At 47.0% G+C, this 259603-nt stretch overlaps 4 protein-coding genes and 1 long non-coding RNA gene across 20 annotated transcripts; 1 reads left to right on the top strand and 4 right to left on the bottom strand.

Moving 5' to 3' along the window:
• Positions 1 to 81729: 81729 nt before the first annotated feature.
• On the bottom strand, positions 81730 to 162770 carry TRIM33 (tripartite motif containing 33). Its single transcript, XM_073320068.2, has 20 exons — positions 162236 to 162770; positions 131828 to 131946; positions 131491 to 131638; positions 128725 to 128857; positions 116736 to 116852; positions 115873 to 115987; positions 111198 to 111344; positions 104889 to 105006; positions 100104 to 100348; positions 99655 to 99819; positions 98420 to 98620; positions 94950 to 95082; positions 91858 to 91921; positions 91289 to 91448; positions 90042 to 90388; positions 89378 to 89501; positions 88353 to 88427; positions 87501 to 87653; positions 85441 to 85491; positions 81730 to 85352 (listed from the first exon to the last, which is right to left on the bottom strand). The coding sequence occupies exons 1-20, from the start codon at positions 162645 to 162647 to the stop codon at positions 85140 to 85142; spliced, it is 3240 nt and encodes a 1079-aa protein (XP_073176169.1). The 5' UTR covers positions 162648 to 162770; the 3' UTR covers positions 81730 to 85139.
• A 6773-nt stretch (positions 162771 to 169543) lies between these two features.
• BCAS2 (BCAS2 pre-mRNA processing factor) lies at positions 169544 to 177464 on the bottom strand. 2 transcript variants are annotated; one of them, XM_073320069.2, is made up of 7 exons: positions 177323 to 177464; positions 175456 to 175548; positions 175121 to 175191; positions 173036 to 173197; positions 171007 to 171057; positions 170529 to 170609; positions 169544 to 169961 (listed from the first exon to the last, which is right to left on the bottom strand). In XM_073320069.2, exons 1-7 carry the CDS (start codon positions 177413 to 177415, stop codon positions 169835 to 169837), a joined length of 678 nt encoding a protein of 225 aa, XP_073176170.1. In that variant the 5' UTR covers positions 177416 to 177464; the 3' UTR covers positions 169544 to 169834. The 2 variants fall into 2 exon arrangements, with proteins under 2 accessions (XP_073176170.1, XP_073176172.1); XM_073320071.2 differs by lacking the exon at positions 175121 to 175191.
• A 743-nt stretch (positions 177465 to 178207) lies between these two features.
• Positions 178208 to 225469, bottom strand: DENND2C (DENN domain containing 2C). Of its 13 annotated transcripts, none has more exons than XM_073320187.2 (21): positions 223890 to 224260; positions 209633 to 209912; positions 206381 to 206549; positions 202940 to 203947; positions 200948 to 201096; positions 200417 to 200529; positions 199214 to 199375; positions 195964 to 196060; positions 195138 to 195182; positions 193550 to 193737; positions 188924 to 189033; positions 188203 to 188272; positions 187661 to 187738; positions 186603 to 186743; positions 186033 to 186181; positions 185255 to 185432; positions 184595 to 184636; positions 182211 to 182316; positions 181302 to 181541; positions 180732 to 180818; positions 178208 to 180247 (listed from the first exon to the last, which is right to left on the bottom strand). In XM_073320187.2, the coding sequence occupies exons 4-21, from the start codon at positions 203767 to 203769 to the stop codon at positions 180216 to 180218; spliced, it is 2817 nt and encodes a 938-aa protein (XP_073176288.2). In that variant the 5' UTR covers positions 203770 to 203947; positions 206381 to 206549; positions 209633 to 209912; positions 223890 to 224260; the 3' UTR covers positions 178208 to 180215. The 13 variants fall into 13 exon arrangements, 11 of the variants coding, with proteins under 11 accessions (XP_073176288.2, XP_073176292.2, XP_073176294.2 ...); XM_073320191.2 differs by having other exon boundaries at positions 224056 to 224260; XM_073320193.2 differs by lacking the exons at positions 209633 to 209912; positions 223890 to 224260 and adding an exon at positions 225446 to 225469.
• Positions 225470 to 228070: 2601 nt separating this feature from the next.
• LOC140901406 (uncharacterized) lies at positions 228071 to 232180 on the top strand. Its single transcript, XR_012155840.2, has 3 exons — positions 228071 to 229256; positions 229353 to 229557; positions 231256 to 232180. It is a non-coding gene; the product is annotated as an uncharacterized LOC140901406 (long non-coding RNA).
• Positions 228775 to 240876, bottom strand: AMPD1 (adenosine monophosphate deaminase 1). Of its 3 annotated transcripts, none has more exons than XM_073320203.1 (14): positions 240342 to 240876; positions 238921 to 239083; positions 237468 to 237633; positions 236241 to 236460; positions 235242 to 235371; positions 234610 to 234804; positions 234170 to 234301; positions 233875 to 234038; positions 233567 to 233693; positions 232810 to 232976; positions 230770 to 230890; positions 229909 to 230082; positions 229500 to 229610; positions 228775 to 229150 (listed from the first exon to the last, which is right to left on the bottom strand). In XM_073320203.1, exons 1-14 carry the CDS (start codon positions 240617 to 240619, stop codon positions 228992 to 228994), a joined length of 2307 nt encoding a protein of 768 aa, XP_073176304.1. In that variant the 5' UTR covers positions 240620 to 240876; the 3' UTR covers positions 228775 to 228991. The 3 variants fall into 3 exon arrangements, with proteins under 3 accessions (XP_073176304.1, XP_073176305.1, XP_073176303.1); XM_073320204.1 differs by having other exon boundaries at positions 232810 to 232973; XM_073320202.2 differs by having other exon boundaries at positions 229093 to 229610; positions 232810 to 232973.
• Between the last annotated feature and the right edge of the window lie 18727 nt (positions 240877 to 259603).

Genomic DNA, 259603 nt, shown 5'->3' with positions numbered 1-259603 from the left:
ATAATAAAGTTCTCTCCCAGCAGGGCTGCCCACTGGGCACGGGATGCTCTCAACTCTGCATTGGGAGTGGCGGGGTGTTGCTGCCTCCCACAGTAAGGGCATATTCCTGTGCTTACACTAGTGTAAGTGAAGAGGGTCAAGAAAGTGAAACCAAATACACTGTGTCAGGAAAGATTCAGAACAACTGCAACCCGCTTTCTCTTCTCCCGGTCTGTGACTGAGAAAAATGCAGGGTGGGACAGGAGCTCAGAAGGAGGTTCTCCATTGCAACCAGTCAGGGGCTCGCTGGCCTTCAAAGTCTCCACAAGACACACACTCACACCCCAGGGGGATGTATGCAAGTCTGTGGCTCAGAGCTGTCTCCCCTCAATGCACAGCAGCTATGCCTCCAGGGTGTGCTGGGCTCAGCCCTCCTGGTTTTAAAAGACACAAGCTTTGTTTTCTTTATTGGGTGTGCCATCAGCTGGGCAGCAGTGGACAGGGTGTAGATGTGTGACCATAGAGCTGGCTGTAAAAGAAGGAAACAAGAGAGGGTATATTCTGGTTATAACCAAACTGCGCTCAGTACTTGATCCCTCTCCATTAGTGCCTCTCGTCTCTCTCTTCTGAGTCAACAGCTTTTATATACTTGATCTCTTTCCATGAGTGGGCTGGCACCCTCTACTCTCAGTGCTCCAGAGCACATGGGTCTATGGCCTTTGCATCAGTTATTAGTGCTAGCAACTCCAGAATCAGGAGCAGCATGCAAACAAGCAATTAGGACAGGGATTGGGGAACATTCTCCTAGGCTTCCAGGAGAACCACACACTCTCCAAGCTGATTAGATCTACACACACAATATCCTGGAGCTGCACGGCAGTGATGGAACATGTGCAACTGTTGGCCTTGTCAGCAATAATCCAGATCTATGGGTTTTAGGCCTAGGCCTAGATTCTGCTCTGCAGGTGGAGGTTTAAGCCATTTTAAACAAGAGCTGCAGGATCCAGCCTTAAGTTACATCTTCTGCAATTCATTAACTCCTGTGCAACTGAGGAGGAAGAGAGGCAGACTATGCCTTAGTCAAAGGTCTGGGAAATGCATACAGAGTGGCAGGCTCTGTCCAAACAATTAGATATATATAATCTCCTCTTGTGAAGAGCGAAAAGCAGCCCAAGCCAATTGGGGCCCTTCCTACTGAAAGGCATGAGGGTCACGCTTGTCCTTTTCTCATTTTCTTTCTGGGAAAGGAGAGGTTGTACCCACGTGGGAAAGTGAGAATCAGCTGCTCAGTGAAAACACTGGAAGATCCTGCCCTCTTCTTCCAAACCTCTGCCTCCCTAGCTCACCTCTGCATCTACCCCAGCTCTTTCCCTGCTGCCTCCAGGATCCAGTCTGCCTCCAGCTGTGTGCAAGGGCTGAAGGCAGCAAGAACAACAAAACAACTCTCTGAAAGAGACATCCAGACGTTCCCTAGAGCACCAGGAAGAGTGTCCAGAGATGCCGTCTACGCCCGCAAACTCCTGTAGCCCCTTACTGTCACTACAGCAGAACCCAGACTTGCTTCCCCCAGCCAAACTTCCATTCCTCGAGGTGACAAGTGAAGACACCTGGTCCGCCCATCTTCCCCAGGCAGGAACCATGACATGATCTCAGACTCCCTCCCTGATCCAACCTATATGCCCAGCAGATGTCTGCCCTTGCACTGCAGCGTTCCCAGCTCTGGCAAGCATCTCCGCGCAGATGTGCTCACAGTGTTTCGGGGAGCACAGCACCTCTTTCTCATCCCTTTATTGCCAAGTGGCTCAATGTTACATTTAGGGATCATTAAACAGAAGTGTACGTGCTCAGCACTGCATCTCCAGCTAAGCTCAGACTTGAGGATTTAACAAGTCTCTAAAACGTAAGGTGAAAACTGCCTAGTAGACTTGAGTAACCTAGAGAAATGCTTTGTATGCAACAATGCAGATCTTCAGATCATTTGTAAATAATGCCTTCAGACAGGACTGAAAGGTGAACTAATGAACAGAAAGCTCTGGATGTAATTTGCACTGGATATAGGGTTGCACACAATCCCCAGCAACCAGGATTAAATACAGCTATATTCATAATGCTGCCAGAGAGAACAGGCTCACAGGAGGACTGGAATTTTTCTTCCTTAATACATGAAAACCAAAGCATGAATCATTACAATGAACATTTGAAAGAGTATACAGGCAACAGAGAATCAGCAACCATACATTGTGGCAGTCAAAGCCAGTTCTTGTACCTTGAGCTCATTGTCATCTATATTTTGCAATCAACGTCTCTATAAACAATTGAGGAAAAACAGAGCACTAGATACAAAATCCGTCAAAAACAATTGGCATGGTTGTTCACCACCACCCCAAACAGTCTCGATGTTTTGAATATTAATGAATGAGCAATTTTAATGAGCATGCTGATGGCAGCTGGCACTCTCAGTTGACTGGGGATCATCTCCTCTTACCCAGAAAGCTGCATATGGCACCACCACTGACTCAGCCCCTGGTGCTGTCTCTTGAGGCTCTGAGCTTCCCTGAAACGCTTGTTTGTACGTAACAGGCCTTTGACCAAACAGGTCCGGAGTGCAAAGTGACAGGACAAAGCATGACTCATGCATCAGAGCAAAGGCCCAAAGGGCTAGGGAGACTGGGAAAAGACTCCTGGGGCACACCAATGAGTCAGAGATAATCTTAGCAAAAGGGTGAGCAACATCCTTCTCTGAGATGCTCTAGGACACTGCACTGACACCACTACCCATTCCAGGTGCCACAGAGTCACAGTTCTCCAGGTCCCAGAGAGTACAAACATGGCGAATGGCAGGGAGTTTCTTTCCTGCGTGTATTTCACTCTTATGAGTCCCATCACCATACAATACATTTCTAATCGATCTAATGCCATGCAATGTTGTTTACAGGACACAATGGTGCGACCTGTGTTCGGTATGTGTCAGTACACTTTATGTGGAAGGGGTCTGGTCACCGACGTGGGAAAAGAATTGTGTCCAACGTGGGGAGCTATTCATGACATATGCTTGTCCACCTCGGCACTTAGCTTCTTCAGGAAAACATCACATTTTGTTTGCTTTTGAATTACGATTTCTTTGAAGCTGAATTTCTAAACTAACAGAGTCTGGAGAAGGAATAGCAGAATTTGTTTATGTCAGTTCTCACTAGTATTGTAATATTGTTTATTCTCTCCATTAATACAATAATTGGAAATGGCTCCAAAATGATTCATAGCTTTTGATAGTGAAAACCTACTCTGATCTGGATTGCCATCTATGTATAAACGGAACATGTATTTCTGTGCACCAACGGATACCACTTGGTTATGCAGATGTGCCGGGATCACCCCTGTCTGACTCAAAACAGAGGTGAAACCAACATCCTCACGTAATCCCAGCACTCAGCAACGGGGGGAGGAAATTATTGCATTTGTCACACTAGCCCCAGAGCTTGAAGCCAGGAAAGAGTCTCAGTCCAGTAGATGCAGTGGAAGTTGGAGTCCAAGCTAACATGGTAAAACAGAGTGTTTAAATCAGTGTCCCTGTGCTCTGCTCCAGTCTGGGGTTGCAGTGGAGAGCAGATGGAGAGTGATATTTCTCTGATTCCCAAGCGACAGCAGGCCGGCCTGGAGCATAAGTCTCTGCTGCATATTGCCGGGTAACAATGAGCAGAATTAAACACCTCTTGTCATGGAAGCACTGCTCACAGTTGAGTTTTGCACTTCAAGCCAGGATTCACCCTCTTCTCTGGGTACATACACAAGGGGCTCGCCTTTTCCCACTGACAACATGCGGAAATGTCTAAGTCCTGTCTGGAGCCGGGTCCCTTGTGCTGGCAGCCTACAAAAGCCTTATGAAAACTCCAGTTGCTACACAAAACAATGCTAACCACACAAAGGAAATGACACCAGCCCCCAACCTCCATGCTGGGGAACATTCTTGCCTGGCCACCCACTGTCTGCCCTCTCCATATTGATTTCAGTGAGAGCTGTTCTCTTTCTATTCCAGAGTCTCCTCTGCTTGGACACTGTGGCTTGTGGCAACGTAAAAAACAATGGGGGGGGGGGGAAACACGCACTATATTCCTAGCAGCTGTAGCCCAAAGTGACAGCATCTGGATTGTGCTGTGAGCAACTGGTTAGATGTGCTGTTTGCAGATAAACACCTCATTTATTTCCTCTGCAGGGCAGGCGTGGAACTACCGCAGCTGGAAAGGCCAGAGTGGTGAGGGAGGCCCCTCTGCAGAGCTCCACTCCCTCATATGCAGAGAGGAGGCTATTCAATCCCTTAGTGCTTTGGTTCAATGAGCGCACACAGAATTCAGGTCGGTGCCCTGAAAAAAGTATCACCTCCAAAAGGCACTTCGGCTCCCCCCACATCCCAGAGGCGGAGGGACACCTGGAGGATCAACTGGTCAGAGTCATTTGGGAATGAGACTTTGGGCAGACTGTGGCAGCAGGTCAGTTACCCAGTCCTAGGGCTGCTTCCCGGAGAACAGGGAAAGTGGGTTAGTTCCGAGCAATTTAAATGCTTTAACTGAACTAATCAAATCAGCCTGGGCTTCTTCTGGATCTAAACCCTGCTTCCACGAGGCTGTAAAAGGCCCAAAGGTTGATGTGCAGCCCTTGGAAGGACCGAGCCAGCCTTACATAAATATTAATGCAACACACTAATGGTTCCCTTGTTCTGAAAACATATTGCCAAGCTACTTCTTTTATGGTCTCATTTCATCTGCCTCTCTCACAGCCAGCAGACAACATTACCAGTATTGCAGCATAATTTGTTTTACCAAGGTACCACTTTTCTCTACAGTCAATAAAACATGGCTGTCAGAACATGGAAGATAGATTATTACTTTATTACTAAATACAAATTGTAAACCTTGGTTTGTGAGTCTTCCTCAGCCACTATAATTCAGGAGGAGCAAAGTGTGGCAAGTCCTCTGACTTTCTCCAGTGGCAGTAAATGTTTCCAGAGCAGCACGAGGTTTTAGCCAATAATTCCATCGATGTCTTCTGTGTTAACCCCACCACTAAACTCACACCCGCACACAGCTCCACTACCATGTGAGGCAAGGTAATCGGAAGTTCTTCTTTGGCCCTGCATTGCCTGGTTCAAGGCCACATTTCAGTGAAAACCACTGCTCAAAGTGCAGCAATAGTCACATGAGCAAAGAGAATACTTGCTGCATGAAGAATGGGATACAATAATATGGGCATTAGAATGCCAATATATCTAAGTGGATGGGATGCCCTCACCTCTGATGCTATGTTCAGTTCTGTCTTTACGAAGATATAGCAGAAATAGAAGGGATTCAAAGATGGGTGATGAAAGTGATTATGGGCCTGGAGAGACTTCCAGAGAAGGATCAACTGAAAAGATTTGTGATATTTTGGGATAGTCCAGCGAGGAGGGGAGAAAATGGCATGTGATGGAGGCATACCGAATAGTGAGTGGGAGAGAGATGGTGAGCCAGGCACTGCTGCTTGCCCACTCTCACAGCACAAGGAGAAGGGGGTTAGGGATGAAAGTGAAAAGCAGCACACTTAAAACTCATTGAAGGAAACTCTTTTGTGCACAAAGGTCAAATAACCTGTGGAACTCATTGCCAAGAGATAGCCCTATGGCCAAGAGGTGAGTAAGATTCAGAAAAAGATTAGACATTTCTATGGCTAATCAAAACATCCACAGTTACGTGAGACATGATACAAGTGTACAAGGGCTATAAACTCTCCCTGCTTCAGGGCATATGCAAGCCACAAACAGTCGGAGTTAGTCCGAAAGGTGCCCCATAGGCAAGTTATTCCACAATTACCTAATTGAGGATTCTTGCCCCTTCCTGTTTGTCAGCTGCTTCAGAGAAGGTGAGCTGGATAACAGCCTGGCTAGCCGGGCAATGCCTGTGCCTCTATGTTACTTATAAGTAAGATTAGAGACGGTTTTCCTCAAAGACTGCTAAGAAAACCGACAAGGGCCAAGGTGTTCAGACTCAGGCCTGACCCTTCACCCTGTTACACCAATGGGTAGTTTGTCGTCACTGTTCTCTCCCCTCTCTGCTGGGTTTGAGACTTCCCAGCTTTCCTTCCTGCCCCGGGTTTTGTCCATGGTGCTGAACGCTCAGCCGTAGCGCCATGCAGCAAACCTGGGCACTTGCTCAGGCACAGGTGTCTCTTCACATTGTTGGGTAGCCAGGCAGACCTGGTCCATCTGCACCTCCCATATTTCATCCAAAAGACATGGGTAATAGCACCAGGTAGGGCACACAGGAGGGGAGCATTTGGATCTCAGACTACAAAATTTTCACCATGGCAGAGAAGACCAGCACAGTATGTTTAACCTGAATCCTGAGCAAGGAACAGTAAACAAAAAGAGGAGGTGTAGGCTATGTTCTTCCCCACTGTGTTTAAGAAATGTGGGCCACCTTCTAGTTATTTTTTTCACTACTCCTCCAGTTCCAGTGGAAATCCAAAGGATGAAAAGAGCCGTATTGCTGTTACAGCCAATACTGAAATCATGGCACAGACCCCTGAAACACCGAGAAAGTCACATTTTACTTCCCTTAAAATTTCCAGGTGAAAAGAAACCTATGAGCTCTTTGCTACCCTCACTTTGTCAGCCATCAAATAGTGTTCTGGAGCTGAGAATTCCTGTGTTCCTTGTTGTTCCTGCATTGGGCCCACACACCCAATGGTGCACATTTGCAGGACTTGGCCCAGCTACGCATTCTCTCTGAGAGGCGTGCATGTGCGGCGGGGGATGAGCGGGGGAAAGTGTGAACGCATCTCTAGCTAGCTGGCCCTCTAGTGTTTAGCATGGCCCTATGTGCGAAGATCTCTCCTATGAGCACAAAGCGACATTCAAAATAATTCCCTCACTCAAATGTAATCATCTCACTTGGTGATCTCCTCACCAGGGTCACTGTAGGCAGGGGAGCTCACCTGAAGGGCAGGTACCTTGGGAATTCCAACTCCTGCACAGGCTCCCCTCCCCCTGAATATTCTACTCCCCTGCCCAACCCGCATATCCCAGCACAAATACCTGCTCCACAGGACAGCAGCCTCGCTGTCACTGTAGTGTTTAATGCTCCCCACACCCCACCATCCATTCCCTCTAGGGCTCTATGTTCCCTGGGGGGTCCCCCACCCATCCTGGGGGCCCCTGGGGAGAGCAGCACCCCAGCAGATAGGAACAGATTCCAACCAGAAGGCATTTTCTGAGCTCACACCTTCCCTCTATCCATCCCTCCCATAAAGAGAGAGTTTATGAAAATGCCTGATAAACTCTATCTTCAGTTGCATGATATTCTTCAAAAACAACTGAACTCTGGCTTTGTGCCAGTTCAGTTAAGTTGCCTGTGTTTTACTAATATACAGAGAATCAAGAGTCATCTTCATTCCCCCTTGTAGAAAAGGTCACTCCTAAGTAAAGCTGGCATCGTTTTATTTAAGGTGACTTTTCCTTGGAAGCACCTAGGACAGATTCACTATCAGAGCTTCTGCCCCACCTGCCCCTGTGGGAGATGAAAAGACAAGCTTCAGTATATATGAAAAGTTTATGGCTGAGAACACTCCTCAGGCAACCACTCACCAGCATTTAGTGGCATGAACATCTCTATTCCTGGCAGGTTGGTGGCCACATAACAATATTGCCATGGAGAGATCTGAATTCAGATCATGAACTCCTTGACTTGACAGGGACTGGAAGAGCTGGGAAGGCAGCAACTCCACTCCTGTCTGTTCACCCCCAAGAACGTACATCCAGAGTAAACTGTTTGGAAGCCTCACTGCCAACTTTCAAAGGAACAGGAACATTTTCGAACTCTCTCTAATGGAAGCTCAGCAGAGCAGCTTTCAGGAGTTGTATTTTCAAGAAGTGATGAAGCCAGAGCCCCTGATCCCGAGCACTGCATCACGCTGGGAGAAATTTCCAGACATAACAATTCCTTTGGGAAGCCCTGAGCTGTAGTTCACAGTTATTGCTTGTCCCCATTGCCCAGCCTCAGCAAGCCCTGGTGAGCCCTTGGAAAGATTTCAAACCCCATCAGCCATGTGCTTGGGTCTGGGGTTTAATTTCATCCCAGGGTTAGAAATATAGAACCTGTCAGGCCAGACTGCACCCCAAGTCCATCTAGCCCAGTCTCCTGTCTCTGACAGTGGCCAGAAGCAGTCAGAGCAGAACCCCCCCATCCCGGCAAGCAGGGCGAGGGATTGACAATGTCCACACTAGCCTGACCAAACCTTATGGAGTTAAGATAAACGTTATTGAACTGAGGTTCCTACCTTTGGGGTCCATTGTATTAACTATGCAGTAGTGTACATGTTCTTGTGGCATTGTATGTTCCTTCTCTAAAGGGAGGGAGGATTCTACCACTGTCTGGCTGACCAGGGCCAAGTCACTCAGCTTCTCTGTACCTCATTTCCCCGCTCTCTGATGGGGGACACTGATATGTCCCCTCTTTGAAAAGTGGGAAAACTCAGAATAGACCCACTTTCTGCGTTATTGTTGTCATACCGTCAGCATTGTCATGATCCCATGACTATGGCTGAGTGTACTTGGGCATAATCTCTGCAAAAAAAAAGGGAGGGGGGTTTAAAAAATACCTAATGTGACAATTGCCACCTTTGCCACATGCCCGTTGCACCCTTCCCCGCATCCTTTGTGTGTACATCTATTAGAAAGTGCCTAGCCCACTGCGAGTGCTACCAGAACCAAATACATCATGAATAGTCCTAGCACACAGTTTTTGGGCCTGGTGTAAGCAGGTGAAAATTAATCCGTTCCAGCGAAGATGCACACACAGACTAAGTGTTATGACTCCTCCATGATGTCCACATCTGATGGGGAGAGAAAGAGAGAGGCCAAACCTGATTCTGACTGTGTAAATCAGGAGTAGCCACACTGAAGTCAAAGGAGTTTGTGTAAGACCCATGCATCTGAGATCAGAATCAAGCTGAGCGAAGGAATGGCACTTGAAGCCACCGCTAATGCTATGCGTCACTTAGCTATATTCAGTTGTACAATCCAGCGCAGCCATATTTCATTCACTGACTTTAGCCAAGGTGGAAAAGGAATTTCTCTAAAAATCTGCACTTGCGAAGGTACCAGGCCATAGGCAGAGCTCTCCATCCATCCACAAAACACCACAAATGCCCGTTCCACGGAGCAGCTTGGGCACCAATGTAAACTCCACATGACAACACTTCATTCTGCCAGACCACAGCCCTTCAACTGCCAACCAGGAAGAAATGCAGAAGGGATTTCATGCACCTGGGCATGGCTCACAGGCCGCAAACAGACACAGCACAGTCTGGCAACTTGCCAACTTCCACCCACTAATCCAGCCACCCACTGAATCCTTGGGCAGATGCAGAAGTTACAGCTGCTCGCATCTCTACCTTTGTTGCCTGCAACTCTTGTTAGGCTCAGTTTGAGGGCTGAAAATTCTTGTTTCCATGGAAATGGCTGTAGTGTAGGATTGACCAAAACCAGGACCAGTGTTGGAAAAGTTGCTTGTGTAAAAAATGTTCTGACTGTCTTTCTACCAATCTGACACTCTGCACCGTGGGGACTGGCAGCTGGCCAGCTGTTAACTTCAGCTCCAGGCTGTGCACTGGAAGGGCGCTTTCTGGCAGGCAGCCTATGGATCACAGGGGCCAAAGAGCGGAAAAAAGTCATGTGTTAATTTCAGCTCCTTTGAAGTCCCAGAGTCTTCAGCAGCCTGGCATGAGCTTAACCCAGTTCTCAAACTTTCGTACCAGTTGCCCCTGTCACACAGCAGGCTGCTGAGTGCGACCCCCCCCTAAAATTAAAAAAACACATTTTTTTACATTTAACATTATAATAAATGCTGGAGGCAAAGCAGGGTTGCGGGGGAGGAGGCTGACAACTCGTGACCCCCCACAAAATAACCTCATGACCCCCAGTTTGAGAACCCCTGGCTTAACCCAAGCTGCGGGAGGTGCCGCTGCAGAGTTGGGGAAAGGATCTTCTTGTTGATTGGGTTTTGGTTTGCTGCCTATCACCGTGGCAGTTCAGTGCCATAGAACTGCCTCGATATCAAACCATTTAACTAAGGAAAGAAAAGTTGATGCAAGGAGGGAAGCAGAGCGGGTAATTGCTGGCACATAGTTATCAAGGAGGAGATTGGACTCAGGAACTGGCCAAACAGAAGTGTCTTATCCTCTGCCCCCATCACCCAGGCCAACCAGAGGATAGGCTCCGTCACTGCAGGGGCATTCTCATCAGGCACTGCCAACTATGTGGGCAACCTTCCCATGGAGAACACTGTGCTGCTCACCTCACGTCTGCGCTGCCAAACCCGTCCCTGTCGGAAACACACTGCAGCACAAAGGAATTTTACTGAACTCCGAGAATACATAGCAATAGGTTTGGTTTCAATAGAGCAGGACGATCATTTCTCAAGGAAGCAGCAGCTCATTCAATAACTGATCAAGGGGCAGACCCTCAGCAGGTGTCAATCCAAGTATATTGTTCCACTGCCAAGAATGGGGCACTGCCGAGTCATTGTCTCAGACAGATACACAGAGATATTCCTCCATGGGAGGCCTGTAGCCGTGTTCTTCACACAGGCAGGGCGGGATGGGGAAGGCTTACTGCAGGGGCACAGGGTGACCACATCTCCAGATCCAGCAGTAACATTATTGAATTCTTTTCCACAGACCCTAGTTTCCAATGGCCAGCAGCAAATAAGGCGGCCTGACACATCCAGGCTCTGCTCAGACATTAAAAGGATGCCAGCTCTGCATGTATCTGGAGGAGGATTAGATTGTAACTGGGTGGAAGAGTAAGTTAATTTGACATGTCCGTGTCCAGCAGGCAGCGTAGTGAATATTATATCCTTTGATGCAGAATGGGGCTGGCAGATCCTGGATCAACACAGAAATCTTTCCTCTGCTTAGGGCACCAGTTTGGGGGAGAAAACACTGTCCAAGGAAAGATGCTGGGGACACATTCTGATGAATCGTGTTCAGCAGAGGAGAAAGGAGCCCCACCCAGGCGACGAATCAGGGGCACTCGGCAGTGGCTGCAGGAAGCACAGGCTTCCAAGAGGACTCCTAGGGCTCCAATTAACTGTCAAAGGAACAACTGAAACTCCTTGACCTCATTGACTCAGTTGCCCGCTGTCCAAGATGCTGTCCTTCCGAAAGGGAATTCAGCTCCATTTGTTTATTTAGGCTAGAAATCCCCATTCTTCTCTATTTCAGAATTTCTGCTGGTGCCCCGTGTAGCAGACACAGGTCATAAAAAGAGAAGAGCTGATAGTAACAAAACTCTAGCCTTCCCCGGTGATTAGCAGCATTTATTATCTGTGTGATAGTAGTGCTCAGGGCTCCAAGCAGGCTGGGGCCCACGAAGCTAGACTCTGGTCTTGGACAGGAAGGTGACTGGCTCGATAGAGAAAAAGAGAGAGATTCTAAAAGGCACCCATGGCAATTAAGTGTCTCATTAGCTTCCCAGGGGCCTGGGTGCTCATTGCACATGGCAGTTTGAAAGTCCTGGGTGTGGGGAAACTTGGTGCCCTGGAAAATCACCTTCAAGGAGACTAAATAAAGATACTGGTCAATAATCAATGGAGGAACAACATGCGCCCGCTTTCTAGACAGGGGCAAGACTAAGATCCAGGGCTAAATCAGCAACACATTCAAGCCTCACTCTAAAAGGACGGGAATAAAAAGAGATTAAGTAACATGACTTAGCCCTCGTCTCCAGATGTTTCACAGGGACGAACTAGTTTGTTCTCCTGGCTCCCAGGAGGTAGGGCACAGACGATCCAGTTCTCACTTTACGGCTGAAAAGCTGCAGCAGAGGCAAGGGTCTGACTCAGACCACAGCTGGAGTAGTGGGTGCTCAGCACTTCTGGCATGCAGGTCCTCCCATGACCCGTCCAAGAACCAGTGTCAGCCACACATTAGATCCCGAGGGTTCCTGTCTCCCAGGCCCCTGCTCAGGCCTCGCCGCTCTCAGCATCACAGCACGTGATTGTTCTCTCTGTAGCAGCTTGGTGAGACTTCTCACTGTGTTGAGCCCTGGCTGCTCTGCTGCAAAGGTAGGCTGCTGAAATGCCAAAATTCGTTCAAATGACAGCACTGAAGAAGCCCCGTCCGAGCACTGAAGTCTTGCCCCAGCTCACCTAGCAGGCCATCCACAGAGCTGGGCATAGAGCTCTGGTTTCCTGGGCCTCAGCTACAGGCTGTGCCATTCTCTAGACCACAGACTGGAGGGGGACTCATGAACCCAAAACGACCCCTCGATTGTGCCATCTTGCCCACAGAGGATGTAAGTGCCCAGATGGCAGGTCAAACTGCTGCTACTGGGACTGTCGACACCACAGCATCCCTGGGGGCCAGGCACGTCCCTGTTCAGCACGAAAGTTCTGCCTGACAAGAACCCAGATGGAACAGGAGGCCTGGGGATCACAGACACACAACCAGGGCATACTGATGTGTGTTAGCCGACGGCCAAGGATGTTTGGTGAGGTGCCAGCTATGCCCGTTTATACCATCCGTGACTTTAACCGCTAGGACGCACTGTCCCTTCGCGGCGGGCAGCCCGGGCTAGGCTGACGGATGCCCCAAGGTCCTAACCACCCGTGACTTTAACTGCTAGAGCTCAGAGCTCCTTCGCAGCGGGCAGCCAGGATTGACTGACAGGTGCCCCAAGAGTTTGCCCCGTGGAGGCGGCACAACTCAACGCTAGGCTCTTAGTACTCTCACCTAATGGCCAGGCTTTAGAGCCAAAACGGCTGAGGTTCTTTAATTGTGTTGGCTGCTTTACAGTAAACCAGAGAAAACAAGTCAGGCTTATGCATAAATGGTTACCAAAATTTATTAAGCTAGATTCTAATCATGTGGTTACAAAATTGCTAGTGCCTACTTATTTAAATGTAGAGATGTTACACACACAAACAAGTTACAAAACTGAAGCCACAATCCCAAAGAAAGAAAACAAAGTATAGAGCTCTATTTCAAAATATGTGTACACTAAAGATAGGAGATCAGGTGTGGGTGCTTCTTACCCTCCTTGCATCTCTCGATTCCAGCGGTGCCAAGCCAGGATCGGTCACTCAATTCCGCGGAAAGACGAATAAGGGACAAGGCGTAGGGACCCTCTTAGCTGCAGAAGCCTTGGGAGGCTGTCACTTATCTGACCAGCAGATAGATAGTGAAAAGCACTCAAAAATCATGGTGCTGTAGGTCCCCTACTTATACCTCTGTACTCCTTTATTCTCTTTCTCCTTTCTTATGCCAAATTGAGGCTGGTCTGTCTGGGCGACGCCAGCTTTCGCAAGAGTAGTTTACACTTGCAAAGGAGAGAAACAATAAGTTTCGACTACTGGACATTTCTTTTATCAGGGTAAATATTTTCCCACCTAGGATGTTGGTGTGTGTGCATCACCCTATTTAGTAGGGGCTAAGAGCCATGTCTGTCACAGGGCCTCTGCCTGCTGTGAGCTTAATCCTTGTATCTGCTCCCAGAGGCACATTGTAGCAGCACACCTGTGCTTTCACAGCTTCAAAGGCTTTGCTGGAATATATGTTAAGTGCCCTGTTCCTGCTTCCTCCTGTGTTTCCAGCAATGCTGGTCTGGGGGGGGGGGGGGGGGGGCGGCTGTCTGGCTACAATGTGGCTGCAGGCCTCTGTGCATTTGGGCTTGTTGCTGCTATGCTGGGATTTTTCTGTCCCTTCCAGCATGCTCACCCCCACCTCTCCCAGCCTCTGCACAAATCAGCTGCCTCCGAATGCCTCCAGATGCTGGGGCACCGGGGAGCAGCGCTGCTGTGTGGGATGTGCTGGGGGTCACCCTCAAGTGACGGCGTGGCACTCTGGCTTTGTGAGACTCTGCCCTGGCAGGTTTGCACTGGAGCCCCGTTGGCATGCAGAGCCCCGGGAACCAGAGTTCCAGGGGCGAAGGGAGCTGGCTGCACCTGCAGGGCAGGGCCTTTAGAAAAGGGACAAAGATTCTGCTTCGTCCCTCCCTGGAGTCTAGCTCTGCCCCCACTTTGCTTTGGGAAGCTTCGCTCCCACTCTCTTAGCTCAGAGGCCCAGCATCAACACTGACATGTGCATGCTCTCTCACGAGTCCCCCAAGCGCTGCTTTGTATTCAGAGCAACTCCCCAACCCTAAATCAGGCACGTTGCAAAGAAAGGACAAAGCTTCCCAAAGCCTCCCACCTGCTTTGCCCTTCTGAGGGGCTGGCTCTGGGTCTGGTCTGCCCTGAGCAGTGACTGCTCAGCACGTGGGGTCCCAGCTTGTGCAGGGTCAGGGAGCACAACAGGGCAGGCTGAACGAGCACAAGTGGGGCAGCTGGGACTCAAGCCCAGAGAGGCAAGCGCAGGAGAGCCAGAGCACTAGATGGGGGACACGCAGCACCTAGGGGTCAGGGGGTTCAGTACCCATGTGTTGCTCACACACGAACCCAGGATGTGAGCCCAGCACCTTGCCCTCTGCACAGCCCATCTGGCCTTGTGTGAACAGCACAGGAAGATCTAAACCCCCCTCTCCCACAGGCAGCCCACAGCCCCAGAGCCACCAGCCAGTCTGGACAGGGTGTCCTCCAGCCAGCGCTGGGGGAGGGAGGGAGAGCTGGGGTCACAGAGACTCTTCAGCTCATGGCTCATCCCAATACCAACTCCAGCCTCAATTCCATGAGGCTGAGGAGCAGAACCCCCAGCCCCAGCCCCATCTCCAGGGGTAATTAGCAACACAAGTGCTGGCCAGTAAGATTCCAACCTCACAAACAAGTTGATTGTTAATTTATATTGCTGTAAATACTCAGTGTGCCTGGAAGGGATCCAGTACAAGCTTCTGTAGGAGTCTGGCTTGGATTGCTGATGCCCAAAGGCCCAATTTGCAAGTTTTGGAGGCCACAGGCCTGACCCTGTGGAAGTGTGTGGTTTCTTGGGGCCTGGCATATTAGAAGGGTCACTCTCAAGGGACTAGTTACAGGCTGGAGCATAGACCAGATACCATGGATCCATGACAAACCCAGAACTAACAACAACACAGCATGTCTTCCTAAGACAGAGCATTTGCTCACATACTATGAAAGAGAACTTGGAAAACTGTAACAGGACCATCACCTCTTGCCATAATAATATATTTTTAAATATCCAAATAATTTTTCTTCTAAGAAATTATAAATAAATAAATTACCCAGTTTGGAGCATGGTCTACATTTCAAGATCTCTGCGTGCAAACAGGACAAGCTGTTGTCTACAAAAGATTTATTCTCCTCTGAATGTTCCATGCTTCCTAATAAAGATATTGCAGTTCTTGGAGTTACCTGCACTTTGCCTGCTGTATTGAGTTGATTTAACCTCAAATTGTGAGACAATCTGTCTTCATTTATGACAGGTTTCAGAGTAGCAGTCGTGTTAGTCTGTATCCACAAAAAGAAAAGGAGTACTTGTGGCACCTTAGAGACTAACAAATTTATTTGAGCATAAGCTTTCGTGAGCTACAGCTCACTTCATCCGATGCATTCAGTGGAAAATACAGTGGGGAGATTTATATACACAGAGAACATGAAACAATGGGTGTTACCATACACACTGTAACCAGAGTGATCAGGTAAGGTAAGCTATTACCAGCAGGAGAGCGGGGGGGTGGGGAGGAACCTTTTGTAGTGGTAATCAAGGTGGGCCATTTCCAGCAGTTGACAAGAACGTCTGAGGACCGCGTTGGGGGGGGGGCAGGAGGGGGAATAAACATGGGGAAATAGTCTTACTTTGTGTAATGACCCATCCACTCCCAGTCTTTAGTCAAGCCTAAATTAATTGTATCCAGTTTGCAAATAAATTCCAATTCAGCAGTCTCTCGTTGGAGTCTCTACGATACAACCGCATTTGCTCCAACCCCTCAGACAGAGACAAACACCTACAACATCTCTATCAAGCGTTCTTACAACTACAATACCCACCTGCTGAAGTGAAGAAACAGATTGACAGAGCCAGAAGAGTACCCAGAAATCACCTACTATAGGACAGGCCCAACAAAGAAAATAACAGAATGCCACTAGCCGTCACCTTCAGCCCCCAACTAAAACCTCTCCAACACATCATCAAGGATCTACAACCTATCCTGAAGAACGACCCATTGCTCTCACAGATCTTGGGAGACAGGCCAGTCCTTGCTTACAGACAGCCCCCCAACCTGAAGCAAATTCTCACCAGCAACCACACACCACACAACAGAACCACTAATCCAGGAACCTATCCTTGCAACAAAGCCCATTGCCAACTGTGTTCACATCTATTCAGGGGACACCATCACAGGGCCTAATAACATCAGCCACACTATCAGAGGCTCGTTCACCTGCACATCCACCAATGTGATATATGCCATCATGTGCCAGCAATGCCTCTCTGCCATGTACTTTGGCCAAACTGGACAGTCTCTACGTAAAAGAATAAATGGACACAAATCAGATGTCAAGAATTATAACATTCAAAAACCAGTCGGAGAACACTTCAATCTCTTTGGTCACTCAATTACAGACCTAAAAGTGGCAATTCTTCAACAAAAAAACTTCAAAAACAGACTCCAACAAGAGACTGCTGAATTGGAATTAATTTGCAAACTGGATACAATTAATTTAGGCTTGAATAAAGACTGGGAGTGGATGGGTCATTACACAAAGTAAAACTATTTCCCCATGTTTATTCCCCTCCCCGTTCTTCAGATGTTCTCGTCAACTGCTGGAAATGGCCCACCTTGATTATCACTACAAAAGGTTTTTTTCCCCCTGCCCCGCTCTCCTGCTGGTAATAGCTCACCTTAACTGATCACTCTGGTTACAGTGTGTATGGTAACACCCATTGTTTCATGTTCTCTGTGTATATAAATCTCCCCACTGTATTTTCCACTGAATGCATCGGATGAAGCGAGCTGTAGCTCACGAAAGCTTATGCTCAAATAAATTTGTTAGTCTCTAAGGTGCCACAAGTACTCCTTTTTTTTTTTGTCTTCATTTAGCAGCTGATATTTGACCATTTAGAGAGGGGAAAAGGCAGAGTGTATTGTTAGGTATTTGGAGGATTTGTAACCTGCCACATGTTCATAGTTTGCTGTCTACTTGAGTTGCCAGGGCACCTGCCTCTCACTGGCCATTTAGAGACCCCTAGGAATGTCACTCTTCTGTGCAGCAACATGTCTTCACTAGGAAACTGTGAAGCTCAAAGCACGAGCCAAAATGCAAAGGAAATCAGACTCAGGGTCCCTCGGTTCCACAGGAGAGAAGGAAAAGGGGGTAATTAGGGGTCATTAGAGACAAACTACACTAAGGCACTTGCTTTTAGGAGGCACCACTGTATCTTTTGCTTGAGAAAGTTAGCATATGAAGTAAATAGTCCAGACCTGCAAAGAGCTTTTTCAGAGATACCAGTAAAAGAGCTGAGAGAGAGCTGCAAGCGCTCATCTGGGCTCCTGTCCATCTGCTTCTCTGCCTGGAAAACACAGTGTTGCGCACCGTCTCAGTCCTTGTCCTCAAAGGAAGGTCACGGGTAGCACACAAGCAGGGGCAGCTCCAGGCACCAGAGAACCAAGCAGGTGCCTGGGGCAGCAAATGTAAAGGGGCAGAAGGAGGTCGGGCTCTGGGGTGGCAATCCGCCCTCGGCGGCGGTGGGAATTTGGCGGCCGCTCCGTCACTCCGCCTCCATGTTCGGCAGCAATGTTTCCTGTTTTGTTTTTTTGCCGCTTGGGGCAGCAAAAGCGCTGGAGCCAGCCCTGCACACAAGCCACTTATTTCATGGCATTTAGCCCAAGAGCCTTAGCTGGAACCGCTTCTCTCTTGTTTGCTGGCTGAACTTCTCAGGCCTTGCTCAGCACTACGACTTCATGACTAGCCTCTAGGACTGTCAGGCACCTCCCGCTGCCCTCCACAGCTGGCCACGTCCCTCAACCTGCCTCCAGAGCATCAGAGGCCAAGTCTGGGTTAATGTGGGAGCTGCAGGGCCACAGCCTGGGACCCCCAGCTGCAGAGATATCATGGATCGCTAAATCCCGACGTTTTGGGAACCCTAAATCCCAAGGGCCTGGAATCCGAAGCTGTGGACTCCTTGTCTAATGCCCTGGGGCTCCTCTCCCCACCAGAGAGGTGCCCAGTTCTAGGTACATGCTCAACCTGAAGCATGAACTTAATCCCCAAGGACTTCAAGTGTAAATGCTGTCCCGAATGGGGATGCTTTCCGGAATCAGAGCAGAGTTCATCCATTGCTCATTCACCACGAAAGAATTCAAGGAGTGCTTTCCCGCAGCGAGGCTCTCACACAGTGAACGCCCGGGCCCCAGCTCCTGTTGTTTTATTGAAGTATTACTTCACTGTACATGATTGTGTCACAACAATACCTTATCTTCATTCCCGAATTTTCATATTCCCAGAATGCAGTGTAGCAAAAATGTCTGATTTAAGAGGCTAGGTGATAAAACTACCTAGAGACAGACTTGTACATTTTATATTGCTTCATAAAAATGATGTATAATTATGCAAATGCATAAGAAGAAAGAATATTAAAATTAAAACTCTCCATAAATAGGAAGTTGTTTGCAGTGGCTGTGATAAAGGTGGCACTGCAGCTTGCATGGATAGCACAAGTGAAGAGCAAGCGATAAGTAATATGGGTTGAAAAGGGGGAAGCTTAACGAAAATAAATAATCATAACTTTAAACAGGCACAGGGCAGGAAACATGCTACTCATTTAAAAGATGAAATGACAAATCTGTAAATCCAGCAGTGTCTCGTTAGACCCCCCCACACACACACCTGGAAAGTCTGTTTTGGGGGCTACACATCAATTTTCTTCTAAGTAATTGTAAATTTCCCTGAAGCACTCATTAAAGCAACAGACTGGATTCTTACAATGTGCACTTAATGGGTACTGTCTGTGCTGCGTGCCTGTTACCAATTTACAGCTCCTATTGCTCCTTCCTTTGCAAACACACTAGGATAGAGAGCAAAGAAGAAATTATCTACATTTAAGGCCTGCTCAGAGGGAGTTAATCCCCTTCTGGGGAGAGAAGGATGCACACAAGACCTTGCTTATCACTTAGCACAGACTCTCAGTCCAGCCACTGAATTCTGTTTTCAAAAGCCAGAATAGCTCCTCCTGCTATGTACTTCTCCAGGCCGAAGTCTTAGGCTAGGGCTGCTGCCGAGGCTGGGTTTAACCAGATTACAGCTCGTCATTTTCCAGACTTATCCTGCTGCCACTGAAGTCAACAATGGGAACGCCTGTTGACTCCCACGTTGCAGGAGCTGGAGCTGCATGCAGGAGAATGACTGCAGGATTTTGTCTAACTCTTCCCCAAACATGGGACTTTACTGTCAGTTGCTGTAGCAAGGTGTTGGCTCAGGAGGCTGCTGATAGCTTCGAGTTTATTTAAATGACCACGGAACAGGCCACCCAAATACCCTGGTAGAACCTGCTTTAACACGGGGGGGGGGGGTGTTGGGGGGGAGGGGAGACCACTGAGTGCACACCCCTAGTTATCACTTATCATCCCACACTTACTGTACAGGGATAATCAAACAATTATAACCCATTCTTTATGGGCACCACATCCTGAAAGAAATCTTTCCTGAACCCCCTCTTCTGGCCTTCAAACAATCCCCCAACTTTGCCATGCTCATCATCAGAAGCAAGCTCCCCACAGACCAGACCCACCAACTCAAAGTGGCACCAGACCCTGCCAGAACAGATCCAGACTGCTCGACTCCGCTGGAACAACAGATCCAAAAGCTGCAGACATATCTCTACTGCTACGATGATCGATACCTCCACAACACACCTTCCAAGATCCATGGATTCTACATGGCAAAAGGTTCAAGCTTTCAAGCTTCACAGAGCTCCATGGGTCCTACACATGCCTATCACAACATATGGTATACCTCATCCAGTGCATCAAACAACTCTGTGAGTGAAACTACACGCTCTCAAATGAACAGACAGAAAAATAATAAAAGACAAAAACACATTATCACCTGTGCGTGAACACTTTTCACAAACCAATCACTTCATAGCTGATCTCTCAATCCTCATCCTCAAAGGAAACTGCCACAATCTTAAAGTCTGAGTCTGAGAAATACAAAAGGCAAGCCTGGAAACTTAAATTCATAACTCTTCTAGACACTAAAAACCATGAACTCAACAGAGCCTCTGGTTTTATGGTTCATTATAACAATTTGTAACACACACCACTCCTTGCTAACTCTTAATTACCCGCTTGTCCTACAGCATGTTTACCAACTCTCTTCTGTTTACCAATCCAGCTCTCAATTGCCCACTTCATTTTAAGTGGTCTCCTACAACGTGTTTACCCTTATGCTTAACAATCTGCCCAACCTGTATGTAGCTCAGGCACTGTGGTTTCCTTCCCCAGACCTAAGGAAGAGCTCTGTGAAGCTTGAAAGCTTGTACTTCCACCAACAGAAGTTAGGGAATATCGTTTATTGGATTCACGTACCTTGTCTCTTGGAAATTAGTACATTTTATTAGTGTGCACGGCAATAGGCACCTAGTATCTTAGAGTTATTGGGGTCAAACTCATGTCTTTGGCACAGTCTGATAACAGAAACCTGCACCAAACCATCACAAGAACAACACTTTTGTCCACATTGACAAAGTCACATGTTTTTCCTCATTTCAGAGAGATGGCAAACTTGCCCCATTATTTTTCTTCCAGGTCATCTCAGAACAATCTGCAAGTAATGAGGCATGCAGCAAAATTTCTGTATAACCAGGAACTCCATTTCCAGGCACAGCACCAATAATGGCTACAATAATATCAAAACTAACCCTTCCCCAGTAATAGATTCAATCTTTCTTTCTTTAATCTTTTCCGCATAGTGAGTCAGAACTGGCCAAGCTCACGTCTCCTGGTTTAGCAGGCACATTACGGCACATATGCCAGCACTTAGCGTTTTTGTGACAGTATTATGTTAATTTAGCGGGTGTAAATGACACACAGTGAATTTTATGCTGTAGTCTCTGTTAAATCAGAAGCAGTATGCCTCACATATGCAGCAATACATTTCCATCAACCCATTTCACCTGTAATTTAACAAGGAATTTGATGTTCCCATATATCTCATATGTTCTACAATACATGCTAAATGCTTCAGTGATATTTACAGAAATAAGATGTTTTCCAAGCCCATGCATTCTTCGATTGTGTGATGGTTTAAGGCTCTTGAATGAACAAAGGCCCTAATTGTAAAATATCGAAATAGAGGGAAGTCCAAGAGTTTAATTTTTTCTCCTATGGCATAAAGACAGATCCCTTCACAAGCTGACCGAGGGTAGTTTAGCTAATCTTCTGCTGCTCACATAAAGGGATAGATGTACCTCCCAAGTAGGCCATCACTAGGAGCCCTGCCTGAGTAGAGGCAATAGATCCAGCCCTATGTCAATGTTACAGGCTTGTCTTAAACATCTGGCACAATAAGACAGTCATCCTGTTGGTCTTGCTGGTAAAACAAAATTCCATCTCTTTCCCTAGACAGCTAGGAAGCTTATGGCACCAATTATGCCACGGATCCAAAACAAAACATGATTCTCGCTTTAAAAAGACTCAACCCTACAATGTACGCCCCAGGAACTGAGGGCGCTTGAGACCCCAAGGGATTGGCCCTGCATCTCGTTGACCTTCATCCCTGATCTATTTTGCCCTTTACAATCTAGAGTGTAACTTTTTTTTAAAGATCATAAATAGTCTGGAACAAATTGATCTTAAATCTTTGGAAAATGGGAGTATAGTTGGCAGTATGCATAGAGCACTAGAAACCCTACCTCTGCAGCTAAGCTAAAGAGCATGCAGTCTTGGAGCTGCCCTCGGTGTCCAATATAAAACCAGCAACCTTAACTTGGCACAATTTTCCAGAATGCCAGTGCAAGAGGAGGAGGGGATGAGCAAGAGAGAGAGCGAGAGAGAGACTTTGACAGCTTCCCACCTTCCCAGGGAACCAAGATCCCCAATCTGCAGCGTTAGCTCAATGCCTGTCACCTCACGGCTGGTGCAATGTCTTCTCCTAGAAAGCTCAGAGCAAAAGACCCATGTGCGGCTTTAGGAACTCACCGAGATTCCTTGTTTGGTTCAGGGACAAGCAGCTTTTAGTAGCTTTTAAGGAAGCAGCTTGACACTCTCCAGGGCGATGGTGATGCCAGTGCTGGCGACACAATCCGAGAGCACTCAACACCTCGGACGATGAGGGTTATTCGCACTGCGGTAGCAACTGGAAGCACTGGGCCCCACTGCTGGGCACTGTCCAGCCAAGGATGGCCCCCAGAGCTTGCAGCCGAAAGAGACATTGCAGACAGGCCAGGAGAACACAGTGCAGAGAGCAGCGCTTTGCCAACATCATGAGAGTTCTTATGGCATCTCATCTCACCTCAGCGTGTCCCTGCCATCATGGGACTTTGGTGCTCTTGATTCAGAAACCTCCTAGAGAGCCTTGTTACCTGCTCTCCCCAGGACGGCATAGTCTTGTCCCTTCCTGGAAGAGACACCCTGTCTCTTGGAGGAAGCAGATATCCCTAGCCACCTACCCCCATCACGTGCCCCATCTCTGAGAACTCAGGACTGGTCCATGTCCTCCCTGTGACACGTCATGTCACATGCATCAACCAACCATGGGGGAAATACTCCGTGTCCATATTTATCTGCCATGCACATTTCCCTTTCCTCCCAATATATGTGCATCCTGGCCAATGGCAATGCTGTAGTGGTGCAGCAGGTCCTTATGAGGCTCCGTGGCCCCTTCTCCTTACCTCTCTCCTCTGGTGCTGACGCCCCTGCTCAGGTAAGCAGGGGGGAACACTGAGATGGGGACAACATCTGTTGTAACGTCATTCCGGTAGAATGGGGGACGTTTATTCAAGAGGAAGGTCTCGCAGCGGGACCGGAATCCTCAGGCTCTGCAGCAACTGGAGCAGTCAATCCACCTTTCTGGTCCCAGGAACTAAACGTCTCACTCTGTAGAGAGACCACGCCAAAGAGGGTAGGTGTCACTGCCAGCTCCACCTGAGGCCCAGCCACCTCCTGCCTCGGCACCTGCCCTGAGAAGGAGCACAGCGGCAGGCTCAGTGGTGAGCCATTAAAGGCCTTCGGCCTCATGCTTCATGCCCCGCAGCGCACCCAAGTCATAAAATAGCAGCCTAGAAACATGGATCTCGACCTGCACCACACCCCGAGGAAAGCCAGCTCCTCTCCCTGCACCCTGACTTGGGTCCTGTGACTCCCCCCAAGCCTGGCTCATCGCCTTCATGCCCCCAAGAACACACCCCAGAGATGGCATTCACAAACCCTGCTAGGCAAAGGGGGAGCATGCCACAGACAGCGACTGTTTGGCCCCAATACCCAAGCCAAATCCCCTGTCATCAGGCAGCTTTTCAGCTGAGCGGACATTCTGCAGTGCGGTAGCGACAGCAGGAAAATATTCTCTCTTCCCTATTTGGCCCTCGGCTCCTCTCGAGGGGGGTCCCAGAGTCCAGCTGATGTTCTGCATCGCTCTGATTCCCCCAACAATGTTATTTGCAGAAAGTCAGTCCCGAGAACTGTGGGAGAGTGAAAACGCTTCCCTTAAACTGGGGGGACCCAACTGTTGTGCTGGAAGAACTCCTTTAAGCAGCCTGTCATGAATTATGAATCTCTGACCTTTCCCAGCTTAATTAACACTGCAGGGCAAGGAAGGTTGTGGCTCCAGCACAGCTGGGTGCACCAGGCTCTGGAGGAGTCCGAGAGTTCCCTGCGGCTGGGGACGTTTGGAGCCTGGAACTTCCACTTTCATCTGTGCTCTGTGGCAGGGGAGGGGATTTGGAGAGCCCAGGCGCACTGGGAAATTGCCCACTGTTATTCAGGTCACACACAGGGCATTGGCAACAGGTGCCTGGCTGCCTGACCTTTGGGAGAAGACACACTGCTGTCTCCCAACCACCTCTGCTGTCTCAACCTGGCTCACCCCCCAGGGAAGAGGTGGTTTCAATTGGAATAACTTTCTGCACTTTGAGCTTGGTAACTGCAAGTCCCTCCAGGAGCTGCAGTAGCACCATTCTCTCCAGCTGGAGCTAATGACAGTGGGAGGAGCAGAGCCACCTCCAGCAGCTCAGGGCACATCTCCTTCAAAGAGCAGGTGCCTCCTTCCAGGTGTGGGCCCTTTGTCACGTCCATTCGCTCTCAGTACACCACATGCATTAAGCTGAGAGATGCAGGACACTCGACAGGCCGGCTTCTGTTCCCAGCTGGGAGAACTTTGCCCGTCACGTCCCCTCTCTGGGCCTCTCTTTTCCCTCCCACCCCATCTGTCTTGTCTGCTGCAGGCCTGATGAGGTGTTCGTACAGCACTGAGCACAGCGAGGCCCCGATCCAAGTGGGGATTCTCAGTGCTACTGGATGGGCTATGTAGACAACAAAGGCCCTGAATGGGATAAGTTGGCTGCTGGCCACAGGGTCCCTGGGTTGCAACCTGGTATAGTGGGAAGCCCCTGGCAAGGTGGCATGAGTCTGGAGGAGGTGACAAGGACATTGGAAAGCCCTGAGGCAAAGGTGTGAGAACCAGGAGCCCAGAACTGGTGGTCAAAGACCCTCTTGTGAGGACAATGGACTGTTTTATGCTCGACTTTCTGTTACCCCAGCAGGGCTGGACTACATCGCAACCTAGCCGGAGAGCTGAGTAATGGGAAGAGAGACAACAGCGACGGAGCGACCATCAGTAGCGGGAGCCATATGGTGAGGGAGCGCTATGGCATGCAAAGCCAGGAGGAGGCGCCCCTGTGGTGAACAAGTCCCCTTCACATGCTGTAATACGGCTAATACCAGGAATGCACAATTACCATCCTGTTTGAGCCAAGGTTGCAATAGCAGAGAGGAGATCACAGAGTCGGGCATACTGCAAGCAGGTAGGTAGCTTAGATTATTCTACCAAAAACAAAGGCATGAACCCTGGCACTATTGACACACCAGTCAAGTCAATATCTTCCATGCACAGAGACACACACACACACTTACTATCATGGCTCTGCATTTACAGCCATGGTTGGTTGCTATCTAAACTGATGCCCTTTCTGGATCAACTAAAAATTGTGGTTGCAAACTTCCCTCCTTTGTCCATTGGCACAAGCCTATTGGCTCGCAGAGCATGGCATGGCATGGTTACTCCTGCAGATGAGAGCCACACTGCAACTAGTATGCACACCACAGACCCTAAGGCCTCTGTGTTGTGTGGCTTAGAAAAAGGTGTTTTTTTTCTCCCTCTGCATGTAAATGGTGCGACCGTACCCATGTTGCTAGCAGACTTCTCTGCACAGTGCGCTTTGTTCTGGGATGCTGAGGCTCCTTGCTAGCCTGCATTTGAGTTTAACTTGGACATCTTCCCGGTGCCAGCAGCTCTCACATCTCACCCACATACCCTGCCGAGGAGATGAATAGCCCAGAGAGCCCTGCTTGGTGAACCCCAGGCCGGCAGTTGTGGGAGTGGATTCCTTGGCAAGGAAGTCAGACAGCTGTTGCTTGTCTTGACATTCCTGGCGCTATGCACCTCTCAGAGAAGGATGCTGATTAGCACCACTGTTGCCAGATGGGGACCTCCTGGCTCTACAGCAGAGGCTGGAACATCTCCAAACCCGTTCCACCTTCCACCACTCCCTGCTGGGAAAGGTGTCAGGATCAGTGGGAAGTAGACCCCCTTCCCTGCCTGTACCATCCCTCAACAGGGAAGCTCTCAGGACAGATATGTGCCACATCCTCTCTTCGTGAGCAGGCATCTGTGGAAAGCTGGGAATCAGAAGGGGAGAAAACTAGCTCCCAGGAGAGAAGGTGTGACATTTTAGGATATTATGAATTCCAATATTGTAAAATTGCAATGAGTTATGCCAGATATGCCATGTGAGGTATCTGCAAAAATGTTGTAATTTGCCAGGTATGATCATCTCATTTCATTACCAAACAAGGGGAATGTGGTCTAAATTAAATTTCTGTAAAGTGGGTGCACAATGGTTGAAAGACTATACTCCCAAGAGTAGTTATCAATGGTTCGCTGTCCTGCAGGGATCAGTCCTGGGTCCAGTACTATTCCAATTTTTCATTAAGTACTTGGATAATGGAGTACACTTATCAAATCTTCAGATGACATCAAGTTGGGAGGGGTTGCAAGCACTTTTGAGGGCAGGATTAAAATTCAAAACAAGTTGTAGAATTAGTCTAAATTCAACAAACTGAAATTCGATAAAGACAAGTGCGAAGTACTTCACTGAGGAAGGAAAAATCAAATGCACAACTATACAATGGGGAATAACTGGCTAGCTGGTAGTTAGGCTCTGGGGGTTAGAGTGGATCACAAATTGAATATGAGTCAACAAGGTGATGCACTTGTGAAAAAGGCTAACATCATTCTGGGGTATATTAACAGGAGTGTTGTCTGTAAGACATGGGAGGTCATTGTCCCACTCCACTTGGCACTGGAGAGGCATCAGCTGGAGTTCTGTGTCCAGTTCTGGGTGCCATGCTTTAGGAAGATGTGGACAAATCAGAGAGTCCAGAGGAGAGCAACAAAAGGGATGAAAGGTTTAGAAAACCTGACCTATGAGGAAAGGTTAAAAACCTGGGTATGTTTAGTCTTGAGAAAATAAAGCTGAGGGGAGACCTGATAACAGTCTTCAAGTATGTTCAGGGCCATTAGAAAGAGAACGGGGATCAATTGTTCTCCATGTCACTGAAGGCAGGGCAAGAAGTAATGGGCTTAATCTGCAGAAAGGGAGGAGATTTAGATTAGGAAAAACTTTCTAACCTCAAGGGTAGTTGAGCTCTGGAACAGGCTTCCAAGCGAGGCTGTGGAATCCCCATCATTGGAGATTTTTAAGAACAGGTTGGACAAACACCTGTCAGGAATGGTCTAGATTTACTTGGTCCTGCCTCAGTGCAGGGAGCTGGACTTGCTAACGGCTTGAAATCCCTTCCAGCCTGACACTCCTATGATTCCTATGTTCTGGCTGCACGAGAAGGTCTCAGAAGGGTTTTCCCCTCACACTTGCCCTGGGCTCTGCTCCCACCTGAGGGGCCATGGAATGTTTTCATGCTGCTACATGAAACAGCTGAACATTCAAACCACATTGTAAGTGTAGAACAAAAGCAGCAGGCTGCAATTGGAGACGGCCCACATGGAGCCTCACTCCATCTTGTATTCACAACTCCTCATCAGCCCAATATCCTTATATTCACAGAAAGGCTCAGAATTTCTCTCAAATGGGAGAAAATTTCTTCCCATTAATTCCAGGCTCTGGTGACTCAGACAGCTGAGTCTCCAGGAGCTGCTGCCTGGGATGTGCAAACAAAACAGAGTATATTGGAGACAGAAATTATAGCCCATCTTGTTATCTATTTCATATTTCAGCAGAGCACATTGCAACACATTATCCAGCAGCCTTTCAGTGCAGCGACAGTCTCATGGTGGGGACTTTTTGAGCTGTTCAGTTTAAAGCAGGAGGTGAAATGAAGCAAGAGGCTGTAATAGGCCAGGCAACTTTCAGAGAATGAATTTCACCAAATGCAAAGGATAGGGAAGAGCAGCCTGCTGTGTTTGGGTCAGCACAGGCTGGTCAGCGAAGAAGGAAATTCAGAGTGAAGGTGCGCTCAATCCTCATGTTCTGCATTCAGGCCCCTAGGAAGAGCTCTACAGATTGGGCTATGAGCCTCACATGCATGCTCCAAGATGCCGCCTACACCAGATTAGACCAGGGCAGCTAGGGACAGTGCAAAACTGTGGTGCTCAGCAGCACAGGGGGAGGGAGCTGTGCTGCCTGGGGCTCTTCTGGACCAACACTGACTTTCCTTTGAACCTAAGAGAGTAGGCTGAGATCAGTTTGGTTCCTCCTCTTCTTCTGCTTCCTGGTCTAATCTTGCTCCCTCCATGTTGGAGAGATGTCCTAACCCTTGAGCTGCCTCCTCCTCCTCACAAGTGGTCTCCCTGTCCCTTAGCCAGGCTTGGGTCTGTGCTCACAGAGGAGACAGTGGCTCCCCTGTGACACTATTGCTACCGAACTCACATTTATCCCCTACGCTTGCCAAGACCCTCCATGATTTCAGTGGGCACTGAACCTCTGGAGAGGGGCAGGAGCCACTTCCCTGCTTCCTTCAGGCAGTGTCCCCAGCCCAGACCCCTGCTGCTTTTGTGCTCGGGAGGTGTCAGAGCTTGTGATGGGCAGCCTGTTATTAACAGACGAGGCAGGGGAGGGAATATCTTTTACTGGACTAGCTTCTCCTGGGGAGAGAGTTAAGCTTTCGGGCCACCCAGCGCTCTTCCTCAGGGCTGGGAAAGGTGCACCGAGCATCCCAGCTAAATACAAGCTGTGACAGATTGGTTAGCATAAGTAGTTAGCACATAACATTTCCCCAGTGTCTGTTAAGACACATACGCTAGCAGGATTTCCTGTCTTCCATGGAAAATTTCCCATGCAGCATCTACAAGTATCATTGCATTGCAGGACTGCAGCTGCTGCTGTCCCAAGCTTGCCTGGTGGCTGGGTGGAGACCGCGCAGCGATGGGAAGTGTGTGCAGTGAGCAGATAGCACCAAACATCTCCAGGAGCCAGTGCTGGGCTCTGGAAGGGAGATTTATAGGGGATGGCACACAAGAAGCATATAGATTGGGTTCCTGGTGCTAGACAATATACGTCCTCCTTCATGCCATGGTTAGGCTTCAGGAATAGGGATGATTGTTAAGTATTTGAAATTCCAGGGGAATGAGATGCAAAGACTGTTTCTAGGGAGCCCAGCTAAGTGGGACTGTTGCAGGTCTCTCAGATGAGGGTAAGGCAATTTGTCCGGTTGGGCTTAGAAGCCAGTGCAACCAATAACCATTTAAGCATGAAGATCTGAAGGAAGATGCAGTTACCCCAGCATGCACCACACGGACAGCAAAGACTGAAGCAAACACATCCCCCCATGCTCTGTGCCCTGCACTGGCTTCCCCGCAGCACCTGACTGCAGACTTCTAAAGCCCTCACTGGGCCTGAGACCAGATCTCTTGGACCCACCATTCACTCAGCCAGGGCATCACTCCCAGAGGCAGTGAGAGAGGTGTCTTTGGGAAGGTATCTGCTACTGCACCCCTCCTGGCAACACAGCAAGGACATGGCATGTCAGACAGCAGCAAAACCAATGGGTGGGAAGAACAACACATGGCCATCACGAAGGGAACTGGCACAGTTCTTTGTGCAGTCAGCCCATCGTTATATCATCTAAGGTCAATACACGTAGATCAGAGAGAATATTCCAGTGATGTGAGATTGCAGCAAGCGGCTTTTACTGCACCGTTGAAAGGATGCTGGTGTCATTGCTCCCTTGGGGATAAAACCGAATGATTCACAGGAAATGCACTGAACTTGTCATGTCAGGAAACAAAGATGTTTGTTGAGAGGTGACCTTGTGGTTAGTGGGGTGCCAAACTGTGCTGGTGAGGTCATAACAGACAGTATGAGGGACTCTGGCTGAGGCTGAGTAGCAGGAACCATCTGTTCCTTTGCTGAAAATCCAGCTGGTTACTATTGTAACTGAAACAAAACAGCAAACAAACAAATTCCAGCATTAACAAAGGATCAAACACTTGAGAATTTTAAAAATATTCGTTTGATGATAAAAGAAATAGGTAATAAATTACAAGCATCTGCTAACATGATCCCAGTGAACGGCACATTCGCATCACTCGGATCCACTGTTCATGGGAATCATTAATCAATTACAGCCTGATAAAACCATTACAGACCTGTAGTTCATTCCTCTCCAGGTCCTGGTTGCACTACAGGACCTCTAATGACATTCATGGGGCATGAATGGAGAAATTAGCTTCTGCACTGAGCATAATAACTGGTGAATGTTCTCATATCAAAACACCCCAAAACGTGGGGTAAAGCGTTATTTTAGTGAAGACCCAAAGCACTCAGCCTAAGGGGAGCTGGGGGATTGGGTGAGTCCCAGCACCTCTCTGACTTACCTTCCCCGTGTGTATAGTTGGGCTGGTGAGATGCACTCACCTGTGCCCAGGGGGGAGCGAGAAGGAGTTAGCTCACGCCTGGGAAGCGGTTTGAACACAGAAGATGCTCAGGGCAGTTATCATGCACTCGTCCCCAGCTAGACAGAGCCTTTATTTGTATCTCAGCAGCACTGACAGGCCCCAGGTCACAGACACCTAGCAAGAGACAATCCCTGCCCCAAACAGCTTCCAGGCCATGTGGACAGATGGACAAAGAGTGGGAGGGAGGGAGTGAGGGACGGAGGAAGGAAGGATGTAATCCGCTCTGTACAGATGTGGGATCTAAACCCAGAGAGATTAAGTGACTTGCCTAAGGTCACACAAGGGAGTTTGTGGCAGAGCCAAGAATGGGACCCATAGAATCATAGAATATCAGGGTTGGAAGGGACCTCAAAGGTCATCTAGTTCAACCCCCTGCTCAAAGCAGGACCAATCCCCAACTAAATCATCCCAGCCAGGGCTTTGTCAAGCCTGACTTTAAAAACTTCTAAGGAAGGAGATTCCACCACCTCCCTAGGTAACCCATTCCAGTGCTTCACCACCCTTCTAGTGACAAAGTTTTTTCCTAATATCCAACCTAAATCTCCCCCACTGCAACTTGAGACCATTACTCCTCGTTCTGTCATCTGCTACCACTGAGAACAGTCTAGATCCATCCCCCTTTGGAACCGCCTTTCAGATAGTTGAAAGCAGCTATCAAATCCCCCTTCATTCTTCTCTTCTGCAGACTAAACAATCTCAGTTCCCTCAGCCTCTCCTCATAAGTCATGTGTTCCAGTCCCCTAATCATATTTGTTGCCCTCTGCTGGACGTTTTCCAATTTTTCCACATCCTTCTTGTAGTGTGGGGCCCAAAACTGGACACAGTACTCCAAATGAGACCTCACCAATGTCGAATAGACAGGAACGATCATGTCCCTCGATCTGCTGGCAATGCCCCTACTTATACATCCCAAAATGCCACTGGCCTTCTTGACAACAAGGGCACACTGTTGACTCATATCCAGCTTCTCATATCAAACTGCTGCCTAACCATTCGGTCCCTAGTCTGTAGTGGTGCATGGGATTCTTCCGTCCTAAGTGCAGGACTCTGCACTTGTCCTTGTTGAACCTCATCAGATTTCTTTTGGCCCAATCCTCTAATTTGTCTAGGTCCCTCTATATCCTAGTCAAGGTGAAGAGGCCCATTCTTCTATCAGCAGTATTTCTGGTAAAAATATATGCCCCGTTGACAAACCTTGAATGTTATTTAGAAGTTAGGGTTACTTAAGTTTTACTTCTATTTAAAGAATACGTACAATTTCCTTTTGGGTATTTCTAGTACTTTCACTCTTATGAAGACAGTTCTCACAATGAGACTTTTCTTAGCAACAGTTCAAAAAATGTATTATATGAAGGCTATAAAGAGGCAGATCAGATATGAAGTTAAAGATCGTGATCCTGCAACACTTATGCACATAGCTTAACTTTAAGTACCTGTGGTCAGTAGGACTTCTTATGTGCAAAATTAAGCACATATGTAAACATTTGCAAGACTGGGGCCCAAAATCTTAAATTCTTTCCATTGCAAAAAGCTATCCAAGATCACCAGAGGTCTCACTCTGGAGCACCTGAAATGCTTACTATAGCTAGCGCATCAGGTATCAAATTAAAATCTGGAAGGGTTATCAGAAAATTCTCCACCAGAAAACTTTACAAATAATATTAAAATGGTTCTTTACTACTCTGAGACACCAGGGAGATACGTAGGAGAGAACTCAGAGTCACGCAGCTGGAGAAAGAGAGCTTAAGCAGAGACACAGCTTCCACCGCCCACTCCCCACCGCCATCTCATTGGATGCCCTGTGTATCCTCTCCCGTCTATCCCAACACCGAGCTCAGCAACGACCAGCACCAAACCTTCCAGTGTCAGTAGGGCAACAGCCGTGGTTCCACGCATGGTGCCTGGTGCTCGAGGGTACCACGGACAGGGGGCTGCTGCACTGTCAGTATTGCTGACCCCACATCTGCCTGTGGCTGGCCTTCAGGGGAAGCAAAGCATGCTAGGGTCAGCCAGGGCTGCCAGGGTCCCAGCGTGCTCGGTGCTGCACAAACAACACAAAATGCTGGTCCCTGCCCCAGAGAGCTCCCAGGCGAAAGGTCTGTCCTCCCTGCAGTGTCAGTTTGAGGGGCTGCTATCCAGGGCCCAGTCGGAGAATGGGAGAATGGTGTGACTTCACTCAGAGCCAGCTGACAAGACCTGGAGTGGGCGTGCTGAGACACACAAGATGGGTGAGAGGTGCAGCCCCCCAGTAACCACAACAGCAAGTATCCACACTTCTGGTTTTGTAGAATTCTGTTTCTGTTCTCCATGCAGGGATCCTGCATTATGAACTCCTACAACCCACAAGGGGGTTACAAGGCAGCCCAACAAACTGCAGCCATGGGTGCCACCTGGTGTGTGCTGCGGAGAACACACTTGCTGTTCTGCTTGGCATTTCAGTTCAGCAAGGCAAGTGCCTACCCAGTAACCTGAGCACTTCTAAGCCACCAACTCATCTAAACTAACTAGTGGGAAGTCTGCAGATAAAGGGAAATAAACAGCTGAAGTGAAGAGAGTGAAAAACAGCAGCAACTGAGCCCACCCCAGAAGCTGCAAGGGAGACTGGCCGCTACACAGAGATCACCACTGCACCATCAGGCCAGGGGGATCATTTTCCTCCCTAGCTCCCCAGGTAACTGGACCCGGGTGTATTTCCTCCCTCTGTTCTCCTCTCGCCCTTCACCTCTTTCTCCTTTCCTCTTTTCTGGCTGTGACAGTGCCCCACACAAGGCTTTATGGAAATATACTTATGAATGTATATATGACATAACTAGAATGTTTTTTGTGCTACATATGCCATGTAACATATCTCTGTAAAGGTTAACCAATTTATTTGAGCATGAGCTTTCGTGAGCTACAGCTCACTTCATCAGATGTTTACCGTGGAAACTGCAGCAGACTTTATATACACACAGAAATCATGAAACAATACCTTGTTTCATGATTTCTGTGTGTATATAAAGTCTGCTGCAGTTTCCACGGTAAACATCTGATGAAGTGAGCTGTAGCTCACGAAAGCTCATGCTCAAATAAATTGGTTAGTCTCTAAGGTGCCACAAGTACTCCTTTTCTTTTTGCGAATACAGACTAACACGGCTGTTCCTCTGAAATCTGTAAAGGTTATGATCTATTGAATCTATTAATCCTATTGTATGCATGCATCATTTTTGTATTCAAAAGGTATGAATATTGGCTGTATACTTGTCTGATTCTAAGTAGGTTTTAGTGAAGTTCTCAGCTTCCTGAGAAAAGACTATTCTCAGTAAGTGCCCAATCAAGAAGCCCTTAAGCCAACAATGAACTTGGAGACACCGATCCACATCTGGGCTTTCCCAGGAATGTGGCTTGCCTGGTAAGGAACTCATGGACGGACATGTGACTTGCCCAGGTGACTCCAAAACTCCATTTTGTAGCTGGGCTTTGCATAGGAGAGAGGAGGGGGTCTCCACCCACAAGAGAAAGTCTATTTAAACCTCCACTGGGTCTTCAGCTGACTAAAGAGAGAGCCTCTCCACCCCCAAAGATACCCGAAAGAAACTGGAACAAAGGACAGTAATCATAGGGGGTGTGAGTGATTGCTGGACCCAGACTAGAAGGAGATTAGTCTGTAAAAGAAAGCTTACTGGAACTGATGAGGTTTTTATCTGTATTCAGTTTGATTGGACATAGACTTGCGTGTTTTATTTTATTTTGCTTGGTAATTCACTTTGGTCTGTCTGTTACTACTTGGAACCACTTAAATCCTACTTTCTGTATTTAATAAAATCATTTTTTACTTATTAATTAACCCAGAGTATGTATTAATACTTGAGGGGGAGGAAACAGCTGTGCATCTCTCTCTATCAGTGCTATAGAGGGCGAACAATTTATGAGTTTACCCTGTATAAGCTTTATACAAGGTAAAACAGATTTATTTAGGGTTTGGACCCCATTGGGAGTTGGGCATCTGAGTGTCAAAGACAGGAACATTTCTGTAAGCTGCTTTCAGTTAAGCCTTTGGCTGTTAGGGGATGTGGTTCAGATCTGGGTCTGGATTTGCAGCAGGCTAGCGTGTCTGGCTCAAACCAGACAGGCCACTGAAGTCCTAAGCTGTCTGGGCAGGAAAGCAGGAGCAGAAGTAGTCTTGGCACGTCAGGTGGCAGCCCCCAGGGGGTTTCTGTGATCCAACCCGTCACACTGGTTCCACTGTGTCTTGGGAAAGGACAACTCAGAGGCAGGTTTCAGGATCAGTTTTTTGGATGTGAAATTGGGGGTTACTCTGAGTTCCCAGGAGTGTTGCCTCCCAGGCCTCTGTGCTCCACATGAATAGGGATGCAGCTAACCAGACTGGGGTGGACTGATTACTACATGCGGCAGAAAATTTGCTGAAATCTGTCTCTCTTCCCCAAATGCAGGTAATGATCTCCAAACACTTCCAGCTGTCAGACTCCAAGCTCATTTGCCGTGTGCTGAAGAGGTTTGTGCTGCAAACGTCTGCTGTACAATTCATTTTGGTCACATTCACCCCCTGGAAAGTTCAGCACAATATAAAACTCCAGTACAGAATTTCTAGGCACCAAGTGGCCCAGCTCCTCAGGAGCAGCCAGGCAGGCCTGGAAATAACTAGCCTTAGGGTGTTTCAAGCCAGGAGGTGCAGCTCCCGCACAGCTCACAGGCCCTGCCCTTTGCACCTCAGAACCAGGTCAGTGTCTAGGAGATCACGTGACTCAAGTGTTTGCACATGGCAGATCTAGGGAAGCAAATGGAAAGTTGGAAGGAATTTAATGCCAAACTCCCAGCTCTAGTCGCTGTTCTTGCTCATTTCAGAAAGCAAACAGACACATTTCTCCCAGTCCATTCTCTGCTTCCCTAATGAGGCCAGATGGTCGTGCTGTTGCTTTGCTATTGTGCACATTCACTAATTTGATCCTGCTGCTACGTGAGTTTTCAGTGATAGAAAAAAACAACCCCTGGGAGATCACTTTATCAGAGTGTCCCACTTGGGGAGGGAGGAAATTGCCACGTGCCCTCCCAGCACACAGGTGCTGCATTCACTCTGGCTGGCCCGGCAGGGAGCACTAGAGAGAAGCCCTGGATCATTCCCAGCCTCTGCTTGCACCCTGGCATCCTTGTGCAGCTGACTTCCTCTCACAGCCCCAATGGAAACAGCCCCAGAGTCTCTCTGAGCCAGCCTGGGCTGCAGTGAAGAAGCGTTTGCTTGCAGTCCTTTTGCATTGCACTAAATTGTCTCCCAGGCAGCTCCAAGCCACATAGAAAGACCTAGCACAGAAGAAGGGTAGAGTGGTTTGGGCACAGAGGGAAAGGAAGAGCAATAGGAATACTCACAGCCCCTGGAACATAAGAGCTCCTGTTACCGGGAAACGTGGGGTGGATCTTAACAAATGGCCCCTCGCACGGTGGGCTCTATAAAGCCAGCACATATCGCTGCAACTACAGGGCTCTGAAAGCATCAGCCTGGGACCAGACAGCTAAGCTAGTGCACCCTGTTCTTTCTCACAGGCAGGCACCGCTCCCCCCCGAACCTTGGCCTGGAAATATTAACAGTAACCCCGCTCTTCATTTCGGGAGCCTGCCTGCCACATCACACCCAGCTTGTGCCACTCCAGGCTTCCCACAGTGGTTCTTTTTAATTTCCCAGGCAATCAGAGCACCCAGCAGAGCCCAGGACACACTCACAAGTTCACAGCACCTCTGCAGCCAACCCAGAGCCCTATTAGGGCCCATTTCCCTGGCCCTGACAATGCAGGAACAAGGCTGCACATGTTGCAAACCAAAGCCAGTTAGCAGTAATTACTGTCAAACAACTAAACTGCTTCTAATGCCTTTAAATACCTTGACAGTAGGTATAATTAGCTGGCAAACCCCAAGTGGCCAGTTATCCATCACAACAGAGGCACAGGGACACAGGAAGGCTGTCTCCTCTGCTTACAGAGGGCAGAGAGGCCCTTTGCAGTGAAGGTCTGTCTCAACTCTTTCTGTTCCCAACATCTTGGCAGTTCTCCGGGCTCTGAGTCTTGGACTCGTTCTCTGAGCAGACATTTGTGTGCGATTTAATATTACACATTAGAGCCTCATGTCTCTCTGTGCCCCAGGATCTGTCCCTTCCCGGCATCCATTCTTAGCTGGGATGTGAGGGAATGAAACAGCCCCCAGCAGCCCTACAATCCCAGTGCCCTGGCCCCTGGCAGGCACCCCCAGAGGGCTGGGTTTGGAAAGGATCTTAGCTGCCCCATGTAGACATCAAGGCCTCAGCTCTCCAAAGTGGCCCCAGATTTTAAGGGCCGAGCGTGAGACCTGCTTCCCGGGGCGCTGAGTGAGCTCCCACAGCTCCCACAGCTGAGTCAGTGGGAGCCACAGGGGCCCAGTCCCTCTGATGCTCAGGCCCCAGGCATCTCTGCTCAGGTGCCCAAAATCTGGGCCCACTTTGGAAAGTGTTAGCCCATGGACCTGCCAGACCCCTGCCACCTGGGAGCTGCTCTTTGGCCCCAGCAGAGCCCCCTGCCCAGAGCCACTCTCCAGCCAGTAGTTACTCTGATGGCAGCAGAAAGGTTATTTTTATTCTGCTAAAATATATGTGCTGGGAGGAAATCCCCAGCTCTGCAAATTCATCATTCGGCTGTGCCTGGGCTTTCCAATTCAGAACTATCATTAGAGTCGGAATAATTCCCTCTCTCCAAATCCCAAGTGCTCTCTTGGAAGCAGCTGGGGTAATTTCATCTCGCTAAGCCTGCGGAAGCCCTGGAGCGAAGTTTCAAACACTACGCACGTCTGGGCTGTTGTCATTGTCAGAGCCCATATTACAGCTGCTTTCAGGCAGAGCTGGCAGCAGATCCAGAATGGAGAATAGATAGACATTTGCCATTATGATCTGCTAAGAAACCATTTCCCATCTCTTGGGCACTTCCACTAAACTCCCCGACCTTGGGCATGGCTGGGCCAGGAAGGACAGACATCCTCCTGGTCCATCCATGTCAACAAGTGTGTGGGGTGCACATATGTGTGTCTGCATGCGCTTGTGTTTCCATGAGTGCGGGCCCGGGTGGAGGAATGGGCTGGCCACAGCCCAGGCTCTGCCAGTGCTATGGATAAATTGAGACCCTCAGTCTCCAGGACTGTCCAGTTGCTTCTCGGCCCCAAATTAATTTGAGGAAGAAGAAGGTTCTTAAGGAAGCTGTGCCTGTGCTGGGCCAGACCTGATACACACAGCGCCAACTGCCAGCAATGCCCACTGAGTCTGTCCCTGCTATCGACCTGGCTGGAAAGGTTCCAAACGAACGCAAGAGGAGATCAGTGGGCAGGACCAAGGACAGGAGAGGATAAGTTGTCTTGCTGGCTGGTCACTAATGCATCAACAACATGCCAGTGGCGGAGGCCAGAAGCCCCAAAGCCCCCACAGAGATTCCGGATTCTGCCTTGTGCTCTGCGGGCTGTGCCTCTCCTGGAGAGGCAGCAGTTGAAGGTTGTTAAGGGCCTTGGCAGGAATCTGCTCCCTCGCCACAGGTGGAGTGAGAACAGCCAGGGGCCCTTTCGTCCAGCTCAGAGCCCAGCTCAGCCTCTGCACCAGCTCCATTCACCTCCTGCCACCCTTCGGCCTTTTCTCCTGTCTCGCAGCGTGATGTGCCACTCAGCTGAGGAGAAGGCAGAGCACGGCTCTTCCAGGGAGCAGCTCTCTTGAAACCAAGAATCTGGCTACCTGGGTTCCCTGATACGTATTCAATGCGGGACCACAGACAAGTCACCCAGAGATAACTCGGGTGATCAGCACCAGGTCTGAGCCCATGGTTAGCCAGGGGCAAGCTGCCCCACTGCAAAGCCCTAGCCCAGTTACTGTGTCCTCACTGGTGCTGCGCCTGCCCAGAAGAGTCACCAGGACCTCGGGAGCATAGCCCATGGTTCTTTGGGCTGCAGGGAGCTGAGCCACTCTAGAATAGTGGGAGAACTTGTCCCCATGTGCACAGAATGACAGACAACTGTGGGAAGGCGTTGGAGGAGTCTCAGCCTGTGTCCTCACTGCAAAGTGGGCAGGTTATCAGCCTGAGTGAATGCAGAATCTGGGCTCTAAACTGCCCCCACTCCCCAGCAAGGCCAGCTAGCCTGGCTCAAAAGCACCACTTAACTCAGGGGTGTGTGTGTGTGTGTGAATTTGTGATGAATTTTTCAGTCTGGAAAGGGAGTCGTCTTTGCCTCGATACTTTATGTACCAAGTGTACAATTGCCCAAACCATTCCATGCCATCTGGAGTTCCCCTCCAAACGTCCTTTTGTACGTGGTACTCTCAGCAGCCTGCTAGTTCCTGGAGAGCATAACCGGACCAATTTCTGTTCCTTGTGTGTGCAGGGGAATAGTGTAAAAGTACCATGTTTATTCCTTGTGACCTATCATTTCTTTGGCGCGGGGGGGCGGGGGGGGGAAAGAGGGTGCTATAAATAAAATACAGCAGCAGCCAACCCAATTTTTGCAACCAGAAACAAGGCACTGGACATGATCAACATAGCAGAGACTGAGCTATCTTGGGAGCTGGCTATTTTACTGTAAAACAAGACAGTTAGACACACAACAGCCAGAAGAAGCTAAGCTGTCTGTTCAGGAGATACAGATATTTACGCTAGTGCCATACCTGTCATTAAATTTCAAAGCCTAATTAGTGACAAGTTAATTCAGCTGCATTGCTCACATGGAGCTATGCCAGGGATCAGATGCTGTGCAGTGACTGCAGGGCCACTGCCCTGCTACTTCTGGAGGCTGTGAATAAAAGTTTACTCTTACACCCCAATGAGCCCCTGAATTCCATTTTGGTTTCCTCATCTCCATTCCAATGAGGGCAGGCAGTGAATTGCTCATCAAAGATCTGGAATCCAGCCACGTTTCAGAAGAAGGGTGCAGAGCAGTGACAGTTTTCTGGCACTTTCAAGTGGTCTATAAATTATAAATTTTTACAGCCCGTTCCAGTAAACTCATTAAGGATTAATGCCATAAGGAATTAAGGGAATCAGAGGCATGGGAAGATCCCTGTATGTTAATAAATCCAGCTGGTGTAAAGGGGAACTGCAAAGCTTTGGGAGTAAGATTTAATAAGGCCCCAAGTCACAAACAAAACAGATAGATAGCTTACAACTGATGAATGTGCTTGGCAATCCAGGTTGGCAGTTTTTCTCCTCCAGGAATTGTTGTGGGGCAGTTCTCTGGGGTGTGTTACACAGGGGTCAGACCAGATGATCACAATGTCCTTTCTGGCTGTAGAATCTATTAAACAAAACCAGACTTCTGCACTTATCCACTAAGGTCTGAATCAGCCCAGAAAACAAGGGGAACCCCCAGACTGATTTCTGTCCCAGTGGTGCCAAGAGGTTGGCCCACAGGATCGGCTCCCTTTGCAGGATCAGGCCCTGGGCCCAGGGGAGTAAATGCCGGTGAAAGCGTTTGTGACTGTTTGATAGCCCATCTCTCTTGCAGGTGCTTAGATACCCTGGATGCTGCTAACCAGCACTTTTCTTTTTGTCAGAAAATATTCACCACTCACTTTAATAGCAGCAAAAACGTCCCGGTTGGTTACTTCTTAGTTATTGTGTCTATTCCAGCAGCACCACAAGATCTTTGAACAGGATAGGGGCCTATTTCTGCTAAGTGCTGTGCACAAGTATAGAGCCAGTCCCATCCCCAGAGCGCTGCCAGTCTAACCTGGCGAGACAGACAAAGCCTGGGGGAAAGCTGTCAGCAGAGTGGGGGGTGACAAACCTCAGGCTGGTGCGTTTTTATTATGATTATTTGTTTTATTTCACAACAAAGCAAAGCTTTGCCCGACACGCCCTTGCTCAGCTCCTGGGGATGTACAGATTCCAAAACACTAACCGCTTGTGCTCATCTGCGACAGCAGCCTGATAACTTGCCACCCCCCAGAACACACCCCGCCCTGTAATCCAGCATCCGCACATTCGGTCATGTTATCCCATTGCTTCCGCATCCATTTGCCGAGATGCTGCAGCCCTTCAGGAATTCCAGTGGAAAACAAATGTTTTTCTATCCACCAGGACCTTAACAACGTCCCGCACCATCGCTTGAGGTCACGTAAGCTCTTTTGGACCCACACGTTTAACCTTCAACAATGCAACTTCAACCCTCGTGAAGCTTGGAAAGCCAAATGGAGTTTGTAAGAAGTTACAAATAAACACTTAGTAAAAGACCCAATGCAGAAGATCCCTGGTTTCGATCTCCCACGAAGCTCATGGGCAACCCTAAGTGCATCCGCACAAACCATGGCAGATGTGGATACTTGCTGCACAAATGGAAAATTAAAGACTCTCCAGTGTGTGACTGGTCACCCAGAACAGACCCTGGAACATGTAACAACTCAATGCCCGATTCACAAATATGAAAGAGGCATTACAGCGATACACTGCTACTCCAGATGCAATTATCTCTCTTATTGTTTCATGGTCTCTGTGTATATAATGTCTTCTGCAGTTTCCACAGTATGGATCCGATGAAGTGAGCTGTAGCTCACGAAAGCTTATGCTCAAATAAATTGGTTAGTCTCTAAGGTGCCACAAGTACTCCTTTTCTTTTTGTGAATACAGACTAACACGGCTGTTACTCTGAAACCTATCTCTCTTAACCATCTGAATGTAAAATTATAGTTATTGCTCTCCATTTACATCAGCCATAAGAAGAAGAATCCCAATAAACTACCTGCCTTTGTTCCAGCCTCTCAGGGCCTGGGGTGGGGGATCAGTCCATGCTGGGGGAACGGGGGCCAATAACATTTTCCCTTGATCTCATCTGCTGCTTCTCCATGCCAGTAGCTGCCTTTCTGTCTCTCTCCCCCATTCTATCCCCTGAAGACACAGGGTCTCATGCTGTGGGTGCAGGACATCTGCCTTCAATGTTCCTCTAGTGTTGGAATGTTAAATTCCTGCTTTCAGAGCTTCCAAACAGCCAGAGTATGACAGAAACCGCAGGCTCATTGGTGCCCGGGGGCTGCTCAGCCAAGAACAGCACCACGTTTTCCTGAAGATTAGCAATTATCTCCAAGCCCTCAGTCATTAGCTGGAGTGTGTCGCTGTTTTAGCATCTCCTGGCTGTGGATCCACTTGGTCAATAGGAAAATTAATGTCACTAATGAAAAGTAAGAGCTAGTGCAGAGACCTATCCCCCCATCCCAAGATTGTCCCAGCTCCATGAGCTGTGCAATTTGCCTTGGCAGCAGCTGCATTTGTAGCACAAATAGCTGCTTCCTGGCTGGTAGCTGATCTCTCACCAGCTGGAATGCCGCACACAGCTTATTGGGACAGTCACTGGCTCCCTTGCAGGGGCTGATCAACCAAATGACAGCGCCTCCCAGCCATCTGCCTCTCATGCACCAGGAAGCACAGGTTTATCTGAGTCTGTACCAGGGAAGCATAGTCTCCACCCATGATGCAATGCTGCCCAGCACTGTCACAGCTGGCTGGGGTGGGATCAGCAGTCACCATCTGGCTCGTAAGAGCCATGGCACGTTTGGACCCTGTCCATAGCACTGTCCCTGCACATGGAGCTGGAATGCCACCAGAGCACACACTTAGGGGTGTTCCTGGGTTCCCATTCAGCCACCCAAGAGCGCCATGGCCTTTGGATGTGGTCTGCTGTCCTCAGTCGGTTACTCACTGAGCAGGTAGCATAGGGAGCAGCTGCACATGGTCCTTCACATTGCACTGCTGCGCTCAGATCAGTCCGTACGGTAGCGTGCTCTCTGTAGGCCTGATTCTGCTGTCTCTTGCACTGGTGTGAGGCAGGAGTAATGGAGCAACACTGGTGGGAACAAAATGGGAAGCTGACATGCTGCTTCTGCTTCCCCAGTAATCTCTGATGTGCAGCTACTGGGCAGGGGGGTGGGGGTGATACATACTTTGGACCTGAAAATATCGTCATGGGGAAACTGAAACACAATGAGCTTTTCTGAAACCAGGTTAAATTGCAGTGCCTCCCTCCCGAGGCTACACAAGGCAACATTCAGCCAGCAGAGAACATCATCTGCGAGGAGCTTGCTCTGCTCCTCGTGCATGTAGGGAAACTGCTCTGGGTACTGGGCTTGCGTTCAGCTTTGCCTGACGTCTCAGGAGAGCCCCTTTTCCCAGGTATGCAAATATACTGCCTGTGCTAGGTCTTTGCACATCTGAGTGTGTGCTCCGTACTGCTCTCTGCACGGCGGGTCACCAGATTAAGGTGGTTTCCACAATGTCCGGATCTAACTTGAGTTGCCAAGAAGCCATGTTCCTTTCCTGAAGCTGGCACTTCTTCCAAGTGTTTCCAACTTCATGGAATGGCGCTGTTGCTCTTTCCTCAGTAGCAATGGTATTTTCGTCATTTCCCAGCCCACAGAGAACTCCCAACACAGCCACTAATTTCTGATTTTATTTCTTTTTACAGCCTAACTTTTTATAGTCCTTTCCATGCTATATGCGCTCCTCTAGCCACACTTACACTTCCCTCCTTCACACACACTCACACTAGATGGGAAATATGGCAGCTCTCCCTCCTCACAAGCAAAAATATTGCTAACCCAGGCTGGGATTTTTGTAACAACCTAGGAACATCCCCTCTGGATACTGATCAGAAACAGCCAGAGAAGAGCCTTCCTGCGAGGATCCATGCTGTGCTTTACACTAAGCCCAGGGCACCCCTGGAATCTAGTTTGTGGATACAGTGCAGCGCAAGCTTGCAGTCAGGTAACTTGTCATAGAGCCCAAGTGCTTCATACAACATGTTCCCAAGCATGTAGGACACACATGGTTTCTCTTTGCTATTGTCTTCCATCCAAAGCCGGAACACTACTGATCTGCATTAGGCAATAATGGGGGTCCCGCTGTCCCATGCCCAGGCTTAGGCAAAGGGAGCTTCCTACCCCAGATGCTGTACAACAATGTAGTCATGTGGCATGCGCTATGCAGAGACACCAGGCAGAGAGGGGCGGGTCACCTGCCCTTGACTCTCCTCCAGGTGAAATGGAGTGAGGGTGCTTCCATCTCTTGTCCTGGCCCTGTGTATCCTGGCAGCTGCCTTGTCCTCTCCACAGAGAGCAAAGATCCTGCTGCTGCTTGTTGCTGGCCTATTTCCTACCATCCCCTCTGTTCGCTGTCCATCTCATTCCTCCCCTTCCAGTGCTAGTGCCCTCACACCCCTCTTCCTGGGCAGATTCCCTTCCTTCACCGCACTCTATTCCCCGGCACAGCCCATTCAGACACCACTGTTCTGTTCCTCAGCTCCAGTTCTCCAGCATCAACCTTTCAGTCCAAACCTTCTAAATGCCTTTTTCTGCTGTTGGGTTTCCCAGCATTATGAGAGCGTCGCATTGCTCCGCATTCCCTGCCAGTGAACTGTCTTAAAGGGCATTCCTTGCTGGTGAATTGTCACATGTGGGGGGAGCATGCATGGGGATGCACAAGCATATTCTGTTCACTTACCCACCTGGGGACCTCACCCCAAATCCACCACAATCACCAGGGCTGAGGAGGAGCTTCCTGACTTCACCCTATTTGTCATCCAGCCTCATTTCCTAGGACTAAGCCCAGAAAAGACTGGGACTCCAGAGGCTGTTCAGCACTAGCCCAGCTCTGGCAGGGTGCTGGGTCCGGAGGCAGTCAGGGGAGTTTTGCTCCCTGTAGCATTGTATTATTAATCAACAGCAGCAGCATACCACAGAAACCAGTGCTGGCCTGCCTGTCTCCGGACCCAGGTCCCTGCCATAGCTTTGACAAAGCAGCTGCATCACTCTGCAGCAGAGCATTTGAAGTCACCATGTTCAGAGCTTGAGCCTTTTTACAGGTCACTTTCTTGGCCCAATCACCCCCATTGTCTTTTGTTCTATGTCAGCTGGTGCTGCAGCACCCATCCAATCGCACGGGCATGAAGTTCCATCTCCACCTAGGTCTCTGCTGTGTGAGCAAAGTGATAGATTTAGGGCATCTACACTACAAACTTGCCACCGCAGTAACTACTATGCCTGCTGAACAGCCGTGCCTCCCGCCCCGCACGGTCTACATGCCATCAGTGGCTGCTCTCGGAGTCCGCAGCTGTCCCATTGTGCGCGGTTCTGCTGCCTGCAATCAGAGCTCACTCCCCTGGCAGAGTGGTTGAGTTCCTTCCTGCAGAACTAGAGGCTGCTACTGTTGAGCTGAAGTCGATTACAAAGCAGCAAAGAAAGCTGAGCCCTGGCTTTCCCTGGCTCTGACTGAAACACAGACTTTTATGATTTAATGCGCTCCATAAATTAAACATTGTAACAGGGAGGCCAAAACACCTTGCGGGGAGGGGGCTGCATTGGGAAGAAGGTAAATCAAGCTCACCTTAGTTCCAGCTTTTCTGACTGAGTAAGCTGTTGAGCTGGTTTTTAGCAAGGGAAGCTATTTTGTGTCTGTTCTATAAGCCTAATGCAGTACACACACAGCAGTCATACATTAGCCAAACATTCCCAGACCATGCTGTAGGGGAGCACTTAGATGGTGCCATTATAATGTGCCATAACTCAGTGCTGGATCCTGGAACCCCAAAGCCAGCGCATTGATGAACCAGATTTCTATACAGTCCACTCATTCTAAACTAAAGGCCACCTATGAAATGTGCTCTCCTAACAGATTTCCTCATGAACCACCGCAGCATTCAGAGCCAGGGAGCCATCATTGCTCAAACGTGATGAACTATCAGCAGGAAAAGATTCAGGGCCAGCCCCTGTGGCCTTGCGCCATATGTATCTAGCTCTCCAATATCTCTGTGATCATTCCTAAAGAATCAGCCTCTATCTGCAAACTCCCTCCCCTGCAGTCAGGGCAGGCAATTTACAGTCCTGGCATTGTGGACATCCTGCTTCAATCAGGACCCTAAAATCCTGCTCTCATTTGCAGCTGACATGCAGCTTGCCATACATCTGGCACAGCTCAGCAATCCACTCCTTGCGGGGTGCCAGTCCAGCTGTACCGTGCCCCAGAGGTGTGAGAAGTTCAATGCAAAATGTGTGAGGCGGGCTATTCAGAGAGCTGTCAGTTGTGTAGCTGTGCAAATGCAGAGCCCCAGAATCAAGCCCTGTGTCTCTGAAATGCGCATTAGTGCGTGCAAGGAACTCAGTTCCACGGCATCAAATCTAGTCAGGACCCTGCTGCACTGCCTTGTCGGCCTGGCTCAGCCGCTCTGTCTGTCATGTACAGCCCACCCCCCACCCCTTCCCCGAGGCCTGCAGCCAGTGGATAATTCAAGTGGCCAGGGAACGCCTCTGTCCATGGCACTCAGGAGTGACAGGGTCAGCAGTGCATGGGAGCAGAGCTCACTGCAGGCAAGGGGCCTGTTTGCCTGCCTGCCTCAGGCCACTGGGGCAGATTATCCATGGCAGAATGGGAAGGGGAGTTCTGCACTGTCATTGTCGCTGTCTGTGGGAGGAGGTATCACATTCAGCTCCTTTGGCTAGTGGGGCCAATCCTAGTCTCTTTATACCTGCTGGGCATGTAGAATGGAGGAGTCCCTGCTCCCAGTTCTGAAAAACGGATCTTACCCTAGGCATTACTTGCCCTTGCCCGTGTGACTGCAACGCAGTGCTGTGGGACAGCGCCATAATCCTGAGAGAGGCCAGCTCTCCCTCCACCCCATCCCTGGACATACAGCTATGTCAGCAACTCACCTGGCTATGAGCAAAGAGCCTCTGATCTTCTTCGGACTCATACCAGCAAAGGATTCCTCTCTAGTGTGCAATTCCCCATTTGCAGCCACATGATTATTCAGCCTGCACATAGTAGCAGGGTCAAATGATAACATGAAAACTGAAGTCCCTGGAGAAAGTCTTCCGCACAGCACGGCCACCTGCCCAACAGCTTCCCGGGGGCTAGCTGTCCACAAGGATCACAGGCATGAGGATTCATGGTGGCAGCCGTGTTAGTCTGTATTCACAAAAAGAAAAGGAGTATTTGTGGCACCTTAGAGACTAACCAATTTATTTGAGCATAAGATTTTGTGAGCTACAGCTCACTTCATGAATGCATCCGATGAAGTGAGCTGTAGCTCACGAAAGCTTATGCTCAAATAAATTGGTTAGTCTCTAAGGTGCCACAAGTACTCCTTTTCTTTTTAGGCATGAGGGAGTTATTCAGAGGTATGCATGTCATTGGCTCTGCAGAAGACTTACAGCTTAGTAAGTGCATGTGGTTTGGGAGGGAAAGGTGTTAAAATGAGGCTGTGATTCCAAGCCGTGGGCTGATTGTAAGGATCAGTCTCGCTCTGGCCCCTAAGGAGAGGAAGTCAGAATGACTGAAGAGGCTTTTTCCGTCTCTGAAGTCTTGTGCCCACCAGAATTCTCCCCCTTAGAATGGTGACACAGGGGGAATGGCTGATAGAAACGAAACTCTCACTGCTCCTGCTTCAATTTCTGTAAAATCTCAAAAAGAAAAGGAGTACTTGTGGCACCTTAGAGACTAACCAATTTATTTGAGCATGAGCTTTCGTGAGCTACAGCTCACTTCACATCTGATGAAGTGAGCTGTAGCTCACGAAAGCTCATGCTCAAATAAATTGGTTAGTCTCTAAGGTGCCACAAGTACTCCTTTTCTTTTTGCGAATACAGACTAACACGGCTGTTCCTCTGAAACCTGTAAAATCTCAGTAGCTCCAGTATAAGGCACTCTTTTTATCATCTTCAATAAGCCTCAATTTGAAGTTCCTCAGAGTCACAGCAGAACAGTAAGTCATCGGTAAGAGTGAAATCGGAATGTTCTATAGGTTATTAGCATGTGAATGTGGTCTTTTATGACCCCCAAGTTTAAAAATTGACATGAAATTGCCAATATAATAAAATACAAAAGCAGTCACTTCATGCAATGTAGCAATATATCAGCACTTAAACATTCCAACCGGGCCAATAACTAAATATTATTCATTTCAGTCTAGTACTCTGGGATTTCCTGTCTGGGTTTCTTTTCAATTAAGCAATAAATCTGAAATCTGATTGGCTGTTTGTCTTAAGTGGAAACCGTTCATTTAAATCATGTTAATACACTGCCTATCTCCTATCCATATCTGCTAATTACTGACACTAACACTAAGGAAAGGCCCATATTTATGAGAATGCCTCCTCCCGCAGTTTATTTCACAACAAAGCCTCTTTAATTCAGTGTGACTAGCAGTTGATTCATTTTATTTGTCCGTTATCCTGAAGTTCAACTGCTGCTAGTGTCCAAATAGCTGAGGCACTCCGGTGTAATCAATCAGCACAGGGATTACACACTTTTAATGCTTTTCAATTCACCCAGATGTATCTGAGTCTCTTCTGGTCAAGCGCAGGTTTTAAAAATGACAGACTATTGCTAATTCTCCCTTGAAACGTGTGGATTGCAAACATGCTGAATTGCAGTGCTGTGGCGGCTGGTGAGTATGGGCAGGCACCAGGCAGCGGACGGTTATGTGTTGCCTCTGCTGCCCACCCGTCGGCCCTTTACATGCTCCCCCCCTCGCTGTCCTTTCCCTGCTTTGCTCCTTCTCACACACCCAGCCCCACTGCTCCTCCATATACTCCCTGGTGGGGCATGTCCCACTCCCAGCTCTGTGTGGAAAACCAGCCCCATGTCGGAAATCTCAGCTCACCAACAGCCTGGCCAGCAGGCTCCTTCCTTCTCCCACTGCTTCTGGCTGGGCCAGTGCCCCGGGAGAGCCGAAGCCCAAGGGTGCTGGCCAGGAGCCAAGCCCTGCATGTGCCAGCCCCCTCACAAAGCACTGGCACAGGGAAGCCTCTCCACCCCTCAGCTAAGCTCTGGAGTGAGTGGGGGAAAGTGATTTCCAGCCTGTTTGCGCCCTGACCCTGCAGGCTCCACAGCAGTCCCCCAGCCAGGGGCTTTGCATCCTCATCATCCACCCCCTTTCACCACTGCCCTGGAGCACAATGCATCCTTAGGGCTTAACCCCTTCCTGCACACACTGTAGCTGGTGGGGAGGCGGGGGGCGGAACAGGAGGCAGCTAGGTTATGTTGGTGGCCAGCAGCAGCCTGGAGGTGTTAGCTGCCCTTTGACACTGTGCAGGCAGGAAGGGAAAAGCCACAGGGGAGTGGGAAAGAGATGAACTCTAGAAAGACATGGGCCAGGTCATCCCTCCCCGGCAGCTGGAAGCAGCTCCTGTCCCTTCCCTCCCGCACAGTGCTGAAAGGCTGCTACTGGACACATTCTGATGTAGGGTGACCAGATGTCCTGATTTTATAGGGACAGTCCAGATATTTGGAGCTTTTTCTTACATAGGTGCCTATTACCCCCCACCCTCGGTCCCGATTTTTCACACTTGCTATCTGGTCACCCTATTCTGATGTGAACTCTGAGATAAATCTGTGGAGGGGGTATGTGACCTTGTGTGTCCCCCACATATTGCCTCGGGAAGATGTGGTGCCAGGTCCATCCAGGCATGGAGGGCGAAGAGCGCCAGGCAGGGAGGGTCAGGTTGGTCAGTCACCACCCCCACCCGCCCGCGTGAGAGAGGTATACGGGAGTGTGTGTGTGTGTCACCTCTCCCTGTGTGAACCCTAAAGCCTTAAAGAAAAAAAGGAAAATAAAAATAATCCAACTTTGCAGTATTTCTTTTTAACAGGGGCTCAGTCAATTTGATGTTAATTTGAACGTTTGTACTGTATAGTTCTGATTGCCATTGAATTCGCCTGAATACGAATAATTTTACCAGGTGTTCTGTATTGAGCACAGGGAAATATGGTCTCCCTCTTCTCTGACTGCCACATCAATTGACTCCATGTGAAGGTCTGGTGCAGCATTGATAGCTTTGGTTACTTTGACTCCACATACAGCAGTAAGTGGTTATGTTTTTCCAGTAGATAAGTCCTGGTGAATTTAATAGAGATGAACCCAATAAGGTTCTATAGACATTTAACAGAGCTCTAGGGAGAACTCTATAGGGTGGTTCAAAACCCTGTAGAAAGGAGAGATCAGTCTCCGCTGAGTTCTCACCTTTTGTAAACTCTCTGAGTTAAAAGGTGCTAAAGGCCAAGAGAATGAAGCCAAAGCAGCTGCCATGGGCAGAAGAGCAACACAACAATCTGGGACCGGAAGCAAAGAAGAGCACAGAACCCAACTGAAAGGACAGGGAAACGTAGGGAGGTGGAAAGTCCTGGAACATACCCAGGACACCAGCGTTAGAGCCTCTGTCTAGGGAGTCACATCTGTGGTGCTGAGTGTTGTTGTTGTTACTGATGTAGAACAATAAGGGTTCAGGGCACAAGATCTTCTTAAGTGTCTGACATATCCTCGCCCTGAAGAGCTGTCAGTCTGCAGCTCTTATCCTGCGATGCTCACTCAGGTACCATGCTGATTGGCATGGTATAAGAAAAGAGTTAGGCAAACTTAGTCCCACTGAAGTCAGTGGGGTGACTCTGATCCTGTAACCCGTAATCCCCAGTCAGTAAAACAGGTGGCCTACATGAAAGAAGGAAGAGAGATGTGACATGAGGCAGCTAGGCGAGGTTCTTGCACCAGCAGCTCCACAATCCCAGGAGTCTTTCTGTTTGCACTTTTGTTGGTGTTTTGGTTCCTGAATGTTGGTAGGTGCCTGTGACATGCCGTAGTGAGGTGCTGTATATATTTTCCATGCTAAGAGGGGAGCAGGAGCAGTTTTGCTGGGGGAGAGAATCTGCAGGAGGGAGAAAGTTTAGAATAGATGCTCTATCAAAACTAAAGAAAAAACAGCTCTCCTGGCCCCCCAGTGGCTCCCAATGGCACACACTAAAAACCACCCCCTTCCTGCAGCTTTAACTCTGCCCAACACTTAGCAAAAATCCAGCACGTGGGTTTCGGAAATGTTCTACCCCAAAAAGGGCTGCACAACCAGCTCTAGAAAACATCCAGCACAAATGGGGAAGCCATTCTTCCACACATGCAGCAACAGACATAAAATTTTATAAATACTGAAAACCAATTCTGTCTAAAATGCATTTGCTGTTTCCTCCCCAGAACAAGCATGGGGCTGCTGGGACTCCAGCCAACTCCTATTTGCTCCTGTGATAGTTATTAAGGTCCCTGGACTCCTAAATTATTCTGTCTGCAGTATTCTCTCTCTAACAGGGCAGAGATTTTCCCCTCAATAAAATCCCAGTTTCAGAGCTGGATGAAATATTAATGAGGCTTCGCTGCCTTCATGTTTTCTAACATCAATTTGTTTAAACTTCCTGAAAACAATTTAGAAGTTTATAAAAATAAATGGTTCCCATGAGATGAGGAAGGCAGCTAATTTCCAATTATCACAGTTACTCCCACCGTGTGTCTTTAATATTCATGGAGTTTCCATGTTTCTTCAGAAACAGGCCACTAACGTTCTTTTGCTGTCATTTAAATGACATTTGGCCTGATTCCTCCAAGTCCGATATGTTACTAACGTTATAAAATGCCCCAAGGCCACAGAGACATAAATCACAGCACAAACCAGAGGACACACCTGGACACAGTCACTGGGGCTGATTTCCACAATCCCTTTGGCCTGCATCCTTGAGGAGAAAACCAAAAGAGTGAGAGATCGTGTAGGAGGTTAAGAGCGTGGAGGATTTATCAAGGTTGCAGCGTCAGGGGAGCAGGCTGGCATGAAATGGTCTGTGCCCATAAAGCTGACAAGAGGTCAGATCAGTCCTCCAGCAAAAGGGTGCTTAAGCTTCAAATGGGAGCATGGCCTGTATTGTCATTTATACACTCCAGTGTCTGATCAGGGAGGTAGCAGCACTACCCAGTCAGCACAGCAGAGCAAGGCAAGCCTGGCATTTTCAGGAGTGTTGGTGGATTTGATGCTGATTTTACCTCCTCCATCCCCAGTAACAGATGTGCCTTTGCAAGGGAAGTCTCCCAGGGTCATAATTGTGTAGCCCTTTTAAATTGCAACCCAAGAACTTGTGTTCTCACTCGGGGGCCTCTGACATAGCCAGACATTTTCAGTGTCAGGATCTTGGTCCCCAACCAACATCCCAATCAGGGCAGGTCTGGGGAACTTCTCTCCTGCTCTTTACCAGAGCTCGGTGCTCTTAGGGGGGCAGCGGGAGAAAGTTACAGTGACGGTAAAAATTACTGCTGCTTTGTCCATTTAGAAAGGCCTAAAGGGAAGAGTCGGATCACTCGTTAGAGCAGCTGCGGGGCTGAGCAGACGGAAGGCCAGGCCCAGGCACGCGGTCCCATTGAAACACGCTGTTTACAATACATGATACAAAACACTGCAGCCCCAGAAGCTCCCTACCAGAAGGGCAGCCCCTCTGGGACGCCTTCCCGACCTCAGGCAGCTTCGCGGCCAGGTTGCTGAGAAACCTGCTCAGGGGACCGTCGGCCCCTCGCTGACACCGAGTGGCGGTTTTGGTGGGTCTTCGCCCAGTGCCAAAGGACAGGGGCAGGGCCAATGGGAAATCAGGAGCCTGAGACTGATGGTCCCCGGGGCCAATGGGGAGGGGCCAACCTCCAGGTCAGCCCGATTGACAGGGCAGACGGGCCAATGAGGGAGTCAGGAGCCCGGGGTCCCGTCCTCCGTGTGCGCTGGAGCTGCCTGAGGCAGCGCAGGGCCGAGCTAAGGGGAGCGGGGGCCCGAGCTGAGCCGGGAGCAGAGCCAGAAAGGAGCAGCCCAGAGGGCCGGGCCGGGCCGGGAGCAGAGCCAGAAAGGAGCAGCCCAGAGGGCCGGGCCGGGCCGGGAGCAGAGCCAGAAAGGAGCAGCCCAGAGGGCCGGGCCGGGCCGGGAGCAGAGCCGCGCCGGCCGGCCGGAGGGGCGCCTGGGGAGCCGCGCTGAGGCCGGGGCCGAGGCCGGGGCCGTCCGGAGCCGCGTGCGGTGAGCAGCTGGGGACTGCGAGGGGGGACCCCAGGCCGAGGGCCCAGCGCAGGGAGAGGTCACCAGCCCAGGGGTCTCCCAGGCCGGACCGGGAGGGGGGCCGTGACCCCGACGGGCGGAGGGGGCAACACTGGGGGAAGGGCCCTGCCACCTAGAGCCTGAGGGTGGCTCCGGCCAGAGCAAGTGTCCGACCCGCCGGGCTGCCAACTTTCTGACCGAACGAAACCGAACACCCTTGCCCCGCCCCTTCTCCGAGGCCCCGCCCCTTCTCCGAGGCCCCGCCCCCTCCATCTCCCCCCCTCCCCCACTCGCTCTGTTTCACCGGGCTGGGGAGGGCCCTTTCTCAACTGGGTGTTTGGGTGAAAACTGGACACCTGGCAACTCACCCGCGGCGTCCCTGCCGCGCGGCCAGGGCCTGGGACGTGCGAGGGACGGACTGACCTTCCCTTGCAGCCCAGAGGCGGCTGGTGGTGTGTCCCCGGCCCACCGAGGGGGTGACGTGGTTTCCTGTAACCGGCCCATTTGTCCTTATTTTGTTTGTTGGTTGCTGTTTAATCAGTCGTGTTTGCTTTGAACCACTCTATGTAATGAGCAGTGGGTCAGGGACGTGGCCGGGGCGGAGAGACCCCCCGCCGTGGTGCTCTCAGATCCTTTCACTAGCCAATTCCACCAGGGTAGTGTATAGGTCATGGAAGTTCCCCACGATGGCGGGACCATTCCCCCACTGACACCTATTCAAAGGGACTTGTAATAAGGTGAACAAATGCTGAGAACAGAAAAGGCCATTGTTGAGGTTAGGGGCAAGCAGTGTAAGCTGGTGTCACCTGACTTCACCTCTTGGGCAGCTACCCTGCCCTTCGGCTAGGAAAGCCCAGGCAATCTGCAGAAACGCCAACCCCTCATCCTCTCTTGAGCCCATTGTTCTCTAGTTAGCTGTCGAGCGGCAGAGCCTGAGGCTGGGTCATTCATGCACCGCTCCACGCCTGGCAGGGCAGAGCTCTCCTGCTATGTTAGCACGAGGCACTTGGAAACTTGAACTCTGACTCCCAAGTGGGACTCCCCAAACTGAGTCCTCAAGGACCTGGAGCCGAACCGCACTGCAGGGTGGGGAAGCACCTCCCCCCAGCGTGCTCAGCACCCTGGGAGGCTGGACAATGAGGGAAGGCCAGTCTCACAGTCCCTAAATAGCCCCTCAAATTACAGCAACAAGCAGTGCCAGCCAGGTCACGCTGATTTCATGCAAACACCAGCAGCCCAACAACAGACAGATACATCACACAGAGGGGGCACAATTCTCTCTGGGAAGAGAGGCAGTACAGCCAGCCCCATGAGTCTGCAGTGCGGGAGCTGCAAGGGAGAGAACCACCCCCTAAAGCAGTCGGGGAGGCAATGGGAGTGGCAGGTGTCCAGCCCCTCAAGACAATGGGCAAGTTATTTATGGGTCTCTATGTGGATTTAGAGCCTGTCTTTAGGCACCCATATTTGAAAACACAGGCCTGTGCGGGGAAATAGCTAACCTCTCTGAAATCAGGACGTTCTCTCCTACGCCACATAGGACTCTTCCTGGCTAGGTAAGAAGAGAGGAACTAAGGACCTTCCACTGTAATTTTCTGACACATTGATGTTCATAATGTGCCATCATTTATTGCTAAAATATCACCGGGGAACTCAGTGCAAATCTCCTTTGCAATACAAACCTAGATAAATATGCAAGTCTTAGAGAAAACCAAGCGCAGGTGTGAGTGCATTGCTCTGTATGCGTGCCCTGGGTACTGTCTTTTCACTTGGGAAAAGCCTGAGCACCAACTGCTCCCCCATGCTCTGTACCTAACCAGACACAGGCAGGAGGTATCTGTAATGTTCCTAGGAACTTGGGTGAGGTGACCTCCATTAACCTTTTTATACTGGGAGTTGTACTGTATGTGAAATGGCTGCATGGAAGCAGCTGGGCTCTGAAACCGGGCTGATGCTACCAGATTTGTCTTGCCAGTGGATAATGCCTGCATTCCACATGGACACTGGGAGGAGTATCTGGACCTGCAGCGATACAATGCATGAGAGTGAGCTGTGCATGTGCACACACGGCACGGAGTTACACCAGGTGCTCTCACGGCCAGGGAGGTGACAGTCAGTCCTGGAGTGGAGCCATTGTTGCTCCGCTGAAGTCATCACAATAAGAGATTATTTCTAAGCCGGGCGTTGGTCTCAGTTCTGTGGCCTGCCCGTTGCTTTGCAAAGGGAGCTGATTTATTTGAGCAGGAGCACTGCAGTTCAAGTCACAAGTTGTGCACTGGCCACGAGCTGCCTGGACTGGAGAGTTATTTTGCACTCACAAAATCTGTTTTCTGGGGCTTCTGTCAATGGAAACAGGAGCCTCTGCTACCAAGCAAAGCCCTTGTGCTCCTTAAAGCCCTTAGCTGAGCCATCGATTCTGCAGACAGCACCATTCCCTGGGTGATGCTTCATCTCATTCCTGGGCTGAGCACTACTTTTCCACATGCTTCCTGCTTAGTGTCTTCTAGGCTGTGAAAATATTGAAGGTGGTTTTCTGACAGTACAGACACATGAGGTTTCACTCCAAGAGGGGCAGGGCAGAAAGAGGGAGGTATGTTGTGTTTATTTAACTTGGTTTGTGTCTCAGAGGAGATTTCTCTCAGGATGGATCTTTCAGGACGGCATCACTCAGAAGGAGTTGGACCACATCATTACATGAGATAGGCGTCTCTTCGCCTCCTGTGGAGTATATTGCGATGCAGAATGTGCAGCGAACACAGATCACCATCTAGTGGTCACCCGTATGGTGTTGATGCTCTAATGAGCAGGTTAGCCCTCTGCGATGATGAAGTTTGACATCGATGCACTCCGTGTGCCAGGTTTAGCCAACAGGTTTTGTATTGATGTCAGCAACAGATTCTCGGCTCTAGCTAATCTGCCAGACGACGTGGAGGTTGCCTGGTCCTTGTTCACGTCTACCCTCAACCAATATGCTGAGCAGACGATTGGCTATAGACATCCAACTATAGGAAGAGGCCTTCCAGATACTTAAATTGAAGGTAATGGCAAGAAATGGCCTCAGCAGGGTGAGCTGGCACATCAGTCAGAGCCAATGGGAACAGGGAGTCCCCCGGTTTCCTCAGGTAGTCCACAATGTGGGGGTTTAAAGTCACTCTCCACACTTTGTAATTAGGGCCTGAAGGTGATAGCTGAAGAGCCAGAGGATCCCAGCATCAAGTAGCATTCATCTCTCCAGCCCTGCTATATCCAGCAAGCATTGCCTGCTCTGAATGGTCAGTGCATGTCTCTGCAATTAATATACTCAACCCAGAATGCACTGGGGTGACTCATTTCAGGGATTTTTAAAAATCTGAGTTTTCTAAATTGTTGAACATCCCAAAGGTTATGAGAAAAGGAGCAAGACAGACTGTAAGGATGGATGGTAGCCAAGTGGGGGTAACTGGCTATACTGTGCAATGCCCCTGCACAGACACTCAGTTACTATGGTGATCAGTGTAGGACAAGAATCCAGACAGACCCAGCCACTCAGGACCTTTCATGGCTTTGCGTACAAAGCCTGAACTCTGTCCAAGCCCCAGAAATCAGTCAGCCAAGCAAGCTCACTAAGGAATTAATATTATATTGCAATAAAATCAATATAAAATTTAACAGTAAAAGTTAACTATCAGGTTAGCAAGAAATTATGGTGAAGACAGTCAGAAGCACCTCATATAAGGAGGTCTTTGGATGCAGTGAGTTATATTAAACTGATCAAGGTGCTAAGCGAGGAATATGATGAGCAAGGTGTATTCAGCCCTCAGGAATGTCAGTGAGACCTGTATGCATCTGAGGGACAGAAATTACAGGTGGAAAAGGCCTTTCAGACCATCGCTTCCTGCACAGATGGCCCCGAGCCTTTTGTTAGCGAGAATAGCAGGGCTTTTGCCTCTTCCTCTGGTAACTGCCAAAGCCCAAGAACCTTCCCTTGGAAGCACTGATGGAAATGCTCAGTGGGAGAGTGGTTAGCATAGCTGTGGGAGCAGGAGAGTGGAGCACACAGCCATAGGGAGGACCCTGGTCAGGATGGGCAGCAGGCTGGGCTTGCTGAAGTTCCTTTCTGGCCCCAACGCCCAGCATTCTGTGAGAACCTGCTCAATATCCAGGCTCCCTCCTTGCTACATTTAACACCAGATAGTTTGGCATGAAGCACATCTTTCTGCTTTTTCGCTTCCCCTGAAGCCATTCCAGCCTCTTGCTAGAATGTTTCCCCCAAGTTCAGGAATCTGTCTAAGCACTCTTCTCTTCAGCCAGCATCAGATTTCCATTAGAGGGAGGTTTTCTCCTCAGCCATACTAAGGCAAAGGCACACATTTCTGTTCTTTTTAAACCCTGTGCTTTATTGAACTCAGGCCTTTCAATAATGAATGAAAAGAAAATCCTTTCATGGCTAATAAAGCAGGATTGGCAAAAAACTTTCTGACAGGAGCATCTGACTTTGAACAGAATCGATGCAACTGTAACGAGCCTCTCGGTCCAGCATTGATCGGGGAGACTGTGGAACTAGCGCTTTGAGGAAATTACACTCTAGATTAACTGCTCTTTTTAATTCCTGCTGCAGTTTTTAGAAAGTCCCCAATGCTATAATCAGAAGCGAGACTCAGGGCAGAACTCAGATTGTGCAGGTTTGAGTGGCTGCAGGACATGACTACGGCCCCTAGTGATTCGGGGCTAGCACATCATTTTATCAAAGAGGGGCTGTTAAATAACAGTGCTGCTGCTTCACGTACAGCCAAGGCCACCTGGGCCATCCCCAGACTGCTGAGGTCGGGAGTTCTGAGCTGGCCCTAGCAGCCCAATAATGGCGCCATTGCTGCTTGCTCCGCGTCCCGCTGTGTTCCCCTGTGGGACTTGGAAAGTCTCTTCTCATGTGCTACTGCTGGCTAGGTGGGCTGCATTGCTCAGGAGAGCCCTGGGAGGCTCAGCCACAGAAATGGACAACAAAGAGTTAATGCCAAGTGAAGGAGGCTTTGTGCCAGGGGATCCCCATGCTAACTACACAATAGGACTTTCTGTGAAGCCTCAGGGATGTGGCTTGTCTGCCAGGGCTCAGCCACCTCCCCCAGGGCCTTTTGCATGGCTGCGGCCTAGGCTTCTCTTTATGTCCAGCCCTGTCTGGCAGGTGGCTTGTGCCTTCTCTCTGCTCCCTGTGGTCATTGGGTACCTGCCCGGCAGGGGACAGCAGCCAGAGCCCCTTCAGGCTGAAGGGATGCTGCCGGGTGGCTCACACCAGCCTCTGAGCCAGGACACGCTAGCAAACCGCCAGCACCTTGATCCCCTCTAGCGACCAGTTAGAGCCCAGGTCTGTACATGCATGAGGCAGGTCTCTCACTGTGAGGAGCCAGCAAGGTCTCATGGACCTTCCCCAGCCCCACACATGTCAGTGGCTGTTGCAATGGCAGAGTCTGTGCTGGGATGGCCTAGTTTGGGGTTGGCCACCTCAGCCCCATCTGCAGCTGAATAACGCAGCAAAAATGGGCCAAGAAAAGTCACCACTACAGTGATTGGCACTGGAGGGAGGCCAGGCCCACCATGAGCTGGCTAGTGCCCCTTCAGCGCGTTCCTCAGCCACCACCAGACCCTGGTCCCCAAGGTCACTCACAACACATTTCAAAACCAACAATCCTGCTCTCAAGCTGCTGCCCCTGGCTGCAAAGGGCTGGGGAGGCTCCTGTCCCCAGATCAGTGAGCAGCCACTGCCCGAGCACAGATACACAAGGGCCACCTCGGGGCACAGGAAACGGATGCTGTCCCAGATGCTAGTGAGCACCCCCCATTCTGCCCAGGCCCCCCTGCACTGTGTTAGTTCCTGAGTCTCAGCAGGCTGCAGCACTGGTTCCTCCCTTGGCCTGGGCACTGGCCCTCAGTCTGCTGCCCTTTCTGGAAACGGGGCTCCTCAGCAACCTATCCTAGGCCTCCAAACCAGCACTGACCCCCGGACATACCCTCCTCTCCCAGAATTTCACCCAAAGGAGCTAAGTTTCCGGTTCCAGTTTAATGCTAGCAGGGGTGTGCAGTCAGCACATGCTCAGACCCTGTGCAGGGCCTACCACCTTTATGCTCTTTATACTAAATCATGTAAAGCATAGAGGAGTACAGATCCTATAAAACAATAACCCTACACACATGTCCATGCCTCGGTTTCCTTACCACTCCAGGGCATTCCCTGCGCAGTCCACATTGGAGCCATCTGGGCTCAGGACAGCAGGCCAGGACCTCTGCCCCAGGAGACTGATACATCCTGGGTTGCTTTTCTGTCCTAGACTGGAGAGAGAGACCCCTGAGCAGACCAGCCTCTGCTCTTTTGAAACCTCCAATCCCGTGGCAGGTGAAGGACCCCCAGCCAGCTTCCCCACATGAGCACCCACCCCTGTCATGTGACTGCTGCCCAGGGGCTAAACCAATCCCCTGCTAAACCAGTTCCTCTGGGCAGGAACCAGTCTTTTGTCCAAAGTGAATCATGTCCAGCCATTGGGTACTTAGAGTCAAATACTGTCTCCTGCCTTTGCCTGTCTCCTGCTTCCTCCTTTCAGCCCAATGGAGACAAACAGGCTGTGGATAAGGCAAAAGGCAATTCAAAATGGAGTTTGCAGCCTGATCCAGACACACAAGGTTCATAATCTCACAGAATTCATCAATTGTATAGACATTTCCACTTCATCACAGACATTATACTAGGCCCTGTTGCCAGTAGAGCCCGAGGCCCAAAATTCAGGGTCAGAGACAGATTCTGGGAGCTGAGCCCAGACAGTCCCAGGGGACATTGAGATGCCTCCTAACGACAGCCACAGAACTTCCTGGTGCAGGGCTGCAGCGTTCGTCTACTGAGATAAGCCATTTCCATCCACACTGCACCAGGGGTGCAGCACCCAGCACTGTCCCTAGTTCCAGATATTTTCTGACTGACACGTGTTGCCAGCTTCTAAATGAAAAGTAACCACTCAGGAAAAGTCATGAGCATCGCTGTGGGCAGGTCAGAGACATCCTACCCCACTCAGTGTGCAACAACTGCAGTCAGAACAGTATAAAATGTGAGGCTAAGTACGAAATGGGGTGGGGAAGAATCCTAAAAACCCTGCGGGGTCCATCTATAAATCAAAGCTTTCCCCTCACCCAGGGCACTGTGTACAGCTCTGATCACCCCGTCTCACACAAGCACAGTAAACACAGGAGATGGTTTGGAGACAGGGGACAAGAATGAGTATCCACCTGGAAAAAATTCTGCATGAGATGGGGAGTCAAACGTTTTGGACTATTCAGATAGAAGTGAAAGGGTGTCAGGACAGCGGCGAGCAAGCTGAGTGATAGAGAGAAGGTAGGTCAGGTAGCTCCTGTTTACCCTCTCTGCTAATACAGAGGCAAGCCCAATGGAATTAAACTGAGAAAAGGAGACACTTTACACATTTATACACTGTAAATTATTATCCCTTCAAACTCATCAACGCAAACAGCTTGTAGAATCAAAAAAAAAAAAAAAAGATATTCACCAACAACATGGACACCAAAAGCTATTAAAATCCATCACGTGAGCTTTGCAGGTTTCTTCAGCTCAGATGAGCACTGAAGTCTAAGTATCTTTACAAAGCATCATCTTCATTGACAACAGATTACATCCACTTCCCTAATGATGAAGAAAAAGACAAAAGAAAAAAGACACTAAACTTTCTAAACTACTACATGCTACAAGGGGCCACAGCAATGGTTCCCTCACCCCACCTAGCAATATTGTTAACCTATCCAACTATACTCTCAGCCCAGCAGAAGCAGCTGTTCTATCTCGGGGCCTCTCCTTCTGCCCCTCCACCCCCACGAACATGATACAGTTCTGTGGTGACCTAGAATCCTATTTTCGACGTCTCCGTCTCAAGGAATATTTCCAAAATACCTCTGAACAACATACTAATCCACAGAGGTCTCCCTGCCAACACTACAGAAAGAGGGATTCTAGATGGACTCCTCCTGAAGGTCGAAACAGCAGACTGGACTTCTACATAGAGTGCTTCCGCCGACGTGCACGGGCTGAAATTGTGGAAAAGCAGCATCACTTGCCCCATAACCTCAGCCATGCGGAACGCAATGCCATCCACAGCCTCAGAAACAACTCTGACATCATAATCAAAAAGGCTGACAAAGGAGGTGCTGTTGTCATCATGAATAGGTCGGAATATGAACAAGAGGCTGCTCGGCAGCTCTCCAACACGAGTTTCTACAAGCCATTACCCTATGATCCCACTGAGAGTTACCAAAAGCAACTACAGCATTTGCTCAAGAAACTTCCTGAAAAAGCACAAGATCAAATCCGCACAGACACACCCCTGGAACCCCGACCTGGGATATTCTATCTACTACCCAAGATCCATAAACCTGGAAATCCTGGGCGCCCCATCATCTCAGGCATTGGCACCCTGACAGCAGGATTGTCTGGCTATGTAGACTCCCTCCTCAGGCCCTACGCTACCAGCACTCCCAGCTACCTTCGAGACACCACTGACTTCCTGAGGAAACTTCAATCCATCGGTGATCTTCCTGATAACACCATCCTGGCTACTATGGATGTAGAAGCCCTCTACACCAACATTCCACACAAAGATGGACTACAAGCCGTCAAGAACACTATCCCCGATAATGTCACGGCTAACCTGGTGGCTGAACTTTGTGACTTTGTCCTTACCCATAACTATTTCACATTTGGGGACAATGTATACCTTCAGATCAGCGGCACTGCTATGGGTACCCGCATGGCCCCACAGTATGCCAACATTTTTATGGCTGATTTAGAACAACGCTTCCTCAGCTCTCGTCCCCTAAAGCCCCTACTCTACTTGCGCTATATTGATGACATCTTCATCATCTGGACCCATGGAAAAGAAGCCCTTGAGGAATTCCACCATGATTTCAACAATTTCCATCCCACCACCAACCTCAGCCTGGTCCAGTCCACACAAGAGATCCACTTCCTGGACACTACAGTGCTAATAAACAATGGCCACATAAACACCACCCTATACCGTAAACCTACTGACCGCTATTCCTACCTGCATGCCTCCAGCTTTCACCCTGACCACACCACACGATCCATCGTCTACAGCCAAGCTCTGCGATACAACCGCATTTGCTCCAACCCCTCAGACAGAGACAAACACCTACAAGATCTCTGTCAAGCTTTCTTACAACTACAATACCCACCTGCAGAAGTAAAGAAACAGATTGATAGAGCCAGAAGAGTTCCCAGAAGTTACCTACTACAGGACAGGCCTAACAAAGAAAATAACAGAACGCCACTAGCCGTCACCTTCAGCCCCCAACTAAAACCCCTCCAACGCATTATTAAGGATCTACAACCTATCCTAAAGGATGACCCAACACTCTCACAAGTCTTGGGAGACAGGCCAGTCCTTGCCTACAGACAGCCCCGCAACCTGAAGCAAATACTCACCAACAACCACATACCACACAACAGAACCACTAACCCAGGAACTTATCCTTGCAACAAAGCCCGTTGCCAATTGTGCCCACATATCTATTCAGGGGACACCATCACAGGGCCTAATAACATCAGCCACACTATCAGAGGCTCGTTCACCTGCACATCCACCAATGTGATCTATGCCATCATGTGCCAGCAATGCCCCTCTGCCATGTACATTGGTCAAACTGGACAGTCTCTACGTAAAAGAATAAATGGACACAAATCAGATGTCAAGAATTATAACATTCATAAACCAGTCGGAGAACACTTCAATCTCTCTGGTCACGCAATCACAGACATGAAGGTCGCTATCTTAAAACAAAAAAACTTCAAATCCAGACTCCAGCGAGAAACTGCTGAATTGGAATTCATTTGCAAATTGGATACTATTAATTTAGGCTTAAATAGAGACTGGGAGTGGCTAAGTCATTATGCAAGGTAGCCTGTTTCCTCTTGCTTTTTCCTACCCCCCCCCCCCCAGATGTTCTGGTTTAACTTGGATTTAAACCTGGAGAATGGTCAGTTTAGATGAGCTATTACCAGCAGGAGAGTGAGTTTGTGTGTGTATGGGGGTGGGGGGGATGTGAGAAAACCTTGATCTATGCAGGAAATAGCCCGACTTGATTATGTAAAGAGTTGTCACTTTGGATGGGCTATCACCAGCAGGAGAGTGAATTTGTGTCGGGGGGTGGAGGGTGAGAAAACCTGGATTTGTGCTGGAAATGGCCCACCTGATGATCACTTTAGATAAGCTATTACCAGCAGGACAGTGGGGTGGGAGGAGGTATTGTTTCATGATTTCTGTGTGTATATAAAGTCTGCTGCAGTTTCCACGGTAAACATCTGATGAAGTGAGCTGTAGCTCACGAAAGCTCATGCTCAAATAAATTGGTTAGTCTCTAAGGTGCCACAAGTACTCCTTTTCTTTTTGCGAATACAGACTAACACGGCTGTTCCTCTGAAACCTAATGATGAAGGAGCTCTGCATCTGGAAAGCTATTTCCTCAGACTATTTCTAGCATTTCTTCTGTGCATTGAGCAAATTTACTTTAAAATCCAACATATTCCTAGGAGTGAAAAGCACTTTCCACACACTGCAAGTTTTTATGAGTGGTTTGTGATGTACATCTCTCTCAGGAGCTATCAGTTCCCATTGTCATGAGACTCCAGCCTTTCTTTCCCACTCTGACAACAGCCCTAACACATCAGACTAGACTTGCAAAAAGGAAGGTTAAAAGTCCCTTATTTCAAAAGTTAAATGTTTTTGCAGCTTTGGGGAATGGAATAAATGGATCTGTTGTAACAATCCAATAACATGGCCTGATACCTTTTTAAACGGGCAATCCCAACATTCAGTTCCTACTCTATAGCCACTGAGGCCTTCCAAATACTAACAAAACAGAACTGCAGCTGAATGTAACTGCACAGGTTACCAAAATAAGGCACTGTGTGCATCAGGCCTTTCAAGAAATCTCTTATTACCTTTTGCTCCAGCTCTTCACAGGCAGTTGGTTTCATTGCTCTGATCTGAGTTCTAACAATTTTCTACATTTATTTCATAGAGCCTTTAATCTCAGCCGGTTTTACAGTCTTCTGGCCATATGTACAAGTGTCAACATACCCACTACTTAACTGCAGCCACCTCTGGGTTGAAATATGGCAGCTATGTAAGCAACATATAGCCATAATACACACACACATTTAGGACAGGAAATGAAGAACCCCACATCTTAGTTATTGAGACTTTGATTACCTATGTACGTTGCTCTGTGGAGATATAAGATCCAGGTTCCTTCATTTCTGTCAGCAAGTGCCCAGGAAAGATGCTCTGTGCTTCAGAACAGGTGCCAATCTTTAAGTGAGGTATGAGTTTGGAGACAATACCCCTATGGTCAGGTTGTCCCATAATCCCCCCAGGGGGTTTCATGCACCTTTCTGCGATGCAGCCAAAGCTGCCCATCTGAGATGGATACTGGGCTAGATGGACCCTGGGCGGATTAGCTTGGCAATTCCTACATTCATGTGATGATGTGGAAGTCAAACAGTGCCATAAACCAGAACAGGAATCACGCTCCACCCTTTTGGTTCAGTCCAGTTATAATCCTGACAGAAGCTGTCTAATGGACAAGAGCTACCCACACTGGTTTGGCTTAATGTTTTCTCTGAGCTTGAACATTGCTTTTCTTCCCCTTGCCTGGCTTTAAGGAGTCAGTAATGTTAAAGTGCTTGTGGAGTGAACTCCAATGAAAAGAGGAGTCTCTGCCTTTGCTGTCGTTTATTATTCACAGCTGTGAGAACTGGGTTGTTAATTGAGCAAAAGACGGCCAATTACCCACTTTTCTCCGGTTTTTGTACCCTTGCTGACATCCCTGGGAGAAGCAGAGCACAGTGCAGACAGGTGTGGAGCTCAGGCACTCAGGGCTTGGCTACACTTGTGAGTTACAGCGCAATAAAGGAGCCCCAGGCGCACTAGCGCACTACCCGTCCACATTGGCAAGGCACATAAAGCGCTCTGACTCTGCGGCTACAGTGCTGCTCGTACTCCACCTCGGCGAGTGGGATAACGTTTGCTGTGCCCCTGCTGGAGCACCACAGCGCCAGTGTGAAAACGGTGTTGCTTTACTGTGCTCCGATCAGCCTCTGGAAACGTCCCATCATCCCCTTAAGTCAAGTGGCCACTCTTGTCATTGTTTGGACTCAGCTGTAAGAATGCAAAAATGCCCGTTGAAAGCTCTGTGGAATGCTGTGTGTGTGAGAGAGAGACGGAGGCGGGGAGAAAGGGGGTCTGCTGCTGTCTGGACTTACAAGACAGCATGCTGACATGCTCTCAGGTCCCCCAAAACCCAGTCTCTCTCCCCCCACATACACACAACACACTCCCTGTCACACTCCCTCCCACCATTTGAAAAGCACGTTGCAGCCACTTGCATGCTGGGATAGCTGCCCATAATGCACCGCTCTCAATGCCGCAAATGTGGCCACGCCAGTGCGCTTGAAGCTGTCAGTGTGGACAGACTGCAGCGCTTTCCCTACTGCGCTCTACGAAGGCTGGTTTAACTCAAAAGCTCTACATCTGCAAGTGTAGCCATGCCCTCAGGGCCAGAGTCGGGAGTTAAGTTCCCTTGATCATTGGAAAACACAAATGGTGCTTCAGCATAGAACTGTCGGTAGTGCTCTAGTAGAACGAACTCCGGCCTGGGAGAGCTCAAGTCTCTTCTGCTTTAGGGCCAAAACAAGGCAGCTCTGTTTCCCCTCCCAGCCGTTGTCTGTCTCACCTACATAAAGAGGTAGATTAAGATTTATTGGGTCCCTGGTACAAAGAATATTTGGGGCCCCCCCACACACCATGGGGGGCTGGGAGGGCCAGAGAGGCCATGCACACCCCACTTTTTAACACGAGCGTAGTAGCCTTGGGCAGATACGGAGTGGCGGTGGCAGAGGCTGCCCTTCGTGATGGGGTGATCAGCTCCTTTGCTGGCCCATAAAGCGCAACCCCTGCTAGAGGCACCAGCCTCTTCCCAGTGAGGGGCTGAAGTGGGCCTTAGCCTCCCTCACCACAGGGCCCTGCCCCCTGCTCCTCCTAGGCTAGGCTGGGCCGAAGTAAGAGCCTCCCAGGCAGTCCGGGCTGCTGTGGGGAGCCCAAGACCATCCACCTGCCCTGGGAAGTACCCCCAGGGGGCAGAAACACAGGCTGGGGACTGCTCTTGGGCACCCTGCCCCCTACCCAGAGCATGTCTGGCCTCTCAGGGTGGCTCTTTCCACAGCCTGGCTTCCAGCTTGGCCAGGGGGTAGGACCTCGGGAGGAAGTGGAGGGGCAGGGCTATAGTTCTGGCACTGGTGGCACCCCCTACTTCTTACCAGGTTCTGGTGCTTTTACGGGGGGCCCCAAATTGGCTGGGGCATCTAGGCACGGGCCCTGTGGGCTCTTGCTTTCATCCACCACTGACTACCTAGACTGTATGGTCTTCAGGGCAGGGGCCTGAGCTCAGCTTGGGGCTTTTGGATGCTGCTAAAAAACAATAAAAAGACAAATAAAATAAAGCATTCCACAAACCTTGGACCAGCCACAGAGTGAGAACATGACCACCCAGCCGCTCTCGAGGCTCTGTCAGCACAGACCCGGTTTTATGCCTGCAATTAGTAACCAGGCATCACACCAAAGACCTGGTGAGTCTTGGGTAAAGAAAGGTTTCAGAGTAGCAGCCGTGTTAGTCTGTATCCGCAAAAAGAAAAGGAGTACTTGTGGCACCTTAGAGACATGCATCCAATGAAGTGAGCCGTAGCTCACGAAAGCTTATGCTCAAATAGGTTAGTCTCTAAGGTGCCACAAGTACTCCTTTTCTTTTTGGGTAAAGAAGCTGCTCTTCTAAATGCCCAGCGGTAGCGATGGAACCTAACTGTAGAAACTCCAACAGTCCGCCTAACTCCAACAGTTCGCTCCCCACTCCAGTAGAAGTGACACCTAGGCCCTGAGACTCAGTCGCCCAGCACAGTAATGCTCACAAGGCAGCATTGCTTCGCTTCGCAGCACATTACAATATAAAACTACACTGAGAATTTTTCCCTCCCTGGAGGCTTGCATACAAATAACTACCACCAGCCTTAGGGCAAGGAGCCAGAGCCACTTCTTAAAACAATCCTTAACCAGCCTGACCATTGCTGCGGCACTCACAGTATACGGATCCCCAGGCACATCCTACTGTAACAGGGAGCGTCTCATCCAGGATTGCTGCAGCTCTTCTTGGTACCTCCTAATGTGTAATAATTTATTACAGAGGTTGGTAAACTATGGCCCGCGGGCTGGCCGGGCCCCTGAGCTCCCGGCCTGGAGGCTAGCCCCCAGCCCTTCCCCCGCTCTCCCTTCTTTTGTACAGCCGCGCGGGCAGCGTGGCTTGCGCCCACCCACCTCCCAGGCTTTCCAATAAGCCTGTCATGCCACTCTGAGCAGCATGGTAAGGGGACAGGGGCGGTTGGATAAGGGGCAGGAGGTCCTGGGGTGTAGTTGGGGTGGTTGGATGGGGCCGAACTTTGTGGGGTGGGGCACTCAGGAGACAGGGAGCATGGGGGTTGGATAGGGTGTCGGGGGTCCCAGGAAGGGAGGGGACAGGGAGCGGGAGGGTTGGATATTGGGTGGGGTCCTGGGGGGGCAGTTAGAGACAGGAAGGGGGCAGTCAGGGGACAAGGAGTGGGGCAGAGGGGGTGAATGAGTCGGGGGGCCTGTCAGGGGGTGGAGTTAGGGGTCGGGACAGTCAGGGAGCAGAGAGAGTTGGATAGTGGGTGAGGTCCCGGAGCGGGGCAGTTAGGGGCAGGGGGTCCCAGGAGGGGGCGGTTGGGGACAAGGAGCAGGGGTAGGTTGGATGGGTCAGGAGTTCTGAGGAGGGCAATCGGGGCAGGAAATGTGTGTGGGGGGGAGGATGGTGACAGAGGCCAGGCTGTTTGCGGAGGCACAGCCTTCCCTACCCGGCCCAGTCCAGATCCCTGGTGCTAGGTGCTGTACAAACCAATCAAGAGGCAGTCCCTGTGCTAAGGGCCACAGGGCCTAGTGCCCCCCCAGCAGCCCATAGAAAGGAGTATTGCAGTTCATAGGGATCTTCATTTCTGCTTCTTATATTTTAATTTGTGTTGGGAAGGGTTGGAACCTTTCCATTTCCTGCATCAGCAGCTCAGGAATGAGATTTGGGCAGGGACAACAGCAGGTGTTAGACGCTTACCCTCTACTACAGCAGCTTCTTTGCTGTTTGGCCCACTCTTTGCTCTTCCCTCACAGAGTTTCCAAACAACCCTGGGCCTATAGCTCACTGAATAGGAGTTGTTGTTAGTTCCATGGGATACAGAGCTCGGCTCCCGGAAGGTGTTCTGGGTTTATTTCCTCATTAACCACAGATCAGTCTCCCCCTATACATTGCAGTGGGATTCCCTTCCCCAGTTGTTGGGGTTCACAATGTGGCTGTGGTTTGCTAGAGGCTGGGGCAACGCAAAGCAAGGCAGTATGTTCTTGGGATGGTGCCTCCCTCATTCTAGGGAAGGCAAGTGCTGCTGAGAGAGGGACAGTGCACATCTGCTGGACTTTGAAGACAAAGCAGTCTTAGTCCCCACACTGGGAGACCCTTGACACTCCCTCAGTTTTAGAGGAAAACTTGCTGTGGCTACATATTTATTGCACCTGAAATAAACATCACTCTGCATATGACACATGTGCATCCCAACAGCAAGGCTTGCGGACATGGGCACCGCTAGGGCACTCAGTCTTCGCTTAAAGGCTCAGCACCATGGGCATGTTCTAGGTCGGGGAAAGGAGCAGCTTTCTCAGAACATATGCGTAGGGGAGAGCAGCACCCTGAGCAATGAGGCGGAGGCCTGCAGGGGGTGTTACGAGAGTGTCTTACATGCCCAGCCCTGATGGTTGCCAGCCTGGCATTTGCAGACCTGTGCTAATTTCTTTGGGCCCTCAGTCAGAGCAGTTCTGGGCTTCACACTGGGATTTGAATGCCAGGGGTTCCCTCTGTTGGTGCTAAATGGTAGCTGCTGTTCTCTTGTATTCTAATCCCCATACACAGAAGCTGTTGCCATGTTATGGTCATTTGTAAGTTTGGCTTAAAAACACCCAAGGAGTGGCTCATTGTGTTTTTTAGAAGAGGAATGAGGGGAGTTTTGAACGTGGTTTTCCCAGGAAGACAAGGGCACCTGTAAAGGAGAGGGGTCCCTAAACAGGAATCTGCTACCTTCTCCATCACCTGGGAGATAGGATTTCTCCATTCAAACCCCTTCTAAAGGGGTAGAGGCAGGATTCAAACTGGGAAATCCAAGGATCACCCTTTCCTAAGCAAGCACCCAAGAACTCAACCATAGAGTGATCAGGAGTTCTGTGCTGCCCCAATTCATACTTTAGTAAAGGGGAACAGCTCCAGAAGGTAAGCCTGAGGCATTCCCTGGTCAAATGAACTGCCTTTGCCAGCAGAGCACGCACTTGAACCAAGTAGGCCACCATCCCAGACAAGGGCTGTAACCACTACACTATAGACAGGTTCCTGGGCTTAAGCCTTGCTTTGGCCCAATTAATAGTTAATGAAAGTGGACCCACGTCAACAGGAAAGCCAGGGTAACTCCTTGCTCAAATCCCCAGTTTACAGCCAGGGGAACTGAACCAGTATAGTTCAGAGACCAAGTGATCACTGTAACCACTGCACCATAGAAGGCTTCCCACAATGGAGTCTTGCTTTGGCCCGATTAATAGTTAATTAAAATGGAACAGCTTCAACAGAAAAGCTGAACTGTCTGTTCAAATCCTTTTACTCCATCTGGCAGATAATGGAATTAAACCAGGGAACTTCATAGCCCAGGTGAGTACCCTCACCACTGCACCACAGAGGGCTTTCCCTACTAGAAGCTTCCTTTGGGCCAATTAAAGTGGAACAGCTTCAACCAGAAAGCCACTATTGTTCAAATCCCTTTTTTTGAACTTTTGCCGCAAACTTTGATGCCAAGTGAGCTTGGGCGCTAGTTGAGCAGGAGTTTGGCAGCACATAACTCCCTGTGTGGATCTGGCTTTGTGTGCCAACGGAGTGGCACAAGTGCGACCATTCTTGGCTCCCCTGTAACTCTGTGTGAGTGCCTGTGGCATGTACTGTGCACAGTCTCAGTTCACTCCCCAGCTCAGCACTGGATGCCTGCTGCCTCAGCACTGCCTGTACTTCCACCTAGCGTTCTGCTCAGTCTGCTCGAGTTGCCTGGCTAGTTCACCCCATTGTAAAATCAAAGTGTAAAAGGAAGGTTTGATGCACCAGAAGACCCCCAAACGTGTACCTCAGACATTGATAGCAGCCTTCAACTACCTGAAGGGAGGTTCTAAAGAGGATGGAGCTCAGCTCTTCTCAGTAGTGGCAAATGACAGAACAAGAAGCAATGGTCTCAAGTTGCAGTGGGGGAGGTCTAGGTTGGATATTAGGAAAACTATTTTACTAGGAGGGTGGTGAAGCACTGGAATGGGTTACCTAGGGAGGTGGTGGAATCTCCATCCTCAGATGTTTTTAAGGCCCAGCTTGACAAAACCCTGGCTGGGATGATTTAGTTGGGGTTGGTCCTGCTTTGAGCAGGGGGTTGGACTAGATGACCTCCTGAGGTCTCTTCCAACCCTAATCTTCTATGATTCTTTCTGGGTCTTCCTGGCATAGCAGTTCTCAAACCAATCTGGTTCTGCTTTGGCATTTTAGAGCACTTAGAAATTAACACAGGTCATTGCTGGGAGGGGACGGGAGCTGTACTTCAGGAGCCCTTTCTTTGATCATGATCTCGAACTGGCATCCCAAATGGTACCTAAGGCCTTCTCCTAACATAACAAATTTCCAAACCAATCTGACTTTGTCCATGAACTTTAAAGAGAAACACTACTGGCACCCTTTTGAGAGTAACAGCCGTGTTAGTCTGTATTCGCAAAAAGAAAAGGAGTACTTGTGGCACCTTAGAGACTAACCAATTTATTTGAGCATAAGCTTTCGTGAGCTACAGCTCACTTCATCGGATGCATACCATGGAAACTGCAACAGACTTTATATACACACAGAGAATATGAAACAATACCTCCTCCCACCCCACTGTCCTGCTGGTAATAGCTTATCTAAAGTGATCATCAGGTTGGGCCATTTCCAGCACAAATCCAGGTTTTCTCACCCTCCACCCCCCCACACAAATTCACTCTCCTGCTGGTGATAGCCCATCCAAAGTGACAACTTACAACTTTCTTACAACTACAATACCCACCTGCGGAAGTAAAGAAACAGATTAATAGAGCCAGAAGAGTTCCCAGAAGTTACCTACTACAGGACAGGCCTAACAAAGAAAATAACAGAACGCCACTAGCCGTCACCTTCAGCCCCCAACTAAAACCCCTCCAACGCATTATTAAGGATCTACAACCTATCCTAAAGGATGACCCAACACTCTCACAAATCTTGGGAGACAGGCCAGTCCTTGCCTACAGACAGCCCCGCAACCTGAAGCAAATACTCACCAACAACCACATACCACACAACAGAACCACTAACCCAGGAACTTATCCTTGCAACAAAGCCCGTTGCCAATTGTGCCCACATATCTATTCAGGGGACACCATCACAGGGCCTAATAACATCAGCCACACTATCAGAGGCTCGTTCACCTGCACATCCACCAATGTGATATATGCCATCATGTGCCAGCAATGCCCCTCTGCCATTTACATTGGTCAAACTGGACAGTCTCTACGTAAAAGAATAAATGGACACAAATCAGATGTCAAGAATTATAACATTCATAAACCAGTCGGAGAACACTTCAATCTCTCTGGTCACGCAATCACAGACATGAAGGTCGCTATCTTAAAACAAAAAAACTTCAAATCCAGACTCTAGCGAGAAACTGCTGAATTGGAATTCATTTGCAAATTGGATACTATTAATTTAGGCTTAAATAGAGACTGGGAGTGGCTAAGTCATTATGCAAGGTAGCCTATTTCCCCTTGTTTTTTCCTACCCCCCCCCCCAGATGTTCTGGTTTAACTTGGAGAGTGGTCAGTTTGGATGAGCTATTACCAGTAGGAGAGTGAGTTTGTGTGTGTGGTTTTTGGGAGGGGGGTGAGGGGGTGAGAGAACCTGGATTTGTGCAGGAAATGGCCCAACTTGATTATCATGCACATTGTGTAAAGAGTTGTCACTTTGGATGGGCTATCACCAGCAGGAGAGTGAATTTGTGTCGGGGGGTGGAGGGTGAGAAAACCTGGATTTGTGCTGGAAATGGCCCACCTGATGATCACTTTAGATAAGCTATTACCAGCAGGACAGTGGGGTGGGAGGAGGTATTGTTTCATATTCTCTGTGTGTATATAAAGTCTGCTGCAGTTTCCACGGTATGCATCCGATGAAGTGAGCTGTAGCTCACGAAAGCTCATGCTCAAATAAATTGGTTAGTCTCTAAGGTGCCACAAGTACTCCTTTTCTTTTTACTGGCACCCTGTGTGTCTCTGTGCCTGTTGGCGTTCCATGGCTTGCTCCCAGCCCCACCGCTTTGTAAAACCAATGTGAACATCTAGTACTGCTGGGATTATTGGGTTTTGGAGCTGGGTGTTGGTCACATTCAGGGAAGACTAGTGACATGCACACACTTGGTGAACATTGCTCATTTCCCCCCCTAGCTTTCGGAAAAGAAAAATGATTTCTTCCCATCCCACAAACCAGAATGAAATCTCAGCTGTGGTTTATCAGTAACCTGTCATTTTTAAGCCTGCTCCCATTAGCTACAGTGTGAGCAGTTTTAAAGGCCACGAGCAGAAACTCTCAGACATGGTTGTTACGCTTATAAGCACATGGGATCTTTTTCACAGGAAAAGGCAATATGCCGCATTTATTGAAGATACACTAATCACACACACGCACACACACAGTCCTGCCAGTTGATGTTATAGTTACCAGTCAAGAGTCCGGATCAATATAGTGGCCAGCTAGGTTATTTGCCAAAGTTTCATGGCAAAGCACCCTGTTTATAGAGTGATTTTCCTTCATTAGGACCAATGAGTTTTGCACCATCATGCTGTAATCAATTGCCGTTTGAGGAATGCTTGTTTTCTTAGATTATTCTTCTTATCCTTTATCTTGTTCTTTCATCAGTCTCTCAGGGAGTTACCCCATGCTGGTTTTGATCACAGCTATCTTGTCCCCATTGACAGGTGCTTGCCCTATCTTTTAGAGTCATCATTCCGCCCTCCTCTGACATCTCAGTAGGGGCGTGTTGCAATCTCCTGGCGCCTTTATGTCCGTCCTCGATTCCTGCCTAGAACATCTGGTCTGGTGATGGCCTTCACACTTATCTTGTAAGAAAACACATTCCTCATTCACACACAAAACAGGATCGATTTACACAAAGCATATGAACAGGAACAGCAAATATCAATGCGGAAGAAAACAATCATTGCATTCTTTTACTTGCTGAATGCTAAACCTACAACAAAGTGGTGTCCCTAACGGTCTGTCTCTCCCTTGAAATCAGCTTCAGTCCCAAGATTCTGACTGATGCATCTTTACCAATGGCACACTAGGCCATTCCTTTTTGCTTTTAGAAAGGGCGGCTGGAAGGGTATGATCAGATCATACATCAATACATTTAATGCATGCCACATTATTATTATTTATCCTTAATTCTAAATCATACAAAATACAAACAAAATCCTACTACTACATGGTCACATATCAAAGATGATCGGATAGTCTCGGAGGTAGCCCCGTCTCTGCCTGGTGACGGCTTTATAAATTAGGGTTTGAACCCACAGTATGAACAGACCTGACCTAGCCAGAGAGTTAACAAAGAACCAAGCCGCCAAGGTAGGTAAGCGCAGTCCAACACAGGAGCAGCTTTTCCAGAGCCAGCCGCCCGAGTCTCTGTGGTGTCTTTATTGTATCACCACATCCAGCACGGGAGCGTGGGAAGGACACGGGGTCACGTCCCCCAAGATTTCTGCCAGTGTTTGCCAGCCCTGCTCAGTCACATGGTGCGGCTGCCCCCGCCCCCTACAGCAGCTGCTGGAGCCAGAGCTGTGTGTGGAGAGGCGGAGTAACAGCTAGGAGCTGCAGGGAGGGGCCGCTGCTTTCTAGGAGGGGAGCCTGAGGTTAAAGGGGGAGGGGCAGCCTTGGGGGAAGGGTGACTTGAGCTGGTTGGGGGGAGCAGCCAAACCTTTACACTGTGTCCCCACTATTAGCAGGTGCAGGTTATCCCTGCTCAAGCTCCCCATCTGCACCCCAGCCCCTGACATGAAAGCCGAGCAGGCCAAAGAATCAAGCTGTGAGGGAGCCCTGCAGTACACAGGCCAAGCATGGCCAAAGTAATGCGAGGGCGGGGGGGGCAGGGTTACTGAGTGTGAGGGGGATCAAAGAGCCGGCACAGGAGGGCTATGTGCCCCCACGGGCAGGCCAGCGCAGCCAGGGTATTCATAGAATGATAGAATATCAGGGTTGGAAGGGACCTCAGGAGGTCATCTAGTCTAACCCCCTGCTCAAAGCAGGACCAATCCCCAATTTTTGCCCCAAATCCCTAAATGGCCCCCTCAAGGATTGAACTCACAACCCTGGGTTTAGCAGGCCAATGCTCAAACCACTGAGGTATCCCTCCCCCCATGGCACCCTTTTCAGTGTGGGACCGAAGTGCGGTGGGGGCAACAGAGCAAGCTGCGCCTCTCCCCAGGCCAAGACAGGAGCTGGTATTTAGTCCCAGGCTGCAGACAGAGCAGCCCAGCATGGCAGTGCAGGGCCCTGTTTGTGTGCACTCTGTCTGGGGTCAGCCTGCACACCCAGCTGGGCTCAGCCTGGCTCCAATCACCACCATGGACCTGCTTGCTGTCAAAATCAACCCTGAGAAAAGCATTGGTGTTTTGTGGTCCTGGGCTGCTAGCCACCGCCAGCCTGCTGTGGGAGCAACAACCAGCCCATGCAGCCCCTGCTCCTGGCTGGCAGCTGGTGCCTCTCGGCAGGGTGTGGCTGGCGGGTGCATCCCCCTTTGGTAACAGTGATTCTAGCCCTTACACCGCCGGCCATGTGGCACTGGGGCCCTGCGGGAAGCAATTACTGACGGGTCAGCACCTGCAGACACTAGAACAGCAATGGATCTGCAGAATGCGCTGGGCTGCCAGGGCTGGCTCCATGGAAACTGCCTTGCGAGGCAGGGCCTCAGTCAGGAAGGGCCAGGTCTCCCTGTCTCTGCCTGCTTTCTCTCTGCTTCCCCCTGTCCAGCCTTTGCCAGAGTCCAGCCAAAAGCCTCTTGTGTTCCAGTCCGTGGGTGATTGCCCTTTGAACAGTCCTGTCCCGTGCCATGGGGGGCAGGCTCCTCCCCTTACCCTGGCAGGGCAGCCATCTGGAAAGCGACGGCTAGGTGCAGGCAGCCGGTCAGCGCACAGATGGTCCTTTCGCAGCAAGCTGCCCTGCCATCTGTGCTGGACTTTCCCCCCTGGGCTGAGACACGCTGTGCACAGGATGGCAGGGGCTATGGATATCTCTGCCAATGCTTCGTCCGGGGGCAAGGAGGAGGAAGCATGCGCCGGTGGTAGAAGCTTCCTGCTCTCTGCCCCAGATGGGTCATGTGACTCCTGGGGCAGCATTGGAGGTACCACCGATGATAGTGCCAGGGCCGTAGGCTTCGTAGCCAGCGTCAGCCTCAGCCTCACAGGAGGGAGCTGCATCAGCACGCTCACAGGAGCCGCTGGGGTCGGGAGGCCTGGTGCCGACATCAGCACATGGGTTGTAGGAGCCTGCATTGAGGTTGACAACAGTGCAGGCATGGGAGACAGCTGTGGCGACGTCGTGAAGGCTGGTGCCGAAGTTGACGATGGTGCCAGAGGAAAGGGCATTGGGACCGTCTGCGGCGAGGGCGGATGTACAGTGGGAGGCAGTACGTAAGTGGCAGAGGCAACTGAAGACGTCGCTGAGCGTGGGCCCTTGGATTATTTTTTCCACCTGAAGCAGGAAGGTCTCTCCTTGTCTTCTATAAGAGTACACCTAGCTGCCATCTCGGTTTTCCACCCGGAGGTACAGGGCTGCTTGGTTTTCACTAACTCCCAGTCAGCTGCCTCCTGAAGGGTCTCGACAGGTGGTACCTGCATGTCTGCCAACTGGTTCCTGCTTGGGACCTTAACCTGGTCCTCTCTAGGCTCATGGGCACCCCTTTGAGCCTCTAGCAACATGCTCTACGTCTCCTACAAGGTCACATTCTTGGTGGCAACCTCAGCCCGGAGGGTGTCTGAACTTAAGGCTGTAACATCCGAGCCGCCATACACCGTGTTTTTTAAGGACATGGTTCAGTTCAGATCCCATCCAGCCTTCCTCCCGAAGGTGGTATCACAGTTCCACATCAACCAGGACATTTTCCTCCCGGTGTTCTATCCCAAGCCTCATGTGAGTAGCAGGGAGCAGAGACTCTACACTCTCGACGTCTGGAGAGCGCTGGCTTTTTACATAGAAAGGACAAAACCATTCAGGAAGTCGGTAGAGCTGTGTGTCACAGTAGCGGACAGGATGAAGGGCCAGCCTGTTTCAACAGCACATTTTATCATGGATTGTGGCCTGCATTACCAAGTGCTACAATCTAGCAGGGATCCCAGCGCACTCTACAAGGGCACAAGCTTCATCAACAGCCTTCCTGGCCCAAGTCCCCACCCAGGAAATCTGCAGGGTGGCGATGTGATCATCGATACACTCTTTCGCCGCACACTATGCAATTACTTGACCGGCCAGAGATGATGCAGCCTTTGGTAGAGCAGTACTCCAGTCAGTGGACAGCTCCGACCCCACCTCCTAATTTTGCTTGGGAGTCACCTGATTGGAATCAACATGAACAAGCACTCGAAGAAAGAACAGTTAGTCACTGTCTTGTAACTGTTGTTCATGTCCATTCCAATATCCACCCTCTTACTCCTCTGTCAGAATAGCCAGCAAGAAGGAACTGAAGGGGTAGTGGGTCGGCAGGGCTATATATTAGGCGCCATGAGGGCGTGACTCCAGGGGGCGCCCAAGCCGACCTGATGGATGCTGCTAAGGGAAAAATCTTCTGGCCATCGTGCATGCGCGCACACACACACCTGATTGGAATGGACATGAACGCATCTCGAAGAACAACAGTTACGAGAAGGTAACCGTTTTATCCCCCTCCTGCACCCACATGGGAAAACTGACCTAGATGCACAAAACAGCTGGCAGTGCTGCTCACTCCCCCACTGGCCTGCTGCTCCTCTGCCCTAGGGAGCTGTGAGGGGAGAGCAAGGAGCGATGTCAGGCTCCCTGCATCCAGGTCACTTTCCCCGCAGGCTGTAGAAGGGGAGGGCAGAAGAGCAGCAGCTTCTGCACAGCGTAGGTGGGGAAAGCGACTGGATGCAGGGAGCCCTGGTGTGTGTTGGGGGGGGAGAGAGAGTGAGAATGTGTCCCCGAGTGTATGAGTGTGCTGTCTCTTTAAGAAAGCACTCCGGGTCAGGAGCGTGAAGGTGTGTTCAGACAAGCAACCCCCAGCAACCCTGGACCCAGAGAGGCAGCAGCAGTAGGAGGTGGAATTGGGTCATCCTGGGCCAACCACACACCAGCTAGATGGGGACCACTTTTAACCCCTGTAGAGCTGGGCCAGCCGCAAACTGGTGCCCTGCAGCTGGAAGGCGCCTGAGCTCATTAGCACCACCTGGGTGGGTTCAGGCTCCTGTCCTGCCTTCGGCCTGAAGCTTCAATCACACACTGGTGCTAGAACTCCCAGAAGTCAGTTGTTCTCTGCTCACAGGCATCATCTCCTAGTGCTCAGCCTCATGCACAAATATTAGAAAATGACCAACTTCACTGCTAAATACTATCATTGAGGTTCCTATACTGCCTTGAACTCAGCCCCTTCAGTTGCACAGCACATACCTCCTGTTGCACCACAGGCATGAATGGGAGGAGGGGTTAGTTATGCTGTTCTCCCCACTATGGACCAGGCCATGCAGCCCGGCAAATTGCATGGCCAGCGAGTTACTCCCGTTTGTGAGGACCATGGGCTGCTGGGCACTGGGATTCACGGGCTCTCTTTTTGGCACTGTGAACAGCTTCTGCTCTACTAGTCAGACACTGACAACTGTAACAGGGCCCATGTGGATCACCTGCAGGGACAAAGCCAGGGCAGCCCCAGCAGAGTCAAACCTCTATATATGGTCAAGACCCTAGAGGGCAATACAGAGCCCCTCTGGTAGTGTGGATCACAGCAGCACTAATCTGGCATATCCCTTCTGAAAGGCTGCATGGTAAAGCAGAGAAGTAGCCTCAAGCAGAAGGGTTTATATGCTTTTTTTTAATTCCCACCTACTGGTTGTTTTTTTGATTCATGTAATTGTCCAGTTATTTTTGAAGCCTGCTAAGGAATTAGCCTCACTGATGCATTGTGGTGGTGAGCTACACAGGCTAATTCTACATAGAGTACTTCCGTTTATCAGGAGGAGTTTGGTTTAACATGCTTTGTTCCTGTATTATGGGAGAGAGTGAACAGGAGCGTAATGGCACACAACCCAACCCTGAATACAGGCCTTCAAGCACTGGAATACTCAACCATCTCAACTGCCAACACCACGCTGATTTCTAAAATTGCATTCTGCAGTAAGGAGAGGGGAATGACTAAAAGAAGGCACTTTGCAGACACCAGCTAATCTCCACCCTGGGATAAGAGCATTCTGAAATCGCATTTTCTCTCCATGGAAATAGTTCTTGCTAATGCTGGAGTGTCTCGGCCAGGGGCAGTAACTGTGCCATGGTTCCAAACTTAGTTTTCCTCATCACAGGCTAAGTGGCTGTCTTCAACTGCTGGTGTTTTGGAGGTACGGGGGAAGGGGTTAAAAGCCTAAACCTTGACAGCTGGAAACCAAACTCTCCTTTCTGATGTAGGGAAGATTCTGAATCTCACTGAAGCAAGCCAGGACAAAGGTCACCAAAGAGAAACAAGCTAGAATGAAAGATGAAGTCTATTCCCAGCAGATTGAATGGAGACAGACATGTTGGTGCTGAAACTGACAGAAGAGAGTCCAGCCACAGGGGCAGGCCAGATGAACAGCACAGTAGGAGATGGAGCAGATGGTCTAGCCAAAGTGCTGACAAGGCTGAGTCTGTTTTCAATATGCAGAGGGGAGAACGCACTCAACTTTACAGACTAGCTGAAAGATGCACACAATGAAACCTCCACCCCCAGAGCTCCCATGGGCCTGTTATCCCTGGACCCCTAAGTCCCAGCACTTAGGGAGTGCCTGTTTAAGACAGGAGATTTTAGCAGATTTAGATTTAATCTCATGAAAAACTCCCGAACTGCAAGAACAGTGGGACAATGGAGCAGACGCCTGGGAAGGCTGTGGAAGCGCCTTTCCTGGAGGTTTTCAAAAGGAGGCTGGGTAGACATCTACCTTGGATGGTTCAGACCAGAGGTTCTCTAACTTTCTGGACTACTGCACCCCTTTCAGGAGTCTGATTGGTCTTGCCTACCCCCACATTTCACCTCACTTAAAAACGACTTGCTTAGTACAGTACTGAATCAGACAAAAATACAGAAGTGTCACAGCACACTATTACTGAAAAATTGCTGTCATTTTTACCATATAGTTATAAAATAAATTGGAATATATTGTTTTTGCATTTCAGTGTATAGTATATAAAGCAGTATAAACAAGTCATTGTCTGTATGACATTTTAGTTTGTACTGACTTTGCTAGTGCTTTTTATGTAGTGTGTTGTAAAACTAGGAAAATATCTAGATGAATTTATGTACCCCCTGGAAGACGTCTGTTCTCCAGGGGTATGGGTACCCCTCACTGCAAACTACTGGTGTAGACCCAACAAATCCTGCATCTTGGCATGGGGCTAGGCTAAATGACCTTTGTGGTCCCGTCTAACCCCAGTTCTACGACTAGTGGCAGATTACAGAGCCAGCATCTCAAAATGTGCAGCACTGGAAACCTTTCTAGATGCATTTGTGGGAATGGGGATCACGGTGGACACAAACGTCATCTCTTTAAAGACAAATGCTAGAGCTGATAGCGAAAGACTCTTACCCAAAAGACAACAGTTTGCTTTCAGATCCATCCATCTTTCTGCTACAGCCCACCACAGATACATGTGTTTGTGGACAGTGCTCAGCTGAGAGCACAGATTTTCAATGGATGTGTTTGCAAGAAGTAACACCTCGTATTTCAGCAAAATCTTAAGTTAACACTGCTTAGTGCTAGAGATGCAGCACCTTCTATCTAGGTGGTTGCATGGTACCTGGTCACCACCCAAGCACTTGAAGAAATCAATCTCTTTCCATCCCACCCACAGGAGGAGACTTAGTCAGTGGGGCTTTAGTGTGCAGGAGCAATGGTGTGTTAGGTGTAGAAAACTTGGCTTTCCCAAGCGTTTCCCCATCCTAGATTTTAAGGCCAGAAGGGACTGTTGTGATCGTCTCACCTCCTGCAGAACCCACAACCACAGGACTTACCAGAATTCTTGCTTAAAACTAACAGCTGTGGTTGAATAGGGCACACCTGAGGAGGAGTGGTTTTGCATTTAGTTCTGCATGTGAGAAGGCTTGTGGTCATACCTGGGACAATAAACAATTCTCCTCTTTCCAAGACCTCTCTTCTACAAATAGGACAGAGCTGACTGCAAGGTATAACAGCCAAACTATCTGGCTTAACCACCGTCATGAGCAAGCAGCTATTACCCATGCTGAAGTGTTCATGGTGGTGTATGTGTGCACACGTCAGACACTTTTCTACAAGCGCTCATGCAGATAGCATTCAAACATGAGAGCCTCAACAACCCAAGAGGAAGAACTTTCAAAGCCATGCAACCTCCTTCCCTCACACTCCCCAGAACTAAAGTTCTAGATAACTTCCTACCATTTAGCTACCATTCAGAGACGGCCCTCTCCAAAACAATAATTGGACAAGCCAAGAATGCACCTTCTGGTACTATCCAGTCTAGTCTCATTTTAAAATGAGTAAATACACAAACCATGATGGAGAGATGGGTGGCAACAGCAAAGCCAAAGGAGGGAGAGAAACAAGGACCATTAGACAAAAATCATGCTAGGAATGTGCTTTACACCTTGTCCTGTTCTAGCTCATGCGCCAGATACTGCTCTCTTCTTTATTTGATAGACAGTCTTGCCCAACAATGGAGTTTACTTTTATTTGTACAAACTTTTGGTCTAAGTATTTACTGTTACCCACTATTGTGAAAATGACTTATCAAAATACATTTGTACCTTCTAAAGGTTTAGTTCAGATTTGCAAAAAAAAACTCAAATTGAAAAATTCTGCATTTTTCTAATTTAATAGAAATAACCAAAACAAAGTGGTTTTCAAACAATGCTTTAAACTGATCTAGTACAACTTCTACACCACATTCCAGAGTATTTAACAAGAAATATTTACAGGCAGCTAATGTATTAAATAACCATGAAAAGAAAAAACTTGCCTTTATTACACACCAGCAAAAAACACAGGAACAGAACAATTAGAAACTGTAACTGTTAAAGTTAAATATGATTATTCAGATAATACAGTATCACAGAAACAGCACTTTTTGAAGAATCATACTGAAGGATGACCAAAGTTAACTATGTGCAAAAAAGTTTAATTGCTGGAAACAAGAAATTATTGAGATTGCTGTGAAGTTAACCCTTCCATGAGTATGCTTACATATAAAATTAAAACAGGCTTGCAATTGCACAAATCTTTATAGGCTATATACATGTTTCATGATGTTTTGAACTTAAGAAATGTTCACATTCGCAGACCATTACCAGACATGCATTTTATTTTTTTATTCCTTTAAATTTAGGTCACACTCTAGAGAGAATGCTATAATAAGTCAGCCGTATAAAATTCTTTTAGTACCTTTCCTTGTATAAATTCAGTTAATTTTAAAGAAAGCAGCCTTCGGTTGTAAAGATCATTCAATAGAAAAGGGCAAAACTGCATTTCATACATTTAATAGTTTAGTTACAATAAAGATACCCAAATTAACTGCAATTTTTGAAAACTATTTTGATTCAGATACATTAAAAAGCATATAAAGGAGGACCCGAGTAGGCAAACCCAAGGAATTAAGATGGAAGTGTTACTGTACATGCATTTTTGACAAAGTAAAAGAAATTGCCATATCTGAAGTTACAATGTCTATGTTTAGTCTGAAATATGTCTATGTAAACTGTGGCATATACATTTTTTAAAAAAGTACCTCCATTATTTACTCAAACACCTACTTTTTAAAAAAATATGTAACTTTCCCCAATTTTTAAAATAAAATGCCACACTATATTGTCAATAACTCCTGCACACTTTGTTTTAAAAGCTAGACTTGGTGATATGCATACAAACTTTCCTATAAAACCACTATCCAAAGGAAAGGATTCCTGTCATGCTAATAGGCAACAGACAAAGCAGTTTTATTGCTTTTTCCAAGGAAGAGAATAAGAAAACAAGAAAAATAGCCTACATCCAGTACATCATACACGCAACTTTAAAACACTGTTGCCATTACCTAAGCTTAAATAGGATCAGCTAATAAACTGGGTTATACAACAGAATGGTAAGTTTGGGTTAATTTTAAAGATCTCAGTTAGTTCTGGTAGCTTGCAGAAATGTTTATAAAACATTTCACTGATCCAGTGTTGAGTATGTTGACATACCATCAGTGCCATACCACATAGTATTAATGGTGACATTTCACAAGAAACAAGCTATCTACACTTAACAGAGCATTTGTACTTTTAAAAGTTAGAGGAACAACCTTTTTGGATAGTAACTCAGCCTTAACATTGCATGGTAGGCCATTTAATTCCAGGGCACAGTTAAGTAAGAGACCTGAACCTATGTAGCTGGTTAAATTAACACTAATCACTAGTAATTTACATGGCAGGATACCTGCTGAGGTAATTGAGAAGTCCACAATTAGCACACTGTACGCTTTTCACTCCTGTTTCAAAGCAAGTTGCCTTTTACTTTTTTGGATTAACTTAAACTGCAGAACCATTTACAACAAAAAGTGAGATGCGAATGATCTTTTTACAGGAGCATTTAAAAATCAGAGCATATAGTTATATCACATGCCAAAATATCTTCTTGCTATCACATTAGAACATTGCAACTGTGCAGATAAACTATGATGCATGCACAGTGCACCCTAATATCTGCTACAAGGCTTAACCTTAATGTAAGGCATGTTCTAAATTCCAATGTAGCTCACAACTTTTATTTGCATCTATTGCACACACATCCTTCAGTACCTATCAATTGCCAAACAGAGGCCGCTCCGAATGTGTCCAGATGTTAATACAAAATTAATCAACTTGCTATTAAGTAAAATATATGCAAACCGGCACAAATACATTTTGGCTGAGTGAACTCTGAACAGTTCTAGGATAAATTTATGATCATAGTCTAAGGGAAGAAGCAGCAGATTAATGTAGCTTATATATCCGTCAGCATCCTTTATGAACGGAACCTAGCTAATTCCAAAAAGTTACTCTGATTTAGTATATTTGGAGTACCAAAAGGGAAAGAAAAAATGAAAAATATTTACTTGAGTGAATTGTTCTTCATTCTCATTTACTTGATTGGACTGTTCATTAAATTTGTTGTACACAAGTTAAGAAAATTTAAGATTTCTTGCCAACAGTTCAAATTTCATATAATCAATAGCAATAATCTTTATGGTCATCTGCAGAGATTAAAGGAAAAACTGGATAACGGGCAAGAATAAAACTTGAACTGTGACCAGGATCAAAGTTCAATGTCACTAACTGTGGTTTGTAGATGGAACTAATGGAATACAGGCTACTTTAAAGTTTAACAAAATTCCTCATAGTGAGTCTACCTGTTTATATGGAGCAGAACAAATCTAAAGTGTCTGAGAGGTTATATCAAAATGTTAAGACATCTGCAGAACATAGTGTTTAAATGCCATAAAATCTGGCAACACAAACTGAAGACAATCCACGAAATCTCATTTTCCACTGTTAATTCAATAGTGAATATTCCTTTTCAAATTGACAAGTTTTTCTGAGATAAACTAGAAACTGACAGGGAATAGGTGATGAGTGTAGTCACTAAGTGATCTAATCTTACCAAAAGGTTAGAATTTCCTACGCATACTTCCCATCCTTCTCTTCTGACACTCAAAGGTTTAACAAAGTGTCACTACATGAATGTACATAAGTATATTTTTAAAGAAGTTGAGTAACTACTTTTTGCATTCAAATATAAATGGTTTATAATGATTACATTTAATGGGACAAAATCCTTTGAGAAATCATCATTTGAACAAAATAAAACAAAAGGATCCAACACTTTTGTTCAAGTGTAAAGTTAAGGTAACCTAAGGAAGTAAGACAAAGCCGTAAATGCCTTCAAATCCCTTTCATTATTTTAGAGGGGATTTAGTCGCATGTGAATTAATTTTTTTTCTATGTAAATATAAAATTAATCCTAAGTGTTTTGCATAAAGAATTTTTTAGAGCATCATTTATGTTGATTCAATACATTTTTTGCTAAAAATATTTACCTCTACTTTATGGTTAAGTTAAATCTTTCTTTACATGCAAAGTTTGTCATATGACTCATTCATGCTGAATGTTAAAAAAAAATCATTTGCCACAGATCTGCTGTATTTAAGCAAAATTTCATGTCAAATTTACATTCTGGTCACCCTGATCTGGTCTGCGTTCACACAAAGGACTGTTTCATCTTATTCTAACAAAAGATTAATCTGTACAAAGGCTAAAAATTACATTTCTTGGTGCCAATCCTTGCAGATCAGGCCAGTAGAGGAAGTTTAACCAGTTCATTGTGCGGGTATGTCTACCCACAAATGCTGCACTCAAGGGAGTTTTCAATGGGAAGGTATAGCAGAGGTGCCTACTTTATACAGAGTTCGGATGGGGACTGATCTATTTTCAGAATTCAACCAGAAATCACTCAAAATTTCAAACCCTGGTCTGTGCAAGTGCTCCATTTTGTGGCTGGATAAGTAACCCAATTCCAACAGGTTTATTCTGATCTTTCTAGATATTTCACTCATAAGCTGCTTCTGAAGAAAGTTCTGAGTGGTTCTCTAATAAAATTAGATAGAACCTCAATATGAATGCAATGATAGAAATAGACAGCATATATTACCAATCTGCTCTTGATAGGAACATTAGTAAGAATACATATAAGCTTAAAAACAGCTCAGCAAATGTTGCTGAGCTGCAAAAAATTTCAGTCCACTATTTACAAGTAAGAAAGTGAATACAGAAAATTTTACACATTTGGTAGTCAGGTTATTGTTTGCCAATAGTGGTCTATCAGAAACGGATATTCGGGAAGACTGGAAAGTCACCAGTTATCTTCTCAGCCTAAATAGGTAAGTACAGAAAATTATATAACTAATATTGGCGCTATCTGCCTCTGCAGGGGGATTTGGAAGAGACAATAAAATCTTAAGAATTCCAACAAGAAATGAATTTAAGTGTTCTGTGCATAGGACTCCATTAATAACTATGTATGAACCCTACTGAAAAGCGTTCATTGCAGCCAGGCCTAGTCCTGCGTGTATTAAGAACTCACACTCCTGCACTTGCCAATTTAGAACAGTTTAATGATCATTTGTAATGTTTCTATACATAAAATGTTGTAAAGAAAGCAGAATCTAGATATTTGAATTAACACAGAAGATCAGTTACTCACAACATCACTTAAATGAGAAGGTGATAAAAGCAATGATGCAATTCACACTTATAAGTTCACACAAGAGGGGATTTTTTAGCAAAGTTTCTTACAGTTTAGACAGCAGTCCATCATGAAAGTGATATACAGTTGCTGTATTGGTCCAGTCTTGCAGAAAAGTTCACTAAGCAGCATGACAGTCCACTTATCTGTACAAGGAGCATCCTATATCAGCTCTGCATCTTTATCAACATTCACTCACCTCCAACTGTGAGAACATGCCAAGAGTGTCCTCGGGAAAAGAAAAGGGAATTCCAAGTAATCCAACCCCACAAAAAATTACAACCGAACTTTTCCCCCTTTGACAAGAATGTTTCTGTACACAGTTATTGTAATCTAATACTGTCTAAAAGCTATCAGCTTCTTCAAAATGACCACTGAAGGCATGATGATATTCCAGGAACACTTAAATAACAGTTTTTACAATAGGTTTAGGTCCGTATCATCAGATTACTTTATATGCACTGGTCTTTCATCTGATTTTAGACGTTTTCTACGCGGCTGTATAAAATCTTCATCGGAGTCCTCAGTTATTTCACCATCATCCTCTTCCTGCTCAAATTCAGGCAAAGGTTGGAAGGTCCTGTCTGGGTAGATGTCAGTAAGTTTATCTTCAAAGTACAACGCAACTGCCTTCCCTGCCTGTGCTACTTCTGAATCAGCCTGCAAATAAAAAAAAAAAAAAAAAGGAATATTCACCTGTTGGTAATGCACATCCCTTCACCAAGTGTGCGTGGTCTGAAACGCTTACCTTCAAATTAATCTCTTGTGTTTCTGCATAAACTTGAACAACTTTCATCATCTAAAAAGGATACCAGAGTCAAAAAAAATGAAATTATAATCCTTTCTAAAGTTATGAGATTGCATAGGGTTGGATGACTAAAGTTAGCCATAACAGGAAAAACAGATTGTTATGACCAGATAAGTATAGTTCTAAAATTCAGTGTTGTATAGGTCACCCTCTTTATAAGGCCGGTTCAAAAATCTATGGTTCATGAACCTTTGGCAAGATATGAAACCATCGTATAATAAGCGGCTCCCGGTCATGTTAAAACACATTATAATAAACGCTCATGACAACATTCCTTTATTATAAAGCTCAGTTGCCCAGAATGTTATCATGGAAAGTAAGTGCTCTATGCTTCAATCATAACAGAAGAGCTCCTGCATAAATCTTCTCTATAAAAGAAATGAGAGTGCATTCTTGTGGATCCATTTCCACTTTGATTACCTTCATGTGTCAAGCTATAAAAATGCATGAACTATATCTGAACCTGTGTCATGAGTAAGGATCTGGTTTATATCATGGTGGTCACCACTATCATGGATCTGTAAATTTTGCTATTTATATAGACCCTGCTGCCACACATTAACAGTTCATTAGTTCACTGTGATCTAGTCCTCTTTGAAAGAGACTAGTTTAAAGCCAACTAATGAACTTTTCATGTGGACCCTGTTGCCCTATATTAAACGTTGGTTAGTTTGCTTTGATCTAGCTCTGTTTCAAAGAGGACTACATCAATGTGAACTAAAACTGTTAATGCATGGGAGGAGGGTCCACAAGGTGGCCACGATCATAGCATGAAATTCACCTGACAGATAGTTATAAAGAGCTCAAGTTCAAAGTGCATGTGTTTAAGTCTATTGTGCAAAAGTGCCTCATTCTGAAACTTGTTTTTAACTGTTATTTTCACTATTCCAGTATTTTACATGAGGCTCAGTCAGTTTTAAACATAGGTTTGATTGCTCCAAAGGGCCTCTCTCTGTGCAGAGGACAGAAATGCTTTTTAAACATCAGAAATCTGAAGTTATACATTGAAGAGAACTATCAAGGTCATTTCACCATCACTAGGGCCCATGCAAGACCATTCCCTACAGTACATTCTGCAGGCCTTCATGTGATCTTGCTTTAAGTGTTCCAGAGATGGTCATTCTCCCCCACTTCTCTCCAGGACTATTCCAGGGGGCTCAGCATCAAGGACTTTTCTGTGACATTCAGATTAAATTTTCCTTTTCTTTGTTCCACTTTATTACGGTTATACGCTCTACACCACCTGAAGTGGGACCTCCCCACTAGGGATTCACACTCTTCAGCTCTTCCTGTGAGCGAGTTCTTCCCACAGCTACTGGAGCATCTATCCACATTCCTCAGAAAAGTTTTACATCCCTGTGCGGACTACCCATTTAAGGTCTGCTTCTGTGCCAGACTAGACATCTATGAGCCAGACGGAGAGAGAACGGCCAGATCTTTTGGGGACTAACAGAAAGACTTTTGGGGCTCTGCTTACAGTTATGAAAGCCTGATTCTGGGAGCTCAGGAAGAGACAACCAGTAGGGGGTTCTCTCTAGATACGCTTTTTTCCTTAGCGGTACAAGTTTATGGCATAATATTGATAAGCATTAATGGTATATTCCATTTGGAATATTTTGGAGGACTGCCCAATTTACACCACACCACAGGTCTCAGCAACAGCCACAATCCAGTCAAGATGCGCCAGCCAGAATGCCTTAGCAAATAACTGCTCCCTCACATCATGAATTTAATCCCTAAGTACAGCTATTGCAGAGTTCACGACTTCCCACAAACACATGTAAAAGTTTTCCTTCAGTGGACTTTATAGCCTCTTCTAACTAAAACCGTAGGCAAGATCTGTCATTACTTGGTTTGTATTTACTTATAAAGGGTCCGACTCTGCATCTGCTCCACACATGGAACTCCCACAGACTGAAAACTGGAGTTCTGTGTGAGGCAGCTGTGGAATCAGCATAAATCTCAATCCAAAAATGTTTACAGTTTGGAAGTTAACATACTTCATTAAACCTTTCACAGTTCTTGAAGATCAGCCGGACATCTGCCACAAAGTCGTCAGGAGTTTGGTAGTGCTGGGAATGTTTCTTTTGCAGCTTCTTTTTTACTGTAGACAAATCCATTGGTTTCTTTATAATTTTATAGTAGTTTGGTATCTGTGAAGAAAGCATACATCTAATCACAAACCACCAAAAAAGATTGATATGCAATTTTTATACTTCACAAAAGGAGAATTAAAGCTACTTATCAGAATATCAAAATAGCATCCAGCCAACCCCATCATAGCATGTACACACAGGGAACAATCAGAAGCAACTACCTCAGTTCATAAGGAAGGAAAGAGGGCAATCGGAGGTTTTATTAACACAACGTATTTTGTTATATTTTAGTGCCGGTTATTAGTATTCGGGAGAGAAACTTGTGTATAAAGATATTAGACCATCGCTATCTTTTCCAGAATAATTAAAATAAACTTGTTTTACATCTCAAAATACAAAACTGCCAAGCAGATCAGATTTTTTGGTTTAATTCAAATGTTTCTTTTAAAGCCTCTTGCTAAGCATAAATGGTACAATATTTTGCATTTTATAAGATATCCCTAATCCTCTCCAGTTCATTCAGTTATTGCTATTGGGAAGGATTTTTTTAATTAATGGGTTTAATGGTTCAGAAGTACCATGCTAGATAAGACCAGTGACATTTTCAGACTTGTTTTACTCCAGAAGTATCTCAATGACAAATATGGCAAGAACAAGCAACTCATTCCAAAAAACAAAACTTGTCACGACGGTGGTCTTTTGGTGACATTGCTGACGTTTTATTTTTTCCCCAGTTTCATGTAGCAGGAGACTCACCGAGGCTGGGACTGGCTCCTGGAATTCAATGCTCAGCTCATGGCAATATAGGTAAAGCAGGAGACGTTCACATTTCTTGCAAAGGAACAAAAAACTTCAAGTGAATATCTCTTTTTAATCCTCAGTCTAAAAACTGATACTTAACTAATTTAAATAGGTTCAGATTATGTAGTCTCAATAGTAGAAAATGAAGTCCTACAAGCCTAGAAGCCTCTTCATTCAAAGAGTGTAAAAGGTAACATTTATAGAGTGCTATATTGTTGGAGGAGAAGGAAAGAGTGCCTTTACTTTGGCTCGCACAATATACTTAATATAAAAGCTCTTGACTCCTTTTTTTGGCTTTCCTTTCCCCAAAAGAAAGCTGGGGTTAATAAAACAAAAATTGCAGAACAAGGCAATACATTAAATAACCAAATTAGAACAGAGCAACTGTTCAATGACACTGTTACTATTCATATTGTTAAATGCAACGGAACTACACTTCGGTCTGAACTATTCGTTTAATTCTGGATTTATGAAAAATCTGAAATTCCATTCAAATAATTGTTTTCAATATTTCCCCTCAAACATTTCCTTAATTCAATTTTTTGGTAAGTTTCTCTGAAGAATTTATTCATGATGAAGAAGTTCTAAGGACTATTCTGACTGCTGATTCAAAACTCCTGATTCTCCATATATAAAGCTAGAAATCATTTGGACACAGTCAAGACATTTTGCCATATACTTGCTCTTAGAAATACCTATCAGCATGTCTCCCCATGAATTTAAGGCATCAAATTTACATATTGTTATGTAGGTAGGTTAAAACATCCATGTTAAATCCACAAAAGAGCTTCCAATTAAAAACTTGTAGAAGGTATATTAAAATTAACTTTTAAATGTGAATTAATTTTATTAGTTGTGTGCTCACAGAAATTTTAACCCACTGGACAAGTACAGCGATAATATAGGGATGCCCAGTAACAATCAATCAAGTCAAAGGTGACAGTTTTTAGATGCAGATACCTACAGTATTTGACACATACCCTTTGGTCCACAGGACTTAAGCCTTGTGCTGTTTTCCCCTTCTTACTATGTTGCAAATTGTCACAATCATATTCTACTTCAGGTTTGCTTAGATCTCTGCAGAATGTACATATCCACTCCCCACTAAATAGGAAGAGAGACAATTAGTCCAGGAATCCACCAGAGATTACGTGGGTAAAAAAAACTTTACCCACGAAAGCTTATGCCCAAATAAATCTGTTAGTCTTTAAGGTGCCACCGGACTCCTTGTTGTTTTTGTGAATACAGACTAACACGGCTACTCCCCAATACTTGACACCAGAGATTACGTCTACTACATGACCACTATGACGTTTCTACAGCTTCTATGCTTTTCAAAAGTTAAGTTGTACTGCATTAAAGACTCCTCCAGTGTAGAATTTACCATGGTGTAAGTGTTAAATCATGTATGCACCAAACACTCTGTGCACCACTTTAAAAATCACTGGAAAATACTGACATTGACAGAATCAGCACAGAACAGCTATAAAGCAAAATAAATCCTAAGAACAAAGACAATATACATGCTAGGGAAGTTTTTATGCTATTCATGGGCACTGAGGTTCCCAATTCTGAGTTTCACTGTGTGAATAAGCCCACAAAACTCTTTTTGGGCACCAGTAACATTATTTTAATTTCTGGTACCTTGGAAAGCTGAGAAGTGTTGGTACATGACAAGTGAGGTGAAACACTTTGGGGCACTTTTCACAACATAACAAATCGCCTCCATTTTGGCATACAGCACACCAGTCTTCATTTGGATCATCCTCTTTGTTGTTGCCTTCTCCTCCAATTCTAGCTGACCGATGCATTAGACTTCGCACTGGCGATTTCCCATTTACAAGACTATGTCCAGACTGTTTGCAACTTTCACTTAAATCTGTTGGTTCAGTTTTTACATGATTTTCAAGACTTCCTAATGCTTCCAACTCGCTTTCCAGATGCAAGTTAGTGGAGAGAGGTGGTGTCAAGCTGCTCTCAGGACTGCTAAGCTGAAATAAAATTACTGCATGAAAATCTGCAAAGAGATCAGTTTTACAAATACATCTTTCCTCATATGGTTGGAATCAGAAGCCATCTGCTGCTTACTAGCACTTCAAATTAAAATGCTTCCCAAAACAAACAAATATTGGCAATTCATTGTCAGATATTTGAGTTACATACTATATGGAGAACAAGCATACCTTATTTTTTATGCTAAATTGCATAGGACTTTAATAGAGTTACAAACATTCAGTAGATTGATCCTGAGAGAACATGCCAGTGAATTATCAGAAGCTTTTATTAGCTAGAGATTAAAAACGGTAAACATACTAAACCCTTGATGGCAGTTTTACTGAGATCCCAAAGACAGCACCAGCTGGGGGACTAGCCTGCCTCTGGCTCGATGCATCAGCTGTTCAGCATGTATACCAAAGGACAGAATAAAGTCCTAAGTAAGATGCCAATTTGAGATTAAGCTCCGATTTGTTTCTACTGTACTGCTTTCACTGCTGTATTACCTGACAGCAACATATGTAACACTTGGTAGGATAGGACGCCTTGCACAAGATACTAGGTCAAATCCAGCCCAGCTCAGTAGCAAACAAAACTGCTACAATCTGATATCTGTATGGGGGCATGCATCAAAAAAGTGGGAATCCTAGTCTTTTTGCCAGTAGACTGATGTCCACCTCACTACACCCATCAACACTGTTGGCAGCCTTAGCTGCAGTTTCAGCAGAGGTATCAAGGAAACTGAAATGCCCTCATCTCTCGAACTGGCCCATACAGAACAGAGTTTAGGGATGTTACTAGGGGCTGGTATCTTGCCCTTTTGTCTCCAGGGCTGTGAGGCACCTTTATGGATTTCCAAATTCTTAAAGATGCCATTGGGCACAGGGCAACTTTACCATGCATGCACTCCTCCTGCCATCCTCTGTTTTTTCTTGCTTCACTGCTCCTGAGAAACTGCATATCTCTTCCTCTGTCCCTGGCTCTTGCTTGACTTTCACGTGGTCAGACTTGAAATTAATGCCAGTCTTTTCAGCAGTTCTGCCCGATGAACCACAGCTAGAAAGACAAGAGTACATGGAAAGATTAGCTGCAATTGAAACTGACAAAACACTAGTCAGGGATGATCTAGATTTACTTGGTTTTGCCTCCTCAGCGCAGCGTGGACTTGACCTCTCCAGGTCCCTTCCAGTCCTACATTTCCATGTTTAAAACAATTTAAGGGAATGTTTCAAAGCCAAAGCTATTACTGTGAATTTTCTGATGTCTACATTTTACAAAATACAAGGACAGACATCTGGCAACATAATTTTTCAATAATTATTTTCCTGTATGTATTCACTTCAATTAAGAGGTCATAGTTATAACAGTAGCTAATAGTGACTTGCTGTTGATTTTAGTTTAAACTTTAACATGTTCTTTACATTTGATTTTTCAGCCACACACTGTTAACTAAGAACACACTCACCTGCCTCTGCTGCCCGTGCTGGAAGTGCTGGGTGGCCTCACGGGGGTGTGGGAATTGGATAACCCTGAAAAAGTATAAATCACTTTTCATAAATATCTACCGTAGGTTACATATAACTAGTATTCTACAACAACATAATTGAAAGTGATGCTAAATGGAATAAGTCAGTGATTCATGCAAGTCAGTGATCCTTTAGTCCACTGGCTATCAACCTTTCCAGATTACTGCACCCCTTTCAAGAATCTGATTTGTCTTGCGTACCCAAAGTTTCGCCTCACTTAAAAACTACTTGCTTACAAAAATCAAACAAAAATCCCAAGTGTCGCAGCACATAGTTACTGAAAAATTGCTGACTTTCTCATTTTTACCATGTAATTATAAAATAAATTAATTGGAATGTAAACATTGTATTTACATTTCAGTGTATAGTATATAAAGCAGTATAAACAAGTCACTGTCTGTATGAAATTTTATGAAATTGTACTGAATTCCCTAGGGCTTTTTATGTAGCCTGTTGTAAAACTAATAACTCCTCACTTAACGTTGTAGTTACGTTGAAAACACAACTAAGCGAAACAATGTTAAGCGAATCCAGTTTCCCCCGTAAGAATGAATGTAAATAGGGGGGTTAGGTTCCAAGGAAATTTTTTTTGCCAGACAAAAAGATGACATATACATATGCAGTATAAGTTCTAAACAATTTTAAACTACCCAGCAGTGTTGATTGTGAAGTTTGGCTGACGTGGTGCAGTCAGAGGGTGAAAGAGGGTGGATTGTCCGGCTGCTCCTCTTGCTGTTCTTTCCAAAGTGCTGGGGGGGGAGGGAGGGGTGCTAAAACCCTGGCTCTGCCCCAGGCCCGCCCCTCACTCCCCCCCAGCCTCCTGAATACCGTGAAACAGCTGATTGCTGCAGGCGGGGGGTGGGGTGTTGCTGATCTGCGGGTCTGCTGGCGGATGGAGGTGCTGGGGTGTGTGTATGTGTGTGGAGGGGAGCTGATGGGGGGCTGCCAGCCCACCCTGGTTCCAAGCCCCCAATAGCCAAACAATGTTCTAAGCAAACATTGCACAACTTTAAATGAATATGTTCTCTAACAGATCAGCGATGTAACAATGGAACAACGTTAACTGGAACGATGTTAAGCGAGGAGTTACTTTAGGTAGATATCTAGATGACTTGATGTACCTCCTGAAAGACCTCTGTGTACTCCCAGGTGTACATGTATCCCTGGTTGAGAACCACTGCTAGTTTAGTCCTTGGCTCAAACATAAAAAAGCAGATCTGATACAGAATCTGGCATGTTTGCGTTAGTTTGTCAATTGCCTTTTCATTTATAATCCCAGTAACTACTTAATTTAATACAAATATAAAAGAGACCAATATTCTAAATGCCTCTTTTTATCATCTATGAATTATCCTGATCTGGTCATCACCACCACACGTTGCAAATAAATGTTAGTCTCTGAACAAAAGTTGTCACTTGTGTTTTAAGTTTCTAGTCTTATTTTCAACCCATGTTTCAGGACCAACTTTCTACTCATCTGTTTTAAAACAGCTGGATTGTTCGCTATTGCAAATAAAGTCAGCAGAAAGGTAGACCCACAGCATGCGTTTTGTATGTGAGCTTAGAGAAAATACATTTATACTGTAAGCATACACTAACTCACAATTCAGACCAAGCTAGCTTGGCAGGCTGCAGGGAAAGAACTAAATGATGGAAAGACCTGTATGGAATTGCTGAAACCTGTTTTTCTTGTGACCAGTATTTCTGAAATAGCCATTTGCATTATGGAATGTTAGGTGATTTCAGTAATGTAATTTGTTCAGATGCAGAACAAAAGCTTGGTTCAAAATTATATGTACTTCTAAAAGAACTGTGCAAATAGCAAACTCCTTACGTAACTCTGGATCTCTCCCTAAGCAGGGTATCTAATGAAATTCGGTAAGTTCCCTTCACAAAACCTGGAATGGACTGGAGCTTCATAAGTCAAATCATTCCAACTGAACTGTGGACTCAGAGCTAAGTCTGCAAGGTGATATGGTAACAAAAAGGTCCAATGGACTTTTGAGGAACACAGAGGTCTAACGTCACAGCACAGAAACGTGCTGGACCCTCTCTGGGCCTCTGGAATACTGTGTTCCCTTTTGGGCACTTCCTTCACATAAAAACATCGTTTGGGGGAAAAAGGGTAGGGTGCTAGAGGGACTGATTTACAAGGAAAGGCAAGTTCATGACCAAAGTCTAGCGGAGTGTTTCTCAAATGTGGCCACCACGGGCTTTTCTTGCAGCCACAGCCTGCTTGGTGGTGATATGGGGGGGAGGGGAGGGCGCAAAGCAACAGCCCCTCCACCAGGGCCACCAGCAGGGGCAGGTCCCCGCCCCATTCTGGAGCCACAAACACTAGCAGCAGGCAACCATTGAGAGTTCCCCACCACCCGAGGGGCAGTTGGGCTTGGGCTTCCGGCTTCAGCCCTGGGGTGGTGGCGGCTCCGGCCATGTGGCAGCAGGCTCCATTCTCCCAGCTGCAGTGTTTCGGGCTCCAGCCCCGGGCTCACCCACACAGGTCCTCTCCACCTCCCTCCCCACCTTTGGCTTAATGTGTCCCCCAGCTTGCAGGGGCCGAGTAAATCTGCTGTGAAAAGTGATAATATACAAATATCACTTTTCACAGTAGCAGATTTACTAGATAACAAGTCTTAAAAAAAAAATCAACTAAAAATAGCAAAACATGTAAAGCATTTTATTTGTGTTTCTGTTTAGGTCCAGTAAAGAACAGAGACAACTGTACATTATTTTTTATTATTGAGTCTGCAAAAAAATCAGCTTCAATAAATTGCAATGATTTGGACATGTATATGTGCATATTTGTTTTTCCTAAAGTTAATTAAGTATTTTAGGAAAAATTGTCAGAGCAGCCACCAGCAAGAGTTGGTGGCCAAACTCTGAAGCCACCAAAAACATTGTTGAGAGAACCTCTGGGTGAACGTACCAAAAAAGGAGAGGAATATTACTTTCTTGTACATTGGGGAAATCACTTACCAATTGTTTTAAGCCTAAAATATCAAAAATACCTACCACCCTCATTCCCGCTTACCTGATGATCCTGGAGACAGGGCTGAGGGTCCTGGGGAAGGATTCATGGTGCTTGTAGGCTGAGGGGGTAGGTGACTGCCTGAGATGTATCTACTTAGTAGGTTATCTAAATTACTTGAACCAGCATCTTCCAGCTGAAAACAAATCAAACAAAAACAAATTTGAGCTGGGGAAGTCAAATGAGATTAAACCATTAACAGTTTTTCATCTATATGCACATGTAAATATACATGCATGTTAGATTAGCTGAACTGTTTTACCAAATTTAAATTTGAAAATGGTTTTCTACCAGTGTAACTCATCAGTACTTATGAGAAACACTTACACAATTACTACCACTTAATAAAGATAAGCAATATTGATTCACAATATATTCTGAATCCTCATCTTCTAAGAATTACAACCTCCATTCAGAAAACACTTCTGTACTTGCAAGTTAATTTCTTACACCTGATAATGCTGAACAATGGACAAAACCTAATAAAAACAGTACCAGAATTTGTGATTCTCGGATATGCTTTAATTTTAGTCTTAATAGTCAAGACTCACTGGCAAGCATATTAGGGGGCCTGGTGTTTAAGTTGGCCTTTCAATTATTCACTTAAATGTCTTCACCATATAAGAAAGAAACTCATTTCACCATAGTGGAGCAATTTAAATCGACTGATATAATTCATTAGACTTTTTTTTAGGTCCTTGATTAAATCAGGTTGAGACCGTAAAATCAATTAGAAAATTTATATTACAACTTCAGATTATAAATATATAATGATTAAATTATAAATGCTTTTAAAAAATGCTATCCTCCCAGTATTTATCTTATTTGAATTTTACAAAAATATAGCACTAGCTATTTGCTTATCAATATTGTAAGAGTTTGTGTTGTTCTCACAATAAGGATGCTAATGACACACTAGACTTCTCTTTTTCAGCAAACAATAATGAAGTGTGAAAACTTCAACAGAAAAAAAGACCTATGTAAAATTTGAATTCTTACTAACAGGAAAATTAGAACAAGTACAATTTAAAACTATAAAATAAAAAAACCTAGTAACCTGTAAATAAATATCTATTTTGACTAAAAAATTATTTTATCATCATCACTCTCAGTTTCACTAAAGACAAGGGTTCTCAAACTGGGAGTTGGGACCCCTCGGGGGTCATGAGGTTATTACATGGGGGGTTGCAAGCCGTCAGCCTCTACCCCAAACCCCACTTTGTCTCTAGCATTTATAATGGTGCTAAATATATAAAAAATTGTTTTAAGTTCATAAGGGGGGGGGGTCTCATGCAGAGGCTTGCTGTGCAAAAGGGGTCACCAGTACAAAAGTTTGAGAACCACGGACTAAAGCCAACAATTATAAGAGTAGTCATGAATTAGGAAACAGTAGTTTCATACCCTATCTCTCTAAAGGAAGAAAGATCTGTTGGAGGTTAACACAATGAGAGGTTTCAGAGTAACAGCCGTGTTAGTCTGTATTCGCAAAAAGAAAAGGAGTACTTGTGGCACCTTAGAGACTAACCAATTTATTAGAGCATAAGCTTTCGTGAGCTACAGCTCACTTCATCAGATGCATATCTGATGCAGTTTCCACGATATGCATCTGAGGAAGTGAGCTGTAGCTCACGAAAGCTTATGCTCTAATAAATTGGTTAGTCTCTAAGGTGCCACAAGTACTCCTTTTCTTTTTGCGAACACAATGAGAGGTGCACGTAGCATTTATACAAGACTTTACGTTTTCAAAACACCCCAAAGTCACCCAGTTAAGCTTGTGTTACGGTATATCCTACCATCAGACCCTTCTATCTTGGTGGCCATAAAATTTGTTTAAAACTGCAAGGCCATAGTCTAGTGAGCTCTTCTTTTCCAGTGGCTCAACAACAATGAGCTTCAGCGCTGCAGACCAATTTAACCACCTCAAAAATGTGCCATAGGTGTCCTTGAGCCTATGCACATTTCTCTGTTTCCTGATATGCTTTTAGGCAAGTAAATTACTTGATTTGATGAGCAATAGCAAAATAGGCTCTAGTTAAATTAGGGCTTGTCTATATGGAAAAGCTATTCTGAAGTAAGCTAAGGTGGGAATTTAAATGGATATAGTTATACCAATATAGCTTATCCCCCTACACGGGGGTACATTAAATCCTATGTCAGCATTGGGAAGAACTAGATCAACTGCTGAAGTCCCTTCAAGCCCTACATTTCTCTCATTCTAGAAGAGTGCCTTTTTATGTAGTTTAGGTCATTCTGAAAGGGGTTTAAGCTAAACTGAAAAAAGCCACCCGGACTGGAATGAGAGTGACCACATGGGGAGTTCTACCGGTATTAGAGCACCAGCTTTGCTATAGTCAAGGTTCAGCATTGCTTTCTGTTTAAAGGTGGTCTATTCTAAGTGCTCTAAAATCCAAGTGCTCACTGTCTTAAGCTTGCTGTGTCTCAGAGGTGCTTGATAGTGTTAGCTGACCAAGTTTGGGGTCATTTGAGCCAGTGGAGCCTGAGACAGCCCCCCAAAAACATAACAGCATTTTACAAAATGATCTTTTACTTTTTTTTTTTTTTTGCACACAACTGGACTTAAACTGTAACTATGATCCTCCCATAACTGATCTCAGTTGCTCAGGATCTCTCTCAGGTAGTACTGGGGAAGCAATACCAAAAAAGTTAATGGTGACGTTTGTAATTCCACATCAGTGTGTGCCAAACTGACATACCTAAAAGAGTGAAACGTACATGTGCAGCAAGATTAGGGGTCTGTTCGAGCAAGAGGGTTTCCAGGCAGTCTGTTGTCACAGTAATGGAATGGCTGAAGGGGACATATTATGGTTACATGTTCTCTAGCATCTGTGAGGGCACAGTGATGAGTATGTTTTTTTGGTGTGTTAGGGCTTGGCTCAAACAGGACAGAGTTAAAATAAACCCCCACCATGCAATCTTAACTCAATATTTCCTTCTTTTCAGAGTTTGTTTTTAGCTACTCTGCACATTCTGGAACGACATGAGGCACCATTAACAACCTTAGCTCTGTATTCAAGTTTTGGGCATTTAAATAACTATTGGTTTATATACCAGCATAATTATACCAGTATAACTTTCCTGTGTAGACAAGCCATAAGTTACTGAAAACAGCCACCTAAGACTGACATTTTCTTGTGACTCCAAGTGTGCCTTGGTGTCAATTTTTTGTATCAAGCATTACATCACTCCATGAAGCGCTGCCTAATTTAACATTAGTATGCTGTATCTAAAAGCTGAGTAGATCAGCGCTGGATGGTTCAACAGTTGGTATATCCAACACAAGACTTCAAATTCCAGTTCTTACTACTTAGAATGATCTCAAACAGTAACAGCCTTATTACAGTCTTCAAGTAATGGTGCAAATACAAAAAACATATGAAGAAAAAAAGATTTTAATGAAGGAAAGTTAGTGATCACCTCATCTATAGCAGAATGAGCGGATTTTCTGCACTAACCTGTATGGGTGGAATATCTGGCAAGGAAGGTAGATTCTCTGGGTTTGTGACTGAAGGAATAAGTTCTATTGCTGTAACAGACGGACTTGTTGGACCACGGTTTGCATTTGCCATGGTAGCTGTCGTAGGACTAGTTGGATTGATAGTAGTGTTGTGCACTGAAACAACTGGAAAGGGCCCGGCATGCCCTGGGTTAGAATGCTGTTGGAAAAGTCAGGAAAAATAGACAACTATTGTGTTAGGGCTAAAGGCAGCAAAATATTCACCTTGGGTACAAAATTATAGGACTTTAAACTACATGCTGGTCCCCGACACCCAACCAGCTAGTCTCAATCTAGTTTAGCAATGTTTGCAGGAAATATGCAGTCCCTTTTCTGTATGAAAATTACAATCTAACGCAATGTAAACAACCAACCAGCACTGAACATTAGAATGGAACGGGGAAAAAAAGAAACAACAACTCTGAATCGCTAGAGATACTGGTGTACAGTGTGGATTTCCCATGGCCTCCTGTCTAGATCCTTACTGTTGCACATGGGGGGGGGGGGGAGGAGAATGGGGGAGAGAGGGGGGGAAGAGGTATTTTCTTAGAAATGCAGCATTTTAATCTAGGGATGACTTTAGCAGAAACTGCATTTGCACAATATTCATAGTTGTGCTGTTTTAAAAGCATTAATAAACAGGTTATGTTTTTGAAAAATTCTTCCCTTCTGCTTTTCTAATTGAGCAAACTCCCATTATTACAGATATTTTTATTCTGAATGTTTATGAAAGGTCTGCACCACTTTTTTGCAGATATATAGTGTCACAGCCATTGTAGCTCAGGACCAACATTTAGTTTAGAAAATGTTTTACAAAAATCATGAACATTTTTATTCATGCAATAATTTGAAAAAGAAACTCAGCAGCTGCCCAGCCACCACAAAGTGCAATGAGTCATTCGTGGTTCAGCTTCTTAGCTGACGAAAATGCAGAATGAAAACAATGGAAATTATTAGATTTTTCACACTTACGTAACTTTGAAATATCAGCCAGCACGTGACATGAAAAAGGTTAGCCACTCACAAGTGTAGTTCACATACAGCGGAAATATATACATTCATGTATTTTCACACACACACTTTCCTATCTATATGAGAACTGACAAATCTGCAGATAGTGATCAGTGAATTAAGTAAGTTTTTAAATGAAAGGTTAGTATGCTGGGGCACAAAAAAGGTATGCATAGTACATACTTGTCTCTGAAGGTGCGGCTGCATCATTGAGTACTGTGGTCCATTATGGCGTGGTATTCCTGGAATACGAGCAGCATTCTGAGCCATTCTCATCTGGTGTGCTTGGAAAGCCCCACAGTTCAAGTTACCCCTCTGCATGGTCTGCATGCTGATCAACCTAGGAGGCTACAAGAGTTTGTTTTTTTAAAAAATTCCTGCTGTTAACAAGAAAACGAGAAGCAAACCTTTTTCCATAGAAGTAGATGCAATTACTGATTTCCATAATCTCTAGAAAAAGCCAGTCATTGCCCTATTTAAATAAAGCATGTCAAATTTCATAAGACTAGACTGCTCATACATTTTAATTTAATTCTGTACAATATAAGTAGGTATCTGCTCATGTCAGAGAGGAGCAGAGTTAAGTCTTAGCATTACACTGCAATGTAAGGTAAGGTATTCAGGAAACTTGCCTGTTGCTGTAACATCTGAGGGCCTGCTTGCCTAGGAAGAGGCCCAGCTGGTTGTCCCATCCTCATTTGTTGCAATTGCTGGTGTTTTTGTGCATACACCTGCTGTTGCATATGCTGGAGCCGCAGCTGTGCTAGATTAATCTGTCCAGGGGCTTTGTTGATGTGGTTTGTTCCTGGAGGAACTTGTCCAACTACTACATTAGGAGTGTAGCTAGGGGTTGGTTTATTTTCAATAACAAGGTTACCTAAGGAATAGAGAAAAAGCAAGCTGGTGAAGTACAAAATTTCCACTTTAACTCAATGGCTGATAAAGATTCGAAACAGAAATCTCTGAATTTTTTACTTCAGTTTTCTCAGTATTTTACGTTAAAGGAAGGAAGCAATTTAAGTCTAAATTAAAATGTAAATTCCTCGACAGCCATTTGCAAGTATCTCTGATCTAGTCTAGATGCAGGCTAGCCAGGGCTGAGCTTGTCTTGTTACTCAGCTGGCGTAGTTTTTACGCTAAAGCAGGATAAAGCAGCATCACTCCACAATAATTGCAGGTCAGATAAAGTTACCTACAAGTTTATACCACTAAACTTTTTCCCCCCAATTATATCCTCTATAACAGACTGGGGCTTGGTAAAAGACTTTCAGACTGAAGTCTTAACATTTATTTTGGGAAGAGGTACATTTTGGGCAGAATGGGCACTATCTGTTGTGCCTTAGGACTTGTCTACACTAGAAAGTTATACCAAACTATACCAGTACAATCCTGCTAGTGTGAGCACAATTATCTCAGCACAAAGGTGCTTTATACCAGAATAGCTATTCCCGTGCAGGAAGGGGAATAACTATATTGGTATAAGGCACCTCTTTTATACTGCTATAACTCCATCTACACTCAGACGCGTATCCATATAACTATATCTAAAAAACTGAAAACGCTGCATTGGTATAACTATCAAGTGTAGACCAAGCCTTGGCTCTGCTTTGGAGAGATTGCCTCTAAATACAAGAGTAGATTCTTGTGTCCATTCAAATCCTTGGCTGCTGCTGAGAACTAACAAATATGTGGGACCCTACCAATTTCACGGCAATGGAAAATGCATCACGATCTCCCCCGCGGCTACGAGTGCCCTGCACAGCCACTCTCGGGGGGAGCTCAGACCCACCTCCAGGTGCCTCCCCCAGTTGCAGGATGCTCTGCAACTGGACAGCAGCTCCAGCGGTTCCTGCAGCTGGAGGCAGCTTGGGGAAGTGGGTCTGATCTCCCCTTGCACTGAGGAGCACCCAAGCCCACTGAGGAGCGCCCTAGGGGGATCCTAGCTCTGGCTGGGATGGGGAGGGACAGGACTTGTCCATGCCGTGAGTGGGCTCAGACCCGCCTCCACGAACCTCCTGCGACTGCAAGAAGTGCCACAGTTGCTTCCTTCAGAATCCAGCTCTGAGGGCAGCACAGGAGTGAGGCTGGCAATCCCGTGACCCCCCTACAACAGCTCTGCGACACCCCCTCCCCCATCCCCTTTTGGGTTGGGACCCCCACAGTTACAACACTGTGAAATTTCAGATGTAAACATGTGAAGTGACATTTATCAGTTTTCAAATCCTATGGCTGTGAAATTGACCATAATGGACTTTGAATTTGGCAGGGCCTTACCAATATGATAGTGATTTTTACATTGTGGAAATTTATGCACCATGAACTGTACTGAACTCCACCAACTCACTTCACACAGTCTAAAGAATATTATGGAGGCATCTTATGGTAACTCAATAGTTTGGGATCTGCTCTAAAGTGAGTTTAAAATGGGATATAAATTCCTGCTTTTTTATCAATGTGGAATTTCACACAGGATTCGTTTTTATGCTCTTTGAATTTTCTGTGCAGCTTTCTTTGGTTTCTCTTCATAAAGTGTTAATAGGAACCCTCTGAATTTGGGCTCTGGATGAAATTTTCTTTGATAGTCCTTTTAATTGATGACTAATCTTCACAAAACCTGGCTGAGAGGTAGCCCCTGAGGAGAACTGGTGTAAGGGGAAAAGTTTTTTTAAGGGTAACTTTTACCAATTTTTCACATTGTAACAGTGTATTCGTTGTGCACACAAACCTGATTGACTGAGGCTGGGCACATACAAACTTGGCTGGTTGATGTGGGGCTGGGGTTGTGGGTAGTGGGTGCACACAAAACCTTCGCCATGAAGAGCTACACCGTCTGGTCAGATTTTGTCCCACAACAGAGAACGATCAGCTGCTGCGCATGGACCTATAGATACGCTTGCTGAATTTCCATCCCTCAGGCCTGTGCCCACCTGCTCTAAAGCCAACCCCCAAAGCAGCATAAATTAGGAAATTAATCATAGAAAAACATTTGTAAGTAATTAGTGTTGCCTGACAACTCAAAAAGTTAAGCCACTTACCAGTACATGAGCCCGTGCTCTGACCCACAAGCAGATACCTTACCACCACCTCTAATGGACCCCATAGGCCATGCACTGTAACATTAACTCTAGCCCCTCAAGGGTGCCAACCTTTCTTAAACCCTTTTACACATAACGCCTTTACCAAACTACTCTCTCTCACCGCAACCATCACATCAAACATCCACAACTAATAGTGCTGGGGAAAAAAATCTAGCAACTGGGTGCAGTTAGAAGAATGACTGAAAATGGGGCAAAGTTACAGCTGCAGTGCATGGTCTGCGGTGTAGTCGTAAGGTGTCAACCCTGTAGTCCTTTACCCACAAGCTATATGTTATCAGGAAGCTTAACTTTCCATTTCTTTGCCTTTGTGGTTTTGTATGGGTAGCGACCAAAATTACTTTACAAAGTTTTGTGTATTAATTAATGGGCTAGCTTGGAACCAGTCAACTAGGTTATCTGGGTCATCCAGTCCTCTTAAGAGTTACACTGGCTCAAGCCATATTAAACACAGTAAAACATCTAGTGATTGGATAAAACTAAATCTAATATTATTCCTGATACAGAACTAATTAAGAAGGTCAAAGAGTTCATCCTTATAAGGCCCCTTTGGTAGGTAAATATGCAAATAAATAGACCAGAAATGTAGAGAACCCACTTAGTAGAAATGTATTTAGGCTTCACTGTTTTGACCAAAAAAAAGAGTACTTGTGGCACTTTAGAGACTAACCAATTTATTTGAGCATAAGCTTTCGTGAGCTACAGCTCACTTCATCGGATGCATACTGTGGAAAATACAGAAGATGCATCCGATGAAGTGAGCTGTAGCTCACGAAAGCTTATGCTCAGATAAATTGGTTAGTCTCTAAGGTGCCACAAGTACTCCTGTTCTTTTTGCGAATACAGACTAACACGGCTGTTACTCTGAAACCTATTTTGACCAAGTTTACCCTAATCTAAAACTAGGTAATCCTGCCAAAAGAAAAGGTTTTCAGAACAAGTCTATTAAAAATTACAAACTAAAGGTCTGGGTTCAGCAATTAGAAGAGGTTCTCCATCAGCTGGTGAAAGGAAAACAGAGTGAAGCCAGCAGGCACCATCAGACAGTATGTCACATCACAAATGTTTTGCGCATTTCAATCTCCAAATGGCAGGCAAATCTTGATGGAAGGGATAATCATACCAAAACTGGACAGACTCTTACTCTTGCATGGAAAAGAGGGATCCTGTATCAATGGACAGGCAAGCAAGGTCAGCCCAAGAAGAGAAGACACCAGGCATCAGTGTGACCAGCTACAGTGACCATATACTTAAAATGGAATACAAAGTGACTGAAGGGCCAAAATCCCAATAATATGTATGTAAGATCTTGACCACAGTCTTTGTTAAGAACTTTCACATAGGCCCAAATTCCACGGCTTGGTCTGAGGCATGAGGCTTAGTTAACAATGGACAATACATGGCTAAGAAAGCTGGGATAGACAGGAGACAACTTTGTTTGTTTCTACTATACATAAAATAAGATGAGACAGCATAACTCCAGGTGAAGAGCAGTAATTGGGAGGCTTATCAGGAGTTACAGGCACACAACTCGCTGAAAGGAGCCTTAAAGTCTGCTTCCTGGTGCAGGAAGAAGATAATGGTACATACTCCCCAAATGCCAACCAGAGTTCAGGGAGAGGCCTAACATGATAGCATGAATTATGGCATCCTCCCTTGCACAGATGCATCCTCCCTCACAGATGCCAACCCCAGCTCGCAGAAACGGAGGGGTAACCATAAACAGTCATTGCTGTGTACTGTTTACTGTTCTTTTTGCTTTAAACCCTCCAGGAATGTACCTGTGGGCCAAACCTGTCTGGAAAAAGCCACAGTCATTTCTATGGACCTGAAATCAGGATTTAATTTACACACTGCAAGAGGAGAATTTTCAGGGATAATACCTGTGCATTAGCAAACATGTTAACTTGAGCTATGAGCGGAGCCATTGTATAATCTTTTAGACTACTGGTTTATTGTGCTAATTTCATCTTGCTGCTAGAACCTATCCAGCGGCTCAGAAACTCCCACCCCATCGCTTCTCTCCACTCCTGACACCACATATAATCTATTGTAATCAACTGTTTAGCAGTGTCTCACTGAGCCTAATAAGCGAAGTGACACTCCACCAGTGCTGTGCGTAATAAATCCTCATGCTTGACTCTACTCAGTGTCCACTTGTGTTCCTTCAGTGACCAAAGCTCTTTCCATCATGACTGCCTTTAGGGTCTAACTACAGAAAAGATAAAATATTTAATTCTGTTTCATACCCGCTGGTAATACATTGAAAACTCCCCATACAATCCAGTCTCCCCAGAAACACTTTATACGTTTTTTTCTCACCTAAATTGACTACATTCTTTGCCCAGAATGTGGGGTCACAATGGAAGCGTATTGCTCCGTTAGCAGCTGGGACGGGATCACATCGTGCCTTTAAAATATGTCGCAACTGGAACGTAATCTGATGGGACACAAAACAAATTAAGATTGATTATGACATTGAATGTATGAGCAAAGAGTGAACATGTTAAGGAGAAGCATACAGTTAGTTCAGCAAAGAGCTGCCAGTTACCACATAAAATTATGACTTTCAACAGCCACTTAGGTCACTGCCAAAGAAAACTATTGCTGGATAGCGTTCCTTCTTAATCATCCACGTAGAGTCTTATTCGTGAAAAGTTAGTGCATCCACCATACAACTCACTTCATACAGTTTCGTAGCACATATCAGCAATGCTAAACACATGAAGGAGAACAACAGTAATCAGAATGATGTGATTTCAGATGTCTCACGGCCTGCCTCACTAAGATTCCCAGCTTTCCAGCAGACTACACTGTCTGTTTAGTGCTGACTGAATGCAAGATTGATAGTATGCAACATATTCTGGTCCCTTGGTTTTGCATTAATCCAGGATTTAATTAGTAATGATTAACCAAAAAAACCCAACTAACATTACGAAGTACTGTCCAATTTCTAACCTTTAAGTTTGCTCACCTGCTTTCAGGAAATGTTCTCAACTAGTTGTTTCTACCCAGTTATATAATAAAGGTGTAATCCAACTACTGTTTTAGAAATTCTTATGTTTGTAAGGGAAAAAGCTTGTCTAAAAACAGTTACTCCTTTTATCATAATGTAGGAAACCTTAAATACAACTCACAAGGATTGAGGGTTTATTTCGTTAGTGGGCATAGCTACTATACAGTGGAGTCGCATCTTACGCGGGGGTCAGGTGCTAAAGTCAGTGCGTAAGGCTAAAATCGCAGAGTCAAAATTACCACTGAAAATCCCTTGAATCGCCCATAAAGTACAGTATACTGTACATAGTTTTGTGTATACAACCCTATACAGTAATATGTATAAATGTATAATGTATACAGTAACGTACAGTATATAATAAAGAGTACATATGCAAAATATAATTTTACAGTACTGTATTTTTAATTACGGGGGTCATCAGGGCTTGATGTCGATCCAGGAGACGGAGGTGACGGAGAGCGAGTCGTAGACGAAGTGGTTGGCTCTGGTTCAGCTCGACAAGTTGATTGCGCAGGCTCATCTGCTGCTGGTTGTTTTTCCTTGAAAAACATGATCAGCAACTGTCGCTGTTGTCTCTTGAGCTGCTCAAACATTTCTTGATACGGTCTCAAATAGTCCATAATACGACGTGTGATTTTGAGGCTTCGTTCCATAAAGGGATTGTATTCAGAAATTAAATCATTCTTCATTGGCACATGCAGCTTCACCAGTAGTCTGCACGTTTTTGAGGTTGAAGCAGTTCCTAAAACTATTAAGCCAACCTTGGCTGGCTTTGAATTCCTTCTCATCAGAAGGCTCATCATCCAGCGTTTCTTCGCTGTTTCTTCGGTTGAGCACCAGATGAAGTAGTTGGCTTGCATTTAGGGGCCATGTTGTACGAAAAATACATATTTTTAAACACTAGAATCATACTTAGCGCGGCAAGATGCTCACACTACGAGGGGCACACGGGAACTGAGACCGCCTGAGGGAACAGCAGATTCATGTCTTCCACCTCATGCTCACTCCGGGGCATACACTCATTGAGTGGAATGGTGGGCAGAAGCGCTCACACTATTTACAGGTATCTTGTTATTTTTCTTTTTTTTTGCCGAGCACGTATAGTTGAATTCGCATAAGTTAAATGTGAATATGATGAGACTCACTTGTATTCTGCTCTTAGAAAATATTGCGTACATTTTACTTACAAATGTGAGTATCTCTTTGCTTTAGAAATAAATTATGCTAAATTATAAATCCAGATGATTCAGCTTGATGATCTGTAACAATTACTTAGAATACTGCCAGTTAGTCTGAACTTTTTCTAAACTCAACACGTTCTAACTATCTTCAGTTGAATCATTTAAAGAACTTTAACCCTTTGATAGCATCAGAAAATACAACTTTTAACATTACACAGAAGTAGTTCTGGGAATTCATATAAATGAGTTCACCTTGAAATTCCTACTCCAGTGCTAATGGACTAAAAAGGTGTGTGCTCCACAGCATCTCCCCCTCTTCAAGTCAATACAACAGCAGATATGCTTTCTGCCGTTAGGTTAGAAATCTAAATAAGAAGATTGGTGAACTTAAGTGTCTGATATTAAATGAGGATATTTATAGAATAGGCATTACAAAAACTTGGTGGAGCAATGATAAATCAATGGGACACAGTAATTCCAGGATACAAAATATACAGGAATGACAGAGTAGGTCATGCTGGTGGGGGAGTTGCACTATATATGAAAGAAAGCATAGAATCAAATATAGTAAAAATCATAAATACATCAAACTGTTCCACAGAATCTCTATGGATAGAAATTCCAAGCTTGAACAACAATATAGCAGTAGGAATATACTCCTGAACACCTAACTGAGATGACAACAGTGATTGTGAAATGCTCCAGGAGATTAGAGAGGCTATAAAAATAGAAAACTCAATAATAATGGGGGATTTCAACTATCCCCATATACAGATCACCTCAGGACAGAATGCACAGATAAAATGTCTAGACACCATTAATGACTACTTCTTGGAGCACCTAGTCCTGGAACCCGTAAGAGGACAGGCAATTCTTGATTTAGCTCTAAGTGGAGCATAGGATCTGGTTCAAAAGGTGAATGTAGCTGAACCACTCGGTAATTGCTACCAAAATATAAATTAAATTTAACATCCTTGTGGGTTGGAAATACCAAAGAAGCCGACCACAGTAGCATTTAACTTAAAGAAGGGGAATGACACAAAAACGACGAAGCTAAACAGAAATTAAAAGGAACAGTCACAAGACTGAAATGCCTGCAACCTGTAGACACTTTATATAAACCACCACACTAAAGACTCAAATTAAATTTATACCCCAAATTAAAGAAAAAAATAGTAAGAGGACCAAAAAAATGCCACCCTGACTAAACAGAGTAGAAGAAGCGGTTAGAGCCAAAAAAGCGCCCTTTAAAAATTGGAAGCCAAATTGTACGGAGGAAAATAGAAAGGAGCATAAACTCTGGCAAGTCAAGTGTAAAAGTATAATTAGGCAGGTGAAAAAAGAATTTTGAAGAGTATCTAGCAAAAGACATGCTCTCTGAACCATCTGGCATTGGCCATTGTCAGAAGACAGGGTACTTGGCTAGATGGACCATTGATCTAACACAGTGTGGCCGTTCTCATGTTATTTAGCCATCTGATCTTTCAAAAGCAAGAATAATTTAGCACCAAGTACAAAGCACAACATAATTTTAGTCAAATTTAGGAAATGAATTCCCAGCAGAACCAGACTTTCTTCATTCATAAAGACAACTTTAAACACAATACTGCCCCATAATTCCCAAAGCCAACATTTTATAACTTGTTTTCCAGTCAGAAAGTAGGCATTTCCCACTGAAGAAAATGTAGATCCATGATTCTTGTGGAAAACTGGGAAATATTTATATTAGTTTTTATAAACATATATGCCTCTGTGTATGTGTGATATTACCCTGTTTGAATGCATAGAGTTAGATCAAAAGGGGTTGTTAAAGAAACCAAACAGGAAATATAAAAAAAGTGTCCTAGTAAACACCTGAGTATACAACAGTCAAGTTTTTAGCTATGATCACACCTGAGATACAATCCTGGTGACAGAGCTGTTTTGCCACAGTTGAGAATCTGGAGATCAAAAGACCATATTCTGTTAAAAGAGTGACAGACCTAGGGGTATGAATCATAGAATATCAGGGTTGGAAGGGACCTCAGGAGACCACCTACTCCATCCCCCTGCTCAAAGCAGGACCAATCCCCAACTAAATCATCCCAACCAGGGCTTTGTCAAGCCTGACCTTAAAAACGTCTAAGGAAGGAGATTCCACCACCTCCCTTCGTAAAGCACTCCAGTGCTTCACCACCCTCCTAGTGAAAAAGGTTTTCCTAATATACAACCTAAACCTCCCCCACTGCAACTTGAGACCATTACTCCTCGTTCTGTCATCTGCTACCACTGAGAACAGTCTAGATCCATCCTCTTTGGAAACCCCTTTCAGGTAGTTGAAAGCAGCTATCAAATCCCTCCTCATTCTTCTCTTCTGCAGACTAAACAATCCCAGTTCCCTCAGCCTCTCCTCATAACTCATGTGTTCCAGTCCCCTAATCATATTTGTTGCCCTCCGCTGGACACTTATTAATTTTTTCACATCCTTCTTGTAGTGTGGGGCCCCAAACTGGACACAGTACTCCAGATGAGGCCTCACCAATGTCAAATAGAGGGGAACGATCACGTCCCTCGATCTGCTGGCAATGCCCCTATTTATACATCCCAAAATGCCATTGGCCTTCTTGGTAACAAGGGCACACTGTTGACTCATATCCAGCGTCTCATCCACTGTAACCCCTAGGTCCTTTTCTGTAGGACTGCTGCCGAGCCATTTGGTCCCTAGTTTGTAGTAGTGCATGGGATTCTTCCATCCTAAGTGCAGGACTGTGCACTTGTCCTTGTTGAACCTCATCAGATTTCTTTTGGCCCAATCCTCCAATTTGTCTAGGTCCCTCTGTATCCTATCCCTACCCTCCAGCGTATCTACCTCTCCTCCCAGTTTCGTGTCATCTGAAAACTTGCTGGGGGTGCAATCCACGCCATCCTCCAGATCATTAATGAAGATATTGAACAAAACCAGCCCCAAGACTGACCCTTGGGGCACTCCGCTTGATACCGGCTGCCAACTAGACATGGAGTCATTGATCACTACCCGTTGAGTCCGACAATCTAGCCAACTTTCTATCCACCTTATAGTCCATTCATCCAGCGCATACTTCTTTAACTTGCTGGCAAGAATACTGTGGGAGACCATGTCAAAAGCTTTGCTAAAGTCAAGGAATAACACGTCCACTGCTTTCCCCTCATCCACAGAGCCAGTTATCTCGTCGTAGAAGGCAATTAGATGATGCCCTTGGTGAATCCATGCTGACTGTTCCTGATCACTTTCCGCTCCTCTAAGTGCTTCAGAATTGATTCCTTGAGGACATGCTCCATGATTTTTCCAGGGACTGAGGTAAGGCTGACTGGCCTGTAGTTCCCCAAATCCTCCTCCTTCCCTTTTTTAAAGATGGGCACTACATTAGCCCTTTTTCAGCCGTCCGGGACCTCCCCCGATCGCCATGAGTTTTCAAAGATAATGGCCAATGGCTCTGCAATCACATCTGCTAACTCCTTTAGCACTCTTGGATGCAGTGCATCCAGCCCCATGGACTTGTGCTCGTCCAGCTTTTCTAAATAGTCCCAAACCACTTCTTTCTCCACAGAGGGCTGGTCACCTCCTCCCCATGCTGTGCTGCCCAGTGCAGTAGTCTGGGAGCCAACCTTGTTTGTGAAGAGGGACAAAAAAGCATTGAGTACATTAGCTTTTTCCACATCATGCATGCAGTAAACAGGCTGTAACTTGGTGCCCAAGAGAAGGCAGGAGGACCCGTGGCAGAAAGACTAAATTATGTCTTCCTAGGTGCTTGAGGGGAATGCCAAGTTAAGGTAAGAGTATGTTTATACATATCTTGTTTTAAATTAGTTTCTCTACTGCTGTGTATCTTTTGGCAAACTTCATCCTTTGTTTTGAAGAAACCATTTCTGTGTCACTGAACATCATCATCTATAGGCTCCTGAAGGAAAACTCTCACACGTATCAAGACCATTGGGCCTCCTAAGTATCACAGCTGGCAACCACTCGGTGTTAGTTGATACGCTTTGTTCACAGGATCCCACTCTAAAAACTAGAACCATGGACCTGCCACTTCAAAAGGTGTACTCGGGCCTGGAAAAGGGTCTCAAGAAGGGGCAGTTTACCCAGGGACTGTGACAACACTGATGGCACAGAATTCTACAAAAGAAACAACCACACAACTATCCACCCCAAACTCTTTCAGCAAGGAGAGAGAGGTCACTGCGCTGGCAAACCCTTTTTCATTACTATTAAATCATGAAGCCAACAGTTTTAGATGGAGTGTGATTAACTGGCTCTCCTTTCCTTGTAAGTGATCTGGAGAAAATAAACCATGTCTTGAAAATTCTTTTGACCATAAAGTTCTCTTCTGTCAAGGTTGGAGGCGCAAACATACTAAGATCCCAAAATTTTTGCTATACTCGATTCTAAATTCTGGAAGGGGCAGGTTTCCTTACCAGCCGCTTGCTGTACAGCAATGCAGTGCTGCTGCCGCTTGCAATGGCCCAGTTGGTAAAGTTCATCACATGCTTCACCTGCCGCGAAAGCCCTGTGATGTCATTCTGCTGTTGTATTAGCTTCATCTGTCTTTCCTTTGTCACATTCTACAAAGAAACAGAAGCTCAGATTATTAGATTTAAAAATCATCTATACTGATATCAGACAATTAAATGCACACAATTAAAACAATATACATTATACATATATACATTATAGGAGGACCTGGCAGTGACATTGTTAAGTTACTTAACACTCTCCTTTATGAAAGACACGAAGTACTAACACTGCCAATTCTTTGCAGCAGGTGTTCAAAATTCAGGAGAGAAAAAACCCTGAGGTTGGAAGAACCACCTTTTAGGTCCCACAAAATTCCATTCGGGTTTAGCAGAGTCATGAACCACTGCAAATTGTCATTTCCTCTTCGTTCCCTGACTTGTCAGTAACATTTTGATAGCATGCTGCCACCAAAGCACTTGTTATACTGGGAACCCAGAGAGCAGCCAGCCAAGCTACAGCCAGAGCAGCTGTACAGTAGTGATTGGGGGGAGGAGAGGGAGAGAGAACAAGGCTGGACTCCCCCCAGTTCCAACAACCCACACCCCCAAATGCAACAAATGGTCCCAGGGGCTTATTTCAGCACCACATGGGGCAGAGGATCCCCCATAACTACAGCACACAGTCCCAGCATCAGGTCACTAATAATATTAACAAAGGAAAAGGAATACAAGCCGGAACAGAGAAAACAGGTGAAAGAATATTTAGATAAGTTAGATGTATTCATGTGAGCAGGGCCTGATTAAATTCATCACAGGGTACCGTTGTGATAACTGGGCCTAAAAATTTACCCTAATTGTGAGCTCAACTGTAAAAACTAGGATGATGTTTATAAAATGTCACAACCTATAATAAACATTGATGGGAAAATGTGCAAAAGACTAAATTAGTTCAAACAAAAAGGCCTACTGATCTAATTCAAGGTCTGTGTTAAGATCATGCCTGGTAAACAACAGAAGCGTGGGACAGGAAATTAATGGACCAAAATTGGTGTGTCGGAAATTAGGCCTAACTGGTGAACAAAATAATGAGGGGATGGGCTATTCCACCCATCACTCCCTTCTGGGGTTCTTTAAAAAAGCAAGACTTTGGGGGATAGTGCAGATGGACACAGGCTACTGCAACACTGGCTGACTGAAAGGGGAAGGAGTGAGCTTCACCATCATGGCTGCCACCCCTGCTGTCTTTTGGGACCCCGGAATCCAGTGCACCATCGTTCTACCTGCATCATTCTGATCGGAGAGGGCCAGCGAGTGGGAGCCAGATGACATCGTCACCTCCACTGGCTCTGGTTAAATCCCAACCACTACCTCATATGTGAGACTGCCTCCCGCTCACCTCCAGTGTGTCCTTTTCCTTCCTTACCTTATTTCTTCTCTCTCTTATCTCTCCTTTTTCCTTCTATCTATTAGGAGTCTGGCTCAGCCAGCCAAGGCTGTACATTTTGCAACACTGCTGTCAAGCCCGTGACCAGAAAGGGGCAGCTAAAAACAATGCCGTAAACAGCCTAATACTGGTACAAGTTTGCCAGGTCTCAGAGTGGCTGATAAGACAGCATGTTCAGCCTGTGTTTCTCCAGCAGTGAGGATGCAAGTGAATCAACACCAGAGACAGAAGCTGCATTTTCTATCTTTGCTGTTTTTATTTCCCCCTTTCTCCTTCCAAAAGGGCTAAAGGGAAAGGGAACAAGGGATGTTGTTAAAATGAAAGCCTTATTTGAGATTTTACATTTCAAATGCTATCACTGTTTTTCTTTCCTTTCTGTATCTTCAATAAAAGGTTAAAAAGGATTTTAATGGTGTTTGCCATGGTGCTAAGCAGGCTGAGATCTCTATATATCAAATCCAAAACTTTGTTTAAAAAACTGTTTTATGCTGGACCGTTTCAGGGGTCATGTTAACATCTTTGAGTCTTTGGGCCTATCTATTCCATTTAAATTAATACAAGACACTGTTTAAGGAGCTATTTGAAGCAGTCTCACAACCATTAGGTAAGGTTCTAGAGAACTGGAGAAGGGAATTATAGGGAACAAGAGGACCCAGGGAATTGCAGACCAGTCAAGCCTAATACCTGGAAAGATACTGGGACAAATTGTTGAACAATCAATTTTAAGGACCTAGAGAACAACAAGTTGATAAATAGCCAGCATGGATTTTGTCAAGAACAAATCATGCCAAACCAACCTAATTTCCTTCTTTGACAGGTTTACTGGCCTAGTGGATGGGAAGAAGCAGTTGATGTTATATATCTTGACTTTAATTAGGCTTTTGACACAGTCCAAAGTGACATTTTCATAAGCAAATTAAAGTAATTTCATTCAGACCACATTTCCCTAAGGGTGGGGGTGAAAAACACATTGAAAAACTGTACTCAAAGAGTAATCATCAATGGTTTGCTGTCAAACTGGGAGGACTATCTAGTAGGTCTTCTTTGGGTCTGGTACTATTCAGTGTCGTCATTAATGACTTGGATAATGGGGTGGAGAACATGCTTCTAAAGTTTGCAGATGACACCAAGCTACAGGAGGTTGTTAACACTTTGGAGGACAGAATTAGAATTCAAAATTACCTTGATGAACTGGAGAATTGGTCAGAAATCAACTAGGTGAAATTCAATTGACAAGTGCTAAGTACTTCAATAGGAAGGAAAAATCAAATACACAAATACAAAATGGGGAATAACTAATAGGCAAAAGTACTGCTAAAGAGGACAGAGAGGCTATAGTGGATCATAAAAATTGAATGAGTCAATGTGATGCAGTTGCAAAAAAGGCTAATATTTTGGGGTTTATTAGCAGGACTGTCATATGTAAGACATGGGAGGCAACTGTCCCACTCTGCTCAGTACTGCTGAGGCCTCGGCTGGAGTAGTGTGTCCATTTTGGGCACTGCACCTTAAGAAAGATGTGGACAAATATGAGAGAGTCCAGAGAAGAGAAACAAAAATGATAAAATGTTTAGATGCATGTGTTTAGTCTTGAGAAGAAAAAAAAATAGGGAGGGGGATACAGGAGCACCGGATAACAGGGTGGGTTATTACAAAGGACTGTGATCAACTGTCTTCCATGTCTACTGTGAGTAGGACAAGAAGCAATTGGCTTAATTTGCAGCAAAGGAGATTTGGATTGGGGGGAAAACTTGAGGTCCCTTCCACTTCTATATTTTTATGATTCTATAAATGCAACACATGCTTTAAAAGTTTAATTAAACTACGTAATTTAAGATTTGTGCTTTACATGTTTATGTAAAAATATGCAATACCTATCCTACCAGATTTCTGAAGCCATTATTTGGAATGTCTCAGCTCTTTTAGTTATTAGGAATTACAGTGTCAATTCTGAAGAATGACTTTCACAACTCCAAGGGTACATAATCTGATATTAAGACCTCTACTGCAGTACAAAGTAGCAGTAAGCACTCCTTACACAATGTAGCCTTGCAGAATCCTACTTTTAGTCTGTCTCCCTTCCCTGTGCATCCCTCTGCCCCCAAAACAGTTCCCTGACTGAAAATATTAATTTGCCATCAGAGTTGTAAGAGTAGACAAGTAGGTCCTGCTTGGGCTGGTAAATTTTCATTACAATTTATTGAGATATTTATTGGTGTCTTTCAAACAGCCTTTTGTCAGCGCACACACACAAAAGTATGTAACAAGCCACAACTATGAGATAGAATGCACTGCTCCCTGTTAAGCTGTCATATATAGGAGTTCTGAAGCTGAAGTGACAAGCTTTCTTGATGGAGACAAGGAGATTTATGAACACGGAGGAATCACATTTCAGCCACATTCAACTACTTCCTTATGGAGTGAGAATAATTTGAGACCCAGCCACAGACTATCCACTCAGAGGTATATTGACAAGCTCAAGTTAGGTTAAGTAGGGAAGGACAGCCTCAAGCAAGGACGACGACTTTAGAAGTCTTCTGAGCTACCTCCCCTTTGCCACTACCATCTCACAAGAGCAGAAGGAGAGGGGAGAATCCGGTTCTGACTGCATTAAGTCACACAAAATGCAGAGCAAATAGACAATTAGCAAATATTTGCCATTTATACAGTACCAATTATTTTTTTTGTCTGAAAAACTTAAGGCAGATCCCTGCCTCTAAGAGCTGACATTCTAAAGAGAAGGACTCCTAGACAAGTCATTGGGAGAGGAAGTGAAAAAAGCAAGCAAATGAGCAGTGATATTATGAGTCATGTTAATTCCACAGTCTGTACACATTAGCCTCTTAAAAAAGGACAAGAGTTTACAGACTTCAGGAGTAGTATGTTTTAGGGTAGGAACATGGCATTTTGAGTCAGAAAGGGCTTTTTCCAGACATTTATCTATGATAAAGAGCAAGTTTAAAATGGGGCTATACGACACAGATGTACAAGTTAAGAAAGTCATAGCATTTTAGATCAATGAAAAGATCACAGGAGATTTAACTCCAACCATATCATACTTGAGTGGCATACCACTGAAACACCTGTGCCTGCACAGAATAAACTCCTCACTCAAGTATGGAATGCAAGTTCTCAATAGGTGTTCGAAAGAGCGAGTTTGTGAACTGATTTTTTGTTTGTTCTTAACTGTACCTCAAGCTGCTGTAAGAGAGATTTTCCCTTTTTATTGATTTCATTGATGAGGGTGAAAATAGCCACTTTGATTTCCTGTTCTACTCGTTTGTTAGTTTCATTTACTTCTTTTATCCTAAAAAAGAGAAATGTATGATCAGGCAATTACTTTATACTATGCCTTCAAATACTACACAGTCATTTTTCTTCCATAAAAAGTAAAGAAGCAACTTTCTTTAAAGTTATTTAATAAACGCAGAATTGTATGGCTTATTTACTTTCTGCCTAACAGATAAAAAGTTGCTAACCCACTGCTACAGATCTAGAACCATCTAGAATTTAATTCTTGGCAAATAAAGGAGAAAGTTTACACAAAGTCTGACCCTGATTTGATGACTTAATTGTCTGACTTTTCTGTCCACCTTTTTATGTTTAACTGCTCTTTCATGTTTTGCTTGAATTAGTGTGAAGTATTAATCCTCTGCTTCTATTTTCTTATTTTAATATCTCCAGCTCTTGTCTTTTCTGATCTGAAAGATGTGTATATTAAACAGTATGGCCAGTATGTCTCTCACCCCCACAGAGTTCTCACTGACAAGACCAGAGCAGTAGAGGTTATTTTACTCTATAATAAATTATGCCACACCTTTGACAGTACCAGCAGTTCCATAAAGGGTCATCTACTTTGACATTTATATAGTTGCAACAGTGTGCCATGGACAAGCATAATAAAGTATAAAACATTCCAACTATAAATCCAGTATAACTGACACAAGGACCAACTAGAATTTAAATGAGTTACGAGCCTACAAAAGTATGAACAATAGGCTTTATTAAATGCACAATACAATATCAACACTTGAATATTATCTGTAGGTACTTACCTATTCTGCACTTGAGTAGCTGCAAAATTAACATAATTCTTCTTTTCAAGAAGTTTGGCCAACAGATTCTCAATTGCACCCTTCTGATTCTGAAAAGCTTCTTCCAAAAACTGATACCTTTTCAAGTCACAAAACAAGATACCAATTACTGTGGAGCAGTGCATGGAAACTAAAACTTCTCAGTATGGATTTAAACCTACATTTGCTAGTAAAAGCGTGACAAATTATGGAAGAATTAGTGGAAAGTAGTGATTTAAGTCAAAACCTGCTCAATTTACAATACTTCTGAGTGGTGATAATGGCACAATAAAGTTCCCAAGGAAAGAGAATCCTTAGAAGTCATTTGTGCGCCATTTTAAATTTTCTATACATTGGGAGAAGATGAGACGCATTACTGTTCACAAGATAAGAAGCTACAGGATATTACTGTAAAGGGGACACAGCAGAAAAACTCATAATAAACAATTTTATAGTTTGTCAATATTTGAAAAAGCTCCTTGAAAAGTCTATTCTGTGGGAAATAAATTTAAGTTATTTTCTTTTATTATTAAGAAAACATATGTTTGGACAAGATGCACAGTGCATAAAGAGCAGTCAAAAATTAAAGATATACTGACTGCTAGAACAGACTTCCACCTAAGACAGGTAATTTCACCTTTTACACTATGTCGTTCATATTCAGTAACAGTAATGTAAATTTAAAGCAGTTACATTCTAACAGCTTAATTGTTTGGTTCTTCTGGCTCTGTTTACTTCACAACTCCCCATACACCAAATCTCTGACTGAACAAACACCACTTCTAAAGCACCTCCACTTAGTATTACCTAAAAAGAATACAAGAAGCTGTAATATCAGACGGGATGAAACTAGGAATGCTTCACTTCTTAGTGCAGAGCACGGCAAAATAAGATAGACAACATAAAAAGCAGAACACTTAATATAAGGCTGGCAAGGAGAATTTAAGAAATACTTTCTAGATTTTGTGATCTTTTCCCATCAGGTGTCCAAGCTACTAAGGTATCTTCCTCCCCACCCTTCATGATTCTGTTTAATAAGTCCCATTACAAAGGCCATGTCTACACTACAAACATTGGTTGACGTAAGTTACATTAGCATACACCTGCCGAATTTGTATATCACTTGGGTGCGTACATACTTGCTGTTTGCATTGGTGCTGCATGTACTCTTCAGAAGTGCTTGGGGTTGATGTAAAATACAATACACCATGAGGTATCCCAGTGGGATACACACTGCCCTCCAATGCAATGCCTTGGGGGGACATTTTTCCCATGTTTTGTGGGACAGTAATAACTTGTGCCCAGGGATCTCCGAGAGCTAGGAGTCAAGTTCCCAGCATGTAACTTTCTCCACCCCATAAAGCCATCCATACAGCCCATAATTTTTGCACCTTTAAAAAAAAATCCTATGAACCCACATGGTCCTTTTCAGTGTCTGCAATCTCTGACAGAAGTACAGGAACCACAGAGCTAGCCTCATGAATGTTGCAAATACTGGATGCATGATTCTCCTGTCTTTCCAGATCTTAAGTGTTTTGTTTCAGGTGAGCCTGGCTGCTTAAAAAAGCCGGCGCTCCGCGAACCAGCTGAGTGGCGGGGAACCAGCTGAGCAGCAAACAGCAAGAGTTTGCCTGGGAGTTCGCCTGAAGTGAGCCCATTGAGTCTTACAGCCTAACGACTTCTCTGAGTAATTACTGCATCTCCTGAGGAAGTTCATAGTAGGAAGGTAATATGGATGGGGAGTGTTCAACTGTTGTGACCTGCACTGGATGTGCCATGTTTGCCTTTCTTCCAGAGGACAGAAGCGACTTTGTGTGTACAAAGTGCAAGCTGGTCTCCATACTGGAAGAGAAGGTTCAAGGTCTGGAGCAACAGGTATCGACCCTGCGTTGTATAAGAGAAACTGAAGGTTTCCTGGACAGACGTCAGGATATACTTCTACAGGCACAAGGTTCTGAAGATTCAGAGCAGGCTGCGCAGTGCGGACAGGATGAAGAAATCTGGCAACATGTGACCTCCAGAAGAAGGGGGAACATCCATGTACCAGCAACGCGGATACAGGTAAGTAACCATTTTCATGTTCTCTCCACAGGTACCATTGCGGGGAGTGGCCCAGATGATACGTCTGGGGGAAGGGAGCAGAAGAAGACTCCACCAGTTGAAAGGCATGAGATGCACTGTCCTAAAGTTGGGGGTTCCACAACCACCACTCCCAAGAGGAGGTGGCGGTGGTCGGGGACTCTCTCCTCAGGGGGACTGAGTCATCTATCTCCCACCCTGACCGGAAAAACAGAGAAGTCTGCTGCTTGCCAGGGGCTAAGATTCGCAGTGTGACGGAGAGGCTGCTGAGACTCATCAAGCCCTCGGACCGCTAGCCCTTCCTGCTCTTCCATGTGGGCACCAATGATATTGCCAAGAATGACCTTGAGTGGATCACTGCGGACTACGTGGCTCTAGGAAGGAGGATAAAGGAGTATGAGGTGCAAGTGGTGTTCTCGTCCATCCTCCCTGTGGAAGGAAAAGGCCGGGGTAGGGATTGTCGAATCGTGGAAGTCAATGAATGGCTATGCAGGTGGTGTCGGAGAGAAGGCTTTGGATTCTTCGACCATGGGACGGTGTTCCAAGAAGGCGGAGTGCTAAGCAGAGACGGGCTTCACTTAACGAAGAGAAGGAAGAGCATCTTCACGAGCAGGCTGGCTAACCTAGTGAGGAGGGCTTTAAACTAGGTTCACTGGGGGAAGGAGACCAAAGCCCTGAGGTAAGCAGGGAAGTGGGATACCGGGAGGAAGCACGAGCAGGAGTGTGTGAGAGGGGAGGGCTCCTGCCTCATACTGAGAACAAGGGGCGATCAGCTGGTTATCTCAAGTGCCTATATACAAATGCACAAAGCCTGGGAAACAAGCAGGGAGAACCGGAGGTCCTGGCAAAGTCAGGGAATTATGAATAACGGAGACTTGGTGGGATAACTCGCATGTCTGGAGTACTGTCATGGATGGGTATAAACTGTTCAGGAAGGACAGGGAGGCCAGAAAAGGTGGGGGGAGTTGCACTGTATGTAAGGGAGCAGTATGACTGCTCAGAGCTCAAGTATGAAACTGCAGAAAAACCTGAGTCTCTCTGATTAAGTTTAGAAGTGTGAGCAACAAAGGTGATGTCGTGGTGGGAGTCTGCTTTAGACCACCGGACCAGGGGGATGAGGTGGACGAGGCTTTCTTCTGGCAAGTCGCAGAAGCTACTAGATTGCACACCCTGGTTCTCATGGGTGACTTCAATCATCCTGATATCTGCTGGGAGAGCAATACAGTGGTGCACAGACAATCCAGGAAGTTTTTGGAAAGGGTAGGGGACAATTTCCTGGTGCAAGTGCTGGAGGAACCAACTAGGGGCAGAGCTATTCTTGACCTGCTGCTCACAAACCGGGAAGAATTAGTAGGGGAAGCAAAAGTGGATGGGAACCTGGGAGGCAGTGACCATGAGATGGTTGAGTTTAGGATCCTGACACAAGGAAGAAAGGAAAGCAGCAGAATACGGACCCTGGACTTCAGAAAAGCAGACTTTGACTCCCTCAGGGAACTGATGGGCAAGATCCCCTGGGAGAATAACATGAGGGGGAAAGGAGTCCAGGAGAGCTGGCTGTATTTTAAAGAATCCTTATTGAGGTTACAGGGACAAACCATCCCGATGTGTAGAAAGAATAGTAAATGGCAGGCAACCAACTTAGCTTAACAGTGAAATCCTTGCTGATCTTAAAACACAAAAAAGAGACTTACAAGAAGTGGAAGATTGGACAAATGACCTGGGATGAGTATATAAATATTGCTCGGGCATGGAGGAATGGAATCAGGAAGGCTAAATCACACCTGGGAGTTGCAGCTAGCGAGGGATGTTAAGAGGTAACAAGAAGGGTTTCTTCAGGTATGTTGGCAATAAGAAGAAAGCCAAGGAAAGTGTGGGCCCCTTACTAAATGAGGGAGGCAACCTAGTAACAGAGGATGTGGAAAAAGCTAAATGTACTCAATGCTTTTTTTGCCTCTGGCTTCATGAACAAGGTCAGCTCCCAGACTACTGCACTGGGCAGCACAGCATGGGGAGGAGGTGGCCAGGCCTCTGTGAAGGAAGAAGTGGTTCGGGACTATTTAGAAAAACTGGACGTACACAAGTTCATGGGGCCGGATGCGTTGCATCCGAGTGCGCTAAAGGAATTGGCGGATGTGATTGCAGAGCCATTGGCCATTATATTTGAAAACTCATGGCGACTGGGGGAAGTCCCAGAAGATTGGAAAAAGGCTAATGTAGTGCCCATCTTTAAAAAAGGGAAGGAGGAGGATCCTGGGAACTACAGGCCGGTCAGCCTCACCTCAGTCCCTGGAAAAATCATGGAGCATGTCCTCAAGGAATCAATTCTGAAGCACTTAGATGAGAGGAAAGTGATCAGGAACAGTCAGCATGGATTCACCAAGGGAAAGTCATGCCTGACTAATTGCCTTCTATGATGAGATAACTGGTTCTGTGGATGAAGGAAAGCAGTGGACGTGTTATTCCTCGACTTCAGCAAAGCTTTTGACACGGTCTCCCACAGTATTCTTGTCAGCAAGTTAAAGAAGTATGAGCTGGATGGGTGCACTACAAGGTGGGCAGAAAATTGGCTAGATTATCGGGCTCAACGGGTAGTGATCAATGGCTCCATGTCTAGTTGGCAGCCGGTATCTAGCGGAGTGCCCCAAGGGTCGGTCCTGGGGCTGGTTTTGTTCAATATCTTCATTAATGATCTGGAGGGTGGTGTGGATTGCTCCCTCAGCAAGTTTGCAGATGACACTAAACTGGGAGGAGTGGTAGATACGCTGGAGGGTAGGGATAGGATACAGAGGGACCTAGACAAATTGGAGGATTGGGCCAAAAGAAACCTGATGAGGTTCAACAAGGACAAGTGCAGGGTCCTGCACTTAGGACGAAAGAATCCAATGCACCGCTACAGAATAGGGACCGAATGGCTAGGCAGCAGTTCTGCAGAGAAGGACCTATAGGTGACAGTGGACGAGAAGCTGGATATGAGTTGACAGTGTGCCCTTGTTGCCCAGAAAGCAAATGGCATTTTGGGGTGTATAAGTAGGGGCACTGCCAGCAGATCGAGGGATGTGATCGTTCCCCTCTATTCGACATTGGTGAGGCCATAAGGTCAGGCTTGACAAAGCCCTGGCTGGGATGATTTAATTGGGGATTGGTCCTGCTTTGAGCAGGGGGTTGGACTAGATGACCTCTTTAGGTCCCTTCCAACCCTGATATTCTAGGATTCATCTGGAGTACTGTGTCCAGTTTGGGGCCCCACACTACAAGAACGATGTGGAAAAATTGGAGAGTGTCCAGAGAAGGGCAACAAAAATGATTAGGGGACTGGAACACATGAGTTATGAGGAGCGGCTGAGGGAACTGGGATTGTTTAGTCTACGGAAGAGAAGAATGAGGGGGGATTTGATAGCTGCTTTTAACTACCTGAAAGGTGGATCCAAAGAGGATGGATCTAGATTATTCTCAGTGATAGCAGATGACAGGACAAGGAGTAATGGTCTCAAATTGCAGTGGGGGAGGTTTATGTTGGATATTAGGAAAAACTTTTTCACTAGGAGGGTGATGAAACACTGGAATGTGTTACCTAGGGAGGTGGTGGAATCTCCTTCCTTAGAAGTTTTTAAGGTCAGACTTGACAAAGCCCTGGCTGGGATGATTTAGTTGGGATTGGTCCTGCTCTGGGCAGGGGGTTGGACTAGACAGCCTCCAGAGGTCCCTTCCAACTCTGTTATTCTATGATTCTAAGTGCAGCAACATCTAGGACACAAGGATTTCTTCAAGGACAATTTGATGAGGGACACAGCGAGAAAACAATCCAAGGCTGTTGATGGCTTTCAGGGAGCAGCTGCAGATTATGGAAATATCTTGTCTGGGCCTGAGAAATGAGCCCAGACTGGTGGGACTGCAAAAGGTGACATTCCTGGATTTATGTGCCAGACTTGCCCCAGCCCTGGGACACCAGAATAACTGCATGTACAGTGGAGAAGTGGTAAATCGCATGTTGGAAACTTGCAGCGCTGGATTACTACTAGTCAGTGGGAAGTCATTCTGGAGTTGAAAACCCACAGTGAGGACATTTTCATACAACTGGGTAGGGACATTAACTGTCTCCTGTTATGTAGGACTAACTCTTGGCAATGTGCAAGACACAGTGGATGGATTTGCAGCAAGGAGGTTTCTGAACTGCACTGGGGTGACAGACAGCTGGAATATCCCAATTTTGGCACCAGCCCATCGGGCTACAGGGTACATCAACAGAAAGGGCTACTACTGTTCCATAGTCTGCAAGTGTTGTTGGATCATCATTGACGCTTCAATGATTTCAGCGTTGGCTGGTCAGGGAAAGTGCACGATGCTTGCATCCTATAGAACACAGGACTGTTCACAAAGCTTTAACCAGGGATGTTCTTTCCCAGCCAACAGACTACCATTGGCAATACTGAAATGGAACCCAGTCTACCCCTTGCTCCCTTAGCTTATGACGTTATACACCAGCCACGCAGACAGCACCAAGGAAAGATTAAACTACTGGCTCAGCAAGTGCAGAAGGGTAGACTGAAGGGACACTGGCTGATTTGCTCACTAGATTGGATCTTGGTGAGAAAAATATCCCAATGGCTATAGCTGCTTGTTGTGTCCTGCATAATAGCTGTGAGGCAAAGTGGTGAACATTTGGGGTGCTGCTAAGAACTGTGTAGTACTTACTATACATTGATAAATATGACTGCGTGTTTTCCTGAAGCTATGAATTATGTGATGCTTGGTGCATTTTGACAACTGTAATGCATTCTGCAATATTTGTTGGGAATAAAGATAATTTGATTCTCCAAAAATAGAACTTTTATTGAGTAGAAAAAGCAATGTAGAAAATCAATATGCAAAAAAAAAACACCCGAACAAGAAGCAGCGTTATACAAGTTTTTAACATAACAGGTTGAAAATTTAAAATTATAAAAGTAAACATTTATGTCTATTTGAGTAAACACATGTAACCCATTGTGACTACACACACACACACCAACTGGGGTCCTCACAGCATATGTGGAGCTGTGGTTTTCCTTGTTGTCCCCCAGCATGGAGTGATAAGGGTGATGATGATGGGCCCTGTGATGTCATGTGGTAGGGGAGGGGAGGGGAGCAGAATAGGAAGCAGTGACCATGGAGTTCTCCAATGACTGCAAAAGGTGGACAGTCTGGTATTTTTGGACATGTAGGTCAACCAGGATCTGCAGCATTTGGGTTTGCTGCCTGAGGAGACCAATTGGGTAGGTCTTCACTGCAATTAAACACCTGCATCTGGCCCATGCCCGAGCCTGAATGTCTACACAGCAATTAACCAGACCCATAGCTTGAGTCAGCTGACACAGGCCAGCCAGAAGTGTTTACTTGTAGCGTAAACAGACCCATTATGTCCTGGTGCATTTCCTGTTCCTTTTCCTGCTAGGACTCCTAGGCCTTTTTCCCTGTCCTCTTGGTCTTTCTTCATGTTCTTAGTCATATAGCTCCAAGTCCTTTGTTCGTGGCCCAATGCAGTGCTGCCTTGCAGGTTCTTGCAGAGTACATCACTCTTAGTCTTCTTCTTTCTGCACCTCACTGAGATGAAGTGTTCTTTGGGTGTGGAGGGGCACCCCTTCAGGCCACAACAGCGGCAAGTACTGATAAAAACAGATAGATGTATCATTGGATTTACAGTCAAAAGGGAAAGGGAGAGAAGTTTCCAAACTCCCGTCCCTCATGCTCATAAGCACTTTTAATAAGACAGGTTTAATGACACTTTGGCTTTGGAGTGCCTCGACAATGCTTTGCTTTCCAGCCCCGGCCATTGTGAATATAGCCCGCTAGAGACAAGGGGGGGGTGAGGAGATGGAAGGATTTCCTGTTGCATGAAGTTATAAAATTTTAGTCCCTATTCCATGGGTACAATTACAGGGCAACAGCACCGAATATTGGCACTATTTTCCACAGGCTGTGGTGATTTTAGGGAATATCTCACTGCGGACAGGCACAGAGAACACAGTTGCTACTGGTGACCTGAAGCTGCCTGGGCTCATGTGCTGCTAGCCTGTTTATGCAATGGTGCCAATCAAACTCATCACAGATACCATGGGAAAGCATACTACCATGGAGGAAGAAACAAGGGAGTCATCACTAGAAGCCTTCAGGAGAGGACTGCAGACCATTTCCATGGAAGTTCCACAGAGATCTCTTAGGAGGATACAAAGGACATCCCTAGGTACCTAAACAAATTATTCTACATATCCCAGCTAACCAAATATAGAGAATGATAATCACATGCCAAATCTACCTCTTCTCATACAAGCAAAACAACGAAAAGTTGATACCTGTATCTTGTTAACTTGGGGGTGGGCCAGAAGCCATCTATAACTAACATTTTAAGGAAAAAGGCATACACATACTTTTCCCGAGTCCCCTTCCTTTTCCTCAGCCTCATCTGCATTTGACTGGCTAGACTGTGGTACAGTCTCAAACTAGTCCAAGCTCATGGCATGGCTGGAGTCCCACATTGTCTTTTTCTTCCACTCCTTCCTGTTCATGGCAGGGACTTCTGTGTCAGGATCCTCCAAGGTATCCACAGCGATTGACAGGGTGCTGGTGACATCTCTACCAAGTATGACACATAGTTGGTTGTAGAAGTGGTAGGGCTGAGGCACAGCATCAGATCTATTGTTGCACTCTCTGGCCTTGTGGTATCCCTGGCGAAGTTCCTTCACTTTCACATGGCATTGCTGCAGACCCCTGTCGTACCTCTCTGCCTGCATCCCCAGTGCAGTCTGTTAGTAGACGTTCACGTTTCTGTGGTTGGTCTACAGCTGTTCTTGCACAGCATCTTTTCCCCACAGGACCAAGAGAGCCATTACTTCTTGTCTACTCCAGTCAGGAGAGCTCCTAGTACCTGTCTGTCTGCACAGAGCTGGCATGGTCAGCAGAGTAGCGGCACACAATGGTGAACCACTAGGTGTGCTCATCAAGGGGGGCAATCAGGAAAAGGTATTTCAACACCACCCAGGCGAGCTTAAAGGGCATGCCTTCCAGACTCTGATTCCTGGGCAGTGGAGTTTAACCTTGTGACCACTGCAGTCATTGTCGTAAGGAATGGAGCATTGTGGGACAGCTGCTGGAGGTCTGTTAGGGCGAACACAGACCATGCAGTCTCTGCACGCACAGACTATATATAGCTGTATGCCATTCAGGGAGGTGGTTTTAATGTATCATTTTAACAGAGCACTTATGTCAAGACAGAGAGAAATTTGAGCATCAATACAAGCACAAATAGGTTAATGCAAGGCTACTTACCTCAACCTAACTTCATAGTACAAAACAGGCCAGAGGGTCACTTGCTACTTCTGTTGTGGCTTAGTTGTATATAAATCCCACGCTTTTGAAGTGCAGTTTAGCAACAGCATTAGGAAACTTAACCAAGAGAACCCCAGAATATGCTTCTTCCCTCCCTCTCTAGAGGCAATTACAGCACTCTTCAAGAGGTCAGGGAGCTCTAGTGATGGAACAAAAGTAATTTACACTCTGTTCAAAGACTACCATTGAAAGGGTAAATGAGCCTCATTTGAAATCTAGAAGGGCAACTGATCTGTCTAACCAATTCAGAGAAATGTCTGCATCTAGTGTTTAAAGTATACACAAACCCCATTTCTTGCTTCAACTCTTTCTGGTCTATGTTTTTGCAGTAAACCACAGTAAGGAGTGTGCTACTTAGACCAGTATATTTTGTTCTTGTATTGACAAAATACTACCCACTTTGAACTAACAATGGACAGGTTTGAATTAAAAAAGCCTCCTCCCTCAAAATCAGCGTAACATTACTTTCCATATACAAGGAAAAGAACGTAACGAGTCCTGAAATATATATTAAAGGCCCACAGATACCAAAAAATCACTCATAGTCTGCATGGAATTTTCTGTCTGTTCTCATGCAGTGTCTCTGAAAAAAAGATTAAGAAAATCACCTTTAGCAAAACAGAAATTTTACTGAGTTTATTTATTGCTAAGCTTTTGGCACAACAGTCCTGGTAAATTATCTAGAACGACTGGATTTTACTCTAATTTCTAATATTTGGGTTGGAAGGAACCTAAACCAACTAATCCACATCAGTCTATTGCCACAAGACAATCTCAGCTTTCTAAAGCATCCACAAAAGCTCCTTCCCTCAAAGTTCTCTGGAGTCTGAATAGTGTGCCCTGTGGCTATTCAGATGGTGATTCAACAGCCTCTTGTGTTTCAGAGGATTAGGATTTCAGGTGAGGAATAAGCAGGAGATTAAAAACAGTGCGTGTTCTCCTGGCATGATTTTGCTTAAACATTTTACAGAGCTCCATAAACAAAATCCCAGTTTTAATTTGAAAGTCAAGGCAGACATTTTGTCCATCTGTAATTTACAGCTGCACACAAGAGATTTTAAATAAAAATTTCTATTTAGTGGCACCTGAAAGCAGGTTATTAGTGAAGTCTTATGGAAGAGAATACACTGTAACAAGATGCATCTATTTATGGATTGTTAATCAGTTAGTGTCAAGTGCACAACAGGTGGAAATGTAAGACAGGCTACCAAGCAAAAGCTCATCAACAAATCCTAGACGTTAATATTCTTGGTAATTGTATTTTTGAGGCTATTTACAATCAAATAGCATGGAAAAAACCTGGGCCAGACATGTGTTTCAGTTCCTTACATTATAAAACTGTCAGTAACTGTTAGAAGTTAAAGAAGTTAAGTTTTCTCTATTAAGCTGCTTTAATGTTCTATGAAGTCATTGACGATGCTGGAAAGGTACTAAAAACGGCTAGATCAGCTGTTTCAAACCAGTGTCCAAATACACGGAGAGAGCAGAGAAGTGCTGTCTGGAGACAGATTGCAGGAAGCAGTTCTGCAATGGTCTGCTAAAGCTCCCAACGTGCAGAGTTTTAGATGACTTGAAACATATATTTGCACATTAGAACCCTTACTACACCACTGCAGAACTACTTACCAAAATTCCCAAATAGCATCATTCAAATCACTGCACAACCATAAGACTTCAAAGACTTTATGCTCTTCAACAGCTTCTTCTCTCCCATGGATCAGATAATTTCTTAAGACTAATACAAAATGAGAGGAAAACTTAAATTCTTTATGTGTTACCAGCCTCACCATTTTTACCTGGAATTAGGTAAGTTTCAGACAAGTAACACACCAAGACAAGTGGATCAAACTTCAGCCCACTGTATTAGGCAAGTACATTCATCCATGATGCAAACCTTATATATAAGCTTTGTGATTTAGTCTAAAAGTTCCACAGTATCCATCATATTAAAACATGACCTTTCCAGAAAATTACTACCTGACCCCTCATTCACTACTATAGCCTCCGCTCAGTCAAAGCACCACTTTTTTAAATCCAGGTTTGTGCCAGTTTTATGTTTTATTATATTTCATTTGTGTACACATTAAAGTGGCAGCTCCAACAAGTTCCAGGCAAGTTTACACCTTAACCTCTGCTGTCAATTCACCTCAAGCCCTGACCAGCAGTTCCCTGAATCCAGTCCTAGATGTCCCACATAGCTCTACCAATGCACCACCCTTACAAGTCACATCACCCTTTGCTACACCAGACATAACCAGGCAGCCAGTCATGTAGCATGGTGTGACTGTTATAAGTATCCACCACAGATGAGGATGAGACTAAAATATTCATTTGTACTTATGACCTAACTCACCTGTAGAGCTCAGGACCTTAAAGGAGGCCTAGTGACTTCCCCTCACCAAGAGAGCATTTCAGTCTAATCAACAGTAAATACAGCAATATTTAATTACACAAATGCTTGAGATTAATTTCACTTCCTCCTGCTCTGAGAAAATGCACCACAGGAGGTAAGACATGTTAATAATTGTACCTGTGTTCTTTGTGTTCCAATAACTGACAGTCTCTGCATGTCAGTCTGTCACATGTTTCACAGAAAAGTTTTAACTGTTCTTGTTTGTGGACAGGACAGAAAACAGGACGTTGACCGGATGCTCCCACGGCCTCTGTTTTTAAAAACAAACCATTTTTGCATTTTAAAATAAAGTTTGACGAGCAAAATCTTTAACTGCCATGCTGGGTAAGATTTAAGAAGTCAGGCAAGGATAATTATAAACCTACTCTCAGATAAGTCAGTGCTTATTCCTGTAAATATGTACTTATTAAAACATTTACAGTGTCAGTAGTTTATCAAGGAAGTTTCCAGGCGTGTTACTTTTAAGCAAAAAAAAAAAAAAAAAAGGTGAAGATGGCTTTCCCTTCCCTGCCTTAAAAAACCCGAAATCAAGCTATTTTGCTGGACTATAAAACCACGTTTTCACCCCACCCTAGCGCCGCCTCACTATCAGAAGGTTCAAACACCCCTCAAACTTTTGAATTGTCAAGAACCCAGGGATCTTCTAAATTACCTCTTTAAAAATCTGACAAAGTAAACACCACCACCACCACTAGGGAATTTCATTTTAGTCAACATCTAGTCATTTGAGCTGCAGTTGGGCTGGATAATAGAAATTTACACACAAGCAAATGAAGGATAAACAAAAAAATTCTTTCTGGGATTCCAAATTGCCCAATGACCCTTTGAAGACACTTGTGGAGGAAAAGCAGTTTTTGGAAGATGAAGCAGATATGGATTAAAGAGAAGTAGTAAGTGGATGTTTTCCCGTATTGACAAGTACTGTCTGAAGCTTGTTACATGATGCAAGTTATTGTAAGAAAAGACAGCATACACAAATACAAAGTTGGGTCTTCCACTAAAGAAATTTTCAAGTATTCAGGATATATTTCACGTGGTCTAACAAACCATCAAACGTATTACATATAATAGATAATTTCTTCCAAGTACGTGAAGAGTAAATAATTTACCACAGCTGATAACATCACTAAGAATCACTATGTGGTTCGGTGTCTAGGGAACGATTACTGCATTAAAATAGTCCTAAATATAGAAGTGATATTTTCTAACACACTACATTCGCAGCAAAGCATTGAAGGGTAAATCTGGCCGTATTGTCATCCTGACAAAGTCATGATATTTGTATGGTGTTCCATTAAGAATTATGCCATTTTTAAAGTAGCCATGCTATTGTGGCTTTACCTGGACACTCTGACACCTACTTCGATTCAGAAGTTTAAAATTTACCCATGTAAGATCTTATGAATTAGTAAATGACGTCAAATTTAAAGCAGAAATAAAAAAGCCTCTTAAAGTTTAATTTTGCTGCTAGAACTACAAGTTTTTGGACTAATCAAACCAATTTTCATTAATATTAAGCATTATAAGTCATTAATAATACAGTTTTAGCATAGACCAGGAGTTCCTGGAAAGCACTTACAGTGCAACTACACTAAAAGGGGACCAAAACTGCCATCACGAGGTTCCTAGTTACATACTCTCAACTTATTTGATATCACTATTGTGAACAGAACTGTGTCTGTCTTAATTGACCAGCCCACAACAGACTTAGATTCTGCAGAAACTAAGCTTCAATTTAAAAACCTTTTGTCCCTCGTTCGCAAAGAAAACCTTCCAAATGAAAACGCAGTAGTTTTACATACCCTGAAAACAGCTTTAAGAGGAGTGACCTGTCCCCATTTATTTCAGTAGGTTGTGAAGTGCAAAGCCTAATGATGACAATTTAAAGGACCAAATTTCTCAATACTTTAGATGTGCAATTTCACACCAAATTTGTGCACTCAGTTACCACAGTAGTGCCAGCAAACTGTCCAATTGCATATGTAATTGGTGAAAGATACTAAGCAGAAACAGTGATGGTCCTGAATGTGTGCTGCCAATTGCATCCCCACTTAGTAATACTGATGCAATAGTAACTTGGCATCCTGTACAAAGGCCATATTCTGTGCTCAATCTTTATGTAAACCTCCTGTGGGGGCCCTAGTGCGTATAATAAAGAGTGGTACAGTATGATACGCTTCATAGTCTTGGTCCACAGATCATAATTAAAGGTGTATTCCAGTCCTTTCCACCAGATGAGTTGACACCTGTTTTACACCCTCCACCCCCACCCCTTTAAACTACCAGCCCTGAAAATACATCCTAGGATCTAGTTTGGCTCTGTTACTAGCGATGAGAGAACCAGAAAGGTTCTACAACTGGAACTTAGTAATTGTATTGATACTTAAGCCAAAACAGAATCCAATTCACTCTCCCATATCTGACCTAGCTCTGCAGTGTTAATAAATACATTTGTCACTAAGGAAATCAGGTATGATTCAGAATACACACATCAGTTCTGTCGATTAAGGTGGTGCACCACTCACTTTTTTTTAAAAAACAAACCCAAACAAAAAATAGAAGCCTCTCCCTGTTTTTCTGTTCTATGCTCATGTATTTCCTTCACAGACCCTTTTAACTGTATTAAGTATTACCAGAACAAGACATTTTAATTTATTTAACATGTACAAGTTTCTTCTATTTTCAAGGCTCACTGATTGCATGTTGGCTTGCCCCCATCTTTCTCTAAAACCTTCCAGGGAAGTCACAGACTAAGGATAAGTACATACTCATCCTTCCTCTCTTGGTTTGTATGGGCACACACACTCACCCACACCAGGAACCTCCAAGTAGTTTTTATTCCTAGGCTACAGGTAGGGTTGGGCAAAAGATCAACAAACTTACCTGAGGAGACATCCTCTTTCTTTCTGATCATATGATCTTTAGTAAATTTTACTCGCTGATGTGCTTCTATGCATGTCTTGCACAGCCATTCCCCACATTCCACACAAAAGCCCACAGCACTAGCATTATCTTCACAACTAGTGCACACCTAAAAGCAGGAACAAAACAAGTCAACATAGTTACTGACAAAGATTCAAATTCCCTCTGGGGCTTTAATATGCAGGTAAATAAAGTCCAGTAAAAGTGTTTATTTCTTTAGATGCTCAATCAAATATACACAAGATGCACATACACCAAATAGTACCTAACTTGCAGTAAGAAAAGTAGAAAACCATACCTGTTCCGATTTTTCATCAGAGCTACTTGGTGCTTCCGAAGTGTCCTTCACAAAGTAGTTATCCACCAGGTCTATCTGTCTGCACTCCTGGCGGCATATTGGACACCTGATCACACCAACTGCAACACACAAGAAGAAATGTTTTACATTCCCTTGGTTTCAAGAAACAAAACGATGAAAGTCAAATTTATAACAGTAATGTGCTAGAATCAAGTGGATTTAAAAGACAAGTGACCAGAATGAACAAAGAAAACCATCTTCTGAGTGCTTAATGTGATCGGGTAAGTGAAAACAAGACTCTAGGATTAATAGCAACACCCCAACAAACCCACACTGGGCCAAACATGGTGAAGTTTCAGCCAAACCTTTAGAATGAATGACTAAACACCACTAAAGAGACTTTCCTCCCTTCAGGGGGCCAATCCCAGTTGGTATGAATTGTGATGCAATCATTCACAGACTTTCCCAACAAGATCCAAGTATAGTATGTCATTTAGTTAAATTATGTGGTCTTGGCTTCATGGATTTTTCTTTCTAAATAAGGTTAACTATTTTACTCATTGCATCCCTTCCCTACACCTCAGATCCATTACACAAATTTAAATGTCAAAGCAGCCTTAACACCAAGGGCTTGGCTACACTTGTGAGTTGCAAAGCAATAAAGGAGCCCCAGGCGCACTAGCTCACTACCCGTCCACAATGGCAAGGCACGTAGAGTGCTCTCACTCCGCAGCTACAGCGCTGCTGGTACTCCACCTTGGCGACTGGAATAACGTTTGCTGCACCCCCGCTGAAGCGCCGCAGCACCAGTGGGGACAAGGTGTTGCGTTACTACGCTCTGATCAGCCTCCAGAAACGTCCCATAATCCCCTTACGTCAAGTAGCCACTCGTCATTATTTTTGAACACTGTAGGAATGCGGATATGCCCTTTGAAAGCTCCGTTTCTGACAGCCAGCATGCTTATCTGCTCCAAGACAAAGCAACCATTACTGTGGAATGCTGTGCAGGTGGGGGTGGGGGGTGTCGGGTGTCTGCTGCTGTCTGAACTTACAAGACAGCATGCTGACTGTTAGGATACAGATATTCAGGCCTGTCGGTAAAGGCCTGTACCTAAGAATTTAGATGTATTCTTATCACTTGGCTAGTTAGGGGTATAAAAGAAAATCAAAATCACTGTCTGCCGGTGTAAGGTCCTTCTCTTACTGTGACAGTCTGAGGCCCTGTGCTTAGGCTAAGGCCTTTGGCTAAGCAGCAGAGGCAGCCATAAGCTAAGAAGCGAATGGTCACAGCCTCACATTCCAAACCATTAGAGCATGAGCTTTCGTGAGCTACAGCTCACTTCCTCAGATGCATATCGTGGAAACTGCAGCAGGCTTTATATATACACAGAGAATATGAAACAATACCTATTCCCACCCCACTGTCCTGCTGGTAATAGCTTATCTAAAGTGATTTCCAGCACAAATCCAGGTTTTCTCACCCTCCACCCCCCCACACAAATTCACTCTCCTGCTGGTGATAGCCCATCCAAAGTGACAACTCTTTACACAATGTGCATGACAATCAAGCTGGGCTATTTCCTGCATAAATCCAGGTTCTCACATCCCCCCCACCCCCATACACACACAAACTCACTCTCCTGCTGGTAATAGCTCATCCAAACTAAACCAGTCGGAGAACACTTCAATCTCTCTGGTCACGCGATCACAGACATGAAGGTCGCTATCTTAAAACAAAAAAACTTCAAATCCAGACTCCAGCGAGAAACTGCTGAATTGGAATTCATTTGCAAATTGGATACTATTAATTTAGGCTTAAATAGAGACTTGGAGTGGCTAAGTCATTATGCAAGGTAGCCTGTTTCCTCTTGTTTTTTCCTACCCCCCCCCCCCCAGATGTTCTGGTTTAACTTGGATTTTAACTTGAAGAGTGGTCAGTTTGGATGAGCTATTACCAGCAGGAGAGTGAGTTTGTGTGTGTATGGGGGTGGGGGGGATGTGAGAACCTGGATTTATGCAGGAAATAGCCCAGCTTGATTGTCATGCACATTGTGTAAAGAGTTGTCACTTTGGATGGGCTATCACCAGCAGGAGAGTGAATTTGTGTGGGGGGGTGGAGGGTGAGAAAACCTGGATTTGTGCTGGAAATCACTTTAGATAAGCTATTACCAGCAGGACAGTGGGGTGGGAATAGGTATTGTTTCATATTCTCTGTGTATATATAAAGCCTGCTGCAGTTTCCACGATATGCATCTGAGGAAGTGAGCTGTAGCTCACGAAAGCTCATGCTCTAATAAATTGGTTAGTCTCTAAGGTGCCACAAGTCCTCCTTTTCTTTTTGCGAATACAGACTAACACGGCTGTTACTCTGAAACATTCCAAACTAGTCACATTGAAAGAAGGTGCTATTGGGCTGTTAGGAATACAATCCTGTCCTGATAGTGCCTATCACCTCCAGAGAAAGGGAAGTGCCTAGAAAATGTAAAAGGAAACTTCGTTTGATAGCATCCTGTCACTTATCAATAGCTGGGATGTGAAATCCTCACTTCTGTATTGTTTCGTCATTATAGTTCCCACTTTGCTATTGTTTGTCTGTATAATCTCTGTCTGGTTCTGTGATTGTTCCTGTCTACTGTATAATTAATTTTGCTGGGTGTAAACTAATTAAGGTGATGGGATATAATTGGTTACATATCATGTTACAATATGTTAGGACTGGTTAGTTAAATTTCAGGAAAATGACTGGTTAAGGTACAGCAAAGCAGAACTCAAGTTTTACTATATAGTCTGCAGTCAATCAGGAAGTGAGTGGGTGGGTGGGTGGGGGAAATGGGAACAAGGAATGGGGTTGGGGAAATTGGAATCATGTTTGGCTAAGGGCAGGAATGGGAACAGGGACACAGGTGTAAGGCTCTGTGGTGTCAGAGCTGGGAAGGGGGACACTAAGGAAGGAAACTGGAATCATGCTTGCTGGAAGTTCACCCCAACAAACATCAAATTGTTTGCTCCTTTGGACTTCGAGTATTGTTGCTCTCTGTTCATGCGAGAAGGACCAGGGAAGTAAGTGGGTGAAGGAATAAAGCCCCTAACACTGACATGCTCTCAGCTCCCCAAAAACCCACTCTTTTCCCCCACATACACACAACACTCTCCCTGTCACACTCCACCCCACCCACCCCATTTGAAAAGCACACTGCACGCACTTGCATGCTGGGATAGCTGCCCATAATGCGCCACGCCCAATGCCACTTCAAGTGCTGCAAATGTGGCCACACCAGTGCGCTTGAAGCTGTCAGCGTGACAGACTGCAGCGCTTTCCCTACTGTGCTCTACGAAGACTGGTTTAACTCAAAGCATTTTACATCTGCAAGTGTAGCCATGCCCCAAGTGACTTTGTCCCCATACTCTCCAATCTGAATTCTTGTCATATGGATATAATTATTCCACACTACATTAAGGATTTTAAATGCCTACAATGTACTCCAGCAGACCATTCCTGGCTGCAATATTGCAGGCAACAGAAACTCAATCACATGCTTCCACTAAGATTTACCAGAGTACCACAGGGATATTCTAAAAACCTTTTGATTTTTAAACCCAAAACCAGCATTTTCGTTAATAGCACAAAAGCCAGCCATTACGCTAGCTCTATTAGTCTTGCTATGTTCTACACAATGAATTAGTGTGAACGCCAATGAAACCACCAGAAAAAGAAAAGAGATCTCAGAGCAGACTAAATGTGTCCCCTACATAACTTAATGTTAGTACTTAAAGAAAGCACTGACCCTGAGGCATGACCATCCAAAAAATTAAATATTTTTATTTCGTGTTTTAGATGGAAGAATTTTCAGGTGAAATGTCCTGTATATTTAAGTGGGCAAATTTGTATTTAACAGAGCTGGGAACTTCAGGGAAAGATGATGCTATTTCAGTGGAGATCAGTTAAGTCACTGCCAAAGCAGAAAGACATCAGGAACAGAACCTAGAAGCCCAAGCACTTGGAAGCAGGGTTTTGGAAGATACAGTATTTAAACTAAATGGGAATGCAGCTAGATAATTTGGTGTCACATTAGTAAAGTAAGGTTTCAGAGTAACAGCCGTGTTAGTCTGTATTCGCAAAAAGAAAAGGAGGACTTGTGGCACCTTAGAGACTAACCAATTTATTAGAGCATAAGCTTTCGTGAGCTACAGCTCACTTCTTCAGATGCATATCGTGGAAACTGCAGCAGGCTTTATATATACACAGAGAATATGAAACAATACCTATTCCCACCCCAGGACAGTGGGGTGGGAATAGGTATTGTTTCATATTCTCTGTGTATATATAAAGCCTGCTGCAGTTTCCACGATATGCATCTGAAGAAGTGAGCTGTAGCTCACGAAAGCTTATGCTCTAATAAATTGGTTAGTCTCTAAGGTGCCACAAGTCCTCCTTTTCTTATTAGTAAAGTACTGTTTTCAGGAACTTTGTAGGGCATTACAACACTTCACCCAAATTCAAGAATGGATGTTCTCTAGCATGACCTATTTCTAGCAATTCTGGTTGTATTGCCGTATCATTGTGGTACACCATTTACAATGTGCATAACATTGCTAAATTGTTTAAACCAACACACAAATAATATCAACAAGCAAATGGCAGCAAACATAACGGCCAAAAAACCCAACCCCAAATTGGTAAAAAAATTCAGTTACATAGTAACTACAAACTGGGTAAACAAATTCCCTGGTAGTACCAGAAACACTCTGGGGTCAGTAACACCGCATCCTAAGTAAGGCACATGTTATTCAAAACAACCTTGTTCAGTGTCTGGGTATCAATATTAAATATTGCTGTGTTAGTATTTAATAAACTGGTTAAATAAATAAATAGGGTAAACATTCTCCCCATAAAAAGACAAAAAGCAGGGGAATGTAGTAGGAAGACAGCCTGAGACATAAGGCCTTGTATCAGAGGCCTGGTATGACACAGGACCTGCTCACAGAATCTAGCAAGAACATGGCTAATATTGCAGAAACACACATTCTTTAGAAGTGCGAAGCACACAGTACTTACACAAACACATTCCGATATCAAGGATGGTACAAAAACATTCCACAAGGATAACAGGAACACACTGACCTCTCCTAAAAGGTCAGGTCAGAATGACAGTACGTAGTAGAGATGTTTTGATCGAACCACCATGTACAAGGTGATGGGTAAAAACTAGCCACATCAGGAGGCAGTACTAACTTGTTTGTATCAGGGTATAAAGATGCATCTCCAAGGGAGAATCTTTGTCCAGCTGAGGGGTGAATGGAAAGTCCTGCCATTCATTGAGCTGCGTCCATTGTCATGTGCATACATGTCTTAGCATCCTCGTAGAGTCTGCCAGGTGCTATTACTGTGCTTTGTCGACAATAAACCTGGCCTGGCACCTTTGTACCTTAACGCATCTTGTGGTCATTGGGCGGTTCACTTGAAGTCTGCTGTGCCAGCTGTCTGCGCAGAGCTGGGACAGCACACAGGGAGAACACACACATGTAGCCAAACATCTAACCACATTAACCATTGGAACAATCTACGAAGGGTCATGGTGGATTATTTATCACTCATGATTTTTACATCAAGATTGGATGTTTTTCTAAAAGTTATGCTCTAAGAATTATTTTGGGGAAGTACGATGGTCCATGACCTACAGAAGGTCAAAACAGAATATCACAATGCCCTCCTCCCCCCTTCTGGCCTTGAAATCCAGGAATTTACTTTATTATATCTACCTTTTGAGGGAGTAGCTTTCAGATTAGTCTAAGATTAATGGTCATGCCTCAGAATTCTTTATGTACATAAGAACAGCCATACTGGATCAGACCAAAGGTCCATCTAGCCCAGTATCCTGTCTTCCGACAGTGGCAAATGCCAGGTGCCCCAGAGGGAATGAACAGAACAGGTAATCATCAACTGATCTATGCCCTGTCACGCATTCCCAGCTTCTGGCAAACAGAGGCTAGGGACACCATCCCCGCCCATCCTGGCTAATAGCCATTGATGGACCTATCCTCCATGAATTTATCTAGTTCTTTTTTGAACTCTGTTAGAGCCTTGGCCTTCACATCCTCTGGCAAGGAGTTACACAGGTTGACTATGCATTGTGAGAAAAATACTTCCTTTTGTTTGTTTTAAATCTGCTGTCTATTAATTTCATTTGGTGACCCCTAGTTCTTGTATTATGAGTGAAGAACACTTCCTTATTTATTTTCTCTGCACCAGTCATGATTTTATAGGCCTCTATCATATTCCCCCCCTTAGTCATCTCTTTTCCAAGATGAAAAGTCCCAGTCTTCTTAATCTCTCCCCATACGGAAGCCATTCCATACTCCTAATCATTTTTGTTCCCCTTTTCTGAACTTTTTCCAATTCCAATATATCTTTTTTGAGATGGGGTGACCACATCTGCACACAGTATTCAAGATGTGGGTGTACCATGGATTTATATAAAGGCAACATGATATTTTCTGTCTCTATCTATCCCTTTCTTAATGATTCCCAACATTGTTTGCTTTTTTGACCGCCGCTGCACACTGAGTGGATATTTTCAGAGAACTATCCACAATGACTCCAAGATCTCTTTCTTGAGTGGTAACAGCTAATTTAGACCCCATCATTTTATATGTATAGGTGGGATTATGTAGATATGCAACTGCACTTATTCCAGGGAAATAATCTAGGATGACCAGATCTCACATCAACCCAAACTCAGGACTGTTGCAAGTTGTCAAGGTTCCTTCCCCATTCTGAACTTTAGGGTACAGATGTGGGGACCTGCATGAAAACCCCCTAAGCTTATTTTTACCAGCTTAGGTTAAAACTTCCCCAAGGTACAAACTATTTTACCTTTTGCCCTTGGACTTTATTGCTACCACCACCAACCATCTAACAAATATATATAACAGGGAAAGAGCCCGCTTGGAAACATCTTTCCCCCCCAAATCCTACACCCCCTTTTCTGGGGAAGGCCTGATAAAAATCCTCACCAATTTGCATAAGTGAACACAGACCCAAACCCTTGGATCTTAAGAACAATGAAAAAGCAATCAGATTCTTAAAAGAAGAATTTTAATTGAAGAAAAAAAGTAAAAGAATCACCTCTGTAAAATCAGGATAGTAAATACCTTACAGGGTAATCAGATTCAAAACAGAGAATCCCTCTAGGCAAAACCTTAAGTTACAAAAAGACACAAAAACAGGAACATACAGTCCATTCAGCACAGCTATTTTATCAGCCATTTAAACAAAACAGAATCTAACGTATATCTAGCTAGATTACTTACTAAGTTCTAAGACTCCATTCCTTTTCTATTCCCAGCAAAAGCATCACACAGACAGAGCGAGCCTTTGTTTCTCCCCCCCCCGGCCCCCCAGCTTTGAAAGTATCTTGTCTCCTCATTGGTCATTTTGGTCATGTGCCAGCGAGGTTATCCTAGCTTCTTAACCCTTTACAGGTGAAAGGGTTTTTCCTCTGGCCAGGCGGGATTTTAAAGGTGTTTACCCTTCCCTTTATATTTATGACATAAGTGTTAGATTTGCAGAAATAACCAATGGTTTCATATTGTCTAGGTATACAAGCGTTCACTTATTTATATAACAAAGTCTCCAAAGTGAGGAGAGCCTTGATATTTTCTTCATACCAAAAGCTATGATTCCGTTAATTATGGACAACCAGGTGAGAATTCCAAAAAGGTACTTTAACAAGCCAAGAGTCTAGATATACAGAGGAAAAAAATAGTTGCACTGAACAATTACCACTACAAGTATTCTCAGTGGAACACAATCCCCTTGACAAACTGAAACAGATCACTTATCACTCCTCGGTTTTACTACAGTTGTTCTCCTAGGCTAACCACAAGACAGTGGAAGAAAAACTAATAAAACCAGAGGTCTAAAATCTCTGATCTCTCTGAAGTCAGGTCCCACAGCTTTAATACACTTCTTGAAAAACAGCCTCTGGTTCTCACCGTGAAAATTAAATGAGGGAGGAGTGAACAAGCATCAAATGTTTCTAGAGCATTTAGCCATCTAAAAATATGTAATCTTGGTTAGGGTGATATCACAAGACTCAAGAAAAAAACAGTTGTACTTCAAGGATTTTTCACAAGAAGAGCCAAATACTTCTTGAGATCCCATGTGAAAAAAAATCTATTTTCATACTATTTTTAGGGTGACCTGCAGAAAGCCAAAGTCTTGAAAAGAAGAGACAAAAAACTTAACACCTATGAAAGACGGTAGAAACAAGTTATAATTTCAGATCACAAGAAGGACCTTGTAGAGCAAGTAAAGATGTGACTGACTGCACATAAAGTGCCCACACCAAAGTAATGGGTATGGAGGGTATATCGGAACTTTCCTTGAAACACTAGATTTATACTCCTGATTATGTTCATTAGAGCCAGAGTAAGAGCGCACTCATGTACTCAGTGGATTACAGAATCCTTCTAAAAAAAAAAGTATCTTCTCAGCCTGCACATTGTCATTTTTCAGATTTCATTATTTTTGATAGTGGTTTTCATATATCCTGTGCATTACGCAAAATGCTTCAGCCTGTGTCCCACATTCTTCCAGCCAGAATACATATCTACCCGTAACCCTGTGCGTGATCTTAACTATTGATACTCCACATTCCATCTTCCCAACGTCATTGATAAGCTTTCTGCATGAGAAAAATGTGGAAATGGTGTTATTTTATAGAAAAGAAAACAGGAGGAACTGGTCACTACCATTAAAACTTCCACAACATGTAGCCAAATTAACAGAAAAACAAGTGTATTTTAGTAGTTAAGCTACCTATGGCTAATGTTTTAATCATGAAGCCAGAAGAACAGAAGAAGGTTTTCCTTTCCAGTCTTCCAACAGGAGACAACAGGCAGTTTCCCTGAAGTGCTGGTGGACATTTTGGTGGTGTTTTCTGATCCACCCAAGGCACCTAACAGAGTTTTTGATGGAGCAGAACACAGACATGGACTCAAACTAGCTGATGATGGTATAACCATCACAGACCAAACTGAGTGCTTGGCAGAATGTGTTAGCAGGCTGTTCAAACTTCCTGTAACGTGCAGGGTGGTCAGTGAAGTTTTCCTGCAGTGCACCACGGTCAAACAGCTAGAGCAGCCACATGCTGGGAAGCCACTAGGTAGTCTGGGATATAACCGGTTTGATTGGGTCTGCGTGCAGCAGTGTGGATGCCAGAACTCAGGTTTGAGCACAGGGCTGAAAATTTGTTAACACAAAGGGTTAACAATCAGTGTAGACCCTAAAGCCCTGGGTTCTCTGACCCACGGTCAGCTGGGTTGACTCCCTCTAACCCTGGGCTTACACTAAAGTGTAGATATATACTAAGAATGCATTTCATCATACACAAAAACACACAGCTGCTATGTAAATTAGCACCACAGATAATAGTGGATCTTGTTTCTCTCCTGTAGCCCTAGCTAAATCTGATCTAATCAAGGAGCAGGAATAACTTCTTACCTGAAAATTTGCTTTGAGTCACCAATCCAGCAGGTAGGGAAAGCCTGCCTGGCACTGTCAACCACACTCAAATGGAGATAGGTTTCACTTGCCATCTTCTCACATCATGAGCCACTCCTCCCTGTCATGGCACCAGGAGAGAGAGTGTTTCCTGCAACAGAGGGAGAAAAGAAACTCCCAGATCCCTTGTGACAAGTTCCTAACAAGGGTCAGGTGACCCCAATAGGTGCAGTAATTAACCTAACACGCTAATATGGGCAGAAGGCAATGTGGGAAAATATGCCCCTAAAACTGTGTGGTCAAGGAGGCACCTGTGAGTGAGAAGAACTAGAGTATATAGTGTTTAATGTTGGAATTCAGTCCTGTGTAACTGCTCTGTAGATTTTGCATACTGACAATTAAAACTACTCAAAAAAAGAATCCACAGTAGGATGGATGAAGGGAATTCTTGTCACCTTCTAAGAATTGTCACTATCCTTCTAGTCAGCTGCCAGACCCAAGAAAGGGAATTTGAGCCTCCATCAATCAGACAATGAATTACAATCTTGAAACTGCAGAGTGAGAAGCAAGGACATCTTAACAGTTCTTCAGCTATCTGAATGCTATTTTTAAGATACTGAAGTTATTTCCTCACCTTCTTGACTGAAACAGAAGACAGAACATCCAGATGAAGGAAAGCCTTGTTGAGATGAAGGAACAGATGCAAGCAGTATAGTTCTACTGTATACCAGGAGTGTTACATTGTTAGATAACTGCAAAAAGGCTGGAAAGTCAAGTCTTGCTTAGAGTTCATGTTACACATTCATTTTGTTGAGGTAAAAAAGATTTTAAGAGAATGTCAATGCAGAAAGCTTTTTAAGGAGCCATTTTGTTTATAACTCTGATAACTCAAAGTATATTAAATTAAAACCTTGGCTTTACTACAGAAGGACTCAAAAATATTCCAAACAGTAAAGAAAGTCACTATTCCTATTTTCATAGAAGTGAAAAAAAGATCATTAACCCCTACAATAGGTTCTAAAATCCCACACTAACCTATATTGGAAGGTATTACAGATACATTGACATAAAAACAGTGCCCATCTGAAATTTTACCTACCACTGTCAAGTAACATCTAAAATGTCTTTAGACATATTTTTCACTTTATTTTGTGATGTGACATGAGTATTTCACCTTTTGTTAGCATCAATGTTTTCCCAGAATAGTCAGATTCCCCTGATGGCTGCTTGCAAGGGTCTTTCACACAATATGGGAGAGAATTTTTTAATAGAAAAATGTAATTATGTAAACCATAGAGGTGGCAAGTATAATACCCAAAGTTAATTTGAAATCTAGTAAATTTATAATTCAAAGTAACTTTGTCCTTTTAAATAAACTACATCTAACTCTTTACTCAGATTCTGCCTTCTTCACCATGACTTCATAAAAAGTTCTCTTTATTTCTTTAATACTTTAGAAGATCTGAAAAACAGCCAGAAAAACAGCTGAATTCTACAAAGACCTTTGGTGTTGTGGGATAAAGTTAGCTAAATCTTTTCAAGACAGCATTTATTAGGGTAAGTCTCCTGCCCATTATCAAATTAGCACAACGTTCTGACTTGGGGTGGAGGGGGGGGAAAGAAGGAGAGAGTCAAGCTCCTACTTAAGGCATTTGTAAAATACTTGTACGAAAAGGAGACACCCATGTCAAACATGAATAAACCTTGTAACTCATGTAGTGAAGTGATACAAATCAATTCAAGTTTATCTGAAGGATACAAACATTTTGAAACTACTACAATACTGGAACTTGAAATTACTCATTTTGGGGTTTTTCTATGCTGAATAGCTTTTTAATGCAGAAAATACCACTTGCAAAAACTAAGTGATGTGAGCCATGATCATGAATTATAATTCATTCAAAAATATTAGGGAAGTTTAAATACATTTGTAACACTTGAGAGCACTGAACACATAGCATTCAGCATAGATATATGGTTAAAAATAGAATAAAATATATACTATGTAAAAAAAAATGAAAAGAAAAAAATTCCAGTCCACAAACGGAGTAATCCAAACCAGCAAACCTTGCTCTATTTGAATACATTTTATCCAATAATTCTGTGTGTGTGTGTGTGTGTGTGTGTGTCCGTCCACCACATCTGTCCTGGCTTTTTGATCCAACTGATTATCCAGCTGACAGCAGAATGTGTAGTATTGATAATATTATGAGAGCAACGTCAGTCAAACTTAAAGGTACCTAGTTTTCTCTATTTAAAAACCTAATTTTACTTATAACTTAAACCAGACAAAATGTACAATTCAACCCAAAGTAAAACCATTGCACTATGCTACAGAGAAAGGTAAAATTCAAATCCTAGCTTGTTCCCAGAGGGGGAGGAGTATTTAAGTGTGTTGCTAAGGGAAATATTCATCTTACTGTGCAAATAGAAGAATCAAAAATAAAAAATTCTTGTTACTAAAAGCAAAACTAGATTAGAACAAAAAGAGCTCTGGCTACAAAATGCGCTTATTTGATACATTGATAGAAGTCGGGTGTAGAAAGTAAATTATCAGAGTCCACACATATAAGCCTGGCTAAACTGCTTTTATTTGGACATTTAAACTTGGATTAAACTTTTGAAAAATGTATTGAAAATGATGTCACTAAAAATAAAACAAAGAAATGTGAATAAATGGCCATTACGTATTTGCTTATAAGCAAGATGTCATAATATCCAAGATGGAAAAAAGTCCCATAATCACAAAAATTAAACACAATTAGAAAGCTGAAAGATCGGCTTACATTTTACACTGATTAAATTAAAACTTCACTGTTCTCAGCTAAAACCATCTACTTAAGCTTCAGAACTTCACAAACTCTGATGGCTGCAAAAGAGCTGCCAATTTTGCTGCAAACAATGCATTTCATATTAGCAGTACTGATTCAGTACCAGAAGGTGCTGCTTCCCAGAATGCCTACTCAGCGTGCTCAGAGAACAGCAAATTTAGGGAGTGCCAAATAATTTTCATACATCTGCACCAGAGTCCATCCTTTTCAATATAATTACCATTTTTAACAAAGGTTATGTTTCACACGGGGTAGATTTATACTTGTGCTAGGTAACGAATGCTTCCTCCTTGACAATTCTGGCGGAGGATGCATTAAGTGTTGACATAGTACTGTTGTTACATTTTAAACCACTCAATTACATTAGAGAGGACCAACTCATAACTATCTTCCTTATTTACTATTAAAGAGTTTCATCCTTAACAATTTAGATATGTATGTTTACTCTAATTGCCATTATGTGTTCAGCAGGAACTACAGTCTAAACATACCTGACAACAGTATTCACCTAAACTTGGGGAACTGTAATGAATTTTCCATGTAAAAAGCAATACTGTCCATATCACAAGAAGAAAAGGAGTACTTGTGGCACCTTAGAGACTAACCAATTTATTTGAGCATGAGCTTTCGTGAGCTACAGCTCACTTCATCAGATGTTCATCAGATGAGAAAGCTCATGCTCAAATAAATTGGTTAGTCTCTAAGGTGCCACAAGTACTCCTTTTCTTTTTGCGAATACAGACTAACACGGCTGTTCCTCTGAAACCTGTCATATCACAAGAGCAAACTTACGAAGAGATTCAGAACACAGCACTAACCCAATCCAAAATTAGTGAAGTGCCCACGAAAACAATTGAGAGTATAGTTTGGAATTGATACAAACACTTAGATCAGACCATTTAAACTGACTCTGAAACTTCCCAGGGGTACCCAGGATTGTGAGGCACCTTGCTACCATGTGCCCTTAGCTTGAGGAAGCCTGGTCTGTGGCTGTCACCTTTGCTTCTCTGCTAGCATCTCCCTCCCTGTCCTGGGCACTCAGCTTTGTTCCCCCACTTTCTAGCTCTCTCTGCTATTTCCAGCTTTTGGATCTCTATCTTGGCCAGTTCTAATGGCAGGACTGCCCCACTGGGACATGTGCCACGCTGGTTTCCTAAGCCAACACCTCCCTCAACCACAGGCACTTTCAATGGATTAATCAGTTGTCCCTGATGTTTATCAGATTCCATGAGTAGAGATTTCATCCCCTCTCTGGTTTTCCCTGTAGCTTCCAAGTCATGGTCTGCACACAGTTTTTCCCAACTTGGATCTGGTATGCTTAGCATGTGTCTCTGGCTTACCCATTCTGTCCTCTCCTTTGTTTTATTTCCCTTACCCAAAACAAACAAAAATCTTTTTCTCTACCTGTTTCTAACCTTCTCACTTTTAAATCTTTCTGTATCTGTGTTATCTGGTATATAAATGTGTGGAGCGTGACCCTTGGCTAACCAGCAAGGGTGTAGTTCCTGCCAACTATGCCACTGTGATACTTCCTGGGGTATACCCAGGGTTGTGAGGCACCTTGCTACCACCTGCCATTAGCATAAAGAAGCCTTATTTGTGCCTGCTTGGGGTCTGCTCTCTAACCCTAGTGGCCATGGGTAACACGCACACTCCCCTCAAGGCTTCACAGGCCCCACTCTGCTGCTTCTTGACAGGTTAGCGATAAGTCCAAGTATTGAAAGTAAGTAGAAGTATTGGAAACAAAGGTGTGGTTACATATAAAATAAAAATCATAACGTTCATTGTAGAACCTAGTCTGAATTAACTAGATACTCATGTCTGATACAGTAATGCATACCCAAAGTCCTTGAAGAACTTTACAGCCAGGCTTTGCTGTGAGCCTCTTCTCATGAGAGACAGACACAATTAAGCTTGTCTCCTTCTAGGTCAGGAGTTGGCAACCTTCGACACACGGCCCATCAGGGTAATCCGCTGGCCACAAGACATTTTGTTTACATTGACCATCCGCAGGCACGCCCCCCCTCCCCCGCAGCTCACAGCACCGGTCCGCCCCTTCCCGCAGCTCCTATTGGCCGGGAACGGGGAACCACAGCCACTGGGAGCTATGGGGGGGCCGTGCCTGTAGACGGTCAACGTAAACAAAATGTCTCGTGGCCTGCCAGCGGATTACCCTCATGGGCCCCATGCAGAAGCTTGCTGACCCCTGTTCTAGGTGAAGGACCCAGCATGTTCCCTTGCCTCCCAAGACAAACAAGTCCCAGCCTTTGTTTTCATGCATAAAGGGGACAGGAGGGACATAGACCTCCCCCCCATCCCCTTTTGTTTCTTCCTATAGATTTTCTCTTGTAGATTTTGCAGCCTTTTGGCTAGCACCAGGCTCAGTATGCAAATAGGCCTCCATTGTGAGGCAGACAATACACAATTCACATATGACCAGACAGGGAGATAAGCATCTGTTACCTCTGCCTGAAAGATACATTCCTGAAGCATGTCACCTCTGGGTGACCTGCCTTAATTCCAAGACCTTAAGAACATAATTTTCGATATAGATACATAACTTAAATATTATCTATACGTACATTTTGCAATGATGATGACAAGTGGGCTACTGGCTTTCAGTAAGACCTCATCACCTTTTGGTGACCTATTAAGCATACATCTAACGCATGGGATCCCTACTCCCCTTCTGTGCCCTCTGCCAGTTGGCACCACCGAGATCCGAGTTACACGAATAGTACATGTTAAAAGTTTAATTACTTCTAGATAAGACTTCAATTTTTAGCTCCACTAAATGTTTAACAGCATAACGGAAGTATCACAGAAACACTGGAAATTCAACTGGAAAGTACACTTTTTGTGACAGTTCCCCTTTAAGGCTGCTGCCACTTAAAACAGAAGCACAAAACTTTGTATTTCATTATTTTTATTGGTTTCAGAGGAACAGTTGGAAAGGAAGATGATGTCTGTCTGTATCTGTACAAGTTTCTTCATGCAGTTGATATTGGAAAGGAAGATGATGTCCAAGCCAGAGTGATATCTGATCCAACAGCAAACAGACTGCATTATCAGTACATCAGCGCATCTTTGTAACAGAAGACTTCTGCCAAAGAGTACTTACAATTCTAGACTAAAGGAAAAAAGCATTTTACAAAACTTCTCTATCCAACAGATTTTGTCCAATATAAAGAGTCACTACAGAAATAATTTCAGCTGCTCCTATTACACCAGTGCCAATGAAAAACATATGGAAGAGGAGAAACAATCTGATGGCTTGAGTACTATAACAAGAATTAGAAACCCCTTTACTCCTTGCACGGACACAAACTTCCTTGAGGCACTGGACAAGACTCTGCCTCTTTTTTTCAGCTGTAAAATGTTGCTAACCTGACCTACACAAGCATTAGATAATGACAGTACCCAGTGTATGTGGCATGTGCACAGCCTGCTTCAATGAAGTTTATTCTGATCAACCATAGGGCTTCTCTCTCAAACACCAGTGAAAATGTCAAGGATGTTGTCAGTTTCACACACTGCTGCTGCTGCTACTTGGGAAAGCAGCTCCAATGTCTGCTAAGGAAGAGGTACAGCAGAGACCTCCTCCCTTCCCTCTGACAGCAGCCAAGAGGCTCTGAAGATGGGAGAGCAGATAAAGCTCTAGCTGCTGAAAAGGCAAGAATGGGGGTTAGGAAGGAGGGGGGGTTGGAACTTCAGATTTCAGACCCTCTGAGCCAGAATTTGGTGTAAAAGATGGAGCACCTAAAAAGGGTCCAAAGACAGCACCCTGCTATAAATGTATTCGGTATTTGTATGGTAGCTCTTTACTGCAGTATCTGATTGCCTCACCACCTTTCATGTATTTATCCTCAACACCCAAGAGGCCGGGCAGGGCTATCATCCCCATTTTACAGATGGAGAACTGGGGCAGAGTGATTGACTTGCTAAGGTCACACAGGAAAGCTGGTGGAGCAGTAACTTAAACCCAGCCTAGGTTCCAAGTCCTAAGCTAATGCCCTAGGCACTGAGCCATCCTTCTTTAAAACCCCCACACTCCTCACACTCACTAACAGCAGCAAAGGCAGCACTTCCCATGAACTTCACTAGCGTGTTCCCCAATACTAGACTTTTGTATCTCACTTTGTATAGCAGGTGTCCCGTCATGTTTACAGCTCCCTGATGGAAGGGCTTAAATTACAGATTTCAACATTAAGTTTGATGCTAATACTAAATATAATGGGTAACGGCTAATTAGCTGCAATCTAATGAAATGGTGTCAGATCCTCTTTATGTTTCAAATTTCCCCATTCCTGAAACAGGATGAAGTAGCATGAAATAGACTGCAGTTATATTCACTTTAGACATGAACATGCATAAAGCAGTATATTATGAATCTGAAACCAAAGTATGACAAAGGAACCATACAGGTAAATATATAATGGCATATTTCCAGTAATAATGGCCTTTATCATTTTTCTTTTGTTGTTCTAAAAAGTATCAGGGTAAAGTATACCACATTTTTACCAGCTAAACTAGAGTACTATAGCCACTGCCTAACGTTAGCTAGAGCATTCAAGGAAGAGTATTTCCCTAGTAACTAACTACACATATCCATTATTCTCTTTCACCACATAAAAATTATGCTATGTTTTAGTATTCAAATCTAACCACCAGAAGCTTAATAAATATAATAGATAGCATAAATATAATAGATGAGGAGAATCAAGAAAATGTTCTCGTCTCTCACAGTCACCAGAAACAGTCCATTACAGAAGCTTCTTAAGTCTTATTAGCCAGTCCAAGCTTTAAGCAGCCTTGCACAGAATGTTCAGTGCCATAAGAGAGGGACATGGCTTTGAAAGTGTTCTGAAAGTCAGACCCATGGGTCAGTCTGACACAGTCAACTGAACAGGTAAGAACTCCACTTTCCTACTGAATACATTTTCTGAATAATTTTTTGCATAACTGGATTAAAGACAGATGGACATTGCCATTTAGTGATGATTACATGAACTAGTAACCTGTAGTGGAATTTCTTCCCAGTTTTCCCTCTTGACACAATTAGGGTCATAACAGAATTCAAAGTCAGTTTTCCCCTACAGAGGAGGAGCAACTCAAGTTGTTCCTCTAACTCAGAGGATTAAAGGAACTAATTTTTCTCTCTCATAGGAAAGAGTCTAAGACCTGATGCTACATCTCCATCAAAAAACACTTAACGGACAGCTGCGAAAACCAGAGTTTGAGATCCTCCCTTTACCACAGCAGCAATAAGCCAAAGAGCATCACTTTAGTGACATTTATTTCTAACCCATGATCCCAGAGAGGAAGTGCCAACTTTAACATGTCTTTTAGTTTAACATTATTGTATGCAACACCCACAGTGGAATTTACTTATTTAGGTCTTGTCTACACTGCCAATGCTAAAAAACTACCTCCACGAGGGGCATAGCTCCCAGAGCTGGTGTACTGTCTACCCTGGTGCTTTACAGTGCTGAAACTTGCTGCGCTCATGGGGGTCTTTTTTCACACCCCACTGCGAGAAAGTTGCAGCACTGTAAATTGCTAGTGTAGACAGCCCTTGGTGGTTTTGGGGAGCAGGGGGAGAAATGTTGGGAAGGAAAAATCCAGCCTTGCAGAGCAACACTTTGTTGCAACATGGAGAAAACACATGCAACTGCTAGGGAATTGAAATGTTCCTTGGACCACAGAACATATACCTATACTCTGTAATTTACATGCAGCTCCACTTAAAACTTCATGACATATGTATCAGGTGTGTTTTTCTGTAAACTGACAAGAAATTTTTTTAATCCAAGAAGAACTGACACTGATTTACATTCCTGAATAATACCAGCTGGAGCACTCAAAGGACACACATCTGACCTCTTAAAAAGCAAAGAAAGGTAAAGTGAGTATGCATCTGGGGAAAGGGCAAGGAGAATGCTGCAACCTGTTCTTGGACGTATTACTGTAGGCACAATGATAGAGGACCCAAGACTGCAAGGCACTGTCACAAGTGCTTTGCATTTCTGGACCTCAAGATCCTTTACAAACATAAAGCCTCAACATCCCAGTTTTATTACACCTATTACATCTAAATAGAAGATAAATTGAGGCAGGACAACAGAGTTAACATTTCCTTCTCTTTACAAAAAGAAACAATATCTTTAACAGTCACATGTGGTCAGGGCCTTGTTTGACATCTTGGCAGAAAGTTTATGTTCTCCAGCAGAACACATACCCTTCAGCATCATGCTTAGGCACTGATTCAGATGAGATCATAGCCAGAGATGGTATGGCCAGTCAGAAGAGATAGCTTTGTATCTTTTATAAGGCTTATCCAGAATTCAAGCCTGGACTCCACTGCCTAAAGATGCATTTTACTTATATGTAGTTAGGAAATTTCTTATTTTATTGAATAATGTGGCTTATTTATGTAACCTATTCTTTGTAATTATTTACACACACAGACAAGCCAGAAGTTAAAATGAATAACATTTCTTTGTATGTTTCTTCATTGTAGCACTTTATGAAAAACCAAAACCCAAGAATGTGAAAATGAAAAAAGGAAAACAAATGAGATCACACATTTTGGAAGAGACCTATTCTCAGGACTGACTTAATATAGCAAATACCCAAGAACCTTCACTTTAGAGAAGTTACTAGAATTCTTCACTGATACATAGGAGATGCCACATTAGTTAACAATGGCCTAAAGACCTATAGCTGTGTATCCAAAACCCCCATTTTAAGCTTCTATTTTTAACCAGTTTTTGTAATAAAATTTACCCTTTGAAGTGTCCCATGCTTGTTCTCAACCCAAAGATGAATTTTTCCTCACAATATTTAAAAAAAACCCCTTCAGTTGTTTACTTTTTTATAAGCATAATAAAAATAGTGTCACACACTTCAGGAAATATTTTCAAACACTTGTGTTCTCTAATAACTCAAACTTCCGTTTTAAAGTTGAAACTTGGCATACACATAGCCCTCTGAAGAATGAGTATTTTGCCAAGTTTGATATATTGGTTGAGATAGCCAAAATGAGTAAGTAGTTTTGCACATGTATAATATGTCATCATTTCCCTCACCAGCTTCAAGGCTCATCCAACACACATATGTGATAGCACAGGTATTTTGATGTGTGGCTAATTGAATTGATTAGACATTCAAATAAACCCACACAGGTCACTAGAATGTCCCACCATCAGCTTGACATCTAAACAAAATTTAAAGTAATTTAAAATTCTACATCCAAGTGTCTCTGGCAATATTCATGGTATTACAACTGATCTTTTAAAAAAAAGGTTTATCTTCCTTTGTAACTGTTTGAAAGACCTGCCAAAAAAGCGAAGAAGTGATATCGCACTAGATCTTAGAAAGCCCAGTTGAGGCTGGGACCCGAATGGAAAATAGCAAAACTGACTAGGTGCACAATGCTGTCAAATATATAAAGTAAACTGACAGGGGGGAAAAAACCCTCAGTTATATCAGAAGTTCCCAAAGTGTCATCAATAGATAGGGGGCTGACTGGTCACGTGGTGTTGGCTGCTCCCCCTGATTTCCAGTTGCCAAATTCATTAAAAGACACTTAGAAACATGAAATTCTCTCTCATATCACTTATTTACGTAAGCAGTTGCCACAAGGATGTTATGTGATCGTGAACAGGAGAAGCTGTTGTCCACACATCAATCAATGCAATTACTGGTGGCTCAGAAGACACTTACATATTAAAAAGTATGGGAACCTGTAATTCACAGTAATCTTAGACATTATTTGCAACACAGGTTACAAATAATCAGATTCATGTATGAAAATGTATTAAATTGAAAGAGCTCAGAAATTTGTATTTCACCAGTATAAGAAAACATACAAAACCTAAAAGAAGGAATTTCATTGAACACTTTTTAGAATTAAACCTCCACTGAATGTTTAGCCAACATTGCACACATCGCCTTCCTAATTATGCACGAGAAAGAAAGTGAGGGTAGGAGACAAATACATGCTAGCTCTGCTCAAGTTAACACCCTAAAAATAGCAGTGCGCATGCTGAGGCAAGGGCACTGGTACGGACTAGCCACCCAAGTATGATCCTAGGGGTTCAGGCAGGCTTACACACAGGTGGCTTGCCTGCACCACCAGGTCCACACTGTTATTTTTTTTGTGCTCTAGCTCAGGCAGAGCTAGCTTGTCTGTCCACCCAGGCATACTTTGAGTCAGTATCTGAGCTAAATGAAATGCAAATAAACGGAGTAAACTAATTTATAACCACTTCTACAGTTTCAATAGTCTGTTATTTAACAGAATTTTTTACTTTGCATCTTACTTTACTGAATGCATGATGCTTACATATAAGCTGACAGAACAGTTCATTGTATTTGAGTGTCACATCACATTCATATTCACATCACATTCATTGCATCCGATGAAGTGAGCTGTAGCTCACGAAAGCTCATGCTCAAATAAATTGGTTAGTCTCTATGGCGCCACAAGTACTCCTTTTCTTTTTGCGAATACAGACTAACACGGCTGTTACTCTGAAACCATTCATAACTATGATAGCTTGACACGTGCAGTCAGTTTTTGTCTTCCTTTTAAACAAAAGGATACTGCACGCATTTCTTAGAATATCATAGAATATCAGGGTTGGAAGGGACCCCAGAAGGTCATCTAGTCCAACCCCCTGCTCGAAGCAGGACCAATTGCCAGTTAAATCATCCCAGCCAGGGCTTTGTCAAGCCTGACCTTAAAAACCTCTAAGGAAGGAGATTCTACCACCTCCCTAGGTAACGCATTCCAGTGTTTCACCACCCTCATAGTGAAAAAGTTTTTCCTAATATCCAATCTAAACCTCCCCCACTGCAACTTGAGACCATTACTCCTCGTTCTGTCATCTGCTACCATTGAGAACAGTCTAGAGCCATCTTCTTTGGAACCCCCTTTCAGGTAGTTGAAAGCAGCTATCAAATCCCCCCTCATTCTTCTCTTCTGCAGGCTAAACAATCCCAGCTCCCTCAGCCTCTCCTCATAAGTCATGTGTTCTAGACCCCTAATCATTTTTGTTGCCCTTCGCTGGACTCTCTCCAATTTATCCACATCCTTCTTGTAGTGTGGGGCCCAAAACTGGACACAGTACTCCAGATGAGGCCTCACCAATGTCGAATAGAGGGGAACGATCACATCCCTCGATCTGCTCGCTATGCCCCTACTTATACATCCCAAAATGCCATTGGCCTTCTTGGCAACAAGGGCACACTGCTGACTCATATCCAGCTTCTCATCCACTGTCACCCCTAGGTCCTTTTCCGCAGAACTGCTGCCTAGCCATTCGGCCCCTAGTCTGTAGCGGTGCATTGGATTCTTCCGTCCTAAGTGCAGGACCCTGCACTTATCCTTATTGAACCTCAGATTTCTTTTGGCCCAATCCTCCAATTTGTCTAGGTCCTTCTGTATCCTATCCCTCCCCTCCAGCGTATCTACCACTCCTCCCAGTTTAGTATCATCCGCAAATTTGTTGAGAGTGCAATCCACACCATCCTCCAGATCATTTATGAAGATATTGAACAAAACCGGCCCCAGGACCGACCCTTGGGGCACTCCACTTGATACCGGCTGCCAACTAGACATGGAGCCATTGATCACTACCCGTTGAGCCCGACAATCTAGCCAGTTTTCTACCCACCTTATAGTGCATTCATCCAGCCCATACTTCCTTAACTTGCTGACAAGAATACTGTGGGAGACCGTGTCAAAAGCTTTGCTAAAGTCCAGAAACAATACATCCACTGCTTTCCCTTCATCCGCAGAACCAGTAATCTCATCATAAAAGGCGATTAGATTAGTCAGGCATGACCTTCCCTTGGTGAATCCATGCTGGCTGTTCCTGATCACTTTCCTCTCATGCAAGTGCTTCAGGATTGATTCTTTGAGGACCTGCTCCATGATTTTTCCAGGGACTGAGGTGAGGCTGACTGGCCTGTAGTTCCCAGGATCCTCCTTCTTCCCTTTTTTAAAGATTGGCACTACACTAGCCTTTTTCCAGTCATCCGGGACTTCCCCCGTTCGCCACGAGTTTTCAAAGATAATGGCCAATGGCTCTGCAACCACAGCCGCCAATTCCTTCAGCACTCTCGGATGCAACTCGTCCGGCCCCATGGACTTGTGCACGTCCAGCTTTTCTAAATAGTCCCTAACCACCTCTATCTCCACAGGGGGCTGGCCATCTCTTCCCCATTTTGTGATGCCCAGCGCAGCAGTCTGGGAGCTGACCTTGTTCGTGAAGACAGAGGCAAAAAAAGCATTGAGTACATTAGCTTTTTCCACATCCTCTGTCACTAGGTTGCCTCCCTCATTCAGTAAGGGGCCCACACTTTCCTTGGCTTTCTTCTTGTTGCCAACATACCTGAAGAAACCCTTCTTGTTACTCTTGACATCTCTTGCTAGCTGCAGCTCCAGGTGCGATTTGGCCCTCCTGATATCATTCCTATATGCCCAAGCAATATTTTTATACTCTTCCCTGGTCATATGTCCCACCTTCCACTTCTTGTAAGCTTCTTTTTTATGTTTAAGATCCGCTAGGATTTCACCATTAAGCCAAGCTGGTCGCCTGCCATATTTTCTATTCTTTCGACTCATCGGGATGGTTTGTCCCTGTAACCTCAACAGGGATTCCTTGAAATACAGCCAGCTCTCCTGGACTCCTTTCCCCTTCACGTTAGTCCCCCAGGGGATCCTCGCCATCCGTTCCCTGAGGGAGTCAAAGTCTGCTTTCCTGAAGTCCAGGGTCCGTATCCTGCTGCTTACCTTTCTTCCCTGAGTCAGGATCCTGAACTCAACCAACTCATGGTCACTGCCTCCCAGATTCCCATCCACTTTTGCTTCCCCCACTAATTCTACCTGGTTTGTGAGCAGCAGGTCAAGAAAAGCGCCCCCCCAGTTGGCTCCTCTAGCACTTGCGCCAGGAAATTGTCCCCTACGCTTTCCAAAAACTTCCTGGATTGTCTATGCACTGCTGTATTGCTCTCCCAGCAGATATCAGGAAAATTAAAGTCACCCATGAGAATCAGGGCATGCGATCTAGTAGCTTCCGTGAGCTGCCAGAAGAAAGCCTCATCTACCTCATCCCCCTGGTCCGGTGGTCTATAGCAGACTCCCACCACTACATCACTCTTGTTGCACACACTTCTAAACTTAATCCAGAGACACTCAGGTTTTTCTACAGTTTCGTACCGGAGCTCTGAGCAGTCATACTGCTCCCTTACATACAGTGCTACTCCCCCACCTTTTCTGCCCTGCCTGTCCTTCCTGAACAGTTTATAGATGTCCATCACGGTCATATAAATGCCCTAAATGCAAAACTCTATGAAATGTTATGAATGGAACTGTGTACACGAGAAGAAATTAAAAGTAACTGTTTTTATAGCAATTATAATTTAGCTATGTTGCACATTACAGCATTCACCACTAACACAGCTGCTACTCTGAAACCACAAGAAGTATTAATGCATCTGATTACATGCACACTTCCATTTAACCCTATGTCTATGTTTTCCTAAAGTTTTCAGAAAACTTCTCCTCGTGGGCTCACTGGCTAAGATTTCAGTAGCCTAATGAAGTCCTGACCCTTTGTGGTGTTCATAAGGGGCTAGGAGAACTCCACATTCTCCATAGTGGGATATAATCTCCTTAACAGATTGCAAATACCTCACTGAAATATTGTGAAATTCTCAGAACAACCTATCTTCTCAGGGAGAGAAGAAAATCATGGGTGCAAGAAAAAAAAAAAAGTGGATCCTAAAGTGTTAGATGTATCTCCTTTCCTGACATTTTAAGCTTTCACTTGAAAAAAAGTTTCTATTTTTCCACATTTAAAATTTCACTGTCAGAACATAAACAAGCAATTGTGCAGATGACCAGTAACCCAGCCCTGCAGGAAACTGCCTCCATCTGGACAGTAAAAACAACTACAGAAACTCAACCATTATTTAATTATCTTCAACTCACTATCAATTGTGAAATATATTAAACCCCCAAAAGTATTTCACTGAGCATTTAGGCATCACTTGAAGGACAAAGGTAAGCATGCTTCAAAGCACTCCTTTAATACAGCAGAATTGTTTTACCATCTAGATAATAAAATGGAACTCTCCCATGTCAGTCATTTTCAGAAATACATGAAAATGGCTCTTTTACACTATCTGTTTATACTCCAGGGTAGAGTAAAACCAGCCCATTCTCCCTCATGCCCCATGGCCAATTTGTGAAATTATGGGCCTATATCCTACTTAATGTTTAAAACTCCAGATCCTTTAAGGAATCTAAGGAGTGAAAAATGAGATTAACGAGCTAGCAACGGTAACAGGACAAATTTACCAGAAAAGAAGAAGTGTCACTCTACCCCACTCTTCCCAAGGAAAAAAAATATATATAACCAATAGTTTTCACTCGCCCTTAACAATCTTTTAGCGTAGGTGTGCAAAATCTTGTAAACATAATCCAAGCGTGATGTAAATTAAAATACATGTAAAATAAAAACAATGGAGCATGTAATCAGAAAGTAGTATCCTGCAGTTGCACAGGATGCTTCAGGTGTATCAGTGGGCATGGCTAACTATCAAGACTGACAGGGAAAGTAGCTGCTCATGGCATGCTAACAGGCCATATGGATTGCAGAATTATACATGAAAGAAAAGGAGCTTCTGCAAAGGTGGCAGTAATGAAAGCAGGAAAATTTAAACATTGTGGTTTACACTGCCCATGATTGCATCACACACTGCTCAGCAATGCTGTAGCTGCCTCTGGTGCAAGAATGTTCCATTCCCACAAATACCATGATTTTCTTGCCATCTAGCTAGTTCCATCTGTAGTTTGTAGGAATGTGTGTCCATTGAACACCAGTACTCTTCAAACATCTATAGCTTTCTGGTTTTACTCAGTTCCTAGGGAACCTGCTGGGCTGATGGAAGTTTGACCATGCAGTGCTGCACCCTGTCCTCCACAGCTTCCAACAGGGCTATAATACTTCCTTGTCCATGAAGTTGATGCATTTTTCAGAGCCATCCTTGGGCATCAATTTAAATACCTATAGTCAGATGAACCACAGTACTGGATGTTTACACATTTCAATTCACACATCAGTTAGGTGTCTAAGTTGCCCCATCAAACAGGTAAGGTGTCTTTTACATCAGCACAGAATATGGCCTAGTGTTCTTTAAGAGAATGCAGGGCCGGCTCCAGGCACCAGCTTTCCAAGCAGGTGCTTGGGGTGGCATTCAGAACAGGGCAGCACTCCGTGTCGCGCGGCGGCAATTCAGCGGCAGCTCCGCCACAGCAGCTTTTGGGCAGCAGCTCCGCTGCTCTTCCGGGCGCAGCAGCAATTTGACAGCAGCTCCACTGCTGTTGCAGCAGCAGCAATTCGGCGGCGACTGCTTGGGGCAGCAAAATTGGTAGAGCTGCCCCTAAGAGAATGTTATCGGAATTTGTTTTCCATCCTTAAATTATTTATTTTCTGCAGAAGTTACTCTTTACTAATTCTCTATACTTGGGACACTTGTTTATCTGAACATGCCATTATTAGATAAAGCATGCAAAATTTGGCTTGATAATCCTCTACATCCTTTAGTACAGTACATCCTATACAGCATGCAAGATTTAGAATCTGGCCTCAGCAAAACGCCAACAGATGTGTCAAAATCCTTCAAATAAGATTTAATGAACCTTCATTTTAAGAACCTTCATTTTAAGATGGACCTTCTGATACCATTTGCTAGAACATTTGATGTGTTCTCTACTGTTTTCCAGTATACCCCAAAGATATCAAATTCAAGTTGTGCACTCTGCAAGAGCACAAAGCACAGAATGAATGAGGACTAAATTAGTGCCTTCACATAACAATATGGGACAGATGTATAGGCAGTGTCAAGAACAGGCAAGGTTAAGGTGGACCAGCTGGCAAACAAAGGGTGAACTACTGTATTAATTGGTTTATACTCTAGTTGAGAGCCTCTGATCCTTTCCAGACTACTGTACCCCTTTCAGGAGTCTGATTTGTCTTACGTACCCCCAAGTTTCACCTCAATTAAAAACTACTTGCCTACAAAATCAGACAAAAATATAGAAGTGTCACAACACATTACTAAAAATTTGCTTGTTTTCTCATTTTTACCATACAAATATAAAATAAATCAATTGGAATACAAATAGTTTTCTTACATTTCAGTGTACAGTAGATAGAGCAGTATAAACAAATCATTGTCTGTATGAAATTTTAGTTTGTACTGACTTTGGTAGTGCTTTTTATGTAGCATGTTGTAAAACTAGACAAGTATCTAGATGAGTTGATACCCCTTTGTGTACCTCCACGTGTACACATAACCCTGATTGAGAACCACTACTGTTTAGATCATAAGTACATAGCTGGAGCTCTGCAGCTCAGTGTGTATTTCATACCATGTGCAGACCATATACAAATATCTAATGATGTTTCTAACCTAAAATTCTTCAAACCTGCCAAAAGCACTCATTCTGATTGAAGACTAAGGCCAAACCAAGTTTTATTAAAAAGAAGCAGCTTGAGTTGCGAACACAAATGTCAGAAAAGTTTCAGTGATGAAAAGAATGACACTGTTTTAGAGCTGTCAATTAATCGCAGTTACTCATGCGATTAACTCAAAAAATTAATCGTGATTAAAGAAGTTAATCGTGATTAATCACACTATTAAACATAATACCAATTAAAACTTATTCTTCAATATTTTAGAATTTTTTCTACATTTTCAAATATATTGATTTCTATTAAACATTTGATGAAGTAAGCTGTAGTTCAGGAAAGCTTATGCTCAAATAAATTTGTTAGTCTCTAAGGTGCCACAAGTACTCCTTTTCTTTTTGCAGATACAGACTAACACGGCTGCTACTCTGAAACAGAATATAAAGTGTACAGTGTCCACTTCATATTTTAATTACAGATATTTGCACTGTAAAAAGATAAACAAAATAGTATTTTTCAATTCACCTCATAAAAGTATTGTAGTGAAATCTCTTTATTGTGAAAGTGTAACTTACAAATGTTGATTTTTTTGTTAAATAACTGCACTCAAAAACAAAACAATGTAAAACTTTAGAGCCTACAAATCCACTCAGTCCTACTCCTTTTTCAGTCACTCAGACAAACAAGTTTATTTACAGTTACAAAAGATACTGCTACCTGATTCTTATTTACAATGTCACCTGAAAGTGAAAACAGGCATTCGCATGGCACTTTTGTAGTTGGCGTTGCAAGGTATTTACGTGCCAGATACGCTAAACATTGGTATGCCACCTTTATGCTTCGACTACCATTCCAGAGGACATGTTTCCATGCTGATGATGCTCATTTAAAAAAATGTGTTAATTAAATTTGTGACTGAACTCCTTGGCGGAGAATTGTAGGTCTCCTGTTCTGTTTCACCAACCTTCTGCCATACATTTCATGTTTCAGAGTAGCAGCTGTGTTAGTCTGTATTTGCAAAAAGAAAAGGAGTACTTGTGGCGCCATAGAGACTAACAAAATTTATCTGAGCATAAGCTTTCGTGAGCTACAGCTCACTTCATCGGATGCGTTCAGGTGCCACAAGTACTCCTTTTCTTTTTGCATATATTTCATGTTATAGCAGTCTCGGATGATGATCCAGCACATGTTCGTTTTAAGAACACTTTCAGAGCAGATCTGACAAAATGCAAAGGTGGTACCAATGTGAGATTTCGAAAAATAGGTACAGCACTGGACCCAAGGTTTAAGCATCTGAAGTGCAGTCCAAAATCTGAAAGGGACGAGGTGTGAAGCATGTTTTCAGAAGTCTTAAAAGACAACACTCCAATGCAGAAACTACAGAACCTGAACCATCAAAAAACAAAATCAACTTTTTCTGGTGGCATCTTACTCAGATGATGAATATGAACATGCTTCGGGCCACTCTGCTTTGAATTGTTATTGAGCAGAACCCGTCATCTGGAAGGACGCATGTCCTCTGGAATGATGGTTGAAGCATGAAGGGACACATGAATCTTTAGCGCATTTGGCACGTAAATATCTTGCGACGCCAACTACAATGGTGCCATGCAAACGCCTGTTCTCACTTTCAGGTGACATTGTAAACAAGAAGCAGGCAGCATTATCTCCTGCAAATTGTAACAAAACTTGTTTGTCTGAGCCATTGGCTGAAGTAGGACTTAGTGGACTTGTAGGCTCTAAAGTTTTACATTGTTTTATTTTTGAATGCTGTTATTTTTTATACATAATTCTATATTTGTAAATTCAACTTTCATGATAAAGGGATTGCACTACAGTATTTGTATTAGGTGAAATGAAAAATACTATTTCTTTTGTTTTTTTACAGTGCAAGTATTTGTAATCAAAAATAAATATAAAGTGAACGCTGTATTTTGTATTCTGTTTTGTAATTGAAATCAATACATTTTAAAATGTAGAAAAACACCCAAATATTTAAATGGTATTCTATTACTGTTTAACAGCACAGTTAATCGCACTTAATTTTTGTAATCGCTTGACCCTACATTATTTCTTATTGTTGAATACTGATGAAAATAAACAGCGTTTTACAAAAAGTTGCATTTAGGTGCATTTCATTTAAGTGAGCAAATTTTTTTAAACAGTTGTAAAACTGGAAAAGGGGCCCTTTCATGAAAATGTTCCCAAGAGTGTTCCTTATAACCAAACCAAAATAACTATTTATAAAAACTGCTTTTAAAATGGTAATTTAAATATCTAAAAACCTGAAAGTTTCAAAACATATGCTAACTTTCAGTTTTAAACAAGTTTAGAAATAAATCCCATTATGTATCCCAATTGAACATGGAAATATTATACCAATAGACACAGCATTTCTAACATGCACATGCAGATTCTTCTAGAAAGAAACCATGTAGTAACCAGGATTCAAATGAAGTTAAGTTCTCCAAATTGTTGTTGGCATTCACATTATAACTACCAGAGACAAAATTATTTGAGAAGACTAGCCAAGAAAGTTTTCAGGTCTGTTTAACTACAAGGCCAAGACTGTCATCTTCCAGGAACATACAGTATGAGTGTCATATGAAGTATCACATAGGTCATTCAAAAAAGAAAAGGAGTACTTGTGGCACCTTAGAGACTAACCAATTTATTAGTCTCTAAGGTGCCACAAGTACTCCTTTTCTTTTTGCGAATACAGACTAACACGACTGTTACTTTGACACCATTCAAAAAAAGAGGTCGACATAAGAAAACCACCATACATAATTACATGAATTTTGCCATCCTCATTCCATCTAACTGTGCCAAAATGGATGACAACACAAAGATGCAATTTTACCATGACTGTGAATGAACAGGTTGGCAAACTAAAGGTAGCCCAAATACATACTTATTCCTTCCCAAACCACCTTTTAAACCAAACATAAAATTACCAGAAAATCAGTATTACAGCATATTCTTAAAAAGATCGAATCAACAAAATACATCCAATCAACGGCATAAGGGTGCCTAGATTTTAATTCTTATCCTACACCACTGCTTGCAAACAAAGACTGTTCCAAACGGAACTAAATTAAGACAAAACTGGGGGAGGGCTCCATGAAGCTCTCTAGGTTTCTCAAACGAGTCTATTTTTCGAGACTATGCGTGGGTAGTTCCCAACAGAGCTGAGCTAATAAGCCCCCAAAGGCTCACATGCCAGATTCGGGACTCTCCCTCTGCTCGGAGAGGCTCAGCCTGACCGCCTCGGCCCCCAAGTTCACGGCACAGCGGCAGCGCCGGGTGCCCGGGGAAGGCAGAGCGCGCTGCGGGAGTCGCTCCGCACACCGGGCGCGGGCGCTCCGCTTCCCAGAGAGCGCGGAACAATTCGGACTCGCGGAGGCTCGGCGCTCCCGGCAGCTCGGACCCCGGGCCCACGCCCAGCCCGGGGCTCCGGGGCTCGGTCCCTCCGGCAAGAGCCCAACCCCGACCTGTGCCGCCTGTCGTGGGCAGGGCGCGGAGCAGGCCCCCGCCCGGCCCCGGCCCCGGCGGCGCCGGGCCCCGTCCCGCCGCCCGGCCTCACCTTGCTGGATGTCGCCGTTGGCGCCGCCCGGCACGGGCACGCTGAGCTGGCGCTCGGGCTCGGGCAGGCAGCGGCGGCAGAAGGAGTGCAGGCAGGGCAGCAGCTTGGGCTCGGCCTCCCGCCGGCTCTGCAGGCTCTGCGCGCACACGGCGCAGGTGTCCAGCAGCGACAGCGGGCCCGGCGCGGCCGCCGGCAGGGGGGGCACTGGGCTGGGGCCGGGGCCGGGGCCTGCCGCGGCCTCCGCCTCCGCCGGGCCCTTCTCGGCCGCCGCCCCGGGACTCTCGCGCTCCTCGGGCGGGGCGACGGCGGGCGGGGCGGAGCCGGAGGGGGACGCGGCTGCGGGCTCCTGGCCGCCACCGTCCGGGCCGGGCTCCGCGGCCCCCTCCCCGCCGCCTCCTTTGTTTTCCGCCATGTTTCCTCCTTTGAACCCGACTCCCCGCTCCGCGCACGCACAGCTCCGCGCCTGCGCCCGCACGCCCCGCGTCACCGGGCTCCCGCACACGCTGCGTGCTCGTGCCCGGTAGGTACGCGTTAGGCGGTGCAGGGGCGGGGCTGGGCACGTGGCCGAGCGAGGCGCGCACCCGACACGCCGCGGCTACAGAGCGCGGGCAGCGTGGAGCGCGCGGCCGACACGCCACTTCAAGGGAACGCGCACAGCGTGCCGAGCGTGCCCGCGCCTTTGGAGGGAGCGCGTACGGCATGGCCCTGGGCAGCTGCGGCGCGTGCGCATAGCGTTCCTCCCTGGCTGGAACAAGGAGGCGCCGTGAAGCTGCTTCGCTCTTCGGCTCGGCCTCAGCTGCGGCGGAGAGCGGGCGCGGAAAGGGGCGGGGCAACGAGGGGCGGGGCTTCCTTTCCTCTCCGCCAGGCTCCCCTCTTCGGCCCGACTGGCTGAGCCGTGGCTCCCTTAGGGGCTGCAGCCAATCAGCTGCCCGGGGTGGAAGCAGGCTGCCCGGCCGCGGCAGAGCGCGTGAGGGGCAGCGGCGCAAGGCGGGCCCTTCTCCCCTCTCCAGCCGTGCCGCAGCCAGCTCCCGCCCGGCGCGGGTGGGCCGGGGCCGGGGCCGGGGCCGGGGCCGGGGCCGGGGCCGGGGCCGGGCCGGGCCGGGCCATGGGGGCGGAGGGGGAGAGGCTCTTCCCTCAGGCCTGTCCCCGGGGCGGCTGTCCGCCCAGGCCCTGGCTGCCGCCTCCCGCCTGGCCACCCCAGGCCCAGCCCCTTCGCCCCCAGCTCAGGGGCGTCCCTAAGCCGCGCCAAGCGTGAGCGACTCAGGGTCGCCCCCCAGCAAGGTCTGACCCTGCTGCGGCCACTCCGCTGAGCGGTCAGGGCCAGCGGCTCGAGGCTGAGGCCGTTACCCCCGGAGGGCCCGGTTTGTCCCTGCCAGGGACCCGAAGAGGGGCACCGTTACATTTGGTGTCGTTGTCGGTGGCCACGCTCATCACAGCACCAAGAAACCAAACCCAATGGCCAGCATCCCCCTGTCACCTCACACATAGGTGGGTGACCTACTGGCCATGCAATCCATCTTGCCCTTCCCACGGTGGCCGGCCGAGATAGTGGCTAACACCATGACTAATCCTTACTAGTTGCTAGTGTAGCTGAACTGGAAGCAGGTGGTGCTGAGTTCTGAGGGTTCAAATGCTCCTGCTCACTTGAGATAGGATGTTTAAAAAATACATATATAAAAGTTAATGTAAGGATCCCACAGTAATTATTGGAATGAATTGATATGCAACATTGTTTTCAGAAGCGAAGTTGGACATTCTGTTAAAAAAAAAGTGGCTCCCTGTTTAGCGTTTCATTTTGGTGAATTGAGGCTACCCCTTTATGAACAGGATTGGGTTCTATATTGGAGGTTGAAAGCAATGTGTAGGAGACAGTGCTTGTGTAAACTCCAAAAAGGATTTTGGAAAAATAAGCTGAAGCCAAACACCAGACCATACAGAAACCAAAAAGAAGAGTTTGAATCTAAAGGAACAGGCAGTACCATGACCCTCAACACCCCCTGCCTCATGAACCAGCAGTTGAGAGGAGTGGCAAAATTTAAAAGTTGCCTTTTGTTCACTTTTTTTGAAATCATAGATAAGGTCATTCTATTTGGGTCTTTCAGTTACCAAGTGAATAAGTTTGGGGGCCAACTACAGGCCAAGCCATGTATGTATTGGTTTGTCTATCTTATGAGCCCAGATAAACTTGGCAGGGAGTAGAAAAACAATTATTCCTCTTAAGTAGTTTCTCATACCTATTCATCTCTCCCCTGTATTCGGCTGAAACCTAAAAGGTCTCATTTTGTAGAGAATGATAAATAGTGTGAATTACCATGGGTCAGTTTGACCAGTTCCTTATTTCTTATAAATTACCTCCTCATTTGAGATATAGAACTTGTTCATAGATTACAAGATAATTTTTCATTTGCGTTTTATAGTTAATAATTTTGTGTCAAAGAAATCACAGTAATTGTCTTTTTCCTTTTTCAAGCTGTATTTTGTTATACACCTAGTTTATGTGCTCATTTGATTAAAATACTGTTTACTGTTACTGACAACCCCTATTGTCTGTGGTGAATTAATAAATACTAATTGGTTAAGAATAAGCAACAGACCTGTTTTTAAGATTACTATCTGAGTTATAAAAATAATTTACTGGATAAGTACAGCATTGAAATAGTGGGTTGTGGTACCTCATCACTAATCGAAGTGATAAGCATTAAGAGTTAGTCTAGAATAAATCAATCAAAACTGTTAAATTTAGGACCAAAACTGTAATTTGCTACTCAGTTCCTTCCTGCTTGTATCACAGTTTTCACATACCCCACCAAGTGTTTCATGTTCTCCATCAGCAGTCAGCCTTTTGTTTTCCTGCTTACTGGTTCAGATTAAGTTTTTCACAACTTCCTAAAAGTAGGTGTGGTTGTACTGGCCTCCTTGCCAGCAGTCTGAGGCTTCATAAAATATTCATATTGTGAACAGGCTTTGGTGACGGGTTATTTTGCTGTTCACTTTTAAATAAAGTATATAGTCATTTCATTACATATCATCTTTCTGCTGCACATTAATAGCAACGCAAATGACAATCATACAGAAGACAGAAAATTAAAGAGAACCATAAGACTACATACAAAATTAGACAAAATACAGTTCTGTCTTCATATCACCATGCAGATATTGTTTGAAAGAAGCAACTACAAAGTGTAATGGGGCTATACTGCTTGTTCCAAACAACACACATTAACCAACATACACCAGTAACACTAGCTCTGATTCCTGACAAGTTCTCAAAACACATTTTTCATCCAGACCCATCCCCTCAGTATGTCACAGCATGGATGCTGGCTGGTTAACCACAGTGGAAAGAAGCTGCTCTGCTGATATTTTCAACATTCTAATTCAAAGCATAAAAGATTCCACAAGACTGACAGTAAGTGCAGGACTAGTTCATGTTATCTTCCAGTCCTAGAACCCCTCTCCTGCCTGAAATCTCAATGTGGTTTCAGCTAGCTTGATGGGTTCCCTGAGTCCTTGGCATCATGCTTGCTAAACTACCTTTTAATAGAGATAGTGATTGCCACTAAAAAGGCTATCAGCCCAAATGTTAGGGAAGATGCAGGTACTTGTGGCAGACGCACCATACACTGTCTTCCACAGGACCTCAACAAGAATTTTTACCCAATGTGATCTCTGACTTCATCTAAACCAGATGACCCACCTTATCTGTGTTCTTTCCTAAAATCACATACCGAACAAGGGGAGGCTAGGCTTCATACCTTAGATGTACTCAGAACTCTCTCCACTTACCTTGATACAACCAAAACAGTCAGGGTCTCTCCTAGACTGTTTATTGCTTCTGCTATTGCAGATAGGGTTACGGGTCAAGCTACATCATCCCAAAGGCTTTCAAAATGGGTCTCTATTACTATGTTATAAGCTCACTGTAGGGCTAATTTAGCTGACATGAGTAGGTCCAAGTTAAGACAAGCCCAAACAAGTAATTGCTGACACCACTAGCTATTGTGAATATTTATAGTAAGTATGGGAAGAGAGAAATTAACACAACTAACTATTGTAGGTGTGTTTATAGTAAACCAAATAGGCAGGAACACAATGAACTGATAAGTTTGCCTTAACTAATCTGCAAAGTGATTTGTCCTCATATAGAAAAAGTATAGCTATAAGTAGCTAGGAAAGATGTGTATAAACTGTGTAGTGTGTGACATGAATTGGGATTATGGCTCATCCTGTACCTAAACTCCCAGCACCTTCGTCTGGCCAGCCTGGGCAAAGAGCTGTTAAGTGCCTAATGAAGTAACCTGAGTGATGAGCTGGATCTGAACTGAGTTTTTTGGATCCTAGAGAACTGGATAAAGTCTTTTCCCAGAACTGGACCAGGTGTTCTGGATAAGCCACATGGAAAGGTCTCAGAGGGAATCCCAACACTAGCTAGTTTAGAAACCTACCCACCAAGTCAGGGCAGAGCCCATTTGACTAGGGCGCAGGCTGCATCTGTGGTTTCTTTGAAAGGTTTTCCATCTTTGAAATCTGCAGGGCACCTACTTGGGGATCAGTACATGCATTTACAAAACACTATTCCCTCATTGAGGCTTCCCAGTTGGATGCCCATTTTGGCAAAGCTGTCTTACAATCACTGGTTTTGTAGATTCTGAGCACCCACCTCCTCCACATCAAGTCACTGTTTGTTAGTCACCTAGAGTGGAATACATATGGAAGGAAGGATACCTACTCTGTAATAAATGTGGTTCTTCAAGTTGCATTGTCAATATGTAATCCATCATCCAGCCTCCTTTCCCACTACTAAGGAGTCTTAATTCCTGGATTCTGATTCTCCTTGGCAAAGGAACTGAGGGAAGGCTGGTCCTACTTCACTCTGTATGCCCTTACGGGTGGGGAATGAGGGCAATCAAGGCACAGGTGTGGCTCCAACAGACACCGCTGAGATCAGAATCTTTTGGCAGAGCACATGACAGCCAGGAATGGAATACATATGGATAAGGTAAGAAACTTATTTTTGAGAGACTTCTCTGCTTCTCACAAGTGTCACAGCATCACTGGCAACACATTACATAAATTTCTCTAAGCAAATCAACTGGGGCTTGCAAAGGATGAAGATCCCAAAACGATGTGTCTCAGAGCAAAAACTTACCAAGCTGCCTGATGTGATTTAGGAAAATTTCCTCCCCTCCTATTCAAATGATCACGGTTCCATGGAATTGTGGTGGGGCTTTCTATTAAAGAGGGCTCCCTATACTTTTACACTGACAATCACCTACTTCTCCATCGAGCAGCCAAAGCAGCAAGGTGTCCTGTTGATTAACACAATGAGATAAAGACTGCATTAAAGAATGCTTACGTTTGAATTTAAGATAGGGTCACACTGAGGTGCCAACCTTCCTTTGCACTCCCTCACCCCAGCATACTGAAGGACCCTTACTGGGCACTATATTTCTTCGGTACTTTATCATAAGTCTCCCTTTCCCATTCACAAATACCCAGGGTATAGGAGGGAGCCTGGGCTAAAGTTAACAGGATACTGGACATGGCAGTAGGTGCACATTTCAGTTATGCATATGGACGTAAACAAAACTGAGTACCAATTTTTGTTGTGTTAGTACAATGCCAAGTGTAATGGGGCCTAGTCCCTGACTGGGGCTCCAAGGCACCGCTGCAATACAAATAATTTTCAGCAGTAGTTGCCATATAAAAGCAGAGCCCTGGCATTCAAAATACCACCATGAAAGCCAAATTTTAAAATGCCTAGAAAGAAAAGGACTTACTTGTAATAACATGTGTGCAATGATTGTGTGTGTGGCTATCAGGACAAAAAGGAAGGAACAGCATCACAGTACCTGAAACTTCAGAGTTACATTTTGTAGCAGGAGCATAGTATTTTGGTATAAGGTCTGACCATTTCATTATATCCTAGAGTGCTTGGGACAAACTCTGATTAATGTAAGACACTCTTCATAAGATTTCAAGAGTGCTAGTTCTGAAACAGAAACAGAGGGACAAGCATAGCAAATACTTGGGTTTGAGTAAGCAGCAAAGAATCAGTTGTAGAAATGACTGCATTAGACTGATCTGAGGCAGTGAATTCTGTATTTTAAAACTGGTAGAGGGATGGGTATCTATCCCCATGAGGGAAGCGTAGCTACCTTTGGCAACTTAGCCAGTGATCTAGTATAAAATTTTTCTCTATCAGGTAAGTTGACTCACAAAGAGCAGAGCACGTTGTTCATTTAAACTCCTGGTTTAAGAAACTAACAACATGATATTTTATATTAATCCACTGTAGCTGGATTTTATGTTCATATTTAGAATTGGAGGTGACATGCAGATTAAGAGGCAACAGGAAGCAATTCACAGCTGTAAGGGATGAGGGCAGCAGGGGACCACACTAGGCTACCAGTAGGAGAGAAGGTCAGGCTACCAGTAGGAGAGAAGTCACACCAGGCTTCCAGCAGGAAAGCGATATTCTGACAGCTATATTTGACATCATCATCCACATGGCAAACAAAGATCTAGCCATTACACTGGAGTCTGTGACTGATACAAATAAAAATAAGGCAAGAATTTTAATCTCTTTAGAAGGCTTTAACTGTAGTAAGAATCAAATATATTTCTCTTTTTGGTTCACACATAACTGTATCCTGTTTATTACTAAGGGAAATCTACTCAGTCTGAATTCAAGATGCACACTTGCTATTAGAATATGGCCATTCATTCCTTTAGATTAAGTACATGCTCCAGTTCCTCTTACAGAATGGCCTAGTGACTTGCAATAAACTATTAACGTTAACTTTTCTTGCACTGTCACTAGTCAGGGTTGTTTCTTCCTTCTGTGCCATGATATCGTATGTGGCTGAAAAATGTTGGACAGCATTTTGCCCTTTGGGTAGTTGCAGCAAGATCTATGGCGTAATTTAAAAACTGCACCTAGAACTATGGACAGGTGCCTTATACACTGAAAAAGATAGTCTAGATGAGAGAAAGAATGAGATCAAAGCAGCAAACCCTAGATCTGCCAGACAAGCCAAAGTGCCAGGAAATGCAAACAACAGCTTTTGCAAAGACCAGCAAAAGCTCCTTCTAAAGGTCATGGAGATAGAAACCACAGCAATGAATCCACTCTCATTAGTAAATTCAAAACGTTGTCTCAAGAAAGAACTTGTTCCATCTATGGCCTTGATAATATCATGCTCTCTAATGGCTCTTATGAAATGAAACATGCGTACAAGCTTAAGGTACCTACATGAGGTTCAGTATCTGACAATGCTCAGATGTTTACAGCTATCAGAAGCCAAAGAAAGTTAGAAAGATGTTTATTTCAGGTATAAGAAATACAAAAACAATTAAATATGGTTCTGTCCAAGAACCAAAGATTCACACATGAAATCCTTGTGCATTCAGTCTATGGAGCAGGATTTTTTTTTCCTGAATCTGCTCTACCTCCTCCTAGTCTTAAAACAAGAAACTGAACACTGATGATGGTTTTCCATCTCATTACACATGCAGATATTAGAGAGCCTAAGGACACGTGGCCTCTCCACACAAAAAAGTTGCAAATGTGCTGCAGTGAATGGCAGGGGTCAGACCTCAGAACTCTTGCTCGATGTTCTCCTTGTTGGCCTCCCCATGCTGCTGTTTAATTTGTAAGATTTCGTTTTCTAGTTGCACAATCGTTCGCTCAATCTCATAGTTTTTACTGACCAGAGACACCCACCTGGAACAGAACATATAAAAACCCAAAATTTAAATACTAATTAAGACTGTTCAGAGCAATAACTATTTCTATAATTAAAGCAAGGTAGCTGCGCCTTTGGATCAGTCCATTAGATACAAACAAGAAAGTAGTTCCTCAATATCTGATAAACTTCAGCCACTACATATGACCAACTTAAACAGAGTAAGTGATGGAACGTTCATTCTCGTTACTTGATGTTAAACCACAATGTGCAAAACCTGACACATTCAGATTCCTGACAGTTAGAAAACTAAGAGTTTTAGAAATAAAGTAAGTTCTGTAGGTGATTTCAAATTGCTAATGTGTCCTCTGCCCTCCCTATTCAGTCACTGCTTCAAGCAGCCACACTGACCAGTTAAACAACTATTACTTGCAGCTAGTGTTCCCTGATAAAAGATGCACAAGGTGATGCCAATCCTGTAAAGACATCTAACTGGGTCACCAAAAGCCTGTCGGAGGCTATCCTCTCAGAGGGAGAAAAAAACCCATGCAGAATGTGTATTTGGGGAAGAATTAGATTAAGAGAAGGAGATTTTGGACACTTACGTTGACTCCATCTCTCGTAACTTAGACCCAGCTGTGAGCTGCATGTTCTTTCGCTGCCAGTTGAGATCTTGAATGTTTTTCCTGGGAGAAAATGTTACTTGTTTAACCACACAATTGCATTCACTTTTTCTGCTCCCCTGGAAGTTTAACATTTGCTATTGTGCTTGAAATGCAACCCAGCTACTGGAAAGGATCCTGGATACCCAAATGCACAGCACCAGAAGCATGAAGCTCAGTCACAGGCATGCATATAAACTAAACCTAAGTACCACGTCTAAAGAGAAAGCGGACTGCGGACATAAAATTCACCACCTGCTGCTTCAGCACAAAACCAAAAGAAACATGACCAGACCCTCTTCTCTACAACCCTGGCAGCAGCCTAGGGATGAGTGGAGGCCTTTCTATATCGGTTATTGGGGAATTCCCATTAGAGTTCCTTCCAAGTTTGAACACAAGGATGAGAAAGGGCTGCACTTACCTCAATTTCTGTAGTTCTTTCTGCGCTTGTTCGATCATATGAACCAGGTGTCTAATAAGCAAAGATGAAAAGTGTAAAAACAGGAGAACACATTAAATTTATCAGCTCACTCAGAGCTATACAATCAGAGGGAAGCAAGGAAAAACAAAGACTGGTATGTCATTTATTTCTCCCAAATGACATAAGGGCAACATGATGGTCATACTCCCCACCCAGGCCAAGATGTCTGATATTTGCACCTCACCTTGAAGAGGCACACTGTATCTTATACAACAATTTTACAGTAACTCTGTATGATTTGGGTTGACCTGCTGGGAAACAATTAAACACATAGGCCCTAAACTGAAAAATGCACCTCAAAATACAACAGGCAAAATTACTGACAAGACTTTTTATTGATTTATCAGTGTGATGCTAAACTTTGAGCAAAAAGTCCCTTGGAAACCTGTATTTGAAAAGATAAAAATATACTCAAATTGGCACACATTATTCCCCACAATTTTCCTACTCAAATAAGAAAAATAAAGGTTAATGAATAATTTAGGACACACACATATTGAACTATGATATCCAGAGATGAAAAATTGCTGAATGTTAAAAAAAGTTTACATTTTGTTAATGTTAATAGTTTATGATCATGTATAGAGAATGAGTTGGATAGACCAGTGTAATACTTATGCTAAGGCTCTGGCCTAGTCTTTCCTTGACATGAATTTTGCCAATTTCTCTCTTAGGAAGACTTGCTTAAATGATTGTTTACAGCTGACAGGACATTTTATTTTGTTCACAGAATTTATTGGGTTGGAGGACACAGACAAGAGAAAGGTAATCAGTGCAATAAAATACACAAAACGTCATGCCAGAAAGTCCCAGTACCGGGAAAAGCAGGAGTAAGGTGACACAAAGATAATGTGGACAACATAAGTGACATACACTGAAGTTTGTGCATGCGTATTGTACGTGTTATGTAAGACATGGTGCTTAATGTTGATTGGAAGAAAGCTAATGCATATGTGATGTGGAAAGTATAAAAAAAATACAAAGTGAACGAGGACTGAAGTTGGAGAGTATCTGTCCAGAGACTGAGATGACCATCATGAAGTGGAGAAGAGCGTCCTGGTATCCTGGACTCAGTAACTTGGGACCCTACCTGTTCCATTTTATCTGTTTGTTATTTGCCACATAAATATCAGAAACTATAAGTGACAATATTTGTACATTTTCAGATAGAATCAAAGACAAAGCCTGACTAAGCATAAATTTGGATGGACTCATGCTTCAGTTTCCCACCTTACACTTCAGTTAAGGGCACAAACATCTACCAGGAATTCTCCAACCTCTTTCATTCTGTAGAACTCAGAGCTTCTCTCAGACATCTCTGTGAATGCCTCAATCCTGTCTCTGTCTAGGTTTTAACATACTCCATTCTGCAAACCACCCAGGAAGGGCTCCACAAATTAGCTTGAGAACCACTGAGGAAAGCAGATTCTGGCTGGTTCCCTTAATAGTCACTCAAGACAGATTTCACTGTAAGGTCTAAAACCCCATCCCCCTCTTCCAATCTGCCCTCTAATAAAACTAAACTTCTTCTGCAGAAAGGGAGGAGGAAGATCTGGGGACCCTGAAAAGATGGACACAAAACCAGCACATGTTGCAGCTGTCTTCTGTTGGGCTCCCTGGGCCCCATTGTATTTGGAACAGTGAGAGAGCCTGGAATATGGGATATGACTGTTAGGTGCATGGCACAAGAGAGAGGGTTGTGGCAATAGCAGGGCTACTGCAGCAGGCTATGCAACCACTTCTGTGGTCTCAATAGGAAGGGTAGAGAGAGTTCCCTTCCACCATCATCAGCATACAGACTGATCATATGAACTCTACCATGGTTCCAGGATAGGTTCTGAAGTTGTGAGAGACATTTCAATAGAATTCGGTAATTATTCTGAAGAAGTTATATGGAAAACACCTGAAAAACTGAAAATTGACACCACTTTTGTCCAGTATTTTCAGAAGAAAAGAAGGGACTACTTACTCGTTATACACTTTCCAAGCATTGCAGCCATGCTGAGACATTAACTCCAGATTCTCAATCCGAACAGCCTGATGCTCCAGCTGAGCCATTGAGTTATTAACACATTCTTGCCATGCTGTGATATCATTCTTCTGACCAGAGGAGGGAGCAGGCAGCTCATACCTGAAATAAAGCCAACCAGAAAAATGTCTCTCAACTACAATTAAGGTGGTATCATTTAGACCTTCTAGAACCAGTTTTGCTCAGAAGCACAAACTCTGACCAAGTGTCAAATCTAATGTAGAGAAAGCCATCAGCTCAGAACTAGTCATCAATACACTCCGTATGCAGAACAACTTTTATTTGCTCAATTACTATGATTTCAAATGTCTCTAGCTGAGAACTGCAGGCATATCACTAAATACCTAATCTCTCTCTACTTCTTGTCAGTCGTCTTTGCTGAAATGAGATTTTGTAATTTTCTACAGCAACATTTCTCACTGAACAGACCCAGGCAGCTCTTAAAATCATAGCAATTAAACTCCCATGGCTGGCCATGTCATCTGACTCCCAGCGCCTCCTGCACGACACCAGGTGGGCAGTACCCCAGGGTGGCCTGCCAAAGGGGGCACCATGCGCAGGGTTTGCCTGATTCCTACGCGACCTGCAGAGAGCCAGCTGGGCTGGCGGAGACAGCAGGCGGAGCAGCAGTGTCTGGATGCGGGGGACCCAAGCTGGAGGGGGGCAACTGGACAAAAAGCCGAGCCATGTGACTTCTCTAGAGCAGGGGTGCACGCCATGCCCATGGGGGCCAAGGGCACCAAAATGCAAGTTCACCCAGGGTGCCATTTTCCCTAAGGACAGCCCTGAAGTTGCCATGGAACAGCTGTTCCTCGGGTGCAGGTGGCGCTGGGAGGGAGGGAGGAGGAGTGGGGCTGGAAGAGGTGGGTGAAGGGGTAGAGTTGGGGTGGGATCTCAGGCTCAGCAGGGTGTTCAAGGGTCCGCAAAAAATTTTAAATCAAAATGAGGGTACTCAGGTTGCTAAAGTTTGAGAACTGCTGCCCTATAGTATTACTACATTTGAAACAGGCTTTCTATAAAGCAAGAACTTCACATCATGATCATATTAGATGAAGATGGGAAGGGGATTCTAAGGCCTAGAAAAGTTAGCACATGCCTAGTTGCCTTTGGATCTTCGTTACCTACTGTTTACCAGAGATAGAGTCCAAAGAGTCATGCTCAGAACCAGCCATCAAGATAGAGAAAATAGAGGAAGGAGTCTTGTAGTCCATTTTTATTTAGTAAGAAACAATGCAATGTGTAGCTATTTGTCAAAATAAATGTAATGAATGAAATACAGCCTATTACTGCTAGAAGTAGCAGCTTCCCATTTCAAATTGTCCATACATTTAACAGAGCTGGGCTGACCTATACAACAGGAAAGGTTATCTGCTGAAACTTAAGGGTGGTCAGCCTATCGTGCGTCTCAGCTGGATGTCTCTCCACTCTGGCAATCCTGAGTTTTCAATAGAGAGAGGTTGAAGCTATTTGAACTTGCCAAGAAGTCTGAGGCTCCATGGCTGCATCATCTAAAAAAAGATGTGATTTTGGCTTCTCTGTTCCTCCTGTTAGAAAACGAGACTATATGTTTTAAAGAAAAGTAGCCCTAATTAAAGCTGCAACATTTTCAACAAAACAAAGCATTATTAAAAGCAGCTGCACAAATAAGGACAGGTCTACACTTAAAATGTTGCTTTGGCACAGCTGCACCAATACAGCTGCGCCGCTGTAGCACTTAAGTGAAGACGCTCCTACGCCAATAGGAGAGTTTTTCCCCTAGTTAATCCATCTCCCCGAGAGGCAGTAGCTGTGTCAAGAGGAGAAACTCCCCCATCGACATAGCGCTGTCAACACAGAGGGTAGGTAGGTATAACTATGTCGCTTAGTTTTACCAATATGGGTCTGTACTGTAGACCTGGCCTAAGAATCGTGCACTACACAGCATCTGTCAGCGAGAGCAGGCCTGCCAGGGTCTGAAATGGTCCCATCCAGACCAGGCCTTGCCCACGTGGCTCACAGACGTCGCTTGTGCGGACTCTCACTCACCGTTTCATGCTGAGGAGCTCTATGGGCTGCCGAGCTGCCAGGCGCTCAAACTCATTCCGCATAATTTCCGTCTGTTGGTGCAGAGCAGACAGTTACCCACAGCCAAGTAGGGGGAAGGACAGTCCCAGAGTGCTCCCACCCCTGAGGGCAGGAGAGGCCGGAGCCCTGCCACGCAGTGACTGATGGCAGCAGTTTTCTTTGCACCTCAGCCCCACAGTGAGGGCACAGCTGGCCTGGGCTGCAGCAGCCTCCTGGCAGGACCCTGTAACCAGGAAACTTCAAGGCCTGGCTCTGGCTGCCCACAGCACCTCCCTGTGTGTCCAGCCCTGGCTCACCTCAAAGGCACTGTAGTCAGGCGTGGGCAGGTAGCTGAGGTAATTCTTAGTGGGCCGGTAGCGTCGCGTCTCCTCCTCCACCAGGGCCGCAGCCTAGAGAGAGCAGAGCGGAGCAGGGTCAGCGCACCGTAGGGTTACGTCCAGGTTGTCCTGGACATGACCCCTTTTGTGGTCCTCTGATCTCCATCCGTGTGTATTTCTGACATGTAAAGAAACATCCAGGATTTTTCCTTGCAGATCAGAATGCGCTGTAGGTTTTCCTCCACCAGGAGTGAGCAAGCTTTGGGACCCCGTCATTTCTCTATCCCCACAGCTTTGCGCATTGGGCCGCTGTCCCCTGTTAGTTATGGCTCTGTGTCTCCACACCCCGAATGGTCCCACCCCTGCATCACAGCTGCTGGATCCCGCCTGGCCAGGACTGCCAGGTACGCACACACCTCCCCCCCGTCCCACATTCCCCCCACCCCACCCCTCCTCCCGGTACCCCCCCCCCGACCCACATTCCCCCGACCCCTCCCCTCGGTACTCCCCCCCGTCCCACATTCCCCCCACCCCTCCTCCCGGTACCCCCCCCCGACCCACATTCCCCCGACCCCTCCCCTCGGTACTCCCCCCCCGTCCCACATTCCCCCCACCCCGTACACCCCACCCCTCCCCCCGGTACCCCCCCGTCCCACATTCCCCCCACCCCTCCCCTCCCCACGGTACCCCGCCCGGCCAGGACTGCCAGGTACGCACACACCTCCCCCCCGTCCCACATTCCCCCCACCCCTCCCCTCCTCCCGGTACCCCCCCCCGACCCACATTCCCCCGACCCCTCCCCTCGGTACTCCCCCCCGTCCCACATTCCCCCACCCCTCCCCTCCCCTCCTCCCGGTACCCCCCCCCGACCCACATTCCCCCGACCCCTCCCCTCGGTACTCCCCCCCGTCCCACATTCCCCCCACCCCGTACACCCCACCCCTCCCCCCGGTACCCCCCCGTCCCACATTCCCCCCACCCCTCCCCTCCCCACGGTACCCCGCCCGGCCAGGACTGCCAGGTACGCACACACCTCCCCCCCGTCCCACATTCCCCCTACCCCTCCCCTCCTCCCGGTACCCCCCCCCGTCCCACATTCCCCCCACCCCTCCCCTCCTCCCGGTACCCCCCCCCGTCCCACATTCCCCCCACCCCTCCCCTCCCCTCCTCCCGATACCCCCCCCCCCGTCCCACATTCCCCCCACCCCTCCCCTCCCCTCCTCCCGATACCCCCCCCCGTCCCACATTCCCCCCACCCCACCCCTCCCCTCCTCTCCTCCCGGTACCCCCCCTACCCACATTCCCCCGACCCCTCCCCTCGGTACCCCCCCCGTCCCACATTCCCCCCACCCCGTACACCCCACCCCTCCCCCCGGTACCCCCCCCCCGGTCCCACATTCCCCCCCCCCCCTCCCCTCCTCCCGGTACCCCCCCCCGGTCCCACATTCCCCCCACCCCTCCCCTCCTCCCGGTACCCCCCCCCCGGTCCCACATTCCCCCGACCCCTCCCCCCGGTACCCCCCCCGTCCCACATTCCCCCCACCCCGTACACCCCACCCCTCCCCCCGGTACCCCCCCGGTCCCACATTCCCCCCACCCCTCCCCTCCCCTCCCCTCCTCTCCTCCCGGTACCCCCCCCCGGTCCCACATTCCCCCCACCCCTCCCCTCCTCCCGGTACCCCCCCCCGGTCCCACATCCCCCCCACCCCTCCCCTCCCCTCCCCTCCCCTCCCCCCGGTACCCCCCCGTCCCACATTCCCCCCACCCAGTCTACACTTCTCCAGGTCCCTCCCCTGTGCCCCACGACACCGGCCGTGCACCGCAGGGGGCGGGGCCCAGCACTCACCGCCTCCCGTACGCCCGGCGCCTCATAGCCCTGGTCGAAGTAGGGTAGCGCATCTACCGCTACCTCCCCGGCCACCGGCCCCGGCCCCGACATAGCAGCAATGACCGCGCGCTCCGCTCCGCTGCGCCTGCGCGGTGGCCCCCACACCACTGCCCTCAGGGCGCCTGCGCCAGCCCCTTGCCCTCGGCGCGCAGGCGCAGAGAGACGCGCTCCGAAGCTGCCCAACGCGCACGCGCAACCTGGAGCGCCTCATCCCGCCACTTTCCGCGCGGGCGTGACATTCGCACGCGATGTCTCCTCAGAGGCCGGGAGTTGAGGCGCTGCTGCCCCAGCCCTCCCATGCAGGGGCCGTTGCGGGCCCTCCCTCAGGGCGGGGCTGCGGACAGCAAGACCGGCCCCGTGCCCGTCGCCCCAGCGCTGGGGGGGAGGGGAGATGCACAAACGCTCTGGCGGTAGCCGGGCAGGACCTGACCCTGGTTTGTCACCTCACGGCCACAGCTTGGCTGGCAGGGTTACGCCAGGGACGAGGGAGCAGCGTAGGCAGCCCCTGAGGGCTGTAGCCGCTCTAGGCAGTTGTGCGGAAAGGCTACAGCCACAGAAGGGAGCCATGTTGACAAAGTTCCTAAACGGAGATGGGTCCCTGCCTGCAGCCACCCCCGGTCAGTTTACCCACCCCCGGGGTGCTGCCTGAGGCTGAGGAAGGGCGACTGACAAGCTGTAGGTGGCTGCAGACTCCATTTAGAACCAGCCTCCCTGCTGTAGCTCCTGCAGGCTGAACTTACCCTGGGCTAGCCCTTACCCACACAGCCACAGTAATAAGTTGCTGAGGGCTACAGAGAAACTAATTAACCACAAAAGGCCATTGTTTTAATATGTTTTATGTACTTTCACATTTAGGAACTGAACACTTGAGCTTAGATTTAATGAAGAATGAGCTTGTCAGATAACTAGTTCTGACCTAAGCAAAAGATTTAAAAGAAAGATTAAAACAGAACTGGAAAAAGTGAGTTAACACAAATCTAAAGTTTCTTGTCAAAACAAACAGCATCCCAGCATTAGAGATGCTAAAGCCTCCCCTTCAGCTCTTAACTCTAGCTACCAGGCTTTATAGGGAATTCTACTATTCAGCCACACACACCCCTAACTTACCTCAAGTCTTGGCTGCTTGTTGAGGAGAAAAAGTATCTAGGGTACAGACAGCTTATCAGGCAGCTGTTTTCAGATGTAGACAAGCTTCTAGTGAGGAACACAAGCTCATTCTGTTTATAAGCCTGTAACAGGAATTGATCTCTGCTGGGTCAAACTAGTGCATGAATTCCATGGGCCAAGTCCTCCACCTAGGGCTAGTACTTTCTCTTAGCCCTTAAGTTAGAGTACCAGAGAAGACTTATCACTTCACTATTGGGAGTCACTGTATATTACACACACTCAGCATTCAGTCAGAGTCTGTTTCAGTTACATGTAAACATCTGTTTATGGGATAAAACTCCATCAGAAACTATCCTCTAACTGCAGCCAGTGGCCCACAGAGGCCTAGAGAATGGTTTGATTAAGTGGCTAAATACAATAGGGAAATATCATTAATTACTTTGAATAAATAACTGGCATAAATATATTAAATACAAACCCAGGCAACTATTGTAAACTATGTTCAAACCATCATGGGACTGAATTGCCATCACCCACTGTATCTATATTCTTCCCCCACAACAGATGCTAAGGAACCCACATTTCTCAACAGCAGAGAACTAAGACAGGGTGAGGAAAGGAAGAAATCACATTTGTCCAACTTTTTAATTCCACAGTAAAGGCACAAAGCAGCTAGAGAGAAAGTTTAGAGGAAAAAAGGATCTGTTTTTAAAATCCTTTAAAAATATCTGGCTCAGCATCTGCATCCTTGAGTGACTTTTCCTGTCATTTGCACTGATTCAATATTAAACAGTTGATTTTAATGCCAACATTTAAAGAATTACTGTGGCTCCCTATGCAAAGATGATGCCATTTTATCCCCAAAAAATGCAGTTCTGTTTTGTGGAAGTCACCCAGATCAAACTTATAGCAGTTAAGTGTATGCAATAAGGTAAAGGACAAGCATATTCCATGTGTCTGTGTGAAGGGTGAGGAGCACTGGGCAGTGTGAAATCAGAATATAGGTCAAATCAACAAAAAATAAGCTGACATTTCCACTTGGTTTTCAAAAACGTAAAGCTTTGTGATAAACAGCTGGGATGTCCAAATTACATTGAATGAAGCTATTTCTGAGTTCAGATCAACCAACAAAGAATATGTAGGTGCTATCAAAACCATACACCATGCATATGGTAGTGCACTCGAAGGAGAGACAGCAAAAGGGAACCGAACAGCAGCCAGAGCAATTCTTCCAGCTCCTAAGGCAGCCCCGTGAACCCTCTCTGTGTGCTAGTATTCACACAGCATGACCAACAGCCCTGTCTCATGATTACATTAGCTTAGTCCTTAAATGCTGTATTGGTTTTAACCAAACAGAAAACTTTTCCTAAAGAATGGCTCATCAGGCCAAGCAGCAAAAGTATGGAGTCTGAAGCTTCACAAAGAAAAAAGCTCCCCTTTAAAATTCCCCATCTCTGGGGATGAGGTGATTAGCGTCTCCAGCATCAAGTTCTCCACCTGCGTCCATTTCCAGTTTGCCTCTACAACACTCCAGTGAAACCAGGCACATGAAGTTGAAGGATTGTACTCAGTTTTTTGTTTCCATTTTCTCCCAGTATTTGAGCTTTCCATGGACTGAGCTGCAGCCCAATCCGTACATCTGATACACCATTTGGACAAGGTGGCAGCATTTGTATACAAAACTCCTCTTTGTGTCCAAGTGATGAATACATCCCTCTTCATCAGTGTTTCAGCACTTGTGTTTTCACTTCCTTTGAAGAAATTTCATTTTACTTCCTACAGAGAAAAGCAAAGACAAATTAGAATCTGAAGAGGCTCCAGAATCAGAAGTAAATTAAACACAATGTCTTAAGTTTCAAAAGCATGAAACCATCTTGGCTAACAGAATCATAGTTTGAGATGGAAATGACTTAAGGCTCTTTAGTTCATTCTCAGCCAATGCAGGATTGTTCCCTAATGCTTCATCTGGCCCTGTTTTACATGTCTTCAGGGATGGGGCTACCACCATTTATTTTAGCCCAAGATTTCTCAACATCCCTGTTGAGAAGTACCAAGTGTCACTGGCAGGGGATAGATTTGTAAAGAAATGAGTTGCAGCTCATTTTGAGTATTCTGGGGAATTTGCAGCACCTGAGAAAAGTAAAAGACTATGCAAGGTAGAAAATGTGCTCCCCTTTTGGCCACATTCTACCTGCTCAGTGGACACCTTTATATGCAGGCTCAACAACTGACCTGGCCAACAACAAAACCAAACATTTACCCAGACTGCGAAGAATTTTGTTCATCCCGCTTGGTTCAGTCTCTGGAATGGTCTCCAAATACTCCAAGGCACGGACCTCAAACAGGCCTAGGGAAGAAAAATATCATTTAGCCACTTGAGCTGCAATGTGCAAAGAAATGGAACAAGCTACACCATTGATAACAAAAAGCATAATCTAATGGAGCCCCATCTTGCAGGAACAAACTCCTGCTAAAGTAATGTACTTAGGCCCAAAAAGGAGATTCTGCTTTCCATTTGAGAAATATGTTGGCTTAGTAGAGATCATTTCTGTTTGAAAATGAGAAGGGTTAAAAGCTATCAGCACCTTTCAGAGCCCAGTAGCTCCTGCATTACACGGCCAAAGTGCTAAGAGGGCAGATGGCAAGCACAGAGCTTGGATACTTACTATGATTAGGATCCCTCAGTCTCTTCTGAACCAGCTTCTAAGGATTTTAAATCATACAGGAGTATCCTTTCAGGGTCACACTGATATATACATTTCTCATTTTATACAAAAGTGACTTGTGCACCAGAACATTAAGAGGAAGCAGCGGGAATTGCAGGTCTCACCTTTGACCCCACTCTTACGGAGTTCCCGATCCTGTATGAATCCTGCAAACATCTGTGTTTCCATGAACAGGTCCAGGAAATGGCGCACATTGCGGGAGGTGTGGGACTTTCGGAATGGGTCTCGCTGGAACACCCGCTCTCCTTTCTCTGTGACGTTCATGTGCAAGGAGTAATGTCCCACAATCTCCACAAAGAACTGTACAAAGGCCTCAGAGACCAGGGAGTTCAGAGTTACATCACCTACCAGAAGGACACAAAAGTCATTATTTCACACTGCAGTAGTCTCCTGGGAGAATATCTCCTTCACTCTTCCTAAAAGCCCACCAGAGTAACAGCCATCCTTCTGGCTCAATAGGGCTAGAAGGGTCACCACCATTATAATGGGTGGTAACATATAGGAATTGCACCAGACACACAAATTGGTATCAGAACTTAATTTGAGTGATTACTTAGTACAGACCTGCTGATGAACTTGCCTGGAATGATTCACTGCTTTGTAAAGCACTTTTGAGATAAGCGAGTTTAAAAGCTACTGTATAAAACTCTGATTCTGCACATAATGTGTCAGACTACACTCTGAAGTACAGCAACTCTCTCATTTGTGTTTAATGAAGAGGACCTATTGACGTGCCTTGAGTAAAAAGGGTTACACAAACCCAAAACTACCACCAAGAGAACAAGCGCTGTCTCACATGGATCAGGCAAATCTAGGGCACTGCATTTCTCATTCTGCCTTTTTATAATACACCCAAATGGAAAAGCTTCTCTCAGTGAGATCACATGGAAATAACTTGTTAGCATGTGGCCCCAGCCACTTTCCAACATTTATCTCTAATTTGCATGTTCTCTCATCTAGGCCAGAGCAATCTCTCAGGCTTCCATATAGTGCAAACACTTTGGTACAATCACCTTGTGTGTAAATCTGCTCCTGAGACAAAATTTCATTTCGTTCCTCCAAAATCTGTCCAAGCGCGGCCTGGAGTTTATGAGGTAGGATCTCATCCTCGTCTGATACCTAAACAAAGAGAGATGGCTCTTATGGCACATGAATTACATCTCACATCATCAATACACAGACTTGCCCATGTCGAACAGAGAAAGGGATTCTGGTGATATGCTAGTTTAAGTGATCATATCTGAGTTACTCTATGGAATGGTGTCCACATGCACTGACAGCATAGAATGTGCCCCTTGTGGCCACAAAAATGAAAACATGACAAGCAAACATAAACATTTAAACCAGATACTTAAAGCAGCTAAATTCAAATTCCCATATTACAAATACTCTATACAAAACAAGACTTTCACGTCTGACACACCCAGTATGCAGACCAAACTCTGAACATGTCCATGATAAAACACCAAACAAAATTTATTGTGGAGAAAGAGCAAATTACAACGTCAGTCTTGGTGAGGCACTAATCCTTTAATACCTGTGTCTATCAGACTCCATGTGCTGGCTGCAATGCAAAGTAGAACAGTGAGTCAAAGAGAATTCTCAATTGGGAAAAAAGGCAATAAGATCATATCAGTACCACAACGGAAATGGAACTGTTTCAGCAAGGACATTTATAGTCTCTGTAGGACTTTATAAGACTAAGCCAAAGAAAAAATGTCCAATATTGTCCTGTGAACCAAGTATGACGGAGATCAGGAAAGTCATTTAAACCTCTCTGCCTCAGTTTCCCCTTCTGTTGGGGATAATACAGAGTTGCCTCCCAGGGTGTCAAAATGCTTAGCTAAATTAGTATGGCACTAAAGTGTGAAGTACTAGTGAAGTGATATTATTTGAAAAAGAACTATAATTAAGTAGAATATTAAATCATCCAGCATTCTAAAATTAACAAAACAGCTCAGAGAATTCACTATGACCACTAGCCCCAAACATAAGGCTTTATTTCTACTTAGGGAATTGTTACACACACACTAAACAATACTCTAAAATGTATATACAGCAACTCTCATTTGAGGATCTCAAAGCATTTTTCAAACAAGAGAGAATATTTGAGACTAGCATAAAATCCCAAGTGAACAGTGGTGTTTTTTCAAAAAAACCCAAATCTTGGAAACAAACTGATTAGACAATAAGAATAGAAACCTTGTGGAGAACAAATGCCCAGAATAGAAGGGAGGCCAAAACACAGGCAGGAAAATTGTGCTGTTGGGAAACAATTACACATCTAGGCCCTAAATGGAATAAAGCCCCTCAAAATGCAATTGGCAAAATTACTGACAAGGCTTTTTAATGACTTTAAAGTGTAATGCTAAACTATGAGAAAAAGGTCCCCTAAAAACTCATGTTTGGAAAAGATAAGGATATGTTGATATTAAGATCATATTGTTCCCCATAACTTTCCTACTCAAGTAAAAAATAAAGGTTATGTTAATGAATAATTTAGGATTCATATATACTTAATTGTAAAATTAAACTATGAAGAAAATTGCTGAATGATAGAAAATAAAGGGTTACACTTTGTTAGTTTAATGTTGATGTACTGTTAATGATTTATAACAGAATGGAAAACAAAACAAATTATGAAAGTTTGGGTAAATGTGTAACTGGCTATATATAAAGTTAAATAGTGTTGATTGAAGGAAAGCTAATGAAAATGTAATGTGTAAAGATATAAGAAACCAAGTGAACGAAGGCTCAAACTGGAGAACACCAGTCCAGAAATTGAGATGACCATCATGAAGTGTAGAAGAGCTTCCTGGTACCCTGGAACTCAGTAGCTGGACTCCTGCCTGTTCCGTCTTTTCTGTTGACTATCTGTTTTTTATACATACATGTGATCAAAAATTAGAACTGACAGTATTCTGTTTGAAAATGTATAAAGGGAAAAACTGATTAAGCCTAAATTGGGTGGACTCATACCTCTGTTTCCAACCATCTTATTCCACATCAGAATCTCAGCTGCCTTACCTTGAACAAGAAGACCAGAGTGAGGTCAAAGCAACACAGAAGCCTAGTTTTCTTCCTCCACATAGAGGAAGCACTTACAGATATCTGGGCCAGCCTTAAGCTTAAGCCAAGTAAGTAGTACCTTGATTCTTGAGGGTTATGTATCCCATGCAAACTCTGGAACTTGCAGGCCAGTACCATCTCCCTCTAACAGAGGATCAGAAGAAAGGCACCACTTTGTCCTGTCCTTGGAGCCCTGCAGATCTAGGTCTGTTTGGCCTGGTACTTGGTTGGGTTTCTTGCACATATTTATCCTGTGATGCCCTATGGAGTGACCCTTTGCCCTACATGCTGGGCAGCCATCGGTCATTGGAAAGGTTATTTTACTCACCTGTTGCAGAAAGTTGTCAGCACAAAGATCAACAATCAGTACCTGGGGAAAGAGGAGCAGACATTAACCATTATTATGCCTAGCTCAACTATGCAGCTATAGAGAGAAAAGCACCAGTCACAGCACCACGCAAGCCACACATTTTACACAAATGTATCCAGTCTTTCAAAACAGTGAAAATTATGGAATTTAGGGCATGGCTACACTGGAAACTTCAAAGTGCTGTCACGGGACCGCTCCCGCAGCAGCGCTTTGAAGTGTGAGCATGGTCACGCATGAGCACTGGGAGAGAGCTCTCCCAGCACTCCTGGTAATCCACCTCCACGATGGGATTAGCTCCCAGCGCTTGGAGCCTGTCTACACTAGCGCTTTAAAGTGCTCAGACTTGCTGCACTCAGGGGGGTGATTTTTCACACCCCTGAGCCAGCAAGTTTGAGCGCTATAAAATGTAAGTGTAGACAAGCCCTTAGAAAATAAAAGCCTGCAGAACATCAATTAGTGGCTGGCAAGTCACCTACAGATTCTGTGTGCACCATATTAAGGGAGAATTTAGTATGTTCGCAAAATAAAACAAGCCACAGAATTCCTCCCACATGGTTGGCAGGCCAGCAGCATCTGAACTACCCCTTGCATTTCCTCTGTAACATCCCCAAGTCTCACCTCTTCTATGGGCAGGTCCTGGAGCTGCGGCAAGGAGCAAGAAAGAATGCCAATAAGGAATGGGGTTGGCGAGCAGACAATATCTATCATGGATGCTGGTAGAACAGGAATGTAGGTGTGTTGCCAGGTGAAAGGGTAAAGTGTTGCTACCACAGCATGGCCACATTTAGACAAGGTGCTAGAGGGAGAGAAAAAACACAATAAATTGTCAGCACATTAAATAGTGAGATCCCAGCTACAGAGTTAAGTGACAAGTGCCCAGTACTCAGGGAAAATGTAATTCACACACACCAGGACTGAGAAGGAGCCCAAGGTCTCCATTTATATAGTCACTTATTCACATCCTGCTCTTCAAAGGGAGCTGGGGAACAGAAGCAGCATACACAGCTGTCAGATAAAGTCTATCTTGCTAGGTCACATACTAAATGCTCCCTTGTCTCCTTTTGAAGTGCACCATTTAGACTCAACTTCTGATCCAGCTTTTAACAGATCTGCAGTTAAAACTCAGGTTAAATTTTCATGTGCAGAATGAAAACAGTCTTGACTGACTGTCCATATGCATGGGGCCCAGGGCAGCCTGAAGATCCTACATCCAGATGCCTAGAGCCTTGGGCAACTTGTGCACTATTAAGCTCTTAGCACACACAGGGCCCCAAGCAGCTCTTAAAAGGCAACTGTTTGAAAGAAATAAAACATTAATTTGTTCAGGAAAAAAGGCACAGAAGCAGAAGGAAACATGAAACTTCTTAAAGCAAGATGTGTTTGACTCATTTCTCACCTCAGATTGTCCGCAACAAAGATCACCCTCCTTTCCAGCAGGAGAGAGGCACACACCCGGATCAGATGGCAGACACTAAGGCACTTAAACAAGCGCTCGAAATCCACATGTTCCAGCCGGGAATCCAACGGACGGCAGAGTTCAATGACCTGAAAGCAGAGCAGAGATGCAAGGAGTCAGAGATGCACAGTGAGACTGCAATGCAGAGACAGACCTGGGGATTTGGAAATGTGTCTGAAAACGAAACAATGGATGCTCTACAAAAAGTGGGATGCAAAGGCTCACGAGTATCATATGCGCTGTCTCACTCTTGGAGAGTGGCGCAAGGTTCTGAACTCACCCCTTCTCTATAAGTCTCAAGATTCATTTCTATTGTAGTTTACATTCTTGGCAGCAAAGTTGTCTCCAGTGACTTGTGTGGAGACTTTAGGAAACAATCCTCACTCTGAGAAATCTACAGCCAGCACTGCACAACAGCAAACTGGTCAAGCACCACTATACCAGCCACACACAGTCACCTTATATAGACAGCAACCCACATCCGCAGCCAAGTCCTGATTTCACAGTTACCTCATTTCCTGCTCCTGGCAGGAAGCTCTTCACAGTGATTGTGCGTCCGGGGGCAGGGAAAGGGGCCTCCATGACACTGCGCATGAACGGGTGCACCAAGGCTGGGGACATCTCTCGCCTCTTCTCAACCTCATCCAGAATCTGCAAGAAAAGTCTCCGGTTGTTGTATTGTCATTGCAGCACAAGACAGAACTAGGGGTGAAATATCTCTAGATGTGTGACCACAAACTGCAGCTCCAATAATCAGGGCTCTAATCCAGATTTAGACCTTGACTTTCACCTTGGGGAGGGCTCCTGCACAGATGCGTCACATAGGGACATCAAAACGCAAGCAGAGAGTGGGCAACGTTAAAAAAATCAGCTGGTGATACCATTAACAGAAGCAAGGAACTGGCTCTGGGGGCCCCAGCATGGTCAATAAATCTCATTACATTGCTGAGAATTCCCATCATAGGTGGGACATGCCCACTTCAGGAATAAAACTGCTGTTGGAATTTAATGGGCTGATTTCCAGCAGTGTCAAATACTGACTTCACTGACTCCCACTGACTTCAGTTTTGAGACATCCCTTTTACACCCCTTCAGAATCTCCTCAGAATATCGGATTCCTCCCAGACAGGCATATAGTGGTCACAGATATTTAGTTACAGAGCTGTGAAACCAATCAGAATAGAATCACTGACATGGAGGCTAACTGGTATTTGCACACCCCATGGGCATGTAAGTAGGAATGAAGAGATGACATGAAGAGAGGAGACACAAAGGCTTCACATCAGGAACCCTCTCCCAAGTGTGAAGTGGATTTGGCTGTGGAATGGTCTCCCAAGTGCTGGAGTCATTTAAACTGGGCTAGACAAAGCACTTGGGTAACATGCAGCAGGGAACCAACCTGCCCAGGGTCAAGGTTACTATTGTCAGATGCGGCAATGCTATTAGAGGCTGCACTGCAGCAACTCAGCTGTTTCCTGGAGCTCTCCAACAGTCAGAAAAGCATGCTGAGAGGCACAGGCCGGACTGATGCGGCAGGTTGTAGCACGTGGGGTAGGCTTCTCACTCACCTTGGAGAAGAGGTTGAAGCAGCCCAGGCGGCTCACCATGCAGTACACCTCTGGGAGCCGCTTCCCTTTCCCTTCTGGCTACAAGGCAAGGGGAACGCAGAGAGTTACACCTGGAGCAGAGCAAGGGAAGCAAGGCAACAAATGCTCATGCCAGCCTTGAAGGATATTGAAGCCTCCCAACGTATTCAGCCCATGTGACTGAATTCCACACTGAGTGCTTTCCACTACAAATCCCTCTGCACTCAGTTAGAAACTCAAGGGGAGTAATGAGTCCCAAAAACTGGCTCTTGCACACACCACCCCCATTCATTCTAGGCATTGTGTGCCATGGGGTACGGACAACACCACGCACCTTCCCTCTGCACTGCTGCTCTACTCTGTCTGAGAGGGCTGGTAACCCCAGAACCCACATTAAGAGCAATGCGGCTCATACCTAGCCAACAAGCTGCTGCTGATCCAGGTCCTAGCTGGACTGCAAAACCCTCCACCCCCATCAGTGTGGACCCTCTCTATGGCAGCATGTCTCACAAACAGCTGCTTACCAAGAGCTTCTTGCAGTAACCGAACCAGCGGCTGCCATCCTCGCCTGTCAGCACGAAGGAAAAGGTTTCACTGAGGAACCCAAGAACAGAAAGAGTCAGACTCACCATGCAATTCACTGACTGTGGAGGAGGGGGACTCGCAGGGGAGCAGGTCAATCGGGGGCTGAAGTAATGTGGAGTAAGTGCAACACCCCACACCCCATCTGCAGCCCTTTGATCTCAATGTGGGAGACCTAGAAGCTGCTCCCTGGCTTCGGACTCCTTCCCTCCCACACATAGGGGGCCAGGATGCCTGTAAGCTGCAGAAGATTCCTCATCAGGATGCTATCTCCAAGCTCCTCCACTCTGCCAAGCACCAAAAGCAGCAGCCACTGCAGGCAGGAACTAACCTCAGGACAGTGCTGCAGACTCTACATAAGGTAGAGGCTCTGCTGGGAATAGCAGGAATGGGGATGAGTGGAGAGATGGCCCTGCATGGGGTGGCGGGGACCACCCCTGCACCTTATCCTCCCCTAACTCTCTCGATTTTGGGATCAAAACCTCCAGTGAGTTCCCCTTCCCTTGGCTTATCTCTTCAGTTTCATCTTGATTAAGCTACAGCCACCTAGGCTTTGCCGAGGGGCTGGTAGATTCCTATGCACCCAGCACCGGCATCACGTCTTTCTCGATTACTTCATTGGGAACTCAGAAACCAGTATCTAATCACAACACAAGCTTTTACCTTTTGAGCTCTGATGTTGGAAGCCAGGCTTTGGGATCTGGAAAGCAGAACCTGGGGATGACCTTTAGCCTCTCCTCGGTATCCTTTGACTGCCTGAAAGGATGCTCGGGCTGGGAAAGGTAACACATGCCTGTTATACAGGGCAACTCTCCCAGGATCTCAGAACAATGGTGGCAGCATTCACTGTAATAGGTATAGTCTCCACCCTGCAGCAGGGGCTTGTGTGCATCAACCCCAAAAGCCTGATGTAGGGACTGCAGGAGAATATACTCTGGCTACACCAAATTCCCAGCTTCCTCTCATATTGCTCCATGCAACTCAAAGCACAGAGCCCCAGTGCAGCCTTGACAACAGATTCAGCCCAGGTCTCTTACAGGTCTGGTACGTACTTATTTATCATTAGACCGTTTTGATGCTCAGCTCCACAAAGAGAAAAGCTAATTCCTGGTCCCATGTTTCCAACCGAACAACAGACTTTTTTGCTACATCCTGTGCCTACTAGGTTTAGCTGAGGATATAGTTTAGTGGCATTTCCCAGCTTATAATAGAATAAAGCTGGGAGAGCTCCCCCGGTGATCACTGCAGGGTGAGACTGTCCCACTCAGTCCTCTTGAGAGGAGATGCCATGATACTAATAGAACAGAAATATCTTCTCAAGGTTACGCTTGTATGTCTAATAGGCGGGGATCCCAGCTTGCACAGTAAGGAGAGTATATCCCTCCTATGGTCTGTTACAAAGGGAGGGAAGGGAGAAAGGTTTCGTGCATCATTAAGAGATAAGAAGGGCACAAATTCTTTGACATCAGGTACTGCAGTTACCTCCACTCAGCCCGAGTCAAAGTCCTTCAGAGAGAACAGGAGCACTTCCACCTTCAGAACTGCTCAGGAAGGACAGAGTGGGGGTCATTTAGCGCTTCCCTGTGGGACCACTGACTCAGCTGCATTTGGAGTAAGGGATTCAACCACTTATGGGAAACAGCAGAGAAAAAGATCATATGGTCTTTTCCAAGGAACGCAAGTCATATTTGGGAGTCACACTTTCAATCACTACACAGTCCAATGGGAACCTCAACATCACTTCAAGTGTTACAAGATGAGACAGGTTAGAAAGGTAACATGGATGGTCTCCAAAGGATGCCCGTTGCACAGGAGTTTTTCTGGCCCTAGACATCAGAAGAGGGGGACAGGCAGATTACTTGGGAGCAATGCTATTTTTAGAGTCAAGACTAATCTGTAATCACAGCACCCAAGGTATAATCAGTGCTCCCTAATTACTGGTATGATATTTCCTCATGAATCCCAGCATGAAAGATCCTCCTGTGTAAATCTGGTTGCATTCAACAAAATATTCTAAATCAGGCAAAGAGTAAACAGACATTGAGAAAATCTTTAGTTTTGTCAGTATCATCATAAAACCAGGCCAACAGCCATGTGGTGCAGACTGGAACTGATCCACTGAACAGATGCAGTAGGGAAGGAAGATGCTCTGTCCCCACCTCCCCAGTCTCTGATGGTCACAGGGAAGAAGAACTCAGTCAAACCAAATTTTCACTGCCTTTCAATATTGGGAGTATATCACCTCCGCTCAGTTTCACCCTGTTGAATTGAGACTGCTCTCAGGGGCTGGCAGTGTTCCTTTCTGTGTTTTGTGAGTCACCGAGTATGTTTAATCACAATCCTCTCAACTGCATGTCAAACACTTATTGCTCTGGATACAGCAGATTCCCTTGCAGCCCCACTTGCCCTCCCATAATGGTGAAATGACTGCACCTCCTACAGAAAGGGCATGCTAATTCCCAACAATAACTTTTTTCTTTTTGCAAGAACCCAGGAGACTTCTTTTCTGGAAACTCTGAAAATCCACAGTATCTTGTGGTGCGCTGCTGAGACCCACAGGAGAGGAGAGGAAATGCAGCTGGATAGCCAAAGCTGGACTGACCTCATCTTGGCTGCTGTTGATACACAGACAAGGAGGGATGTGTTGACTCATGCCGCATTGGAAACAGTGACTAGATTCCATGGGGTTTCATTCTTTTTTTCCCCCAAATATCAAGGAAAGCCACATAAAGCAAACTGAACAAAACTGAGACCAACTGCCAACTACAGAGCCATAAACAAACTCATCAAGCACAGCAAGGCTTTAATTCTGCATGTTCAGACCCAAATGCATAGCAAAGGGCAGCCTCAGAGATTCCCCACACTAGCCCTGGTGTGACCAGAACTGCAAGGAGCAAGAAGAGTGATAAACAGGAGATGTATATGTAGTTTGCTCCACAGTCCTACACTGAACAGAGTCTTCAGATGTTATTGTCTGCCCAGGCTTTCAGAAGGTCCCTGTCACTGGTATCTGAGCACCTTCCACGAGAAGTAAAAACATAAATAATCTATTCCAGCCCAGCCAGCATGGGCTGAGAGGGGAGAGCAGTTCTCATTTCATAAAAGGGCTCAGCAGCAACATTTTCAGTTCCAATTACTTCAGAGGAAACCCAAACCCCTCCTGGGTTTGATTCTCTCTCAGCACTAAAACTGGAAGAGAAGAACATTACCATGTGCTTTCACTCCCTGCCAATCCCACCCACAATACCAGATCCTACGGATTATTGTCCCACTAACACTAGGTTCTTCGTGGGTTTCTGACACATCCAGAACACTGGATCAGTATCAGAGCACACTGTGGGAATGCGTCTCAAGCCCCATGTACCGTGAGGCAGAATACAGCCTACCAAAAACAAACCCAGCTGCATCCATGTTACAAAAGGAACTTGGTAAATTACTAAAAAGAAAAGGAGTACTTGTGGCACCTTAGAGACTAACCAATTTATTTGAGCATGAGCTTTCGTGAGCTACAGCTCACTTCATCGGATGCATACCGTGGAAACACACGGTATGCATCCGATGAAGTGAGCTGTAGCTCACGAAAGCTCATGCTCAAATAAATTGGTTAGTCTCTAAGGTGCCACAAGTACTCCTTTTCTTTTTGCGAATACAGACTAACACGGCTGTTACTCTGAAACTTGGTAAATTACTGTTTATAGTGCAGCAGACAGGCCCAAGTTAGCTGTTGCCTGGGTACTTTAGGGTAGAGCAGCTTTACCCCTTCTCAAGTAAAAGCCAGAACAGGTTTAATTACAGCTCCAAGTGACACACGGTCTAACTACATGCTGGACCCTGCTGTTCTCCCAGCTTTATCGCCACACTCAGAAGGGGGAAGGAATGGCTGCAAGCACATACAGGATTTAAAGCAACAAGGTTAACTGGAGTAAAACTGTCTCTTCGGACCAGCATTTAAATCAGTTTCTACCAGCACCCTTGAGGAGACCAGAGAGAGAAGAGAAAAAACTCCTCACCTTCTGAGTGGCTCCAGAGTACAAGGTTCAAGTACTGTAGGCTCAGTAAGAATCAAGGACTGGGTCGTGCCACTCCCTCTTTGTGCATAGCAAGAAAAATGTCACAGGAAAGGATGTTTTCTCCATGAAAATCTTGAAGCAATATGCATTTTAATATGGTCAAATGTCAAGTCATACCTCTGGAAACAAAGAAGGCAGGCCAGGCTTACAGGCTGGGGCCTCTCTCTTGGGAAGCAACACAGGCTGGCTGCACATTGTGAAAAGGACTTGGGGGTTATGGTGGATAATCAGCTGAACATGAGCTCTCAGTGCGACACCATGGCCAAAAGGGCTAATGTGATTCTTGGACGTAAAAAACCAGGAAAATCTTGCACAGAAATCTAGAGAGGTTATTTTACCTCTGTATTTGGCACTGGTGTGACCGCTGCTGGAATAGTGTGTCCCATTCTGGTGCCCACAGCTCAAGAAGGATGTTGATCAATTGGAGAAGGTTCGGAGAAGAGCCACAAAATGATTAAAAGATTGGAAAGTATACCTTATAATGAAAGCGTCAAGGAGCTCAATCTGCTTAGCTTAATGAGAGGTTATGAGACTTGTTCAGTCTGCAAGTATCTACCCGGGTAACAAATTCAATAATAGAGGGCTAACAGACAATGGCATAACAAGATCCAATGGCCTCAATTTGAAGACAAATTCAGATTTGAAATTAGGTGCAAAATTTTAACAATGAGAGTAATTAACCATTGGAACAATTTACCAAGGGTTGTGGTGGTGGATTCTCCATCTCTGGAATTTTTAAAATAAAATTGGATGTTTTTCTAAGAGATGTGCTATAGTTCAAACAGGAGTTAATTCAGGGAAGGCCTGGGGTCTGTGTTACACAGGAGGTCAGACCAGATTATCACAGTGGTCCCTTCTGGTCATATAAATAATGAAGAAATTCACCCTTTCCAGGAGAAGTGTATCTATCTACAGTCTAGTTAATATAGTGCCCCAAGCATCGCAGAGTCTTTACTGTGTTTTCCTCCTAACACCCCTGTGAGGTAGGTAAATGCTGTCACCAGTGAAATGAGACAGAGGATGAGTGACTTACTCAGAGAGTCTGTGGCAGAGCCAGAAGTTGAACCCAGCCGGTTAGAACCCTAGCTACTGGACATCCTGGCTCTGCTCATCTGCACAGAGCCAGGGAGGAGGGAAATGCTGGGAGGGAAAAATAATTCAACAGATAAAGTGAAGCTGATGGGACTGGTACAGATCGAGGCATCTGCGTGGCACCCACCTTGCTGGGGAACTGCTGTATGACTTGCGGGGTGTACGTCGTCTCTGATGGCTTCTTCTGCAGGGACACCACCACAAAGAGCTCAAAGAGCTGCTGCTCTTGGAATTCAATCAGATCCCGCTCTAGGGTCTGATAGTGTGGGTTCCTCTTGGAAGTCGACTGTACTTGCAGCAGGCGCTTATGGTGACCTGAGAGATAAGGACCAATTCAGTGACAGGAGGCTGGGGCTGTAACCGTGATCATCGGAGACATTGAGCCTAGTGACTCCTTCCTAGAGCAGGATACTCCAGCTCAGCTCCCACAAGCACCAAGCACCCACAGAGAGACAGTAATGTCCCTAGCTGCTTTGCCTGGTAGATTTTATTAGCAGCCCAATACTTTCAATGCCTCTATAGGCTGATTCTTTGTCACAGCCCAGAGGCTCCCCCCTAACCTCCAGCAGCCCCGAGGAACTGTCTGAGTGCTAACAGGGCTGCTGCTGCTGAAGACAGTGAGAAGGGGCCTCGTTCTGTCAATGGGGCGCGCGCGCGTGCGTGCGTGTGTGTGTGTGCTCGCGCGCAGGTGCAATCTCCATAATGTTGCCACACTCCAGGCAATTACATCATAAGAGCGACAACTTCAGCAGCAAGGGAATTCAAAACAGAGGTAGAGTCCATCTCCACCCCATCCAGCCTGTCCCACGCAGCATCACAGACTCTCCCTACGCAACACATGGGAAACACTGACGTAGCCAGGGGGCTGCAAAGGGTCTGTGAGACATGCTCTGTGGGTTTGTACTATCCAGCCAGACTCACTCAGTGACTCATTTGCTCTATTTTAAGACAGCCTACTACCTCCACACCACCCCCCAACACAGAGGGATGGAGTTTTGCCATCAGCCCCAAATTATGGGCTTTTGTACCTCATCTACAGGAAGGAAACATTTAAAGTAATCCAACTGGTTCCTTTTCACTGGGTACTTCCAGCATGTAGCTATCACATTTACAGGCATGCTAGACAGATTCATCTGTAGTAAGTTCAGGGCTGCAGGCAAAGTTTTTACCATTTCATTTCCCAACCCTGCTAAGTGGAAGCTCAGATCCCTTCTGTGCCAACTAGAGCAGATTAGTCAGCACTGAACACCTAGATCTGAGCCTGTAGTTCTGGTTGTCCCTCCAGTGTTTACATCAAGCCAAGGAACCACACTATCTACTCCTCACTGACTCCCTTCCAAACAAGGCATTTCACAGCATGGCAAACGTGAAAAGAGGGAAGGGGTACGGTACTCAGTTCTGAGCACCAGAGACAATCCACGGGGGTGAGTTACTCCAAGACACGCGTTTTACTTAGAGGAGGGAGTGACTGGCTGGTGAGTGGCACAGCCCAAGAGGCTGGGAAACCTGACATATGGGGCTCGACATGCAGACTCTGTCCCCCTCCAGATCCTTTCATCTCACTGTCACAAGAGGCTGGTTTGACACAAGAGTGGCAGCTTCCTCCATTAGCTACAGGAGGCACAAAAACCACAGGAGTGGCTAATCCCATATAGCCCTGCCAGCATTAATTATGACATGGCAACAGGACCAGCCCCGGTGACTCACTCACTCACTTTTCGGCAGATTCTCCGTCTCACTTTCATTCCCACTGGTTTCACCTGAAATAAGAAACAAGGCTTCCATAAAATCATAGTTGCAGTGGTAAGGTGGGTGACACCCATGGCTGCCGAAGGGGTCACATCCAAGACCTCCCTTAAGTCTACACCACGTAGGGCTGCTCATTAGCCACTTTGTTCATTACAGAAATCTCAGCAAAAGCAGCCCTTCGATAGTAATAATATAAATCCCAAAGAACATCAGAGATGAAGTCAGGTCCACCACTTCCAGGGAGATATAGACAGGCATGGAGATTCTGAGTAGGTATTTAAGCCCTCTAGGTGAGTTAGCAACACTTCAGGTTTGGATATAGTTTGTATTCTTTATTTAAAGTTGTTAGGAAACCAAAGAGGCTTTAGACCCCAAGTGTCCCTCCCCAAAGGGGCACCTGAAAGCACCATGAGAGAGCAACACGTGCCCTCCTCACAACAAATAGCTTTAACACCTCAGCATGGAGCTACCCCAGCACTGAAGACTCAGACACAGAAAGGGATCTTCTATATGTAACACTATCGAACTTGGATTAAAGAGACGTACAGGGCTTGATTTGCTGAGGTGCTGAACACCCAGCAACTCTCACCAGAGTCAGTGCAAGATGCAGAAGCTCAGTACCTCTGAAAATCAAACCGCTGTGGTAAAGTTCGCTCATTCGCTGAGCACTAGCTGCAGTATGAAGCCCCCATTATGCTGACAGGACTGTGGTGTGTTGTAAATTAGACATGTCCGTTGTCATGTCAGATGTGTGCTATGTAATGAAGAGAACGGTGCTGGCAGTCTCCATACCTTTTGCTGGAGGAGCTTCTTTCCCTGTATAAGTGAGTAACTTCACCCTCTTCTTCCCACGTTTAGACTCAAAGATCTCCTGTATTTTTAACACAAGCTGGAATCCAAAGAGAAAGCAAACATTAATACAGGCCACATGCACACAAGAGGAGGGAGGTGGCAGTGACACAGCAAAGCACACAGAAGACCTTCAGCAGATGTAACCACATTCAGGAAAGGCTTTGCAGAACCCTTGCTAAAGAGTTATGGTCACAATGCTGTTAACACAACTCTCTGGATACTGGGCACTCTACAGGTCTAACAGGACTGAATAATTACAACAAGAGCCAGTTGGAGACATCATACAGAGCACCCTGGAGAAGGAAGGAAACAAGCAGCATTTGTGCTCTGGCAGCAGACTAGTTGCTGTATATTTGGCTTATCAAGCAGGCTGCACAGGCAGCAGGGCCTAGGATACAGGGAAGTCTGAGGCTATGAACAAGACAAACCACCCATAAAGGAACTAGCAGCAGCATCCTGTAGGATTTGCCTCCAGGAAGCCTTCTGCAAAGGATCCAGAACTCTGTGCAACTACAGGTACCCCAATCCTTTCTGAGCCCAGCCAGAGCTCCTCAACGTAGCTTGGCCTAGTTTCCTAGGATTGTACAGAATGCACTGACAATTTGAGACCCCAGTTATGTTTTCTAAAGCACTCTAGGACTCACCTCTACTTGCTGTGTGTGTAACACCACGACAGACGCGGGGCCTGCCCCAAGGCATTTCCTTAGCTGAACGGTTATAAAAAACGAGCATTTTCTATACTCTAGCATGCCCAGAGGGGACAGAATGCTGCGTCTGCCCCACAGGGGCCCGGGTGGGCCCAGTCTACAGGGAGAAGAAACCTGAACATTACCACTGCTGTATGTGGGCTAAGCAACAAAAGAGAGAAAGGCACCAGCATTCTAACATGCAGAGCAGAAGCAGCTAGATTTTTGTTGATCCAATTGTTTTTTAGGGCCTTTGCTAATACCAGACCCATAAGGATTTCTGGAAATGGGCACCCCTGGCGCTGAAGGTGTTAAAAGGCATCTCCACTGCCATCCTAAGGCACTGTGTGCCCCAAGACCCAGGGAGGTCTTGTTGCTTCATGGAGCAACCCAGGGAGCTCCTTGTTGCTTCATGTTGGAGCCTGCTGGCATTTCTGATTCAGGAGTAGGGCGATTTATTTTTTAAACACAGTGGGGAGGTCAAGTTCTCTCTTGCCCAGTGTTAAGAATCCATTCATGCTCCCAGCAAAGGTAGTACGGTGGGGCCCAGTTATTTCTGTCCCCACACACACTGCATAAAAATAAAGATCATCACCAACAGAACCTGTTCTCCAGCTCAAACCCTCATCCCCCATCTCCATGAACTAGGCTGAATTTCAAGCTTGCCTCGTTTTCTGATCTGCTTCTGGTTTTCTCGGGCAGTGACAGACATGTTCTGTTAATGCAGTGAGACTGCAGTGAGATGCCCTTCAGAGGAGCTGCTGTTTCACTTCGGAAGGCTTCCTTCCCTCTGTTACTCTCACCTAGAGGTTTTCTGTTATTACTCCTAATTTTGCAGATTTCAGTCACCAGTGAGGTTTTGGGAACACTTGAAGCAGCAAGTTTGCTTTTATTGCTCGAGAAAGAATTGGCTTTTTTGGACTGAAATTCTTTTCTTGCCTGTTCTGAGCCTCTCTCGCAATCCCGGCTGAATCCTTTGAGTGCCGGGAGAATAATGTAGGCTTCCTGCATGTAAATTGCTCCCAGATTTTTGGAACAGGTTTGAGTTTTTGGGAACTATTCCCCTCCCTCTTAACCCCAGAAAAAGGTTACTTGCTATCATGGCATTTTCATAGTTTTTGACACCATGCTCCCTGCTGCCAGGCAGGGTGTTTATAATAATCTTTGTATGCACAAAAAGGGGTATTACTACTTAACATTTCTACAGATTTCGCAGGCAGCTCACTCCACTTCACAGTCCCCTGCCAAGTAGGTAAATATACCAATTTACAGAAGAACTAACTGATGCCTAAGACTTTCCCAGAGCCACACAGCAGGGTTTTCTCAGCTAGAATTAGAACTCAGGAGTCCCATGCTCAAACCACTAACCAATGGTAACTCACCACAGTAGCTACGATATTCCCTCCATCCAATGTGCTATGTTTTGTTATTGTAGCATTGCTCAGGAGAGCTGGATATGGAGTTGGGTTTAGGGTTTTTTAATTAATACAAACTTTTAGAAATATTCCAAGCAGATACAGGCAGGAATTGTAGCAAAGTTTGACTTCTCCAACATGACAGTGGACTTAAATCCCTTTTGTGCTTCCGCCCTCAGAGGTGTGTGTCCCTTACTCACGCAGAAGGGAGCGGCAGGGAGAACGATACCCAAGTGTTATGAAACAGGCTCATTTCTAATGAGCTGTTCAGCAGCTTTTAACATGGAACAGCTGCCAAGGTGCTTTTATTAACATTAGATGAGGAAAATAGACAAACCGTCTAAATAACTGAGCAACAAGCCCCCACAAGAAAGCCAGAGTCGCTCCAGGCCTTGCCAACCAAACAGTAAGTGCTTACACCGAAAGAGCTAATCGACAGATAGTTTAATGGAACGGACGTGAGTCACGCTCACTTGTAGAGAAACTCCCCATGGGTATTCTCTGGCTCCCGACCACTACACTTGTTTGTCCATACACTAAGTTCCTCAAAGCCGGGACTGTCCTCCCTGCATGCCTGGAAAGTGCTCAGCACACAGCGGGTGCTACCACAGGTAAGTAGTAGATCTAATGCCACAAAACACTCAGCACATGCCTATCCTGTAAAGCAATCCCCCAGTCAAACCCCAGTGCTCCCTGGGACCCAAGGCTGGGAGGAAGTCACTCCCCCCACCCCCCGGCTCTGCACTGACATGCCAATGCACCAGTTCATCCACGTGGGAGGGCAGCTATCGTGGGGTTTGCAGACTCATGCTGTCAGGATGGTTATCAAACCAGACTGGGAGTCAGAACTCCTGGGTTCTATTCCCCCCTCTACCACCTGCGAGAGCCTAATGTGATCCTAGGCAAGCCACGTCCCCTCCCAGTGTCTCCACTGCCCACCTGGAGAGCAGAGATAAGCTCTGATCTGCGGGCCGAGGGGCTCCAGGACCATTGCAAAGCGTTAAGGTGCTAGAGAAGGTGGAGTGTTAGTGTCACAAATGCCACACAAGAAGCAGGGATTCACACAGGAGCAGAACGTGCAAGTCTCACCTGGGGAAGGTTCTTCCTTTTCCTACCAGCAGCGTCCCCTGCTCGGAACAGCTTCCACTCTGTCAGCGTGACGGGCAGGGTCGTGTCCTTCCCACGCAGGCATGCCCGGGCAGCTTTCAACTCCAGTGTCTTACGATGGAGGAAGGCAGGCTTGGGAGGGAGCTGGGAATGGACAGGATAAGACACTCAAGGTGTGAAGGAAGCTTTGGAGTTAAACATCTTGTTGGCCAGGTTACAAAGGGGCTCAGCAGGGTGCTCCACTCAGCTCCTGGGAAGCAGCCCCAGAGGGTGTCACAAGCAATCCCCTCTGGCATACGAACGCATATCGCAGCAGCTCCTGAGCCCCTTCCAGCTGCAAAGAGGGCACAGGACCTGGAGGTTAGTGAGTATTTCAGCAGGGAAGGAACCTGGAGACTCCCACTCAGAAGGGACCCAGAGGCCTAAAGAGGAGGAGAGAGCCTACGCTGCCTGTCACGGGCAAGGTGAAGTTGTTAAAGGGACAGTCCTGCCCTGCCCCGCAGGCCTTATTAATGTCTAAAGTCCTCTGAGGATGGGAAGTGCCCAGCATTAATATGCAGCTTGTAGGGAAAATGAGATCCCTAACTCGCACAGCATCTCAGCTCCCACCACTCTGTTCCTACCACACACACTCAGGGCTGACCTGGCATTTAATTCACAAACAGCTCGAGCTGCCCAGACCTGAACGTGGGACGCAGCGTGCGACAACGACTCAGCAGGGACACGCATTATTCATGCTGGAAACAGGAAGCCCTGTGGATCCCTCTGCCTGTGACCTAGGCGTCACGGCTGTTTATTGCTGATGTACATAATTTTCAACAAAACCAGGGGCGACTGAAGACACGTGAAAGATGCAACTCCAGGTGCATGGAGAAGAGGGGCATGTGAGGGGGAAGCTCATTTTCCTTCACGAGGCCTGGCAGCTGCCCACCTCACCTCATAGCCAGGCACTTCTGCCCAAGGAATATTTTATTTTTCCATGCACTAAATATCCCTTACGCACCAGGTGAGAGTGTCCAGCCCTGGATATTGACAGCCACCTGACAGTAGAGCATAATTCAAGTTTTGTAGCTGAGCTCCCCGAGACAGCTGCTTTTCAGATCCCAGCCCTGGGCCCTCTGGAGTCAGGACAAGCTAGGTGTGCCCCGTGGATTTGAACACAGCCAGCTTGTGACTCACTCTCACCTTGGGAGGCTTGAAGGCATTCTTTGGGGGTGGTAACTTCCAGGCTGATGGGACCCTCCACAATGGTAAAGGCAACACTTTGATATCTTCATACAGATTCTCCTTAGCAGGATCTGGAGAGAACAGGTAAGGGACTAATGAAGCATGGGGAGCGGGCGGGGGGATGCTGCAAGATGGCCACGGGGCTCCCAAAGTCCTTCCATCTCCAGTATCAGTGGGTGTGGGGATCCTGCATAGGGACCCCACTAAATCCCAGCTACCTGCTGCTGCAGTACCACAGCCATCAGCACCTCCAGACAGCAGCCAATTCTTTCCACAAGTGTTTATATAAAGCACCCCATGGCATCTACAGGAAAGCTGAATCCAGCCCAGCTCAGTCCTATTCCAGGTGCCATTAAAGAAAGCCTGCCAGTGGTTAGCCCTGCTTCCATCCCACCCAGCAATCAGACACGGGGAAATCCAAACACTTCCCGACCTGAACAGGCCCCTCCCTGCCCCTGCTAACATCCCCGTCAGAGCACAGACACGTACAGATAATGTCCTCGTAGATGTTGTCTTCTGACTGTGTGTAGTAGAGTCTAGATCCCGAGCTGCTATTCAGCTCCTCATGGAGCTTCTGGGAGCTGGTGGCTGCCATCCGACTGCGGAAGCCCTGGATGTCTTCAAACTCAAAGGATTTCCTGAAAGCAGACCGGCACGTTTTCTAGTAGTTTCTTCTCAAGAGGGATGTAAATCACAGATGTCAGGAGCAAGCGAGGCCCTGCCCGCTGAACTCACCAGCACCACCTCCCCAGGCCGGCTTAGGAACTGGCCAGGCCCCCAATGCCAGGCCAGTGATTTACTGGTTTCCAGCCAATCCAATCATGTTTGTTTCCCCTGAAGATCTTGTAGGCCCGATAAATGGGAAGGGTGGTTTTGGACTATCTGGGCCAAGGAACTGCACTCCCAGCTGGTACCTGCCCAGAGACTCAAGTGCTGAAGCCCTGTCCAGGTAGCGCAGCCAAGGGCAGGAACCCGGAGTGCTGCTGTCTGGACGAAGGAATCCTGCACTGCCCCCTTCCTACATCCCTGGTGGTGCAATCCCCAGCACTCTGACTTGGGGGGCAGGGCAGGGGGCTGCAACTGACATTGGAGGTCCTGGTTAAAGACACAGGGACTGGTACAGTACACAGAGTCTGACCCAGAGGACTGTCTTTCCTGGAAGATGCCTAGTCATTCTGCAGACTAATTCCGACACTTGGCTTCCTTTGGGGGGTTTAGCTCTGACAAACAACATATCTGCATCCTGGCAGGCACAAGTGGGCAGAATTCCGTTTTTATTTTTAGTAGTTTTGACACCTTTATTTTAAGCTTTTTTCTAGATCTGTATCAATTTAAATTTTCATAGTTGTGGGAAATTATGGGGGGGCCAGATAATTACTTAATGACAGCAGGCACTGAGATTCAGAAAGTTAAAGCATTATAATTTTAAAACAAATTGTCAATATCAGATGTCAAAATATACCAAGCAAACATCCTGAAATCAAACTAACAAATTCTCAAGCAGCACTTCCCTACTTTGCTTATCTGTACATTTTGTTATTATTGATGTTCATACTCTTTTGGTAGCTTGTGTGTGACCAGTGATATGAATATTTATTGACATTTACTGATATCAATCTAATTCTGCCAAGCCTAAGGATGAATAGTAAGGGGCTTTGTTCCAAAGCCAGTCTGGGTCAGTCATCAAAGCATTAAGGGAGAGACAGGCCACTAAAAACCCAGAGTATTTGCAACACATTTAATACTATGGAAAGCATTGGAGGATCCAAGAGCCCCATCTCCGTGCCCCTCCACAGGATGCTTATCTGCTTACCCAGAGATGGCTACACCTCACCATCTCCTACGTCTGTAGAACTAGCAGAGGGCTAACACAAATTATATGTTAAGTTACTTGTCTAACTCTGAGACCCGCATCCAAGTGGGCAGCCCAGCCCAGCCTGCTGCCACGGTGGTTATCTGAGAGTAATGGCCCCAAACTCCAGGCAACTAAAAGATCAACCATCTGGAGTCATGTCGGACTCACAGAGCAACAGTGCTCCTCACTGGAGGAGAGAATTAGCCCATGATCCATGGGAAATATCCCAAAGCGCAGGGCAGGCAGCAGCACCCGGCTTTGCTGAGGTCTGGACACCACAGCTAAGTCAGCTTTCAGGGTTCTGGGATGAGGTTTGTTTGGGGCAGTACTAGGGACCAGGCAGTCTGTGCACAGGAGTCATGCACTGCTCAGGGTGGGGAGGGGGTATTTTAGCCAGGACATACCCCTCTCCTTACGCTTCTAAAGAAGGGCCAACTGCAGAGCTACCATCACTTCTGTGGATTTTAAGGTCTCACCTGAAAGTGCAATTCATGTGAGGCCTTTAGAAACAAAGTAATTCTCATGGGTCACTGAGTGACCTGGTTTGGGCGAGGGACTTGCTCAGCAGAGGCCGAGGAGGCAGGTGTTCCGTGCATACAACAGCAAATAAGAATTAAGCCACCTACCTCTTGGATCTCCCTCTGATTTTCCCGTTTGCCTCTCTGTGCTCGGGCTCATGGGAGGAGCCTGTTGGGGAGTCCTTACACTGGCCTTCCAGTGGCTTTTCTCTGCGGGAGCTGGCTTGGTCCCTTTCTGACAGATAGCGGAAAGTCCTGCGGGGCTTCGGGGGAGGGATGGCAGCAGGCCTTGTCTCCTGTCCCTCAGCCTCTGAGTAAATGTTTTCGAAGCTCCTCTCTGTCACATTGAGAGGCTCTTCTCCCCCAGCATATAGTTCTCTCTCTGTCAAGCCACAGCTCTCTCTTTTCCTTTTCAGCTCCAATGCCATCGCTAGGACCTTGTCAGGAGGAACGGCTTCTATGTTCTTCCACAGCCCTCGTGAGGTGTAGAAGTTCCCTGGTGGCAGCATCTGCTCTGGGTCCAGGAGGCCTCCCCGCCAGCCTCCGTTCTCCTCAGCTCGGGAAATCAGGCAGCTTGTGTGCACTTTGGGCCTGAGGATCTCCGAGGTACTGCAATCACCATCTCTCTTGCTGTCACCCTCACTCTGAGAATGGTTCCTGCCCTTTTCCCTGAAATCCAGGCCCAAGCTCTTTGAGTTTGCCAGCCCTGCCTTTCCGTCATTTCCACAGCCCCGTGGCTTGGCCGTCGGCAGAGCCTCACAGCCATGGTCGTACTGTACCCCAAAGTCCTTCGGCTGCTGTCTGTCCTCGCTGCAGCCCCCTCTAGTCCTCCCCTCCCACTGGGAGATCTTCTGTTTGATGTTCCGGCAGTGGCTGCGGGAAAGCGTTTGCACAGCACACCGAGAAAAGCCACCATCTGGGGTCCCTGTTGGGTGCATGGCAGGAGCCTGAATCCTCACAAATGCCCCATCACAGGCCCCGCCTAGTCCCTCCCGTGCCACACACGCAGCGAGATGGTGCAGAGTCCCAGCGCTCCTGCTAGGCTCCAGTCAGGGAGCAGAACACAGACAATCCCTTTGGACACCAGCCCTGCGAGCAGCAAGTTCTAATTCAGCCCTGGACTTAGGGAAGGGGAGGGAAGAGAGAGAGAACATCCATTAGTCCAGCTCCAAGGCAGAAGGCACCAACTCACCCCAACAGAGAAGCATTCAGCAGCAAACATGAGGGCACAGTAGTAATCCTTCTCCGAGGGCTGACCCTCCTCACCAAGTGCTGAAGACTGGTCTCCCCACACCTCACCACACTCCTGAAAATCCCTTTCTCCCACCAAACTAGAGATTTAAACACCTGCTGTAAGAGATGCCAGGTTCCCTGATTTTCCCCACCAACATAGGGCATGGCAAGAGGGGAGGAGACGGACTGGCTGCTCTCAGTGCTTGGGAAACAGGCTGATGATTTGCAGTTCTCTGAGCTCTCTCAGGGCATTGCCCATGGTTGCTAGCACTTGTGCAGCACTCCTGAAGACAACACCAGCAAGAGCTCCAGAGTGGACCTGGTGCAGCATTTTCACGACCCCATCGTCTAACCCTGCTCAGAGCAGGTCTGCAGCATCTTGTGTGTGCTGGAGCTCCCGCCAGGGGAGTTGCATTGGTGCGGGGAGGTGTTGAGACAGAGCTCAGTACAGGTACAGCACAAGGAGTTTCCCAACTCCAGTCTGCAGTGAGCCAGTGACAGCCCTGATCGGAGGGCTGCTACGGTTTGACACAGGAAAGCAAAAAGGCTCATTGCGTTGACTGCAGACAGGCCCAGGTATTGGCAACACTAAACCTCCCGCCAGATGTGCCCCGCCTGCCCCACAGCTGGGCAGGAACATGTTCAACATTCCACCTGCCCACACCTGACCTAGATCGGCCACTGGGGAGACTCTAGGTCTCAGGGAAGCGGCAAGGTGGCTCATGGTGTCTTTTGGGGGAATGAGGAGAAGCAGCCGCTCCAAGTGCAGTGCTGTGCTGGTCAGTCACACCCTACTCTGTCCAACAACCCCTTGGCATGGTGTATCTGCTCAGAGACCCAGAGCACAGGCCAGTCAGAGACCATCATCCCAGGCTCTAGCTGGGTGACACTGTTCAGGACAGAAATCCTGACCACAGACATAAGTGAAGTTGGCCTGGGTGGTTCTGGCCACCATCTGACAGCAGGAAAAGCAGGTGGGCTGCTGTGCAGGGGAAGGGCTGCAAGTCAGGCTGGGCTGTACATACACAGCACTCCCAGGTCTGGGCAGAACTGCAGCACAGACATTTCCTGGGCAACTACTGCAGCGTCAGTGCCTATGAAGATCTCATCAGCCTTGTGCCCACATCTGCCTTTTTACCCTGCAGAGAGGGGTCTGGCCAAATCCTCCCACATCCCTTCTCCCATGTGCCAGAAATATCAGAGCACAACGTGGAGAGGAGTCTCCAGGATCAGCTCCACCTGCCGTCTGCCTGCCTGCCCAGGTATTTACCCTCTGCCTATCCCCGGGAGACCTGAGCCCCTGAGCTATTTGAATATGGAAACCTAACTAGGTGTTAATCCAGTGCAAGGGCCATGGCGACTATGTGCAGCAGCATTGCCACATTGATCGAGGTCCCAGCGGAGCCCCCAGCACGTGGTAGCTCTCCACGGAGTAACAGGCCAAACACCCCTCTGCGGCAGCTTTGTCCCCACTGCATAAATGATAACCTTGACCCAGAGAAGTGGAGAGACTTGTCCAAGGCCACAGCAAGCACAGGTGTCAGAGATAGGGCTAGAGCCCCAAGGTCCTGGCTCAGGCTTGTGTTCAGATCACAGCCCACATGACGAAGTCCCCTAGCTCAGTGGCAGAAAGTGATGCTACGAAGCATTGGAAGCCACTGTTTCTGATCTCATCAGCACAATCTGCGGTGACTTTCCCAGTTGCTATGAAACCCACCTCATCCTCACTGACTCAGCACCTGCAAGAACTGGCAGAACTGCAGACAGGAAGGGCACTAAGTCAGCGAGAAGCAGATCATAAACCTGTTTGCCCCACTATCTCGCTACCCCTGCGAGCCACCTGCTGCCCTCGCAAGCAACAGGCTCTGTACCCCAGCACATTCAGCCAAGAGCAAGGTTTACACTGTGTGTGCATTAGCATCCTGAATTACATTCCCCATCCTGGACAGATCAGCTCTCAGGAGGGCATCCTGCACCACCACAACACTCAGAAACTTCTGGCAACTGGCTTTGCAGTAGTCACTGGCGCTTGCGATATGCAGAAATGCACTGAAGGGAGAAGGCCAGGGTTTTGCTCCGAGCAGAGGCTGCTGACCCTCCCTTTGCAGAAGGAACAGGCTGTGCCTGCTGCATGATGAAAAAAGGGGTGTCCAACAGTGGTGCTAGATGCAGGAGAAATGCACTGGCCAAGGCAGCTCACTGTTGGAACTAGCAAAACCAGCTCCTTTTTAGCCATGACAGCACACAGTTCCTCAGGCAGTGACTGAAGCTGTCGTGAGAGACTCAGCATTTGCACAGATGCATAGTGGAACTTACCCCTCTGCAGAGATCCTGATGTCCCAGCCACCCCCTGCTGCACTCACACAGAGCCAGCACCAGAGTGGAGCTTCCTTCCCCCAGCTGAGAGGCAGCTGCACCTAGCAGAGGCTGATGCTGCCCATCTCCAGGGATGTCAGTGCCGGCTCTCGCCTTCTCCAAAACTGTCCTGATGGGGAGAAAACACAGCATGCTGCTTCAGCAAAGACATGACCAAGCCAACTCCCAATCCCGAGCAAGGCGGCAACCACCCGCTTGCAATGCATCGTTAACATGAATGGCACCAGGTAACCCCACTGTGCTGGGGGTCTGTGCTAACCCCAACAAGCAGCCTGCCCCAGCCTCAATGCTCCACACATGGAAATATCAGCACTCAGATGCCGGGGCTGAACCTAGGAAAGTCACAGCACCCAGCTCCCAACAGGAGGGGGAGCACATGCAGCAGGGTCCTCTGCCCGCACAGACGGCTCCTACACAGACCCTGCCATTCAGAGTACACTCAGCTAAGCGAGTGAAAGAAGCACCGCCCCCAGTCCCTGGGAGCAGGCCCCTCTGCCCATCTGGGGTGTGCTCATGGTACAGTATGGCAGCCCTAATGCAGCACACTCTCCCCTCCCTGGTGTCAGCAGGCCAGGAGCGAGACTCGACAGGAAGCTGCTCCTGCAGCAGCAGGGTGACGGCGAGATGCAAAAGGAGGTGGAGGCAGGGGAGTAGCAAATAAAGGAAGCCTCGTCACCTGCCCCCTGCCCAAGGCATCAAGGGCTGGACAAGAGCCCAGCGTGCTGCAGTGCAAACTAAGGCATTCTAGGTACAACCACAGTTTGCCACTGTACCTACGTCTCCCCCAAACACACACAGCCCTATATCAGGGCCATCGCCCCAGGCACCGACACCATTCACCACGGTACCATGCTGCCCAGCTGCCCCAGCCAGCAGCCCTTCCCTGGCCTGGCCACTCGCAGCCAGAGCCCTGGCAGGAGCCCTCCTGTCCAGCACCATGCAGAGGCCTCCTCTCAGCCACGCCCCCACGCGCAGCAGCTATAAATAAGCATTGTCTCCAAACATCCTGAGCCAGGAGCCATCCTTCCTCAAGCCCAGTCTGCACAGCTCGATTAGCAGGCAGGAAAGCGTGCCCCCCAACCCCCCCTCAGTGGCCATGGCTGCCACGCAACGATAACACAGCCCTCGCTTCCCAGGCACAGGCCTGGCTGGAGTCACAGAAAGCCAACCCTGAGACCACCTGGAGTGGACTCCCAGGGCCTGGGGTCAGAAGACAGGGAAGGCCGTAGCAGTAAGACACTGGGGCTGGGGGAAAAAAACTTTGGCAGAACAGCCCTTTACTCCCTGCTCCCGCCCCTGGACACCACACCATGAACCCAGCCAAATGTAGGGAGTAGACACCTATGAGCCGGGAACCAGCTAGGCTGGTGGCAGGGCAGGCCAGGGCAGCAGTAATAGGAGTGCAGGGAGCAGCAACACAAAGCTGCTTGCAGCAGAGGAGAGAGGCTCTCAAAATCAGGGACCTCACTCAGAACAGCCAGCAGGAGCAATCACACCCCCCTCCAAAGGGCTCAGGGCTGCTGGGGAAGGAGCCTACAGAATGAGAATCCAGCACCCTATCCAGTAGCTGATTAGGGAAAGCAATGCTCTCAGCCACACAAGAGCCCACAGGAGCCAGAACCAAGTGCAGCCATCCCCAGATCCCAAGGAAGAGATTCTGCTCCATCGGGGTCTGACACCTGCTGTGCAGGGAAGGTAGAGTGCAGGGGCAGAGCCCCCCATGCCACACAATTCACAGGCAGGACTGGCCAGCGAAGCAGCTGAAATCACTCCTGTTATCAGAGCTCCCAAAACACAGGCCCGAAAGCCGTTCTGGCACAGGGAACAATGGGCCATTCACAGGGCAGAGCGCTCCACAGGCTAATGCTCTGCGTCCCTCTGCCCACACGTCCCGAGTAACAGCTCCACAAGGGGCCTGGCAGCAGGGTGCTGGAGGGTTCAGTTATTCCCCTGGCGCAGTGTAGGTTTTCACTTCCTCACCCTGCCAGCCGTTCGGTGCTCCACAAGGAGGGAGCAGCGTGGCCTGGAGAAGCCTGGTCTGCAGGGCAAAGGGCCACAAACTGCAGTACACATCGCACTTCACAACAGGCCAGCTTGGGTCTGTCCCCAGCAGCACCTACATCAGGCCCTCTCTTCCCAACAGGAAGTAGTAGGAGTAGTTACATCTGCCCCTCCACATCTCATTGGCTGGGGAAGCTACAGAAAGGCAGGAGGCACAGATCACATGTATTTACGCTCCGGGGCTAAGTGAAGGAGCCTGTGGCCCCACAGTTATGCTGGAAACCACCTCAGTCCCTCCCTAGCACACCTAGATTCACAGTTACCCAAGACTCAGTAACTCAGCAGCAGAAGACTAGCCCAGCCAGGTCTCACTGTACAGTCCCACTAGGATCCATTCCCCAGCCAGTTAGCTTTTGCATTCAAAACACTGCAGCATTTATGTCAAGCTAAAGGAATTCACAGGCAAGTTCTCATGAAACACCAGGGAGGCTGCGACACAAGCCATCAAGCTGAGCCAGCACCACAAAGCCTGAACGCACTGGACACCCCATAGCTGTGGGCACCAAGGCGCCATAGTTTCTGTTCGGTTCCCAAGGATTTCAGCACAACCGACCATCACCTAACGATTTACAACAGCAAAGAGGAGAGTGTGCTCCAGGGAAGGGGAATGAGCCCACACAGGCAAAAGGCAAAGCCACATGGGCCAAAAGATCAGCAACAAGTAGGGCTCAGGGCACCTCAAATCCCGAGGAAAGAGCATCCAACCAAGAACTATCACGAGAGGTGCACAGCGCTGCCAGCTCTGGCCATTTATCATGAATCTCACTAATCTATTTGGGGATTTTTAAAAAGACTATTTGGTAGTCAGGTGATTACGTGACAATCCCAGCCCCCAAGTTCCTAGCCCTCCTGGTTGTGGAGAAAAGCTTGATAACATGACTTCCGACGGCTCAAACACCTGACCCAACTGATTTTTTCAGTCTCATGATTTTAAAATCACCCTCAAGATTTTTTTTTGAGGCCCAACTCACGATTGTTCAAATGCTTGGAGTTGGCAAGGCTGGTACACTTACCAGGAAACGCCTGCATGCCCAGGCCTTTCCCAACCACACAGTTTACATGGCATTTGCAGAAGAGCTGAGGAAGAAGCCCTTGGGAGGGGTATTTGATTAAGAAGCAACAGCAACTCACCAGCAAGCTTTCACCGCTCTGCAGGGCTGGCTGCCCACTGCATGGCACATCTGCTCAAATGAAGTTCTCTACTCCTGTCTCCTCATCACCAGCTCAATGCCCGCATGACATTCATCCACGGGGGTACCAACGCAGCATGCCAGCTCATGACTGTGCTCAGAACTGTCTTGGTTTATAGGTGCTCTTGGGCTCAAGGCATAAAGCAGACAGCAAATGTCTTCTCTTCAACTTAGCAAGGGTCTAACTCTCAACATGAGGCATCCAGTTCACAGCCACTTCTCTACAGAGAGAAAAGCATCAACGGATACCTCAAACTGCTCCTAAGAGAAGCTGCGCAGCTTGACTGCAGTCCTGGGACCCAAGGTCTCTAAGGTGTGTCACTGGTCCTTGAGTAATTACAATTAGAGCCAGATACAATTAACAATTAATTTCTATTCCACCTCTGAAACAACCTATGGAAGGCAAGCTAAAGGAACTAGCCAACATCACCTCTCCCTTGGGCCTAGTCAGCCAGGCGCAGCACTGAACAGGTATTTGTCAAATACACCCACCCGTTTGGAAGAATGGAATGTAGCATTTAACTTGCACGGGCTTGCAAGACAGGTGGCTGCTCTCAAGGAAGAGGGATTTTGATGAAAGCTGCTCCAGTGGGTGAAGCGCATGAGCCCAGGAAACTATATAGACTTTGCCCTCAGAAGGAGTCACAGAAGTTGCTCTGAAGCAGGCTGGGATGGTCTGACCTCTAAGTTAAAGAAAGTTGCCTATTTGAGAGATACAAACTGTTAACACAAAACCTCTGCAAAACCTGACCCAAGGGACCTTCACAGCACAACTCAAGGGACTAGGGACAAACTGAAATCACCCTGGTCTTTTAACAGCATCACATCTGACAGCATCTTGTGGGGCTTCTCTGCAGGAACTCTGATCTGTAAAGGTTTCCAGCTTGCAAGCGGCTGTAAATCCGATCAGCAAATTTCTAATCCTAAAAACCAACCAGTTACTTCCAGACCCTTCCACGTAGAGACACCGGCAAGTTACCCAGGGACTCCTGCAGGACCAAAGTAGTTAGACTTGGGAAGGATGAGTCATCGTCCAGTTCTCATCTCTGCTATTCCAAGGGCTGAAAGTAAGGCGGTACAGGCATACCGGTAAAAGGTGGCCGCCGGTACCAGCCCCTACCGCCTTACGGGTTTTGCGGCCCCATCGGCGGCCAACAGGGCCAGTGGGGGGAGGGGAAGGCGAGCAAAAGGAGCAGCTGGAGCCCTTGGCCCTTTAAATTGCCACTGGAGCTCTGTGTGGCACAGGCCAAGCAGCATGGAAGGGTTGGCTGGGGGATGTTGACCCCCAGCCCCACCCCTGGGTGGGGGGGTGGAGGCTGGAGCTGGCCCCCATACCGGTAAGTTTAAAATTTTACTTTCACCCCGGCTATTCCAGAGCTCTTCCCTATTGTACATTCTCTGATGCTTCTAACAAAACCTGGGCTTCCTGCACATGACATCCCCTCATCCCGTTCCCCATTCTCTGCACGTTCCTAACTGTGCCTCTGAGCAGAGAGCACTTCATGCAGGGAGCATCCAACTACAAGCTATTTTAGTTAAATTTACACTTTAAAAAAAGAGTAAATGATTGCTGCACCTCAGCACAGCTCTCTCCAAACTACATCCAGAAGGCTCAGTAGTCTCCAGTTTGTTTTCCTGTGTTCCCAAAAGTAGCCAAACAGCCACCCCCACCCCACCAATTGTGACGATGCTTGCAATGCCTTGCATCTGAAGGCACTAAGCAAAGATTCTAGATCTATATTATTTTATTTGAAATGTTCTTCCTAGGTACAGAAAGATTTAAAATGTTTCTAGATGAGATCTGCCAACAGCATTGCCCATTTCTTGAAAAAAGATACCCTCTGAAGATACATGTCTCAGATTCAACATCTAGAGAAAGTTTCCATAACATCTTCGCCCAAAGTTGAAGCATGAGGAGGTTTAGCACTCCCTGCCATGTAGAGTTATCTTTTTCCAGGACTGAGAGCCAGAGAGCATTCTAAGCATTTTCCATGCAAAGAATCCCAACAGGATTCAATTTCCTGAAACCGTATGTTCCAAAAGAGAACGCTGCCAACATTATTCAGGAACAAAATTACTCTTAATTGTTGAGCCCACCCAACCCAGGTGCTGCTGGCCCTGTGCTAACCCCAATACCGCAGTCAAAAAATCTCAAGCAATTAGCAAAACAAAGGCATTAACATGTGTGTGCAGCATCTCCTATTACAGGCTGCAAAGCATGCACCAGAACCCATACAGATTAATTCCTTGTGACTGTCAGCTTTCCAAGCCAATCCAGTTTCAAAATGCTTCTCAATTGTGAACTGTCCGAGAGGTGACAAGTCTTCCTGCCACAGTGACCCAAGGGTGGGGGGAGGCCTTCAAGTCTCTAGCGTTCTGGGAAAGCAGCCAAGCAAATATTGGAGAGAGGTGGTTAGTAAAGATATTTATTACTCACTGTGAAGGCACAAACAAGGATACATCTCAGAATTCGTAGCCACTTTTACTCTGCTCAGATGCAAATCCTATGCTTTTCTGAGCAAAACTCTGCCCTGTTCTGGAAGTGGAAAAGTCTGGGGCAGTATCAGATAATAACACACTCCAGGAATGCTGCATTCTGTCATTCGTCTCCAGCTCAACAGAAACCACCTCCATTAGGAACTGGAAGTTGCCACCAGGCTAGCAGCAGAGCAGAGCACCACAGAGTAGGTCTGCACAGCCAGTAGCTGACCTGGGCTGGGATGCTCGCTGCCATGTAGATATACCCACTGAGACCCCAGAGGCAGGCATGGAACACATAGGCTGGATCACCACCAGTGTGAGCATAAATAATGTTCAACACTTTATTTTAAGTCTCTAGCTGTTGTGGATGCAGAGGGAAGATCCCTAAAGGCTCAAACACCAGAAGGCAAACAGCCAGCCCAACGTTCGTTATTTTTTAAAATCTCATGATCACTGGGGGGCCTGACTCATGATTCCTGAATGTCCGGGGTCAGCAACACTGGAAGGGTGGCAAACCACCCAGCTCTGAAGCAGGATTTCAGCCAAGTCTGCTGGCTGTTTGCCTGAGGGCCCTGCAGTTTCACACCAAGGTGCAGGCAAACTCAGCAGAGGCACTGCAGGCTGAATGGAGGGAGAAAATCAAAGATCAGCATAACCTGAGGTAGTTCCTTGATGCAGAACCAACATCAGTCAGAAAATGCATATTCCACAACACACAAAAAAGGGATGCCGGGGCCACTCCCTGCTGGGGCCTTTATTGTCTTTTGCCCCATTAGCAAGGTTTGACGTGACTGGAGAAACCAGACCTTTTGGCCTCTGTTTCACTCCCCCCCTGCTCCTGGGCCTCACTCAGCTCCCTGTGCCCCCAGGGTCAGCATCACTGCAAACAGAACAGGCAGAGCCTCCTGGGCTTGCTTGAGCCAAGGTCTCTCCCCCCAGGCTGGGGCTGCACCCTGGGAGTGTGGCAGGGGAAGGCACAGGCCCACACGGCCATGGAAGGTGGCACAGGTGGCAGGTCTGATGGGGAGGAAGCTGCCCTCCCCTCCCGCAAGACAGAGCGACCGGTAAGGGCTCCCCAGCAGCACTCTTTCAGTAGCAGTGACTCTCCCTACTGCCCCTCAGGTTCTTAACCGCCTGTGATGGACAGGACTGGCTGGCAGCAGAACAGCCTGGGCTATCAGCCAGGAGGGAGGCAGGGCTCCCAAGCATCTGCTGGAGTCTCCTCCTCACTGCACGGGGCTGGGCAGCTCCTGGGCTGCTCACTGCAGGAGCATCAGGCAGCCTCCTCCAGGCACCTGCGACATCCCTAGAACCAGCTGCACACAGAGGTGGCAGACATGGCAACAAGCACTAACCTCACAGGAGAGTGGATGACACCAGGGGCCCAGTTTCCAGGAGCAATTGGGAAACAGGGCAGCCAAAATCCTTGCTTTAGTCTCAGCTCCTCAGGGACAGGCACCATACTCGCCGCGGGGGCACACGCGGCTCTGAGCTCTGTCAGCACCACACACCACAGCCGAGCGTGAAGAGCTCCATCTAGGCGAGGGGGACCAGATCGTACCTTCTTGTTGCTCTGGCTGCAGGAGAGTCCAAGAGCTCAGATCCCCGCTCCAGCCCGAGTGCTCCAGGGACAGCAGAAAGCGCTGAGCAGAGCACTCAGAACTACAGTCCTGGCAGTGGGCTGGGCTGCAGCTGCCTTCAGCATCCCCTTTCCCTGGGACAAACAGCTAGGAGCGGAGAAGAAACAGTCGGCAAGAACGGAGCAGCTAACTCCACATCATGCTCCTAGCCCAGCCTGCCACTATCTCTGCCCTTGCTGGCACAGCCCAAGCCACCAGCTTTTGTGGAGCTGCTCCATCTACACCCCAACAGTTCTAGGGGCCAGGACTGTCTCATGCCTACCTGCCACTGGGAGGAGCACCTGATTTGAGAAGCTCCAGGAAGGAGTCACCTCTGTCACCCCCTGTGGCCAGTCCTCTTTGCAGCTTTCCAGGCCAAGCTCAAGACAAGCCTCTTGGTCGGCTGGGAATTGAGGGCTCCACTTCGGTCAGCGAGTTAGTCTACAATCCCCAGGTACTATGCATCCTTCTGCCACCAATTCCAGAGATCCACATCCCAAGACAACGTGCTGCCCAGCTTTCCTGGGACCTGGACTGTGTCTAACCCTCTGCTTGGGGGAGACAATTCCTATTGGTCCTACTGACCACGAGAACAAACAAAAGCCAGCCTGAGCAGATGGAAAACAGACATCCTGAGAATGGGCGCTTACCCGTCCAGCCACAGGAAGCGTTAAAGCAAAGGCCAGAGATGACACTCAGGATAAATCGGTGGGCGGAAATGCCGCATCCCAGCTGGCTCCACACCTCCTCCTCAGCACTACTGCACTTTGCTTCCGGAGATGAACCTTCAGATTACAAGGAGCAGCTGCAGCTAACTGAATAACCAGCCTTGCCCAGTGCTGGAGCAAAGTGCCCAAGCCGATTCATCAGGTCTTGGTAATGCATCCGCATGGCTCTGTGATGGCAAAACACTGGCCTGGGACACACTGGTTGTTCTGGGCCATAACCTTAGTTACCACACCTCCCTGCACACAGGCAGCAGCCATAGGAGCAGCAGCAGAAACATGTTTATTTGCAGTGACCGAAGGACCCACGGACAAACATTTAATTCACATGCTTCCAAAACAATGAGAAGAGCAAGGAAGCAGGTGTTTCCACATTAAAAGGCTGGGTCAACAAGGAACCGAGCTATGAGAGAAGAACAAAAAAACAGCCAGACCAATGGTCCATCTAGCCCAGTGTCCTGTCTCTGACAGTGGCCACTGCCAGAGGCTTCAGAGGGAACGAACAGAATAGGGCATGTTATCGAGTGACACATCCCCTGTTGTCTAGTCCCAGCTTCTGGCAGTCAGAGGTTTAGGAGTATAACTTATTTGAGCATAAGTTCAAATAAATTTGTTAGTCTCTAAGGTGCCACAAGTCCTCCTTTTCTTTTTGTGGATACAGACTAACACGGCTGCTACTCTGAAACCTGTCAGAGGTTTAGGGACACCCAGAGTGTGGGGTTACATCTCTGACCATCTTAGCTAATTGCTAGTGATGGACCTGTCCTCCATGAACTCAAATGGCCCCTTCTGCAGTTCAGTAATGTCACAAGTGGGGAGCTATCACTGCCGTCTGTTTCTAAGCAGTTCACTACCGCATTGCAGTTGGAAGGCACGGCTGCTCTGAGAAGTGTGATCCCCTGAGACCCCAGCTCCTTCCCTTAACGGCTGCAAAGCATATTTCCCTGTTCACGTCTCTGCATTTCTAGAGCATCACAGCCCCAAAGCACTCACAGGCATTAACTAAAACTCTCAGCCGGACAGGCCTGTATTACCCCATTTCACGGAGTCAGTGACTCACCGAAGGCCAAAGCAGGACTCGCCAATCCCCAAATCCTACCAGAGAATTGACCCGCAGAGTGGCCCCGCAGGAAGCCCTACGGCAGACTCGACTCCTGGCCTTATTCCATCAGCAAGACAGTTTTGTTGTGTCAGCCATAACCTGCCCATTCTCCGCACCTCCCTACCCTGCCTGCTCGTCAGTGACCAAGTGCGGCAGCCGCCACAGCGGCAGCCTACAGCTGGATTCCGAATGTCACTGAAATGGCTTTCCAGGTCCACGACATGCCCTCAGCAGCACAGGGCCTGGAGCCAGAGACCAGTTCAGCTAGTGGCACCAATGTGGACAGAACCATGATCACTAAGTGCATCATCCCAAATATGTACAGTAACAGCAGCTTCCCATTCGGGGAGCCCAGGAGTCCCCCCAAAACATGAGACGCCCTGACAGGGATGGCCCACGTGGCTCTTTCCCCTCTAGCTAGGCTGTGCCTTCCTTTGTGGTGGCAGATGGGACAGTGGACAATGCAAACACCATTGTTCAGATACAAACAGACGCGGGGCTACTCTTCCTGGCCAGCCTGCTGCCTGCCCATAACCCCCCTCCTCTCCTCCCTGGAGCCGAGAACGAGCTGTGGCCGGAGCTCTCGCTGTTAACAGGGGACTGGAGAATCCCAGCGAGGCAGTGCGTCAGACGGGCTGTGATCATTTTCAACTAGCTACAGCAGAAGAAGGGCCTACACAGCAACTCGCACCTTGGGCCAGGCAAGGCAAACTGAAAGGTGACTTGGTCACCATGTGTCAGTACCTTCATGGGGAAAGTCCCAGATACTAAGGGACTCTAATCTAGGGGAGAAAGACAGAACAAGAGCTAACAGCTGGACATTATTTAAATTGGAAATAAGGCCCCAGTTTTTAACAGGGAGGGTGATCAACCACTGGAACAAGCTCCTCAGGGACATGGTGGATTCTCCATCTCAACGTCTTCAGCTCCAGACTAGCTGCCTTTCTGGAAGAGATGCTTTAGCCAAACACAAGTTATTAGGCTCTATACAGGGGTAACTGGGTGAAATTTAATGGCTTGTGTTATACAGGAGGTCAAGCTGGATGATCTAATGGTTTCTTCAGGCGCTGAACTCTACGAATCTGAGACTCCAGACAGATGGAATTCCATGTGTTCCTTAGCTGTGAAGAATTGTTTCCACTGTGGCCACATCATGGCACCAGCCTTGGGAGCGAAACACCAAGGGCCATCAGGAGAATGGGCTGCAAGCTCACACTGCATTTGGGGGAATCATCGTGTCAGGGGTTACCACAGCAGAGTTTAGCACAGGTAGAAGATTAAGGGGTTTAACAGCCATTCAGTATGTGCCCCTGTCCTGACTTCAGCACTGACAAGAGACCAGCGTGAACCCTCCGATGAAGTGAGCTGTAGCTCACGAAACCTTATGCTCAAATAAATTTGTTAGTCTCTAAGGCACCACAAGTCCTCCTCCTCTCTTCAGAGGGCTTGCAAACAGCTGGTTGGTTACTTCAACAGCACATGCTGAAAAGGGATTTTGCACTTTGTGGCCTTTCCCACCCCAGAGAGCAGAACTCAGCTGGGGCTAGTTTCAATATCAATAGCTACCAATGGCATTTACACATGGTTTAAAATCACAAGCAATTCAGGGCAGCTACACAGCTGGTTATGTTCAGTGCCCAGCATAAGAGGGTTTTCCCTCGGGGGCCTCTGGGCACCACCGTAATGACACAGCCACCACAATAGCTGTGGACTAATCCCTGCCCCTGGGGAACACCAGTGCGACTAGGAAAATATAGGGAGTGTACACAGCACAATTAATTCCCTGGCAGAAAGCTGCACCAACACTCTGTTAGGGCTGTAAATGAGATTATTATAACCTCACAGGGACAAAACCCAAACAAGCCTGAGAGCTGAAAACTGAAACTTCCATATCCCTACTCCATGGTTCTCAGCTCCTCTTCACTCCCACCACACCCCAGCCTGAACCCCCCGGGAAACAAAGGCCCCCCTCTTCCCTGGCTTAATTTAGTGGAGGATGAGAACACTTTGATAACCTCATAGTATTAGCCAACTCCAATGGGCCAAGCATTTTCTGGATTCAGGATGCTAGAGCTGGAAAACACCACTAGGTTGGGAGAATTGAGACTGGGAAGCTTTATTAGCTCATCCAACCCTTCCCACAGGTCCAGAGCAGGCTTGTTCCCTTTCTTAGGTTTCCTGGTGATGTGTTCAGTCTGGTTCTGAATATCCCAAGGAAAGGGGTTTCCTACTGCCCCCGGGACACACCTCTCCCCCTGCTAACACAGACTCACTGGCAGGGAGTCCCCCTGATATTCAACTTTGAATTTCCCTTTCCCAGCCCCCTCTCATTGACAGTTCAGCTCCTTGTACCACCCTCAAGGATTCATCTGGCTCCTCCATGCACACACCCTCTGTCTGTCCCAGCCTCCTTCCCCATTACTCATCTGTTACGCAAGATCCAAGCCAGGCACGTTGCACTCAGCATTTCCCCACCAACTGAACCCTCTAGCCACGACCATCCTGCGGCTCTTTTCTGAGCTCACTCCTATCTCCTGTTGGTGAGGGGGATGCACAGAGATGAGCACAGCACCCCAGGGCAGCAACAGCCATCTTGCAGGGAGCAGGTCTTGCTGCTCCAGGATGACAGACACAGTCGGGTTGTGCTGCATCTCACTCATCAGCTGCCCCCTGCCCCACCACCTGCTAAGATTTCTTGCAGCACCTCCACCCCAGAGCCTCTCTTCCTCACCTCTGTCAGCTGGGAGCTCCCCAAGCTGAAGCTGCGACTCCCCACCCACATCTCTTTTCTCTTCACAACCCTTTACTCTGTCCCTGGCCTCACAGCTGTCTGCAGCACCCCCCCCCCCCCATCATTAACATGCTGCTCACTACATCTTCTTGACCCTCAAAGATACCACAGAGTCTCACTCCCCTCCCCAGCTTGAAACAGGACCTTCTGCTCCGTCCACCCCAGCAGGATTAACCCAGCCCATTATCAGGACCTCTTAGGTTAGGGTCCCTGCTGCCCCATGAGTCCCGTTTACTGTCAGGACCCTTTCGTACACCAAAACCTGCCCTTCCTAGCTCCTGCACTATTCCTTCACTTCACTACTCCCACCCACCAACTGCCATTCCATGTAACACCTCGGCACTGTCTCTGAAGAGGTGACTGTGACTCTTTAAGGGGATTAATACTTAACAGTTCAGGAATAGAACAGAAACCACAACTTGCCACCAGCACAGCCACTGGTGGGCCAGTTCACAGGGCCACTAGCTCAGCTTTTCAGAATCCAGCCACAAAAGTCTTCCTTGTTAATGTTATCAGCACATATACAGTTAACGCAATGATCTGATTTGCCATGGCACCCAATCCTGACTCATCTTACACACATAGATTTAGAGTGTCAGAATGAGCAGAGAGGATTTGCAATGACCAAAAACAAGAATCCATATGCCATGGACCACCTGTCCAGATCTGCTGAGAAGCTGCCACAACTTCACCTTGCACCACTGCAGTATCTCAGGAGCAGCTTCCCCAAAACCCTTTGCCCCAATCTCACTCCAATTTCCTGCCACACAATACAGAAGGGAAAAGATTCTGCGCTAATAGTGATCCACAGTATGGAAATCAAACTCAGCAGACATCTGCTTTCTGCAAACACAATATGACAATCTCCTGGGCAGGGCAGGGCACATGGGGCAGGGGAAAAATTCAAGGGCTGAGACAAAACAGAAGAGAGAAAAAATCAAGAGCAGAAACAGGTCTCAGCCATAGGATGATATGGGCAGGTTTAAACTAATCCCTCATACGCCAAGAGAAGCCAGTAGCGAGTCTCACACTCAAGCGTTTGTTCCATGTGCTGTTCTTCTGCCCCCGTACTGCAGCATACCACACAGAGGTGCACAGAGCCTGGATTGGGCAGCAGCCCCTATAGCACGCATCAGCAGGACGGAACATGCCAGCAGCCAGCTTGTCACGCCTGGAAAAGCCAAGTGATGACTGCATGTTTCTCATTTCGAGATCATCGGCATGAGACTGCACCATGAAGGTCTCAGGAACATTTTTGCTTCTGCCAAAGCCAAGTCCTAGGGCTGGTTAGCATACCAGGGCTCAGGAAAGGGGCTGACCACCCCATCTTCCACAAGGCAGAGGGCAAACAGAGCTGGGGCTGGCAGGAGCAGAGAACTGCGGAGGGGTGGGGACTTAGCCAGCTGCCTTCTCCCCCACCATCACATAGGGCACAGACACTATCCCCAGTCCCTGATCCCGATGGGAGCCACTACCCTGTTTTGCTCCCTCAGTCATCCATCTACCAGCTGAAAGGCGAGGCAAGAAACAGAGATGCTATCAGTTAGATCAGAGGCACAAGGCTGCAACGAGGCATCTCCTGGCAGCAATGGATCTGCACCTCCAGCCTCTTGCTCCAGAGACGGACATGACTCACACCGCCGAGAGAGGCCGGCACCTCGGCTCCCAGCCACTCGCAGCTGTTAACCTCACAGGCGTGGGTCCTTGAGGGGACATGGAGGAGGTAGCAACACCACCTGTGATCTGGGCGTCAGTGAAAAGCAAAAGCTGCCAATGCATTGAGACTGTCACTGAGCAGAGGGGCCCCACGCCAGCCGGTCACTGGGTCTGTGCCATGTGCTAGGGGAGCACAGACAGGCACTAGACCACCACCACTCAGGGCTCCGTATGCTGCTGCTCCCCTTGTTCACACAGCCCTGGGGGAGGATGAGCAAGGCCGCTGCATTCCCCTCCCCAGGGTCAGCAGAAGGCAGCGTTCAGGTTCAACCAGCAACCCTGGCATTAGCACCCCCTACGGATAGGCAGGAAGTGAATATGCAGAAACCACAGAGCTATCACACCTCTGAGCCAAAGCAGCTATGACAAGGAGTCTACAGGCCCATCTGCCTTGACATTGCCCCAGACCCACCCCAGGAAACATCCACAGGCTCAGACACTGGGGTAGCAAAATAATACAAACCCCCAGCCACTGGTGACGCCACAAATACAAGGTACAAAGTCAATTCGAAGCCCCAGAGAGGGTCTCAAAATCCTGTCATCCTAGGAACTGACGAGACTGGCCCAGACCTGCTTTACCCCAGTGCCCAGCTGAGGATGCTCCAGAGGAAGGACTGAGACAGCCTGTAACAAATAATTACAGAATAAGCCGCCAGGAGTGGCACTTTCCACCCGTCCCAGGGACTTAGCAGCTGCATTCTGTACTGAGTATTCCATATGGTGACCACCCACCACATTTAATGCTCCCTGTTATATAACAAAGGGCCAGACTGCCACAGCTGGGTCCTAAACAAACATACTTACAGTCAGCCTGCTGCGTGGGCTGGGTTTTTCTTTTTCCCTAGGCACATTTAAAGAAATGTGCCAAATTGCAACAAATATTGGCCAGGGGAAAAGGTACCCCAGATCCTTTAGCCAGAACTACAACAGTCAGCCCTCAGATCCCGTCCTAACACTAATGCCCAGTGCCTCACACACAAATTGCCTATGCTTCCAGCCCACACCACAAGGCGGGACAGCACTCACAGGGATCAGTATAAAACAATCTGTGTTTGTGCAGTGCCCAGACTCTGATCCTGACTGGGGCCTCTGGACATCACCACAAGACAAACAGATGATTTTTTAGGAGAAACTGAGGCTCAAAGAAGGGACGTGACCTGCCCAAGGTCACACAGGCAACCAGGAATAGGACCCAGGAGTCCTGACTCCCAACACCCTGCTCTAACTACAGGCCTTTCATTTGGCTTCACATCCTTGAACCTGGCCCCCATACTTTACCCTATGGGCATCTTGGAAGTCACCCATCTTCTCCTCACTCCTTCCTGCCGCTCTCAGAAAACAGCCCAAGTGTGGTGAACCGTTCCCTCAGTGGAGGTGAGAAACAGGAAATCTCAGCCATTCAGCTGGGCAAACCCATCACTCACAAGGCATAATTAAGTACCTGTTTGGACACGTTCAGTTTAACACACAGTCTTGTTATACCAGTTTCTTCCTCAGATAAGCTACTGGCAACACAATCCTCCCAGAATAAGAGAAACCAGCTGACCAGGTATCACCCTGAGCATGAATAAGGTGCCACTAAACCCATGAGCAGCTGCACTTACAAAGGACGTTTCACTGCTATTTGTACAAATCATTTCAACGGTGCATCTTCCAGGAAGGCAAGAGCCGGTCATTCCAGCCCAGGATGTCCCAGCACCCAACCCTGATGCTAACCCACACCCATCACCAGGGTCTCTCGCCCTAAGCCACGATTGCATTCTCTTTGCGAAAGATGGCAAGCACTGAACAGGCCAAGAAGTAATCCACTGCAGTCCTGAGATCTCTCCGCCGGGGCAGCTGAGCCCAGAGCAACCTGCGACTAGGGCTTCCGCCTGCAGAGCCAGCTCCTTCCACTGCCATCTGGGCTCATGCTCGGTGGGCTGGGACACAGTGCAAGGCCTGGCACAAAACTCCTGGCAGAGCCCATCTGCCATTGCATCAGCTTGATCTCTTCTGAGAAAACCCAGAATTTCTCCCTGTGCTTCTTTCCTCCTTGGCTGAGGGAGTTTGCAGAGGAGAATCCTGCACATCCCTGCTGCAACTCCCAGGGTTTCTCCTGCTGGGGGTTTTAACAGCCAGGGCTCTCCTTAGACGGAAGTGACTGAGGGCACTAGCCAGGGACTCTGGAGACATGCTTTCATTTTCCTGCTCTACCACAGACTCCCTGGGGGACCCTGGGCAAGTCACTTGGCCTGGGCACCTCGGTTCCCTCCTACGCGATGGGGATAACAGCACTGCCCTGCCTCATTGCTGTTGTGAGGAAAAGTACATTGCAGGCCGAGGCACTCTGATATTATGGCAATGAGCCCCAGCCAGTGTCAGGACAGAGACCTGCGTAAAAATAAATGAAAAGTAAAGACAAACCAGTGGCAAATGTGATTCGGCAGGCTCCAGGACAGCAAGAACTCCTCCTGTTTCAGGGCAGGAGCCTCCAACTGACAGGGTCAGGAAGACACTTCCCCACTGGGCAGGTTTTTCTATAGTTGTCCACTAGGGAGTTTCTTGCACCTGCCTCTGAAGTAGCGAATTCTGGCCCCCCTCAGATCCAGGAGACTGGATTAGGAGGCGCTATGGGCTGATCCAGACTGCTAGTTCCATGTTCCTAACATCATTCAGCATGATAAGACATTAACAAAGCGTTAGACTCATCTCCAGTGGGCACCACAGTCTCTGTTTGCAGAACACACTTCCCCAGAACAGTCAAGCTTCCCTTTCCCCACAGTGCTGTAAGTCCAACCTGCTAAAACAGCATTTTGCCTCCATTAAATGGTGTTAAAGAAACAGCAGCCTAGTGTTCAGGGGCACGTCTGCCTCAGGGAAGCATGGAGCTAGACTGCAGCAAGCACGCAAATAAAAACTTTTCCTTTGGCATCACACCAGGCTATTGAGACACCATTTAAAAACCTTATCCAACATTTTCCCTTTGTTTCTGTACTAGAAATTGCTCTATTGTCATCCCCTCCAAAACACAATGGAAGGTCACAAGACAACCTTACTACATTTCCTGATCTGGCTGTGAAACAACTTCAGAACATTGAAAACAAAATCAACAAAATCTACAATTTAGACACTGATTCCTCTCCATGCCATGTCTGTTCTGAACAACAGAGCCTGCACAGATGTTTAATGTGAAGAGCTGTCTACCCTTCCCTGCGCACAATCTTCTCCTAATCCATTGGGATAGACATTGCCACTGATAAATCTGCCATGTCTTTGCATTTAAGAAATTCTTCGGGAGACTCCAAGAAATTCTTCCACTGGTACATTTCTCTTGCTTTAAATGTCCATTCACTGGAATCAAGACTTAGCCTGGGATATTGATCTCACCAGGTTAGAAAACGCCAAGGCAAAGCCAAAAACACTGATTCAGGGACATACAGAATCCTGACTGTTACTCCTAATTCTATCACCTCAAAATTGAAACCTGAACAAAAAGAAATCGAATCTGCAAAGCTCATGCATGCCCCATTAGGCAGAAACTGCAGCTGTTTCACTGGCTCTCCATCTGGTTATTAAAAACCACACGTGAAGCTGGGACAGTAACTGGGCATGGCACTGCCATGCAGAGCGCTATGCCTGGCGCAAAGTCAGGACTCTGAGATCTGATTAGAAAATAAACAAAACACCTTCAAAATGCCACACACAGTAAAGACAGTCCCAGAACAACATCACAAGCCCTGTTTAGCCCTTGCGAAGCACTGTCACTCCACACATCCACGTACCTAGTGTGAGCCCATCGCCAGGGTATCTAGACACTACATGAGCATTAACTCTCCCGATTCCCAAAGCAGCTGGGAAAACAGGGGCGCAGCAGTGGGCAGCTGCTGGCTGCAGTCACAGTGCACAGGGCGCTGCTCCAACAGGAAAGCAGCTAATCCAGAGACTAACCCGGGGCTGCCTTGTTCCGAGCTCTGGACACCCCTGCTGCGGTTCCCGAACAGCTCCGCGCCACACCGAGCGCGTGCACGGGCGGCGAGCCTAGGACCGGGCGGCGAGCCTAGGACCTGGCTCCCGCGCCCCCGCCGCCCGCCGCCCCCGCGGAGGACGATAGGGACCGGGGCTGACTCACGCCCAGAGCGAGGGGAGGATTTGTTGAGCCTGGTTCCACGCCCACCCCACCGCGTGAGCTCGGGGGGCGGGGAGACGGCTTCCCTCCCGCAGGCATCGCTGCTGCCCGGGGCGGGAGCCACGGACACTGGGGGGGGCGGTGGGATTCTCCGGTCACGGGCTCTGCGAAGCCCAGCGGACCTGCCAGCGTCGCCAGCGCGGAGAGGCGGCGGGGCCCGGCGGCGGGGCCCGGCTTCACTCGGCAGCCAGCAGCGCCGCCGACCTCCCCTGCCGCCCTGCGCGGCGCGGCCCGGGGCGCTGGGACTGAGACGCTGCTGATTTTGTCTAGTCTACGGATTGTCAGGCAAGGGGGGTCTCGGACTGTCCGGGCATCGCCTGGCCACCCGCGTCCCCCTGTGTCTGTGCAGTGCCCGGCGCCCCGGGACCCCCCCCGGCCCCGCTCCCCCCGTGCCCGCCCGGCGCCCCGGGACCCCCCCCGGCCCCGCTCCCCCCGCCCGGCGCCCCCCCCGGCCCCGCTCCCCCCGTGCCCGCCCGGCGCCCCGGGACCCCCCCCGGCCCCGCTCCCCCCGCCCGGCGCCCCGGGACCCCCCCCCGGCCCCGCTCCCGGCCCCGCTCCCGGCCCCGCTCCCCCCGTGCCCGCCCGGCGCCCCCCCCCGGCCCCGCTCCCCCCGTGCCCGCCCGGCGCCCCGGGACCCCCCCCGGCCCCGCTCCCCCCGTGCCCGCCCGGCGCCCCCCCCGGCCCCGCTCCCCCCCGTGCCCGCCCGGCGCCCCGGGACCCCCCCCCCCGGCCCCGCTCCCCCCGTGCCCGCCCGGCGCCCCGGGACCCCCCCCCCGGCCCCGCTCCCCCCGCCCGGCGCCTCCCCCCGCCCGGCGCCCCGGGACCCCCCCCCGGCGCCGCTCCCCCCGTGCCCGCCCGGCGCCCCGGGACCCCCCCCGGCCCCGCTCCCCCCGTGCCCGCCCGGCGCCCCGGGACCCCCCCCCGGCCCCGCTCCCCCCGTGCCCGCCCGGCGCCCCCCCCGGCCCCGCTCCCCCCGTGCCCGCCCGGCGCCCCCCCCGGCCCCGCTCCCCCCGTGCCCGCCCGGCGCCCCCCCCGGCCCCGCTCCCCCCGTGCCCGCCCGGCGCCCCGCTCCCCCCGCCCGGCGCCCATCACAAGGGCCTCGATCCCCGGAGCCGATCCCCGCAGCAGAGGCCCCCCAGGTCGGGCTCTCACCGGCTCGTCGGCGCCGCTCCCCCCAAAACCCCCCCGGCCCCGACTCCAGCCCCGCTCAGGGGGGCCCGCGGGCGTCTCTAGCTTCATACATTTGGGCAACATCCCATTGGGCAATGCGACAGTCACTCAGACACCTGGCCCCGCCCAAAGCTCCGCCTTTTAAAGGGACACGCACCGCAGGACCCTCGTTCTCTCCTTGGCACCTGGGGCCTTGACTTGCTGCTGGGGGGCGGATCGAGGGGTGGGGTCCGTCAGCCTGAGCCCCGGCCCCGACATGACCCCCAGGGAGACAGATTCCCCCCCTGACATGACCCCCAGGAGGCCCTCGCATTCCCCATCCTGACCCCCAGGGAGACCCTCATCTGTCCTGCCCTGGGGGCGCCCCCTCCTATGCCCACACCCATCGGGGAGAGCCGCTGAGTCCTGGTGCTGCCCCGTTCTTTGTACAGTGCCATGCACAGGCTGCCCACGCACAGGCTGCCCACACCCCGCCCATCTCAGGGATTGCCACACAAATGAAAATTCATCCCAAAATGGGGGAAGTGACACCTTCACTGGGGTTCAGGGCTGCAGTCGGGGAGCACAACCCCACCAGTACCGTGTGAGTTAGTTGACCAGCCACAGACAATAGTGACTCGTAGGTGCGAGCAGTTCCCTCAGACTCATGGTCTGGTAACTACTCGCCCAAGCTATATGGTGGGATCCCATTTGCCAGACGGGGGGTGAGGGCTACTCCTGACAAATACTGTCCAGGGCTCAGGCAAGCCCCATATGGCCTGCCTCAGCCAGGAGTAAGGTCTTTGGAAATGGGGCCTTCATCCCGAAGGGCTGCACCCCAGCCCAAGCTTCCTGCCCCCTGAATGCAGCTAGGCTATGGGGCCCTCAACATCCAGGCCCACAAGTGCGTGACCCCACATGCCTCTGGAGCTTTAGTTTACATAACAGCTCCCGACTACCCCAGGCTGCCTGGTGCTTTCCAGCCCTGTCACTCCCTTGGGCACGCAGGAGGCAGTGCCACCCTCTGGAGTCTTGGCGCCTGGCACCATGGGAACAATCTGGCCATTGCGGAGGGTACAGCGAGGATTGGGAAAGGCTGGAACTTCAGGCAAAACTCACTGTGACGCACCCCACCTGTGACCTCATTATTCTCACCCAGAGCGATACACACCAGTCACGCCTTGCCAACTGTTCATGCAGGCTCAGGTGCTAGGATGGCCCGGCGCCCACGGCATATTGCAAGGTGCTGTCAGTGCTAGGGGCTGTAGGTGCCAAAGATGAGCTCAGCAGGCATGTGTCTCTCTGTGTTGTGCAGCCTCTCCCAGCGACCACACAGCCCTGACAAAGCCTCTTCACACTTACTCACGTTGGTTCACACCGAGATATCAGAATTCAGCAGCTGAAGAGCCAGCGACTGGGATGATCCTGCCTCAGGCCCCAAAAGCTTAATAGGAAATCCCATTAGGAAGGAATGGCTGGGACCCCCCTCTCACCCCCCCGCCCGTGAAACAGAAGGGAAAGTGGGGGTTGCTGACAGCCCTGGGAGCCAGCGCAGCTACACAGTATAACACAATACAGACTAGTATGTAATATAATTAAATATCCTATGGACCATATTACCACCTAACAGCTTCTGACACTATCCATACACTCTCGATTTATTTCTCTGGAGGGAAAATCAAATTCCATACCATAGTCCAATACAACAAACTAAGTCCTGAAGACGGGGCCCAGGACTACGCCAGACATGCAGCCAGTGTTCTGTGGGGTTAAGAGGCAGGAGCTGGGTCATTTACTTGTGGATGCTTGAAACTTGCATATGTTTTAATTTTGTGTTTTGTAGTTGGGGCCCCTGCTCTTGCAAGTAAATGCAGGGCTGTTGTGTTTGTTACAGCAGTGTAACTGCAGTGAAAAGCCACTAGATGGCAACATTTAGACATTAATTCCAAAGGACAGGATAGGAGGACTTGTGGCACCTTAGAGACTCACCAATTTATTTGAGCATGAGCTTTCGTGAGCTACAGCTCACTTCATTGGATGCATACCGTGGAAACTGCAGCAGACTTTATATACACACAGAGAACATGAAACAATACCTCCTCCCACCCCACTGTCCTGCTGGTAATAGCTTATCCAAAGTGATCAAGAAAACCTGGATTTGTGCTGGAAATGGCCCAACTTGATGATCACTTTAGATAAGCTATTACCAGCAGGAGAGTGGGGTGGGAGGAGGTATTGTTTCATGGTCTCTGTGTATATATAAAGCCTGCTGCAGTTTCCACGGTATGCATCCGATGAAGTGAGCTGTAGCTCACGAAAGCTCATGCTCAAATAAATTGGTTAGTCTCTAAGGTGCCACAAGTACTCCTTTTCTTTTTGCGAATACAGACTAACACGGCTGTTACTCTGAAAGGACAGGATAGTTGTTCTGTGATTCCCTTCCTGTCACTGTACATTTATTAATGGCACAAATATTTAATCGTAGGCTTTGTCTCTCAAAGGACGATATATTATTACTAAGAATATCTTCCACTTATAAAGCACTTTTTCATCTATAAAAAGAAAAGGAGTACATGTGGCACCTTAGAGACTAACCAATTATTAAGGTGCCACAAGTACTCCTTTTCTTTTTGTGAATACAGACTAACAATACAGAGTATTGTTACAGAATACAGAGTAACAGCTGTTACTCTGAAACCTTTCTCATCTATGAGGCTCAGGGCAACACAGTTCAGCTAATCCCCCACCCAGACACCTCCAGCACATGCCCGTGTGTGTGTGAGAGACAGAGCGGATGCCTGCCAGCTCCACCCTTTCCTGATCCCCACCCATGAAGGGCTGCCATTACCTTCTGGGCTATTGCTTATATGGGCTGGGCCAAGGGACAGAGATAGCTTAGTCTTGACGTGGTCCTTCACCTGTGCTCCCTCACTGTCAGCACTTGCCATGAGGATGGGCAGCCTGAAACTTTGCAGGGCTGATTCCCTCAGAATAGGCTTATCCCCATAATGTGGACTGGTGCAGTATAGCCTGTCCCTGGGATGGGTGTTATTCTGCATACAGCATAGATACAGCACTCATAGAAGGCTGGAGCTGAGTCATTTGCTTCTGATTTGTGAATAGCTGAACAGGCAGAATCTGTGTTGCCACCTCTGGTGATTTAATTGCCACTCACAATATCTGAGTTTTTTCTTAAAGCTCCAGCTCCTGGAGTCCTGCGATTAAGAGAGATTCTCACCTTTTGCTTGCAAAGAGTACATTTCCAGCCCTTATGGCTACAGAGACATGCCTGAAAACATGACACCAAGTGACCCAGAAACCACACAGCAAAGAAAAAGAAACCAACTTTATTATTTGTTAAAAATCTCATGATTTTCAGGGCCTGACTACTGATTTTTGAACACCCAGAGCTAGTAACCCCGCAGAGAAAGCATGTGATCTCTAGTGCTGCAACACAAGAGAGCGAAGGGCAGGCATGGGTGGGGCTCTGGGCTGCCCCCGGCCCTGACAGAGCGGAGGAGGCATCAGGGTCCAAGCAAGTTTGGGGATCTACTCCGGGGTTTTCAGGCCCTCTGCGATGAGGTTGAGTTCGTAGCACCAGGTCTCATAGCGATAGGCCATGCGGATCTGAGGTACATTTGTCTTCCAGATGTTGTTGCCTTGGGGCCCCTCCTCACGGTAATTCTCCCCCAGGAACTTGGTCTTCTCCTGGCAGAGACAAGGGAGCAGAATGAAAGGCACTGCATGGATCTATGCCCTCATCTCCCTTGGACAGCCTTCCTCTGCAGAATCCCGGCTGCCGTACTGTGCACAGGTTAGCACTGGCAGGCCTCTGCAGCCTCCCAGAGAAGCTGCTTCTGAGTCTCGAATTCCCTTTAGCACCAGGTCTGACGTGTCACTCTCCAAACAGGCAGAGCCATCCCTCCAGCTCCCCCACCCACTCTGATGCACACATGGACACAGCTGCAGGAAGGGAAATCCTCACTCCCAGGCCACTGGCGAACTGCTGAGCAGCTGGACCCTCCCCAAGAGAGATGTGGCAGACAGACAGCTGTACCTCATGGGACAGACCACATTGCAGGACACTGTTCCTGGCAATCTCACACATGTCACAGGTGCTGAGTTTGAAGACTTGGGCAGCAATGGCATATTCTTCCATCAGGGGCTCCTAGAGCAACACAAGAATCATATCGGGGCGGGGGGGGGGGGGGGAGAGGAGCATGCATAGTGCTGCATAAACAGCTGGCCCTGCAGCCAGACTCCTCCCAGCACCTGCTGCACAGCTCTGTGCCTCTGGGGGCACAGCCAGCATTCCCATTACTCTGTTACGGCAGTGCCTAGGGCCCTCTCGGAGCAGGCACCATTGTGCTGGGTGCTGTACAAATAGCTCCCATGTCCCCACACTGCAGTGCACTGTAAGGACCCTGGGTGGTATTTCCATGCCCAGGCCTGCCCTAGCACCATACCTTGGTGTAGTGGAACTGCATGGGGTCGTCCGTGGAGAGAGAGACCATCAGGCCTTTCTGGTGGAAGTCCAGCAGCGGGTTTTTGGCGTACTCAAGGAAGAGGCTGTTGTTGCTGAGCGGGGACATAGCAATGGGGATGTGGGCAAGAAAATACAGGTACTGCAGCACAGGACTCTGAAAGGAAGAGCGTGGCCGTCTTCAGGGCGGGGGTGGGGTGGGGAGCAGGGCGGTGGCAGATGCGGCTGCGTTCTCCACTACCTACAGCCAACCCTTCCATGCCCTGGCACAGAGAGCTGGGATGCGGAGCTCACAGCTGCTTTCTGAGAAGGGAAGGGTCAGTCACTGTCCTATAAATCCACGGGGAGTAGATCTGGGCTTTGCCTTGGCTTAAGCCAGTTGGTTCCTCCATGGTCTGTGCACCCTGCAAGCACAGATTCTCACCTCCTCAGCATTTTCTCCAAGCAGACGGCCCAGAGCAGGGATCTCAGTGCTGGGGAACACATGGTGCTCCAGGTGGGGGCGCTGTGTTTGAGTGACATGGGACAGCATATTACAGTTCAGTGTGTAAGAGTCATGTGGGGTGGGGCTATGGGACCGGACTGGGGCTCGGGAGACCTGGGTTCAATTGCCAGCCCTGCCACACACATCTCCAGGGTGCCCTGGGCAAGTCACTTAATGTCTGTGTGTGGGCCCCAGCCCTGCAAGGCCAGTGAAGGGTGTGAAGCAAGAGCCACTGGCATTGGCTGTGAAGACAGGGCCTTGGACAGACCATCCCCCTGCACCCTCTGGAGCCATGCAGCTCATAAGAGCATTGGTGCGGGGGAGGGGGGAAAACATTAAGAGACTCTCCCCCACACTCACCTTCTTTAGGTTCAGGCCATGGGAGATATTATCTGCTGTCATGAAAGCTGCAAGCAGGTGGGTGATGGCCCCAGCTTCCCCGCAGTGGGGTCGGAACAGGAAGGTGTTCATGCCGCGTTCCCTGTGTGCAGACAGCAATATATGCAGGGGTGCTGAAATAACTTGTGTAGCGGAGGTGCTGAGAGCGACTGAACCAAACTGTAACCCCTGTGTATGATGGAAACCTCTTCAAGCCAGGGGGTGTGGCAGCACCCCCAGCACCCTTAGTTCCAGCACCTATACATGGGGCTGATGCAAGGAGTTGGAGGACATTGCTGGGCGGGAGCTGAGCTGGAAGCCCACTTCCAGGGAGGGACCCCTAGAGCCCAGCCGGACCCTCTCCCAGGGACAGGACCCCCAGAGTCCAGCCAGACCCACTCCCAGGGATGGGACCCCCCGCGCCCAGCCCAACCCCAGGCCTCAGTGTTTGTCCTTTATTCTCCCTAGTGCATTCAGACTGGGTGCAAGGAGACAGTCTCAGCTGAGCCCAGGTGTTTGCCACAATCGCTCGTGTCTCCCTGCTGTCAAGGAAGCCCCAGGGCTCCCGCGCTGGGCAATCTCTGCGATGGAAGCACAGACCCCAGCAGAGCCACCCCAGCAGAGCCGCCCCAGCACCGCCTGCAAAACATGAACACAGGTCTCTCTGTGCTTCTGCTGGAGGCAACTCACAGCCAACATCCCCTCCCTCCATATGGGGCACAATGCCCGTGTGATGCATGGCTAGAAAGGGTTAAACATCCTGCAAAATAAATAACCCTCAAAAGACATGTGGGGAAATAATGTTTGTGGTTTTGCGTATTTACATATGTATGAGTAAGGTCCACAATGTAATCAACAGTCCCTGTCTATGCTGTATTCTGATAATTCAGAGGTCAAAAGAACATGCTGTCATTTAACTGAATTGTAAACACGGGATATCTCTGTATTCATCTCTCTTTTAAATGTATAGCAAATAATCTGTGAAAGGTGGAGGAACAATAAGTACCAGTAATGGACCTCCTTCAAAGTCATGCTAATTACCCCTTGAACTCAAACTTGTCAAAAGACATGAAATTGTATTAAGATCTTTGGGTCCTGGTTCTTTCATCTCAGATCTGCTTAGGCTTCATCAGTGAAAGTGTGAGTTGCAAGTCTGAGGTCCCAGTTATGCTAATATTCCCTGAATATGACGTTTGGATATTGGACTATAATCTATGAGCTATTTCTGAAAAAACTCTTTGCAACTACAAAGCTCACCGTCTATGCTATGAATCTGAACCTCAATTAATTGAACTCATGTCTGTATGTATATTGATCTTTTAACCCTACTCTCTCTCTTTTGTTTTTTAATAAAGTTTAGTTTAGTTATTAAGAATTGGCTGTAGCGTGTATTTGGGTAAGATCTGGAATATTCAATAGTCTGAGAGGTGATGTGTCCGATCCTTTGGGATTGGTAGAACCTTTTATTTTATATAATGAAATAAGATTTACAGAAATGTTCATCATATTTGACGTGGGTACCCAGATGGAGGCCTGAGGCTCCATCACTTTAAGACAGTGGTTTTCAAACTTTTGTACTGGTGACCCCTTTCACATAGCAAGCCTCTGAGTGTGACCCCCCCTAATAAATTAAAAACACTTTTTTATATATTTAACAGTCTTAAAAATGCTGGAGGCAAAGCGGGATTTGGGGTGGAGGCTGACAGCTTGTGACCCCCCATGTAATAACCTCACAACCTCCTGAGGGATCCTGACCTCCAGTTTGAGAACCCCTGCTTTAAGGGAACTGTGTTGTTTGGATTTCTGAGTAACCGGGAAGGTAATAAAGAAACTGTTTTATGCTGGCTTGGTAAATCTAAGTATTGGAATATCCACCAGCTTTATGGGGATTGTCTGCCCATTCTTTGCAGTTCACCCTAACTGAGTGACCATAGCTGGCCCCCACTGGGACCTCTCACAGCCCGTGAACCAGATCCCCGCCAGAGGCGACCAGCAGCCCACATACCCTGTGCGGGGACCCACCTGCGGAGGTTGTTGAGCACCGTGATGTTGGCATACATGTAGTACAGGTAGTAGGTGTAGGACGGGTTCTTCTCATGGCTCCACTTGTCCGGCTTGGGGCTCCTGATGGAGAACATGTGCCCACTGTGCTTGGACTCGTCATCCACGCTATCAAAACCGGTGATCTGCTGGCACAAGCAGACAGGAATGGGTCAGCCCCACCACCCTCCCCTGGCTTCTAGGGCTCTCCTGATCGAGGGGGTGTCTGTGAGCAAAGCCAGACGCCACCTCCCTCCCCATGGGCGAAGCAACCTCGGACACCCATCTCCCTGACCCAGGGCACGTGGCACGGAGTGCCAGACACCGCTCGCACTGCAAGCACCCCAGCACATGTAGTGCAGGAAGGGGCCCAGCTCCTCCAGCACATCCTGCCCAGAACCCCGTGCAGAGCCTGGCATGTGCAGCACAGGAGGGGTGCCGGGCTCCACCCACTAGCCTGGGCCCCCCTTAACGGACCAGCCCCTGGTAAACTCAGAAAGGAGCTTGCTTGCTCATCTCACAGGCCTCCCTCTCCTGGCACCTCCCAACCCCAACCCATTTCTCTGCTGGGGGCCAGAGCAGGGAGGGTGGGAGGCTGACTTCCCCGACCTGTGGCAGAGGGCTCGGTGCTAATGCCGAGCTTACCAGTGTGGCAGACAATGGTGGGGTCTGAGCCCCAGAGGCACCACCCCTCCCGTCAGCACTTCGTCAGGCCCAGGCCTCTCTGTGCAGCACTCACGTGTCGCAGGAATACGCTCAGTTCCTTGTTGGCCTGAGGACAGACAGTCGCTTCAAACACTGGCACAAAAATATTCTCCAGCATCTTCCCAAAGTGGGGGAGGAATTTCTTGGTCCTGAACACATCGCTGGGGATAGAGACCAGGGTTAGCCTCCAGCAGGAGAGCTGCACAGCCCCCAGCATGGACAGAACAGCTCCCCCTGAACCTCCTCTACGGACGCCCCACAGCTGCCACGTTGGTAAGTGAGGCCGCTCCTGCTCCCACCAGCCTTGCCCCGACACCCGGAATTTCAACCCATGGCACGTACTAAATCCTGGGCACTTGGATCATCCACTTCATGTTGGGGGAGTAGACCCTGTGCCGGTTGAACCAGCTGGCCAGCTTGGGCCACTCCTCCGGTGAGCGCCCGTAGATGGACAGACGGGGTTCCGCGTGCTGGTACTTGGCGTCCTCCAAGTCAGAGCTGACTTCCTGCAGACGTAAGGGTGCAGGTGGTCACGTGTGGCCCACTCACTGGCTGGAACTCGGCATACTGTGGGCCTCCAGGCTCCTTTCTGCTGCACTGGTGCCCCTTGTGTCCCTGGACCCCCCCCCACGCTCACCTTGATGATGGTGGCAAAGTACTCGCCATCAATGGTGTTTTCTGTCTTCAGGTAGAGGTCACGAAGCTCACTGGCTCCCACTGGGTTGTACTTGTCATTAAACTTGTCAAAGCGCTGGAAGGTCTGGCGCCCCTGGGGTGCAAATCAGGGTCAGAGCTGAGGGCTGATAATGCTTCATGGACCTAAAGGGGTGGGGTGCAATGGATTAAGGCCTCACTGGAAAGGAGAGGATTAACCCCAATTCTAGAGAAGGAAAAGTGGCCACCCTGCCATGGGACAGAGCTGGTGCAGTATGTGCCTGGGGAGGGGTCCCAGGTGACAGAAGGCATGTGATGGAGTGCCCTAGGAGAGGTAGGTGAGGGTGCCATGGGACATGTGGGGGCATGGCCCAGTGGCAGGGCAGGCATGGGACGTCTTACAGCAGAGGCCAACAGACTCACAGCGTGGACATCAAGAGAATCCACCGTCAGGTCATAGGGGTGCAGGTTGAGCTGCTGGAAGAGCTCCTTCAGGGTGAGTTTCTTGCCCTTGGCGTCATACACGACCCTCTCCGCGTCCACACGGTACGACTTCTTGATGAAGTGCAGCAGGTGCTTCTGGTTCATGCAGGCCGCAGCATGAATGTGGGTGTCCACCTGCCAGGCAGAGGGGAGCCATCAGTCTAGCCAGGGCCCAGACAGCGTTGGTGAGGAGGCAGGGCAGCCAGGACCATAGAAAGGAATGCTGCTGACACTGCCTGCGGCCATGGCAAGTCTGCCCTGACGTCAGGGAGCACATCAGCCTGAATCCCAGTAAGTGATGGTGACCACTAGGGGTAGAGGAGGGTACTCCCTGTGCCTGCACTCCAGCCATGCCTCCACACACTCACACCTCCAGGGATGACCCAGGGTCTGCTCAGGGGTCACAGCAGCTTGTGCTGCCCCAGAGAGAGGTGCGGGATGGAGAAAGCTGCCGGAGCAGCACCAGTGCCTGTATCCCCTGCCTGCGGAGGAAGGAGTCAAGGCAGAGCCCGCGACTCAGCCCATCTGGCAGGCCAGCCGGCAGTGGCTGTGCATCTGTCCCAGGCCCTCACCTTCCTGCAGTTGTAAAAATCCCGATGAGGGTTGTTCTTCAGCTCCTTCAGCTCCTCCATCTCATTCAGCATCTCATGCACACTGAACTTGGAGGAGAGGAACTTCAGGCGCCGATGAGTGTAGGTTTTCCTGACAGAGACAAAGGGTCAGAACCAGGCACGTTCAGGCCCAGCTGAGTGCATGGGACCTGGGGATGCTACAGGAGGTGCGAACAAGGGCACTGCTGCCATCCAGCTCGCACATGGCATGAAACTCCTGCTGTAATTACCTGAATCCTACAGCGCTTCCCACCCAGCACCACCCTGAGCACTGTACCAAGGAGGGGCGATGTCTGCACTCCCACAGAGCCAGCGGCAGGGTCACCCGCGTGGGGGCTGGGTGAAGGGAGCCTCCTTGGACACACAGCTGTCTCGGGGGCACAGCAGCAGCTGTGTAACAGTGCACAGCAACATGGCATGGCAGCTCCTAGCACTGTGCCTGAAGAAGCAGGTTCTGAGTGACATGGCCAGGGCCTGTCATCACCTACACGGGGCTGTAGCCATGACACCAAGGCTAACAGCTGCTTTCACCCAGACTGCCCTGGGATCCTTAATACCCATGAGTGCCAGGGGCTGGCTCTGTGCCCCATAACGACACTCCCTCCATCACTAGTTGTGTGGGGCCAGGCAGACAAGGCATTTAGCATGTCACTAAAGGCAGCAGGGAAACCAGCGGCTGGGGCAGTGACAGCATCCCGGCAAACTCCTCCAGGCCATGCTTCAGTCCCAGAGAGCAGCCATGGAGGCCTGCAGCAGGGCTGGGCTCCTCTGCGCACCAGGGGCCTGGCAGGTATTGCTGGGGGCCTGGCCAGCCCCTCTGACTGAAGCGGGAGCTGGTGTCCTGCTTGAGGGCTGCAAAGTTCTGCAGCGCACAGCCTCCAGCAGGGCTGGAGCACAGCCTGATGGGGGTCCCCTGACATCCCTCTGAGTGTCAGGGTGGGGGCCTGGCTGGGCACTTACATGGGTCCCTGTGCAATCAGGGCGAGGAGGAAGTTCATGTCATCGAGGAAGTCCTCGAGGTTGGGGTAGGGCAAGTCCTTGGGCTCCCCTCGACTGGCAGCCACTGCGTCAGCATAGACATAGACCACACCGCCCTGCATGCGGATGCAGTATCCCAGGTCCTCAGGCAGATTGTCCAACCGGAAAGGGTCCTCACCCTCCTTCACAGGGGGGGTGAACACTGTCCCGAAGGCAGAGTGCGGGTGAGCAATGGGCCTGGCAGGGCAGCCTTTGCCACACTGCTGTACTTCTGGGCTGAGGGCAGAGGCAGTGCCAGCCTGCCCATGAACACAGGTAGCCCACCCTGGAACCCAAGGCCAGGCCAATGGCTGCCCAGCATGGGGCCCAGACAGACACAAGCTGCTGCCGCCAACGTGCTCCTCTGGGGTAGGGTGACCAGATGTCCCGGTTTTTTAGGGGCAGTCCCGCTTTTGGGGACTTTTTCTTATATAGGTGCCTATTGCTCCCCACCCCCTATCCCGTTATTTCACAGTTGCTATCTGATCACCCTACTCTGGAGGCCCTTCCCTGCCCTGGTGCCTGGGCTGCTCCCTGCCTTTCCGGTGGTAGAGCCGGAATCCCAGCTTTCTGGCTACTGAGTCTCTCCAGGCCTGCAAGGCCTGAGCAAGAGCACGGCCTGCCCAGAGACACAGATTGCTGGCGGAGATCTGACAACTCTGGAGGGATCTAGGGCACAGAGGCGAGTGAGCGTATGCAGGGGACGCTGCAGCCACAAGAGATCTGCTTTCACATAATGCCTTCCTAGCTGCTGTGTCCAAGCTTGCTGCACTCAGCAGGGGGGCAGATCCCTTCCTCAGCCTCACAGCATCCGGGGAGGAATCACACCAGGAGGGACAGGGCCAGTCATGCTCAGATGGCTTACAAGGCAGCAGGGGACCTTCTCACCCCACTGGGAGCGTGGCAGAGACCTAGGGCATTCAGAGGGGCTCTACTCCCCACACATCATGGGGTCAGTCTCTGCTGGAGACAGGTTTGAAGCTCGATGGGGTGAGGCTGCATTCCTGTAGCCTCAACAACAGGAGTCATTTCCCCCAGATAGATGCAGGTTCAGCACCCCTGGCCCTGCTACCCGGGACATCTGCTTGCCTGCACAGCCCTGGGCTCCCCAGCTACTCTTCCTGTTTGTGCTAGTTGTGAGTTACCCTGGAAGCCATGGCTGCTAGTTACCTGGGGCGCGCCCATCATCGGCTCGCCAAATCTTGCCTTCAATGTTGCGCAGATACTGGGATGGGGTCTTGGGGAACCTCTGAAACGACTTCTGCATGTATTTCTCCCGGATGCACAAAGCCCGGTAGAGGCCTCTGCAGACAACTTCAAAATCCTCAATTGTGACCTGCAAAAGTTCTTTGTTGAGGACAGTGGTGTCTGCAGCATGTGGGAGTCTGCCCTGAGCCTGTGGGAGCTCCCAGCCTTGCTGGAACGCACAGACAGACACGCTTGCTGTGCACATGCTGGAGAACAGCTGAACCAAAGCAAGGCCTGGGTTCCCCCCAGAGCCCACCCCCACATGCCTGGTCCAAGCAGGCAGCCTGGCAGCCATTCTCCAAGCCCTGCCCTTTCAGCCTGGCTGACAGCGCTGTGGGCAGTTCAGTGGCCAGAGCCAATGGGAAAGGTCCTTGCTGAGGTAGAAGGAAAGCCCCAGAGGCCAGGACAAGCCGTCAGGGGCATTGTTCTGGAGCACGACTCCCAGCTGCTGTCTGACATCTCACTCTGAAGCTGCAGCCTAGGGTGCTGCAGGAGCTATTTTAGGAGCACAGGATGGTCCTGCTTCAATTTCATCTGACCCAGCACATCGTCAGCACATCTGATTTACTGCAGAAGGCAAGTGTTGTGTGGGCAGACCCAGGAGGTCAGGCCTGGTCACTGGCGAGCGACAGGAGCAGGGCATTGCCACCCAGCAGCTGCAGTGGCTGGCTGGGACCACAGCTAGGGAATGATGCAGGAGCGGCCATCTCAATGCACCAAGGAGTGTCCTGCCAGAAGAACCTGTAACCCACACCGTCCTGTAATGGCCCCCGCCTTTGCTGCTTGGCCCCAAGCTGACCCAGGTGGGTGGGGCTGCACCTGCGCTCTTTGATTCTCCACAGGCAGAGTGCATGCTGAGCATGGGCCTGGCAGTCACCGCACCAGGGTGTGTGCATGCAATTCACACAGTGACAAAGCTCAGCGCATGCATAGTCACAGCCTTGCATTTCTGCCCCCCTGCCCTGGCCTAGTGACTGGCTGGAGCGCTATGCAGGGATGTACTAAGGGGTCTCAGCAACCGTTCCATCTGCCGCCCTCCAGCATCTCTTCTTGAGGGGCCACAAGGGCCCTGTGCCTTCCCAGTCATCCCACAGAGAAGAGCCTATGAGTTTCTCTGCCACTTACATTGGCTTGCACCTTTGGGATCACTAGGGAATTAGCAGGGTGCTGCCATCTGCTCAGACTGAGCTGAGAGAAGTGGGGCCACTCCTATGCATTTAAACAAGGGGCACTCACGTGCACATTCCCAGCTCCCAGGTGACAGCGGGATTGAGGCAAGCAGCCAGGAGAGAGGAGGGCAGAGGGCGTTGTGGGGAAGACTGGAAGAGGAAATGGCACTAAGACTTGGGAGGGAGTGAGGCATGCTGGCACTTACCCCTGAGGCATAGTCCCCGGAGATCTGCACGCGCTGGAAGTCGGGCACTGCCTGGTACAGTGGCGAGGCAGCAATGAACTCGTCAATGGTAGAGAGTCTGGTTGCAGAAGGATGAGCCATGGGCAGAGCCAGTGCAATTGTCTTCAGGGAAATCCGCTTCTTCCTGCAGAGGACGGGGTGACCACCTCAGCCTGGGCACTGGCAGCACCATGTGCCCTACAGACATGGCAGGGCCCTGCCCAGCACTAGGGGTCAAAGGGCTACGCCCAGGTATTCAAAGGGAAATAGTGCAATTAGCAGCATCTCCTTTCCTGTCTCAGTCCAGACCTGGGCTGTCTGCACTGATAGGACAACACAATCCAATGCCTCAGCCACCCCAGATGCTGTTTGTTTCCCTGGGTCAAGTCAAGGGACAGCCTGGCTGGCGAGTGACATGTTCCAGCTCCTGTCCCAGGTGTACCAAAGGGGTTGGGGGACAGAGGCTGCAGCAGAAGCTTTGGTCCCACAAACTTGGCTCTCCGAGAATCAGAGCTTCATGATGTTTCCAACCATAACAGGGTTTGCAACTTTTCATTTGACACTAATCCTGGATTATTGGCTAGAATAACTGGACATCTGTCTGTCTGAGTACTTGCATGGCCCTTGTCACCACAGTCTCTGAATGCCTCACAGTCACTAGTAGGGGTTGCCCCTCTGCCCCATGTGCGGCAGGGTCGGGTAAGGTAAGTGACTGGCCCAAGGGCACACAGGGCATCTGTGGTGGAGCCTGGAACAGGCCCCTGGTCTCAAGGCCCAACGCAGCACTCATCTCCACTAGGCTGCCACCCTCTCAACAGATTCTGAAGAGCTGGGGAGCAGTGGCTGAACACACCAGCCCTTGGGCGATGCTCAGGCAGCATGATGAGGCATGCAGCACAGAGCAATTGGACAGACAGGCTGGATGGATGGATGGCCAGATTCAACCAGGGCTTTCAAATACTTTCACTGGGGAGTACCCACCTCTTACCACAGGGATTGTTTTGTGGGCCCAGCCCTGGCACAACACTCCTGGGGCCACCAGGCACCAGCATCCACGGAGGAGTGTGTGCTGGGGGTAGGAAGGCTGCTTGTACATGTAATGTGATGAAGCACCTGGAAACAAACAGCATGAGCTTCCCAGCAGGCTCTCCATGGCCACGGCTTCGGAACCTCTAGGCCAGATAGACAGTGGCCAGGCACGGTTGTCCCAGAGGGTTCACTGAGATATTCTCAGGCCATACTTAAAGTTTCCATCCTCTTCTCCTGGGATAAGGGCATACAGGGGCAGGGCAGGTGCTGGAGCTAGGGGCTAGCAGGGCCACGGAAAGTGTCAGAGGTGGGAAGCTTTCAGCCTGTCCCGCCCCACAGTGCCCCAGGCCTGCTGCCCCTTGCCCAGCTCTTACCGCTTGTCAGCCGTGGCTGTGGTCTCCTGGTGGATCATGTGTTCCCTTATTTCATGGTGCAAGATGGGGCAGATTTCTTCCACATCAAAAGGTGAGATCTCGTGCCTGCTCTCCTCGTCCTTTACCTCAGAGGCAAAGACCTTCTCAGCGAAGGAGCGCATCGCCTCATCCATCTCTGCAGGGAGAAGATGCCCTTGTGACTGGCCAGTCTGCACCCAGCCACCCATGACCAGGCAGGACTCCTCCCACCCAGCAGGATGAGGTGCTCCAACACCCATACCTGCCTGGCAGAACCAAACTCAGATATTAACTACGTCATTGGTCCCTTCTGCCTGCACTTCCTCTCCCAGCCACCCAACACAGGGAAGCAAGGGAATAGCTGTTGTCTTGGTGCTAATCTCTCAGGGCCTGTCATGGGCTAAGTGGGGCTAGAGACGTGTCCTGACTTCACCCAGCTCCAGAGGCACTGCTCGCTTGGGGCAGGACCAGAGCCGAGGGGGGAACAAGCCCATGGGCAAGGGGACTGAGTGGGGGTGGACCCAGAAGGGGCAGGCATGTGGGGGAACACACAGGAGGGGAGTGAGAATTAGCACAAGCCCCTCCCCTACCCACCAGCTGAGTGCTGCTCTCCTCGTGTCATTTACACACAGCATCCAAGGATGGAGGCAGTGATGAGGCTGAAGATGGACACAGAGCTGCTCCTTAAGTGGCATACAAAACATGATGGGGGGGCTATACGCTCCTGAACCGTGTGGAGAAAGTAACTAGGAAGTGTTATTTACCTCTTCATATAACTCATGAACCAAGGGTCACCCAATTAAAGTATTAGTATTAAAACAACAGTAAGGAATGTCTTCTTCACACAACGCACCGTCAACCTGTGGAACTCATTGCCATGGGCTGTTGTGAAATCCAAAAGTACAACTGGGTTCAAAAAGGAACTGGATGAGTTCATGGAGGATAGAGTGATCAAGGGCTATTAGCTGAGATGGTCAGGGACTCAGCCTCATGCTCCGGCTGTCCTTAAGCCTCTGTCTGCCAGAAGCTGGGACTGGACAACAGGGGATGGAGCATGTGATAGTTGCCCTGTCCTGTTCATTGCCTCTGGCACCGGCCACTGTCACTGGGCTCACCCAGTGTGGCTATTCTTATATTCACTTGACCCTGGGGGATGGGGCTGGGAGAGCAGGAGTTTCCCTGATGCTGCTTCAGGGACCTTGTCTAGCAGGTGGGACCCGACATTTGCTAAAGACAATGCAGCCTGAACTGGGGGAGCTGTTGCCTTAGTGAAGGGCAGGGAAGCCCTGCCTGTGCTCAGCACCATGGACATGGTTTGGTGGTGGCTCTGCTCTGTGCCATTCAGGGCCTTCCACAAATGGGGGATGAATGGTATTGGTGTTTGGCTGCCCCCAGACAACTCAGCGCCGTTCAATTGCGCTCCACACTCTGGAGCCAGAGGCTGGGGCTGCTGGGGTTTCTGTCCTGTTTTGCCCCATGAGGCTGGGAGCGCTAGGTCAGGGGACTGCTGGCTTCCCCACTGGCACGTAGTGGGGTTTTTGGTTGGCCCTCGCCAGTGCTTTATTCATAATAAAAGCAGTGCTGGGGCTTGGCCCTCGCAAGGCCTGGCACTCATGGAGCACTGGCCCCTCGCCCAGTGCCAAAGGACAGGGGCAGGGCCAATGGGAAATCAGGAGCCTGAGACTGATGGTCCCCAGGGCCAATGGGGAGGGGCCAACCTCCAGGTCAGCCCGATTGACAGGGCAGACGGGCCAATGAGGGAGTCAGGAGCCCGGGGTCCCGTCCTCCGTGTGCGCTGGAGCTGCCTGAGGCAGCGCAGGGCCGAGCTAAGGGGAGCGGGGGCCCGAGCTGAGCCGGGAGCAGAGCCAGAAAGGAGCAGCCCAGAGGGCCGGGCCGGGCCGGGAGCAGAGCCAGAAAGGAGCAGCCCAGAGGGCCGGGCCGGGCCGGGAGCAGAGCCAGAAAGGAGCAGCCCAGAGGGCCGGGCCGGGCCGGGAGCAGAGCCGCGCCGGCCGGCCGGAGGGGCGCCTGGGGAGCCGCGCTGAGGCCGGGGCCGAGGCCGGGGCCGTCCGGAGCCGCGTGCGGTGAGCAGCTGGGGACTGCGAGGGGGGACCCCAGGCCGAGGGCCCAGCGCAGGGAGAGGTCACCAGCCCAGGGGTCTCCCAGGCCGGACCGGGAGGGGGGCCGTGACCCCGACGGGCGGAGGGGGCAACACTGGGGGAAGGGCCCTGCCACCTAGAGCCTGAGGGTGGCTCCGGCCAGAGCAAGTGTCCGACCCGCCGGGCTGCCAACTTTCTGACCGAACGAAACCGAACACCCTTGCCCCGCCCCTTCTCCGAGGCCCCGCCCCTTCTCCGAGGCCCCGCCCCCTCCATCTCCCCCCCTCCCCCACTCGCTCTGTTTCACCGGGCTGGGGAGGGCCCTTTCTCAACTGGGTGTTTGGGTGAAAACTGGACACCTGGCAACTCACCCGCGGCGTCCCTGCCGCGCGGCCAGGGCCTGGGACGTGCGAGGGACGGACTGACCTTCCCTTGCAGCCCAGAGGCGGCTGGTGGTGTGTCCCCGGCCCACCGAGGGGGTGACGTGGTTTCCTGTGACCGGCCCATTTGTCCTTATTTTGTTTGTTGGTTGCTGTTTAATCAGTCGTGTTTGCTTTGAACCACTCTATGTAATGAGCAGTGGGTCAGGGACGTGGCCGGGGCGGAGAGACCCCCCACCGTGGGGACACCCTAGCCACTGTCCTAAGTGACCACGACAAGAGTGGGGGTCCAGCCCCCCCCAGGGATCCTGGGCCTGGCCTTGTTGGGGTTATGAGGACTCTGCCCCACGGGAGGGAGGAAGGGGAGTCCTTGAGGGCAGGCAGGCCTCTGGGTAAAGGGAGTGGGAACGAGGACTCAAATCCTTTCACTAGCCAATTCCACAAGGGTGGTGTATAGGGTTGCCAACTCTCCAGGAATTAAAATTAATTTTCCTTTAAAGATTCTGTCGTGATGAAATCTCCAGGAACAGGGCAGGCCTTAGGTAAAATGGCACCCTGGGCAAACTAGTATTTTGGCGCTCTTGACCCTGGTGGGCACGGTGCCCCCCCTCCTTTGTCCCTGGCCCCCATGGACTCCCCGCCTGCACCTCCAACCCCTGTACTCCCCTGCCACCTGCATCTCCAACCCTTGCCCCTCTCTTGAACCCGAATCCCTGCATTGTGCCTCCTTTGCTCCTAAGCCCGAACCCCTCTCCTGCGCCCATGTGGGAAAACTGACCTGGGTGCATAAAACAGCTAGCATTGCTGCTCGATCTCTCCCCCACCCCCAAACACTGCTCATCCGTGCACCTGTAGGGGATTGTGAGGGGGGAGCGAGGACCAGCATTGGGGCTCCCTGCATCCAGATCACTTTCCCTCCTGGGCTGTTTAAGTGCTTGGTGTTGCTTCTCGCTCCCCGACTCACAGCCCACTGGGAGGGGGAGTGTGGTGCAGAGGAACATGGGGGGGGGGGGAACAGTATCTTTGCGTCACTGGTTGTCTCCCATCCTGTTCCTCCGCCAGGAGGAAACGGGGAAAAATCTGGGTGCCCCTCCATGCAGCGCTCCCCTGTCAGGCAGGAGCAATTTCTGACTTTAAACCATCAGTGTGCACATCTATGCTGCTGCACGGTGTCCCCTTGCCCATGGCACCCCTTGGGCAGTTGCTTGGGTGGCCCACCCCTGCGACCGGCCCTGTCCAGGAATACGTTCAGCCAAAATTGGCAACCGCGTAGGCCAGGAAAGTTCCCCACGATAACAGAACCATTCCTCTGCTTACATCTAGAAAGGGGTTTCCTTAATCTACCAGATGTTGTAGCAACTATGGAGCATGCAGAAACAGCCACCTGGGAGCCAAACCAATGAGCTCCTGTACCCCTCAGGGTGCAGCTCTACAGGTCGCTGGAGGGGAAAGGGGCCTGTGCAGGAGGCCAGCATAACTATGCACAACTGACATGCCACCTAAAGCTGCAAGGCACTAGCAAGGACTAAGACGCTTCTGGGGGAGGTGGTGGTGCGGGGAGGGGTTGAAGCAGTGGCTAGCCTCCTGCATGGCCCCCTGCAGGCCACAGACACTTTGGAACAGCTCCAGAAAGCAAATGCTCCCTGGACCTAACCGCCTCACAGTAAGCCTGAGCAGCTCATGAACGTGATGTATGGCAGGAGGGATGTGAACTGTGATGAGCAGAAGGCTGAAGGATGGCCTATGCTGGGGATATGCACATGCAACACCACTTCATGGAAGCACAACAAGCATGTGACGAGGAGCCAGGACCGGGCCCCATCTGCATGACAGAAACAACTGAATTGGGGGAGTTCCTGTTCTGAACCCACAGGTTCTACTTGGACATGGCCTCAGGGAGGCCGCAGTATTTTATCCCATGACATTTGAATTTCAGTTCTAGGGTTCCACCCTTGAGAGAAGGCTGCTGAGGCAATCTTGTTCCCAGCAGCTGCAGGATTCTGAGGCAAAGAGGCTCATGCTCAACTCTGCATCCAGCAGCAGCATCTCTGCAAATTCAGGAATCATGTCCACTTCTCAGCAGTTCTGGTTTTGCTATATCAGCAGCTCCTGATCTATGTGACACAAGGGCCAGGCAGTGGTAAATAGACAGGAGCCTGAGGGATGTACTGAGTTGTTGTAGCTATTTGCATTTTCGTTATCAAAATAAATGCAACTTCTGAACCACTGCTCTTCTCATATCTTGCTGGCAGATGGGGACACTGGGTGTGTGACTTTCCCTGCATTTGCAGATTATAAATTTGTCCTCACCCTGTCCACGGTAGAAGAGGAGGATGTAAGGGGCTGCGCGTCGTGGGCCCCTGATCTGGATAAAGGAGACAAGGCTCTGGTCTTGGTCCCAGTGAAGTCTGCGGATTGACTGCCGTAAGAGCAGGAGGTGGCTAGAGAATGCTAGGTTAGCTTGAGTCACATAGCAGGAAAGTGAGGTGCTTGTTAGACTTGGGAGAAAACTGAAGTTTTTCTCCCTCTAGTCCTGCTCATTTCACAGAGAATGAGATCTCACCCCAGGCTATAGAGGCCCAACCTCTCCACTGGCCTTAGTTGCAGGCTTAAGGAGTTAATGGTCAAGTTGGAACTTTACAAAACACCAGCTGTTAAGGAAATGTTTAATAATAGCAGCTTTAGTGATTGTAAACAGCCAGACAATCAAAACATGTGGAAACCAATTCTACTTGTGGTCCAGGCTGGTTCCTGGCATGTACTGCTGAGAAATGGCTGCTTCTCAGCTTGTTAACATATTGCCATGGTCATTTGTCTATTAACTATTTCCAGTGATAAAATGTCTGGTTCATACCCCAGCAGCCACACAAGGAAGGGCCAGTAATATTAATGTTTTTCTTCTGCTGTTGGACGTAAAATAAAAACACACAGAGATTATCTGCTCTCGCAAGTCCCCAGATGCTTCTCCCTCCCATAAATATTAGCATTTGTGCAGAAAAATGTGCAGAATTATTTCAATGGCAAATATTCTAAATTGTTCTGTTTGCACTGTGTCACTTTGCAGTGATAGGAAATATCTCCGTTACATATACAAATTCTACTTTGACAGTTTTACAAGGTTGTCTTCATGCTACACCTGAAATAACTGTGTTGCAAACATCTCATTCCTATCTTGGAGGCTGTTCAGCCATTAGATGGAGCCTAAAATCTGCAGCAGGAACTTCAGCTGACTTCTGTGTAAAAGCTATAATCTAAAAACCTACTCTGGGATTTTCCTGTGTCCATCTGAGGAGAGCAGCATTTGGTAACAGGATCTGAGCAGGGTTAGATGGAGAAGAGCTGGGATCCTCCAAGGCAGCAGCTTTAGCTAATGGAGTCTATCCTCTGGCTAACCAGGGATGGGACAGCTCACACTCCATAATCAAGTCACTTAACTCATGGCCTATTCAGAGTGACATAAGAATAATTATTGAATACATTTACTCATCAAATAAGATCCAGGCAGCCTTGTCTGGCTGGTGTTCGTCAGGTGTTTCCACACTCCTGCGCTCAAGGGCAGGCAGCACAATCCAGCACAGGATGCCGGAGCACAGAGTTAGCAGAGACTCCTTGGACTCCTAACAAGAAGCTGATGTTTTAGCAATTTGGCTAGTCTGGGAATTGTTCTGGATCCACCAGTGGGAGAAACAAAGGCTGTGGGAAACTCCCACAGCCTGTGCCTCAGCAAGTGGAGGGTAAAGAAATGAATATTGCTACAAGCTTGTGCTTTTGATTCAGTGTCTGAGAAACTCCGGTTTACAGCATCATAGAGATGCACGGCTGGATTGGGCCTCAAGATGTCATCAAGTCCAGCCCCCCGCACTGTGGCAGGACCAAATAAACCTAGACAATCCCTGCCAGCTGTTTGTCCAACTTGTTCTTAAAAACCCTTAGTGATGGGGATTCCACAACCTCCCTTGGAAGCCTATTCCAGAGCCTAATTATCCTTTGAATTAGAAAGTTTTTCCTAATATTTAACCCCCATCTCCCTTGCTACAGATTAAGCTTCTGGTCCTACCTTCAGTGGATATAGAGAACAGTTGATCACCAGCCTCTTGCTAACAGCACTTAACATATTTGAAGACTGTTTTTAGCCCCCCCTCCCAAATCTTTTCTCAAGAGTATAATTGTCCAGTTTTTTAACCTTTCCCCCACATCAGGTTTTCTAAACCTTTAATAATTTTTGTTGCTCTTCTCTGGACTCTCCAATTTGTCCACATCTTTCCTAAAGTATGGTGCCCAGAACTGAACATAGTACTCCAGCTGAGGCCTCACCAGTGCCAAGTAGAGTGGGACAACTACCTCCCATGTCTTAGATACAACACTCCTATTAATACATCTCAGAATGTTATGCTGCAGGAGGAATGGGAGAAGTGGCGACTTTGATCATATGTGGTGGGAATGTCTTTTCTCCAAATGTTTTTGCAGGCAGATCATCCACCAGTCTTCCAGTACTTTTCAAACATAGTTTAGGCTAGGGCTTGCTTTCCTGGTTACGATTACAGTTAGGTATTGGGGAAATACCTGTCATTTATATTCAGTAAATTTCCAGCTATTATTTTTATCGAAAATAAATTAATAGGCATTTCATTAGCTTTATACTCTCTACAGCTCAATATCACTCTGAGTTGCAATTCAAAATATAGAGCAAACAAGTTCTATGGTCTGATTGTCAGAGAGGCCTGACCTGCTGCCTTTGGCTGGCTGCTGCTTGCTGAGAGATTATGGTTAGAGTGAACCTGGCTCAGATGAATTCCTTGGGCAGTGCGTCTTCCTTAATGACCTTTACACCCTCTTACCAACTTCCTTTGGCTCCAGTCCTTCTCACATTGTACCCCTCTGACATTGTACCCCCAGACCCCTTCCATTCCACCTAATGTTTTCTTTGGTTATAGGTAATTCTGGCTCACTGCCTGTCCCACTCACATTGGAATGAGATTAGTGAAGCTTACTCTCCTATCATTGAGACTGGATGATGCATACCAGAGCTCCACCATCCCCTTTAGTCTGAATCATCTGGATTAATAATCTGTCACTAGTGCAGTCTGTAGGACTGAGCACAGATTGTGAGACCCAGAAATCCACATGTTGGGATCCCTGCACACATCCACAATTATCGATGTATAACGTATAATCACACATCTCATATAATTTGCCAAGTCTCAGGGGATCCTAATTATTGCCTTGCAGGTTCCATTCCCAGCTCTTTTCTTTTTTGTTTGCTCCTTATCTGTCATGTTACAGGCTGCTCTGTGCTCTTGCCAAAGACCAGGCAATGCCAGACACTTGTTTGACACTGTCAGTTTGAAGCTGGCTGCTGGGGGTGGTCACTGGGAGAAGATCCTTTCACTTTTCCCTGTCCCAGGCAATTGGGATTTGTGTCAGTACGCTGAGCCATTAACCTAGCGCAGCCTTACACACCTCTCTATACCTGTGATGCAGGCAGACCCAGCATAGCACTTGGTATCAAGGCTGCTCTGATGAATGCTGGAGGCTTGATGAGTGACGGAGGAGCAGGAAGGATTTTCAGTCCTGAGCTGCTAAGTCTGCTCCTTACCCTTGCTGCAAACTCCCTTCATGTTTCTGCTTCACCTTGTCCCCAAGCCACAAATCATTTTTTGCTAGTGTTACATTAGTAGAGCACCACAGCTTCACTCAGTGTCCTAATGTGCAGGAGCACATTGCTTCTCTCCTTGCCAGACAGAGCAACAGGGAATCTCCAGTAGCCCCAATTCTTTTTGCTCACCCTCTTTCTCTTCAGATGCACTCATGATATGTCCAGACATTTGGCTTCAGCTGGGGTGCTAGCATCAGTCACAGTTGCAAGTTGAGTGTTAGGACTGAGCCCAATTTGCTTTAGCACCACTCTACATGCTCAGCAGGTCCTAGTTCTGGGGACCTGTCCACTAGTTTGGTGGAATCCACTCACCTGGCCATTTAATTCAGTGCATTTATTTGCAGTCCTGTGTTTCCCTCATTTGGCCGATCATCCTGTACATCTTTTATGTGAAATCCTGGCTCCATTGAAATCAACCGCAAAACTCCTCTTGACTTCAGTGGGGCCAGGATTTCACCTTGTATCTGCGCCATCTACAATATAGCATGTAGCTTTCTCTTCATCCCCAAACAAAAAACAAGAGACCCCCTTTGGCTGCTGCCATCTGCATCACCAGACATAATGGGTACATCAAGAGAGACTTTGCAGTTTACAAAGAGCACTCTCTGGCTTCTCACCTCATTGGCTTCTTTTAGACCTACCTGCAACTTTCACTTGTGGCATCTTTGCTACAAGCTGTTGGAGCCCCGAGTAACTCACTGCGGTGAGGGAGTGCACGTGGCTGAGAGAAGCTGCACAACAGCCTAACACAAATTTTACTTCTGTATATCCCCGTGTAACCAGACTCCCCTCTCTAAAAGGAGAGGAGGGATCAGATATGGAACTATTTAAAGTTGCATCCAAGAGCAGTCTCAGTGGAACAGGTGAAGCTGAAGGCTAGCATTAACTCTATTGACCCTGAAGTACCAGAAACCTAATGCAGAGCTTAGAGTCTGTGCCACCAGGAGATAATTCCTGGAATTATTCATCGTGCTATTTTGACTTGGCAAATGTTGACATTATTCCCTGATATTATTTGACTTAGCAAATATTGGAATGGAAGAGCTATTCCTGTTTAGAAAAACACCTGGAATGTGCCGACAAAATCACTCTTCAGCTTCTGACTCGGCAGTGTAGGGACCTGCACTGCCTGGGCAACAGGGGAGCGAAAAGCACAGGGTCTGTCACAGGCCCAGCTACTGGCTTTGTTTTTATTTACTGGGGAAGGAGTTAAAAGAAACTGAATTAAAATTAGTACAGCTCAAGCAAAACACCCAGGCCTAAAATTGTTACAGTCACACAGCTTGTGACTGTAACACAGAGAAGGAAACAGACTGACCAGTTCTCCCATGAGAAGACCATAATTTATTATTTTATTATTTGCATTACTGTGGCCCCTGGGGACATCAGCTGAGTTCAGGAGCCCATTGTGCTACACACTGTGGATACACATAATGACACTGCCCCAAGGAGCTTACAGTCTAAACAGCTGGATGGTCTAAAGGGTAAGGAAGTATTATCCCCATTTTGCAGATGGGGAACTGAGACAGGGAGAATAAATTAAATATTGAAGGTCACACAGGAAGCCTATAGCAGAAGTGCTGAGTCCAGTCCAGCACCTTCACAAGATCATTTCCAGGTCACTCAAAGAACCTTTCAGAAACTCTGTTCATTCAAGTTCTGTGGGTGTCACTGCTTCTCGTGTTAATGCTCAGCTGGGTTATAATCAAGCAAGATACTCTCAGCGGTTCTTGGACTATATCACTAATTTTTACATTCTCCAGTTATCTTCCCGGATGGTACACTGGGACCTGCCCCTTGCCAAAGACTCTTGGCAAATGAGTTGCTTTACTTGCCTGCAAATGAGTGTGCAGCTGGCAAACAGCAAAATGGTGGGATGGTCCATCCCATGTTGTTATGATTATTTATTTTTATTACCTTAGCACCTAGCCTCATCATAGCCCAGACCCCATTGTCAATCGAGAGATTTCTGTGTTCTCTCCTCAGGCCTGGGCTTTATGATCTTGGTCTAAGACACTGTCAGATATAGAAGACTACTGACTAGAGCCAGGGCTTGCACTGCTTCCTTTTATCCCTGTTCCTTTCATTAACTTTTATAAATAATAAAATCTGAGACTTGGTTTTAGGAACCCAGACCCCACATCATTGTGTGGATGATTCTTTGATTTAAATCCTATAAAACCAATGTCTCCTGCACATCATTACCCTTTAAAGACTACATTTACTTATAATCTTTTTGGGTTGGATGTCAAGGTCAGAGGATTAACATCAGAAACTAAGAATGACCTTCAAGGCTGAAATTTCTTCTTTTTCCTATAATCTCTCATAGAATTATAGAATATCAGGGTTGGAAGGGACCTCAGGAGGTCATCTAGTCCAACCCCCTGCTCAAAAGCAGGACCCATCCCCAATTAAATCATCCCAGCCAGGGCTTTGTCAAGCCTGACCTTAAAAACTTCTAAGGAAGGAGATTCCACCACCTCCCTAGCATTCCAGTGTTTCACCACCCTCCTAGTGAAAAAGTTTTTCCTAATATCCAACCGAAACCTCCCCCACTGCAACTTGAGACCATTACTCCTTGTCCTGTCCTCTTCCACCACTGAGAATAGTCTAGAACCATCGTCTCTGGAACCACCTCTCAGGTAGTTGAAAGCAGCTATCAAATCCCCCCTCATTCTTCTCTTCCGCAGACTAAACAATCCCAGTTCCCTCAGCCTCTCCTCATAAGTCATGTGTTCCAGACCCCTAATAATTTTTGTTGCCCTTCGCTGGACTCTCTCCAATTTATCCACATCCTTCTTGTAGTGTGGGGCCCAAAACTGGACACAGTACTCCAGATGAGGCCTCACCAATGTCGAATAGAGGGGGACGATCACGTCCCTCGATCTGCTCGCTATGCCCCTACTTATACATCCCAAAATGCCATTGGCCTTCTTGGCAACAAGGGCACACTGCTGACTCATATCCAGCTTCTCGTCCACTGTCACCCCTAGGTCCTTTTCCGCAGAACTGCTGCCTAGCCATTCGGTCCCTAGTCTGTAGCTGTGCATTGGGTTCTTCCGTCCTAAGTGCAGGACCCTGCACTTATCCTTATTGAACCTCATCAGATTTCTTTTGGCCCAATCCTCCAATTTGTCTAGGTCCCTCTGTATCCTATCCCTGCCCTCCAGCGTATCTACCACTCCTCCCAGTTTAGTATCATCCGCAAATTTGCTGAGAGTGCAATCCACACCATCCTCCAGATCATTTATGAAGATATTGAACAAAACCGGCTCCAGGACCGACCCCTGGGGCACTCCACTTGACACCGTCTGCCAAATAGACATGGAGCCATTGATCACTACCTGTTGAGCCCGACAATCTCGCCAACTTTCTACCCACCTTACAGTGCATTCATCCAGCCCACACTTCTTTAACTTGCTAACTCTCAATCCTCTCACTGTTTTAAACTGAAAAGTCAATTAAACTGAGCTCCACAGATAGGGTCATTCGCAGAAACATTAGTAGGGATGTGTTATGTGATACAATAATCACAATTAAATCTTCATTAAGTTAAAACACTGAACATGAGTGTGTGATTTTTCCACTTTTGTCCAGCTATGAACTTTTTCAGCCTTTGGTCTGCATCACTGGTGAGGCATTTATTCTCAACATTGAGCAGCCTTGCCAGGCACAGGCCTCAGAAACCCGGCACTAAATTCCTATTAGGCTTGCTTGCTCCTGGCTGCTCCTCAGCACAGGGGTTCTTACAAGGGAGGAGACTGAAACCTTGTCAGATAGTAGGGCAGATCTTTTAGTGACATCCTTCTCCCCAGTCTTGCTGTCTCCAGGTGCACCTGTTGCCAGATGAGGTGTCCAAATCCAGACCTGTGGCTGACAGTTCTTCCAGGCAAGCCAAAAGGCAGCCTCAGTTTTCAGAGAAATGTTACATTTCCATTAATTTCATAGACACACCCTGGCTTGTGAATGGTGTGATTAAATTCATGCAGTAGGTCCTCACCAGCACACTGGGCCAGTTATTAGCACTAATTCCCACGGAGTTCCTCTCAGCCATTCGCTATTCATTGACCAGATTCCTCAGCTATGGGCTGAGCCTGTTCAGGTAAATGGCCTTACATCCCACCCTGCAACATAAGCCAGTTAGATCCCAGAAGGAGATCAGTAAGTCAGAGGGACAGACCAGAGTCCTGCTGGAATAAAGATTTCCCTATAGCACCAGAAATAAAATGACAGGTTTCAGAGTAACAGCAGTGTTAGTCTGTATTCGCAAAAAGAAAAAGAGTACTTCTGGCACCTTAGAGACTAACCAATTTATTTTAGCATGAGCTTTCGTGAGCTTTCATCACTGACGCTCAGCATCAACAGTAGCCCCACACATACATCTGTGAGCTATACAGGGTGAGCTCACGAAAGCTCATGCTCAAATAAATTGGTTAGTCTCTAAGGTGCCACAAGTACTCCTTTTCTTTTTGAGAAATAAAATGCTGTTCTACGGTAAATTTCACCTAAACATTCCACATGGATCTCTCAGCGTCTTATGAGTTTAATTTACACTAACAGCAGTCCCTTCTGCTTCACTGTTGTGTCATCTCTGTTCAGATTGCAGCCGTCAGCTCCAAATTTTACAACAATAGTTGCCCCCATGGGAGCTGGGACTTGCTGTGTGATTGTCACATACTCCAGATTCTGTTGTGCCTGTTTGGAGGGTGAGGAAAATAAGTACAAGTGACAGGCCTCATCCGACCTACTTATTTTTGGGGATATCAGATAACCATGCAGCTAAGCTCAACTTTGGGTGACCTTAAAGGCTACAGGGCTGGCTGGAGTTAGCAGCAAAAACAGGCAGAAGTCCATTGCTCAGAAAGAACTAGAAACCAGCACACTCCTTACATGCAGCGGCCACCACCCAGCAGGCTGGATTTCAGTCTGGTGCGAAGCAAAGGGCTGCACCAGAAGGCAGCATGGCACTTGATCCCATTTGGAAGAGGCAGCTTCCTCCATCCATGTCTTCGCTGCCCACCTTGACTTTAACACTCTGCTAAGGTATGGCTCCCTCAGGAATTGCAGTGAACAGTAAGTGTATGGAGATAGAGCAGTAGACTCCAATCCTCCCACAACACTCACAAATGTGATTCCTAAAGATGGAAAAATACATGTTTTAAGATCGAGTCTTCTTCTGCATGACCAGAGAGGTTTGGGGTGCATTTAGATGTGGAGCTCCTCAGAGTGGCTGTACAGAGCTGAGAACTGTCAACATTTAAATAATGGCCCAAGTTTCTTTGAAAATGGAACATCACACCAGCACTCTGGCAGCAGTGACGAATATGGCACAAAAGCCTAATCAGACAGAGTTCAGCCTTGTCTCACTTGTCTGTGATACTGTGGTTTCAGTGATCCATGCATAGAGGTAATATGCTTAAACACTGAAGTTACAAATATTCAAATTGGAATTGAGGTGATTTTTTATAGAAACAGCAAGGATAATTAACTCCTGAAAAGATTCTCAAAGGCAGTGTGAAATTCCCCATGAGTTGGACTCGTTAAAACAAGGTTGGATGACTTCCTAAAAGATACACTCTAGTTCAACCACAAGTTACTGGGCTTGATGGTGTCACTCATGTAGCAGGCAAAATGAATTCTCTTCATTGCCAGATTCACTGGGTGAAACTCTGTGCCCTGCAATATACAAGAGTCAGACTACATCATAATGGTTCCTTTCTAACATTATAATCTATTAATCTGGATTGTTCAACATCTGTGTTCTTTTTATTCACTATCATTTCAAATTGTGAAGCATTTTGTGACTACAAACTTCATAATACTGTTCCTTTCTAACATGTTAGGAACAGTCTAGATTCTGTGTCCACCACCAAATTGCAGCAACAAGCAAATGGACAAAGAGAAACATACACGTGGTCTAATGGTCCTAAAAGAGCACTTGCAACCCACTGCATTCAGAAAATATGATGCCATAGAATTTATTAACTCAAAAAGACTGAATAATTGCAAAAGCTATTATAGAACAAGAATTTAAGATGGAATTTTCCCCAGTACAACTGATTTTGCATCAGGGACACTGATCAGCAGAGAATGAACAGGAGGTATGCAAATATTTTTCCACCCTTGTAGGAAGTGGCCTGATAGTGGCCACCAAGAATAGTACTGGTCCCTTGTAGCAGTTTCAGCCCCCTGTATAGCTCACAGATGTATGTGTGGGGCTACTGTTGATGCTGAGCGTCAGTGATGACAATTTGAGGAATTGTTCGAGAAATCTATAATTCTTGCAGAGAAAGGATGGCCAGTGTTGTCCAGCGAGCATGCTGCAGTAAAGGGTGGGTACCCTTCCCCAGTTAATGATCCCAAAAACATATAAATAACTAAAGATTTTACAGGTTTATTCTTCTAAAAATAATGTTATAAGCAAAATAACTGACTTTAAATTCAAATCAATGAGAGTCTTTTGAAAACAGTTATCTTTCCAATGGAATATAAAGTAGCCCTTTGATCCAGGATACAGACTCCCGACAATTCCCATTTATCTTGCAGATTGCACATTACCATTTTCACCAGGGTTTGGCAGCCCAAAGGCATGTGGAGTGTCATGTGAATACAACTGAGACACCAAAGAGTCCAGAAATTACTTGAAACCAAATCTACCCTTTGTAAATACCTGAATTCTATTACAACAGTAGAATGAACAGTGAGAATAATACATATTGAACTTTCTTAAACATTAGCAGAGTGGGGATGTTAAAGCAATATTGTGGCTAGTCACCACTTTGCTATCTGGTTAAAGGGATATAAGGGCTGTCAGGATATAAAAATCATGTATTTAAAAAAATATCTTTCCTCTGTTACCATCAGCTGAGATTAACCAATGATTACCTTAAAAAAAAAATTTCATTTTCTTGGTCTCATTTATGCTGTTTGGTTTCAGAGTAACAGCCGTGTTAGTCTGTATTCGCAAAAAGAAAAGGAGTACTTGTGGCACCTTAGAGACTAACCAATTTATTTGAGCATAAGCTTTCTTGAGCTACAGCTTTTCTTTTTATTTATGCTGCTTGTGTCTTTGTTTCTCTCAGCTGAGATGGTGAAAGCAGCATTGTGAGTTTCACTTCTAGGCTACTGTGCACTAACAAACAGGGGACGTTCACATTGGAAGATCTCTCTAAACTAACTTTAAAAAAAAAAAGAAAATTATATGAAAATATTGTTTGTATTTGGGTTTGTGGCCCCATCACCTCCCAACTAGCCTTAAAAAATTCCTGGGTTTGAGTCCCACCCCCACTAGACAGAACTCCTACAAGTGACTGATGACACACTTAAGGAGATTTGACCACAGCTATGCATATGCAAACCCAATGTAAAATATGTTTTAAAAATAATCAGGTTTTATATCTTGAAAAATCCCAGCAGACAAAAGCATTAACCAGCAAGATGAGTACTGTGCTGCTTTCACGCTGTATGCTTAGATTTTCCCCATTTAGCTCTCTCTTTTGCCAAATCAACTCAAAATCAGTAGAAACGTTACACTCTGTAATGGATGTTGGGCATGGAGGATACAGCAGCCTTATTCTTAACGGTGTTAGAATTAGTCAACTAGCTTCCAGTAGCAGAAATGATTTATGGAGAACAATCAGAACAGTAAACATACAGCTCAGCCATGAAACTCTTGGAAGGTAAGTATGTTTGCTGCGATTTCTATTGAGATTACCCCATGGGGAAGCAACATATGCAAAGGAGGAGAGAGAAGAGAAAGAAGAACAAGTGAGAGTGCATAAGGATGGGTCCAGTTTCATCATGACCATACACCTGGTTTAGATTTGACGATTGTAGTAACAGAGCTATGCTGTCAGTGCTGATGATAAGAGGAGTGAAGTGCTAGAAAGCCCTTGGATAGATCAGACTTATCCTGGCAGGAGATCACCACTGATTCATACGGAGCAAGAGAGCCCATGTACAATGGGGTCAATTCAAAGACCAGTGAAATCAGTGAGAGTCTTTCCATGGACTTCTCTGGGCTTTGGATCAGGACCTAGGAAATGACCTGATATGACCCAGACAACAGAACCAAGGAGAACAAACAAAACAGAAGACCAAAAAGAAGAGAAGAAGCCTTCCACCGACACAGGAACATAGCTCAAGGGCCTGCCCTCATGCTGCAGAGGCAATGGTACACAATGCAACACTAGGTAAGAGCTCAGCACACAGAGGAACTAGCTCCCAGGTGAGTTTGTGCTTGCACTTTACCATCTTATCTACAGTCTCTCCAATTTGCCTGCCCCAGACTTTTGCCCAAACATGCATTTCCCTGATCAAGCCAGTCACTCTCTCTGGACTTAGCGAGAATGAGCCTCCTACAGCTAGTTACCCTGAGTGAACGAGGGATGCATGTGCTCAATTTGGCTTATGGCGCTCAGCTGAATAATAAAGTAAGGCAGACGTTCCTGAGGTGAGAAAAGCAACTGTCACAACAACACTTCCTGTGTTATAACACACAGGGAAGAGGGCTCTTGAGATCTTATGTACTCTGGTGTGGTGCGTCTGAGACCTGAGTGCACCGGAGGCTGTTAGAGTTAATGGCCTTTTTATGAAGGTGATTACAGTTAAATGTAACTAGGAGGCAAAGTACGGTCAGTTGCCTCACACTGGTCTTAGCCACAGTTTTTGAACCTCTTTAACAATACTGGTTTAGGAACACGCAAAGTTAATATGTGCAACCCCTAGTGTGGATGCAGTTATACTGGAGCTTGTTATAGAATTTTAGAATCATAGGTTAGAAGGAACCACAAGGGTCATCTAATCTAACCCTCTGACAAGATGCAGGATTTGTTGGGTCTAACCTGTCCAAGACCAGATGGCTCCAGCCTTTCTTTGAAAACTTCCAGCGAAGGAGCTTCCACAACCTCCCTAGCCAGTCTGTTCCATTGTCCTACTGTTCTTACAATTAAGAAGTTTTTCCCTGAGATTTAATCTAAATTTGCCATGCTATAGTTTGAACCCATTGCCTCTTGTCCTGCCCTCTGTGTAGCAAGAGAAAACAACTTTTCTCCATCTTTTTTTATGGCAGCCTTTCAAGTATCTGAACACCGCTATCATGTCCCCGCTTTATCTCCTCTTTTCCAAACTAAACATACCCAGTTCCTTCAGACTTTGGTCATATGGCTTGCAATTCATCCCTTTGATCATCTTTGTCACTCGCCCCTGGATCCTTTCCAGTTTCTCTACATCCTTTCTATACATCGTTGGCCAAAATGGACACGCTACTCCAGCTGAGGCCTCATGAGCACTGAGTAGAGTGGTACTATCACCTTCCGTGACTTCGATGCCTCTGTTAATGCAACCTAAAATAGCATTTACTTTTTTTGCAATGGCATCCTATTGCTGACTCATGTTGAGGTTGTGATCCACCACAATTCCCAGGTCCTTCTCAGCAATGCTACTGCCAAGCCAGTTATCCCCCATTCTGTATTTGTGCATTTGCTTTTCTTCCGTAAATGAAGCACCTTACATTTATCTGTTGAATTTCATTTTGTTGTCTATAGCCAAGTTCTCCAATTTATCAAGGTCCCTCTGAATTTTAGCTCTATCCTCCAAAGTCTTGGCAAATCCCCCCTGCCTTGTGTCATCTGCAAATTTGATCAGTAATGCTCTTTATTCCTATATCCAGGTCTGTAATAAAGATGTTCCACTTTATTCCATGCTGATTAGGCCTCAACTGGAGTAGTGTGTCCAGTTCTGGGTGCCACATTTTAGGAAAGCTGTGGGCAAATTGGAGAAAGTTCAGAGAACAACAAAAAAAAAAATGATTAAAGGTCTAGAAAACATGACCTATGAGGGAAGATTGAAAAAATTGGATTTGTTTAGTCTGGAGAAGAGAAGACTCAGAGGGGACATTGTAACAGTTTTCAAGTACATAAAAGGTTGTTATGAGGAAGAGGGAGAAAAATTGTTCTCCTTAACCTCTGAGGATAGGACAAGAAGCAGTTGGCTTAATTGCAGCAATGGAGGTTTAGGCTGGACATTAGGAAAATCTTCCTGTCATGGTAGTTAAGCGCTGGAATAAATTGTCTAGGGAGGCTGTGGAACCTCTGTCATTGGAGATTTTTAAGAACCGGTAAACACCGGTCAGGGATGGTCTAGATCAGTGGTACTCAACCTATTTACCATTGTGGGCTGCATCCACTACTACTTATATGGCCCTGAGGATGTTACATGGACCGCAGCTCTGTGCTGATTGGGCTGCAGGTTGAGAAACACTGGTCTAGATAATACTTAGTCCTGCCTTGAGTGCAGGGGACTGGACTAGATGACCTCTCGAGGTCCCTTCCAGTCCTATGATTCTATGTTAAACACCACCAGACCCAGACCAGATCCCTGTGAAACCCCACTTGAGACCTTGCTCCAATCTGACAACATGCCGTTACTAGTTACTCCTTCTTTGCAGTTATCAGTACAGCTTATTCCTGTACAAATACACCAGCACACTGGGATATTTGTGGCCACATTAGAGGATTGAACTACTTTAACTATAGCTGTTTCTCAACTCATATGTTAAGAATGATACAGAGACTGTGTAGATCAACCCTTGCAAGTGTCCTACAGAACCTCCCACTGAATCCCCTGTTCAAGGATCCTAGAGTAAAATCCACTTTGCACAAACTTTGTCCAGTCTCATTAACTTTATGATTTGGTATTTCCCAACAGGCAGGGTTCTACTTAGGGGGGCTATAGAAAAAGTAGATGAGAGTTTGAAAGCTCAAACATTAACACCAGAGCTTCCCAGAAGCTGGAGTCATAGTTCGTGTGTTTTTAACAACAAATAGCATGTGTTACACTGTTTTAACACAGAGAATGCTTCTCAGATGTAGTTTCAGCTAGTTAATATGCTGCAGACCCAGCCAAATAGGATATTTAATCTTCATATGGTTGAACTCATGACCTTTAAACATCAAATACCAGCTGTAAAGAAACACGATTTCTTAATACTTTCCTATGAGTGTGCTCTGACAGCATGCTTTCTAAAGAGATCCCTTAAACACTGCACTAGTTGTCCCTTTTCCCACACAGTCTGGCAGAATAAAATAGTTCACATTTCCAAGTAATCTACAA

This window comes from Lepidochelys kempii, chromosome 21, assembly GCF_965140285.1.
Source record: "Lepidochelys kempii isolate rLepKem1 chromosome 21, rLepKem1.hap1, whole genome shotgun sequence".
Taxonomy (NCBI): domain Eukaryota; kingdom Metazoa; phylum Chordata; order Testudines; family Cheloniidae; genus Lepidochelys; species Lepidochelys kempii.
The sequence above is the reverse complement of the archived record's forward strand: the minus strand, read 5'-3'. Positions and strand labels throughout refer to the sequence as shown.

What these genes read in the sequence shown, in the direction of transcription:
- BCAS2 (XM_073320069.2), bottom strand. Translation starts at nt 177,415, where the DNA reads ATGTCGGGGCCGGGGCCGGTGGCCGGGGAGGTAGCGGTAGATGCGCTA. An exon ending in GCTTGGAAAGTGTATAACGA is followed by an intron (nt 171,058 to 173,035) that starts GTAAGTAGTCCC and finishes TTTGCTTATTAG; the next exon opens with ACACCTGGTTCATATGATCG. An exon ending in AAAGAACTACAGAAATTGAG is followed by an intron (nt 170,610 to 171,006) that starts GTAAGTGCAGCC and finishes ATTTTCTCCCAG; the next exon opens with GAAAAACATTCAAGATCTCA.
- DENND2C (XM_073320193.2), bottom strand. Translation starts at nt 203,769, where the DNA reads ATGCACCCAACAGGGACCCCAGATGGTGGCTTTTCTCGGTGTGCTGTG. An exon ending in TACAGCAGTTCCCCAGCAAG is followed by an intron (nt 189,034 to 193,549) that starts GTGGGTGCCACG and finishes TACCTTTCCCAG; the next exon opens with CCCGAGCATCCTTTCAGGCA. An exon ending in CTGACAACTTTCTGCAACAG is followed by an intron (nt 182,317 to 184,594) that starts GTGAGTAAAATA and finishes CTCTTTGTTTAG; the next exon opens with GTATCAGACGAGGATGAGAT.
- AMPD1 (XM_073320203.1), bottom strand. Translation starts at nt 240,619, where the DNA reads ATGGGTGTTGGAGCACCTCATCCTGCTGGGTGGGAGGAGTCCTGCCTG. An exon ending in ATTTTTACAACTGCAGGAAG is followed by an intron (nt 234,805 to 235,241) that starts GTGAGGGCCTGG and finishes TCTGCCTGGCAG; the next exon opens with GTGGACACCCACATTCATGC. An exon ending in AATGTGGTCTGTCCCATGAG is followed by an intron (nt 229,151 to 229,499) that starts GTACAGCTGTCT and finishes TGTCTCTGCCAG; the next exon opens with GAGAAGACCAAGTTCCTGGG.
- TRIM33 (XM_073320068.2), bottom strand. Translation starts at nt 162,647, where the DNA reads ATGGCGGAAAACAAAGGAGGCGGCGGGGAGGGGGCCGCGGAGCCCGGC. An exon ending in TTGGAACACAAAGAACACAG is followed by an intron (nt 116,853 to 128,724) that starts GTACAATTATTA and finishes TGACTTGAAAAG; the next exon opens with GTATCAGTTTTTGGAAGAAG. An exon ending in TGCTGTACAGCAAGCGGCTG is followed by an intron (nt 105,007 to 111,197) that starts GTAAGGAAACCT and finishes GTGTCCCATCAG; the next exon opens with ATTACGTTCCAGTTGCGACA.